At 36.2% G+C, this 288358-nt stretch overlaps 1 protein-coding gene across 7 annotated transcripts; it reads left to right on the top strand.

Annotated features, from left to right (window-relative positions):
* Positions 1–54382: 54382 nt before the first annotated feature.
* On the top strand, positions 54383–268668 carry LOC149570154 (Alkaline-phosphatase-like family protein). Of its 7 annotated transcripts, none has more exons than XR_016362892.1 (17): positions 54383–54830; positions 54934–55024; positions 63241–63285; positions 63427–63594; positions 63716–63800; positions 63926–64032; positions 69008–69088; positions 81301–81353; positions 81437–81539; positions 170452–170598; positions 212692–212788; positions 228171–228399; positions 228534–228636; positions 228763–229878; positions 267178–267248; positions 267380–267669; positions 268080–268668. XR_016362892.1 is itself a non-coding variant. In XM_089822808.1 (17 exons), the coding sequence occupies exons 1-17, from the start codon at positions 54706–54708 to the stop codon at positions 268216–268218; spliced, it is 3009 nt and encodes a 1002-aa protein (XP_089678934.1). In that variant the 5' UTR covers positions 54383–54705; the 3' UTR covers positions 268219–268668. The 7 variants fall into 7 exon arrangements, 6 of the variants coding, with proteins under 6 accessions (XP_089678934.1, XP_089678933.1, XP_089678938.1 ...); XM_089822808.1 differs by having other exon boundaries at positions 212692–212725; positions 267156–267248; XM_089822807.1 differs by having other exon boundaries at positions 267156–267248.
* The last annotated feature ends 19690 nt before the right edge of the window (positions 268669–288358 follow it).

The following is a 288358-nucleotide window of genomic DNA, read 5'->3' as shown; positions in this document are numbered from 1 at the left end:
ATCCTCTTTTGAGGCTATTGGTGTACTTATTGTCTTATTTGAAATTATACTTTTCAATGAATTCCTGTGCCCTGTCTAAGGAGCTTGAACGATCTGGATGTTTGATTTGCTTTTCTTGATTTTTGTTCCTGCTGACAATCTTAGAACTCAGCTTTGGAAAATTGTTCCTGAAGTTTGTGTTGAGGGGAAGGGCCACAGCGTTATTGCTATGCTTACTATCAGATTTCAAAATATCAATTATTTTCCCTTTATAAGCTTGAAAGCTTATAACATAGGAGGCTTTCTTGGTAATAATTTTCTTTTGAAACTCTAAAGGGTGATTGATATTCAGATTAATGAGAATTTTCACACTGTTGCAACTAAAAAAGGAAGCATCAATAGCAATAACTTTACCTATTGCAGAGCCTATCTCAATAATAATGTCAACATCACATAGCTCCGTAGGGAGAGATACCATGGAGAACCATAACAGAATCATGCAATCCACCCTATCTATATGGAAATTTGGAAGCCATTCTACAAATTTTACACAAAAACCTTTGAAGAAACATTCGAAGACAGCAATAAATTCATTTTTAATCGATTCTTCTTCACATTTTAAAAACAAAGTGTTTTCATTGTGGTGGAAAATACTTACCTGTTCCTGGCAGTTACCTGATAGCCAATCCATTAGGGGATGGATATCTTTGGGAGGACCAGTCCAAATTGCAAAGATCCCTTTCGATTGACATTCAGACCAAGAATTATCGATATCTTCGATGGTGATGTGAATAGGTTTATCAAGGGGGTTTGACTGCAACATTTCGGGAGAATACTTGCGGATGGATGATTGGGGATTCTGGGTATGCCATTTGTGAGGAGGTATATAAGATGAAGGGGAAGCTGGTTTCATATCAGATTTGGCATATGAAAGGCCAAGATAAGATACGGCATTCCTTTGTACAATTTTGGATATGGATGGGTTTGGATAAAAATACTTCGTCATATTAAAAACTCTGATCTGTTTATCAAGTTTATCTACCGTAAAAATAGGCAATTGTGGGCGACTTCCATGTTGATCTTTGCAATCAAAGGGGGCTTTCACATTGGTTTTGGCTACTAGAAGCCCTTCTTCTTGACTCAAGTTAATTGATGCCACTGTTGATTTATCTAGTGCCCTAAATCTGTTGGCCGTAGGGACCTCGAACCTTGCATCTATAGTTCCAAATTTCCTGTAACGAGTCTTGCTTTGGTTCGTTGGAGAGCATCCTTGCCTAGTTATTTCAATCACGTGAGAGTTCCTAGGGTGTCTCCTTCTGTCCCTCTATCCTCGATTCGGGCCTGAATGAAGGATTGGAATTTTCGCTATCGGCATATTCGCAGAGCATTATTAAAATCTCTAGTTTTTTTCAAAAAATAAAATAAAAAATAAGTTATTAAAGAAGTTAATGATATTTAATTATAATTTTTAATTAATTATTATTAAAATACTTATGGGAAAAAAATGATTATCAAAATTTAATAATAATTAATTAGAGTACTTAATTAAATTATTATTAAAATAAATTAGAATCATAGGTTGTGAATGATCAATGGGAGAAACTTGGGATCTTTCCTAGTTAAAAAAATGATTTCTATTGTGAGTCAGGCATAGTATTCTAAAACTAGTAATCACACCTTAGTGTGCAATTGGTACGCTGAATATGTACCGAATATGTACAGAAGGTGGGCTCCTTAAGAGGCTATGTTTTCTTATGACAGGTTCTAGTGGCCTTCTATGGCTTGTTGATTTGCTTCATGCTCTAGACTTATAGTCAATTTTATTTTGTTTAGTGTTGGATTTCAGGTACTCGTTAAAACTTGTTTTACTTAATAAAAAACAATAAAAAAAACACTGAAATTGAAAATAAAGAAAAAATATGGGAAAAATTTCAAGTGCATACTCTTAGATCAGGGGATGGGAAAAGTGAGGATTAAAGAACAATTTTTAAATTTCTTTTTAGTCCCTCATTAGTGTAAATAGCAACGTTGTGTCTCTTGTTGTGTGTAAAAATAGCTAACCTACTTGTACAAAGGTGAGGCAAAGCTTCAAATCTTAGTGGTTCATCATTTCAAAAGTTCTATGTACTATTACGAATATTCGTTCGAGTGAAAAAATAAACAACGAATAGACAAAAATTATTTAATGGTTGTTATGTTTTTAATGGTCGTCCATGCTTCTAAACAATTTTACACCATTGATTGAAATTTTTTTAGCTTGCCCTCTTTCATAATGAAACACCTACGACATAAAAATAGGGGTATGAACAACATGATCGCCGACGGAGAGGTGCGGATCAGAACGCCTTGCATGCTAGCTTTAATTACACCATTGTTGATCTGGTGGAAATGTGAGGACCATATTCCTAGAATCTTATGCCATTGTTCTAAATATACTCTACCCTCAAATCCTTACATAAACCCATTGGTAGACAAAGCTCTTCAACATAAAATCTTGGACATTTATCATTATTACATTGTGGCCTTCAAGCTAGGTGATTTGGTTCCACAAGAAACAATAGCTTCAAGCCAATACCCCATTCCTTTCTACGAATCTAATAATAGCTACACAATTTTATTTTTGCACCCAACAGATTTCATCGTAGTGTGCAAAAAAACTTCCTGCGTAAATCTATGCCCGATGCCTAGAAGTGAGAAGTTGAATTCATCCCTAAGCTCTAATGAAGCAAACATCTTCATGTTTAGGAGGCTCATGCTATACTTCAACCTCAATTAATTCTCATGGTTCGTGTGTATTTTTTTTTTTCACAATATGTGTAACTCTAATTTGTAGGTGGAATTGGGATCAAATGAGGTGAGGCCAAGTTATTCCCAAAATAGATAGATTGTGATGGCATCTAAAGATTAGTCACATCTTGTAATATAAGTATTTCTGCCTGGCTAGTTTGTATATCACAAACCATTGACACTAACTCTCCTCTTTGCTACATCTCTTGGAGTTGTTGGCTCAGAAATTCATTTTGTTGAAGTATTCTAATTATTGTGGTCACAATCATTATAGGTAGGTCTCTTTCTCTTTTCCAAACCTCTTGAAGTATATTCCTTTTTAGTGTTACTTGAAATCTAACTATATAAAATAACACTAGTTGAAAAACTTACACTTCTCGATGTATATTTCTTTTTCAGTGAAATTTGAGACTTGGTCTAGTAAATTTACTCCACTTTCTAACCATTTACATCTTGACTACCACCAAAATGGTCCACGTAAACAATCTATATTTGTTCTACACTTCATCATTCACTTTTCTTTATGCCATTGATAGGAAAAAAACATGTTGTAATCATTGGCATAATATCCTTTTAATCCTTACATCTTATGTGAATCTTGAGAAGGGGCATTCCTTCCAAACAGCTTAGCAAATTTAAAAATCTTTAGAGTATCATGTGCATCTTTGAACAAGATGTAGATTCTTTCCTTGAATATGAAGTTGCATTACACACATAATTTAGTTCTCCTTGACATTGTAATGGACAATACCACACTTGTCTCTATAAAACCCATTGGTGATTTCTTTTCAGCCAACAATAGGGAAAGTGAGGGTTTCATTGCAGATGCTTTTGATGAAGAATCACAAGCTCCTCACATGGTGGTTGTCAGGGCTCTCTTGGAAAGGAGGACTTACCTTATTGAGATGATTTCATTATAGAAAGTGATGTGATTATAAAAGATCAACTAAGTAATTTTCCATGTATTGATCTATTCCTCTCATCCTTTTTAGATATCTTTGTCTCTTTACTAATCGATCTTACCATATATATCTCTTTAATTTAAAATCCATTTAGAGACTCTTCAATATTCTAAGACACGTACCATAGTTACCACCCAATGCACAAAAGAATCAGTATCCCAATTCTAAGCACTCAAATTGTAAATGTTTGCATCAAAAGTAATGTCTAAGTTATCTAGATAGTGTGGTCTTGTCAATAGTTTTTAGGATGGGTGATCATGTGGTTTCAATCCAATCCCTTCATTTATGAATCTTATTGTGTATTGGTGAATGAGTTGGTCAACATGTGTCCTATTTTTTTGAAGTTTCAAAATTCATTATGATGCTCAAATTTAAATGATCGACACATGACGAAAATGTTGAGCTCAATTTAAGCTGCCAAATCATGAAATGTCCTATGTGTGCTTTGAATTGATTTTTTGCTTTTGCTAAAACAATGAAAATATTAACTATTAAAATTTATTATATATCATGATAAACCATTTTGTGATCATATCTCTGACAACATTCTAAGTAATATGGCCATATTTGTGATAACCCACTTTATTATTTATAAGTTTTCAATTATTCCATTTTGTTAATATATGGTTGGAAAACTTTTTTTTCCTTCAAAAAGTCTCATCATACATAGTTTTTTTATTGTTTGTAATCACCTTATCCTCCTTGACACCTATTTGACATTTCAAGGTGAGCTACCTTGTCAGTCAAAAGTTTTTTTTTTTTTTTTTTTTTTTTTTTTTGTAAATTGTATAGTTCTACATTATTAGGACAAATTCAATTATTTTCAAAATAATTTTAATATTTCAAAATAATATTTATTACACATTTAATCTTTGTTCTAGTGACTCGAGAGAGAAATAATAAAAAATAATTTTACTTTCCCCTTACCTAATTATGCTTTCATGTCAAAAATCTGCAATTTTAGATTTAAAATGTTATATTGCTCATCTATGCATATTTTTGCATTTTGGCATATCTAAAGTATTCGATTGCTCATTCATCATGTACTTGCATATTTTTACAAGGCCTAAAGTGTTCTATTGTTTGCCCATCACATACTTCCATTTTGCAAAAACAGGTTAGAAATGAATCATTACTTCCATACTCCAACTTTATAACTAGAAGAAAGCAAATGTAAACCATACAAGAAGTAAAACTTGACTGAATATATACTTGATTCAATTTCTTCAAATACATATAATCACATTAACGAATGTAGAAGGCACATAATAGTTTGACTAAATGGCAGTGATGCACAAAATAAACTTGTTGAAAAGGCTCTAGAAAGTTTTTAAGTAACATAAGATGCAAATTATGAAAACGTAGACAATACACATGAATTGTTTGAAAAAATGCTTTGCATCTTGAAGGGGTAGAACTTAAGTCATGAATGGACATCCATCATACCATATAAGTAACCTTAACTATAACATCACACACTAACAATTGACCGATAGGCTAAAAGTGTTAATTAGTCAAAGTTGACTTACTTTTTGAAGATTACTTTTTCCCTCAATGTGTCATGTTTAAAGATGGCGACTAGATAAAGAGAGTTAGTCAAACATTACACTTTGAAATGCTTTTAAAAATGCACGACACTTTCGAGACTTTCGAACAACATTATGATAGTTGTCAAAACATAAAAGATATAATTTATTTGTGAGATGTAAATGGTTTGTTTGACATGCATACAAATATAAGAGAACATATATTATTTTCATTTTATATAAAATCTTATACAATGGACATAGAAATTATCAAAATGTCTAGCAAGCATTAATAACTATCAAATGGGACCAGGACACGCCTTGCCTTTAACTCCCAATGTGTCTCTCATAGTATCAACTCATATTAAGCTTAGACAACTAAAAAGAAGCAGTAAAATAACCTTGAGCACCTGGAGAGAGGGCCTGACAACTGTGCAACCTAACATTGAGATGAGTTACGGGTTTAGTTGAGGTAACCGCATTATGCAGAAGTATCATTGTTTCTATGAGTCTTCACCTGTTCATGCTAGGTTGTCATTTATAAGTGAAATCCTTATTCTGCGAGCTTTGGTTTGTTTTATCATTTATATCTATTTTATGGATTAGGGTGGAGAGGAGTCTTTTGTCCAGCTAAAAGCATGTCGCACATGTGGTAATTGCGTGGCACATTAGAGTTTCAAATACATGGATTTTCCTCCTTAATTTCACCATTCCAAGTATGACATACATGGCCACAAGATCTGGTGTGGAAATAGGTTGGTTTGGATAGTTCTTGAGTTCTTGAAGCCCATTCTAAAATTGGGGATAAGGAACATAAAGAAGAATCCATATTGAGATATAGACACGGGCCCCAAAAAGGTATATATCTCATTGTGCTTGAATCTTTCCTCTTGAACATCTCTATGCTGATGAATTTGTACACCATATGTTAACTTAGTTATGCAAACATCAGGAAAGAAATTTGGGATCATGGGAAATGTCCCAAATTGTTTGACAAAATGCCTAATTAGATTACATGTTAATTAAATGATTACACAATGTGCACAAAATGGATTTCGTTAATAATTTAAATTAAATAATAGATGTTGAAATGTTGAACAACATGTGGCAAGTTTTCAAAGACTTAACATGTGGAGTAGATTATTTTGAGGAGAACAAAATGATAACGAAGTTGATCAGCTACTCACTCAATTCGACAACAAGAATGCTTTACAGTGCAATCTAAATTCTCATGTTACTAAAACTATCATATTCCCCCCTACGAGATTATGAGAGTAGTAGTTATTCAAGTAGATCATGAATGTCCTATACAAATACCAAAATTGAGGAAAAAGTAAAACGCAAAATCTAGGCATTGAATGTGGGTTTTATGCCAAACAATTAACTCAACTTTGTGATGCTTTACCTCCATATCAAAAGTAGTAAGTGGGTGTCACAACTTATAGAAGGGAAAACAAAATGTACCCAAAAAAAGTCCACTAATATTTGATTTATTTTTTCTTTAAAGGAAACTTAGGTGTTAGCAACTGAATCGTTGCACTCATTTAGAGGCCAGTTTGGAAGAAGCGTCGAGAGCTAAAATGCCTCGAGAGAGGGAGAGTACTCAGAAGAAATGGCTCAGGAGATGAGCTTTCAAATTCTTAAGCAATTGACAATCCTAAATGCCTTTTGACCACATTACTAGATAGGAGGTCAATTTTCTATCCATGACCAGACTTCCACTACTTTTTACTTTTAGTAAATCAATCCTATCAACATCAACATTGCCAGTCCAAAGTGTGATATTTTGGGAACCAACTGGTGATCAAGGAGGACATTCTAAGGCTTCACATCACAGTGAATAATTTGCAATCGATACAAGTCATGGTAGTAATTCATTCCTTTGGCAATGCCAAGAGCGATGTTGAACAGTGAAAAGATAAAAAAAGATCTACGTTTCAAATCATCCCAATGGTAGTCATTCGCTCTCCATGGTTGCAAACCATTGGATGTAAAATTTAGCTCCTCACATTCAAATAGGGAATGCCTATGACGTAACAATAATGGGTTAAATTGCAAGGATAAAATTGTAAGTCTTATCTACTCGAAAACTTATACTAAAATGAAAATTGAAACCTTATTGTAAACTGAAACTATGTGTTTTCAAAATTAAACCAAACTATGAAACCTACATTGTTATTTGTATGTTGTCTATGCTTTGGGTTTGGGTTGACTAGAGTGTTGACCAGTTTTAGGATGTCTACCAGAGGCTTGGAAGTTCTATGATTATGTTATGATGATGATTTAATCTTGATCTTTTTAAACTCAACCATGGTAATGTGTTTGGTATGCTATATGATGAGTTTGGATTTATTGTTCATAATTGTTTCAATGTTCCTGTGTGAAAACTGAGAGGATGGTATGACATATTTGACTTAACCTTTTTGAGTCTTTGATCAATATTTTTGGGATGTTTTCCAATAAAATGTAAAGAACTGATGGGTTATTGTGAATTTATCTTTTGATGCTTCCAATCACTTGTATAGGACTGATGTGGAAATTGTGATTCTTTGATTTGTACTTTTATGAGCCTAGGGTAGGTAATCTATATGTTAAGTTGGGAAGTGGCTTGCAATGAAGGTTAGGGCCCAAAGTGGCTGCTAGGGTAACCCATTGTAAGTAGTTTAATAAGTGATAACATTTCACTAAATGGGTTTAAAATGAATTAAAAAGATATTGGTACCACAGAAAGTCACTAAGGGGCTGAAGGATTAAAATACTAGCCAAGTAACCTTAGAGTTGACTCATTAGTATGCCTTGTTAGTACAAAAGGATACTAGTACTACATAGAGTCACTAGGGGGGTGGAGGATTAAAAGACTAGCCAGGTAACCCTAGAGTTGGTTCATGTGATGACACTTGCCCACTAGCTATATAGATTTCCTACGTGTATTTGTTTTCCTCTAGGTCTAGATGTCAATTTTTCTTGGAACCTTTGAGTTAGATTACTCTTAGGGTTTCCTTGACTTAGATATTACTTTTTATTTTTGGACTGATATCCTATTTGGGACTTCAGACTATCTCCTCAGCATGGTGGGAGTGGGCCTTTTTGGGTTACCATGTGGTTGGGTGGCAGTGCTTTTTACTCTTACCATTAAGATCCGTCTGTTGATGTCGTGGCTGGAGTTCTTTGTCTGCTTTTCCTTTCATTCTATCTTTGTATTTTATGTTGGATGGTTATATCTTTATGATGGATGATTTCATTTATTGTATTGTACTTTATATCATAGATCTGAAAGGGATGATGTAACCTACTTTATAAATGCATATTCTTTTAGCCTTTCATACCCTATGACATGTACAATGGATGATTGTGCATTCTGAATTTTATTGCCAAGTGACATTCAAAACAAATGTATATTATTTAAGTGGACTTGGACTTGTAATTATTCTTTCATGTGGATGTGGTATTTATTAGACTTAGTATTAATTAAATTTAAATTTGACTCAATAGCTTGGGATCCTTAAGGAATGTAATCTATTATGTTTGCTTCTGTATGGTTGTATGTTATTGCTTCTACTACTTTATGTTTAATGTGTATGTTGTCCTTTTTTTAAAAAAATGTTTGGCAAACTTAGTAAAACTTAAGGTTAATTATTTTGGATCCCTAAGCGGGGCATTATATAAGGAAACTTGGCAATAAAGAATATAACCGTTTTCAGATAACCCATAATAGATCTATAATAAATACGGAATTAAAATTCACATGCAAGAGAATAGACAACATACCCACAAAATGTGACACAAGATATACCCTGGGAAACCCTCATTGAGGGAAAAAACCCAGCCTCCAAAAGCATCCATCACCATGTATTATTCAGCAAAAAATACCATTGCCATACAACCATGGAAGCCTTCATGGCCATAGCCACAACCGAGCAAACTATGTGAACAAGCATGAATCCACACATCCCATGCCATGCTTTCAACCTTCACAAATGCTCCCTTGGCTAACCTGTCAAGCCTTGTCCCGCTCAACTCTTGCTTTTTGTCTTCTCCTTGTCACTCTTTCTCCCTATCTACAACAACTACCCTTGTGGCTGCTTATATAGTAGCAAGTCCCACAAAAAACCACTAAGTGGTATTACATAAACCATGTGCTAAAACTATGTGCTACCTAGCCCACTGACCCCACATTTAATATTGGGCATTTAATTCTTTTCCCCAATATTAAATAATTACAATGAAATATTATCACAATGTTACAATACAACTTATCAAGAATATTCCATGGGAATCTTTACATGTTGCACGTCCATCTAGGCACAACATTACATAACAAAATAAAATATAACAATATTATGCAATGTGTGCAACACCCATTATCTCAACAATCTCCCACTTGTTGTATACATTGCATAGGGTCAATTCGTAGCCACATAAATGAACAAGGGAACAATCCCTCCTAGCACATCCACCATCATGGATCAAAATACACCAAGTGCTCCATTGTGGTACCCGCAACAAAATCAAAGTATCCAGCATCTCGAACATGAATGATCTCATCTCCTATTATGCCACTCCCACTAGACATACATAGAAGCCATCCAAAGAGAAAGCCACCCAACCTGTCACATTAGAAGATCATAAAATCCTATACCAACTGAAATTCCAAACACAAAAAACCTGATCCAAAGGTAATCACATGTATCCGTAGTTGTCAAAATATCCATAGTTGAAATAGCACCCACAGCAAAGTGTCAAACGCATCCAACTATCCATACCTCAAAGGTATAACAAGTGAATCTTATATCACCAACATATCCAATCTATAACCTGCAATCACAAGCCTCAAGAGCAATACCTGCCACATATATACCAAGAAGCTCCCACTACAAAAGATAATGTCAAATCTATAACCAATCCACTCAACACATCTCAAAGAAGTGAATCCATGTAGTATCAAGGACATCCACAATACATAAACTGATATCCTGCAAGAATAACTCTCATAAAAAGTTTCCAATAGTCTCCAAGTTCTCCACAACCAACAAAGGAAAGAGATAAAGAAATAACCATGTCATCTCTCACATGACATACATGAGCACAAACCAGTGATCACAATCTCCAACCAATCTCAAATCCAATGTAGGCAAAACTGAACATCCAAGAAGATAACCAAGACCAAAGAAACCATGCAAATCATAACCTGTATCATGTCCTTCTACACACACCTCTAGATGTAAACTGTGCAAGTATGATCTCCTCCATAAAACCCCAACAAGAAGCCTCAAAAACACCCAAACCATAACATATAACTAATCATGGATGTAAGCCTCTCACAAGAAGATCAAACTCAATAAAACTATTCCTAATCCAAGGAATATGCCCAATATAAAACCATCTCCCAAACTCAACCAGCATAACAACATATGCACATGGAGATAACCAATGCTAAAACCATCTCTCAAATGAACCCTCTAGAACTAACTCATGTACCATAGCTCAAGATCCATATCCATGAAAGTCAAGCATAAATATAATGCAACTGAGAGAAAACAATGGGCTATACCTCTCAAGTAGCAAACTGCCGAGTAGACCAAGAGTGGGGAATGAGAATGCTCATCAAGATACCCAAGTCTCCAACCAAGACTCATCTAAGAACAATATCCTCTCAAGTCCATATCAGGTGACTGCCCCTCGGACTTCCTGCTAAAACCATCAACCGTCCCAACAAATACTTCTCTAATCCAAGAGAAAACAACGTCACCACCGTCTCTAAGTATCCATGAGCACCTGTAACCAATCAATCCATGCCAACTCCAAATGCAACATAGCAATATCATGAAGTATCCATCTTATGATCAGTGTACTCAATACCAAGAAACTAAACCAAGATCAATGTCAAAGTTCCAACCATGGCCTCAGGAACATAAACATGACAACATGATCTTACCATCTCAACTAAAGAGATAACATGCTCCACATGAACACACCATAACATGTCACAACTCTAAACGTGTATCAAGAGTATACCATGACATAATAATGAAACCATCCTCACACCAAGGATAACATGCCAAATAAAAGCATAAACCACACCTTTGCCAAGAACCCTTTGAGTCCTCAAGATGCAAACATCTCCACACATCATGAAGAAAACCATCTCCACATACCAGGAAGAACCATCTCCACATACCATGAAGATAACCAAGAACTCCATGAGTCCTCAAGATCTAACCATCTTCAAACACCATGAAGATAACAAGTGCACCATGCAAATGTCAAAGACGCTTCTGCAGCAACAGGATCTAAGACAAACCTCCAACATCTGCAAACACTCAATAAATATATCAATGCCAACAACTCCCACTCAACCGTGGTACCAAGTCACCTATGGCATCATAAAATCCATCTCCTATATGAAGATCCAAATCAAACCAGGAACTAATCCTACACTGTCACCCCATCACTGTCACAAGCTCCCACTAAATCGTGTATCCAAGCTATCCATGACATCATGATGAAAAAACCCATCCTCTAACCATGAGAATTAACCAAGGCATCAAACCATCAAAAAACTCAAAAATGCACATCATGAGCTCCTCAAAAGAAATTAAATAACCATGATCCTCAACCAAGAAGATATACCACCATAACTGAATCAAAAATCCAAGCTAATGAACATCAAGGATGTACCTGTATATCCAATCATGCCATGCCAAAATCCATGACACCATGATCACATCCATGAACCGAGCATCTGGCTCTCAAAGTGTCCAACATGTCAGCATAAAATAGTCAACCACAATCCTCCACCATGACTGTACCTGGTAACAACATCTCATCCCTTCTACATGAAGATAAAATCATGTGACTTAGGGCATAGACAACCCAAATCCAAGCCACCAATCTGAATATGCATCAATAATGAAAGATCAATGGGCAAAGACAACCCATAACCAAGCTATAAATGCAACCTGTAAGTATAGACCGCTTACAACACTACACAACTTGTAGACCCAACAAGTCATCATGCATATCCAAATCCAAACATTGATAACCATATCATCATGAGACCAAACTAAAATATGAACTGAGTATATAATGACATCAAATCTTAAATCTCCAATGCCATAAACTCACAATGTTACCATAGTCAAAATATACCTATAAACTATTTAGATCAATATATCAATAAATAAATCATGCCAAACCTACACCAAATTTGAACCAATGTGTAGAGCTCTCCAAGAGCTTTCCGTTGACTACTCGAAGTCCAAAATCTGACTCCGTATGCCCAAGTTATGCCCTAATCCGTGCTCAAAATAAAAAACATCTGACTTTAGAGCTCTGAAAACCTAAAAAAATTTCAAAATCATAGAACCAAACCTACACCATCTTGTAGTGCTCTGAATTAGCTTTCCAACACCTGTAAGAACTCTGAAATCCGATATTCTGAGAGAAAGTTATGGCTGTTTTACTAAGATAGTTTTTTTACCATTTTCAATACGATTTTTCATTTTTAATTTTTTTGAGTGACGAAAATTCCGACGGGATTAAACTTGACGGCCATCATGGGCTGAAACCAAAAAACTCTTTCATTTCCTCTGAACATGGCCAAACTAGGGCATATTATATATCAAATTTTATGGAAACGTTGACCTAGATCCAATGGTGAGGTCTTTTTTTTTTTACCCAAGAGGTCATTTCTGCAAGCTACCCCCCAAAACCCTCATTTAAATGAAACATTCGAAAAAAAAATTTTGTCCAACAATTTCACATGCCCAAATATTTTAACATCCCATCATAACAGCAAACCCAAAACCCTCAGATCTGCAATAAATCATTCATACATCTTGCTCTTTCTTTTATCCTCTCATGCATTCCCATGGATTTAATTTAGGGTTACAATAATAAAACCATAGCTCTGATACCACTTATAAGGAAACTTGGCAATAAAGAATATAACCGTTTCCACATAGCCCATAATAGATCTATAATAAATACGAAATTAAAATTCACATGCAAGAGAATAGACAACATACCCACAAAATGTGACACAAGATATACCCTGGGAAACCCTCATTGAAGGAAAAAACCCAGCCTCCAAAAGCATCCATCACCATGTATTATTCAGCAAAAAATACCATTGCCATACAACCATGGAAGCCTTCATGGCCATAGCCACAACCGTGCAAACTATGTGAACAAGCATGAATCCACACATCCCATGCCATGCTTTCAACCTTCACAAATGCTCCCTTGGCTAACCTGTCAAGCCTTGTCCCGCTCAACTCTTGCCTTTTGTCTTCTCCTTGTCACTCTTTCTCCCTATCTACAACAACTACCCTTGTGGCTGCTTATATAGTAGCAAGTCCCACAAAAAACCACTAAGTGGTATTACATAAACCATGTGCTAAAACTATGTGCTACCTAGCCCACTGACCCCACATTTAATATTGGGCATTTAATTCTTTTCCCCAATATTAAATAATTACAATGAAATATTATCACAATGTTACAATACAACTTATCAAGAATATTTCATGAGAATCTTTACATGTTGCACGTCCATCTAGGCACAACATTACATAACAAAATAAAATATAACAATATTATGCAATGTGTGCAACACCCATTATCTCAACACATTACATCTAGTATCAGAGCCCAAGTTCTACATTGGGAGCTCTGGGCATATTGGAACACCACTAGTTGTTAACTAGTTGAACTAAAATGAAATTTAAACTATTATGTATACCTATTTTAAACTAAAAATTGAACTAGTTGAACTGAAATAAAACTTAAATTTTTAGTTGTATATTTTCAAACTTGAACATTTAGACTTCAAAACTAAATTATATGTAAACCTAAGAATAGGCAAAACTAAAAATTGAACTTATACTATTTTCAAAACATGTATCTTTTATCTATACTTTACCGTAGTATTTTTATGGTTATTGTAGCATCTTGTTTCTTAGATATTATTGTAGGATGGTATCTAGGACGAGATCTTTAGTTAGAGGTCATAGCCTAGGCTATGGTAGAGGTCATGGACGAGGCAGAAACATCAGTATGTGCGAGTCTATCCATGAAGGCCCTAATCAAGAAGAGAATAGGGAAGATCATGTCAATGAGCATTAGGAAGAGAACCATAGAGAGCAGCAGGGTCATCTAAGGAGGTCAACCTGAGGCAAGTGATGAAAACCCTCATTAATTGCCTACCTCCTATTCATGGCCAGGATGGAGCATGTCAGTTAGGGCATGAGCATAGACCTAGATCTAGGAGCCCTCGAAGGGATCAATAAAGATCAATTGTATCTACCCAAATGAAGGACCTTCAGAGGTCCAAGGTCAAACCCTTTAATGGGTTAGGTTCGAGTTATGTAGTCGAGTAGTGGCTTATTGCTCTTAATAAGGTTTTTACCATTTAAGACTTTGACACTAATGCCAAAGCAAGGTTTTCTATTTCCAACCTAGAACTCTTTGGAGCTACTTGGTGGACTGTTGAAGAGAAGAAGCTAGGTATAAACATGAACAATGTCACATGGGAGTTATTCCTAGAAAACTTCCATGAGAGGTTCCTACCAAAGTAATGGAACCAGCATAGGGTAGATGAATTCCATAACCTGAGACAGTTCACTATGACCATAGTAGAGTATGAGCTCATGCCTTATTCAAGAATTACTAATAACCCAACACAGTTGGCACAACATTTTACTAGAGGCTTGAACAACTATCTAGTTGGGGGTGTTAAGGTGTTTGAACCTAAAACCCTCAAAGATGCAGTACATCGAGCCATCCTTGTAGAGCAGAGTGTTAACCTAGGTCATGGGGATTTTGTGGGAGCACCTTCAGTAGTAGGATCTAAGGGTAACCACAACTCAGGTGGTAGTAGGAAACCTCCTTCTAGAGGTAATCAACAATAGGGAGGAACTTATCCTCCAAAATAGAGTGGTGGCTTCTAATGCTAGGAGCTATTGTAATGCTCAACACAACAAGTGAAATTAGTACACACAGCATGCATAGAGAAACTAGTCTTATGCTAGTGGGGGTAGTGTTCAGCAGTCTAGTGCACCTAGAGTGCAGAGGAATTTTGACAAAGAGTGTTTCTGATGCAGACAACATGGACACAAGTCATCCTATTGCCCTCAAGGGAAATCACAATTCTCAGACCAGAGACCTTCAACTTTAGAACCTACGGTTGGAGGCATGGGTAGATCCCAGAGAGTGTTCTTAGTGGAGTCATATCCTCCTACAAGGGGAGGTCAATGGAACCCGCACAGTGAGTTCTTTGTTTTTACCATTCTTGTAGGCTTCTAGGAGTAAGCCTAAGTCTGGGGGGGTGGATGTAGTGCCTACCCATAGTTTACATTTTGTTATTATTGCCGAACTCTTTTAGGCTAGTTTTATGCTTGATAATTAGTACTATTATCTTTCAGATTATCATATATTGTTTCATGTTCAATTGATTTTATGGTGAGACTACTTGGTACTATTTACTACATGTATGCATGATGTTGGTTGCTACAGTGATTTCAATTATTGATGATGGTTAGTTAGGTAGATTATTATACGTGTTTTCTTATGGATATTTACCCCATACTACATGTGTATGGTGTGCGTGTATGTTTTCTTTATGTATGACGTTTTTTATGTGGTTAAGGAAGGGAGTCATAGTTACTTGCTAGTCGAGATCTACACGACGCACCACTTCCTGCCATTGCCTGTTTAGCTTAGTATATATGTGTTTGTACATGCATAGATTTTATGCAGATTGCAGGTACTAGGTATCAACTTCCTTGAATTACCAAGATGAGCGTACCCTATTGCATTATCTCAATGGTAAGAGAGGAGAGATAAATTCTTGAGTCCAAATCCTAACCTTTAAACCTGTTTGTCCTAGAAAATTAGGACAAATATCTTGTGATATCCCCATTTTGAAATATAATTTAAATAAGTATTATATATAAAGTAATACTAAATAATAGTATTTATAAGTAATATTATATTATAAAGTATTATATTAAAATAATATTTAGAAATAATACTATATTATATTACAATCATATAATAATATCATATTATATGTATCATATTATAATAGTAATATAAAAATACAAATGAAATAATAATCTAATAAATAAATATATTATGATTAAAGATATATTTTATATAGCAATATTATATAATAAAGTATTATAATATAATATAATAGTTGATATATTATTAAAATTATATATGTTATATTAATATAATATATCATATGATATTAATTAATATAACCAAGCTTATTAATATAAATATATAATTATATATTATTATTATTAATAAAATATAATTAATATAATTATATATTATTATTAATAAAATATAATTAATGAAAAGACACGTCCCTATGATTATTGGATATATATATATATATATATAGAATTTCAAATATTGAAGAGGGATCATATGGAGTATTATAAAATTTATACAATTCAAAAGGGAAATATCTAATGTGCAAAAATGGGACATTACAAGTGGTATTGGAGCCTGTTTTTGCTAGCCTAAGGGAATAAGATGGTCCAGGAAGAAGATTTTTCTTGCAATGGGACATGGAACTGCTAATACATGACATGGACATGATAATACAAAAGGCATGGAATTGCATTTTACATCAGAAATACAAAAAGAAACGAGGAATACAAAGAAGCACATACACAATGGAGGCATTCTAGACTTTGTTTTCTTTTATCCATATCCACTGTGGTCTACGAAAGGGAGATATAGACATTAGCAGCTTCTATAGGCATTGAAGAATAGAGAGAAGGATATCAATGGATGAACAGAGAATATAGTGACCAGAAGGAGAAAATATCATTTATGTTCACCGTTTGGAAATGAATAGCGATAGTATAATATAACTGGTATAGAGATATGCAGATAATCCCAAGATCGCATGCTCAAGATATACATAATTTTATCCACCAATATTGAAATGATTCACTTGGGGCTTTAGTAGTAATGACGAAATAATTTTTTTGTACAATTAGCAATTTAAGAAAGGAAGTCTGCACATAAAATGAAGCCAACCAACATCAATTCAAGGAAGAGAATATAATCGTAAGGAACTAGCCTGTGTCAATGCATCACAACAAATAGAGGTCAGATTCTAAGTGGCTTAGCATATATATATATATATATATATATATATATATATATATATATATATATATATATATGATTAGTGAATGAAAAAATACCTATGAAAAACCATCATCAATATCAGAGCCAATATTTCAATGAAGATCATCAAGATTGTGCTATAGAATGATCTTAGGCTGAGTTTGATTGAACATAATGGAGAAAATTTTAAGATATTGTTCTGGAATCCTCAAACTGTGCACAATATACTTCAAATGATATATCAAAATAGGGTCATGGTTCAAAGGACATAACCATATAAGAAGCTAAATGTATTAAATAAAGGTTTAAAAATACATATTTATCCTACCTGCCACTGGCAAGCATACATAGTTCATGTCAACACATATATTCAAATGAAAGGGGAAGAAGATAAAGAACAAAACATGTTTTATGGGTATCACTTTGGTGAGATCTTGAGCCACATGGATGAATACCCTAAGGATAGAAGGCAATAAGTCATAACAAATACCTATTATTGGACAATGAACCATGTGTATATTACAAGGAAATAAGTGGCATGAATCAAGTGAGTGTTTGAAAAGAGAGGAAACATCGGCATTGATATTTAGGGACATTGAAATAAATTTTTAAAAAATGACCTCATTTACTACAAGGGAAAATGGAGAGTGCTAATAAGTATATATAGAGTTATAACGAAATCACTATACAATGGTCTTATCAAGCAACAAGGAGGATAATAAAACATTTTTTTATAGGAAAAAAATGTCTTATACTCAAATTTGGAGGCTCCAATCTTAAGAGATTTTATTTATCTGGTTTTGTCAAGAAAGGGGAACATGATCATTATAAGAAAAATAAGGCCTTGGGTTTAAATAAGGAGATCCTATTGGTAGTTCTTCATACCATCAGCTTCCCAAATAGAAAAATGATAATCCTGGCATTGTTCATAGATTGTGAATTATTAATTGAGGAGGAATTCATGATAAAACAAGAGAAGAAAATGCTAATTTTAATTTAAATATATAATTTCCATTCTAAGAAAGGACATGGATAAGAGATTGAGCAAAGTTGTAAGGAGCTTAACCAAAACCCATGGGGTATGCCATACAAACCTAGATTATAACATAGTGATTAGTGAATGTAAGCATGTGGATCATTGAATCAATAGGTATCAACACCTTGGAAACTGAGGTAAGATTCCATTTGCCACATGATTAAGACTTTAATATAATGCTTATTTAGTATCATGAGATCTACTTATACATGCAATATATAAGGGAGATTAGATTTGAAATGGTTAATTTCTTCTCCATGCTTCAGTATATAAATTGAAGGTTTAATAAATTATAATGTTGTTAACTAATTAAATTATCTAAATATCAGATCTAGACCATTAAAGTATTCTAGAATTGGGATGGCACTTTTATAGGTCGATGGTGTGTGCTAGGGCCCGTGTGCCCTAGTCGTTGTTCCTTGCTCGATGTTTGTTGGAGGTGCTTGTGTCTTCATGCACAAGGGGTTGTCTAGTTTTGCTAATCCACGGGGGCTACAGGGGTGGGATTTGTTGATTGCAAGGGTGAATTCTTTGCTGAGTTTTGGGCGGTTCTGCAAGTTTATTTTATTTATTTTGCTGATTGCAGGTGAGAGCATGTATCTATGTGTGTGCATAATAATAGGATCTTGGGTTGGTGGTTGTGGGGGGATTGGAGACTGTAGGTTTCCTATCCCTTCCTCCTTTACTGGTGGATTTTTGGGTTGGCCCTATGGTGAATCGGGGCTTAGTATTATCGCAGATTGCTTCTGAGGATATGGAGATGATTGAGCCATCTTCTTCAACACTGGTCAATGGTGTAGATCTAATAAGCAATTCCACATTAAGAGATGGAGGGTCATCCTCAAAAGGAGTACCCCGAATTTAAAAAGTTAATGGATGCCTAGAAAGATCTGAAGATCGACCGATCTTAGTCATCCAACCTGAATAGATTTTTGAGGATGTTGAGTATTGGCAAAATATTGCCCTCATTTGCCAATTTTTGAGCCTTCGTCTTTCCTTACCAGTGTTGGATTCCTAGGCTCGTCAAGTTTGGAATCCCAAAGGCAATATGGAGATTATTCTAGCTGTGAATAATTATTTTTTGGTTATCTTCTCATGCATGTCAGATAGGATTAGAGCATTTGAAGGCAGCCCTTATTTCTTTAATTAGGTGCGGCTTTTTATCAAGCATTGGCACATGAGCTTTAATTCAACCGAGGAGATCCCCTCGAAGGTACCTATGTGCATTCAGTTGCCGAGACTACCACTAGAATTTTGGAGAGAATATATTCTTCATTCAATCTCATTACTGCTTGGAAAGCCTGTGGGAGCGACTACACAAACTCAAGATCGTAAGGTAATCTCTTATGCTTGTATTTGTGTAGAAGTTGATTTAACCGATCCATTACCAAATTCTATGGAAATTCATATGGGATCCTCTTCTTAGATCCAACAATTGGATTATGAGACCCTTCCTTTCAGATGTCGTATTTGCCATGAATATGGCCATTTACTCCGTAAGTGTCCCAGATTCAGGCCTGCTCCTTTGGATACTTTTGGACCTCTTAAGGGTGACAAGGGGAAGGCTCCAGTTTCTACTGATCCTATGGATAAGGAGGGTTTTACTCAGGTTAAATCTCATAACAAAGGAAAAGGTAAGAAGAGAACCTAGCTGGACAGACACAATGATGGTACGTTTAACAAATTTGATGTTCTTGAAGACCTAGTTCAGGAGGAAGGTATTCTGGTTGAGCTTTCTTCTGGGGATAAGGGTCTGCATGTAGTTCAGGAAGAAGAGGAAAATATAGAGGATGAGTTGCTATCTTTAGAGGACCCTTAGAATGTATAGATTGATATGGATTTACATCCTCAGGTTCAGATTACTAGGGATCACCAAGGTTTACAGGTTATGATGAGTCCGATAGAGATGGTTCCAGCCCCCCTACTCCTAAAGGGGCCTCAAATCTGGCCAAGGGAAATAAATCCCATCCTACATTAGCTTACAGCAAAAATCTTTTTAAAAGGGGCCTCTTGATAAATCGACAAGGAGTGATAGGAAGACAGATCAAGAGAGGGTGAAGATTATGGGGGATACTTTGGTTGAATCTGGGTCTATGAAACCCATTGATTCTCATTTCTCTCACCCCAATAAATGATTGTTCTATCATGGAATGTTAGGGGGTTGAACAGCATCCCTAGACAAAAGGCTGTTCGGAAATTAATTTATTCTCAGTCACCTGATGTGGTTTTTATCCAGGAAACTAAGCTTGCAATGGATGGCTTAGCTAATTGCACTCCTCACATATGGCTCCAGGGAAACTAGCAAGGGGTGGGAGCTCAAAACAATTTAGGGGGGTTGCTTGCTTCTGGAACCCGAGAAAAGTTCTTCCCTTATGGTGGATTTCTAGTCGATCCTCTATTTCTTTGGTTGCTTCTTGTTTGGACACTAGTGAAAGATGCCTTCTCTCCAATATTTATGCTCCTACTAATATTTTAGGAAAGTCTAATCTTTGGGCTCATATTAGCTACATTCATGCCTTAGATCCATTTCTCCCATGGATTCTAGTTGGGGACTTTAACTCTCTTATTAGTCTAGATGAAAAACGAGGTGGGATTGCTAGGTTGGACCCTTCTGCAAATATTTTTAGAGATATGATAGATTCCTTGCAACTCATTGATGTGAAGCCAAACAATGGTGTTTTCACATGGAATAACAGGAGATGTGGTGCTGAGGCTATCTCAGAAAGACTGGATAGATTTTTGGTTTCTTGTTACTGGATGAACAACAGGTTAATGACTAGCTTAGAAGTTCTTGATTGGAGAGGCTCTGATCATTGCCCCATCAAGCTCTCAGTTACTGCTTATGGAATCACCAAAAACACTTCTTTTAAGTTTCAATTAATGTGGTTAAGAGACCAATCTTTGCATGACTTAATGGTGGATTGGTGGTATAAGGGGAGGCCTGTGCATGGGACAACAATGTACACTTTCTGCAAGAGGCTCCAGCATGTTAAGTACAGGCTTAAGAAGTGGAATAAACAATGTTTTGGGAACCTACAGGCATAGAGGATTGCTGCTCAATATAAATTAGACAACATTACTCAGTTGATTCTAGATCAAGGGAGGACTATTGACCTAAGTGAAGCTAAATCCTTGGCCATTAAAGGATTAGAAGAGTGGGAGCTTTGAGAGGAGATTTTTTGGAAGCAAAAATCTCATGTTGATTGGATTTAGGCGGGGGATAGAAACACAATATTCTTCCATAATTCAATCAAGGCTCGAAGACAGGGGAATTCTTTATCCTCTTTGATTTTTCCTGAAGGGGATCACCTTTCTTCCAATATTGAGATTTCCAGGGCTGCAATCAACTATTTTTCAGATCTCTTTTCTAAGGAAGAAATTGAAGCTAGGGAGGAGGAGAGGGTGATCTTGGATTGCATTCCTCACCCTGTTTCTGAGGAAATGAATGAGACTCTCTTACACCCTATTTTTTTGCCTAATCTAGAGAAAGTGGTGTTTAATATGAAGAAAGTTAAGGCTCCTGGCCCTGATGAATTTTCGATTGAGTTCTTCCAAGAGTTTTGGGAAATTGTTAAATTTGATCTCCTTGAGGTGGTTCATGAATCTCATAGGAACAAGCAGATGCTCAGGTCTATGAACTCTACCTTCTTGGTTCTTATACCTAAATAGGAAGGGGCTAACCAGTTGACTCAATTTAGACCTATTGCACTTTGTAGTGTGGTTTATAAGATTATCACTAAACTGATGGCTGAGAGACTTAAGCCTCTTCTCAGCTCTCTGATCTCTCCGGAGTAGGGGGGTTTTGTTGAAGGAAGAAAAATTTTGGATTGCGTTGTGATTGCAATGGAAGCTATTCATTCTATGGCTAATTCTAAGGAAAGGGCTATGTTTATGAAGCTTGACATGGCTAAAGCTTATGATCGGGTGAGCTGGGAATTCCTATAGGATATTCTTTTGGCATTTGGTTTTGCTGAGGAGTGGGTGAACTAGGTTCTTAGCTGTGTGACTTCTCCTTCCTACTATGTTCTTGTTAATGGGGAACCATTTGATTTGTTTAATGCTTCTCCGAGACTTCAACAGGGGGACCCTTTATCTCCTTATTTATTCATTATCATGGCAGAAGGTCTTGGAAGATTCATTAAGTCTCAAGTGGAGCGGGGTCTTATTCAAGGTTGGAGTTGGGACAAATTTCTCCCTTCCTATTCTCACCTTTAGTTTGTGGATGATACAACATTGATGGGCATTGTCAGAATAAGTGAAGCTGAGAATTTTAGGCAAGCTCTAGATATCTACTTTAGGGCTTCAGGTCAGTGCATCAATGATGAAAAATCTTCCATTTACTTCTTCAATACCCCTCAGCCTATTCAAAATAGGATTGCTAGGATCCTTAGATTTCATATTGGTTCTCTTCCTCTGATGTACCTTGGGGTCCCTTTGGCTCTAGGATTGCAATATCGGGTGTATTAGCAGGGGATCTTGGATAAGTTCTAGAGAAAAGTCAGTCATTGGACTAAAAGGTGGCTTTCTTCTATTGGGAGAATGATTCTTCTAAAAACTGTGGAGAAAACTCTCCTTATTTATAGATGTTGTGTGCAAGTTCCCCCTTCCTCTTTTGTGAAGGATTTTGATGCTCTTTCTTGACAATTTCTTTGGTCGGGTACCCTCCTCTCTTCAAAGTGAAGCTTAGTTAAGTGGGAGTATGTTCGCAAGCCAAAGCATGTTGGGGGCCTTGGTCTCAGGTCTATGGCACTTGTTGTTACGGCACTAGTTGCTAAGTTGTATTGGAGATGGTGCAACAATCAGTAGTTGGATTGGGCTTGGATTCTTACTCACAAGTGTCTCCCTGGGGTTGATAGTTCAGATGTGCCACAGATTGCTTTAATGGGGAAAGGTTCTTGTGTTTGGAATACCCTTAAGAGGGGAGCCCAGCTGATTAAGGAGGGTCTATTTTGGATTTGCAACAGTGGATCAGATGCTTTGTTTTGGCAGGACTCTTGGGATGGACCCCCACCTTTGATTACTAGCTTTCCCCAACTTTAGCCTCTTTGTCATGCTTTAACTAATGCTGGTTGGACTAAGGTGGAGCATTTTAAAACTGTCAAGCATTTGGGCCAAGTGGAGGTGACTTGCTGGAAAGATTCTCAAGAATGGTCGAATGGTGGATCTGAAGAGGATCGCGCTCTTCTTTCTCATGTGTTGGAGGATAGGTTTTGTAGCTCCCTCAAGGAGAGGGATGTTCTGGCTTGGAGTCCTAGTCCAAAAGGAAAATTCTTCATGGCTCAGGGCTATGCTACCTTGGACAGGAACCTACATGGTTTAGTGGAAGTGCACTAGTGGAAGAAGGTCTGGAATAATTTATCTTGGCCCAAATGTAATTTTTTCTTATGGTTGTCAGCCCAGAAGAAGTGTCTCACATGGGAGAATATTCACAAAAGAGGCTTCCAGGGTCCTTTTGTTTGCTTCTTATGCATGCAAAATGAAGAAAGTATCTCTCACATGTTTTTCCTCTGCCCTTTCTTGAGGGAAATATGACATAGATGGTGGGAGTCTTGGCACCATGTTTGTATCGATGCCACTTCTCTCATTGACTTTTGGGATAGCTTAGGTAGACCTCCAACGAAGACCTCCTTTCTACAGGTTGCCTAGATGGTTGGACTGACTCTTATTCCCTAGAACCTTTTGTTGAAAAGGAATCGCAATTTTTTTTGTGATTCCAAATTGGATAGCCTTTAGCTATGGAGGAAGATTCTTGGTAGGCTTTAGGAGACTATTTTCGCAAAATGTGATATGTCTGAAAGCATAGAGTCAGGTGATCAAGCTATTGTGAGGAATCTAAACCTGGATGGTTTTAACCCAAGGCATTCTTTTGGAAGAAGGAAGAGTTATGGTAAGCAACGGGTATGTAGGGTTGGGAGATGGACCCCTTCCCCGATTGGAATCTTGAAGATTAATATAGATGGTTCTTCTAGGGGGAATCCTAGTCATGCTAGCATTGGTGGTATAGGTAGAAATAATTAGGGTGGGGTGGTTTTTATTTTCTCCATCTATAAGGGTCAGCACTCTAATAATTTGATGGAGGCCTTGGCCATTAAGTCTGTTGTTGAGAGAGGATGCTCTTTAGGCTGGACGAAGATCATCTGTGAGTCAGACTCTTAGATTGTAGTTGATATGCTAAATAACCAAAGGTTGGAGAATGTTAATTGGAGCTAGCCTCTTTGGTAAGATAGATTTTATATCTGTGTTGTGCCTTGGAGTCTATCTCCTTTCATCACATCCCTCGTGAATGGAATAATGTGGCAGATTGTTTGGCAAAGTGGGCTTCAGAGGATGTGGAAAGTTTGGATATTAGTGGTAGGGATGGATTACCTCCTAATTATTGCGGGATTATTGACCAACTGTTATTGGAGGATAGGCATATGTAGTGCTTTTGTGGGCCTCAGGCCTTTGCTTTGTAATCTAGAGTTGATTGAATAAATTTTTACCCCTTTTTTCAAAAAAAAAAATTTATCTAAAGATCATCACTTTCCAAGATAAGATAAGGCCTGTGGTGGAATGGGTTGGGTGACACCACTCAGAGGTACTAGGTAAGGCCTGCGGTGAGATAGGCATTGGGCTACATCATCCAAGGGTACTAGGTAAGGCCTATGGTGGAGCGAATACCCTGGGGTACGTCATACAAAGGCACTATCTTGGAGATGATGATTGGAGAGAGATAACAATAATGAGGGAGAAAGATGAGGCCCATGATTGGGTAACAGGGCACCCTATTATAGTTTCTCCTCCCATAGTCAAAAAATGATGAGTTAATAAATGAGCTATACTTTTGATTGACAAGTCACTTGTTAGGGGATTGGTATAAGGAAATCCTAAAAAGGAAAATTTATATATAAATGTGCACTAATGATTTTTTGTGGTTGCAAGTTCAAAAGTAAGGAATTGCATAACATGTGTCTTCATCTGTCTCCTTCATGTTTTCATTTGTCTACATCGTGTATGGTTTGTGTTTTCATTCATGTATATTTCATAAATCTCTCTGGTCTTTTGAATGCAAATATGTTTTGTGTCTATGACAAAGCTTGTGTATGAAAGATTTTGCTTAAGGGCAAGCAAATTCGAGAGGGGAGGACTATGATATCCCCATTTTGAAATATAATTTAAATAAGTATTATATATAAAGTAATACTAAATAATAATATTTATAAGTAACATTATATTATAAAGTATTATATTAAAATAATATTTAGAAGGAATACTATATTATATTACAATCATATAATAATATCATATTATAATAGTAATATAAAAATACAAATGAAATAATAATCTAATAAATAAAGATATTATGATTAAAGATATATTTTATATAGCAATACTATATAATAAGGTATTATAATATAATATAATATAATAGTTGATATATTATTAAAATAATATATGTATTATTAATATAATATATCATATGATATTAATTAATATAACCAAGCTTATTAATATAAATATATAATTAATATAATTATATATTATTATTAATAAAATATAATTAATGAAAAGACAATTCAAAAGGAAAATATCTAATGTCCAAAAATGAGACATTACATATTTGAGATGTTTACCCTTCTGAATGTGTCGTATGACATAAATTTGTGATTATAACCCTTTAGTTTGATCTTGTATGTGGTATTTTATGATGGGCTTTTGTATTTCGTCCTTTAGGTATTTTGTGATTTTTATGTTAATTAAGTCAAATTAAAAGATTAATTAATGGTTTAATTTAATGAAAAATTATTATGATATTCTCAATATTTAACTAATTAAAAATTAATTAAATAAAAAAGAATTAAATTTAAAGATAAAATTATAAGTTTAATTTTAGAGCGTAATAGTATTTATTTAATTTAATAATAATATATTTAGGAGATCATTTTTAAATAAATGTTAATTTATTTATTTTTTATCAATAAGAGGCTAAAGCCAAGATTAATTATTATGTATTGTTATTTATTATTATTTTATTAAGTACAAATGCTAAATATTATTATTACTTAAGCTAATAAATATTTTATCAATTAACACTTCAAAAATAAATTAAAGAATGGGAAATACATTAAATTATTAAAGAGTTCATTTTAATTGAATTGCATAAAGTTTATGCATGAGATTAAAATTTAATTAATTAATTAATGAAAAAGTGAAAGAGGAAATCAATTTATTAAAGATATTTAAAATTGCATAAAGTATGCATGAAATTTTGAAAAAGATAATAGAGAGTTAAAAAGTTGTGATCCAGGAGTCTTCTCGGGTGATCGCACAATTAGCACCCCAAATTTAGGAGAGAACTCCTTATCAGCATTTGAGGGTCCATTTTCGAAGGGGGAACAAGAATTTTGGAGAAGGGAATTTTCAAAGAGAAGGTTTTAAGAGAAGAGAATTCTTTCTCACAATCTTTGGGTGGTTGTCTATTAGCATCAGACTCAAGTAGGGTCTTGTGTTTTGATCGCTGAATGAATTATGTAATTCAATATTCCTGTCTACATCGTGTTTGTGGAATTTGATTTCCAAGTTTCGTTTGTATGAATCTTTCTATCTTTCATTTTGAATCTATTTGATATTTGTATCAAATTCTATCTATATATCAACATTGGAAGGCAATTAGAAACCCTTGTTCTGAAGATTAAAGAAATTAGTGTTTTAATCAGGGAGGGTTTGAAATGGAATCAAATTTTTAGAACATAAATTTGATAGGGTTGCCATAGTTTCCCTATCACACTAAATTTGCAAATATATATATATATATATATAAACAAACTTATGGGAGGGTATTGTTTTGTTTTATAAATAAAATACTTTAAAGAGAGAGAGAGAGAGAGAGAGAGAGAGAGAGAGAGAGAGAGAGAGAGAGAGAGAGAGAGAGAGAAGATCTACGATTTTGGTCATGGGTCTGTGACTATTCTATTTTTTTAAAAAAAATATATTATAAATAATGGTTTTGTTGGGCAGGGGCCACCAACTCCCCCCCCACCCCAACCCTCCTATCTTCTTCCCTCGGCTACCAAGGTAGCAATTGTCAAGGCAGAGGCTGCTATAGTAGTGGCTACCAAGGCAGAGGCTGCCTTAAACAGCGGGCCGCTAGTTGGCCATCACTTTAAGGGACTTGTGATTTAAAATCGCATGATATCATTTTTTATGTTATTTTTATTATTATTTAAAATTTATTTATTTAATAAGTTTAAAATAAGTTATATTTAATTTATTAACAAAATTAAATTAATTAAAATTTTATTTAGATTAAATATGATTTAATTAAAAGTTAATTTAATAAGATTTTATTAATATATTTATTAATGTATTTATTAATATATGGTAAATAAATTTAAAAGGATTATTATTAAGGTATAGTTATAAACAATTAATTAAATTGTTAGTAATGTTATTATAATTTTATTAATAAAATAATAGTTATTTTTATTAATAATCTAAAAATAAGTTATTAAAGAAGTTAATTATATTTTATTATAAGTTTTAATTAATTTTTATTAAAATACTTATGGGGAACAAAAATGATTATCCGAATTTAATAATATTTAATTAGAGTACTTAATTAAATTATTATTAAAATAAATTAGAATCGTAGGTTGTGAATGATTAATGGGTGAAACTTGGGATTTTCCTAGTTACAAAAATGATTTCTATTGTGAGTTAGGCATACTATTCTAAAACAAGAGTGGGTTAAACCGCAAGGGTAAAATTGTAAGTCTTATCTCCTTGAAAATTTATACTGAAAAAAAAATTGAAACCTTACTGTAAACTAAAACTATGTGTTTTCAAAATTAAACCAAATTATGAAACCTACATTATTATTAGTATGTTGTCTATGCTTTGGGTTTGGGTTGACTAGAGTGTTGACCAGTTTTAGGACGTCTACTAGAGGCTTGGGAGTTCTATGATTGTGTTATGATGATGATTTGATCTCAATATTTTTTAACTCAACCATGGTAATGTGTCTGGTATGCTCTATGTTGAGTTTGGATTTATTGTTCATTATTGTTTCAGTGTTCTTTGCGAAAATTGAGAGGAATGGTATGACATATTTGACCTAACCTTATTGAGTCTTCGATTAGTATTTTTGGGATGTTTTCCAATTGCTTGTAAAAAACTAATGGGTTATTGTGAATTTATCTTTTGATGCTTCTAGTCACTTGTATAGGATTGAGGTGGAAATTGTGATTCTTTGATTTGTACTTTTATGAGCCCAAGGTAGGTAATTTGTATGTTAAGTTGGGAAGTGACTTGCAATGGAGGTCGGGGCCCAAAGTGGCTGCCACAGTAACCCATTGTAGTGGTTTAATAAGTGATATAACATTTCATTAAATGGGTTTAAAATCAATTAACAAGATATTGGTACCACAGAAAGTCACTAAAGGGATCAGAGGATTAAAAGACTAGCCAAGTAACCTTAGAGTTGACTCATTAGTATTCCTTGTCAATACGAAAGGATACTAGTGTCGCATAGAGTCACTAGGGGGCTAGAGGATTAAAAGACTAGCAGGGTAACCCTAGAGTTGGTTCGTGCGATGACATGTGCCCACTAGCAGTATAGATTTCCTACATGTCTTTGTTTGCCTTTGGGTCTAGATGTCGATTTATCTTGGAACCTTTGAGTTAGATTACTTTTAGGGTTTCCTTGACTTAGATATTACTTTTAATTTTTGGATTGATATCCTATTTGGGACTTGAGATTATCTCCTCAGCGCTGTGGGATTGGGCCTTTTTGGGTTACCACGTGGTCAGGTGGTGGTGCTTTTTACTCTTACCATTGAGATCTATCTGTTGATGTCGTGGCTAGAGTTCTTTTTCTACTTTTCCTTTCATTCTATCTTTGTGTTTCATGTTGAATGGTTATATCTTTATGATGGATGATTTCACTTATTGAATTGTACTTTGTATCATGGATCCAAAAGGGATGATGTAACCTACTTTATAAATGTATATTCTTTCAGCCTTTCATATCATGTGACATGTACAGTGGATGATTGTGCATTCTGAATTTTATTGCCAAGTGGCATTTAGAAAAAATGTATATTATTTAAATGGACTTGGACTTGTAATTATTCTTTCATGTGGATGTGGTATTTATTAGACTTAGTATTAATTAAATTTAACTGTGACTCAATGTCTTGACCCTTAAGGAATGTAATCTGTTATGTTTGCTTCTATATGATTGTATGTTATTGCTTTTGCTACTTTATGTTCGATGTGTATGTTATCCTTTTAAAAAAATGTTTGGGAAACTTAGTAAAACTTTAGGTTAACTCTTTTCGATCCCTTGGTGGGGTGTTGCATTGGACCCTCTAGAATGCCTAAATAAATTCAGAGGTTGTCCTCCAATCAATTCCTTTTACACACTTGAGTCAAATTACAAACTACTCTAACTAGAATCTCACGTCCTCTATGGAAGTTTCCAGACATCCCACTTCCTCTTGAGCATCATGGGATTTAAGTATGATTTTTGTTAAGGAAATCATAGACTCAATATTGAAACTTGTAGACCTAAATGTTATTTCTTCCATGTGCTCATTGAATCTAGTGAGAAAAGAGTCTATAGGGGCATTATCCCCTCTCATCCCATGGGTCAAACCCTATAATTATCTTGATAAAGTTAGAATAATCCTCCAACCAATTTTGGAGTTTTGCGTTCTTGGATCACAATGCAAATAACTAGGGCTTTATTGTCTTTATGTGGTAACAAATGGAAAAATGGGAGGTTGTGTTCACCTTATATACCCAAATCTTCTATAACTTCATCCTCCACATGCAATACATCACCAAGGTCCTCCCTTTCCTGTACCAATTCCTACTCTTTTCTCTCCCAACTGATCAAAGTATCACCTGCCTTGGATCCCAACTCCACACCTTTGAAAAATATTGGCAAAGATAAGGCTAGAGCTACCCTTTTTTCTTTTTTCTACACAGAGATTTGATAGTCCACCACCAAATACTTCTCCTTCATCTCTTAGCCTTGCAAGCTCATTAGGTGGTACTAGAGCATCCAATTATGAGGAAAAGGTAGTTGGGGGCACGACTGTAATTAGTGAGACCAACTCATCCAAAAAATTCTTTTAACTATTGATCTTTGACTTCAACTCTTCTATTTTTTGCCCAAATTTATTATTCCTATCCTAGACATTGACATTAACATGTACAAGATCTAATAATTTGGTAGTCAAGGTTCAGTGTCCCAAGGGTATACTTATCACTCTGCAGTCCAAAGGTCAGACATACTCTTCATTATGATCCTCTAGCAAGATAACCAAGGTATTCAACACTCTTTCTTTAGGTTCATCCTTTATTTTGTACAAATTATAGGCTTTCTTCTTTGTCTTGTTGGCTTAGAGACTCATTTCCTCTACAATATCCTTTAATGACATAATGGGTGATGGGCCTACTTGTTTCTTAGGAGTTCCTCCACTAACCAGTCTAGATATTTTATCTTGGGGATCCCTAGTGTATTGGTTGTTGGTTGCACATTATTTGATGTCCTTGGGACCATGGGCACTTCTTGTGAAGTCTCCCATGTACTTGTTATTTTCATAGACAAGACTTCTTACAAACTTTTTACCCTTGCCTCTTTAGGATGATCACTCACTACTGTAACTACCTCTAAAGGAGCATCTCCTTCACCATACAAGTGTGTTGATAATTTGCACACCTTTTCAATCTGTGCCTCATTTTCTTTTGCAATTAGTAGGATGGACTCTTCTGTAGTCTTTAGTTTGGCTTCATAGGCCTCTTTTCCTAGCCATATAATTTTCTCATCCATGCGACTATGTTCTCCTTCTAGGTGTAGTCATAGGTCTTCCTTTTATTTTTCCTTTTACTTTGGAGGTGCAACTCAACCTCCCTTTTCTCCTCTTCTTTCCTCTTATTTTTTTCTTTGAGGTGCAAGTTGGTCTCTCTCTACTTTTCTCCCTCAAAGGCAATCCATGCCATTGTTGTTTCTTGATTCATGTCTCTTGGAATGTACAAATGGATGAGATTCCAAGAGGGGGGGTGAATCAGTATCCACAAAATTTTACCTTATAATAAATTTCAATGAATTCCTTTCTTCCTCTATCACTCATTTGATACTAAACACATATCATATTACTAAAAAAAGAAAGTAACATTAACTAATCTAATGATCTTCAATCATAACTACATAAACATAATTCATCACACATAACAAAATTATTTAGGTATCATAGAAACCCTTGGTCAGAGGGAGAACTTCAGTGGGGATGACACCCATAAATTGTTAGGGATACAATTTTTAATCACTTTTGGTGACTTACTTTATCTAGAGAATAAAATAAGATCACTTAGATCTACCTTTACATAAGGATTTTTATAACATTCTTTAAGTGTGTACTCAGTTAAGAGATTTGTAATAGACTGTTAGGTCTGCCTTTTACAAGGATTTAGAACTACTACAATGATAAGAAAGTAGAAGAAAAAGATCTATTAAATAACAACTTACTTTTCTTGACCATATTTCTCTTTTATTCAATATCATATATCACTTCTTGTGACTAATTTTTCGAATCCTCTTTTACTACATACAACTTTTAACCTCTGATGAATTCAACTCTATCCTTTTTCATAAAAGTCCTTCTCACTCCTTTTCCCTCCTCTGTCTCAACTAACAACAATAACAATAAATTGTTTTGAACTGGTCCTTTTATAATTTTTATTTTCCTTTTCAATCTTTGACCTAGTTAGGGTTTTGGAACCCTCTAGAATACATCTCAAGTTTAAGTTAACTCTTCTAGAATTATCCAACCTTTCTTTTCCTTTTCATCCTTATTTCCATTGGTTGGCTCTACATTGTAGTCATCAACAATCAATTCACATACTTCAAGAAATCTTGTCAAATATTTTCGTCAATCAATGTAAACTATTTTTACCATTCGGTAAGATCATGTCACATCAGATTTTGTGCCAAATCAAACTCTTATGTAATCTTTCTTTTACTTATTATTCATCGCATTGTAGTTTGGTGAAAACTCTGCTTGGGTATAACTTTTCTTTCTTAGTAATCTCTATCTGACTCAGTGAGTATCCAACTACTCAGGAATCACTAAATGCTCGTTAATAACTATATGTTGGAGATTTTCTTCCTTTGTGCTTGTGCATCACATAACTTGGTTACTATGTGAAATAATAGTATTGTCAATAACTTGCAACAAAAATTTTATGAACAATAATGGGAATAACATTCTCTCCCTTTGACAATAGTGGAAAAAACTTGATACTACAAAAATTTAAACTTATATATTTCCTTATAGCTTCATATAAAGCAAACAAACAAACAAAACAATATCCCATCCCTTATTCAAAATAGAAGCTCAATATCTTTGCCCCCCTTTTTGACATAGAAGATGTCAAAAAGTAGTAATAGAAAAAAGAAATAACTTACTCTGGGTATGGACCAAAGTGATCAATAAAATTTTTATGATGCTTAAGAATAATTGCAATAGTTATGTCTCAGTTTGTGTGGACAAGCTCAGGTAAATTTTGCTCAACTTGTAATTTAGCAGCAAGGGTAGTCATGTGGTCTGTAATGGATAGACTTGAGGTTGCAACCAACTCCTTAGTAGTCTTGATATGATATTTCATGACCTCGAGATAAGGTGATAGAAACCCTTGTATCTCATTTATTTATACCCTTAACTTGTTCTCCTCTTCTATCAAATTATGTTCAAAACTAGTGAGGAATCTCACTCAAGAGTAATGTGTGAGTGTAGTGCTTAGTTCAGCTAATAAAGAAACAATGCTAGACTTTAAGTATTCAGTGACCTTGTGTATTTTATTGGAATATCATTTTTTTTTGCACTAAAGAAACAACATTTTGCATTGTTACCTCAAGCTTGGTAACATTAGCAAAAAAAGAAACTTGTTTAAGGGCTATAGTAGTAGACACTTTCTCCATAAATTTTTTTTATACCTTGCATTAATTTAGATAAAGAGTCTATCTAGATCATTCAATTTATCAACTATTTGAACAAGTTGATCCAGCATGAAAGCATTGTCATTTATTGATATATCAACAACTACTTCAAGTATGATGTCTTTGACATCATGTAAGACATGTTTCTTCTTTTATTATTTCTTTATTCTCGTGTACTCATTTTTCCTCTCAAAAGCTCAATGTATATATTTGTTTTCTCATCATCTAATGTGTTCGGATCCCATGAGGGTATAAAAATAACCCCATCTAACATTATAAGATTTGTGCACAGTGTATGGTTGTCCTTCTTCTTCTTCTTTAACCTTTTACATTTGGCTTCTTTGTGACTTGTTCTCGGTGAAGCTTGGAGATTAAATTGTATTGTATAATACTGCATTGTTGACTTAGCTTCAAGTTTTACACCTTCTTCTTTATTTTTCTATTCCTATCTTCTTTGATCAATACCTGGAATAGTTTATGTTTGCATGGGTGGCACATGAGGATTTTCCTTAGATTGATTCAGTTTAGTAGAATTTTGTTCTTCCATCTTCTTTTGTTCTTCTATTTGTTTTGTAGATAATGAATATAGTAATAAATAATTGTATACTTAATTAGGTTTACATGAGGAAAGTGACAAGTCTTCACTTTTTCTTCCCTTGGCATGCTCAATGTGGCCTTGCCCAATATTTCCCTCACTAGGAGGTTCATGGGCTGGTGCTTCTTCACCTATTATAGATTTAACTGCTTGAGATTTGGTAGAATCTCCTTGTATTTTTTCATTATAGTCAACTTCACCTTCAATTTTATGTCTGTTGAATGGGTCTTGCATGATATCTACATGTACTTTTTGAGCCTAATGTGGTGTCAATATCCTTTTGTTCTATATTTGTGACCATAGGTATACTCTCTAATAGAGTACATAATGAACCAATAGATGCATCTTATTTCTTCTACGGTTTCTCCTTGGTCTCTATTGAGTGATATGGTTTGATCTATTCAATTATTGGTACATACCCCGATACTCAAGCAAATGTTGGCTCAGTTGATATAGGATTTTTATCCTTCTTTTCAGTGCTTTCGAATACATTCTAATCTTGTTTTAGATTCTTTGTGGGATCTTCTTTAGGTTCATCTTTCTATAAATATTGTATCTTGTGCTTCAACTTCTATTTTATGACCAATGTCATCCTTTTTCATGATTGAATCTACATTTTTTTGTTGCTTGATAGTAGTGACAATTTCATTAGTCTCCTTAATTTTAAAAATTTATCTCCAAATGGTTTGACCTTCATCCTCAATATCTTGCATTCCTCCAAATAGTATTTTCAGGGCTCCATATTTTAGAATGAATCTTTTATTATGTACTTTGAATGCCTCTTTTATTTTTGAGATGTGTAAATTAGGCATTATTGTGTCTAAGGATCTCTTTTTCATCTGTTTCTCGGTGATCATAGCATATTTTCATCTATGTTCAAATTTTCTATATAGATCTTTGGGGATTGTATTTCCAATCTTAATTGGAGTATACTTGAATTTGGTCATCATATCATTAACAACATCTTATATGTTTCTTTCATCATCTTCATTCATTTTCTCATATTTTATTTATTGAAAACCACTTAATCCTCCATGCTCTCTTAAATATTTTTTCATTTTATCTACATCTTTAGGTTTAACATTTATAGCAACATGAAAATGTCCTGCCTCATCTGAGTTGGTTCACTCACTATCTTCATCATCTTTATGAACTAGCTTTATTCTCTTTTGAGTATGCTTGGCAATAAGTTTGCTAGATTGCTTGGGATCCACTTTCCTCTTCTGATAAGTCCTTACTTTAGCTTATGATGACTTAATTATCTTCATAGTTCCTTTCTCTTCACCAGTTTATGTAGCAAGTGTCTTTGACCTGGTATATTTGGGGCTTATAGGTGTTGCAAGGGGCTTATTCTTCATTTTCTTCTCTTCTGAATCAAAAACAACTATAGCTTTCCCCTTTCCTTTTTCATCATCTATACCTTCACCTTTTCTTATATAATATACGGGGGTTGATCATTTGTGCTCACACCGAGTGCACCCTCTAGTTTCTTGATGATTTTCTTTTCTATCTTGTCAGTTTTGGGAACAACTATATCCATGGTAATTTTCTCTTTGGCCTTCTCATATGTGTTAAACTTGAGAGCACCTACCTTAACATGTTCATTTAGTAATACCTTTTATGTTCTTAGTGGCTTGATCAATATTGATTTCATAAACAATGGATGCAAGCCATGCAACCTTAGGAATAGTTTCCTTAACAAATGTATGGTCAGTGTCGACCAAGAAACATACATTGTCGTGATATTTTTCCATCAATTGTGGACGGATTCAATATCTCTTATTCATCCTTTCATTGAAATTTTCAAAGTATGTAGTCATAACACTATTGAAATTGTCCCCGAGAGCTCTAACATATTAATTTATCTAGTAAATAATGGGGGTATCTAACTTCCGATTCACTAGACTAATGCTTGGGAAATGATTTTGTATGTAGAAGAAAATACAAACTAGTAATGAACCAAACTTACATGTATTTGTTCTGGCCACTCAAATTGTGTTCATATTATTAGATAATTGTTGCAATTTTAATTAAACAAGATCATTCTTGTGATCTTCTTCACTATCTTATATGTCATATCTACCACCATGCATGGTACACTATTATGTCTGGTAGATTGGAAGATTTTTATGCAATAGAAAATAGTCTTAATAATATCTCTAAGTCTGTAATAGCATCCAATTTAAGACCTCTTTCTTCCCACTTGGCTTTCATGTTCTGCTCAATTTCATTTTTGGATTTTGTACGGGAGGTCTTCACCCTATTGATTATATGATACACTATGACCACATGGATAACATCTTGAGTGATCTTTATAGGTTAATCTAGCTACGTTTTCATACCATGCACCCTACTAAGAAAAATACATATCTAATCTGCCTTGAAACCCTTAGGAAAATTCAAGGTATGACTAAGACCCTTGGTCTCTAGATGCTTAAAGTCATCATTTAGATTCTCATCACCACATAGTTCCTCATACACTTCCCTTAGTTGATAAATAGCAATAATCACTACATAGCTCTTGTGAATGCAAGGTAACCAAATGAATTGTTTTTTCCCTTATTTATGATAAAAGATAGTCTTTAATGTGCACTAGGGAATATTAATTACTTCATACAATATACTTAGTCACCATATATAGCTTGATCACTTAATTTTTCACTTCTTGCTCGAGGACTATTGTACTAAATTTTTATGCTCGCTAAACATAACATCTTTGCTCAAAATTCTACTCACTCAGTTACTATAGCTTCTGTTAGAAATAAGAAATACTGAGAGGGGGAGCTGAGTCAGTATTTCACAAACTTTTTCCCAAAATAGGATATCATTAACAACTTTATAAGTTGCATAGGAAAGTAAACTAACTATGATGAAAAGTAAACATAACCATGCAATAAGTAACTCATAACACCATATTTTGTTAACAAGGGAAACCCTGGCCAAGGGAAAGCCCCAATGGGGATGGTACCCACAAAATGATCCACTAATCAAAAGTATCTGGTTAAAAATATTGACCCTGTTAGGAATCTATTACATCTGTATAGTGTCTCGGCCCTTATTAGAGAAATTAGGCCTTGTTAGAAGCCTTAACCTTGTTAGGAGTTTTTATATACAATTACAAAATGTATGCAAGATGAACCCACTTCCCAAATATACAGTATACAATAAATTTCTTCAATACAAAGAGAGATACAAAAACATTTGTACTTCTACTAATATCTTCAATAACTGATATTGCCCTTTTTTCTCTTCACAAAACTCTATCACAATTCACATTGCTTTGATCATACATCATAATTTGCATCACAAAAACATTACATCAACATCACATTACTCACACTTAACTTCACATTTATCAATCTTCCTTTATACCTTGCTAATTAACAAATATCTGCTATGTAAGCCTTCATACCATTATACACTTTATCAATATACAATATTAACACTTTCCCACTTAGGGTTAACATCTAGGATGTTGTCCCTAATTAGTTAAGTTTAACCCAAAATATACATTTCCTTATCATGCACTCTTCTAACTGTGCACAACTGTAATTGATAAAATCATCATAACTTTTTCCATTTCAATTTATTGTAATGTTATGTGAACTTGCACACATCATCATCACTTTCTCAAGTAGTCATACGTAACTCTATACATGTCCATAATATGCATATGAAGCTCGCCAATCAAAACTTAAATTGTTATTCCAGATAAATTATATAACACTTAGACAATTTTCTAAGTCTAACTATCATAACTTTGTCTTCATGCTTTGCTCACTTCACGTGACTGATGTGTTTCCATAAATGAAAACATCAAAATGTTTGAGCTAGCCAATTTTTCAACAATCTCCCCCCTTGGCTTTTATGGAAACATATGAGAAAATTAGTTAAGTCCTAAAACAAGACTTCTCAAAACTTCAAAATTTTCAAAACTTGTGTCCTTTACAAAATGTCAAAATTGCAAAACTTCAAAATTGTGGATCATTACATATACCATATTTTCCTTATATCTCCTAGTTACATTATAAATCCCCCTTTTTTTGTAACTCTACACGACTCTCCCTTACTTATATATACATATAATTCTCCTTATCTCTCCCCCTTTGACAACAATGACAAAGGTGTCAAAAAGAACTATATACATGTCAAGATTGTATTACCTTCTTGGATGCTAAGTAGATATCTAGGAGATGCAATCAAAAAAATTTGTCTTCAAAATAATAAACTATATATCCCATTTATCTTTCACTACATCTGAAATGTTGAGAACTACGCACAATGCAAATGAAGCAATCTCTACTTCTTCTAAGTCTAACTGTCATAACTTCATCTTAATGCTCAGATAATCTAAAATGTCTTTAAAAAATGTGTGTGCTAAAACACACTTTCCATACACAATCTTCCCTTCTGTCAAACATTGTCTCAACTCCTTGATCTTTTCTTCAAGAGTTTTCAAATCTCCCATAATGTTTTCACGAACTTTCCTAAACATTTCTACATAATGTAAGGTTTGAGCTTTGATGGTTGCCACTTCTGATAAGTGCATGAATTCAATGTCAAAATCTTTGATTGCTACTTTAGCTCTATCTTGGGGTTCCCTTTTAGTAACCTTCTTAGATATTACACTCTACAACTTCTATGTTATTCCTATCAAAGAGCTTTGTAAACTCTTTACCTTTTTGTTCTTATCAAACAATTTTTTGAGTGATGATATTAGTTCAACTTGATTGTCATAATTTGATTGTCATAATTTGACTTGCTAACTGACAAATCTACTAATGTAGATTCAAGTAGTGACCTAGAGGAACTAGGTTCACTTGTCTTTATCTGCTTTTTTTCTTCTACTTTCTTTTTCTCATCCTCTTCCTTGTTCTTCTTTTCCTCTTCTTCTTTCATCTTCTTCTCTTCTTCCTTCCTCTTCTTTTATTCTTCTTCCTTCCTCTTTTTCTCCTCTTCCAACTTTCTCTTCTCCTCTTCCAACTTCTTTTTCTCTTCTTCTATCTTCTTTGTCGCCTCTTCATTTTTCTTTCTTTCTTCCTCTAACCTATTTTTATTTTCTTATTATATCTTCTTCTTCTTTTCTTCTTCTAATCTTATTCTCTCTTCCTCTTTTTAATTAAATTTTTTTTTCTTCTTTTTCCTCTTCTCCTTCTTTCTCATCTTCCGAGATGATGTAGCCTATGGAAACGTCAACATTTTCTCCATGATCCTTAAAAGGATCCTCTATTGTATCACATATGACATTAGTACTATCAATTTTCATTGTATCCAAGCCTATTATTAACTATGGAAATGTTGTTGTTGCAGGTGTTGTTTTTCTTATAGGGATGGAGGGTTTGAGTTTCTTCATCATCTGTACTATGGCTTCTTGAGTTTCATCTCTTATCTCCTCTTAGTTACCTCCCATAATCAAATTTTCCCTTGTCTTGTTCCTTAAATAAGGTTCAATATTTTGTAATAGACTCTTCAAGTGATCCTCACTTTCCCTTTTGCATAGTTTTTTTTATCATATCTTCTTTGACTTGTTTTTCCTCTCTTTGCACTCTCTTCTCTTTGTTCACTAATCTTCCATACAAATAATTAGGGATCTATTCCTTTATGTCTTCAAACTTCTTCTTGTTAAGAATCATATACCTTATTGTTGCATGTTCTAACTAAAATTTGTCCAAATTACTGTAGAATCCATATAAAATTGAACAAACTTACCTTCATTGGTTATTACATTCTTCAACTTCTCTATCTTAGGTTTCCAAGGTTTTCTCTCTTTCATCACACTTTTTGATTTTCTTTTATATTCTTCTATTTTCTTTGTCTTCTCAGAGGTATCTACTTAACCTCACATCTTATTTCCTTCATAGGTCATTAAGACCTTTTATCTGTTCCCTAGCTCAGCTACCATCTGCTTCACTATCTTCTGCTTGTGAGTCTCTACTGGTTCTTCTTTAATCTCTGTCAATCTAGAAAATTTCCTTTTTACTTCAACAATTCTCACTTCTTCTCCTTCCTCACTAGATTCCACTGATGGAATTGTGGGTGCTCTCAAAGGTTGTTGTTGTGACACAACTGCATATGGTATAGTTGATGTTGTTGCTTGAGGTTTAGCAACTGTTATACCTTGTATCAAGGGGTTTGCTGGCAAAGGTCCTACTACTACAAGTGGGGTTACAAACATTATTCCTTCTTGTCCACTCTCCTTCATTCCTGACACTATTTATCTCATATTTGATGCTTCTTCTGGGTCATTTGGACTTCTTCCATGATCTTATTCATTATGGACTCAACCTTTTTCTTAGATAACTTTTCAAGCTGATCTTGATAAGTCATATGTAGTATCTCCCCAAATGTTCCAAATCTATTGAACTCTTCATCTCTAGCTGACTTAGGAATCATTTCTACACACCCTTCAACTTGTTCTTCAGAAACTTCATATCCAAGTGGCTCAACATATGTCATTCTAGATTTTATTTCTTTTATATAAGTAAAGTTAGTATCAACCATAAAAAATATATCATTTTTGAATTTTCTTACAACTGATGGTGGAATTCTATACCTTTGCTTCATCTCACCTTGGAATGTTTTCATAATAAGAAATTTGCACTATTTTCTATCTTATCAATAGGGTATCTCCTATATGAGTTAGATATCTTTTCCATGGTACACTTATCACTACATAGAAACTCAGTTACAGACATGAATGGAAATCTTTTACTCAAGTGGAAAAGCATATACGTTATCAATGAATTGAATATGAATTGACTATTTTTCACCTTCTTTATTCTTTTTAGATTCTCTACCAACTACACTCTAAGTATCTCACACATTTTCACCTTTTCTTTCTCAATATACATCGTGTAGCTTGCATGGATAACTCCTACCATCGTATCAACTTCTCTTGAACCATAACATATCTTGGATGCTATGATTCTACATATAAATCTTACATTATGTTGTTTGATCTTTCTTATCACAATTCCTCTACCATTTTACTCAAACTTAGTATTTTTCAACACAATTTTCTTCACATTATTTTCATTTATAGGTATGCTCCTTCATTACACAAACTAGTTACTTCATGAATTAGGTTCGTCAATATATCTATCATGTTTCTCCTAATCAGAATTGCTCATCATGGATTCTTTTCAATATTATCTTTATCCAAATTTCATTGTCAAATTTATGGGAAAACAAGTACTTAATCAATTCATTCTACTCCACATGTTCATAACCACTCTTGAAACTCATATCTTGATTATATATAAGGTCAAATTCTTTAGATATGTTTTCTTCTCCAACGGATTCAAACTTTCTCTTGATATAACTTCCAATATTTTCTAAATACAAAACATCATCCAAAATTATCAAAAATGCTATTGAATTATGGAAGAATGCTCAATGAGGATATCATTGGAAGAAATATGAGAAACCCTAACAGTAATTTAAAGAGGACCATCAAGCAATTTAATCATCTCAAAATGATCAAAGGTATTACAAAGTTGAGGTTTAGGTGAAAGATAAGGTGTAAGTGAGCATGGTTAACAATATGGATGGCTTTATTCAACTTTATCATTAGCAATAATATGGGTAGTGGATGAAGAAGGTTGCACAATAATATGGGTAGAGTGATATGGTAAAATATTAGTATAAACTATTAGGAGGTGCATCAAATTTGTTTCCATGATTAACATCAACATTAATGGATATAACATCAAAATCCACAAGGTGTTGAATACTGTTTTTTAAAGAATAACATCTTTCAATGTCATGACCAATTTGATGATGATATTGGCAAAAGGATTTGGAATCAAATTATCTAGGAAGAGGTTTTCTTGGGTCAATTGGTATGATATAAGAAGTCTTATTAATGTTAGCATTGATTGAATTTGTTATCACACTATGTAAAGATTCAAACAATTAAGTATAAGTACAATTAGGTCTAAAAATATAGAACACTAGAGTTATACCTTTAGATGCTACTGCCACTTGATCATCTATTATGATGGATGATTTGTTGATCTTGATGTATTTTTTAGGTTTATGAAACTTATTAGGAAGAGATGTGACATCACTCTTATCAATGGTATCAGGAGTCATTAGAGTGTTGCTCTGAAATTGAATCACTTTTAGTTGATAATAATGAAACATTGAACATAATTGTGAAAAAGAAGTAAACTAAAGAGAATATTGCCTCTAATATATTTTTGCAACTTAGAAACAAATATGCACTACATATCAACATCAAGTACAAGATAAGAATTTGAGCATGCAAATGTTTAAAAAGATATCAATAAAGTTACTAACTTTTTCTTTAACTCCTTTACAATACATTAAATCAATCAAAGAAACTCGAGGACCAATATTATTTTGGAGTTGTTGAGTGAAAGAATTGGAAATATTTTGAATCAAATTAATAAGGAGGGAGGGAACAATACCATTGCAAAGATTTATCTTGAAAGGTCCTAGTGAATAATCTTGTCATGACTATAAAAACTACATAAGGTTTGAAATGTTTTAACATGAGTAAGAGGATCACCCTTACCACTATAAGTCTCAAGTTGAGGTATCTCAACACGTTGAATAATAAAAATTGAGATAATCTTTAAATACAAAAGTCTAGAAATGTCACATGTGGAAATGTTAAATTGGGAGCAAGTCAAGGAAGTAATTTGTTGTTGTCAAGAAGAGATTGTTTGAATTAGGCTATTAATGATTGAATTGGTAGAGGAAATTATAGGAAGAGACACATTGGATGCGTTAGAAAAATTAGTAGAGTTGGCGGGAATGTTGGAAGAATTATAAAGCATATCAAAAATAGTGGTAGGAAGAATATTGGAATATGTGAAAGAAACATTATTATAAGAAGGCATATATGAAGGAAATGAAACACTTGAAACACTCATATTAAGAATAGGATTGGGAAGACTTACGTGTGTAGGATTGGAAAATTAAATTGAAGTAGAAACAAGAGATGGCACATAAGTAAAAATTCTACGAAGAAAAGTGGAAATTGGTAAATGAGTCTCAACATTTGTAGAAGGAGGAATATATCCTGTCCCTTGAGCACTATCTACTAAAGGTTTGACATTAGAATCAATAAGAATGGAAATGGTATGCAATAGGGTAATTCCATGTTCATCATTGTGAATTAATTTCCTTAAATCTTCTACGACAATAATGGTATCAAGATTGTGATGTTCTTGAGCTAGTCAATATTTCAATTTCTCAAACTCATAAGTGAGCTCTTGAACTTGGGAAGGAGGTACTCTTAATGATTTGCCTTCATTGTGATAAGAATGAGAATATTTATCTCCATGTTAGGATTGAAATCATTAGGGATCATGTTGGTCTCATCAAGATTTATACGAAGGGAGGAGGGTTCATTATCAAAAGGAACCCATGACTTCTTCTAACCAAAAAATCATAGGTAGGTCTCAAAGTGACAAAGCTCATGCACAAATACTAACAATAGATACAATGTATAGATCTAGACATGAATCTATGAAATATAACTCTAAGAGAAAATATAACTATCAAATCAAGATAATGCATGCAAAGAAATATCACACTTGGAAGATCTAACTACCTAATTAAAAGGTATAAAGCATGAAAGTAGTAGGTTCACCAAAATGTAATATAAAATTTGGGGGGAACAATGATAATGTATGATAAGGTATTTATTGAACCCCTAGTTTTAGGTTTTCATTAGGGAAAGAGAAAGATGAACCTTCAAGCATAACCTTCCAAAAGACCAAGATTAGATTAGTACAACCAAAAAATTGATGCAAGGGGTACCAAAACTAAATCAAAGTTCTTTCAAATGTGTATACTCAAAGAATATCTTTCTATTGATTGTTCTTTCCCTTTTATTGTTATATATTGATTTAAGTTGATTATGTATTTAATCAATTGATTCAATGCAAATCAATTGATTAATTAAAATTCAAGTAGTGTCAAGGTATATATGATAGCCAAACACATGAAAAAATCAGATTTTATAAATTAAAGTAAATGTTATGAAATAAAAAATGAGGAATCAAGCTCATGTTGATGACTAGTGGAGGATGCCGCTATAGATATAAAAATTAACTAAAATTTGAACAATTGTTATGTTGTTATCGATATCAAACCTTACTGATGAGATATTTGCTAATATTGTAGAGTACCATATCAACTAATTGATGAAGAGGATTTGAAAAGAGAAGACAACAAGGTGAACTAGTAAATTTGTTGAGTAAAGAGGAGTAAGTAGGATGGAACTACAAAGTACACTTGATCATTTAGTATGTAACAAGATAATGTGTTGTTTGATCATTGTATTTAGTGAAGAAGAAAGGATGAGCTGAAGTGTAGAAGAGATGATTGATGAAAGTCAAGGAGTAGAGTAAAACATGAGCTTGACCAAGTATCAGGTTACTAGGTCAATGAAAAAGTTGAAGCATAAGATTAAGGAACTTAAGTAATAGTCGAGCAAAATAGTTTTGGCTGAGTGATGGTAGATATTGAGCAAGATGAAGAAAACTGAAGTAATGAACAAGCACAAAGATGGCCAAGCTAGCTATTTTAAGCCAAATGAGATAGATTGGTAGTGATCAAGCTACCTAGTAATGATCGAACTAAAGAACATAGTGATGATTGAGTGTCAACAAATTAACAATTTGTGAAAGAATCAAGATTTGAGGCCGGTACAGTTGAATTTATGAATAAGTCAAAACTAGTAAAAGATAAGTATTGATAAGTTGACATACTTAATGCATGAATCAAGTTTGTTAAGTGATCTAAGGTGAGAAGGCGAGAATTTAATGAGATGTTTTGAGAAGTATCAAGGAAAGGAGTAGAAGGACAAAATGATGAACATATTCAATGATTCTAATCAAACCCTAAGATCTACAATTATATTTAAGTGGAAAAATATTAATCTATCTTATAATGAGGCATATGAGATGTTTTACAGTTGTTGGCTGGCAAATTTGTAAAGTAAGTGGGAGAACAAGAGTTGTAGAGGAAAAGTGTGAAGCTGGTGAAAGTAAGTTTCCTTGAAGAGTTGTCAAGCAAATTAGAGATGGAGAATGTGATGAAGTCCATTCAATGAATCAAGAATAAGACAAATGGATACATGAACATGAAAAGTGAGTTGTTTCTTATCAGTTGAATGTAGCTATTACTCTGTAACCATTATGGTAGCAAAATCCTTTAATCAAGGTTGACCTAACAATCATATTGTAAATCCTTTAATCAAGGTGACATTCTGATGGGATGTTTTGAAGACCTCTAACAAGGCCACTCCTAACAAGGTGATTAAATCCTTTGATAGGGTCACACCTAATAGTGTGTTTTGTGACCTTTAACAGGGTTGGCTCTTAATTGAGCTCACTTCAGAAGAGTGAAAAGTGGTAGCATGTTACTTGGTGGTTTTTCCCAATTTGAGTTTCCACATTAAATCCTAGTGTCATACATGTGTGAATGTTGTTTTTATGTTTCATGTTATCTACTGTTATATGTTTCTGCAATTCAACATACACTAACATAGAGTTAAGTGTTGAAATGAAAAATTTGGATTAATGATGATTTTCTATATGGACCAAGTGGATTCATGAATGTGATTAAGTTGTTTACAAATTAAATTGGTACATTTGGAGCTAATGATAACTAATTCACCTCCCCCCTCTCAATTATTCTAATCATTCTAACAATAAATAGAAATCATTGAGGATCTAGCACTAGAAGACTGAAATATATTAATGTATGGTTATATTTAAGTAGTAAAATATTAATCTATCTATTTAAGGAGGCATATGAGATGTTTTACGGTTGTTGGCTAGAAAATTTGTAAATTAAGTGGGAGAACAAGAGTTGTAGAGGAAAAGTGAGAAGCTAGTGAAAGTGGGTTTCTTTAAAGAGTTGTCAAGAAGATCAAAGATGGAGAATGTGATGAAGTCTAGTCAATGAACTAATAATGAGATGAATGGAGATCTAAACATGCAAAGTGAGTTGTATCTTATCATATCAACCTAGTTGTTACTTTGTAACCATTATGACAGAAAAATCCTTTAATCAAGGTTGATGTAACAATCATATTGTAAAATCCTTTAATCAAGTTGTCATTCTGATGAGATGTTTTGAAGACCTCTAACAAGGTCGCTTCTAACAAGGTGATTAACTCATTTAATAGGATCACACTTAACAATGTGTTTTGTGACCTTTAACAAGGTTAGCTCTTAATTGAGCTCACTTCAAAAGAGTGAAAAGTGGTAGCATGTTACTTTGTCATTTTTCCCAAATTGAGTTTCCATGTTAAATCTGGGTGTCATACATGTGTGAATGTTGTTTTTGTGTTTCATGTTATTTACCATTATATGTTTTTGCAATTCAACATAAACTAAACACAGAGTTAAGTGTTGAAATAAAAAAGTTTGATTAATGATAATTTTCTATATGGACTGAGTGGATTCACGAGTGTGATTAAGTTGTTTGAAGTTGTTAAAAGTTAAATTGGTACATTTGGAGCTAAGGAAAACTGATTCACCTCACCTCCTCTCAATTATTCTAATCATTCTAACAATAACTATAAATAGTTGAGGATTTGGAACTAGAAGACTTAAATTTGCCAATTCAACAAATTTGGAGGCTCTAGGTGAGGGACAACCTAGAGGCAAGGGTTGAACTAACATAAAGGACAACTTGGTAAAGGTCAACCTAAGGTAAAGGATAACCTAGTAAGTGTTAGGCTCAACCTTGACCCTATTTGTACTAAAAACCTGCAAATCTGGAACTCCAAAAAAAAACCCTAGATCTAGATTTTGTTTTTTTCACTCCAAAATTTATGTAAATTTTCTCCTATACACAAGAAAAATGAAAATTATTGGGGTGGGGGGAGACAAAGGTTTGTCCTAGTAAATTACCCACTTAGAAATCTACCTTGAAATGAGAAAGCATGTGAAAGTAATACAAATATTAATATTTACCTTACTTTCCAAACATCTATGGATGGATTCAGATCTATAATCCTCAATGATGTATAGATTCTTGTTTGTAGATAAATGATGTAGAATGATAATGTAGGATGTCTCCACAAATTCAATAAATATACAAGTGCTGAATCATATATCCATAGATGTAAGTATGTTCTTCAATGCTAAAAGAATGAATACTTGAATGCTTATACAACATTGATAGCTGTAGATCTCTTCCCTTGATGACCATGTCCATATCTCCTATTAAGAAAGAAGCTATACCTTGGAAAAAAAACACATCATTTATGACATAAAATAAGTGCATTCAATGAATACTTTCTTGCTAGACTTTAACTCCTTGAATGCACCTTGAAAGATTTCTTGTAAATGATGACTTGAATGAAAGTATGAATCATGTTCTCAAGTTGATGACATTGGTAGAATTTGTGCATATAAATAATGGACGATAAAATGAATTGAGTGAACTTCCATTTATACCAATTTTGGGACTAAAACAAAAAGGGGTCAACTATGTTCAGGTGGGAAAAGATTGAAAACCTCAAAATAACCCTAAGATTTGAGGAAAACTCTTCTAGTAAGGGATAACCTTGACCCTTACCTAGGGGTTTTCCACATAGAAACACCCTCTAGGATCTCAAGGTGGAGGTAAAATAGTAAAAATTGGGCATAAACTTAGAAAAGGGAAACACTTCAAGTATAAATGCATCCATATTCTAGAAGATCACTAAAATGAGTCCCAATTAGTCTTTAGAGCTTTCAAATCAATGGTTGCTAACTCTTAAGATGGTACATATATGTAAGTACAAGTCTATATATATGTGTAGTATATGCTAACTTTAATATATTTTTATGTTTTCATGTAACATGTATGGGTTATGTAAAAATCAAAATGATGCTTTTAGTTCTACATAACTTGTACAGGTTATGTTTAATTTGAAAGTGTACTTTTTGTTTTGCAAAACCCATGTTGGTTATTTGGAACATAGGAACATGTACATATTTTGTCCTGGTAAGAGAAATGGTGAAAGACCCCAAGGCTTGCAAACCCATAGTCCCTCCTTTTTTGTTCCTCTACACATTTCTTCATATTCTAGGGTGATTTCTCAAGTTTGTCATCATTAGTTTTACAAATGATCGAGTGGATATCTCTAAAATTACCACCATAATCTCACACATCTTTTCAGCTTTCTAACCACATATTTTTTCTATTTTTGGATAAAATCAATGTAGTAAACTTTAATTTTCTTTAATAGTGCCTTGATAATCCTTAGAGGCATATGTTTAAAACATTTTTTTTGTTTAAAACTAGATTCAAAGTAATACAAATCTTATTCTTTGCACAACTCTTAGTTTTGAGTGTGTGACCCTCTAATATCTCTTTGAAGTTCAAGTTTACCTATTTTTTTAATAAATAAAAAGTGGCTACTTGTACCCCCTTTTAGCACATCAACTCAATGCACTTATCCCACTGAGTGTGCCTAGTCCTAACTATGACCCACATAAAACACCATAGTATAATGAGGTTCAATGTAGTCTGAGAGTCAACTACAAATGTCAATTGAAAATAACCAAAGACTAGAGAGAGATTTTGAAAACTATTAGCAATTGATCAGCCACTAGAGGAAACAAGACTATTGTATTTATTAGCTTAGATTAATAGTCTAAAAAAAAAGGACAAACACAGAAAGAAAAGAAACTTGGTATTGAAAATAATGTCCATCACAACCCAACTAGAAAGGGCAAGAAAATCAATTTTGAAACCTAGGGCAACCACCATGTTCAGGATCACAATATGGTGAAGAAAAGAAGATCTATAAACATCCCCAAGTCCCTTAGTAAGCTAGAACATCACCTTTCCATTAACCAAAATATAACCCACCTCACCTATAATCACCATAAGAGTATTCTCACCACCAACACAAAGAGGCAAAGAAACATGGACAAAGGCCATGATAATATAATCAACATTGAAAACCCACAAAACCTCTAAATATTAGTGGAAAAACACCCACTTAGTTTCAAGGCTTCCATTAGCAAATGCTATCAAATCCAAAAGATTGTATATGCCCATCACTCCAACAAAACATCTGAAAGAAACATAGTCACAACCATGAGTTCTTTGGGAGAGACTACAACATGTTGGAAAACCAAAAAGCCACTACAATGACCATCATGAACCTATAAAAAGAGGTTTTAACCACCATTATTGAAAAGAATAATATAAGAAGAAAATATCCAAGTCTCCCTAAGACCTCATAGTTAGAGCATATATAGTGAGAACCACCATAGAAAAGGAGGCATCCACACTAGAATAACCCAAAAGATAGTTGTAATAGGGCCAATAAACCACCCATCCAAACTAAGGAAAATCCCCATTTAAGTTTTTATAACACAAACATGGCCAAAAGAATGAGGTGAATTTTTTGATGCCTCCATCAAGGAACATGGGATCCATGAAATGCATGCCACCCATAACCAAAAATGAGGAAGAATCATCTCTAAATAAACTTCTAGAACCTCCAAGCATAGGAGTGTAGAAAACAACTATAGAAATAACTCCAAGAAACACATAGGCACTAGTAATGCCAAGAGAAAGAGATAATCAATCACCCATGAAAATAACCATATGTAAGCAACACACCATACATCTAAGGACCACAAAATAACCCATCCTCTCCCATAATAGGTTTAACACATGCTCATCCCTAATAATGACAATAAAAGACCAACCATAAGAAGTCGTTGGTTTGTAGCGATTGATCAAGAAAGTATTGTACACTCACCATATATCCTTGTCAAGGTCTGGGGGTTGTGAGAGTGAGGGTTTAGGGCCGGTAACCCCCAAAAAGAAGGGGGTCAAGGGCACAACCCCCAATAAATTTTTAGGGTTAAGGTTTATCGTTGATAACAACTTTATAAAGTGCCTAAAAAAAGACTTGCTAAATAAGCAACATTGTGAAAAAAATACAAGATTGTAATTGTTTTTTCACCAGATAATAAAAGAAGTAGACAATTGTTTCTTTGATGAATAGGCCATATTGGGTGAACCATGTTAATTCTTTGTGTTGTTATAATTTTTACATCCACCATTGAAAAAAAGAAAATCAATTGGACACAAAGACACCCAATTCGCCCACCAGCCTCCCAAAGAAAGCTTTATCCATAAAAGTAGTTGAAGAAAAAGTCATCGAACACATGAGCCCACGTAAGAGGGTAGTTGTAACAAGACCACAAGGCCCACCATACAAAAAAAGAAAAGAAAACCAAGCCTCCATAAAAGGTCACTGGGCTAGGGAGATCTATCTAATAGAGTCTTCACACACAAACCTCGAAATTTATCATACAACAAGGGTGTGAAAACCCCAATGACTACAATCAAAACCAAAACTCCCAAACTTAGTATGTGGAGACTATCATAAGTCACAAAATGGAGACACATATAAAAGTAAACAAGCACCCCAAAATACTAAAAGGCTAAGTAGGGGTCCATCATATTTGCACAAGTCATCTTTATCATGTTATATGTAGGCACAGGCTACCAAAACATGACAAGAGGAGATCCAAAGCCCTTCCCTATCAAAAGACCAAATTTGAGGAAGAAAAGCCACATAGAGGACAAAGTCGTCGTTTGAATCCTCATCTCCATCTTTGTCATTTGTAGTTAACTTGGTTTCTAAAGCCCTAATATGTGCTCCTTTTCCACACTATCTACAATTTCCCATATTATTGGAACACTTTAAATACCAATTAAAATTTTATATTTTAAATTCTTTTTGTTAAATACGATACATAATAGTCATGAATAAAAAACTCACACTCTTAAAGAAATTAAGAACCCACACTTGCCTTTAAATGTCACACCTCTTTTCTCTATTTTTTGAGAATTTTGCACTTCCCAGGTCCCTCAAAAAATAATTATAATGTGATTAGAAATTCAATTACCAACACTATAATTGATTAATCTACTTCAATACAAAACATACATTTGCATTTGACTAATTTATTAGTTCTTAAAGGTGGGATATTATTGCAATCATTTGGTTCAATTTTACAATTAAATCAACCAATCATGTCAAAGAATTAATGCAACTACTATAGTTTATATATATATAATTATATAAATCCTATTTTCCCTCAATGTCAATCCTATTTTTGGTAAGCTTTAAAATAATTTCTCTCAAACAAGAAATATAAAATTTTGTCTTAGACATAAAAAATTGCACATTTATTGTACATTAATGACAAGGTGTTTTTTTTAATCGGTAAAGACCGAAGCCTAGATTAATTATTATTTGTTGAAATTTAATTATTATTATATGTTAAGCGAAGGTAGATTCGAACCCAAGACCTCCCACATGAGAGACTCGCAAGTAACCATTGCATTGTAGGCTTTTGCCTATTACTAACAATGTTCTTTGTCTTTATCTTATTTTATTTTAATGTAAAAGTGTTTTCAATTGTCTTGTGATATGTTAGATAATAGTACTATACTAGATTTAAGTATATAAAATTAATGACTTGATAATTAAATTATATTTCATATTCTTATCAAAATTAATATTAAAATTTTAATGAACACAAATGCTTAGTTTTGTAATCATAAATTTAATCTGACATTTTTTTATTATCTTTTTAAAATTTATTTCAATTATTAGTTTTTTTACGTTAAACAAAATTAAACTTTCAATATTTGTATATTTATTTGTAGCATACAATATATAAGTATTTTAACAAATATTTCATATCTTTAGGTAATACATCGAGACTCCGCCAAATTTAAGCGATATTTTAAAAGCCCAGTTGGTTCCTTTCCTTATTTATTTATTTTTTCCATCTCTCTTCTTAACGAACAAGCATATGTTTTGTACTGAATTGTGTTAGAAAGTAAAGTCCACCAAGATAATTGAGAGGGGGGGGGAGGGGTGAGGTTGAGGGGTGAATTTATTATCTTATCAATACAACTTTTATTAACCTTATTAAACCTCAAACATGTGATCAATATAAACAACAACCATAAGAAGATACACATACATAATAACACCATATATGTTAACTAGGGAAACCCTTGATAAGAGGGAAAACCCTGGTGGGGATGGTACTCACAAAATGATGTACCAATATATAAGTTTCTCGTAAGAGGATGAACTCTGTTAGGAGCCAATGAAATACATTCAATACATATCAATCCCTGTTAGGAGATTCCAACCCTATTAGGAGTTGTGCCAACCCTGTTAAGAATTGTAAAAGGTAGAATGACTGACTGTCCAAACAACTTCAGGGAAAAGACCACTGAACTCACTGTCCAACTAGCCTCTGTATTATTCCTTTCAGAATAATAGAAATGCAGTTGATCTCAACAACTCAAACTCTTGCTCTGTCCTCTTAGCGTGCCTCTTCTGCACCAAACACTTCTCAAATCTCAATACTAGATCTGCAAACTCGCATCACAATAATCCCTTTGATTGTGCATGTACTAATCTTCTTCATTTATCGCATACACACTTTTTCTTCTCATCCATCATTACAAGGAGAATAACTTTCCTTTATACCAAGTTCTCAAAATAATTCATTGAGTTGGCCTTGAGGCTTTCACAATTAAAATTACAATAGGACCTCATTAAGATAACACACTACACATCTTTTCATAATTACATAACACTATCGTCTCATAGTTTTATGACTTCTCACATGTGTGACCTCAAACTTTGCGCACTCGTTGATGTCATCATTATGATGTATTCTACATCTAACTGCACTCAACCATATTTTATCCCTATTAGGAGATATAATCCAATTATCAGAAACCACTTCTCAAGAACTTTGTTTGTAAACTGTCTTTTGTAAATGACATAGTACAAGGCAGGATGATCCCCAAAGGAGATGTCCAAACCCCCAGCAAACAACCACACAACGGAAACACAACAACAATGCAACACAAAAACAAGATGTGATACCAAAACACAACTCTTTATTTATAAAATAACTCATTACATGCAATATGCTCGGCTGTAAGGCCTTTCAGGTTAGGGCCAAGTACAAACAGTAATTACAATATTAGTTTTGCAAGATCCACTTACAAACCCAATCCCAGCTAGTCCATACCCATAACTAGATAAGAACACCAAGAAGAAACCACACTTGTACCCTTAGGTCCACCAAGTCATCATCTAGTTCTCAAGCTACATCCCTAGCTCTTCAAAATTCACATCCTCTTCGCCAAGCTGGATGACCACACTTCTCACATTGACTAAAGACTCCAGAAAACCCCTTACTTATACCCAACTAAGCCACAACTTGACCCAGTTCATTACAAACTAAATTAAATACTCATACACAAATTAAATGTCAAAAGTCGACTCACAAACAACTTGACACCAACAAAAACCAAGACCAAACCGAGTGTCAGTAGAACCAAGCCGAGCACTAGTAAATTCCCAAGTATCGCCGAGCTCCATAGACATTATTGAGCTCCAAGACCATCCCGAGCTCCATGGACTATGCCAAGCTCCAAGACCATGCCAAGCTCCATAGTGTATGCTGAGCTCCGAGAGTATGCCAAGCTCCTAGGCATAAACTATGCCCAAATAGCGATCAAGCACCACTTCTTCAGTGACAAGTCCATAACCACAAACCAGAACTCCACCAACATGTAGGATTGCAAACAACCCTAGGATGCTCCTGCATCAGTAAATCTCAAATAATCATCACCGGTCTTCAACTTTTTGCATGCACACTTAGCCACTAAAATAGGACACTCTGTAGCACATGTCTCCAAGTGCGCTTGAGCTCATCTTCAAACCTCGATCCATACAATCTTGATCTCTATCTACTATTTTGCCAATCTTCTTTGTATGTTGACATCGATAACAAACATAGTCATGAATGCAACACACAATCATGCTATCAATCTCTCCAATGCTCTAGCAATGCTAGGATACTCCCTCAAAGGAATATCATCAGCACTCATGCTAACAAATTGAAGATGAAACGATGTTACAATTCCATGATTTATCTTTAATTTTACTTTAGATAAGAACTTTAAACAAGATATTGTATATCTTGTTTAGCTAGTTAACATTAACATTATCAAACTTAACAATAATAAATTTCCATAATCCATTTGTAAAATAGTGTTTTCTAGATTCGACTGTGTAAGTTTTTTATCATTAATGTTTAGGATCACACTACATGATCCATCATGAGGATGAGAAAGTGCAGAACACTAAAGATTTAAAAAAGCAGCGTAAATACAATGCAACGACACGTAAAGATCCATTATCAAATTATCAAACTTGCAACGTAAATACAATGTAACGACACCTAAAAATTATATGCTCAGATCCGTTTGAGGCGTCCAGCTATAAAAAGCAACGATGTGTATTTGCGCGTTATAGTCCTCCCAACTTCAAAAAACAAAAGCTTGTTCCAGGAGCTTTAAAACCATAACCGAGTTTTTTCCTTTGAACTTCCAGGAGCTTTAAATCCATACCTGTGTTTTTTGGTTAGGGGGGAAAAGAGGTTGATCACAAAGAAAACTTCCTCCTTAGCACGTCGGTGACAATCTATCACCAATTTCACAATCGCTAGAATCTGAAATTTGAAGTGGGAAAGGCTTTCCCTCGGGAGATTTTCGATAGAATCGTTTGTAAGGAACTGATTCAATGCTCACAGAATTTCAATTATTCAGGGCAAGGTCAATAAAAGGAAGTGAAAATGAGCAGCTTGACATGTTGGAGGGTTGGAATTTTTACGGTCATGGCTCTTCTGATGCAAGCTCTTGGACTTTACCTATTCGCCATTGGATTTTTTCCTGTAAATCCTGCTCTAAGCGGGGTCAGGTACATTGGAGCCAGATTCATGATTTCATTTTATTTTCTTTATGTTCAATTTTTTTAGCGATCCTTTTGTTGTTTTCACTCGATAGTCTTGTCCCTACTGCAGTGGACTGGAGAGCTACGTGCCCGGCTGTCATTCAGGTCAAAAGGAAATGGACAAAAACATACCCACGGATGATCTGCGTTCTTTGTATGCGGTATGCAAATTAAATGGAGAAAAGCAGTTGTATGCAAATTCAATCTTTCGTAATTTGAATTTGAGATGACTGTTTGAAATTACATGCCGTCATTGCTTTCGTTAGTTTTTAATCCTTTGTGTTTTCTACCGCCCTGTTGAAGGTGTAAAGTCTTAATTTAAAGAATAGCGGCATTCGTACCGGATGAAACTGCTTTTTACTTTCATCAACTGAGAAGTATTTAATCCTTATTTTTGTTTTCTCTTCTTGCACCTAAATTCAAGGAACCGCTGAAAGCCCATTGTATCTTTTGTCAAGCCGAGATAAGAATTTCAAGGTTCTTAAGGTCCAAAAGCATGGCATGTATGCTACCAACCGTTACAATGCATAGGAAGGAAAGCACATTACCGTGCTAGTATCATAAGGGATTTCCTTCCCTTTCCCTGTCTTCCCCACATTTTACTCTATGACATTACTTCCTAGAAAACAAGTTCATCACTATCAGGTCCAATCAGGCTGTAGCTATTCTGACAACACTACCCAGGGATTACATCCGATCAATCCCGTTCTCTATTTAGAAATCGGTTGGATATCAAACCTTGACGGGCTATCTAAGAGGTGGCAATCTCGTTTATAGAACAACTTAGAGAAATAGTCTCGCAAAGAGAAGGAACATACAAAGTTTCTGTGCCGTAGTTGAATAAGATAGTATTCTTTTAGAGGCTATTCAACACTTTATTCGAATGTACACAGTTGTTGAGAAGTTATTCAACATCCAGAGAGTGAAATTGAATATTGCTGTTCTAATCAACGAGAGGCTTGAAAGTGGCAATTTAACGCTTTCCTAATAAAACTTAGCAGGTGCAGTTGAGATCTTTTAGGTTTATTTTAAAGCAGAGGGTTCCATGACTTTTGTAGTTACTATTTACTTAAAATTTAAGCTCCAAAATTTATGGAAGCAGATTGTCTTGTGGACAGTATTGTTTAGCATACTAAGTAATAAATAGAAAATAATGAAAAAATGAATTAGAAAAGAACGAAAAATTTGAGACGATTGACAAGTGGTAGGAAAAAACCTAAGCTGGTGCGGCAATTTCTAGGTCCCTACTATTTTGACTTGCTTAAATGTTTACAGTCCTAAAAAGGAGGGGCTGCTATTTTTCAGAAAAGATTCTAATTAATCCTATTGCAATTTTTTTTTATAAAAAAAATAGAATCTTGATACTTTAAAATTAGATCCTTAAGCCTCTCCATGGGACCCCACCCTAATTATCTATCATACCTATGTTTGTGGAAGTTCTCACCGAAGTTCAGAATTACAAAATTGTATAAAAAGTTTAGAAACATCAAAATGATCATGGATATTTATAGAGATCAAATTTGAAAAGTGTCATAAAAGAGATATTTCAATGTCTAATGGTTATATATATCTTGAAAATTTTGTCCCAACCTACAATATTTAGAGAGTGGATTAGTTTCCTAGGAGCCTCTATAATCCAGATCATAAGGCCTATTGGCTCTAATATGACATTTAAACATCTTCAAAATCAAAATTAACTCTTCAATCTAGTTCATCATGATTAGTACGAGCAGTGCAAACATCCAGAATCAATGCATCTTGATCATAACCATTTAATCTAATTCATCTTGAATCAATGCTTGAATCAATGCACCTTGAACACTTTATGTTTATCATGATTTTTACATTGTGTGCAATGGTCAATGTGTTGACAGGGTGGTGGCAGTTTCAGTCCACTGGATTTTATCTTTCTCATTCCCCTGTTCTGCCCTACCACTCTAGGACTGATCTGATACTCTTGATATTGATGGTATATTCTAAAAGATATAGTTGTAGGTTCAAAGAATACTTGTAGGAGGAATGGTTAGCAGTTGGTTCGGTGTTTGTTGTCATTTTCATCTGATCCAACACAAGTATTTTTTGTTTCTCCCAAACCCTCCTAAACCCCTAATATGCACCAAGCGACTGGTAAAACTTAGATTAAAATTCCAATTCTGTTTAACGTAATCTTGTTTTTTTGTAGCAGGTTTGTTTTGTGTTGTAATTGAATGATCAAATTTGAAAATGAGGAAGGAATCTACAACAAAAATGATTTTACAGGTCATTAACAAAATTTTTCCATTTAGAATTATGTTTATTGGATGATTGTTTGGCCTTTTTTTGGTTTTTAAAAGGCTGAGTGGTTGGACTAACAACAACCAATTTTTATTCAAATTGCTAGTTAGAGACGCTTGACCATCTGAATGCTTCTAAATGGAAGAGCTTGAATAATTGGCAAAATGTCAGTTTAAGTGGGGACAGGGACCCACTTAAACTTCAGCCATTTTTAATGCCGGATAGGTAGAAACATAACCTATTCAACGCTTCCTCCTTTGCAATGAAGGTAGAATCTATAAGTCGACTTGTATACCAAACTGTACTGGACATAAGATGCTCTTTATGTAGAACACGTAAACCTAAACACTAACAACATCAGGAGCCATAACAACAACACTATGTTGCTGGTTTTGGTTGCACAATATATAGCAGGGAAAGCAGAAGAACATAACTGTGTAATATGCACCCTACCTTTTTTGGTTTTTATTTGATATCTGAATGCTGAATGGGTGATTGTTGGAGATAATACAATGGTGCTACAATAAATATTTCCTGCAACAATTCTTAGAGGAAATAAATTCTAATATTTTGAAATACCTACAAGTTAGAAATTGCTTTCAAAATTTTCACATAGTATGTACTATGGACAGTGAAATAACACTGAAGCTAATAATATGTAGAAGGATAAATAGCTTGAAATTGATATTACAAACACACCCGGAAATCACAATACATAACAGCTTTGAAACAAACTCTAAACTGAAATTATAATTAATTGAAATTCAATATTAAGCAAAGGAGAGGAATACTCCTTAAATAAGCAATTACAAGAATATCTTTTAGTATTGTAAACGATTGAGAACTAAAGACATAATAGAAAGATTAAAATGACTAAACAACTTAAAGAACATAAAGTTACTAAAAACTGACTTGCTTAATAGAAAGTTATTGACAATGACCATTATACTAAATATTACAATATTACTTTAATACACTCTCTTAACTGTCATTCTACTAACTACCCTACAAAAGACCCAACATAATCTGTAGGTAATCTGCATATGAAGGCATAGGATGTTAACTCCTTGTCCTATATGATCCTACTTCTGAGACCCTCCTTGGCTAGACTTTTGATATGTCAATTGCTCTCTACAATTTTTTGGTTTATGACCAAGTATAAGAACAAGTTGATTGCTTTCCAACGTGATGTTGGGTACCCAATTTTCCCCCCCTTTAGAAATTGAGATCAAAGTCTCTCAAAAAAAAAACTTCAATTTTTGTTGATAAAAAACTGGTAAAAGAACACTAAAACCTTAATTTTGCCAAAAATATCAAACCCTCAATGTAATGCTGAGATCACACAACTTTTGTGAAATAAAATCAGAAATTCTAGAGTGCATTTGCAAGGACATTGTTCACCTTAGAAATCATAGGTGCGACCCAAAACATGTTGCAAGAAGCCAAGAGTTTATAAAAATTCCTCAAGACATTTTGTTGAAGAGAGAAAAGCACAATTTTGTGAAAAATCTGACAAAAAAAATTGTTTTAAGAAATGATAAAAATTCACATTTTTAAAAAAATTGTTAAACAACCAACAAATCGACAACACCACAATTTTAGGGAAAAATCCTTCATGATTTAGGAAAAAATCAGCTCCAAAAACCTACAGTGTTTGCAGAAAAAAATTACAAAACCTAATGTGCTTGAAGGAAAAAAAAACCCATCACAATTTTCTCTGAAAAAAATGAAAAACCATGGAACTAAAAAACTTGCAAGGGAAAAACAAGCTGAAAACCCTAGGTCGCGGTTCGACCTATTGTCTAGAAAAGAGAACCTGGGATGTTTAGTGAAGCTATTTTAAAAAAAAATTCAAACCGGCAAAAGGAACTTTGATTTTATCTTAAAAATGGTAAAAATAAATTCAATTTTATGAAAAATTGGCAAAATAAATAGTCTAAAACTCCTAAGAATTTTTTATGATAGCTCACAATTTTTAATGAAAAATTGTTAATTCTATTTTGGAAATAAATTCTAGGTATGACCAAGAATCACAAATTTTTGCCAACAACTAACCTATTGCTCTGATATCATGGAATGAGAATTGACTGAAATCTTAATATTGATCAAAGGAGAGGAATATTCCTTAAATAAGCAATTACAAGATCTTCCCATAATGGAAACAATTGAAAACTAAAAATAGAATAAAAAGTTACGAAGTTAACTAACTTAAAGAATAGAAAGTTAATAAATAAAAGTTATTTACATGACCACTGTGTTAATGTTGTAGGTTTGGTCAGATTAGTTTGATCAAATTGATAAACTGTTTTTATCAGTATATGTTTACCAGATAATCATCATCATTGATTAATGATTAAATTTTTTTAGTCGGAAATAATATTTTATTTCATTAATAAAGATAGTTCAGTACATTATTAAAATACAAAACCAAAAAGGCCTTATAGAGTGGCCTTACCCTTCATCTAAACCTATCAACTATTACTCCTAACCAGTATGATTACAAGCACCTTTACATCTAATACCCCCGATACATCCTATATGCGTGACTTCACAAATTATAGCTTCGATTTCTCCAGGCCTTATATTTTCTGGGTTCTATGACAGATTAAACTTTTTTCAAAAAAACAACTTCCCAAAAAACCTCAGTTCTGCTTCCCTTCACATGCTGTTGCTCCTCCATCTGCAACTCCACCTCCGCACCATTCCTTACTTGTTCTCTCTATTGGCTGCCTCCAGGCTCGTCTTTTTTACCAGGCAGAATTTCTTCCTTCATCAAAACACTTTGCATTTAGACCAGGTGTCCACAAAATTTAAAAAACTTCATTTTTCATTACTGGGCAGTTGGGTAATGCACTCGCACGATCATCCTACGATGACGTGAAATGGCTGACCTCCGCCCACACGGATGAGGCACTGGGAAACCAAGCACCTTTCGAGCATCCCTCTCCTGAAACGCTCAAATTTCCTCCTTCATCTTCAGCCATTCCTCCGCTATCTGCATTCTGTAAGCATGCTGGTTTACCCACTTTGGCCACCATAAAAAGGAGTAGCGCCCTATCTCATTCCCTTCTTGCTCATTCTCAAAACATTACTTGTAATCGAATCCGTAGCAAGGAAAAGCCCACTCCAACAGAAAATCCACACCAACAATTAATTCCTTGGGGAATAAGGAAGTCATGACCCATTTCACCACTGGAATGCTTTCATCCAATTCCAGCTCCCAAGCCATTATCATGGCTGCAATGTCAGCATTTATCTTCCAGCGATGAGTTGCATCCTGGAACAAGCTTCCTAATGTCTTCTGTACTTCCCAAATCACACTCAAAGACGGATACTTCAGCAGAAGCTTCAGTCGGTGGTCAGCCACTGGCCCAAAGAGAGCCTTTTGCTGCTTCACCATTCTGAAAGTGAAAGTGGCCTCCATTACCCTGTGATCCCCAGTCCCAGATTACGGTGTCCTTTCTTCATGCTAACTCAAACAGCTTCATTGTCCAAATTAAAACCTCAGGGTCCCTTGCCAAGTATGGCCTGTCATATTTCCCATCTGTCATACTAAAAAATCCTTTTTAATTAATGATGAAAAGCCGCTGAACCCAACTCCTCTCACAATGATTTCTATAAACACTTACTTAAATTCCAAGCTAAACCCTCAACTATAGTAAATTAAATCCCCTGGCTTGATATGGAAGTGTCACGTAATCATCTTAAGCGCCCATGATGTCATCCGTGATCTCTCTCTTCTGCCTCTTCCTCAGGAACTTCTTCTTCAACATCATTTCTTTGGGGCAAGAATGTTGGTCTTAGTGGCTGATCAAACCTTGTTTGCTGTCCTAACAGCATTAGAAGCTGTTCCAATGGGATTTTTATGACCTATCTCGCTACCTTCCTCTTCTTGACTCCATGTCTGCTGTTGTTACATCCTCAGATTAATGATTGTATTCAGTAGTTGCTGCTGTGACTGCATGAATGTTTGCATCATTTGTTGTTGTTGTTGTGCCAAATGTGCTAGAACATTATGTATATTAGGCTGCCCATTCCTCCGTAATTTCTCTATATTCTTGTACTGCCTCCTGCTGTTCTGCTCTGCGCCTACTATAGTATTGGTTATGTCCAATAAATGTTAGTTCAATATTGCTCTAATTTCATTCAGTATAGCAACTGGTAAGTTTAAATCTGCTATAACTTGTAATAGCACTTATTGATTTCAGTGTATTCCATGTTGCCTTCTTAATGAATATGTATAATATTAAGAGACATGTCCCTTTAACTCTCATTAGTTATTAAATAATATTTGCTTAAGGTATTATCATGATTAAAATATGTGGTAATAATTTATATATATAATAATATATATATGTATAATATATCTCATATATTTAATACACACACACACACACACACACACATATATACTTTATTATGAATAATACTAATGCTCCATGATAATGATAGTGTAGGATAGATATCAAATGTTTAAGGCTGATAGGCCATTCAAACATTTGATTTCATCAATTGGGAATCATCCGATGGAGGCTACAATCATTAACAATATTAACCTATACTCCTTGACAACAATTGCATCACCATCTTTCTTGGATCTAGAATTCTCAACACATTTAAACTCCTTACTATGTTCTCTAGAATGTTGTTGAAGACTTTGTTGTGCAACGCAAGGGAAGTGCATACACTTGGACACTTGAAATTGTCAGGGATCCTCAAAATATTGTCATCCATCATTGATATTATTTGGAGTATGTTGGAAGCTTTTTTTGTGGGAAGACTTGTGAGATTTCCACCAGCTGTGAAGAAACAACTCCTAGTGGATGATTTGAGGGGCACTATGTCTCCAAACATCATGAATTTTATAACGTTTTACCTTTCCATTTCTGTCATCATAGTGTAGGATAGATATCAAATGTTTAAGGCTGATAGGCCATTCAAACATTTGATTTCATCAATTGGGAATCATCTGATGGAAGCTACAATCATTGACAATATTAACCTATACTCCTTGACAACAATTGCATCACCATCTTTATTAGGTCTAGAATTCTCAACACATTTAAACTCCTTACTATGTTCTCTAGAATGTTGTTGAAGACTTTGTTGCGCAATGCAATGGAAGTGCATACACTTGGCCACTTGAAATTGTCAGGGATGCTCAAAATATTGTCATCCATCATTGGTATTATTTGGAGTACGTTGGAAGCTGTTTTTGTGGGAAGACTTGTGAGATTTCCGCCAGCTGTGAAGAAACGAACTCCTTCTAGTGGATGATTTGAGGGGCACCATGTCTCCAAACATCATGAATTTTATAATGTTTTACCTTTCCATTTCTATCATGGAAAACCACATCAATTACACAACAATCTACCTCTTGAATTGAGCAACCAACACCATTGAGATTATGTGTTAATTATTTTTTCTAAAAGTGCCTTTGCAAAAAAATAATTTTTTTATTTTTTATTTTGTTAGAAGGGTTTTTTTGCCTTGTATCACTTGGGTATGTATGCTCAGGTTAGCCCATGGTACTATTGGTGCACTTTAGATGTGCCTCAGGTATGTGTACAGAGTATATATTGAGCTTTACTTCTAGTGCTTGTGATGTGCACTAAGCAAACACTTGGGGTACTAAGCCCTGGGCTGAGCCTTGATCTCATTCAGTCCAGGTATTGGGGGCATCCTAGAAGATGCTAGGAGTATAGACTCTGACTGATCCATTTCTGCATCAATAGGTCGAACTTTGTGATTTTCTCAAAAAATGAAAGATCTAAAGGGATTTGGTATGCTCATAATTAATTTGTTTGATTTTAATTTTGAACGTTTAGTTGTACTTGTTCATACGACTTTTTTTTTTACATGCCAATATTTAAGTGCAATTTGAAATATGTCACTGTAGCTGGTTCTTTTTGATTACTTACATGAGTGGAGGAAGAAAAATGGAATATGGACCTTCATAATCCCTTATCAGTTTGGTATTAAGTTGTGATACCATAAGTCTTAAGGTTTTTTAGTTATTTTTTGTTGTTACTGTTTTTCTTTCAAATTTGGCTGTGATGTACATATGTAAAACTAGTTTATAAGTGTAAGTGATCTTTTGCAGGAAAAATCAGGCATTCCTGTGCAATTTGATCGGATGATTTTGATGGTATTTGTTGGTAAATTTTTGTAATGATATGTCTTGTATCTTGAATTTCCATAGTGCAAATTACTTTATCATTTGCTTTACAGTTTGATTCTGTAATTATTAAAGAGAATATGTTTGGCTTTTGGTGGTTCTGCGATACAGGTAATCGATGGCTTGCCAGCTGAGTTTGTTCTAGGCAAGGGGAGGATTCCCCCAACTGAGATGATGATGAGAGCTATGCCTCATACCCAGTCACTTCTATCAAATGGAAAAGCATTTGGATATCATGCAAAAGCAGCACCTCCAACAGTTACCATGCCTCGCCTAAAGGTAAAACACCTTGTAAAATTAGTTTTCCTTTGAATGGTTAATATGAAAGAGCTCTTGATCTTTTTCTTTATTGGGTCCTTATTTTTATTACGATGCTAATCTTTTGCAAGTGCTACATAAGGCAATGACTTCAGGAGCAATCAGTGGTTTCCTTGATGTCGCTTACAATTTCAATACTCAAGCACTTCTAGATGACAACATTATTGGTATGTTTTAATGATTGTCCTTGGGATTTTTGTGAGTGTTGTTTATCACACAATTATCCTCAATATTACCAGATATCTGAGATTTCCTAGTTGTTATGTTATTTTTTGTTATTGTTGTTTGTTAGGTCAATTAACACGAGCAGGCTGGAAGATGGTGATGCATGGGGATGAGACATGGCTTAGATTATTCCCTGACCTCTTCATACGTCAAGATGGTGTTAGCAGCTTCTATGTAATGCCATTGACTTAGTTTGACATCTCCTTTCCTTGTTAGGTGGGGTAGTGGCTAAACAGAAAACTAGAAAGCAAAAAATATAATGACATTTGGAAAAAAAACCTGTCGCCCTTGGTTAGATATGCATTTTAGTTTATTGTTTAGATGTTGCTGTCAGATATTACCTCAAATATTATATTATGAAGAAGAAAAATGGATAAACATATTTCTTAACAGGAAAATTCTTATTTTGTTAAAGAGTGAAGCAATTTTCAGATGGTTCAATTATTTTTTTAAATCTCAATAAAAGGCTGATCTAAATCTGTTTGCACTAATATTTTGGATTACAAATGTTGATCTGCATTGAACTTGAAAGCTGCATTTATATTTTCAATGTGAGTATGTCCCCATCCATCAGCTGCCCCTCGCAGCAGCTTCTCCTCATGCGATTTTCCTGATCAAACATTTCTTCTAAACTTTTGAGGTGCTTCTACTTGTCATGCTCCCCCTCGATTTTACCATCCTCTGAAAGGGTCTAAGCATGATATACCAAAATTTTTACTCTAAATAAAATATTTGTATGCCCACAATTAAAATTCAATTGACACAAAATTTTCTTTGTAGTTAGAATAACTTTTTTCAAATCTGTAAGAACATCATGTTCCTAATAGAAATTGTATTTTATATTTCTTATTATGTTATGGCTTTTGACTTCTCAAACATTTTATTCCCAGTGTGCATTATGCAGAAAAGGTGAAATGATTGAATTTTTGTAAAAACCCTCAGTCGGTTATAGCTAATTAGGCATCAATTTCTCTCACAATTCAATTGCTTGACATTTCATCAAACACTTGGTAAGCATTTTTCCACACCAGCCAGTGCTATTGAATATATAACTAAATTCCTCAAGTCTGGACTAATCAACAAAATATGTATTTCCAAATAATAATCATTTACAATTAACTCAAATACCTTTGCAAAAATCTGCTAGCTAAATTATGATACCAGTTTAATGATGAACAAGAAACAAACCTTCTGCTATTCGCTGTTTTCTCAAAGCAATTACTAAATTTATTTCCTCTATTAAAATAGAGAACTTGGAAGTTATAATGTTGAGATTGTAACACCCGATAATGCAAAATTCTGCCCAGCTGAATCTACCCAACTTCATGTGCAGCTACAGCAGTCTCCACCAAATTACTCCAGCACCTTCAACTAGAACGCAGCCCCTATAATCTTGATTGCAGGCCCAAAAAACTGAAATGCACATCCCAAAAACTAAATGCAGGTCCTCCAGATTATATCACAAGGTCTCAACAAGAAAACGCAGGTCTGTTATTTCAATTGTAGACCACCAAAATCATCCTATACTGCCCAGATTTACAAGAAGAAAGTATGCCAATGGGCTGGTCTGCTAGGCATCTGAAATGGAGAAATGATGCCCCACTTTGAACTAAACGGCTAGATCAGTCATATCCACAAAAGTTCTTCAAAAACCCTCAGACAAGGCATGCCAATTTGCAGGACTCAATTGGCATTTGATTACAAGAATATATGCACCTAGATTTTACAAAGTTAGACACCCAATTCTGATTATAGAATTTGCAAATGGAAATATAATTAACTCTTCAATCCCACAACATCTCCCAGCTACAGAGAATACAGGAGGGAGAACACACAAACTTAGAATTGCCAAACATCAACTTAAATCTACCATACCTTAGCAGTAGATTCAATGCATCAATTCAATCTTCAGAAAACCCTTGATCAAACCCTTATACCTCAACAAGGGCACAAAACCACAGGCTTAGAATTGCCACAATGACAACAAAGTAAAGAGATAAACAAATAATCGGATGCTTTTCTCATCAAATGTCCTCATATTTATAATCTCCAAATGGCACCGGTTTCCCAAAAGAACTCCACTTAAGAAGCTTACTCTACACAACATTAGAATATATTAAAGTGCCATTAATATAATTTATTAATTGCTTTTGGCTCCAGAAAATGACCTTTTCCAGCGTAACTTAAAATTCTGACACGCAAGGCCACTATTTCTTGTTCCCACAATTTATAAGTTTTCATCCCAGTTCCAATGAGCTATGATATTCAGGTGACCAACAAACAACACCAACAAAAATAGCAACCTCAGCGTATTTAAATGAATAATAATAATAATTCACCCGTCTTGCGAAAACAACTGAAGAAGCATCAAAATTGAAATTTGACAACACCAAAGTGATCCTGATGATGAAAGAGAATGAATGAACCTGACCGGGTGACTTATTATAAATATTATAAATAGATGCTCCCTCCAAGATTCTTGGAGCCCAAACCGGAAGCCTGAAATAAAAACTGAGAGCATCACCCAACTCCTTTAACTCAATTGAGCTCATTGAAACAAACAGTTTGACTTACTATAAATAGTAAGTCTCTCAAATGAAGCCAAAACACACCATAGGCTGTTGGAAAGCCTATAACCACATAATTGAGACCCTCAAATCGTACTGCTAGCTCACGAGGGCTGTGATGGTGAACTGACCTGGTCAACTGTAGGAACTTCTTAAAAAAGGGGACATTACAATTTTTCTTCATTTGTATAAAGCTATGTAATTCTCTTGAAAATATAAACATATCTGGCATTGCAGATTCATAAGGTTAATACAGATACAACTGAGTAAAGGACCATATAACCCAGCCAAAATAACCCATGACAAAATGACCTTGTCAAAATAACCCAACAGCAAAACATCCCGGAGTAATAATAACCCAATGACAATATAATCCTACATTAAATTACACCATATACAAATGCATGTTGCAACCAAATAACACTTAACACTGATCTGCATACAAAGATAAGGCATAACTAGCCAATTGTGTGCCAAATTTTTGATCTACATGGTAATTTAATGTAGGGTTACTTTGTCACAGGTTATTTTGGATAGGTTATTGTATCCAGACACTGATACAACTATCTCAAGCAAATTAGAGTTGTCCAATCTCAGTTCATGGATCTAAACCTTGCAAAATAGAATCTTTATCTTGCATGCAAAGACACGCTGAAAAGATGTTCATAATGAGCTTGAAATGGTGGATTCTTCAAACATTAAATCTACAATGGACTAAACATATAGATGCAGTATTTCATTCATTGCATTGTTGGATCTAAAGTCATTTTATAGCAAGGTTGAAATGTTCCTGTCTCTTGACTAAAATGTTATATTTAAATAGCTTCTTAGTCGCCCTATGCTTTTGCTTGATTTTATCAATTTCACAAACCCTTGTTCTTTTGGATATTTGATTATAGATAATTGCAAATTAAGTGAATTAGAGCCTTGAAACTCAAATGAATGAGTTAAAATGACTAATGATTGTCTTCAATGTGGTTCTAATTAGCAGTAGGCAAGCTAATTTTGCTCAAATTCATTGGCTAGATTTGCTTCAATATTTTTAGCCAAATATAATACAAGACTACAGGCTAACTTGTAGTTTTTGTGTTTTCTCTGATCAATAGTGTCATCTTGACTCTTGACATTGCCTAACACAATGCATTTTTGCAAACAAATAATTTTGAAATGTCATGGATCATGCAACATTCAGCATGTCTATGTTTGTAATATCCCCAAGTTTGCGCCTTACTTTGTGCAAGTGTTTCCTAGAAAGGTTGGCCTATTATTTGGTTTGTGTAGGTCAGCAGATATAGAGGACCCTTTTAGGAGCTTATGGAGACATTGAGCCATTTTGGTTAGTTTTGGTAGTCTTCTAGATTATAGGAGGAATCCCAATTTCGAGGGATGGATCGTAAGTTGGTAGGGACACACCAAGATATCTCCGGGATCAGTTTGGAGACTTCTGGTACAGTTCCCGTGTTTTAGGAGAGTTCCTAAATTTTAGGAGACAACTGTCAGCTTGTAGTGGTCAGATAACAGCAGTAGGTAGGAGCCATTAGACAAAATTCAGTTTAGGTTCCACATGAGCGAGCTACAAAAAACTTACAATTTTATTATTATTTCTAAGTTGGGTTAATAAAATAATAATGATAATTACAGCAAGAATTTATTGCTCTGGCATTTGAATAAAACTACTTTTTATCTGATCAGCATTAACTTCAGTTAGGAGATTAACTATAATAGTTAGTAGTGTTCATCATTTCATTTTTCTCAATTAGCATTGCATTCAATATATTTCCACAAAACCTCAAAAACCCCCCAAAAAGGCAAAAGCATAAAACCTAAAAATAATTCAGAGTGCCTACCAAAAATTAGAATTTTCAGCAAAATAATCAGACTTAGTCAGAAACCATATTCAGGGTGCGTCATTACAAGGTTTACTCGGTTTGCTGGTGGACGAGTCAATCGTTGTATTCTATTTGTACATTGAAAACATAATATTTTACCATAGGGTAAATGGATTTGGATGCACTCATGTACTTGCAAACATCCTTTGAAACAAATCTAAACTGAGAGCAGAGTTCTTTTTTCTGTTACTTTGATATTAATTCTGTATTCAAGGCAATTGTTGAATGTTATGAATATTTCTAAGGGCATCTGGATATGCCTGCACATTGAAATCCAATATAATATCAAGGCAGACCCAGAGTCTCCCAGCCATCAAATATGGTGTGAACAAACCACTCTCAAAGCAAAAGTTAATATTGCAGATCAAGCTTCTCGTTGAGACATTGCAGGTAGTAAAAGTTTATTAGATTGTGTAGAATCTTGGAGGATAAGTTCTGTATGAATTGGAAATAACACTAGAGTGAGTGATTTATCTACACTGCGCATGTTGCATAGAATTTTTGGTGTCAGGAAGCTAATAAGCATTGCCAAAATAATCATATGTTGAAAATTCAAAGTTTTATTAGTCCTTTATGGTAAAAGGTCCTTTTGTCCTTATGATTTCCACATTGTGGTTACTTATTTACTTGCATACATAATGGAATTTGAAAGCGCAAGTTTATTTGTTGAATTTGTATTGTTTTCTTGAACAGGTCAAGGATACCATCGAAGTGGATAGGAATGTTTCTCGACATATTGAGGATGAATTGACTGCGACAGATTGGGACCTCTTGGTAATTGAATCAAAGATTCTGAGTTGCTATTTAATACTAAATATATCAAGGATTTGATAATTTCTTCTGTTTTGTAACTCAGCAATGAATAAATTAACAATTATTTTTGTTAGTTTCTCATGGGAGATGGATTCATGTTGAATCACTACTCATGAAACATGGGTCAATGAGTTTGACTAAAAAATCACACAGTTAAATCCTGATAGAAATATCACAATTATTTTTGTGCTTGGAAATCAGCTGTTGTGAACTCTTTTCATTCTCTTTTAAATAACTAAGACGTGTCGGAAGAATGTGAAGTACTAGTTATAAATTGTATTACAAGATGGATAAAGACCCTTGCCAACATGTACCCACTTTTCCACCTTTTCTCAATGTTTAGGAAATAGGCATTTTATCAAATAGTCCATGTGCATTTCTTTTGAGGAGTACACTTGAAATGTTTTATGAAAAATTGATGGAATTTTGAATCACATAGAAATACCCAAAATTCGTGAACTTCAACTTGAGTTGATTAATTTAAAAGAAAAATAATCAAGTTGAAATTTTTGGCAAGTGCCACATTTCCCTTCCTAGAACAGCAGTAACAAAAACTAGGGTTTGTGCCATAGTTGAGGAGTTCATTACATCCCTTGCCAAGTCTGAAATAGCTCCATTTTTGACACACTAAGGAGTGATGAGTGCCTATTGGTGGGGGTTTATAATGCCCAGCCAATAACTACTTCACCCAGCAATTCCTGGAATTCGCACATAGCTATGGGAAGGTCTATTAAACTTCAAGGAGGTTCAAAATCATCTAGGAAAGTCTAAAACTTCTAAATCCTGTAATGTCCCCAAAAATGTAGCATGCTAAGACTCATGTTGACCTCTAGCTTAGCTCCTCCATAGGCTGGCTAGTCAAACACAGGGGAAATGTGTGGCCAGGGAAAGAAAGAAAGATAAGACAAATTCAGCCTGAGACGGAAGGTTGGAAAGGTGATTGTTTGTCTTATTCAGCACAGCTACGTTGAACAAATGGAAGATAGGTGTTCTTAAAGAATTCATACTCCACATGATGCCTTCTTGAGCATTACGGGGAGAGGAAGAGCCGCCGGGCAAGCACTATGCGAAGGAAATAAGGGAAGAAGGAAGGGGAAAGACGGATGCAAACATATGATAATTTCTGTCCGTGCAAACAGTTGGGAAGCTTCAGCAACACAGAGCTAGAGGGATGAAACCCCTTCTTGTCAACAATCATGACATCGTTGAGAGCGGTCTTGAGATTTCTTAGTAGTGCGAAACACAAGGTATTCAGACATAAGGAAATCTACTATCGAGAGGGTAGTAAGCTTGTGAAACAAGGGCATCTCTTGTCATCTTAGCCATTGTAGAGGACTAGGAGTGTGAAGCATTTTATACATGCTTGGATGGAAGTGTAGAATACAGTAGCATCAACGGGATGACATCATAGCGGTGAGGAGTCTAGAAATTTGCAGGTGGTAAGGAAGATGGCTTGAGGGATATTTGTAGTCCATAAATCTTAGAAGGCTACAACATCGGCCTTGTCATTCACTGGTGGGAATTAGTCCTATGATTGTCACCACAGGATGTAATATCCTGAGTTTGGGTAGCAAGACATAAGGGAAGAACTAGTTGCCGGTAGCGCCTAGGTGCTGTACCAATCATCAGGGGTCCGCGAGCAAGCATAGAGTCGATGATAGTCATGAGCACAAACAAGGAGTGTTGTCATGTGAGCTAGCTACATACCTGTGGTTAGTTCTACGTCAGTGGACCCTAACCAGTTTGGTTCACGAGTCAAGCAACCTGCTCATCTTCTGAGTTAATTTGTTGCCTGAGTAAATAGAATCTCTAACTTCCAATTCATACTTGGAATTTATTTTACAAATTAGCCTGGTTCTGTTGAATAGTAACTTGGTTGAAGATAAACCTTTCTTATAAATGAAATAAGGATTGAGGAATGACCAATTAGTCTCTGTGTAACAAATCTGCAGTTAGGAATAATTAAAATAAACATACAAAATGCACCATTATACTAGGGTAGCTCCATATTTCTTGGACCATCTATTGCAATAGTAGAGCTAGCACTGTCGAAAGGGTACACAATTGCTCAGACTTAGCACGAAACGAGAGTACATTTATGATTTTATTGACAGGTCTTAAGCAACCCATTACAATGGTATCAGAGCTTAACAATTCTTTAGTTTGTGGAGTTCGTTGTGAATAGATTGTGACAATGTTGTTAAAGAATGAATAAGACCAATTATAATTTTCGGAATACACCAGCACGATAGGTTAGGAGCCAAAAGTGATCAAGAGGCTGAGAGTGGAACTTCATGATAGATTGAGATTGAACCTAGTGATTTAGATTTGAAGGAGGTAATATTTGAGAATATGGGTGAAAGAAATGCGGAGGACAATGAGGCACGTATGTTTAGACAGTTGATAGAAACCATTAACCAGGGACAAGTGTTGGTTGAACAAAGAGCACAATGACAAGAGCATCGGATGGAGGTTATGTTGCAAATGATGGCACAACAAATGGGGTTAAATGTGAATATTAATGACAATAATGCAACAAACAATATTGGGGTAATGGTGCAGCCAATGCGAATGGGGGAGTTAATGGAGGTCAGAATATGGGTAACAATGGTGGAATTAATGCAGTTAATGTAGATCAGCAGGTTGAACAAAATGGGCCAAACAGAGGAATACAGGTGGCTGGTAATTTTAGTAGCTAGGCCAGCGAGGACAACTTGTTCAAGGCCAAGCATTCCAAATTTCCCTCCTAGAGTGTAGGTACAACAAGGACTAGAGGTGCAATTATAGGATGTACAGGGCCAACTAATGAGAGAATGGGCAACGAAAGGAGATGAGTTCCGAGCAGCCATCACATTGCATGACTACATGGACTTGAGAATGAGACACATGCCAAGGGGTGGCCATAGAGGCGAACATACAAAGTTGTTAAGGAAGATTAATAAATTCTCCCTCCCTTCTTTTGATGGAACAAGTAAGATGACTGCGAGGGCTTGCGTCCACAAGTTGGATATGTATTTTCAGCTGAATCCTATGTCGGAAGGGGATGCCATCAAATTTGCAGCATTACATGTAGAGGGACTTGCGCATGAGTGGTGGAGTCATGGTATGATTACCTTGGGGCATAATCAAATTACTCCATATATTGACTTCACGGAAACCTTGATTGAGAGGGTTGATAACAAGGACCTTGAATTACATTATAAAGAACTAGCACAATTGAAACAATGGACCAATGTTGATAATTATATAGCTGAATTTCAAAGGCTAGCAGCCCTAGTGACTGATATAGCACCTAGCGGGCTCTTAATGCTCTTCACAGAGGGCCTCACTGAACCACTAAGGGGATGGATCAAAGGACTAAGTCCGACTTCATTGCAGTAGGCCTACAAGAAGGCAAGGGACATAAAGGCAACTACATCTAGAGACAAATTTATACTAAGGATCCCACCTCTAAAAGAGATAAGGATAAGATCTTCCACAAAGAGCAACCCCATAGGGTTGAATCTAAAAAACTGGACAGCGACCAACTTAACGAACTTAGGAGGAAGAAGTTATGTTTCCATTGTAGGGAACCATGGGATCTATCTCACAAATGCCCGCTCAAAGCGTAGGCAACCAACATGGAGTATTTTTCAGCAAAGGAATCATTATCAAAAGGGGATGACAACCATTCTAAAGACGAAAACAAAAGGGGAAGCGAGTCTACGAATGATGAGGTAATTGGAGGAAAGGTTATAGCCCGCTTGTTAGGTAATGAACCAGCTATCACTTTCCATGTGAGGAGCACTATTCGGGGCAGCAAGTGATTACCTTGGTAGATAGAGGTGCTACACAATTTTATATCTGAGACACTTGTTGATAGACTGGGGCTTTAAATAGATATGCATAGAGGATTTAGAGTCATGGTGGCTAGTGGGCATCAACTTCTTAGTTCCTTGGTAGTGAAGCATATGCCTCTACGTATGGGAGATTATGATATGACGGGCCGATTTTATGTGGTCCCCATTAGTGATTATGACTGCATTTTGGGAATGACTTGGATGAAGACCCTACATGAGTTCACTTTCAATTTGGATAGGATGGACTTGAAGTTCAAGCATTGGGGTAGGAAGGTAGTGATTAGAGCTCTTACAAATAAGGGGCTTAAGGTGATATCCTTGAGGAGCATGGAGAGGCTCATCCAACATGATCAGGTGCAACATGTAACAGGATTTGTGATGATGCCGAAAGAGAGTATGCAACAAAATCATGAGTACCCACTGTAGATTTAGGATTTGCTGACCAAACACTCTAAAGTATTTGATGATATAACAATAGGGAGACCACTAGAGAGGAGGATGGAGCATGTGATTGAGTTAGAAGAAGGGGCCAATCCGGTCATTACTACACCTTACAGGCATTTGAAGAGGTACAAAGACGAGATAGAGAAAGCAATTAAGGAGCTTCTAGAGATGGGACACATTAGACCTAGTAAGAGTCACTTTGCTTTAGCAGTGGTCTTAGTCAAGAAGGATGGGACATTTCGGATGTTCATTGACTATAGGGAACTTAATAAGAGTACCATTAAGAACCGGTATCTGATACCTAGGATTGACGAGCTGATAGATGAATTGCATAGGGCATGCTGTTTGTCGAAGATTGATTTGAGATCTGACTACCACTAGATCAGATTTTGGGATGAGGATGTCGAGAAGATGACTTTCAAGTGCCACTATGGTCATTTTGAGTTCTTGGTCATGCCCTTTGGATTGACCAATGTGCCAGCCACTTTCTAGTCATGCATGAACATGACATTTAGGGATCAGTTGAGGAGATTTAATTAATTTTCTTTGACGTATCCTCATCTATAGCAGGACATGGGAGGAACACCTGCAACACTTAGATACTGTATTGAGCATCTTAGAGAGGGAGTCATTATATGCGAAGATGTCAAAGTGCGAGTTTGGCATGATGGAGTTACTATATCTTGGACACATCATCAATGCAGAAGGTATTTGAGCTGATCTCGAGAAGATTTGTGCTATCATGGATTGGCCCCCATCCAAGAACCTTTCACACCTCCATGGGTTATGGGATTGAATGGATTTTATAGGCGATTTGTAAAGGGGTATTCATAGGCGACATCTCCCCTCACTGATTTGACCTAGAAGGATGCATTTGAGTGGATAGATAGGTCTTAGCAGTGTTTTTGATAAATTCAAGCAGTTGATGAGCTCCTGTCCAATGTTGGCTACTCCTGATTTTACGAGACCCTTTGAATCACATTGTGATGCTTCAGGAGAGGGGGTTGGGGTAGTGTTGATGCAGGACAGACATCCGATAGCTTATGGGAGTAGGAAGCTGAGAGGGGGTGAGTGTAGTTACAATATTTATAACAAGGAAATGTTAGCTATAATGCATGCCTTGGTTAAATTTACACAATATTTGGTTGGCAGTAAGTTCATAGTCAAGATAGATCATAATAGTTTAAAGCATTTCCTTGGGCAGTAGGATCTGAATGATAGGCAACAGAAGTGGGTCTGCAAACTACGAGCATATGACTTTGATATAGTTTTTGTAAGAGAGAAGGAAAATGTAGTTGTTGATGCATTATCTCGTAGATCTCACTTGTGTGCCATTAGGGCCTTGTTGGATGTTGGAGGGAAATGATGAGTGGGCCATGGACATCATAGATGGTACTAACTAGGATGGGAAATATACAATTGTGAACGGATTAATCATGTATAGGGACAATATATGGTCAGTGCTTGGTTTCATGATGAAGTGGAGAATCCTTAGAGCCTTTCATGACTCACCTATGACAAGACATCAGGGCTCATTCAAAACATATAGGTAGGTGAGGGAACGGTTTTCTTGGAAAGGGCTCAAGATAGATGTGTTGCAACATGTGAGGGAGTGTGAAGTTTGCCAGCAAAACAAACTTGAACACTCCTATTTGAGTGGTTTATTGCAACCTTTACCTATCCTTGAGCAGAAATGGGTCAACATAGCAATGGATTATATCATAGTCTTACTGAGGGTGCAAGTTAGGGATTGCATCTATGTGGTGGTGCACCAGTTGACCAAATTTGCACATTTTATGGCTATTTCATCCACATATACAATAGTTCAGGTGGCTGAAGTTTTTTTAGGGAGACTTTTAGATTACATGGGCTATCATAGACCATTGTTAGTGATCGGGACAACAAGTTCATGAGTTTGTTTTGGCAAGAACTTTTTAGATTATGTGGCACTGAACTCACCCCAAGCACTAGTTATCATCCTCAAACAGATGGCCAAACAAAGATAGTGAACACGTGGCTTGAGGGTTATTTATGCAGTTGTGTGGCCGAGCAACAAAAGGGATGGCTGAAGTGGTTACACCTCGGAGAATATTGTTATAATACTACACATCACATGTCCATACAGATGACAACTTTCATGGCCCTCTACAATTATGATGTAGTCAACTTCATAGATTTACTCTTTACTGACAACAAGACGACCAATTCCAAGAAATGGTTACAGGAGACTCAAGACATCATGAAATCAGTGAAGGATAACACGTTGAAGGCTCGGAACCAACAAAAGCAATATGCAGACCAGCATAGGGTGGAGCGTTCATTTTAGGTAGGGGACATGGTTTACCTCATGTTGCAACCTTATAGGTAGTCCTCACTCAAGAAGAGTGGTAAAGAGAAGTTGAAGCCACACTACTATGGCCCATGCAGAGTGGTCAGATGGGTTGGAGAGGTGGCCTACGAGTTGGAACTACTTGAGGACAACAAAGTGCATAAGGTGTTTCATGTGCCATGCCTTAAGAAGGCAATTAGGCAAAATATGTTACCTTTAGTGGAGCTGCCCCCACTTGACAAGGAAGAGAGATTCGTATTGGTACCTGAGGCCATTTTAGACAAGAGAGAAATAGTCTTACGTAAGAGGGTTATCAGGGAGTATTTGGTTTAGTGCAGGCACTTACCTTGTGAAGATGCAACATGAGAAAATGAGGAAACGTTGCAACAATTTGAATTAGATCTGCTTGGGGACAAGCGAATTCAATGTGGGCGGACTGTAATGCCCCGAAAAACGTAGCATGCTAAGACTCATGTTGGCCTCTAATTTAGCTTCTTCGGAGGCTAACTAGTCAAACACAAGAGGAGCACGTTGCCAGGGAAAGAAAGATAAGACGAATTCAGCCCGAGATGGAAGGTAGGAAAGGGGATCGTTTGTCTTATTCATCGACAGCCACATCGGACAAATGGAAGATAGGTGTTCTTAAAGAATTCATACTCCATACGATATTTTCTATCTGTGCGAACAATTGGGAAGCTTCAACAACACAGGATTGGAAGGACAAAACCCTTCTTGTCAACAATCTTGACATCGTTGAGAGCGGTCTTGGGATTTCTTAGTAGTGCAAAACACATGGTATTCAAACAGAAGGAAATCTACTGTCCAGATGGTCGTAAGCTTGTGAAACAAGGGCATCTCCTATCATCTTAGCCATTGCAGAGGATGAGGAGTGTGAAGCATTTTACGCATGCTTGGATAGAAGTGTAGAATGCAGTAGCATCAGTGGGATGGTGTCATAGCGGTGAGGAGTCTGCAAATCTGCAGTTGGTAAGGGAGATAGCTTGAGGGAAATTTGTAGTCCATAAATCTCAAGAAGGCTACAACATCATCCTTGTCTTTCATTGTTGGGAATTAGTCCTACGACAATCACCACGCGATCTAATATTCCCAAGTCTGGGTAGCGATACTTAAGGGAAGAACTAGTTGCCGGTAGCGCCTTGGTGCTTTACCAATCATTAGGGGTCCACGAGCTAGTAGGGACTCACGACAGTCATGAGCAGAAGCAAGGAGTGTTGTTGTGCGAGCTGGCTATAGGCTCGTGGCTAGTTCTACGTTAGTGGACCCAAACTGGTTTGGTTCACGAGTCAATTTGTTAATTTGTTGCCTGAGTAAATAGAATCTCTAACTTCCACGAGTCAATTTGTTAATTTGTTGCCTGAGTAAATAGAATCTCTAACTTCCAATTCATACTTGAAATTTATTTTACAAATTAACCTGGTTTTTTTGAATATTAACTTGGTTGAAGAGACAAACCTTCTTATAAACGGAATAAGGATTGAGGAAGGGCCAATTAGACTCTGTGTAACAAATCTGCAGGCAGGAATAATTAAAATAAACATTCAAAATGCACCATTATACCAGGGTAGTTCCATAATTCTTGAACCATTGATTGCAACAACAAAACTAGCATTGTCGAAAGGGTACACAATTGCTTAGACTTAGCACAACACAAGAGTGCATTTACGATTTTATTGACAGGTCTTAAGCAGCCCATTACAATTCCCCACTCCATACTAATGCACATTGCACAAATTGGAAGGAAATGCTTGCCAATAAACATAAAACCTTCTCACAAGCAATTATCTCTAAGGGAAAATCCTTCCATCTGAGGAGATATATTGTAGTCACTTTATGGAACGTCTTCTCTCTGACATCCAAAATAACGCGAGGAACCAAAACCATTCTGCTTGTCTCATCCAATAGTGGAAGCTCTAGTGATGAATTGATCTGTCGCCCAAGTGCCTTTTGAGATATGAAATGTGGAACACATTATAAATTTTGCTATTTGTTCACAACTCCAATTCATAAGCTACTTCACCAACCCTTTGTGTAATTTTATAGGGACCATAGAAGTGAGACTTTAACTTCTTTGCACCACTTTCAATGAAGATTATCTATAAACCTCAATACTTCTCTCAATTTTGTGCCTATCTCCAAAAATCTTCTAATGTTGTGCACTTCGAAGATTTTCCTTAAGCGACTTGGGGATGTTTGACTCTCTGAAACCCAATCTTTGGCCTTAGGAGCTTTGTTGTTTGCAAATGCCAAATCTACAAGGGACATTGCATCATACACATAATGCTTGGAAATGAGTAATCACAATCAACGTATCTATAGAAGCGAGACTTTAACTTCTTTGCACCACTCTCAATGGAGATTATCTATAAACCTCAATACTTCTCTCAATTTTGTGCCTATCTCCAAAAATCTTATAATTTTGTGCGGTTCGAAGATTTTCCTTTAGCGACTTGGGATTTTTGACTCTCTGAAACCCAATCCTTTGCCTTAGGAGCTGTGTTGTTTGCAAATGCCAAATCTACAAGGGACATTGCATCATACCCATATGATGCTTGGAAAGGAGTAATCACAATCAGCATATGGTAGGTGGTATTATAGCGATGCTTACACAAATTTTAACTACTTGATCCAAGCCTTCTGCTGCCGTTTTGCGTAGTTGTGCAAGTATGATTCCTCTAAAACAATTTCTTTCTAGCCTTCTATTTAACGGTGGTAAATGGTGCTCTAGAGCTCATGCCAAAATATTCTATGAATTTTGCTGCCTTGATCATTGACAATATTTTTCGATAAACCAATCTATTCTAAAAACCTATACACAGATAATATTGCTAAGGAGTGTGCACTGTGCATACTTGGTCAGTCTGTCCATTACCACAGATAGTATTGATCAATAATAAAAATCCTTGGACATACTTTCCCACTTTTTGCTGAGGAATGGATGCTGCAATAGACCCATTGTTGAAGTATGCTTTGACTTGTGAGCTTTTATTGACAAGGCATGTACTGATAAGTAGGATATATTTTCCAATCTAGTCAAATTCTGATATTGTCATTAGGATTCAATTGTGTAGTTTTTGAGTCAAAATTGTTAACGTGTTTGCAAGCTATACCCCTGCAAACATGTTACAAAACATCATCCTCACAATCCTTCCATGATAATCTTTCTAATTTTTTTGTTGGTGTTGGGATTGTTTGGTTTTGCCACGGTTTTCCTGGTTCTTTCTTGACTGGGTAGGATTTTTGGGAAAAAAACCTAGTTAGTCCCTTTGCTTCCGATTCAGCCTACTCAATTTTTTCAAGGTACTACTCTCATTAAACTGGCAATAAGCCCTAAACTGTATATTCACGAGCCCTAGTTCTTCCCTCTTTTGGAGCTTCATGTGCTATTTCATCATTGACCTGTTCCAGTAAGTTCTTGGTCACTTTGGTTATGACTTTTCCCCTATTCACACTCATTTGACCAACACCCTTGCCTTTGTTATCTTGATTGCTTGGTCATCCCTTAGTTTATTGCAAAATCTCCAAGACTTTAAGCTTCATTCATGGCTTGCACCTTGAACTCAATTTTTACTGGCTACTCCCAGTTCCGGGTCTTTTAAGTTATTATCTATGTATGAATAAGTATATGAATAATGTGTAATAAGTATATGTATAAACTTCTGAGGCAAATATTATTAAGTATATGAATAAAATCAGAAATACATAAGAATAATTATGTGTGTGTGTGTGTGTGTGAGAGAGAGAGAGAGAGAGAGAGAGAGAGAGAGAATCATAAATTCAAAATTCATATACTTAATATAACGTGTACTTCACTTCTACTGAAGCTACACTTTAACAATTTGAGGCTCTCCATCACATTTGTCATGCTTGGTGCATTGTTTCCATGAAATAATAAAGTGTGCTACCTTGTAATCAGAGGTGTAATGTCATTATCATTCTTCCTTTTCAGCACAGGATAACTTGAAATTCATAATAGGAATACCTTGCCTATTTTGACATATTAAACAGATCTCAGAAGCTTGACATATCATGTTGTCAATCAGCTAGCAAGCTGCTATTTTTCCAACTGCTGCCCTTGTACTGTTGTTTCGATTGTGCACTTTGTAGTTAAACCCTTTTTTGGAACCCCAAGTAGAGCTGTGAGAGAGAAATTGATGGTGCTTCTTGGATTCTTTGATTTCCAAAACCTCTTCTAAAATCTGTCCCATACATTGAGTTTTTCATCTGCATGTATCAACAACATTTGCCATGAGTTATCATAGGTTAGTTACTTGAAATCTGGAGGTTTGGTTAAGATTTTCTAAATCCTAACTGTCTAAGTTTTTAGAAGTTAAGATTTTCTTTATTTCCAAAATCCTAACTTCCCAACTTTTTAAATGTTAGAATTTTAAAGAAAACATCATTTTTTCAAATTTCTTAACCTTGTTTAGTTAGAGCCTTAACCTTTTATTTAAGGCTTTAACCTTTTCCCCTTAATCTTTTTTGTCAGTAAAAATCTTAATCCTGAACTTCTAACTTTTTAAAAGTTAGATATTTAAAAGTTTATAACTTTTTGAACTTCAAATAATCAAAACCTTGGAACTCTCACATAACGTGTTAATGGAAGCTTCAATTTTAAAAATTTGAAGTGCTGGACAGAGCTGGGAACATGATGACGACTTTAAAATTATAAGACCACAAGGAATTGAATAAAAAGACAACCATTTTAAAACCTGAAACTTTATGCTCTTTAATCCACTTTTGATAAAAAATAACGATTTATTTTGACAGTTTGACCAAAAAGACCAAAGAAACATGTGCGAGAACGAATTTACAAAATCTTCATGATTATCTCATTCAAAAATAAAATTTAAAAATTTGACTCCATATGAAAACTAAGGCAACAATATATATACAAATATATATATGTATGTACGTACGTATGTATGTATGTGTATATGTATGTATGTATGTATGTATGTTCTTTGAAATATCATCATTCATTAATTACATAAGCCTACAAGCCATATCAGATATTGTAAACCTAGTGAGTAAGGAGATTTGAATATATCAGATATTGTAAACCTAGTGAGTAAGGAGATTGTAAACCTAGTGAGTAAGGAGATTTTAATTTAAGGAAATTGCCTCAAATTCCCAAGTTAACCAGAATGGGGACATTACAGATGGATTTTAAGTCTTGTTTTGTAAGGTTTTTATTTTTGGGTTGTAGCATTCAATTTTTTGCAAAATAAAGAAAAACATCCAATGTTTTGCATGCAGAGATACATACTTTTCCTTCAAAAATTCTAAAGGTGAGAGCCTTATCTTTGTTAGGTATGCACTTCAGAAATTGTGATTGCTTAAAAAAGAATAATGGAAGTATGTTTAGATGGGACCCTTTTTTACTAGTTATAATTAAGACCAAGTCTGCATGGTATATGATTGTACTAGTGCATACGTTCTCGTGCATAACATGTTTTTGAAAACTAACATCACTGTTATTTTGTTTCCTCTGCGATTCAGTTTGTGTTAATTTCTCATGAAAAAGATTGTTGTGGCTACAGATTCTTCACTACTTAGGGTTGGATCATGTAGGACATACAGGTGGTCGTGCAAGGTATCTTGTCTTTTCAACGTTTAGTTGTTTTTAGTTTTTAAATTTGATAAAATTTTATGCACAATTCTTACTTTCTTTTGTAGTCCTTTGATGATTCCCAAGCTGTTGGAGATGGACAAAGTCATAGAGAAAATTTACACAACATTGGTTATCAACAGTAGTCAAACAAATGAACGTACCTTGCTGGTTGGTTCTTATTACTCATTATGCACTGAGACTTATTCAAGTGAAATGTTTACTTTTATGTGTTTGAAAAAAATTCCGAAATGTAGGTATAACCAATTGTAACTTGACTTGCTTCTATAATGACATGTAAACTGAAAAATAATGCCAAACAAAAATATTGGATGAAACCATTGGAGTAGCTATGGCAGAAGGCCTTCTGTATTTATTCTTCTTTTGAGACTCATTTTATCCTCCTTTCTTTTATTGATTTTTGTTACATTTGTAGGCAGTTATCAAAGTCAGGATGAGGTATGGGGCACATAAAGTCAAGGAGTCACACACATGACAATAAGAGGTTTTACATGGAGTCACCACAGATTTCCTCACATGGTGTTGTCATGGTGTCACACACCTAACATCCATCATGAACCATATCAGAGGGTGAATCCATCATAACTACTCCCATGGGGTGGAACAAGGGTTTTACTTTAAACTTCTCTCTCACAAAGAAGCATCCAATAAAGTACATTTTAAGAAACCACTGATGCTAAGACTCCCTCTTAGCAAAGGCTTTATTCTTCACAACTCCAACTAGTCTCCAAATTGTCAAACTTTACTTTGGTATGAGACTTGGTGATAATATCAGCCATTTGTACTTCACTGTTAATGTATCTTGTCTAGAAACCATCTCCATGGTCTGCTCCCTCTGAATCACTGTGATCAAAGATCCACTTGGCAGGTTTTCTGGCAACTCTCTCTGTTTTGATCACAAATTTATTCGTAGGAGTAGTTCTCATACGCAAATGTACTTGTCTGATTCTATAGTAACATGAGTGAATATAATAAGCTTTGGATTTAGCGTCAGGCTTGGTGACACCAAACATTCATGATATGTGGCTTGTATCTGAAGCTCCAGGTACATGCATCAACCTCTTGGTGTTCTCGCCCACGGTTGCCTTAGACCTTTTCTGAATGTGACATCAACCTTCTGATAGATTATCAGACTTCCTCTGAACCAATATAATCCTCGATAGTCAATTAAAGTAGTTCCTCTAGAGACTCCCTCTCTAACGTAAGCATCTCTTGCTCCAAGAATGCAATAAGGTCTGAATTGCCTCTAATGACTCATGAAGGATGAACTATCATTCTCCACTACTGTTATAGAGAGTGTCTCTCACCAGGTCATTATGGTCAAAGTTTCATTGAAGTTGTCACCTCAGAGATTGTGTCAAGAAAGCATCATTTAAATGCCAATCCTCTAATTCATCAACTTCCATAGATTATCCTGCTACTGAAGCTACCTTGCATTTTGCTCATGGATCTTGCCAAAATTACAGGTAGAGCCCATGAATGCTTAACTGTTGATATCATTAGCTTTTTTTTTTCGTATGCTTAGACACTCAATTGTCTGAAGTGATATAGCAGCAGTTTCCAGAGTAAACACATCATCTGCAAAAAGTCTAATGAACTATTTCAGATATCTTTGAAAATCCCTCTGTTGAGGCATTGCTTGACTGGATTGTTCCTTTGTCATTAATAGTCCCCTTTTTCTTAGTACAATTTGCAATGCTAGATCGAAAAGAATATTGTATATACTAAACTCCGTCGTGTTGTGATTTTGTTGCAAACTCCCACTCATGCCAGTTTCAACTGCATTATGTGATGGGAATGCCAAGGAGGCAATTCCATTATCTGTAACATCACATTTTGAGACTCCAAATTCTGAGGGCACTTACTTCACAATAACCTGGGTAGTAACATACATTGACAGAGTTCAAAGATTCACATCGCCACATTCTGTTATTCTATTATATTTTCCTTTAGAATGTTGTGCAGTGTTGCTGATGCTCTCTCAGATATTTCTATCCGTAACAGTCTTATCAGTGCTTCTAGAATCCCTTAACTTGAAGATAACATAGAGGAGCATTTTAACATCTAGAGACGCTTTAGAAGTTTCTTTCTCACTCTCTAATTTAATTGTTGTTCCAAGAACTTTGATGCTATTATGTCCTATCAAACTTGCATCTGCGACGACCTTTACAGGCCATAGATGTGCTCAGATCATCAGTTTGATCCTCATTTAACGCCGCTAACATTCTAGAAGGCTCAATTTTCTCATTTGAATTTTCATTATTCACAAAGAGGCTGCACTGTTTTGGTTCAATTGCTCAGTTATGGGAGGTGCTACATTATCTCAATCTTCAGCTCAGATGACATGTTTTCCACTGTCATTATCTAAATATTCCACACTTTCTTTTAAACATTTAACCTTTCAAACTTGTTGGCTTCACAATTTGCCATCTTCTCACTCTGTCTGTTATGCATGGCATGCGCTAAGCCTTACTCAAAAAACGCAGTATAAATAGTGAATGCAAAACTCTCAACACTAACTGCTATTGCTTCCAGAATTATAGAATCTCCTGATAGTCCATATTTCTCCACGGTGGAAAATCATTAATGTTCTTTACTCAAATAATATGAACTGCCCAAATACAAATAAGAAATTGTACCATCTTGGTAAGGGCGACACAAATCAGATTATTGTGAGTGATCTCTCTTTTGAACTGCAACCCTTCTTGGCAATACCTCTGTAGTTTTCTTTCATTAGCGGCTGTGCAGTTGGATGACACTTAAGGAGAATAGCGGCAACTCCAAACATCTGCCCAATATATTTAATTAACTTCACAACGGTTACATCAATTTCAAGCCACTGTAAATGTTCCCGTATTCTGAAAATCTGCAACTGTTAGAATGGTAATTGTGTCTTCTAGTATATCAGTCTGGTTTTATCGGCAAGCCTAGGAAGCTCCACATCAAATTGACCTTGCTCTTCTGATATTATTACCCAATATGATTTCACAGTTTTCTTCCGAATGATGTGATTGCTATTGATCATGCTACCCAAAAGAATTCCCCTTTGATTCCTCTTAATGCATTATGATTCCAAAGGTAATGCATTTATCAAAATACTTATCTTTAATGCCAGTTTGGACAGCTCTTCAGGTAATGAAGAGCTCACACCCGACGCTTACTCCATTCACTAGAAAGTCTTTGACAGCTCAGATAGACTTTTCTGTGATTATAATTGTTCGGATGTCTTTTCTCCAGCACTGCAAAACCTCCAGAAGTTGTAAGGACTGTTATCGGCAGTTCTGCCCAGACTTGTGTCTCAACATTCTCTTCCGCAACGTAACTCCTGCACATATGCTGATGGCAATAATTTAATGATGCGCCAAGACACAGGTAACCGACAATTCAATGTGTAATGCCTGCAGTCTAGAATGTGTAATGGTTTCAGTCACAATCCCGTCAATCTCCAAATAAACATTCGAACTGTATAGTACATATCCATCAACACTAAAAAGATGCAAGTTTTAAAGATAAAACACCAAAAATTACAACGATGCTGCTCAGTAAAAGTTATTCACAACATCAATTCTGCTACCAAATTTCTGGTTAACATTGCTTGTAATTCTTCTACGATTAACATATCAAACATTCTTGATTATCCTTAGTTTATTGATTGTGATTACTCTCTGAAGAGCAATTTTATATTCTATATAATCTGCTTTCTCTGATCCAATCGGACCTTCCTTAACTTGGCTCTGATACCATGTTGAATGTGATTAGATTTCTTACAGATTTGACTGTGAATGTCTTTTCCATTTTCAAAATATAATTATTAGTAGTCTCTGATCTTTATTTGAAGTTAGTGAACACCAAAGGGCAAGGCATTTATTGATTTGAATACCTCTCTTGGTTGTTCAGTTGGTGTAAGTATTGTTTCAAAAGACACAAAGCCAAAAGGCATGTCATGAGAGGACATGTCTCATGTCCACTCATGACATGACTGTTGATATAAACAATTATTAACATTATACTAATCAGTTTAGTTAATGCCTAACCAAACATGATTTATAGTAAGTCGCCGATTTGTATAAAGATAATGGAGCATCTGCTCGATCCTATCATGACTTAATGTGAATGCATCCAATCATTATCTGATCAATATTATGCAAGAGATCTTTACTTGATCACCAAGAGATAATATAAATTGTTTCGATTGAATGCAAGGGTAATTGCTTGTGTGAATGCAAGACATATGAATGATAATTCTAATTTATCACAAGTACTATGCAAGTGTGTATGTAAGCATGTATATCAGTTCACTGTTCACATAGTGAACTGATATACATACATACATGCGCATATGCTTACAGTTACCATAATCAGTTATCCTTGTATCTGGCCAAAGCTATTATATATCAAAAGTATAATATGATTTATATACTTTGGCCTTTATTTTGATAATATTTATCAAGGTTCTTTCGAGATGAGAGTGCTTGGAGACTGAATTATTTACCAGTTCAGCTATTTAAAATAAATATGAGACGGGGGTACTTGGAGACGTCATTTAAAAAAAAATATAGTATAGTAATTTACTAAGTTGCACAGGTACCCCCCCCCCCTTCGGACCATGTACCGGTTCGAACCGGTTCGTGGTTCTGGTCCGGTTCGACTTGGGTTCGACCTGGGTTCGTTTTTGGAGGCCTGGTTCGATCTGGTTCAAACCAGGGTTCGAACCCAAGAGAACCACATATAAAATTTCGGACCAGGGTTTGAACCCAGGAGAACCACATATAAATTTTCCACATTACAGCATGTTTTAATTTAATTTATGTTGATACATCTTGGGTCTGGGTTGGTAGGCATTACAATGCTACAGTTTTTTAGTGTTGAGTAATCCCTAGCTGTAAAACACTTTCTATTTGAATCAAAATGCTACTAAATTTGAGACACCCACAAGAGAAGATGCTCAACATGTGGCGACCACCATGACCAATATCGAGGAATTTCAGGGCCTATTTGAGTAGCAATATGAAGTTTTCAAACACTAAACAATAAACAACGTTTTATTGGGAAATGTTGCCCTGCAGAAGAAAGTTACGATCACATGAATATGGTCAGGTGGAGCAGCTACTTACCACATTGTCTATCACTGTTTGGCTGATTATTTCTCCTCTAGGTATATTAAAAATTGTAGTAAAGAATATTGAATCTGCGACGTCAGACTGTGTTATCCAGAGGCCTCCATGAATGGTCTTTTTCCAGTTTACTGTTGTTGATCAGTGCTTGGGAGATTGTGCCCAAAGAGATTGAAGAATATTCAGCTGGTCAAAGGGATTTACCTTCTGCAAGCTAGATCTAATTAGTTTTTAACCACGTTCAATCGATTCTGTTAATCATAATAAGAGTTTGGTAAATAAATTTATGAAAAGAAGAATTTTTTATTAAAACTTACTGTTGATCTACATAAATCAGATACAGTTATGAATTTTTTAAATGAAAGGGAAGAGATCTAGTCGCTAGGGGTTCCGATGATCGCTGTGGTTTGCTACTATATTGTTTATGCTGTTTATGCTACTATGCTACATTCTAATTCTAACTCATTCTTCGTAAAGATGTATATATATATATATATTTAAAAAAAATAAATATTTTTTTACATGTTTTTGTACTAATGAACCCAAACGAACCCAAACCCCTTTTCAAAATTTTGTCGAACCAGCGAACCGGTTCTCAAACCTGAACTCGGAACCGAACCGCGAACCGGCAACTTAGGTAATTTATAGAAAATCTTAAAAGAGATGAATATTTGTAAAACAAAATTTTAATATAGAAAAAGTGTATAAGGAAATTAAAGGAAAATGTATGTGAATCTTTCAACCTCGCAAATTCTTTTGCTATTCTATATGATTATATATGAGAATGTGAATATAGGTTAAATATTTGAGAACATGAATCTAAATTAGATATTTGAAATATGAATATAGAGATACTCACAAGAATGAAGAAAGATAACTTATACATAGGAAAATTCATGACTATCAATGATCTAATAGAATTCATCCCCATTGTGTATACCACAACATCTACATGAAGGAATTAAAAGAACAACAATAAAAATATAGAAAATATAAATATCTTTTTGAGTTTTCCATTAAGCTGCAATTAGCTAAATGACAAGTACTTGTCGTCTTGTTAGTTTGCCTTGACTCATGCCCTATGTTGACTCTTGTTTTCCCTTTTGTAGTGTGATTTGGGACCTTTGCATGGGAGATATTGAGTCTTCAAGAGACCTTGGTTGAAATCCTCCTACAATTGGAGATGTTCGATAAGGTCTCTGGTATTGAAGACATGTCTTGGTCTTCGAGACGTATCCCTTGGGGTCGGAGATATTAAAATAATAACTCCTATGTTTTTCTATCTCTATTTTGATGGTCACTCCTAGATATTGCAAATATTCTTTATAATAGATTTTTTCTATTATTTGTATGCTCCTTTTTAGAAACATCATGATTGTAAACTCTAACAATTCGTTCTTTGTTAATAATCATCCAGTTAAAGGATCTCAATCTATGTATATTTTAATTTACTGTTGTAACTTTACTTTGCACTTTTGATTTCTGTCTTTTTCAAGTTACTCTCTCAATGAATATGTATATGATATGAAGAGGCATGTCTTCCGTAGAGACATGTCTCTTGTTAATAGCTAAAGTCTCATTAATTATCACAAATGATATTCGCTCAAGGTATTATCATGATTATAATATATTATAATAATATCGATAATATGTATATCTCATATATATAATATACATACATATGTTGTATATATATACATGTATGTATGTATGTTTAATATATCTCATATATATAATATACATACATCTACTTAATTTATTACCAATAATAATGCTCCATGATAATAATAATAGTGAACGATAGATATCAAATGTCTCAGAGCTGAAGTCTATTTTTGCATCCTCTTCTTTTTGAAATCCTTGATTCTTAAAGCCTTACGACCATATCTTGGTCGTGTTTCTGATAAAACACCATTTCCAGTTCTTGCCAATATCTCTGTGATTGCTTCTACTATTTTTTGAGCTTGTTTTTCTCAGGTCCAGACCTGGAATCACATTTCTTATTTGCTGCATTTTTTTCCAGCCCGTGAGCTTCCGAACGCTGTTTCTTTGTATAAGAAGCAAACTCAAACATTGTCGATATTTTCTATGCATAAAACCACCAGTTCTGTGGTTGATTTCTGCTCCAATTGAATGTTTTTTTGATTAAATGACCTTTTTTTCCCCAGTATTCGCTCAACGTGAAAAAAATTTCTTCATTTGCATCCTACTTTCTACAGTCGACCTCGCCAATTTTTGGGTCATTTTTGCTTCTACAACAATCATTTCAAAATTATTAGTTTTTCTTTTGATAAATCCATGGTGGGTTTGTAGCATTGGCTTTGATACCAATTGTAGAGCACCAGTTTACTATTAATGGGGGTGGGTTGGTGTGAAATGGTAGTAAATACAACTTAAACTTTTTCTTCCAATTCCAAACATTGTAGTTTCCTTAGATTATATTGTATAATTAAAGAAACAAATAAAAGATATAAGAATAGCACCATAAGACCCTGAAACAATAGACAGAGCTTTGATGTAGGAACCCAAAGTAACACTGCTAGGATGTACCATCCTAATCCAGCCTCAAAAATAAAAAATATATACAGTCCTGCAGTCAACCAACACAACATGCCGTCAATTAACATTTTGCCACAAATAAATTCATGGAAGCCATATTCTGAAACTCAGAACATCTGAATGTCAAAGATAAATCTTCAAGATAATTTACTGTCAAAAGAAACTAATCAAATTATTGGCATTCCAAGTTTTGTCTACACCCTGTCATCTTGTCTTTGCTTTGTGATAAACAACAAATTTCTTTACTAAGCACCCTTTTTCATCTGAACTTTAATGTGGCTGATCATATATTCAATCTTGTTTTTTCTTAGATTCAGTTTTGCTTCAGAAATGCACTAGGTGCTATTTTCACGCACATGCACACGCACATGCGCACACACACACACACACATGCACACACTCTTTGGTCCTTTTTTCTTACAATAGCCAATAGAAATGCAATAGACAATCTCAAACTCCTTTAAGAAAACAAAAAGTCCTTTATAATAACACAATGATACACAAAAAATATAATTCTAGACGTTTGATGCAAGAAGAAAAATATATGTTCCTTTAGAAATAATATGCAGATATATAGAAGAACCTGATGCCAGAATCAAATAACACATCTCACTGAAATATGTGAAACAGGTGATGCAATGTGTTCAGATTGAGCACCTCCGGTAGAAATCACGAACTCTTTCACTTTCGATAAGAATTTTAGAATGCCCAATGTAATGAGCCCTGCTGACTCTCAAACAATTTGTGCTAAAGAATTGATTTCTTTTTTCGTGGCAAGAAATCGCTCTGATTTCATTGTAATGAGCCCTGTTGCCTATCAAAAAATCTGTGCTAAAGAATTGATTTCATTTTTTGTTCTTGAGGTTCTGCAATTTTCGACACAACGATATAGCAGCAAAATATAAGATATTGCAATAATAATTTCAACTCAAATATTTGGATATTACATAGGGAATATACAACTGAAAATTTCAAATTAACTAGCACACAACCACTTCTTAGCAACAGTATTAACAGTATGAGAAGACCTAAAACCAAGATTCTGAACAACACAGTATCTCCCAACCACAGTGTATATAACAATGGAGATAGAGAACAATTCTTAGAAACTAATTCATGATACCTCAGCTGTGAAATACTATGAACTTCTCAGGAACAAACCCTTATACTTCAGCAAGGCCACAAAAAATTAGAACTTCAAGAAACCTCACAAAGATGACAAATAAAAATAAGATAATCAATTGATCAGATGCCTTTCCCATCAAATGGCCTCATATTTGTAATCCCCAACTGGAAAAAGTTTCTCAAGTGAAACTTCACTTAAGAAGCTTCCTCCACACAACGTTAAAATATAATACAGTGTCATTATAAAATAATTTATTAATTGCTTTTGGCTCAAAAAATGACCTTTTTTACCATAACATAATATTCTAACACACAAGGTCACTGCTTATTGTGCCCACTATTTAAAACTTTTCAACCTGCTTCAAATGAGTTATGATATTGAGGTGACCAACATTAAACACCAACAAAAACAACAACCTCAATAGATTTAGATGAATAATAATAGAGTTGCCGGAAACTCCTTTGTCCTTCCTTGGGCGCACGTATCCCCGTATCCAATTTGGAAACGTATCCAATACTACCTGGATACACGTTGAATATTGTACCCATGTCTGCCTTAAAAATGTTGATTTTCCAAGTATGCCAAATACTACGTAACTTGATTTTTTTAAAATGTGGTGTAAATCCTCCCAAATTTAATTTAAAAAACTTTATTAATACAATTGTTTTCAAAAAAATGGTATAAACAAAACCTGCACCAAAAGACAAAGAAAATATTTTTCTATTCAGCAGCCCATCTTGTTGGGTTATCTTCTAATGCAACTCTACAATTAAGTTATAAATACTTATGTAGCATTTATGTGTCAATATTGTTTTCAAAGTAATGAAAAACTCCTCTAATAACTTAGAAAATTGTGTGAAATATATGTGTATGTGACATTTATTAATGTCGTGTCCAGTTGTATCCATATTGGGGATCTTAAAAAATGGTCGTATCTGTACCCAATACCGTATTTGTATTTCTATCCGTATCTGTATCCATGCAACTTTGAATAATAATAATTCACCCTTCCTACAAAAACAGCTGAAGAAGTATTAGAATTGAAATCTGACAAGACTAGAGTGATCTTGATGAAGAAAATGAATGAACCTAACAACACTTCTATAAATGGACGCTCCTTCCAAGATTCTTGGAGCTCAAACAGAGAGCCCAAAATAAAAACTGAGAGCATTACTCAATTCCTCAAACTCAACTGAGCTCATTGGAGCCAATAGTTTGACTTACTATACATAGTAAGTTCCTCAAAAAAATCCAGAACACACCATAGGCTACTGGAAAGCCTATAATACCACAACTGAGACACTCGAATACCACTTCTAAAAATGGGGACATTACAGTCCTCACTGCCTAAGGTTGCTTGTCCCCAAGCAATCCTGTAGCAAAATGAACATCATAGTCCTCTCGGATCCCTAGGGTAGAACTGTGTATTATCCCTGCAATGTACAATTAAGTCTTGTAGCGTCAACACCCAAATAATTGATATAAATGACAAAATCATCTGGAAATTGATTGTAGTCACTGATGGTGGTAACAACTCATTGAAACTCAATCCAACTGAAATATTAGCTTTCTCAACATCTGAATCCCTATTAAACTGACACTCACACCCAATTGTATTGTGGAGACGATCACGACCATAAGTACCTAAATCACTATCACCAAATCCAACCTTTGATCAATTGTATTGTGTGTGTGGATATTGCAACTGGTCTAACTTGAAAATATCATTCCCATCTGTAAAAGATGGTGCTAACCCATCTCATAATGGATGGTATTTTACTGGAGCCAACCCACACCAACGTGAAATCAAATCCTCTACTTGTGGGTGAAAAGAGAAGTGATGAGCACTCCTCACATTGTAATACCGATAAAAACTCCTAATCTCTGTTAAGGGCTCATCTATATCAAATTGGGAATCAGGAGACAACTCCAATCTTTGACTCTACACAACTACTGGTTGGGGAGGGTCCTGGTCAATCCTTTCAACAAACCCAACCTCAAAATCTCTGTTGGGAAGCATTGTAGCCAAGGTTTCTACAATCTTCCCCACCAATTTTTGTATAACCCAAGAGCCCCGAATGAGAGTACCCTCAGATGCTCTGCATGAATCCTCCTGCACATCCAAACTCTCCAAAAGACTATGTGCAGTAGAAATTATATGTGGAAGAATTAACCTGCTCCCTTGCGGCCCACAATTGATCCCTCTAAAAATGTTGCACTGCCAATTGTCCAATGCTATCAGCTGTATGAGATGAAGAAATAGATTTGCTTCCAACAAAAGGAAGCAAATCATCATGAGAGCTCATCTCCATTGATACTCTTACCTCTTTCGTACCTACTGAACCCATAAATTGAACGGATGTGTTGGCCACCTCATCATGTCCCTCATCCCCAACCGTGGAAGCAAACTTCACTACCAACCACAATATGCAACTTAATAGGGTCTAGGGTTGGTGTCGACTATACTTGCTTCAACTATACGATAACTTCGTCCAACTGTGACTGACTCCTGAAGAGCCAACTTAGTACACTGAAGAGAGTCCATAGTCACCTCAAGCTCTTGGGTTAGCTCAACCACCTCCTCTTTCTCTAATAATGTCTCATAACAAGTGCTACCCTACTCTAAAAGGTAATCCTTGTCAGCAACTAGCTGTGATTAATTGTGCTTCAAGATCCTGACAGTCTCTTGAAGTGCATGAATCTTTGCTAGAGAGAGTACTATCATCGTGCTCATCAGACATAGGAGCACCCCAACCAGATGTAGCTAGCATTTGACGGATAGCATCATAATGTCACTACCACTCACCTTAAGCTGACTGGTTACATGATGCCTCTATAACCCCTACCTCCTATGCAAGCTCTTTGTCTCACTACCTGCACTATGATAGTATATCGAATCAGAACTACCCACCACGATATCACTCATTGCATATGTGCTATCGACCTCGCACACATCTGCAATCGAGGTACAACTACTCGACACCTCAACCAACAACTCCTGTGAAAAAATGGAGGTTCTCGCAGTATTAGTCTCCTCGCATGTCTCAACTTCCACCTCAATAATAAGATCATGTAAACACTGATCCTAGGATCCATTTGAAACCTCCTCGGAGTCATCACCCAATAACTAGCAAGGGGTATCATACCCAATGCAACTCATAACATCATCAAATGGATCATCATATGTGTCCATACTATCTACATCCACATCTCTTGACAAAGCCTCAACTGCAGACAACTGACTCTACACGCATGACTCCACGTCAAGTTGTGAATAGTAATATTAGAGCATAAACCCACGTCTATTGACTTTGTTGTAACATCCATATCACCAACATTACAGGTGGGTGACTCCATACATGCCTCCGTCCCACCTAAGGAAGCAGCTGCCTCCTGCACTTGAGAAACACTATGACAACTCACATACAAATCTCCTATAATAATCCCCTCTTCAAGAGAGTATGAAGTATCAATGGTAACAATTGCATCAACTGTCTCTGCACTAACTGCAAAAACAACTCTGGGAGCCTCAACCTGCTGAAGCTTAGTGTCGCTATCCTTTGCTGCCATTGACACAATTGCATGTCCCTATGAAATAAGTCCATAATCAACACTACGAAAAAGACTAGCATGTGCTGTACTAAATATAGGTACATTGATATCTTTGCACTAACTGCAACAACAACTCTGGGAGCCTCAGCCTGCTAAAGCTTAGTGCTGCTATCCTCCACTACCACTGACACAACCACATGTCCTCGTAAAATAAGTCCATCATCAATACTGCGGATGAGACTAGTAGGTGTCGTACTAAATATAGGTACATCTGCATCATGGACACCTGTTGGGGAAAACTCAAGCCTCCTTCTTGTTGACCTTCTAAAGGCGGAAACCATGTACCTTGTGGCTCTCTCAGCCATCTTTGGATTCGATAAACTCTCTGCCAACCGCAATAGATGAAGCTTATGTTTCTCCATGCTCTTTGTCGAGGCATTTATTTTCTCGCTATTCTCCACATCGCTCCATCAGCTCACAAAACTACTAGTCCTTTTGTGTTTGTCCATGGCTAGAAAATGCCTGAGTGTTGCTCACTCCAAATACAACAACAAATCTGAATTAATAATTATTTTCCTACCCCATAGGATGGTAGGAAACCACTCTAATACCTCTGTAATGAGCCTTGCTGGCTCTCAAACAATCTTTGTTGAAGAATTGATTTCTTTTTTCGTTGTTAAGGTTTTGCAATTTTTGATACAACAATATAGCAGCAAAATAGAAGATATTGCAATAGTAATTTCAACACAAATATTTGGATATTACATAGGGAATATAGAACTAAAAATTCCAAAATAACTAGCACACAACCGCTTCTTAGCAACGGATAACAGTATGAGAAGACACTAAAATCGAGATTCTCAACACCGCAATATCTCCCAACTACAGTGTATACAACAATGGAGATAAAAAACAATTCTTAGAAACTAATTCACAATACCTTAGCTGTGAATTACTATGTTATTCTCAAGAACAAACCCTTATGCTTTAGCAAGGGCACAAAAAGTCAAAGTTTCAAGAATTGTCACAAAGATGACACAAGTTTCCCAAATGAACTTCAATTAAGAAGCTTCCTCCACACAACATTAAAATATAATAAAGTGTCATTATAAAATAATTTATTAATTGCTTTTTGCTCAAAAAATGACCTTTTCTACCATAATATAATATTTTTGACACACAAGGCCATTGTTTCTTGTGCACACAATTTAAAACTTTTCAACGCAATTTCAACAAGCTATGAAATTGCGGTGACCTAAACACCAACAAAAATAGAAACCTCAACATATTTAAATGAATAATAATAATAATTCACCCGTCTTTTGGAAACAACTAAAGAAGCATCATAATTGAAATCTAATAATACTAAAGGGTGATCTTGATGAAGAAAGATAATTAATGAACCTGATGGGGTGACTTACTATAAATAGACGCTCCCTCCCAAAGAAGTACTCACCATGAAACAATTATTGAAGCTAAGAGTTCTCTCTCAACAAGTATATCATTTTCCGTTAGGCCAAGCTTCTTTCTGAAGTAGTTAAACTTCAATCTAGGCAAAGGCTTGGTAAGAATATCAACAACTTGTTCTTCAATAGAAACATACTTTAGTTCAATAACTTTATTTTGAATCATTTTTATGAGATAATGATATTTAATCTCTACATGTTTGGATCTGTCATGAAAAACAGGATTAACTGAAAGCTTTAGACAACTTTGATTATCAGTTTATCACACATGATCACAGTAAGTCCAATCATTTGACCAAAAAGATCAAAGAGTAATTTGCGAAGCCACACAACTTCTTTTGTAGCCATGCATGCTGCTATCTATTCTGCTTCAGGAGTGCTTTGAGCTACACACAATTGCTTCTTGGTGCACCAAGAAGTCATTGTTGAACCCAGGCTGAAACAATATATTGAAGTACCTTTTCTGTCAAAAGCACATCTTGTCCAATCTAAATCAGAAAAGCCTGTCAGAGTGAAATGAGCTTTTGAAATAAAGAAAACCCAAAATTCAAAGTACCATGAACATATCTCAAAATATGTTTGGCTGCAGTTAAATGAATTTGCCTTGGTTCACACATGAATTGACTAAAAGTATTAACAACATAACAAATATCAGGCCTTGTGTTGACTAAGTACATGAGGGAACCAATGAGCTGTCTATACATAGTAGGATCAATAAGGTCTAAACAAGCTGCATCCTCATAGAATTTCTTAAGATTTGCTTACATTGGAGTGATCATGGATTTACAATCCTGCATACCAAACCTTTTTAGAATATGTAAAGCGTATTTACCTTGACTTAGAAGAATATCATTAGGTGATTGCCATATCTCAAGACCAAGGAAATAATGCAAGAAGCCAAAATCTTTCATTTCAAATTCTGATGTAAGGTACCTTTTACATTTTACTATCAGATCATCATCACCGGCAAGGAATAAATCATCCACATAAAGCACAACGATCAGAAAATTATTATCACTCTTTTGAAAATATAAATTTAAAACATCATTATTTTCAAATCCCGAGCTAAGATTATCAATTCTTTCGTACCAAGCAAGAGGGGTTTGCTTAATGCCCTATAATGCCTTTTCCAGTTTGCTTACATAGAGTCATTGTCATAAATAATGAATCCTTCAGGCTGTTCAACAAACACTTCCTCTTTAATAACAACATTAAGAAATGTTGTTTTGACATCTATTTGGTGGAGTTTCTAGCCCTTCATAGCTGCACTACTAATGATAGATCTAATAGAGGAATAGCGAGCTATAGGAGCCAAAGTTTCCTCAAAATCTATGCCTTCCTTTTGAGAGAAGCCTCTAGCAAGAACTCTGGCCTTATATTCCTCTATATCGCCATTAACAAAATGCTTAATTTTAAAGAATCATTTTGAAGAAACCACAAACTTACCTTTGGGTCTTGGAACAATATCCCAAACATCGTTTTTGAGAATAGATTGATATTCTTCCATCATTGCATCTTTCCATACTTGCCATTTTGAAGCTTCTTCAACGCTAGAAGGTTCTAAAGCAATAAGGTGATTCATTAGAGCAACATAGCCAGCAAATGTATGAGGGCTCTTACTTTCTCTAAAAGTGCCACGAGGAGCAGCAAAAGGTTCAGTTTTTTTTTCCATGAGATTTCTAGCTCATAGAGAACGCTTCTTGCTAGAAGAAGATGAGCTAGGACCTGCTGAAATATCTATGAGATCAAGAGGATCAGAATTTAAATCTGAATTAGGAGACTCCCTCTCAGCCTCTACAGGAGATAAAGGATCAGAAATGAAGGGAACTTGAGGAACATCAACATCTTCTTCAACATTATCAAAACTCGAGGCATTTGAAGGTTTACTAGCATTCAATTCATAAAAAATAATATCTCTACTAATTTCAATATGTTTTTGACCTCGGATGTAGATCCTATAAGCTTTAGATGATGATCAGAATTTATATCTGCATTAGGAGACTCCCTCTCAGCCTCTACAAGAGATAAAGGATCAGAAATGAAGGGAACTTGAGGAACATCAACATCTTCTTCAACATTATCAAAACTTGAGGCATTTGAAGGTTTACTAGCTTTCAATTCATAAAAATAATATCTCTACTAATTTCAATATGTTTTTGACCTAGGATGTAGATCCTATAAGCTTTAGATGAATCACTAATCCAACAAAGATGCCACTCTTTCCTGAGATTCAAGCTTAGATCTGTTCTCCTTAGGAATATGAATAAAAATTGGACAACCAAAAATTCTGAAATAACTTATATCTGGTTTAATACTTGAGAAAGCTTCTTTTGGAGTTAAGTTGCAAAGAATTTGATGAGGGCACCGATTCTGAATATGCCCTGCGGTACTACAGGCTTCAGCCCATAAGAAGATAGGAAGGTCTTGATCATGAATCACAGCCTTAGCTGCTTCAATGACTCTCCTATTCTTTCTTTCAGCCACACTATTCTGTTGTGGATTATAGAGAACGCAAAACTCCCTCTCAATCCCAACTTCTGAACAATTTTTTGAAAACTTCCTGACACATACTCTCCACCATTCTCTGATCTCAAGGTCTTAATACTGTTGTTAGACAAGTTTTCAACCAAAGCTTTGAAATCTTTGAAATGAGACAGCGTTTCATCTGATTGTTTAGTCTTAAGAAAGTAAATCTTGCACTTACTAGAAAAATCATCAATAAATGAAATGTAATACCATAATCCACTAAGAGAAGCAATAGACATGGGACCACATAAATCTGAATGAATGATTTCTAAAATTCCTTTAGATCTAGATTCACTTCTATGAAAATGACTATTGATGTTCTTACCTAAAGCACAACCTTTGTGAACATTTTCGTGATTCTTCTTAAGATGAGGAAGACCAATAACTGCATTCTTCATAGATGATAGAGTTCTGAAATTCAAGTGAGCAAATCTCTTGTGCATTCACAGGAATTAGATGAATTCAGAGAAAGAGCTTTAACAGGATGAGCAGAGAAATGATACAGACTATCATGACGAACACCAATCATAGAAGCTGAATTAAAATCTGAATTCTTTTTCCAAGCCAAAACTTTCCCATTAGCAAATGATATATTGAACCCCTTGTTTTCTAATGCAGAAATGAAAATCAGATTTCTTTTAATACCTAGAACATAAAGAACATGACTTAGATGAAGAGGAATACCATAATCCAATTGAAAAGAAGCAGAGCCAACACCTTTAACAGAACAGCTAGCATCACCACCAATAATGACATATAGATGAGAATCTTTTATCTTCAAAGCAGATAAGTTATTATTGAAACCAGTAATATGATGTGGGGCTCCACTATCAATCAACAAAGTATTACTGTTAGAAGGGATATTGCTGGAAAGAGCATAAACAAAAAAAAAACCTTCAGAATTTTTGCAAGAATACTTTTTCGGAGAAGAGTTCTCTACATCTGCAATAGCAGCCCGATAAGATGGTTTTGGCTTCACCAGACAATCTCTAGCATAGTGACCAAATTTATCACATCTGAAGCACTGAATGTGAGAAAGATTCATTTTCTTTTTCTTGATGTTAGAAGAGGAATCAAGATCTTTTTCTCTGAATCTTCTGAAGTTTCCTTTCTTCCTTTTTCCTTTAGATGTATGAACAAAAAATACATGATCATCTTCACAGGACTTCCAGTAAATACCTTTTTGTTCCTGCCTGCATTCTTCTTGAATACAATGTCCTTTTAAATGATCAAACTTGGGAAGTTCACCTCTACCACTGATACATTGAATGAATGATTCCCATGACCAAGTTAGTCCATTCATAGCAATCATTACCAGATCCTTGTCACCAAAAGATTCACCTATAGCATGAAATTGATCTTTTAGACTTGTAATTCACATGAAGTAAGAAACCACAGATTCTCCTTTAGATAGCTTAACATGCAGCAACTGACTTCTCATGGCAAGATCCCTGCTGGTGTTATTGATTTATACCTCCTTCAAGGTATCAAACATCTCCTCAGATGAATCTAATTTGGAGATGACTTGAATCAAATTATCTTTCTGGCCGAGACTTATTTTTTCTCCACTGAGATTTAGCAGTCTTATTAGAAGGTTTGGAAGCAACAGAGGTAACATAATCGAGTAATCATTTTCTTCAAGAACAACTAGAATTCTGGGTTTCCATGATGCAATTTTGAGGAATCTTTCAATCTATCCTCAACTTTAAGTCCATTCACCATCTTGAATACTAAGAGAAACTAAAGATAGAGAATCAAGAAACTTGGTTCAAAACAGATCTTCATCAACCTGGCTTTGATACTATGTGAAATTTTGAACGAGATAAGAGAAAGAAAAACAAGAGTACACAGAGAAACCTTTTATCCTGGGAAAAACCCTCCTCTCGAGGGAAACAATCCAGCCCCCACAAACTATATCTCTTTATTTATTATCAATAAGAGTCTTCAAAATCTTTCACAATCTCCTTTTAATTGCAGAAGCAATTTATAGTCTGAATCACCAAACTTCTATACAGAGCTTCAAGAGCTAATATCACTGATGGCAATGTGCTTAAGAAAGTAAGATTCCTTACAATAGAAAATAGAAATGCAACAGACAATCTCAAACTCCTTTGAGAATACAAAAACTCCTTTATAATAACACAACAATATGCAAGAAATAGAACTCCAGATGTTCGATGCAAGAAGAAAAATATATATTCCTTCAAAAATAATATGCAAATATATAGAACTTGATGCCAAGATCAAATAACACTTCACTGAAATATGTGAAACAGGTGATGCAATGCATTCAGATTGAACACCTCTGATAGAAATCACAAACTCTTTAACTCCCGATAAGAATATCAGAATACCCAACCATGAATAACTACTCTTTTAAATAAAGAGTTATCAGACACCCAATAATTTGTAATACCAACGCTTCACTTTATTTTTGCCATGTGAAATGCTTCGACTCATTAGTGGCGCTTATGGTACATATGCCATTTGAGTATATAGAGAAACATTGCCCGAAAAAAATTCCTTTTGCAAGCAAGAAGTCTACGTAGACAATGAGAAGTTCATAAAGGCAGCGAGGAAGCTCAATGACCATAGGCGTTTATCTTTGAAGACATTATCATCAATGGGAGGAAGCAAATAGATGAGCTTGCTAGTTTATTAGCAAGGAAGAATTTCCAATATAGTATTTTACGTGGAGTAAGAACCAAAAACTGTTGACAAATAACTGCTCCAACAGAGCATCGCAAACCAAAATTGCTAGAAATGAAGCACACCAAAATTGCTAGAAGCAGATAACTTGCAGTAGACATAACCAGAGAGAAGATCTCTCTTGTAGCTACATCAGATTTTCAACAAAACCTTTGAGCAGATATGAAGGAAGTGGTTCTTTGTTTGTTCAGTTGAATTTTTTTAGTAGTTTTAGACCTTCAGCTACCAATTATTAATACAGTTTCTTGTGTTTTACAACTCCTGAATTATAACTTCTTTGAATTTTTCGGGTTTGACAATATTTATATTTGTGGAGGTGTCGACATGAAGAGTATCATCATTCTATTTGGGCTTCAAAGAAGACAGAATGTAATCCCAATAAAACATCTCTTACGCTGCAGCCGGGCTTCAAAGAAGACAAAATGTAATCCCAAAAACCATCTACTTTTGCTTGATATTAGCAAAGTTTGTCTCTTGCAGACAGAGTGCAAGTATTATTTATAAGACCAATTCTTCTGAAGCTAAAACATCCTTACATCATCTTTCAAACTAAGCCACATAATCTTTTTGAAAAAGATAACCAAATTTGTCTTTTATCAGACAGCAGAAATCATAAAATTTCACCTGATATATATTGTTGAGGCTGACAACCAGGCAATTAGCCCAGTCACAGAAGAGAAAAATGTGTTGCAGTAGACACTCTCATATAAGATGTAATATTTTGTTTATTTCCTCAAACAACCAGGCAAAGAGCTTATTCATAGAAAAGACAAAACTGTTTCAAAATATTCTTTTCCACAAAATTGAAATAAACCGTGTGGAAGACATAGTGTCCTTTATATAGTTAAATTGATAAACATCATTCTATGTGTCGGTTCCCAAAACCATAGATTGGAAAATCAAGAGCTTGCCAATTCTCCAACAGTATTCCACAATCAATTGTAGCCAATGAACGAGAATCACCTTGATTCCTCTGCACTTAAGACTTTGCTACACCTAGGCAGGTAAACCTTCACCTCAAATGGCGACTGATTGGTTCAAGGCTTTTCTATAGCGAATTTAAGCCTTGCGAGTTCTTCGGCTGGCAGAATCCTTGAATCAAAATAAAGTTGAATGCTTGCTTGAAATAATTGATTGTTTTGTATATGGTTCTTAACAATTGGTTTGATGCTTGTAAGAAGGAAGATATAGATTTGATGAAGTTAAATATAAATTCAATAATAATACTTCAATGATTCAAAAGACTAGTGCCTTTGCTTATTTGGGCAACAAAGTCAACTACAATGAAGATTTTCACGTACAACTTTATAAAGTTCTACTCACTTATACTGTCAAAAATTTAATATCAAGATGCGACAAATCAAATATATGCGATTGTAAATTAGTCTAGATTGAACTTTATCTCCTATGGTAGGGAGACTAACTAGACATAGATACAGAAACAATTCGATATTTCACTATATCTATGATGATCATTTAAGATGCTAAATGACCGTGTCCACTTATTTGACATTTAAATTGTTTACAGAATTATAAAATGATTATAAAGGACAAATCAATTGTAATTTAAATCACCATGCCTTTTAAATAATAAAAAAAGCAAAAGGTTTATATTTCTCCTTAAAATATAATAAATACATTTACAATAAAAAATCATCTTTTCACTCTTTATTCCTCCTTACATGTAAAAATAAAATATTTCTTCTTCAAATGGTTTTGTCAAATATGTCTTATTATCATAGTTACACCACCCTGCGAGACGGCTAGATGGGGGACAAGTTTTCGAGATGGAGGGACAGAAGGGCCTTGATTTGGGGACGACAGCAGGGGATGGGGGGTGGCTTTGGGAGCAGGGGTGTATATACAATACATGTGTTGGTAAACAGATTTGTCACAATAGAATTTGCCCAATGGAGTGTGTGGCAAACCGTTCACAACAGTTGGATAGGCCCTTGGTATGCGGTATTTCTTTGCGTTTAGAGGGGCAGCTCCCCCGTATGATATAATTTTTAAAGGGTTTTCAAATAAAGAATCTAAAACTTCAAAGATCAAGAGACAACCGTTTAGGACGAATGTACCACACACCCTCACAACCTTTTGGGTAAATGAGAATGACAACAAAGTTGATCAATAACTACGCTTGAAAGCAACTAGTATTACCAAACACATTCATTATTCATAAACACTCGCACAATACCATGAGAATGTTTACTACAACAGATAACAATTTTGATTTTAGAATAAGAAATCCAAAGCACACCTTATTTCATTTCCTTGCACCAAGAAGAAAAAAGAGATTTTTTTTTTGATTTCAGAGATAAAAAGTGTACATACTTTCCAAAATTTATCTCTAGATCAAAATTTCAGCATAGTGTTCCCTTATTTTTAAAACCAAAAAGTCCCTTTACAAAGTCAAGACAAGTCCTTATATAGACATAGAGGTTAATAACTACCTCTTCGTGGTTAATAACCACCTCCAAAATATGTGATTTTGGGAGGTTAATTAACATCAAGAAAATTAACCTATACAAGGAAGACTTTCAAAACAAAACTTTCAGCTAGAATTCTTAAGAATGTATACATATTCAATCATCGATCTTCTAGCTAATAACTCTATCTATCCGGACACAATTGATCTATCTCGGAAAGCCCTGTAAGCATCTAGGATGATGATCATCGATTTATAGTTCAGAATGAACACATTTTCCATCCTGAGTTTGGCTGTGAAGTATCTATCTTGAATTTCTTCCGACTCTTGTCAATAGGTTGAAATGTTACAATCTCCCAGAGTGACTGCAACTAGGCTGAGCTTCATCATAGTTTCAACATCTGATACACAGTTCTCTATTTCTGAATGAATTTGGACACTGAAGGAATCAAGGAGAAACTGACAATCAACATGCTGAAGGTCACTTACTGGCACCCCACCTGTGATAGTAGAGATTAATTCATCTGTGACTTTTTTTTTCAGCTGCTCCAAAGAAGCTATTAGCTTTTCAAACTCAGTGATCCCTTTGCTGATGTTTATCATCTTCCAACCAACACTTTTACTCTAGATACGTGTTTGGTTGTCACTTGGATCAGCAATAATTTTCTCAAGAAGTAAGACGCTTGTACCTAACTTGGCCATTTCTTTTAATTCATCAGCTACTTTTTGCCAGGTGGATTTCTGTTCCTTGCTATTTTCCAGCTCTTTGGAAATTTCCTGTATTTGTTCGATGGCTTTTCCATATATCTCCTTCGTTTCAGTTATAAGTTTTGAAGCATCCTCTATCATCCTGTTTATCCAAGCTTCGATCATCATACTACGTGACTTGTGTTTGTCTATTCTTTCAACAATAGTATGATCTAAAATATCATCAGGGCCTGCTAAAACCGGTGGAGTGACCACTGCTTTGGCATCAGAGGGATTGCTGATTGAATTAATATAAGATACCAGCATCTGAACTTGTTCCTTGAGTTGCTCCTTGGCTCTTTTCTCTTTCTTTGCCCTTTGTAACATCTGAGTAGCAATCACCTCAAAATTTTGAAACTCTCTTTCTGCATTAGAAGGACCAAGATCAACCTTTTCTAGAATGAAATCTGATTCAGATGCTTAACAACACTCTTTTGGATTATAGGCTTGGCTAATTCCACACACAAGTTGCCTGAAGTTTCATCAATAGCTAACTTGGACATCACATTGGTCTTTTTCACCTTAGGAGGCCTTTGAAGAATACTAGAGATCACATCAAATGGAGGCGGGATCATTTGAACAACTTTCTTCCTCTTCTGAAGACTGTTCTGGAATCACGAATGCATAATTTTTGAAGCTTGTACATCACTTGTTATATTTTCAGCAATCATCATTAAGTCTTTTGAATTAGATAACGGGTTATCTAACTGCGTGATGTCTATTAATGGCATATCAGGAGGAGAGAGACTCAAATGAGGAATCACTACATCATGAGGGGATGTAACAGGGACATGTGATTCAGCAATTTGAGTTCTTTGATCTTTTTCATTGGATTCATTCCCTTCTTGATTCATTCTACCTTTCATTCTTGTCCCTTTTCTTTTGACTGTAAACTTATCTGGCTGATTCAGATCTTCATCTCGATCTTGAGCACCTGTATCCAGTTGTTGTATCTTCTCACTAGAAGTTGCTTCTATTGCCATTCGAGATGATTCCCCTATATTATTTCTCCTTTCTTTATTTTGAAATTCACCAATTGCTTTTTTGGCTTTGACTTACTGATCCAGTCTCTTGTCCTTTTAAGAACATAGGCAGACCTCTCCTTCAAGCTTTTTAACTCGGGAATTGACCAATCACTAGGAGGGAGATCTAGCAATTCAATTTTCTCATAATAGTAAGGATCAACCAAAGAAACCTCATCATCATCAACACCTGTCACATCAATGTCCAACTTGAAATCTATCACTTGCCGTACTGTAAGCCGCATCCAATCTCTCTTCCTGACTTCAAAGTCGTTTTCACAGTCCTCCCAAAAGTCTTCTAGAGCCAGGAAGTGACCAAGATTGGATTTAACTTTAATTCATTCACTGCATAGCCCTTACTATCATAAGGGAAATGCATCGTGTAAGGATGCAAATTTATTGTGGCAATAGATCTTTTAATATTCCTAGCATCTGATGCAGTATCACAACTATAATATCCGATGCGGATAGGAAAAGGTATTTCATCTATCCTCCTGTTCCTGCAAAGTTTATTGGTTTGACTAATTTGCCTGCACATTTCAATCAAGACCAATTTATCATCAACAAATCTAGGTAGCATCAGTGGACACCCATCATAAGCAGCTAACCTGATATAAGTAAACTTCGGGAATTGTATGAAAACACTTCCATATTTTTGTACTTTCATCGCTGCTTCTGGTGAAATTCTAAGTCCAATATTCCCTTGAATCTCCCTTACAGTTAGCATTGTGAATGCATCATTCACTCGTCTAAAATGGTGCAGGCTATTATCATACTGAATTTGAGGAAGATGATTATAAATGATGGTTGTGTCATCATAAACACCCTGCCGGTTAAGTCCTGGCCAACTTTTGGTGCCTGTAATAGCATAGAAAAGATATGAAGTCATATAAAAGTAGTCATTTTCTTGAAGTCCCATGAGCTGTTTATGTAGTGAGTCGCTGATAATTTCGGCCCAATCAATATATTGTTTTCCTTCACAGACCATATTGATAAATAGGAACATCCAACCTTTGAACTCATGCGAATCCCGAAGACTAGTGATCCTGCTCAATAGAGTTACCATGTTTGCCACGTCTTCTTTTAGTAACGATCTATGAATGGATTTGCCTAATTGAGATTTTCCTCTTCTTGGTTGCAAGAACCATGACCTCGCCACAGTATTTAAGCATTGGGTTTGGTTTGCAGTAAAATACTCCTTGGCAGTTCTTAGATTGATGCTGGCATATTGCGTCCTGATAGGCAATCAGAAAATAATAGCAATAGAGGCAAGGTCTAGACGGACAATTACTTCATCGCTTGGTGAAATAACCTCTCTAGTGTTGGGATGATAAGCCTTCATGCACTCCAATACTAAGTCTGGACATTGTACTGAAATGGGATGTTCGCCTGCTCGAGCCAAGCCACTTTCTAATATCTTTCCGGCTAATGGAGTCCTTTTTCATTCACAAGAGAAGACCAACAGTCGTGAAGGCAGGCATTTCCTAAAATGGTATCACCGATATCTGGAAGCGTACTTCTCTGAATAGAAGCATAATCTGGCCTTTGATACTTGTACTTCATGGTTTGATTTCCAATCCTTTTCTCAAATATGCCAAATTCCAAAGAAAATGAGGATGCTGATCCGAATTTGGATGACTTAATGAGTGAAGCTTTTAGAGCTACAGGCTAGGAATGAGTATTTCATTTTGTCGAACACTTTGCTAACAGTCTATATGTCTTGTTTATGTCCACCTTTTTATTTTGGCATTATGTCAAACAAGTCAGGAGCAATCTCAAAAATTGCAGACATCTTCCATGACTTGTCCATGAACCTGAAAATGAACTATTATAATTCCCTTTGATTCAAGACTCTCATTATCTTGAAGCCACAGTGCTGCCGTGTCCTTATCGCTATGTTTGATTGTATACCACTCTCATGCATTTACAAGAGTAAGCCGTTTCTGCAGAACTTCTAGATTTTGAATTAGTATGCCAATATCATACTAGTTACAGTGACCAAATCGTGTTCCATTTCTGCAACCCACATTTGACCAAACATTATCATCACTTCATTCATATTCAAATGTTTTAGAAAGGGTGACGTTTATTGCATTTCGTGAACCAAATGTCTTACTGGTAATCTGTCAAACATGTGATTAGCACAAATTGCAACTGGTAACTGCGAACATTCTCCCACGAGGGCTCTTAACAGGCCTTCCGTGTTGGCACATTCAAGGCTGAGATTTGGCGATAGGTTGGACAGGTAACATACAAATGTTTTAAGAAACTGCAGGTTTAGTTTCATTTTCTTTAACTATTTCTACCCTGCCAGCGTGAAGATAATAATGTACTTTTCTGTACACGCCCATATGATCATGGTGGTGTCATATAACGTTGGCAAGTTTATATATATATCGCTGTTTATCCACAGGTTGTATATATATATGTGCCACATAATTCAACTTCTTAGCGTGAGGCTGGGGAACACAAGGCCGATGTCTTGGTTATGTCAGTTGGTCACATTAGACAATGTGCCTTTGGATCAATCTACCTACCGTAGCCTCCCATGGTTTACTAAACTTTTAAACATTTCGCACTTGTGAAGGAAAGCGGCAGTTTGAGGACGATTCCAACAAGGCAGAATCGTGAGTTTACAATGTATTGAATGAGGTGATGCACCTTTATTGCTTCTGCAAAAACATTCTTACCCTTGACTTTGTGGAGAGAAATCTGTAGTTCTGTGACACGATACAGAAGTTATTATCAAGGTGAGAAACCTCCTAGCATATTGTCTTTCTCCATTTTCTAATAGCAATGGGTTTGAATGATTGACTTTGTCAATAAAATAATATAGGGTGTGTGCGAAAATGGTAGAGGAAGACAAGAATTTATCTTCAGTTATCACCCAGATGTGGCATTATTAACCCTCAATACCATATTGTATAGCCAGGCTGATATGTAGTAGAAAAACTTAATTTGAGCCTTTAAGAAGCTTCCACAATGTTTAATCAAATTAAAACATCTCTTACTGCACATGATGAATTATTAGGGACTCCGTCTGATTCACTTCCATTGTTATTGCCAATTGCTCCCATGTACATGTCTGACTTCTTATGGAAGAGTTTTAAACAAGTTAATAACTGCCTCATGGGGGTTAAGAAAAATGTGTTTTTGGAGAGGTTAATTAACCTACTCCAAAATGCGCATTTTGAAAATTATCATTAACCTATTTGAGAGGTTAAGAAATACGCATTTTTGGAGAGGTTATTTAACCTACTCCAAAATGCGCGATTTGAAAGTTATCATTAACCTTTTTAGGAGGTTAATGGTTAATGATAAACTTGAAAATGCGTATTTTGGGTCTCTCTATTAACCTGCAATAACTTGAGGCTTAGAAGTCAGTTTTCAAAAATTTCAAGTGCTGTGCGGGGTTGGGAACGAGCCGGAGACATGAAGATTTAGAAACTCACAAAGATTCGGAGATAAAATGGCCAATTTAAAGCTTAAAACTAGGCAAGTTTCAAAAATTAACCATGGCTTATAAAATGGTACTTAAAATGCTAGTTATGAAAAGATGTACTACAATTATACAATATAAGATATAATCATATAAAGATGTAAAAACCTTAAACAATAAAAAATTAAAATTGAACATTGCATTGAAGTTTTGAACTGGAACATCATGATTCATGATCAAATGAAAAACAAACAATGAACATTGGACATTGAACATCAGCAAATATCAATCTTCAGATCAATAATACGAGTATCTAGTTTCTACTTTCTAATAGTAATCAATGATCATATGAGTCATGACATAAAGATGATGACAATAAGTATCATGTGCCATGAATCATGATATCAAAATAAGTATATAATGCAAACAAAAATTGCAAGTCTCCAAGAGTCCAAATCAAAATGCCAAATTGATGATCAATGATCATCCCCTGGAGGCTGGAAGTTGAAACTCATTGCCATTGGAACTATCGGTCTCTCCAATATCAAGAGCCAAAAAGGGAATACCAACTAGCCCTGTGGTTACATCTAAAACATCCTCCTCATCAATCTGTGATGGCTCCTCAGGATCGACATCTCATCAATACGCAACACATTGTGTACAACCACTATCTTCTTTTCTCTCTGAGAGGTAAGTTTATTCCTCTTAAGAGAGTGGAAGAAGCTATATGTAGACCAATTCGTCTCAAAAGCCTAGGAACTAGAAACTTGAGATGAAAAATAATTGGCCAATGTGTGACTCAGGAATTAGAAGTTGAACAAGGATCTTTGAAAACTTAAATAGCTTCAAGTTGAGGAATTAAGTACCTGGGTGGTGGTTGTAGATTTCACTCCATAAGCAGACCACCACAAAATGGGATCCTCTTGTGCCATGGTCTTGATATCCGCCTTTGTCGCTTGATTGCAACCCCTAAGAGTAGCAAATTTGGTCCACTCACTGTGAACCTTAGTTGCTGTCTGAAGGGCATACATCCTATCTATGCACTTGAAGAACCCTTCCTTCACCTGAAAAAATTAAAAAGTACAAATTATTAGCAAATATAAGAATCAAGATGCTAGTAATGTAAATGATTTTAGTTTATAAAATGATAAGAATCTAAGTCTTAAGATAAAGTTTTAAAGTGTTGTATAATATAAATCACTGCATCATCATGAAGTGGTGTAACTCTACCAGGCCTAGTCATGTACCACTTCGGATTCAATGCACATGCAACCATGTGTAAGGGTGTGTTAAGTTTGTCCCATCTATGTTGAATAATAGGCCGAATGTGATCATTTTAGAAGGCTAATGTGGGGCCCTTCTGTCGCACAATTGCCCTCATTTGCCCAAGCATAGAATCAATGCACTCGTACACCTCTCCAAGTGTGGGCGCATCCCCATCTCCATACCTAATTGCCTCGAAGATTGGCCTAATGGTAGAGACAATGTATTTTGCATCGCTCCAAAATACATTACTCTTAATCTATTTCCTTCACCTTCATCCCCTGCTCTGACTTGGAACCATCCCACTTATTCCATTTGTTCATCATAACCATTAGTTGTAGTGGCTCCTGAAACTCAAGTATTCTCTCCAAGAGAATGAAATAAGATGTATACCGTGTCACAAATGGCTTCAGGAACTCCTTGGCAAAGATCCTAAATAGTGCATGTGACGTGTGGTGGTTGCAGGTATACATCTACACATCCCTTTATCTAGCTAATCTTCCCCATGTCCTTTAGAGCATTGTTCATAGTACGCACACCACAAGGAATCCAATAAATATGCTGACATGTGGCCTCAATAAGCCTCCCTGCAACTCTGCACACATGAGCAACATCTGTCACTACTTGGACCAAATTTTGTGGCCCAATCTCCTCAATGGCTTCTCGAAGAATCTGAAATTGAAAATCAGCATCTTTTCGATGCCCTGAACAATCAATTGCCCTAAGAAAGAAAGAGCCCTCTGTGCATGTGACTATTGATGAGTGGACGGTGTCTAATGTCCGTCCACCCATCCATGATAATGCTGCACCTTGATTCCTCCCAAACAACCCTCATGCTCTCCATGGACTTACTAATCTTGGAATACTCATTATTCAAGATTTTAGTCCTCAATTTGTGCTCACCTAGTGGCACATATGATAGTAACCCCACCTTCGCTACGTTCTGAAATGCCTCCTTTAAATAAGTAGACCGAGCAATATGAAGTGGAATGCCATTGGCAAATAACATTCTCCCAATGCATGCATCTAACTTCTCTCTTGTCTGGGTTGCAAACAAATCTGCTATAAGGTTGTTGTCACTAGACTGTGCCTTGTGTTTCCCCTTGGTCGATTGTGCTGCTGCTACACCCATAGGTGGAGGAAAGTACAGAGGCTGCCCCTAGCAATGTAGTAGCTGAAGCTTTATATTGTTTTCTAGAACAAGACATGCGTTGGTGTTGTTGCCTCTTTATTTATTGCTCATGCACCTGTTGTATAGTCTGAATTTGCTGCCTACCAGACAAGGTAGTAGGCACTAGAATGCCCAAGTCCGCTGGAACTTCCCAAAGCTTTTTGAATTCAATTCTAAACTTCAAGTTTTTGGATTTAATCAAAAAATTACATGGTCCAACACCTTTACCTGTCCAAAAGAGGAGGTGTGCATTCACTCTAGTGATGCTACCATACCATACATCACCACAAATATTGTATCTCCACTTTCTTATGCCACCTGTTGCTGATCCGCTTGTTATTCTTGTGGCAAATTGTTTTAGAGGATATTTTGGATCAAACTTACCCCTAGCCCACTCTGCCAAAGATGGGGAGGGGCAATCAATAGATGGAGTACCAGGTAGTATAAAATCACTGCCCATGGAAGTGGAACTAGTTTGGGCCCCTTGCTGATTTCGCCCAGTCCCAATGTCACTCTCATTCTCTCACCTCTCTCAATGGTGTCATCATCATCCTCAGCCCCAAACCTCAGGCCTAGGCTCATATTTTGATTCATTGCCACTATCTGAATGAAATTTCATCTCATTATCACTATATGAATTAATGTGGGAGCTCATTTTGATACTGCATTTCACAAAATGAATTTTTTTTAATAAAGTTAAATAAACAAACTTTCAGCCTATGCCCTACTTTAAATTTTCTAAAAATTGAAACTAAATAACAAGAATTTGCAAAATGAAACATCAAGAATCTTAATTTATTATTTATACATATTTCAATGAATGAATGATAACTATAACAAAATGAAACAACACACATTTAGAACTAAAAGCATTGAGCAATAATTCATAAACATGCATTTGAAAAAAAAGAAGTTAAAAACCTTACCTTTTGCTTGAAAAACTCCTTCAACAAGATGGTAAACCCTCCTCTCCTTCTTGCTCCTAGGGTCTCTTTTTTCACTTGCAAACACTTTCTTCACTCTTGCACAAACCCTTATCTCAGCTCTTCACTCTACTTCTACTTGCTGTTGCGAACAATGAGAAATGCAAATGTGAATAAAAATGAAGAATAGAAGGCTTTTGAACTAAGGAGGAGGAAGGAATGGGCCCCGCAACCCAATATAATAAAAATAAAATCAATAAAACATTAAAATAATGCCTTCATTTTTTAATTTTTCAATGTGCCTCTTTTTGTTGCCGCGGGAGTTGTCTCGACGTTGCCCTGCATTAAAGGGGACACAACTGCACCCATAGGGGACGTCGAGACGTCTTGTCGTCTCTGACGGAGCTGGTGCCGCTCGAAACGCCGAGATGCCGTCCCCTCATCTTGGGTGTGGCCCGATTTTGGTGGGAGGACGCGTCCCCATGTTACATTGCTTATTATATCTCTCTCTCTCTCTCTTTTGTAAATGATGATCTCCTTTTTATATCTTGGAGAATAGAACCAGCGTGACTTTTCAAATATTAAAGATGGTGTCTCTAAAAACTAAATCGCAGTTTCTTATAACACAATTACTTTAATCGTAATCGACTTTAATCTTTGTTAATATATTTTTCCCGTACGTATCATATGTTTTTGAACTATGCACTTTATTATTGATTCAGTCTAAGCTGCTCCTGATAGTTGACATTTATCGGTTTCAACTGCATCATACTGCTGCTATATGTTGCCGCTGTTATTGGAATTCAATCTCACTTTGACAGGTCTCCACAGCCGGTGATGTGGCTAGAATTATTTAACGTGGATGATGTTGTATATCATTGTTCCACTGCTCAACTAAATCACGTCTATCCTTCCTTCCATCATTTTGCATAGAAACACTGATCACTCTTTCTGTGCGTAGAATCTACCCCCATGGTTGATGGCAAACTATATATATACTAGCACTCATTGCTATATGCCCAAACAAAATGCTTCCTCTGGCCACAGATATTGTACAGATTCCCAACAAAAACTAGATGGAATCCAAATTTCTTCAGCATGCTTAGTTTTACACATAGATAGCAGTAGGTTGTCTGCTTATTGTTGAAGGATAGGCCACAATCAACTCACTTGTAAGAGTCAACACTTGAATCGCTGTTTGATTTTGAAGGAGTTGTATGTGTGGAAGGCAGTCATAAGCAGTTTCTCATTATCTCCAATCTACGTTCCTCCTAAATACAGAGCTTTGTCTTTTCGCACCTTCAATATTTGTTATCGTTGCATATGATTGCTCTGGTCAAACATCATTTGTCTATTGCCGTCAAACCTCCTCCCTGTCTTCAACATATGCAAAACTCACGGTGTTGCTGAGGGTATTGATCTTTATTTTAGTAATGACATCACTGCTGCCGTATGATGTTTCCAGTCAAACACGTCTATACAATCCTTCATCGTGTTCGAATAATACTCAAATTTCCATGTTTATTGAATAACAAACCTAACATTCCATTTTTGTGTTTTGAAATGTATTGCTGACATTGCATATTTTTATCAGTAATTTATGTTACCACAAATTTCATAGTTGAAGACTTGCACATATTGCAGTATATCCTTTTCAGATGTTAGGTGTTGCTAATAAAGTTTGTAGTTGCAGGCTTAATATTCACTGTCATAAAATCTACATATATTTTCAGCAGTCTTTGTTTTTGTATCGATCATTAGTGCTGGTAGTGACTTCTACCATCTTCTATCAGCCATGTCTGGAAACAAATGACATCATAATTGGATTGAAGCTTACCAAATATGACACTATGTTTTTATATTCCATAGTTCAAGTTGTCTGGTAACATTTGCCCATAACAAGTCGCTATGAATGTTGAGTAACATGGATATTTTCTGCAAATGTAATAATATGGCCATTGTAATTGATATGTTCCATGTGCAGATTTGGATCTCATATAAATATGAGAGCAAACATGTTTGTTTAATCATCATTAGTTAGTATATTAATAATATAGATAACCATATGTATAATATGTTCTTGAGATATCATCTCAGTATGATATTCCTAGAATGGCATATTTAAGGATATCAACATAAATCCATCAACACACACACACACACACACATATATTACATATATTATATATGGAATTGGCTTTGATTCACAATGAGGCTAAATTTCTCAACGCTTCTTTAGCAAAGAGGGAATTGAAGCAATTTCTATAACTTGAATATAAGTTTAAACAACACCTTAAGTGTGGTCTATATAAATTTATGTTATGATGTCCGACAAGATCCGACCCGAAGAACCATTACAATTTAATTTCATGGCGTCCACCAAAATTTGGCTTGAAAAACCATGATGAGTTGGTTATCAAGATGTCTGGCAAAATCCGGCCCGAAGAACAATGATAACACTTGCTCCAACACATTTTGGTGTTAGGAGATAGGTCTACTATTGATAATATTGTCACCTTTCAATAGTTACCTTCTGTTCGTCATCATAACTTCCGACACTCCGGAACGACTTAATGTAGTCTGTTATGATAACAGGTCCAATTATTGATAAGATTGTCACCTTTCAATCGCTCCCCTCTATATATATATCAATGAAAAATCATCACCTTTCATGACATAATCACAACAAAATCATGTAGTAACTCACATGATATCCACCATGAACCAAGTCAGAGGGTAGACCCACCATAGCTGCTACTAGAGGGTGGAACAAGGGTTTTCACCTCAAACTTCTCTCTCATAGAGGAGAGTGCATTATAAAGAATTTCTCTTAGAACTTCTCCTCATAGAGAAGATATCATCCACAAACAATTGCATCTCAAAATTTCCCCCTTGAACATCGATCCTGGGAAGTTAGGTCCTCTAGTTACTTCCTCTAAAACTGTCTTCACCCAAGGATGCCTATAGAACTCACTCTAAATCTGATATCAATTTTCTGATTTTCTGGTAATTAGTCAACACTTCCTCATGATATACATAGGAGTAGGCCCATCAACATCATGCAGTCGCCCACATGTATTTCTAGACTCCCTCTGAGTATCAATTGTCTAAGCTCCTGCACTGCCTTGGAAGAAGTGTCATACTACTCCTTAATGTAGAAGGATCTCATAATTTCAATCATCATAGATGTTTGCTTCAAGAGCCTTACTTCATTGATCTTCATCATCAGGGTCTTTGGAGCTACTATCATTAGATTGAGTATACATAATATTTCGTAGCATGTGTAAAGTACCAACCTTTTCCTCTAAGAACATCCTCAAACATAAAGTAAAAGATCAAGGCAAATAACCCTTATAGTATGTATATAATCACAAATAAGAGAGAGACTACAAAGAGTAGATAAATGTGAAAGATAAAAATACTTATTTGCATATGAAGATTTAGAAATTGTCTTTTTTTTTAGAGTATTTGAGAATGGACATCTTCCCTCTAACTAAGGGCCCGTTTGGTTGCAAGCGTAGGAATAGAGAATTAGAATGGAAATTTGGAATAGGAATAGAAATGGGGAATGGGAATGGAAAAGACCAATCCCATTCTTGTTTGGTTCGCATAGTATTTGATTGGGAAGATAAATGAGAGGAATGGAGATGAAAGGCCGAAGAGGAAAAAAGAAATTAAGCACAACATTTTGTTTTAAAGCAGAGCAGATAAAATCTTTACGTGTTTTCTTTGACAGCCTTATACTCTTCATGGCCTTTTGATTGGTATATTATTTAATCTTGTACTGGTATTTCTCATACTAAAATGAAGGCAGAAAATGAGAGTTTTGAGGGCTTTTTCCAGCCTTCGAAGGGTTCAGGAGTAGCGATTATAGCTATGTCCGCAGTTGGCCAGTGCAGGAGGTTTGGATTCCCGTGAACTGCGGCAGCGGTGTTTTTGTTTGGAGAATGGGAGGCAGGGGAATTTCTGGCGACGTTAGAGAGTGTGGCTGTGAAAGCATTGGAAGAATTACTGTGGTTTCTCCTGTTTGCAGTGCTTCATTCTTTGTGAGGCGACTTTTGTTTTTTGTGTTATGCCTTTGTATTGAGGTAATTTTAGCTCAGACTCGTCGATGATGAGCGGGAGTTCAACCAAACCCAAAAAATATCAACGCCTACCACCACGGACCCGACGAGATTGTCAAATATGATTGAGTGAGATTGAGAATAGGAAGGGGCATTCCAATTACAAGTATTTTTGGGATTAGACAAAAGCTCATTTTGGGTTGTTTTGGGAATTCGCAATCCTATTCTGCATTCCAATTTTGCATTCCAATTTTGCATTCCAAACAAAGAATATAATTCGTATTCTAATTTTCAATGCTAATTTCCCTGCTATTCCAGCAACCAAACGGGCCCTAAGGTTCAAGTGGGAATGGAACATTGACTATTATTCCCCCCATAGTGTAAAATTTCCACTCATTCTTATATTATTGAGCAATTTTGTATCAAATATGACAACTCCTTTCTAAGTTCCAACTTGCTCTTTTCGTCCATTGAAGGTTTGAACATTCATTTAGTTTAACAGTAGAAGCGAACATGTCCTTCCATTTTATCAAACTCGTCCACAATACGCCAATATCTTGATTAAGTATGATTGTGCCACATGAATGACTTATAACTCATACGTCAAGTTTCATTCATCAAGGAGATGCCAATAGATGGTTCAAACTGATTTCTAAAAGCTTCATCAACTCCTCACAACAACTCTAATTCCCTTCGTTCATGCAAGTTATGTGTTCAATCTTCTAAAATAGAGTCCATAATATTAAAATTCCTTCTTAGAATAATACTAGCTTCTTGATAATGTTGATGACTTCAATTATTATGTCAGCGACAATCTAAATGTCAAGAATATGAAGATTTGTATTGATAGAGTGATGAGATTGAAACTCATATTAGAACTTTTATCCCCATATTGAAGTTCAAATTAATCTTCTACAATCCTCAATTTTCTAAGGAAGATTAGAGGTGGGGGTGGCTAGTACTTTTACATTTTTATTATGTCCCAAAATTTTATAACATAGGCTCCAAAAGGGCAATTTTATTTAAGAATATCTAATATGACACTTTAAATATGTCAATGAGGAAACCTAGGCATAGAGAACATCTTGAATGCGAAGCATAAATTATCTAGGTTGGGCAGTCCAACTGATGGAGAATCAATTAATATTTTAATCATCCAAAATTAGTAAGAACATGTGAAGATAATAGGTACTTTAATGTCACACATTAGGCGGTAATATTATAAGTCATGGTAACAAACACTTAGTAAGTAATGTGCATCTGCAGGGCAGTTTCGGGTAACCACCTACTGACATTAGGGGAATTCCTTCACCCTCACACGGACTGCGTATATTTACAATCTCTAATGTGAAGAAGCATATCAGATTGTTTATTCTTATAGTCAAAACTCTTTGCAAGAGATCTTCTCTTCCTTATAATTACGATATCAATAATTTCAAAGGAGGAAACTCCCACAAGATTGAATGGTCATATAATTGGGCAATTAATAATCCAATATATATCTGTTTTTGGATATGCGATTTCAATTGCGTCTGGTCCTTTCCCAAGTACCACTAACATGCCTTGATGACTTTCAATTATAAGGAATTTAAAGCACCTAGGATGGATGCATGGGAATGTAGATTAAGAGCCAATAAACATTCTTCATGTAAAGCTGCCCCATTGCTGAACAAAAGTGGAAGCGTCAACATCCTTTTCATCTATATTGATAATTTAAAGTCACGTTCGGCTAAATTAATTCTACAGGTTGTATGCTCTTTGACTGTAATGGCATTGGCTATTTTGATCGCATAGAATGTACTATCCTCTGTGATAACTTCTTTTGCAAGAGATATATTATCATGCGATAATGTCTTTTGTTGAATATGAAATATCATTTGCGATATATATACAGTGATCTCAAACTCAAACTTTTATCACATATACTCTGATTTCTATCAATTTGATTGGTGTATCCTCATCGGTGTGCGAGTGCTTTGTTTGTTCATGTCATATGTAATATATAATATAATTATTAGCAACTTATATTAGCTTCCTACGAAAAATGGGTTGGAGTGAATTTGCTTTCAAGTCTGCTTGTCGATTGGATTAGGGTTCTTTTATAACTATTTTTTCAATGTATATATGGGTCACACCATTTTCATACTCGGTTTTAATACAACCACGTTATCACAGTCTTCTATATCACAAAACATAGGCAGTGAATGACATGATTAATTTCGAAGGTACTGTGCAACCTTCAAATGACGATTTGCTTTCCCAAAAATTGAACATAAATGGATCCTCTACTTCCCTCACAATCTTTGTCAAAAGAAGATTTCACATCATCTTCTCATAATCTGTCACAAGCAGGAATTTCCACGTCATAATATGAAAGTCAAGTAGAAGTCGCTTATTTCTCCAAGGCCACAGAACATGATAAATTGCAAGTACGGAGATTGCCCATCGCATCCCGATGGAAGCTCATTGTGTCCAAGTAAACATGCCATGGTCAATAGGTTTGACACAACCAAAGATCATTAGAAAAATGCCAAATTTTCTACTCCATCAGATTCCGATCCAGGCACATGTACATGGTGGGGAATCTCTGTCGTCTTCATGCATAAGAGGAGGGAGAAAATATCCTGTCTCTTCACCTTAACATCAATAGCCCTAGCCATTAATAAATTTGGTTGACATGTCTCTGCTAAATTCATCTTCTATCGGTTTCTTGTTAGATTTACTCCTTTTATCAATTCTAATGGCTATGCTTTCCTATGCATGAGATGAATGAATTTCTTAGACTGCCCAGAATATTATAATCTCTATTTTTTTATCTTCTTTTCTACATTTGCAAACTATGCTCTGATACCATGTTGAGTAACATTAATCGTTTATGCAACTGTAATAATATGGCCATTGTAATTGATATGTTCCAAATGCAGATTTGGATCTCATATAAATATGAGAGGAGACATGTCTCCAAGGTTTAATCATAATTAGTTAGTATACTAATAATATAAATAACCATCAATAATGAATCTCATGATCATATCAATTTGGCAGTAACTACAAACTTAACAGTGAACAGATATGAACAAAGATGAAACTATGCAAATAACTATTGCAGATTATGAAGGTCTCTGTATTTTAAGACTTCAATAATTAGATTGTTGTGAATGCTTGAGTAGGAGTATGTTGCTTCTCATCTTTGTGAGCCTCATTTTGCTATTAACCAAAGATTTACATTAAAAGGTTCACAAATGGAGACCTAAAATTTGGGTTCCATTAGTGGCTCTTGTTGGGGACATATGCTCTCTGTGGGCATAGTGAGAGTCTAGCTTTCTCTGGAGAAGCAGACCGAGCATCCATGCTTAACATGATGCATGGTGAAATTGGGTTGCCCCCTATCCCCCAGAAAATGAACATTGATTCTTTCCTCTGACAAACACCTGATTCTGATCCTGTAATAGCTTATTCCTTCTGATCATGGTATCATATCTTTATTTAGTAAAACCTGATTCATTAGCAAATTTCAGAAAATGATCATTACATGACATGAGATTTTTCTTCATTTCTTTGGTTTGCTGCCCATGTTTCAAACTTGCATTAGGTGCACTGTCTTTATGGACAATACTTATTGCTTCCATTTCATCAATGCAGTCTTTGGTATCCGTATTATGTTTAGCCTTTGAAAAATCATCAGGTACATTGCTATCTTTGCTGAAAGGAAGATTCTTATAGTCATGTATGTGATTAATCATACAAACATCTAGATTAAGTTATTCTGCTTGGATGTCTCCTTGAACACAATCTGTTCCATCAGACATTGTTTCTCTTAACAAGATGGCTTTGAAGATAGCTCGCATTTAGGAATTAGTACTTCTCTTTTATGAAGAAGCTAATCAAGTGGGACACTTGGAAAATTTTCAGGATCATGTTCATATGATTTCACCTCATCTTCACATATTTGATGTATTTCCAGCTCATAGGATGAATGGAAAGAGGTATCACCTTTTGAATGCACATCATGAGTTTCGTCAAATTCAAAATTAGGATTGCTATCGTCGTTATGATGCTGATGGACTTGATTGCATAGAAAATCCTTATCAAACAATGGATTTATGGACATAGAGAACTCAGACTTACCTTCATCTGCTTCCTCATCAAACAAGGGATTCAGGAACATATAGAATTCAAATATACTTGCATGAGAATTTACATCCAGATCATCACATGTTTTATCAACAAGACTAATATCTTCATTGACATTATCTTTTGAAACATCCTCCTATTCATATACTGTATGCAGTTCTATTTTGTCTTCACAATCTCATTCCTAAAAATTATCACCTCCTTCATTTGATACACCTTGAGTTTGCAGTGATTCATCGACTTGCTCACCATGCTGAATTGAGTAAAAATTTGGACCATTTCTTTTAACATGTTTTTGATATTCCAAATCTACAAGGCTAAAGTTTCTTCCACAGCGAGAGAATCTTCTTTCTCTTTTTCGCGCTCACTATCATCTGTTGGCATATGTGTATCATCATGGGCAGATTCTCCTTCAGACTGACCAAAAACTTTTTCTCCATTCAAATTTGAAAGATTATTATGTTCTTGTAGCATGTCAATATACATTTCTTCATCTCCATCACCTTCCTCCAATATCTGAAAAAGAAGCTTCAAATTGGGGTCACTTGGCAAGATTCCCAACTAATTTTTTTTCTTTATAAGCTCCACGTATGGGGGTGTGATGTTTGATGGTATGTCATGATAAATGTTTGTCATCCTCATGTACAAATGCGCTGAAGACTCCCCTTCAAATCTCTCTAAATTGAAAAAGGCATCAAGTGGAGAATGTTAAGATCTTCCATGCTACAATTTAGACTTTCATACGGTTCGTAACACATCTTACCTTCTTGGCTTGCATCATGAAATTCATATAAGAACCATTGTTCTAACTCTTTCCAAGACGAGATACTTTGTGCAAGTAGTGATTCATATGCTTGCCTCACATTGTCTTTCAATGTCTTGGCAAATAGTTTTTTCACCTGATCTTTTGCACAGATTTCATAATCCTCTATAAATGTATAAAACTCGTGCAAGTGTTGATGGGCCGATTCATCCCATTCTCCATGGACCTTTGGTACAAGTTGTGAAAGTTTTGGTGATAATTTGATAGGTTCATAATCAATTGCAGAAATCCAATGGTTTGATGCCATTTGGAATAAAAGGCTTTCTTTGAAATGATCGATACATTTGAAAAAACTATATACCTTTCCTTCTAAGTTCTCTCCCTCAACATAGTTAGCAACTGAAATCTTATTTTGAATAGAGTCGCCACCTCTTTTGAGAAATGAATTGATTGGTTAATCCTCCAAGTTCTTGCTTCTAGCAGAGTGTGCTTCCGAACAAATTGATAGAGCTGCTTTCTGATTCTCTTCTACGGAATTTGAAACTTTGGGTAACTTAACAATATTTATTGTGAGCAACTCTCCCTAGTGGTGCAGGAGCACATCAAGGCTACCTCTATTGTTTGAAAGATTTTGGCTTGTACTTGACTCTAGCCAAGTCAAGAGCATAGATTAGTTTGTATGTAGACCTTAGAAGGTCATTTGCATTGTTGGCTAGGTGAGTTAGTCATTAGGACTAAGGTCACATAAATAGCAATTGATATTTGTTATTTTAATTACTTAGTGTTTTGAGGTAATAGTGAGTTGGAGTCTTTAAGTGTGTCCTAAACACATAGAATAAGTGGAAAAGATGCTTTAAGGTCATTTATGTTGGTTATGCATTGACCTAGAGTGGTTAGAGGTCCTAGAAACAAGGATCATGGCATAAGTGCAAAGATGCCAAATGTTGTCAAAAAGTTGTCATGACAACATTTGCAATTTATTGCAAATGTTGCATGCAACTCAGTTTCCTTGGATCCCCTAAGTATGAGGAGTGGTAAATCCACTAAGATGGCCTAAAATTTAGGGAAAGGCATCTACTACTTATTGAAAGGCTCAATCTTGAATTGAGAGGTTGGATTGTAAGAAGGGTTGTAGGAAGTTTTTGTGAATACAATAGTGACTGTGACTGTGATTATTGTGCAGACCGAACATTTTTATTTGGTGTGGTGCAATATGGATTGAAAGAATCTATCTGATGATTGTATAGTGTTCCTAGGTTGATGTAGAGACTTTTTCATTTAGTAAGCAAGTTGATTTGAGTTAACCTTGTAGCTAGGGAAAAATTAGTTTAGTTTTGACAGTGTGTTGGTTATTAGAAGACAATTTTTGCTTTCATGGCTCCCACTTAAGATTCAACCCTTGAAACTTTGTAAATGTGGATGAATCTTAGAGTGGAGCCATTGTACATGATGTATAGCAAGGTAGGAGTCCAGGGAAGTCATGCTACTATTTTAAAATTGAAGCCCTAGGCGAGCTAGGAAGGCCTGGTTAGAGGTTTGACAGTGCTGAATCCAATGGTTAAGTGTAGGGGATAGAAGTGTTGAACGAAATAGGTACAATTCTAGGAAAGGGTTAATTGTATCTTGATATTTCCTGGTCATTGAGGTCATACCAATCCCTTTGAGTGGGTTTCCAAACAAGTTTATAGTCTAGACCTAGGAAATAGGCCTTTTAGCCCTATTAGACCTAGATAATAGGAATCACCTGTACGTACAACTTAAGAGTCTAAGACCTACAAAATCGTTTAGGAAATCCAAAAGGGCACTCAGAATTGGAATTTGTTTGCCAGGTTGTTTGGAGAGTTTGTGCAAGAAAGAGGAATTAGTCATTTTCAAGGCCTAATTGGTGTTAGGCCTAATCAGGCTTCCTAGAGACTAAACCTTGAAATCGATAAGGAAGAAGTCTAAAGATTTTTCCAAATGTACACAAATGCAAGCAAATTGGAATTATCTCATGTTGATGGGTGACCCTGCAATGAAGAATGAAGTTTATGAGCAAGTTGCACTTAGAGCTCTCTAAGTATGTGTGGAGAAGAGTACTAAACTAGAGTGTTAGTCTTCTGAGGGTAAGCACAAAGGATCAAACTCTTGGAGAGGAGTTTGGATTGGCGTTAGTTAATCACCTAAGCCAATCAAGGAGCTAGGTGGATTAGGTGCCTAGAAGAGACAAGCTAGGTCTCTTGAGGAGCAGTGCAAGCACCCCTTGGATACACACACCACCCAGTACAGTTGCCAATCTGCCGGTTCCCAAAACTAGAGAATGGAAATCCAAGAGCTTGTCAATTTTTCAATAGGATTCCACAATCAGTTTTGACCAACGAACAAGAATCACCTTAATTCCCATGCACTTTAGGCTTTGCTACATGTAGGCAGAACTTTCACCTCAAACATTGACTGTTGTTAATGCATAGGATCTTTGATAGAAATAATATAATTCTCAGACTGTTTATATTTCAGACTTGTACTTACTTCATCTTGTTTGTGTGCAGCATGTCTACAACTTTGGTCGGTCTTTAATGCTCCAAAATTCTTTATATTGAATAAGTACTGATTAAGTGATATTTGATAATCTGCAATAAATATGACTGTTGATCCTGGGATTGCTAGCATGGCTGTTATCGATATTGCTTTGTCCCATCGATGAGTGAATATATATGAGGAGTCATGTCCCCATAGGGGCATGACTGTTGGTCAATAATCCAACAGGTGCATAATAGTAATTTGTCGATCACTAATCATGCCCGATAATATTCATTTAATACAACACTTGATATATATCGATGGTAATATGAAATGGAGCCCGATACTTGATCGGTGATAAGAGAAATGTTTCAATATCAATACAACCTGATATGAATCGGTGACAGTAACAAGTGAAGCCCGATCTAAATCATAAACATGTAACACTTTTATATATATATATATATATATAAATAATTGTATGTGTGTGTGTGTGTGTGTATATATCATTTTATTTACAGCATAATGTATTGAACCATATTCAGATGCTCAGTTTTACTTTGACTGATGCTAAACTTCAACAACTGCTTGGTTCAAGGCTTTTTCTATAGCTAATTTAAGCCTTGCAAGTTCTTTGGCTAGCAGAGTCCTTGAACTTGATCAAAATAAAGTTGAATGCTTGCTTGAAATAATTGAATATTTTGTATATGGTTCTTAACAATTGGTTTGATGCTTGTAAGAAGGAAGATATAGATTTTATGACTTCAAATATAACCCTAATAATAATACTTCAATGATTCAAAATGCTAGTGCCTTTTCTTATTCGGGAACAGAGTCAACCAGAACGAAGATTTTCATGTACAACTTTATAAAGTTCTACGCACTTATACTATTAACAATTTAATAATTAAGATGCGACAGATCAAATATATATGCAATCTTAAATTAGTCTAGATTGAACTTGAACTCCTATAGTAGGGAGACAAACTGGACACAGATTCACAAACAATTCGATATTTCACTATATCTATGATGATCACAGTTAAGATGCTAAATGACTGTGTCCACTTATTTGATATTTAAATTGTTTACAGAATTTAAAAATGATTATAAATTATGAATCAACTGCAATTTAAATCTCCATGCCTTCTAAATAATGAAAAAGCAAAAGGATTTTAGTTATTATTAAAATATAATAAATAAATTTACATTAAAAAATCATCTTTAGTTCAAGTTGTCGGTTAACATTTGCCCATAACAAATCACTGTGAACAGATACGAACAGAGATGAAACTATGCAAACAACTATTGCAGATTGTGAAGGTCTCTGTATTTGAAGACTTCAATAATTAGATTGTTACCTTTATTATTTCCACGACTTCATATGTGCTGTTCATCCAAAATTTATGTAAATTGTTCGACAGAAAAATACTTGTATCAAACATTAAACTTGTCCCTTTTTAGTAAACAGATTGTATTTAAATGATGCCTTCATAAATTATATACTGAAATGTTTCTATAGTCAAAACTGGATCTACGCACACAAGAGAATATGTTTATGTAGTCCAAAATCATAGAGCAATTTCAGTAAGTAATCTTCCTGTCTTTGTTGTATATAGTATCTTTATTTGAATTGACATCAGCAACATTCAACAGGTGGCTTACATAACTCTCATAATAACGTTTTCTAGAACGAGCAATACCTACCTCAACACATTCCAATACCCACCACTATTTAGAAGTATTCTCAAGCAGTTTAACTTATAAGCATTCAGTAAGCATTCAGGTCTGAAGTTCTTTTGTTGCCATAACCAACTCAAAATGCAAACGCCTGAGCAGTATTATGTTGCTTCTCATCTTTGTGAGCCTCTTTTTGTTATTAACTAAAGATTTAAATTAAAAGGTTTGCAAATGGAGACCTAAAATTTGGGCTTCATCACTGTGTCCAGTATCCTGATGGGTACCATATTATCATAAACTTATATTCTATTATTTCCGCGACGTGAGTACCATTACATTCTTCAACCGATTGAGTTCTTCCAGTGCACAAAGAACCTCTGCCTCAAAATAAACTATATTTTCTGAATCACAACTTCATTTCACCTTTGTCAATATCAGAATCATTAGAACTGTCTCCTTAAACATATCCACTTTTTTTTTTCTTTGAAAACTTATTCGATTTATGAACAAATTGTTTCTTTTAAAATCCTTCTTCTTCATCACTCTTAGCATAAGGACACTTGGCTGCAAAATGACCTTTTCTCCCACAATTATGACATTTTAAGGATGTTTTTCCTTTGTTTCTACCATATCTTTTAAAATTCTTTATGAAGTTTATCAATTGTTCTTCTAGGCCTCTTGACTCTAAACTTTTGTCCGTTTCCTTCTTAGTTGTCTTGAAGGCAATTTTTCTTTTGTTTTGCATCACCTGCCAACCTCATCTCATAAGCTGTTAGTATACCATGCAAATCATCTATAGTTATTTTAGTAAGATCTTTGGCTTCTTCTATAGCACAAATGTTTGCATTATTTCTAGGAGGTAAGGAACATAAGAGATTTTGCATAACATTTGGCTGTTTTACTTTTTCCCCTAAGCCTTTGGTTGCATTAACAACTTCATCAACTCTTAAAAGATAATCAACAGGGCATTCATCTTCTTTCATTTTTATCTCCTCGAAAGTGGATTTGTACATTTGCAGTTTTGCTTGTTTTACCTTATCATCCCATTGGTGAATGTTTTGTCACTCAAATTTTATGCATTGGAAATGATCCTATGAGCCCACAAACATGACTAAACATTCACAACAGACAATTGTGAGCACCATTATGTTGAACCCATCTCTGAATTTTAGAGGTACAACTCCCTCGTATAAGATATACAATCAGTGAAGGATGGTACGCTTTTAACCGGAAAATGGAGAAAGGAAACAAAAACATGCATAGAAAACAATAAAACAAACTACCCTTGAAACAAATAATGAATGTAAATGAAACAAAGTTCATTTACATAAAACATTCCATAGTATGAACATGGGAGATAAACTTTAAATGCTAATAGGTGTTATTCAAAAATAACACAACACATAACTATGTAAATTATTTGAAAACAATTCATACAAAACATTTTAAACAAAGGCCTAGACAATGGCAGCACAAAATTTTGATATGCGTTCATATGAAAAACCAAACAAGAACACAGTCTTTTACATTGGCAGATAAAACCCAAAATTATGCCTCTTCTCTATTCATTCTTTCTCCCTTTTCTATTTACAAGAATTTCTTTTATATAACACTAGCTACTCATTTCTATGGTGAAAATTATGAAAAAGAAATGGAAACAGTTTTGTTTCCGTCATGAAGAAAGTAACGTCTTCGATTCCTTCGAGGTTCATTTGCACGTTTTCTTCATCTACCACTTCCCATTCTTTATTCGTGTTTACATGCAACAGGTTGAGGTTCACCAAAAATTCTTGACCTTGTTCTTCCACTTCAGCTAGTATAAAGGCTCAAATATGTCACTCATAACGGGTGTGATTGGTTCTCAAATCCCAGGTGGCAGTGAACATATTGGAGATTATGTCAAATTTTTCCATCTCTGCTTTTGCAAGATTAGGCTAGAGCACAAGCTCAGGTTCTTCATTATTGTATCCTTTGGAACAAGAATCCCATCTCGAGAGGAGAGAATTAGTAGCTGGCGTAACTTACACGATGGTCGTCAGAGAAAAATGTGGCGAAAGAATGGATTTGTACTTCATTTATAGACACCTCAATTAGCTTATTAAAGAGGGCGTGCATGAGAAATTTAAACCTTGTACTTCACCATCTTATGACAAGACTTAATTTACACCCAAATCAAGAATATGTCCCCTTACAAGATTATGCTAGGATTGTTTAATTAAATGCAAGGATGATTGTGCTTTGAGAAACCCACCATCAAACATACTCTTGCTTCCCAAAGTTTTGAAGCTTTAGTCAAAAGTTATCAACATAGGAAAATGAACGACTGCGTGGCAATGTCGTCGAGTTGTAGGAACATGGAAGCATGGTCATGACCTGTGGGCTTCATAGAATGTGTGATAATGTAATGTCACAAGTTATGAATTTAGCGAAGTTAGCGACTGAGCGACTTTTAAGAATGGTGGGACCTAAAAAGTGAAAAGTTTTGAAATAGGGGGTGCACAAACCGCAGCTAACACTAGCTCTTGATGGGGATGAGGATTGGAAGGGATGAAGAGAACTCAAAATTGAAGGAAAAATGAATTAGTGCCTTGTCCATTGGTGCAAGTCAAAGTGCTAAGGGAAGACTTGTAGAGGGAAGGTGACAAAGCACGTGACACAAAACTAGAACTAACAACAACAAACAGGTCTATGTACAAAATTTATAAAAGGAAAAAGGGAGCTTACCTTTAGGCAAACCCATTTATAGGCTATGAGAAAAATAACCCTTTTCTCCTCATGGGCCAGTATTCATGTGATATTCTTTGTAAAAGAAATTCATTGGAGAGCAATTTTGTGCCTTTCGTATTAACCATGCTGAACCAATTTCTGTGAAGCGCCTTTAATTGTCTATCTCTGTTCTCTCCCACAAGAAGGCAGCCTACGAATGAGCGGAGACCGACTATTTCTTGGAGGGTAACACTTCTTTCCTTAGATGAAACAAACTTCCAAAGACCTGAAATCCTAGTATCCATCATTCCTCCAATGTATGATTTACCGAGACCTTTTTGTTCTACTAGAAGAAGCTCTTTTCAATAGGAGGGTTGTTAATGACATCAAACTTGGTAGGCACAACCTAGCTGGCAAGAGTGCCCTGAACACCCTTTGGTAGTAACTTGATGTACATTCATTCTTAAACTTGACATACTACTTGAGCTGTAGCTTGTGAAATGCAATTCTGTTTCTTGCATGTCCATGAGATTAATCTGTTATCGAGATAAAAGGCTCCTCCACTTGTACTTTTTTTGACATCAACATTACTTGCCCAATCAACATGTGTATATACCTTAAGATCAAAGTCTCCTTGTTTTTCATACCATAGACCATAATCTTCAATTCCTTTTAGAAATCTAAATATCCTTTTAACAATTGTCATATGTGAGTCCTTAGGATTTGATGAAAATATCGCAAATATACCCACAACATATTAGACCTGAAACCATAATTCTCTCAAGTACATATAGGTTCTCAAACCCCAATTCAAGACTGGTCCTCAAACTATCATATAACAAATCCAAGACTAGTCCTCAAACCGTCACATAACACACTCTCAGAGAATACACAATACATGAGCTTATAACATTGGTTGGGAAAGAATAATCATGACTGAAACATCAATAGAGCAACACTTCTCATAACCACCATCACATAAATTAGTCACTTCCCAAAGCCTTGAGGAACTGGCACATATCCCTCTGAAGAGTCCACCACTGCCATGCTAACTATTGGAGAACCTGACACAAAAGGAATCATTCTGCAGTCCTCTATTGATGCTCTCATCTCCTTTGTAACTACTGCACTCCTATCCTAGATGGATGCAATTGCATCATCGTCATGTCCATCATCCCAATTCGTGGAAGTAAACTCACAACTACAATATGTAGTTGAAATGAGTCTGGGGCTGGTGTGGACTAAATATGCTCTAACTCCATGGTTACCTCAACCAACCGTGACTGTGACTCCTAAAAAGCCAACTGAATACACTGCGGAGAGTCCATAATCACCTCAAACTCATGGGTGAGCTCAACCATCTCTTTGCTAACAATGTCTCATAACATGTGTTGCCACACTCAAGAAGGTAATCCCCGTTGGCTACCAACTGAGAATAATTATGCTTCAAGATCTAGACAATCTCTCGAAGCAAATGAACCTCTGCCAGGGAAAGACAACTATCACTAAACTCATCTTTCATAGGAGCACCCTAGCCAGCTGTAGCTAACATCTATCAGATAGTATCATAAAGCTTCAGAGTTGAAAGGATATCACTATCACTCATCTTTAGCTGTTTGGTCATGTAATGTCTTTGTAACCCCTGACTCCCATGTAAGTTATTTGACCCACCAAGTGCACTGTGATAGGAGATTGAATTTGAATTGCTCACCAAGAGATCGCTAACCCCATGTGTGCTACCGTCCTTGTATACATCAATAATTGAGGTACATCTACTCGGTACCTCTACCTGACTCGAAGCAAATGAACCTCTGCTAGGGAAAGACAACTATCACCGAGCTCATCTGTCATAGGAGCACCCTAGCCTAATGTAGCTAACTTTTGTCGGATAGTATCATAATGCTCTAGAGTTGAAAGGATATCACTATCACTCACTTTTAGGTGTTTGGTGATGTAATGTTTTTGTAACCCCTGACTCCCATGTAAGTTATTTGACTCACCAATTGCACTGTGATAGGAGATTGAATTTGAACTGCTCACCAAAAGATCGCTAACCCCATGTGTGCTATCGTCCTTGTATACATCAATAATTGAGGTACATCTACTTGGTACCTCTACTTGACCCAAAGGAAATGAACCTCTGCTAGGGAAAGATAACTATCATCGAGCTCATCTGTCATAGGAGCACCCCAACCAGATGTAGGTAACATCTGTTAGATAGTATCATAATGCTCTAGAGTGGAAAGGATATCACTATCACTCAACTTTAGTTATTTGGTCATGTAATGTCTTTGTAACTCCTGACTTCCATGTAAGTTATCTGACTCACCAATTGCACTGTGATAGGAGATTGAATTTGAACTACTCACCAAAAGATCGCTAACCCCATGTGTGCTACCGTCCTTGTATACATCAATAACTGAGGTACATGTACTCAATACCTCTACTTGACTTGAAGCAAATAAACCTCTACTAGGGAAAGACAAGTATCATTGAGGTCATTTGTCATAGGAGCACCTCAACCAGATGCAACTAACATTTGTCAGATAGTATCATAATGCTCCAGAGTTGAAAGAATATCACTATCACTCACCTTTACTTGTTTGGTCATGTAATGTCTTTGTAACCTTGGACTCCCATGTAAGTTATCTGACTCACCAACTACACTGTGATAGGAAGCTGAATTTGAACTGCCTACCAAAAGATTGCTAACCCCATGTGTGCTACCGTCCTTGTATACATCAATAACTGAGGTACATCTACTCGATACATCTACCTGACTCGAAGTAAATGAACCTTTGCTAGGGAAAGACAACTATCACCGAGCTCATCTGTCGTAGGAGCACCCCAACTAGATGCAGCTAACATCTATCAGATAGTATCATAATGCTCTAGAGTGGAAAGGATATCACTATCACTCACCTTTAGCTGTTTGGTCATGTAATGTCTTTGTAACCCCTGACTCCCATTTAAGTTATCTGACTCACCAACTGCACTGTGATAGGAAACTGAATTTTAACTGCTCACCAAAAGATCACTAACCCCATGTGTGCTACCATCCTTGTATACATCAATAATCGAGGTACATCTACTTGGTACCTCTACCAATACTCCCTCTAAAGAAGTGGAAGCCCTCACTGTATTTAACTCATCACATGTCTCTACCTCGCTCTCAACTATAAGTCCTAATAATATCGATCTTGGACCATTCCAAAAACTCCCTAGAGTCATCACCAAGCATTTGGGAATGACTACCAAACCCTTTGCAGCTCACAACATCCTCAAACGAATCATCAGGGGTGCCCATAGCATTGATAACCATATCTTCTAACAAAGCCCCCATTGCTGTTGTCCGATGTTGCATACATGACTCAGTGCCATGTTGTGAATGAATAATGCTTCAACATAACCTACATTAGATGACTCCCCTATAACACCTATGTAAGAAATGATAATGTTGAGCAAGGAACGAGAAACAATCCAAGTAAGTTAAGTGTAAAACAATGTTACCATAAGATAAGCAACTCCAAGAGCATACACCAAGATGGTTCAACAATGGAGACAAGGATTTATAAGGGGAAAGCAAAGAAAACCCCTTGTGAGTATTATGAATGAAGGCAAATGCCTAGAGAAGAGAGAGAGAGAGTGTTGGAGCAAAAGTAGCTCAATACAATAACATCAAGTGTTTAGAGTGGTGTTGTAATTGTGAAGAAAGAAGGAGGAGCATCTCTTATATAGAGATGAGAGAGGAGTTGCATTTGTAACTCCCATTTCTATGAATGCCACATTCATAATAGGTGTGTGCAAAGTGTCACAATCCTCTTAAGGAGGATAAACTAAATAAAGAAATAAACAAGAGTTGTCCTTACATGTGGAATAAAGGACAAACAATGACATGTCCTCCACATGTGTACAAGTGGACAAACTACATGTAGGGACCCTTGGAATATCCCAATTAAAATATATCCAAGGAAAGATTAACCTTTCTAACACCCCCCCTTAATCTTTACTTGGGGAGTTTACTTCAACGGGTTGTAAACCCAAATTTTTACAATGGAATTGAAATCTCTCTTTAGAAAATGGTTTGGTTAAAATATCAGCCACTTGATCTTCTCCTTTACAATAAAGAAGAATAATTTGATTGTCTTCAACTTGTTCTCGAATGAAGTGATGTTGAAGTGAAATATGTTTGGTGCGTGCATGATACACTGGATTCTTTGCCAAGGCAATAACACTTTGATTGTCACAATGTATAGGTGTAGGTAATTGTTGAGGTAGACCCAAATCATCAAAAAGTCTTCGAATCCACAAAGCTTCCTTAGCTGCATTGGTACAACCTTTGTATTCAGCTTCAGTTGAGCATAGGGAAATAGAGTGTTCCTTTTTGCTTTTCCAAGAAATTGGACCTGAACCAACAAAGAAAAAATAACCACAAGTGGATTTCCCATCATTGGGATCTCCACCTAGATCGGAATCAGTATAGCCATGTAAAATAAATTCAGAGTTTGGATCATAAAATAAGCCTATATTAATAGTTCCTTTAATATACCTTAAGATGCGTTTAGCAACTTTAAAATGAGTTTGTTGAGGTTTAGACATAAAGCGAGAAACTAATCCAACACTATAAGCAATATCAGGTCTAGTAAGAGTTAAATAATTTAAACTTCCTACTAACTGTCTATACAAAGTTTCATCAACAAAAGGAGTATTCATATCATTCATTAATTTAGTTCCTAATTCACATGGAATTGAAACATGGTTAGAGTCATTCATCTTAAATTTTTCTAAAAGATCATAAGCATACTTGCTTTGAGAAACAAAGATACCATTAGGAGTTTGAAAAATTTGCATACCTAAGAAGTAATGTAAGATACCTAAGTCGGTCATTTGAAATTTTTGTTTAAGTTGGAATTTAATATCAGAAATCAAAATGTCTAAACTAGAAGTGAGAATTAAATCATCTACATAAACAATAACAATGATAATATCATCGTTAGTATGTTTAATATACAAATTAGGATCATTTTTGCTTCTAGTAAAACCTTGAGAAATGAAGAAAGAATTAATTTGAGAATACCATTCTCTAGGTGATTGTTTAAGACCATAAATAGATTTGTTCAATTTGCAAACTAGATTTTCACTACCTTTCTTAACAAATCCAGGAGGTTGAGCCATATAGATTTCTTCATGTAACTCACCATTTAAGAAGGCACTTTTAACATCCATTTGATGAATGGGCCAATTCATTTTAGATGCTAAAGCAAGAACTAATTTGATAGTAGGCATTTTAGCAACAGGTGCAAAGGTTTCATTATAGTCTAAGCCTTCAATTTGGGAAAAACCTCTAGCAACTAGTCTAGCTTTAAACTTATTAATTTCATTATTAGTATTCAATTTTGTTTTATATAACCATTTACATGAAACTAGATTTTTGCTAGGAGGTAATGTGACTAAGTCCCAAGTGTGATTAGCAAGTAACGAATCATATTCCTCTTGCATGGCTTTCTGCCAATGAGGTTGAGAGTTAGCTTGATCAAAAGACTTAGGATCGTTAGAATTCATAATAGTAGTCATCAAAGCATAATTACAATAATTAATCCTTCTATGTTTAATTCCACCAGATTTAGAAATATAATCATCAGCTTCATTGATGAGGTTTTGAGCCCATTTAGGTTTACGTTTAGTTGTAATGGAATTATCACTAGAGGAAGAATCATGAGTAATAAAAGTATCATTAGTATCTATTTGAGTATCATGAGATGTAGGAGCAGAAATAACCAGTGGTACTTGATTAAGAGAAAGAGTAGGGTTAAGAGAAGGAGGTTGGTCCTCCACCAGCACAATTTTAGTGCCACTGAATTCTTCATCCGTTGTAGTAGAGCAATCATGAACGCCATTTTCTACAATACAAACATCTCTAGCAACTTGAACTTTGTTAGTAGTGGAATCATAAACACGATAACCCTTAGTGTTTTCATCATAGCCAACAAACATATAAGGAGATGACTTAGCATCTAATTCATGCCTTTTCTGTTTAGGCGTATGAACATAAGCAATAGAACCAAATATCCGTAAATGATGTAAATTCGGTTTCCTACCAGACCAAGCCTCTTCTGGAGTGATAGCCTTGAGAGCTTTGGTAGGAGTCCGATTAAGAATATAAGTTGCACAAAACATGGCTTCAGCCCAAAATTTATAATGCAAATTCTTAGCATGCAACATGCTTCTAGCCATTTCAACAATGGTGCGATGCTTTCTTTCCGCTACACCATTTTGTTGTGGTGTATAAGGAATAGTAAGCTCGTGCTTAATTCCACATGATTTCAAATAAGAATGAAAAACATTATTCACATATTCCTTCCCATTATCAGTTCTAAGAATTTTAAGTTTATACCTAGATTGCCTTTCAACATATAACTGAAATTCAATAAATATATCAAGAACTTGATCCTTGCTATGCAAAAAATAGATCCAAGTTCGTCTAGAAAAATCATCAACAAAGGTAAGTGCATATCGAGAACCTTGGATGGAGGTATTCTCCATGGGGCCCAAAAGATCACTATGGACAAGATGCAACTTATGAGTTGCTCGCCATGATTTTCCACTTGGAAAGGGCTCCCTATGCATCTTACCACTCATACAACCTGTACAGGCAATCTTGGAAGGAATAATGTGAGGCAAGCCATCAACCATATTATGCTTTTGCATGAAAGTAATATAATCAGAATTTAAATGACCAAGTCTTTCATGCCATAGATTGAAATCAATAGAAGTATGTAAAGAATATCGTGAACTAGCAAATTCATGGAATTTAAACAAATTGTCATTATCTATTTTAGCATGAGCAATCACTTTGAGAGTTTGAGGATCTATAATATAACATGTATCTTTGTAGAATTCAACTTTATAGTTCTGACATAGCTGTGAAACAGAAAGTAGATTAGTTTTCAAGTCAGGTACATATAAAACATCATGCAATTTACCATTAGGAATAGTAACATCACCTAGTCCTTCAACTTTACAAGTCTGATTATTAGCTAACTGAATAGGAATGTTAGCAATATCAGGTTGTAAAGAATAAAAAATTTCTTTATGAGAAGTGACATGTTGTGATGCACCACTATCAACAATCCATTCTAAAGGTCTACAAAGATTAAAGCTACAAGTAAAAGCACGACGAGGATTAGAACTAGTCAAATGACCTTTTTTATGGTTTGAGGTTTGATGATTGCTACTAGGATTCGTAGGTTTTTTATCATTTTGTTTTTTAAAACAGTTATTGACAAGGTGACCATCTTTGCCACAATAAGAACAATGAGGTTTGGAATTGGAATGGTTCCTTTGATTATTAGTATTACGAGTATTATTAGGATGAGTGGTATTATTATATTTGGGATGAAATTTATTGTTTGTGTTATTTGAATTAGAATTAGATTGTTTGTAATTATTATTATTGGAACGAAAATTATTAGTTGAATTTCTAGACACAAATGCATGTTCAGTTGATTTGAGAGTACCAAACTGAATTAGCTTAGCTTCTTCCTGTCTTAATAAAGTTTGAAAAATAACATAAGTTAACTGAGAAGTTAAAGTAGGAATAGCAAGCTGTGCATGAATATTGGTTATAAACTGTTGAAACTGTCTAGGAAGACATTTTTAAGAATAAGATGAATTAACCTAATGTCCTCTAATTGAACACCTAAAGCCATAATTTGACTTTTAAGAGAATCAAATTTTAAGAGGAATTCATCCATACCTTTAAAATCTGCATACCTGAGATCTTCGAGGTGATCTTGCAATTGTATTTTGCGGTATTCATCGCCACTGTCATACTTGGTTTTCAAGATGGACCATGCATCATGAGCTTTAGAACAGTGAGCAATTAAGACATATAAATCTGGAATAATAGAAATACCAATTAACCCTAAAGCTTCTTCGTTTTTAGCTTTCCAAGTATCTTTCTCGTCTTGAGTAGCCGCTGAACCGGGCTCAAGAGAAGGGTCAGTGGCTATTTCGAAGAGATGTTTAAAACGAAAAATAAATGAGATATGAGTTTTCCAAGAATGATAATTAGAATAATTAAGTTTGATTTCTGGAATTAATGTTGACATGATTAAAAAAATTCTTCGCTTTTTTTTGAAAAAAAAAATGCCCTTAATTTGAAAATCAGATGAATTGAAAAAAATGTTGTTAAATGAGAGAAAAAAAATTTAAATTTTATTAATTGAAAAAAAATTGGTTTTTTTTGTTTTTTTTTTTTATAAGATTAAGAATATTTTCTTTTAATTTTAACTATTTGTGTCAGAGAGAATTAAAAATTGATTTATTAAACAAATAAAAACATTAATATAAAACAAGTTTTATTAGTTTGAGTTAAAACAAAATTTTAAAAACATAAAAGGTGGAAAATTAGCAAAGAGGGGGAAAAATTTTAAATTTTTTTTAAAAGGGGAGCGGAGCTCGTCGGTGGCTGCCGCGTGGCCAAAGGAGTGGCCGAGGTCGGTGGTTAAAAAAAATTTAAAAAAAACGTGGCGGTGGAGGATGCGGGCACTGCAGGCGGCGGTTGCCGCGTGTCCGGGATGCGGGCCGCGGAAAGGTTTGCGGGCGGAGTTATGGGAGCGGCGGAAGCGGTGGTGAGGGTTTATTTGCGAGCAGAGTTGCAGAGTTGGGGCAAAGATGCAGAGGGCGGTGGTGCGCAGCGGCGCAACCGGTTCGCAGCGACGCAAGAGTGTCGCGCGGCGGTGTTTGGGGAGGCGGTGGTTGCGCACGGCGGCGGGGGTCTGTGAGAGAAAATTTGCGCGCGGCGGCGCGAGGTCTGCAACGTCGGCTGCCGCGTGGCCAAAGGAGTGGCCGAGGTCGGTGGTTAAAAAAAATTTAAAAAAAAACGTGGCGGTGGAGGATGCGGGCACTGCAGGCGGCGGTTGCCGCGTGTCCGGGATGCGGGCCGCGGAAAGGTTTGCGGGCGGAGTTATGGGAGCGGCGGAAGCGGTGGTGAGGGTTTATTTGCGAGCAGAGTTGCAGAGTTGGGGCAAAGATGCAGAGGGCGGCGGTGCGCAGCGGCGCAACCGGTTCGCAGCGGCGCAAGAGTGTCGCACGGCGGTGTTTGGGGAGGCGGTGGTTGCGCACGGCGGCGGGGGTCTGTGAGAGAAAATTTGCGCGCGGCGGCGCGGGGTCTGCACCGTCGGCAGCGTTTGCGCGCGGCGGCGCGGGGGTGGCGCGCGGGTGGCGCGGCCGCCCAACCAAATTCAAAAAATTATATATATATTTTTTATTTTTATATATTTTAAAAACACAATATATTTTAAGCTTTGCACTATTTTTATAAAAAACACAATATAGTGAAATATTTATTTTTTAAAGGAATTTATTTATTTATTTTTTTTTATAAATGAAGTAGGAAAAAGTAGAGAGTTAGAAAGCTTTACTATTGTGTTTTTATAAAAAGCTTTACTAATGTAATATTTTTTGTTTTGGCGGCATGCCGTCCAAAACAAACCAAAGAAAAATTGAAATTTACTAAGAAAACCCTTTGGCGGCAAGCCTTCCAAAGAGGGTTAGTGAAAAATATGAAGCTTTACAAGAAAACCCTTTGGCGGCAAGCCTTCCAAAGAGGGTTAGTAAAAAAAATATGAAGCTTGCATGCACAAGATTAGTTAAAAAGAGCTAAAATCACAACACAAACTTCTTCTCTCAATAACGTCTCCAAATAAGGTGTGCTCCAATGAATGACAACCTTCACCACAAAACTTAAAAACAAGGATTAGATAACCAAGCTCTGATACCATGTAAGAAATGATAATGTTGAGCAAGGAACGAGAAAAAATCCAAGTAAGTTAAGTGTGAAACAATGTTACCATAAGATAAGCAACTCCAAGAGCATACACCAAGATGGTTCAACAATGGAGACAAGGATTTATAAGGGGAAAGCAAAGAAAACCCCTTGTGAGTATTATGAATGAAGGCAAATGCCTAGAGAAGAGAGAGAGAGAGTGTTGGAGCAAAAGTAGCTCAATACAATAACATCAAGTGCTTAGAGTGGTGTTGTAATTGTGAAGAAAGAAGGAGGAGCATCTCTTATATAGAGATGAGAGAGGAGTTGCATTTGTAACTCCCATTTCTATGAATGCCACATTCATAATAGGTGTGTGCAAAGTGTCACAATCCTCTTAAGGAGGATAAACTAAATAAAGAAATAAACAAGAGTTGTCCTTACATGTGGAATAAAGGACAAACAATGACATGTCCTCCACATGTGTACAAGTGGACAAACTACATGTAGGGACCCTTGGAATATCCCAATTAAAATATATCCAAGGAAAGATTAACCTTTCTAACAATGGGTGTTATAGCTGGGTAGCTCTATGCATGCATCTCTCCCACCTGAGATGGTTGCTGCCTCCCGTACTAAATCATCACTGTGACAACTGTCAGATAAATTAGTGCTCATACTCTCCACATTGTCTCCAATAGCAACCCTCTCCTCAAGAAAGTTTGAACAATCAGTGATAACGACTGCATCATCTGCCTCCGCACAATCTGCAACATCAACTCTGACATCCTCAAACTGTTGAAGCTCAATGCTCCTAACCATCGACGATACTGACACATCCACATGTCCCTGAGCAGAAACTCCACCATCATAGGACTAGTGGCTGCCCTACTAAATATAGGGTCATCTGCATCCTGAATGTCTATCGGGGACAACTCAAAACTTCTCTCTTGCATCCTTGGTAACGTCCTACTTAAGATGGAAGTCATGTACCTGGCTGCCCTGTCAACTGTTACTGGGTCCGACAGTCTTGCCTCCATCCTTCCCCCTTTGGCATCTATTAATATTTTAGGATTATTTAATTGCACGAGACATCTTCCTTTAAAATCTCGATAAAATCTGTAAACATTGGCTTTACTATACATAGGTGCTGAATAGTTACAGTTTTTCCTACACATAAATCAGTTCAATACTTGGCTACTAATTGTAATGCCCCTTAATTAATTGATCTGGGATTATAGGACATTCAATTTAAATTCTCTCTTCTCACTAAACTCTTTTATATAATCTCCTTTATTCCATTCCTCATATATCTTTCTTCATTATATTGTTACAGTCCTGAATAATCAACCTTTAATTTGTTTAATCATTACCAACTCTTTTCCTTTCAATCATACCTCTCAATCTGATCTTAAACCCTTCATATTCAATGAAGAGGCATATTTTCTTAGATATCTCTACATATCTATCATTCAAAATGTATCACTCAAAATATCTCTTTATTGAAGAGACAGACCTCTTTCATAAATATTATATATCAAAATCTAAATAATATTATATTCCATTCACTCATTTCCTTAAATTCCATACCTCTGCTCTAAACTCAAATATTTATCAATGCATACAACCCTGTTCTTTACCATATGTAGTTTATACATCTTCCTTTGCTCACGATTCCAAATCTGCATTCTATATTTCTCAATACTTCATTTGTTGTTCATTAATCTTCTCTTGACCATTCTATCGAATACGAATACAAATCATCTATGACAGCGCACACAAGTTTACTATAAATTTTGTCTTTTATTCTTTGCACAACTTCTTTATAAAGTCTGCATGCAAACTCTTAATTTCTGCTCATATGTTGGTATATCTGTGATATGTTTGCTTTATCTTACCTCACATAGTTTATCATATGATTTGGATATTAGATCATATGCCCAGCCCTAAGATATGCACTGATATTCAGAATGGGTGATACTCCATTTTTTTTTTTGATATCATTAATTAGGCCTAATGATCTTCTACTCTGCTAACTGTATATACAATTCCCTGTGCTTGTATTTGGATTATATATTCTCTTGTCGTTCACATCTGACACGGAGATCTTACTCTGTTACCTTGTTTTCTTATTCTTCACTGACCATATCTTGAACTATTCCTTTATGAGAATAATGCGTTGTCCGTTCTCCATGGTTTGCGTCATTGCCCTTCTTCCACCTCTATCCTCCTCCCGATTGGGCTGCTTCTTGTCTTTCCTTCCTATTCCATGTATCGACCATGGTTGTTTGTATATTACAGTCTTAAGGTAGTGTTGCTGCTGTTATCTCTTACTGTCACCAACATTCTTAATGAGTTTGTCAGCCGACTAGATGGTCCCGGCGGTGTTTTTGTAGCCGACGGATTGACTGTCGTCGGTGTTTTGTATTTTGTAGCCGACGGGTAAATAGTTTGTAGTGGACATAATGATTTTGGCCGATGGACTCCTTCGGGAAAGTTCGGTGGATAGTATTTATATCCCGTCTGGGATCATTGTAAATCATTAATCTAATATTACTGATATTATGAAGCATAATGTATGTCTGGCATATGCGAATATAATTCTGCTATTCTGTTCCATTGTCTATATGCGTTGATTTCTTTACCAGTACGGTAAACATTTTGGCGCCATTGCTTTATGAATCTAGAAGGTGGGAGGAATGAAGATTAATGCTAAATCAGCTTAACAAGGATCGGAATAAGGTCAAGGGAAAAGATGGAATCCGTATTACGCAAGAGAATTTAATTCTGGCACAGCAAGCTGAACGTCGACGGAGATTTTAGAAGTTTGCCGACGGAAACCGGAGCGCCGGAGAATTGTTGGAGGAGACTTGGCAGCGGGTGGAATTGGTGGAAGAAGCACGGGAGGAGTTCTTGAATTTGTGTTAGCCGAGGAAAGAAAATTCAGACGGAAGAGCATCAACTCGCATGGCTCGCAGTGCCAAGGGAGCGCGAGCGTGGAGTGACCACTTCCTCCGGGATAGACTTCCGCGGGAAACAACTTCAAAAGATCCTTCTTCTTCACCAAGGTTCGTAGTTGTCGACACCTCCGGTGTGGGAGTGCAGACCGCCAGTGTGGGAGTGCAGACCTCCGGTGTTGGAGTAAACAACGCCAGTGTTGCAGGACCCAGTAACGCCTCTCTATCAAATTTAGTTGTGATGGCGGGACCCAAAGAAAAGCTACCGAAGTTTGAGGGCGATGGTACAGCCAACCCCATCCTACATTGTAAGACATGTGAGACGATCTGGCAGGCAAATGGAATCACAGATGCCAAGGAATGGGTCAAGCAATTTCTGGCAACCCTACGGGGTGTGGCAATTGATTGGTTTTCGAATACGGATCCACAAAAGCTAAATAGCTGGGATAAAATTAAAAAGGAGTTCCTGGCGGAATCTAAACTCTTGTTGGATGATAATGAAATCGTAGCAGAGATTTTCAATACCAAACAGGGGAAGCACGAAACTGTCCGCGTCTACGCCAGGAGATTAAAAGACTTAATAAACAAAATAGAAAGCAAGCCGGTGGACGGATTGCAGAAAAGATGGTTTGTGGACGGCCTACGCTCGAAGTTGCGGAGGAAAATGAAAATTGTGCCACCGTCGTCATATGTGGACGCGTATAACAGAGTACTGGACGTTGAAAGTGAGCAGAAGACAAAGAAAAAGAAAACTATCTCCTTTGATTTTGATGACGACGAGCCTGTCGGAGATGATAGCAGCGATGACGAAGGCAGTAGAAAGAAGGTTTGTGCCCTACAGAAGGATATGGTTTGCATGATGAAGGAGTTTAAAAACATGCAGAAGGAGCCAAAAGGCAGTGAACTGTGGTGCACGGAGTGTAAGACCGACAGTCATACTAAAGGATCATGTCCAAAGAACCAATTTTGTGACATTTGTCAAATTATGGGCCATTCGACAAAAGAGTGCCCCTTTAACATGAAGACAAGAGGATCTCCGCAGGTGCTTCTCACACAGGAGGCTTCCCCGTCGGGTAGTAGCGGAAACACGAATACCGCCAGTGCTACATCCGGAGGATACAAGAATAATCGGTGTGGAGAGAACAATAACAACAACAATAACAATACCAATACGAGCAGAAGCCGGATCCAGGATGATGCAAATGGACGGCCGATTATTCAGTGCCACGCATGTAACTTGTGGGGGCATTTTGCACGGGAGTGTCCAACAGCGAATACACCTTAGCTATTGTGCCGATGGTGCGGACCCGGCGATCACGATGACTCAAAGTGTTCAAAATCCGAAGTGAACTTGATCATTGTCGGGGCGGATGAGGAAGAAGTTTTGGCAATTACGCGGCAACAAGCAAAAGAATACCCGGACCCCGCCAAAGAAAAGAGGAAATTTACGGAAGCACGGGCGGAGGTTGGAAAAGTATCCCAAGCAACAACACCTCCGGACACCGTCGACACTTCAGCGAGGAATTCCGCGGAACAAAACATAGTACGACAAATTTTGAAAACGAAGGTGCAAGTAAAGGTAAATGATTTGCTTCTCACCATGCCTCAACTTCGATTTGTTCTTTCAAATATTGCAGGAGAATCAAGTCAAGGGAAGGAAAAGTCACCGGGAGAACCAAGTCGAGGGAAGGGAAAGGAAATTGCTGTAGGAGGAGAAGATCAGATGTTGCTGGCGCTGACATCCGAACAACACCTTGCAGTCGTTGAGATGGGGATCCTTGGACATGTTCTCACAGACACAATAGTTGACGGAGGGTCCGGCGTAAATGTATTGCCCGAAGAAACTTGGAGGAAACTTGGACAACCGACATTGTGGTCTCCGAGATTTCAGCTGTTGACCGCCGATCAACATGGCATTAAACCACTGGGTATTCTCATGGCACAGCCGGTAACCATTGGCACTCAGCCGTTCCTGATGGATTTCGTGGTGATTCCGTTGAAGAGGAAAGGCTATGACGCCATCCTGGGCTGCGGGTGGCTTATCGAAGCAAGAGCCCGACACGACTGGAAGAAGAACACCTTATCACTGGAAAGTAAAGGGCACTAATTCGTCATTGATCTGCATACCCAAATGGTAGGGGAAGAGGCCCTGTCGTCAGATTCTGAGGGAGAGGAGGATGAAGGTAGACAACGGATGGAACTGGATCAGGAGGGCGTCCTCCGATTGGACGGGGGATCAACGGATGACGACTTGGATTCTGTCAACGGTCTCTACCACTGGCAAATGGAGGACTATGAATTATTTCACAGCTACAATGTTTTGTCGATTGAGAACGAATATCCGAAAGAGTGTAGTGAAGTAAAGGGGGGGGAGGCACCGTTGGATGTTACACCTGCCCATGCATTCAGTGAAGGGGAGACAATCAAGTATAATGAAGCTATGTTGCAATCGATGAATTTGGGGGACAAAGCAGAGCCGAAGAACATACTGGTCAGAGATAATTGGGATCCAGTACTCAAGGTCGCGGCATTTAAGATATTTCTGGAGTACAAGGATGTGTTTGCATGGGCATACAAGGACCTCAAGGGAGTACCACCAGAATTGTGTGTGCACCGCATCTCGCTAGTGGAGGGAGCTGTACTTGTACGAAAGCGACCCTACAGGATGAACAAGAACTATGCGGCACGAGTTACGGAGGAAATCAATTGGATGCTGGAAGTTGGCATTATCTTCAAGGTACAGACCAGCGAATGGGTGTCGCCGATAGTCATCTCATTGAAGAAGGATACTACTCAGATCCGGATATGTGTCGATTTCAGATGCCTGAATGCAGTAATGATCAAGGACTCTTTTTCGATTCCATTCACAGATAGCATTCTGGAGGAGGTCACGGGACATGAAATCTACTCCTTTATGGACGGGTTCTCCTGATACAATCAGATTTCTATAGCGGAGGAGGATAAGTTGAAGACAACGTTTTTCGTCGAAGATGGGGTTTATGCATACAACCGGATGCCATTTGGGTTGTGTAACGCATCGACCACATTCCAGCGGATTATACTGCATATCTTCGACAGGATGTCCGTGGGAAACTTCAAAGCCTTCCTGGATGATTGGTCAATATTTAGCACGGAGGACGGACACCTGGCAGCACTTGGTGAATGCATGGAGAGATGTTGCAGAGCTCGGCTAGCATTGAATCCCAAGAAATGCAGATTCATGGTTCCGCACGGAAGACTGCTAGGACACATTGTCTGTAAGGAAGGGTTAAAGACGGATCCCGACAAGGTGAGAGTCATTCTTGAAATGCAGCCATCTACTAATGTGACGGAGCTAAAATCTTTTCTCGGGCATATAGGTTATTACATGAGATTTATTAAAAATTTTGCCAAGGTGTCCCAATCGTTAGATAAGTTAACCTGCAAGGAAGAATCATTTAGATGGGATAAAGAGTAGGACAAGGTATTTGAAGGGCTAAAGGTACAATTGGCTCTGACACCCATCCTGGCATATCCGGACTGGAATAAAGAGTTTCATGTTCATGTGGATGCTTCCAACTATGCGATCGGTGCGACCCTGGCACAGATTAGTAACCACGGACTAGATCACCCAATATACTTTGCCAGCTGGTTGCTATCAAAGGCCGAGCAGAACTACAGTACGATTGAAAGAGAAGAGTTGGGAATGGTCTATGCTGTGCAAAAATTCCGTCATTATTTGCTTGCTACACCGTTCGTGTTCTATGTTGATCACTAGGCCCTGTTGTACATGATTAATAAACCTGTCATCCAAGGGAGGATCAGTAGATGGCTACTCCTGTTGCAGGAATTTACCTTCAAAATCATTGTCCGGCTAGGAAAGAAACATGTCAGTGCCGACCACTTGTCGTGGATCAAAACAGGGGAACTAGCAGAGGGTGTGAATGATGACTTCCCTGATGCGTAGCTGTTTCAGATTGGGGTACTGCTGGAATGGTACAGGAGTATTGACGAGTACCTATCAACAGGACAGTTTCCCACTGGGATGTCACCAAATGATAGGCGCAAGTTGATAATCAGGAGTCGCACGTTTCAATTGATCAATGGATTGCTCTACAAAATGGGGCCAGATCATATTCTTCGGCGGTGTGTGTTGGAAGAGGAGATACCGCAGGTGTTAAAAGAAGCACATGAGGGTCCCGCGGGAGGACACATGGGGCCCGACACCATTGCACGAAAGATATTGCTCGTAGGTCTCTGGTGGCTGACGGTGTACAATGGCGCGCGAGAATGGACCGTCGGATGTGACACTTGCTAATGGGCCGAGAAGCCGCTGAAGAGAGATTTCATGCCACTTCACCCCTCACACGCGCAGGAACTTTTTGAGAGATGGGGATTAGATTTCATTGGATCACTGAGGGTGAGCAAGACTTGACGGTGCCGGTACATCATTGTTGCAACGAAGTACCTGACCAAGTGGGTGGAGGCACGTGCGTTACCAGATAACTCGGTCGTCAGCACTGCGAAATTTATCTATGAATAGATCATTACCAGGTATGGAATCCCATTGCAATTAACAAGTGATAGGGGAGGTCATTTTGTTAATCATGTTATTCAACTGCTCACCACTCAGTTTAAGATTTATCATTCACTATCGAGTCCGTACTATCCAAGAGCAAACGGACAGGCGGAGGCCACCAATAAAATCCTAGTATCCATCATCTACAAATCCTGCGCGGTTGAAGGTGTTGATTGAGAGGAAAACTTACCTGCCGCCATCTGGGCTTACCGCACGGCGTACAAGGTGACGACAGGGCACACACCATTTCAGTTAATGTTTGGACAGGAAGCGGTAGTCCCAACGGAATTCATGATCCCGAGTCTCCGAATAGCATTGGAAAACAAGCTAGATGACGATGGAAGCTTACAAGAGCGGTTAAGCAACTTGAATAACCTGGAGGAGAAGCGATTGCTGGCACAGTGGGCGACGGAGGTGGCACAGAACAGATGCAAGGTCTGGCATGATAAGCACCTGAAACGTAGCAGATTCCCCGGGACAGTTAGTATTGAAGTATGATGGTCGCAATGAATCAAGTCGGGAAAATTCAAGGTGCGGTGGGTTGGACCATACCAGATCCGGGAGGTTGGCGACAATGGAGCAATCAAACTAGCGACCTTGGACGGACAGGAGATGGCTCAGGCAGTTAATGGATCCAAACTGAAAGTATACCGAGTGAGAAACGTGTTATCGTCGCAGTCGCCATTTCTCAAGGCTTGCACCAGTCCTCCGTCGTCGTCGTTAAACGACTACGATGTGTCGATGCAAAATTAAGGTACCTTTGTATTAAAAAAAGAAAATAAAAAAAAAGAAAAAAAAGAAAAAGATAAAAGGGGGCCTGTGGGCAGTCTGTCCGCGGGTAAATGAAAAGCCCCGCGGGCAGCAGTCTGTCCGTGGGCAAATGACAAGCCCCGCGGGTAGCAGTCTGGCCGCGGGTGTAAACCCAAACTGTCTGCGGGTAATGAAAAGTCCCGCAGGCAGAGTCTGTTCGCGGGTTGAATAAAAGACTTTCGTGGGCTTAAATTGAAACCTTCTTCCGCGGGAATATAAAATGCAAGCTCCCTTTCTGCTTTATTCAATCTTCGCTGGTGCTGGGAGATGCTCGATGGCAGAACGGGAGGAGAATGAAGTTTAGTTTGCGCGGATGAGAAAGATTCTTGGAGGTACACCAACACAGAAGAATTTGGAAATAAGTTGATTTAAACCAGTTTTATATTGAAGATCGCAATGGAGTAAACAGAGGATGTTGTGCTTGCCAATATCAATGTCGTTGTGACAAGAGAAAACATTTATCAGAGTCAGAAAGCGGAGTTGCTCTTGTTGTCTGTTGTAGGGCCTCACAGCAGCCAAGGGGTACTTTGGCAATCAAATTCATGCGGTAATATTCTTCTCCGACCGAGAATCATCGCCAGACACTTCAAATGCTCTCTGCTCGTATTTCCCTTCCATGGACGGGTTGGTCGGACGAGCTTCTCTTTTCTCCTTGAACGGACTATCTTGCTAGACGAGGTTATTAACACGCAGTGCAACGACTTCTTTCGGCTCTGTGATATTTATGTGAACATAGTTGGTTACCGGCAGATTTCCTGGGATAAAGAGTATCATATTCATTCTAAGCAAGGAACATAATTCCCGCGGCTATCCTTTCTCTCTGACGGAGGAGATTGGGTGGCAAAGTGGATGGGGAAGTATCAAAGGAGGATTGAATTGAAAAAGAACGCATTCGATCGGTGGAATCATCACCAGTTAGGCAACAAAGCAAGTGCACTAAACAAAAAGAGTTCAAGGAAGAGAGGAAGGGACGTGCCCATATTTGCACCTAGAAATTATCGAACTCGACAAAGGAGAAATATCGAAGGCAAAGTTGGGTTGTTTGTGTATTGTTTTCATTGGAAAGCCTGTTGATTAAGATTTGTCCTCCGGTATCTTTCCGCGGGATAGGTGTGGTTGTACAGCATATTCTCGGCCTCTTTCGCGGGGTAAGATTTTTTGTAACGGACTGAGGAAATATATATAAGGAGGAATAAGCCATTTTGCATGGAGTCAGTGGGCAAGTGGAAGCCGTGGAAGAGTCAGTTGGCAGCAAATATGGAAAAAAATTCAAGAGTTTTGGCATCAGGGATTCGAGTTGTAGGCCTCTCGAGTTCTAGTAGCAAGAAGCAGAAGACCAAGGAGGAACTCACTTATCTCACCGTCTAGTTCGAGAGTCTTAGTGGCAGCGAATGCCGGAGGTGGTGGCAGGAGACCCCGGAGGTAGACCAGATTAAGCAGATTCTGATGCGGGCACAAGTACATTGGGCCATCCAGTGTCCCATTTTCTCCATCCGTTTGTTCAAGTCAGTATTGCGCACCATGATAAAGACATATAGCCCGCGGAGCAGAACAAGTACATTCCTGTATAAGAACCAGCAGATGACGGTGTCCTTTAAACCTAGAGATTTTACTAGGGTTTTTGCCATCCTTGGCCCCAATGGTAAGAAAGTGGAGATCAAGAACCATAAACTCTCACGGGAACGGAAGGAGCATTGGATAGATCTAGTGTGCCGGGATCTTACACCCGTGGAGAGGGAGGCAGCGGTTCAGGGGACAGTGCAGAGGGCTTCGTAGGGACTTTATTTGGGAGGGTCACTGGCGGTGTATCATAGACGTCATCAAGAACAGGTTGACAGGTGCCACTCGAGCTTCAGATATAGCATTGCCGCAGGTTGTGTTTATGAATGGTATCATGCAGGGAGTGGTATATGATTGGGCCTCAGTCCTGGCTGACAGGATGGAGGAATTTATGACCCTTCAGCAGCGAACATTTTTTATGCCGCACCATGCCATCGGGCTGTTTTTGAAGGCTACAGCTAGCCAGATTTCACTGGATGATTTTGAGGCTCCTCCAAGGGGCAAGTTGGCAGATGGGGAGCCTCCCATATTCTATTGGCGACACTTGGATACAGGAGGATCAGTAGCAGGCCACAAGAAAGTACTCCATGGACTAGATGCTTCCGGAGAGACAGATAGCGGACGGCAAGGCACTTCGATGAGTGACGGGGTTGAGTCCGTGGAAGAAGAGGAGAGCACTTTGGTGGAAGTTGGCAGTGAGGCAGTGGGTAGTGGGCCCACATTCTTTACCCCTCCTCAGCTGTCAACTTCGGCACACTTGACTACCTTTCTGACAGTTATTCCTCCGTTTGGCCAGCGCTATGCCCCGGTCCTCATGTCTCCTCTAATGGCAGCCGATGTCCCACGGACAATGATGAAGATGGTCCCACAGACAGCGACAGATGTTGCCCCGCGGACAGTCGCCGAGATATTGCTGACGGCTGTAGCGGAGGTGATTCCAGTTGTACCAGCAGATGTCACCATCGCAGTCTCACAGAGAGCACAGTTGCCACCGCCGGAGCCTAAGCCACAGGTTCGGTTGGATGTCATTGATTGTGATGCAGTTGTCACTGTTTCGTCATCTTTTTAGCAAAGGCCGAGTCAGCTCGGCCAATACCGGAGGAGAACATGGAGCTCACGCAATCAGACCAACCAGAGGTGATGGATAGAGCTAGTGTGTTTCTGAGGTAGCAGTTTTGACTCACTCCTGCCAAGCGGGGTCCGTCCAATCAATCTCCTAGGTGTTCAGGAACATCACCAGTAGTACCAGAGCCTCAGCTTCAAGAGGAGGGAATGCCACATGCCGTGGTTGCGCCAACAGCAGAGGAGGCGGCACCGGATGTGGGCATGGCTCCCGCTGATGCGGAGGAGAAGAGTGATGCGGAATGGTCATTGGAGGACTTCGCCAAGGAGGATTACGGGTCGGATGGGGATAGGTGCCGGGATTACCTCAGGACTATGAAGTCTGCGTTGAAGAAGGGACACGATGTGGCAATTCAGGCCTTGACTCGGCGGAGGGAGTGGCATTTGATCAGAGCATATATTTGTGGGATTTGTCCTCGACGATTTCAGACTTGTTTTGTAGACAGGGGTTGGCCGGCGGTGGAGACAGTTGAGATGTTGGCAGATTGGGCTATTGAGCCAGAGTTGGGACCCAGTGACACCCCTCTGATGAAGCTGGCACATGAGATTGTGGGATTGTACAAGGATGTTTACTATGGTTGTCAGTGTGCGGAGGCGGACACGGTTGCAGCAAAGAGATCATTGGCAGCTGAGAGTGAGGCTAGAAAGAAGCTAGTTGCCGACTTGGCCGACCAACAGGCAGCATGGGCCGCAGAGCGGGCAACACTACTGACAGATATGGCAGCAGCGGTGCAGGAGAGGGACGTGGCTAGGCAAGGTATAGAGGCGACGGTCCGAGATACGGATGCGGCTGAGCACGACATGCAGTTAGCTAGGAGGCAGGCTATGGATGCAGTGCTTTTTCTAAAGGAGGCCGTTGAGGTTAATTCTCAGATTCAGACAGATCTCCGCATCAGGACAGAGCAGGTGTATGAGTTACGTCGCCAGCAACACACTTCTGGGACGCTCCCCTCTCTCTAGTATTTCTTCTGTTGTCTGTAAGTTGTCTCCTAATTTTGTTAGTCGTCAGGAGACGACTGTTCTTTTTGGGGGGGGATGATGTCAACCGATTGGATGGTCCTGGCGTTGTTTCTGTAGCCGACGGATTGACTGTCGTCGGTGTTTTGTATTTTGTAGCCGATAGGTAAATAGTTTGTAGCGGACATAATGATTTTGGCCGACGGACTCCTTCGGGAAGGTTCGGCGGATAGTATTTATATCCCGTCTGGGATCATTGTAAATCATTAATCTACTATTACTGATATTATGAAGCATAATGTATGTCTGGCATATGCGAATATAATTCTACTATTCTGTTCCATTGTCTGTATGTGTTGATTTCTTTACCAGTACGGTAAACAGAGTTACTAGTGATAGATTCTTGCTTGCCTATCATAAGTATAGATTTATCGCTAGTCTCCATTTATTGTTGAGGATCATTATAGTATTTGATGCTTATATAATAGTTATAATATTAGGATCTTTAGTAACGTTTTCTCATATCCCAAAAGTATCGTTGAACAATTCCTAAAATGATCAAATACAGTTCTTGCTGAATAGGCGTGCTGGTGCTGATCATCTTTGTAAGACCCTTATTGGGAGGTAGGCTCACTAGTCACAATGTAGTGCCGAACTCTCATGCGTATTCTTTTATTTGTCTCTTTTCTGAATCCTGCATTAATGGTGGTGCTGACTCCATTCCGTTGGCTATTGCTGATTGTGTACTATGACTATGTATAAACTGTTCATTCTAATATATCCATGCCTTAATATTGTGGCCCCTGTTATCTTACTCCTGGCTTCCACCTGTTGTATATGCTTAGGGGATTTCCAAGGTCATTGTCTTTTCCCTCGTTTGATTGCATTCTTTTCACTGTTATGTACATCATGTTGTGATTTAGACTTAGAGGTTTATTTGGCGCGGTTTCCCCATAGAGTATTTCTATAGGGGTTTGGGGGCAGCGCTCTGTTGTGAGGTTTTCACACCATTGCCTCAAAAATTTTTTTTTGGGGACCCCCTTTTTTTTTCGATTGCTTGGCAAATTTTTCGGAGTTGTCCAGAGGTTTTCTATTTGAAATTTTTACACCTTGGACACCTTCGGGCCAAGGGGGTATTTGATATGATTGGTTTTTTCCACCCGATGTTAACTTGATTTTCAGGAGCATGTAATTTTATTCGTAGGCCAAACAAATTTCAAAAACAACATTTTTCGATGGTTAGAACAATATTCAGCAGGATAAATTTTCAAATTTCTGGACTTAGATTTTTAAAAATTTGAAATAATTGTATAAACTTGAACATTTTCAGAATGAATTTCAGATTTAATTGTTTTGGAAAATCTTGAAATTTTTGGTGAAAAGGAAAATTTTTTGATAGTGAAATTGGAATTGGAAAATCAATTTTGACTACCAGAAAAATGATTTATTTTGGTTAAAAAATTGAAATTGTATTGCAAAATCAAAATTGAATTAAATTGCAAAATCACATTGATTTGGTTGAAATATTTGCCTAAAAGATTTTAAAAAATGTTAAAGGAAATTGGTAAATTGAAATTGAAAATCGATTTTAGCTTGCTAAATTCAATTTTAATGATATTTTAATTGCCAAAACATCATTAAATAACTTTTTGACATCTCCTAGGCTTATCTTGTTTTTATTTTGCCTTTTTTGATCAAAACTAGCAATTAAATGGGCTAATTTCACTATGGACTAGGTAATTTTAATGTTGCATTTAAATTTGAGCCATTAATAAAGGAGCTGATTTAATGTTGCTTTTCTCCAGCCAAGGTCGGCCCACTTGGAGAGGCAAGAAAATTTGGTATAAGAGGGGCTCATCCCCCTCTTATTTTCTCATTCCTTCTTCCTCCTCCTTGGGTGAGCGATTTTCTTCCAAAGGCAATTTCCAGCCTGGGCGATTTTGTTAAGGCAGATTTTCTCCTTTTTTGGTGGATTTCTGCCCTAGGGCGATTTTTGGAGCAATTCTGATTTTTTCCAGCTAGGGTGATTTTGTTAACATAGATTTTTCCATTTTCTTGGCAACAAATTTCAGAATTGGGTGATTTTATTTGGTGAAGAGGTCATATGGCCCAAGGTTTGATTTTTTTTTGGCATGTTTGGACGATTTCAAGGAAGCCAAAATTCCAACTTTTGCTAGGGCATCATTATTTGCAAGGAAGGTTGGAATTTTCAAAATCTGATCCGAATTTGAAGAGGGCTTGTCATTGGTAAAGCAGATTTAAGGGTAAAATTCTATTCATTTTTAGAGTTGAAGATTGGTTTTAAAGGCGAATTCTATACTTTGTTCTTGCTTGGTTCATTTCCCTTATTCTCTTCTTGCACTCATCATCCACCATTTTATCATTCCATTGATAAGTTGAAGTTGGAAGATATAAGTGTAGATTTCATGATAGGACACTTGGAGAGGTAGAAATAAGTTAGACCCCCCTAGGATTGAAGTTTGAAGATATAAGTGGAGTCCATCCTGAGGTAACGAAGAGGCAAAATAAAGTAGTAGTCCCACCCCTAGGTTGAAGGTTGATGTAGAAATAGGACTTGGAGAGGCAGAAATAAGGTAGATTCCATCGATAGCAAGAAGGTTGGAGATTGATAAGTGTAGTTTATATCATTTAGAACAAAAGGGCAGAAATAAGTGTTTAAGATGTTAGATGTTAGTGCAACCAAGAACCCAAAGGGAACGAATACCAAAAAGGACAAAGAAGACATGATGCCTAAGACCACCTTCTCGAAAGTGAGGCGAATAAGTGATACCAATATTAGCACGGTGAACATAATACAGTTAAAGGATAGATTGAAGGAACGACAATCCCCCATTGCAAAGAAGATCTACAAGAGTGGAATTGTTCACGTGGCGGATTTCGCTCTTACCTTGCCTTGTCCAAAATTGGTAATGGAGTATGCATCTCGGTTTGATATTGTTACTAAGTCCATTTTCGATGAAGGGAAGAGAGTGTTAGCCAACATTAGCGGACAAGTGGTTGAAGAAGCATTTAATATTCCCCAGTATAAAAGCATGACAGTGGTAATGATGGATCAGGTGGCTATGTTATTTCAGGATAATCAGAAGGCCTACTTCATTCATCTAAAGCATAATTTGTTACACAAAGGCGAGAAGGGAGTCACCAAGTCATCAAGGCTCACCAAGTCAGATTTCAAATCAGAGTACGGTGATCTCATTGTGCTTCTCAGCCAAATCATGGGCGTGGCTCAAGGTATGCAATTCAAGAACTGGATGTATTTCTTTATTGATGAAATTGAAAATGGGAAGAGAAGATTTGATTGGGCTGGGATTATAAGCGAAAATTTAGAGTTGCAACTTAGGATAGTGCAAAATCAAAAGCAATTCTATATGGGGTCCTATCTTTTCTATTTGATTGCGAGACTATATGAAAATCTCGGGCTTAAGGCCTTAGGAGTGATTGGCAATGGGCCAACTCAATGTTTGGTACATGAGTGCTATCCACAGCTTCGTTTGCACAACACCAAAGATTATAAAATGTTTTATGATGCCATTGCCATGAAGACGGTAAGGATATTACAAGAGACACTTGCTAAGAGGCTCTCAATGAAAGCGGAAGCAAAAGTTAAGAAGTATGGGAGTTGGTTCATCCAATTTCCGCAATTCACATATATTAGAGTAGCAGGAAGTATAGTTTGTCCCAAGAGACTTCCAAGGTACCCACCCAACATGGTAGTTTTGATGGAGTTGGTTAGGCAACTTGAGCATTATGACAAAATGATGAAACTTAAAGATGAGACAGGGATTACCTTCTCATTTAGAATAGGCAATGATACTTGCCCCAATCTTGTCGCTTTTGCAGTTGCAGAGAAAGAGTTAGAACGGTATCGAGCAAGACAAGGATTCGATCCTAATGGTCTTATCAAGGCATCTCACGGAAATAAATTCAAACATATTCCTACTATAGAAGATTTTTGGGTCAATGCACTAGATGACTTTCATGTGAGAAAGCTAGCTTTCTCAAGATTGTTAGTGGACATGATGAGGGCAATTAGATGGAGAGGCCTTGATATTCCTGATCAATTGGAAGAGTATGAAAATGTGCTAAGAGAAGATTATGATACAGTGGATGGATAGAATTGGGTCCAGTGGATTGAGATGATCATTAGGATCCTTCTTTAGGTAGGTACATGGACAGTTGATCTATACATTGAGTCATGGTATAATGAGAAGTTAAGGCAATTACAAAGTCGGAAGATATGCCTTACTTATGAGAAGATGAAACTGGAGGAAGAATGTCGAGGAGAGCCAGTTGGACAGAAAGGTGAAGGCAGTAGCCAACAACAAAGAATAGTTAAGAGTAAGAAGAGAAGTTTGGAGGTTGAGAAAAGTAAAGAACACTAGGAACCTCCAGCAAAGAGACAGAATTTGGATCAAGATTGGATGAGTTGGGGAATGTTTCCATCAAGAAGAAGCATTTGGGCACCCTTGCCTCCCTTAATGTCTTTATCGAATATGCGAAAGAATATGAGAAGGATCATGAGAAGACACTGCAAGCAACAAGCAACATGATGAATTCAGTTGAGCTCAGGATGAAGCATACACTTTGTCCTCCCATGAAGGAAGTCAACGATATGCTAGCCAGGTTCATCACTTTGGCTAAAAAAATGAAAGAAAAGGGTAGAACTATATTGGAAGATCATTTGATGTAAGCTCAAGTGGCAAATTCTCCTTCTTGGGTAGGATAGGTGTCTGATTTTGATTGGCTACCATTTTGGTGCCTTCTCATGGGTTGCCACTTTTCCTTTTTTCTTTGGCCCATTGATGAGGTGGCGTCTTCTTATGCGCTAATGGGGTGGCAACCCTAATTAGGGTTTCTAGGATCCAATCTAGATCGTTGATTTTGCCTCTTAATCTCTACCGTTGGTTGTAATTTTGGCCTCTATATAAGGCCATTTGCTCTCATTTGTAAAGGGTTGAAGAAAATTGTTGCTAAGATAATAGCAAAATTGCCTCTCTTTATCATTGTTGTGACTTGCATGGTGATTAAGAACATTTGGTGTGATTGCATGGTTTCTGCTTCTAATAGTTAGAATTAGATTTCCTTTGAAGCTGTTAAAGTAGAATTCATTTTGAGATAGTTGTTAAGTAAGAGTAAGAGTAGATGAATAGTTGCATGGTGATATTAGTGGATATTTGATAGGGATCTATAAACAAGGCCACTAGCATCCTAGCAGCTTGTTAGGAAGCCTTGTGTGGTAATGTAGTCTTTTTCCCTTGAATCATTGCATCTATGGAGGCAAAGCCGCTGGTTAGCTTTCATCAAGTTCAATCCCCGTCCATTTGCTAATCTTTCCCTTCATAGGAGTAGAGCAACAAGTAGTCTAGTAGTTGGAGTTTTGAAGAAGAAAGTTAGAAAGGAGAAGTATCATTGGTAGACACACCCCCCATCATCATCACCATCAACATCATTTGGCGCTCATATACTTTACAAAGCCAAACATCATCACCATCACACCAAAAGTTTAAGTAATCTTCGAATGAACAACAAAAGGCCGCCTATGTGATTAACCAACAAATCACATTGATATAACTGAGTTAGTTCCACAGGTGTAAGGAACATTAGAGTTTTTCTCATCTCTTCATGAGTATTAACTTTTCAAGAGAGGAATTGAGTGTTTGATATTCCATATCAAGTATTCAATTGCTATATGTTATGTAGTGATACAAAACCGATCTCAACATGCCCCCAAGATGGGGTGAAGGGGCAGCTATTTTTCTACTAGACGACTTATTCTAGCTCTAATTTTGTAAACAACAAAAACTTGTATAAAATGGCTTAGGGTTGGGGATTTCATTATGTATAATAGTATTGTAGCTTCTCGCGGCGGTATTGAGTTGTAAGGGATTATGGATTGTAATCACTGGATAATAATAATATTGGACTTGCTATTGGTGGATGTAGCCCAGGGATTGGGTGAATCGCGTCAAATCCTTGTGTCTTGTGTTCTCTTTTGTGCGATTTATTATTTTTTGATATTGGTTATATTTGCATATAATTGCAATTTTTGTTCGTGGTTAATCCTAACAAGTGGTATCAGAGCGAGACTGTCACTGTTTTCTTTAGCCCAAACTGTCTTTTTTTTAGCTATTCTCTACACGAAGTTTTCATTGTTGAGTGGGAGCAATGGTAGACGAGGGTAAGCTGAAGGTTGAGAAGTTTAATGGGCAGAACTTTCAGTAATGGAAAATGAAAATGGATGACTATCTTTAATTCCAAAAAAGAAGGATCTATGATAGATGAGGACTAGGAGATTTCAGATAGAAATGCACTTGGAAGTATTCGATTATGCTTGGCACCAACAGTGACATTTAACATTACAAAAGTGAAGATGAAAGAGTTGATGCAAACCCTAGCTAAACTGTATGAAAAACCCTCTGCTTCAACAAGGTATTTCTTATGAAGTGTTTATTTAATATGAAGATGGTAGAAGATGGATCTGTTTCAGATCATTTAGACAAGTTTAATATGGTTACAAGAGAATAATCTTTTGTGAATTTTAATTTTGATAAAGAAATTAGGGCTCTTTTTATTTTGTGTTCTTTGCCTGAAAGTTGGAATGACTTGGTAATGACTATGAGTAATTTTGTTTTTGGATCTAATTCCCTAAAATTTGATGATGCAATTGGTGTTATTTTGAGTGAGGAAACATGAAGGAAAACCTCAGGTGGATCTACATTAGGAAGTGTTTTGAACGCACAAAGTAGAGGCAAAGATGATGTAATTTTTTGAAATCATGGGAAATCGAGAGGAAAATGAAAGTGGAAGAGTTCTCAATCCAGAGGACCAAGAGATTGTTGGTACTTTGGGAAACTAGGGCACAAGAAGAAAGATTGTTGGACTCGAAAGAACAAGGAGGTAAATGTGGTAAGTAACAAATCTGAAGAGGGTGCTTTGCTTCTTTCTTTAGAAAGTGTTGACGATTCTTTGGTTTAGATTCTGGGGCTTCATTTCATGCTACACCCCATAGAGGTTATTTTATTGATTATGTTAAAGGGGATTTTTGGCTTGTTTATTTGGGGATAATGAACCCTATCAGATTATTGGAAACAGAAAAGTTAATTAAGTTGTAGAATGAGAATCATTGGCTACTACATGAGGTAAGACGTTACAAAGTTGAGTAAGAATTTAATTTCAGCAGAGCAACTAGGTGATGAGGATTGCGTAGTTACTTTTAATGACAAAAATTGGAAGGTTTTAAAAGGTTCTCTTATAGTAGAAAAAGTTGTGAAAGTCGGAACCTTATATCTTTGTATAGGTCACACTATTCCTTCTACTTTAATTGTTTAAGAAGAAAATGAATGTTCAAGAACAATTGTTGTAGTTGAGTAGGGATAACAAATAGTTGTTGTAAATTTTGATACAGACTTGGGCACATGAGTGAGAAAGGTATGAAACTAGTTCATTGAAAGAAAGTTTTACTAGGTTTGAAATGTGTCAATATGAATTTCTGTGTAAGTTGTGTGTATGGAAAACAAAAGAGAGCGAGTTTTGTGAAGAGTGGGAAGGAAAAGAAAAATGAGAAATTAGAGTTTGTGCATACACTGCACATGTATGGGGACCAACTCAGGTATCTTCCCTTGGTGGCTCTCATTATTATGTTACATTTATTGATGATGCAACTAAAGAAGTATGGGTTTATTTCTTTAGACAAAAATCTAATCTCTTTCAAGTTTTATGAAATAGAAATGCTTGGTTGAAAATGAGACTGGTAAGAGATTAAAATGTCTCAGATCTGATAATGGTGGTGAGTATTGTAGTTATGAATTTGAAGATTATTGCTCCACTAATAGTATTCTTAGTCAAAAAACTGTTCCAAAGACTCCATAGGAAAATGGAGCGGTTGAACGCATGAGTGGAACAATAATGGAGCGTGCAAGGAGCATGAGGTTGCATGCTAGACTGCCCTTAAACATGTGGGTAGAGGCTATCAATACTGCTATATATTTGATCAATAGAGGTCCCTCTACTCCTTTGGACTGTGGTATTCCAGAGGAAGCATGGACTAGTAAGGTGAGTTATTGTTTTCTCAGAACATTTGGTTGTGAAGCATTTGCACATATTGATTCTGAAAATAGAGCCAAGCTGGAAGCTAAGTTAAAGAAATGTGTATTTGTTGGATATGACGTTGATGAATTTTGTTATAGGCTTTGGGATTTTGAAAATAGTAAAATTGTAAGAAGTAGGGATGTCATATTCAATGAGAGATTATTGTACAAAGATTTGTTGCAGCAAAATGAGAAGAAAGAAAATGATTTTGTAGTGCTGGATGATACTCAAAATGAAGATGTTCTAGCAATCCCTTGTGCTTTGCAACAACCGCAATAACAAATAACACACACCCCAGTGAATGATATCATATCTTTCGTTAGTAAAATCTGATCTGTTAGCAAATGAAAAACAATTATCACATGACATGTACATCTCTAGTTCAGGTTTAAAATTCACATTTGTCTTATCAACAGGGTCATGTCAAAAGAAATAAATTTCACTATCATCTAATCCAAGAACTTGATCTATTGCTTCACTCATTTGATCAATATACATGGAAGAAAAATCCTCAAAAGAAATATGATGAAAATTTAAAAACATCTTCCTAAGCATATTGTATGCAAGTATTATCGTAGAGTTTTCAGGGATACTTACCTCGGTATGCTGCACATACTTCATACTTGTATCGAATGTATCATCCTTATAGGAAACACTTACTGATCCTACTTCATCAATGCAACCTTTTGTAAGTTTGTTTTGCTTTTGAGAAGTCATTATGTGTATTGTGACCTTTGTTGAATTGATGATCCCCATGCAATTGATTTGTCATACCACTATGTAGATCAACTTTTTTTGCTTGGATATCTTCTAGCACACAATTTACTTGATCTCTATGCTCCAAATGCTGATTTTTCTTCTCTTTGTGCTTGTCCAATTTCATATCATCTTCATATATCTAATAGGATGAACTAAGAAATATCTCACCTTGTGAATGCATACCATGGATATTATCAATTTCAACATTATCATTAGGCATGATATCTTGATTAGTGTGATGATATATTTGATCTTCAAACAATGGACTCAAAAATATAGAATGCTCGGGCACATCTCCATAAGGTTCCTCATCTAAAATTTCCTTCCGTTCATATGACACATGCTGTTCTATTTCATCCCCGCAAGACACTTTGTCAGGATTCTCAATTTTGTCACTACATAGAAGATCTGAAATGATTTTGAAGTCCCTCTTGGATGCATTTTCTTCTTCATGTATGCTCACGTTTCCCTCAAGGAATATATAAGAGCTATATTCTTCATTCCCTTTTGCTAGTTCATCATATATGGGATCTAAAAATTCTTTGAAATTGTATTTGAAGAGATCTCTTTCTATATTAAAACTACAGTGCAGATCCTCAACAAACATTTCATCCTTCTAAGAATTGTATGGGCCTTTTGATTCATTGTTTTCTTCCTCATGAAAGTAATATGGATTTAACAAGATAAATGATTTTTCTTGTTCATTGAATCTTTCATAGGGCCCATTTATTGTCTCATCAATTCGTTTTTCTTTGTATATTGGAAGAAATTTTTTACCACCTTTTCTAACATATTTTTGAAATTCCGTGTCTAACAAGGCTGAAATCTCATCCACACTAAGAAGATCATCTTCTCTATGATTATTGACATCATCTTCTTCCATGCAGACTTTAATATTGATGGGTTCTTTCTTTGACTGTTGAAAGACTTCTCCTTCATTCGAATTTGAAACATCATTATATTCTTCTGTTACATTGGTATCTTTTTCTTCATCTCTAATATCTTCATCCCATAACTGAAGAAGAAGCTTTACATTAGGTCCTTTGGTGAGATTCTCAACTTGAGAATTTTGTTTAGAAATCCCTTGTAAGGGGGCTCGAGGTTTGATGGAATCTCATAGTAAGCTTTTAACATCCTCAAAAACAAATATGCTGAAGTCTCGCCTTCATATGTTTCTATATTGAAAAGGGCATCAAGTGGAGAAATGTTAGGATCCTCTTCCATGCTGCAATTTTGACTTTTATATTGTTCATAACACATCTCTTCTTCATGGCCTGCATCATGAAATACAACAAGGAACCACTCCTTCAATTCCCTCCATGATGAAATACTCTGTGTCAGCAGTCTCGCCTTCATATGTTTCTATATTGAAAAGGGCATCAAGTGGAGAAATGTCAGGATCCTCTTCCATGCTGCAATTTTGACTTTCATATTGTTCATAACACATCTCTTCTTCATGGCCTGCATCATGAAATACAACAAGGAACCACTCCTTCAATTCCCTCCATGATGAAATACTCTGTGTCAGCAATAGGTCAAATGCTTCCTTTGCAAAATCTTTCAAGGTTTTGACCAAAAGCCTCATTGCACGATTTTCCAAATCCACCTAGTATGCATGCAAGAATCCATAGAAAGCATTCAAATGATTGAGAGCACATTCACTTCTATCTCCATAGAATTTGGGTGCAGTGAGTCTTAAATATAAGCCATTAGGATCATATTTGAATCCTCCTAGGTCCAATGGTCTTTCTTCACTTGGAAAATATTGTTTCCTTTTCTTTGGTTGAAACATTTTGCAATAACAATGTCCGCTCTTTCAAGAATAAGAAAAGTACATCTCTCTAAGTTACTTCCCTCAGCAGAGTCACTAATGATCCAGGCACTCCTTTTGTTAAAGTACCAATCAAAATACAATAGAGTCCCCAATGAATTTTCTTCAAGAATCTGAGTTCTTCCTTCCAACAGAGTATACCTCACCAAAGATTGAATCTGCAGAAAAAGCTTAAAGAAAAACAAACAATGCTTCTACAAGATCAAATCTTTATATAGCAATTTAAGATTAATAATAAAAATTATGAGAGATCAAAATCTTCATGGAAATTAAATACACTGTAAAAACTTGTCAATTTAGAATTTCAAATATATCAAAATTTTTTAATAAATCAAATAGAATTCAAACTCTTACTAGTCTACAATAAAAAATTCTTAGGGTTTATTTTGCAACATTCCCTAGTACAGTCGCCAATCTGTTGGTTCCCAAAACCACAGATTGGAATCCTATGAGTCTTGCCAACTCGATGCTAGGATATCCAATTGATTATGGCCAACTTGATGAAACTGAATAGTGTGGTCCGAGTTCCTTGCACTTCTGGCTTTGCAAAACCAAGCCGGATTTACCTAATCTTGGAGGACAAAACACTTAGATCCAAGATGTTTATAACAAATTGATTAGAATGCGAATATATTGAAAGTTTCCCAAATGGCAAGAATTATAGAAAACATTAACTTGCAAATCATGAACTGAGAATAATAAATGAATATATGAATGTGTTTAAAATAAAATGAGCATAGATTTTTGCAACAAATGAATATATTAATTCCTCAAAGGAAATAAATGAAACAATTCGCAGCGTATGAATTGTGAATTATGAATAATACAAAGACCAGTGCTGAAGGACGATAGAGTCAATATTATAAGTTTAAAATATACAACTTTATAAAATTCTACGCACATCAATTATAAACAATTTAATAATCATGATGTGACAAATGAAATATATGGATGCACTTTAAAATAGTCTAGAATGCATTTGAACTCCTATGGTTTGGAGACAAGCTAGACATAGATTCAGAAACAATTAAATATTTCTCAATATCTATGATGCTCAATTTTAAAATGCTATAATTGATCATGTCCACTTATCTATCATATAAATTAATGACAATTATAAAGGACGAAACTATATAATATTTTAACTCTAAAGCTTCATGCAAATAAAATAAAATAAATATTTCTTACTAATCATGCGAGAAATAAAATTACATTGGAGACTCTCCTTACGGATGATCCATCCAATGCAGTTTGACTCCAGAATCGCACATGAAAATATTTATTCAATAATCCAGCATTCACAGGCTTAGTTCAAAAATTCATTCATTTGCCAATAGAATATAATATATCAAGTGTGCTCATTTCACTTGGATATGTATAAAATTTAAAGAGAAAAATATATGAATTGTAAGTCTTGATTGATTTTACATGCTGCATTTATAGAGCAATAAGAGGCATTGGTTGCCTTTTCAAACAATGCACCTCTTCAATACTAATAACTAACCAATATTAAGTGTTTGATATGATTTTAGTTATATCCAAATATATCTGGTGGTTTAATTATTCCCGCCTTATATTCTTCATCGACGTGTATTCATGAGCTTTGCATCCACTAATTGAATGTGTAATCCACTGGTTCATGAGATATGTGTTCGAACTTCCTTGGTGTTTGCACAAAATCGAATGTAATTTCCTTCACTCTTGCAGAAATCTCCTAGTTCACTTTGCATTCATCAATGTGTTGACCCCTTTGTTTATCGCACTTGATAGATCATGATCTATAGCATCCAACCTCCTCGTCCGCATGGGCCTCTCCAACCATCTGTCTTCTTTTTCTTTCTCCCACGTATTCCTTAGACCTGCAATAGATACAACATACATTAGAAGAGTTGTTTACGATGATTTGTAAATATGTCTTGTGGCTATTCATGGATGAAGAGCGATCTCTGACGGCTACCAGGAACATCAGAATTAATCCTTTCTAACCACCGTTGCTGACCCGATAGTATAACGGTAACCTCTCAAACAGGCAAAAGAAAAAGATACTACTTTTTGATGCATAACCATACTCAATTGTGTATCATTTTTGTATCATATGATTTTCATGTTGAAGATGGTACATCACGCACACCAGACTTGGACGATGAAGTGACTTACGATTACAATAGTTATCTATGTTATATTTTTGACATTGTAGACACTGTGAAATGATTTCTTCTACCGCCTAGGTCGTGTATTCCGGTCAGTAGTTGTGTAGGATTTGTTTGAAGCTTTCGTTAGGACTCTTCAACGCAGATTCCAATCTGGTCATTGGACGTGGATTCCTTGAATTTGCAATTTCATACTCCGGGACCTTGCTAGTTGTCATTCTAATATTTTGAGTATGATGACTTCCAAATTGCATTAAAACTGAAACCTTTTGTTATACGCTCCTTATATATGACATGGGTTATCATGCTTACTAGCTATCAATAATAGAAATGTATTCATGTTGTTCATTACTATAACTCTTTGCTTGTTCATTTCTTGTATCGGGCTTGGTCTTAGATAACAATTATGCTTTGTTGCACTTTAGTGTTATTGTACTCATAATATTTGAAGACTCCTTTATTTGTTACAAATCTGACATGTTGTGTTTGATATATATCACTTTGTGTGCTATTACTAGAGCATGAAATCTGTATACAATTGGAAGCGCTCTTATTACTTTCATTGCCAAATAGCCCAGTTTGGAAAATCATTTGCACCATCACATCGCCTTCTACAATTACCATTCCTTGAATTGGATAATAAAGAGATCATTTACTAATTGTTACCTATGCTTCATTCTAAAGGACATGATTGCCTGTACGATACATTGTTAACACTTTCTTGTGCATGCTGCAGATTATTAATAGGCCCAATTAATGAAAAATTGAATCTTAGTGGTTTTTACTTTTCTTTAATCTATGCCTTCTCTTTATCTACTATATCTTGGTGAAACCTGGGCACCACAATTTGCCCACTCTAGACAGAGGCAACCTTCAAACATTCTCTTGAGGTTGGTATATCAACTCTGGTGATAAGGGTTTGCTCAGTTTTTGATCTCCCTCATCTATGATATCTTGACCAAAGATAAAATTTAATACTCCCTGTCTTCTGCTCTCATGAGATTGATCCTGATTGATACTTGCCATCAAAATGATCACTATTGTTTAAATGTGTTTTTTGCTGCTGAAGGCTCTTCTAACACGGCTGTCTATGTGTTTTCAATATATTAAACTCCCATATATGTCAATGCTCTATGCAAATTCCATATCTGCATAGTGTTCATGTAGGAATCTGTAAACAAGCTCTTGTTTGAGGTGAGTAATCCTTGTTATGATCTGAAAATGGGACATTGATTTCCAACATCTCTTCACAAATGGAGACTCTAAATTTTGTAAAAATCCAAGCTTCATCATGTCCAAAAACACAAGAAGAGGAGGATAAGATGTCCAAAGTACCTTATGTTTTAGCTGTAGGAAGCTTAATGTATGCTATGGTATGCACTAAGCCAGATATTGCACATGCAGTGGGAGTTGTTAGTAGGTATATGAGTCATCCAGGGATTGAGCTTAAGAATGTAGTCAAATGGATTCTCAGATATTTGAGAGGAACATGTAGTAACTGTTTACATTTTGGGGGCTCTACTACTGATTTACAGGACTATGTTGATGGAGATTTGGTAGGGGATATTGATACCAGATAGAGTATTACAGGTATGTATTTACTGTTGGTGGGGCAGTAGGGAGCTGGGTTTCTCAATTACAAAAGGTGAATGTTTTATCTACTACAAAGGCAGAGTATGTTGCTGCTACAAAAGCAGCCAAGGAGATGATATGGCTACAGTTCTTGATGGAAGAATTGGGACACCTATAGAGGGATTATTATTTGTTCACAGATAGCCAGAGTGCGATTCATCTTACAAAGAATTCTACTTTACATTCAAAGAAAAAACACATATAGTTACGGTACCATTTCATTTGGTCAGTTTTGGATGATGGACAGTTACAGCTGGAGAAGATATGTATAGATGATAATCTAGCAGATATGTTTATCAAGGTAGTAACAGGGGAGAAGCCGAACTCCTCTTCAACTTTGGTTGGTCTTCTAGAGTGAACAAAATCAAAGAACAACAGAGTCCAGGGTGGTTTGATATTCCAGTGGGAGTTACACGTTTAGTGGTGCTATGATCAGTCTCTACGTGGGAGGTTATTGTTGTGGAGTTTGATCAGTTTCCAGGTGGCAGATTGTTGTGATGTGGAGCCTAATCAAACTCAGAGGTTTATTTAGCGTGGTTTCCCCTTAAATTATTTCTACGGGGGTTCCCAAGACAGGGTCAAGGGGCGGCGTCCCTTGCAGGGTCTTGGGGCATTGCCCCATGTGTGCTCTTTGTCGTAGTATAGGGTGGGGTTGAGGGGCAATGCCCCTGTAGGGGTTTTTGGGTAGGGCCCCAGAAGTGAAAATAGACTCACTATTGTAAATGGTGTTGGTTGCTATTTTTCTATTGGACGACTTATTCTAGCCCTAATCCTGTAAGTGGCAAAAGCTTGTATAAAATGGCTTAGGGTTAGGGATTTCATTATGCATGATGATATTGTAGCTTCTTGTGGCGGTATTGAGCTGTAAGGGATTGCGGATTGTAATCATCGGATAATAATAATATTGGCCTTGCTGTTGGTGGATGTAGCCCAGGGATTGGGTGAATTGTGTTAAATCCTTGTGTCTTGTGTTCTCTTTTGTGCGATTTATTATTTTCTGATATTGGTTTTTTTTTGCATGTAATTGCTATTTATCTCCGTGGTTAATTCTAACACATCTGTCTTTAGAAATGGCTTGCCTAAAGGTTGTGACTTTTGAGTCAAGCATCATTCGATGCATTTGATATATTCTTTATTTTAATATGGATAGGTTTTCTATTTCTATTATAACAATACTTGATTATATTTTAATTATTATTATTTATTTATTTTCAATTATTGTTCATTTATTTATTTAATAGTTATTTAATGTCCTCTTACTACTATTTAATGTAATATAATAGATAAGTTTAAATCTTAATTTAAATTCATATAGTTATTATTTATTATTAATCACTTATATAATTATTATCACATGGTATTTAATTCATTTTATACTTCAATATTATTATATATTTTATTAAGTTCTCTTTTGGGGGGGACATTACATGCTCAATTTTCAGATAAATGCAGCATTATGAATTTTACATAAATGAATACCAAATGCTGATATAATTCTCAAATGACAAGTAGTTCACACCAAACTCTGAATTTATTCATTAACAAACTATGCTGCAATATAACAATTGATTTTTACAATTGAACGAAAACTGGCAACTTCTTAGCTGGTAGAAGATAGCTGCAATGAAATATTCCTCACACCCAATTACACTAGCCAGCATGAGTTCCCAAACGCCTGGCAAAGGCAGCTATGAGCAGCAGCAAGTTCTTCAGAATAAGGGCGATGAGGAGTAGGGAAAAAACACCCAATGACAACCAATTTGCAGGTCAAGGAAAAATGCCAAGCTGGGTGTTGCAGTTGTCATCCTCAGTGTGCAGTTCGAATCTCAGGTTTGATCACCCAAATGAGCGGCAACTTGGCGTCCAATTGTGGAAACTCACGATGCTCATCAACAACCCTCAAGCCATGGGTGACTAACGCCAGCATTATAAGAAGATTGGCGTTGGAAAGCAGACGTAAATTGCCCAACTTCAGGCGTTGGAAATGCATGATTAAAAATGGATAGACCCCTGCATCCAAATACTCAGCTGTACAGATATAAAAACCCCAGGCGCTCAGTGAACTCAATCGCTCCAGTTGCTATAGTGACTGCTTGGAAAAGATTAATTAAGTTTGCATGCCCAATTTGCCAACGATCCACACCAACAAACTCAAATATCAAATGCCTATGTGCAGGATCGATTCCCACAATTTGCAGACAGTTATGCAATGCCCACTTACAATAATAATCAGCTCAATCAACTCTCCGGGCCACAAAAACCACAGTAACGGACATACAACAAATATTCAATACATAATTTAAAACAAAACCACTATACCTCAACAGTGATTTTGATGCATCAGCTTAATCTCAAACCACTATACTTCAGCAGTGGAATTGAATTCAGCAAACTCCAAAATCCTCACTAGACAAACAAAATCAATAGACTAATGGATATCTTTCTCTCACAAATGGGCTCATATTTAGAACACAAATTGACACTTCTCTTCACACTTTTTCACTTAAGAAGCTTCACCTTCACACTTCTCGCTTAAGAAGCTTCACCTTCACAATTCCACTTTATAACATTAAATAATTTAAAGTGCCTTATAATAATGTAACCTTATTAAATAATTAACAAATATGGACCCAATCAAATGTAGATGATGACCAACTGCCAGTGCCACCAAGTGCCCTACCAAATATGGCAACTACCCAAATTAGATTTACTAAAAATACAAAGTCCACAACTGAGACCCTCAAATCCCACCGTCAGCTCACGAGGGTCGCGATGATGAACTGAACAAACCAACTGCAAGAATTTGCTAAAATTGGGCACATTACATAGATGGCTTGAGAACTTGTATAAACTGTAGACTTCTTTACAAACTGATATTCATGTAAGACCACAATTCAATATTATCTACTAGCATTTTAATAACATAAATCTCTGTAATTTCAATTCAACCACTTAAATTTTAGTATGTCTTTGACACTGTAAGAAACATTGTTTATCTCTTAGAATTTTCAATATTGAACTACCAATTGGTATAATCTGAATAGAGAGTATATCAAATCTTGATTATATATTAAAATATTTGCATTCTGTTAAACACGTATACCTGTCCCAAACTCCAGAATGGCTTTGCTAATAAGTTCTTAATGCTTCACCTCTTCCGATAACTCTTCTTAGCACATATTCCACATATTCCTTACTGACAGTCTCAGAAGGTGAGTTTGTTTTCCATTCTACAGACCTAGTTATCAAATCTCGTACAACCATCTTCAAACATAAATTACTTTATATTCACTTCTAGATGTTTCAAGTACACCTACTTTCATTCTACATCTCTGAAAATTAAAAACACCAAGGTGGACACTTATATAACATAGATGTAACTATCTCATGGATCAACTAACCACAAACTCTTATCAGTTGTAACCATTTCACAGATGCAAAAACTTGATTTCTCTCTGCTGTTGATACATACAAAGGAGATTATGATTAACCACATTTTATCAAACCTTAACATATAACTCCATACAACTTTCACAAAACTGCTGGAGGAGTTCATATCGCTCATAGTCGAGCACATAGATTGCTATCTTGTCTTCATTGACAACTCTGTAATATCGGTATCGAAGACAAACTCTTGATAGCATTTATTTTCAATACATTTCCGTTGTTTTTATGCTACCCAAACATGATCTGATGTAATGTCCCCATTTTTGCCAGCATCATAGTTTTAGGGATTAGCCTATTATTGTGATCCTCATAGGATAATTATTGTGGATAGAGGGTATTGTCTTCTCCAAAATTCAGTAAGCTACAGGGTGGTCTTCGTTTGGCTCAAATTGGACTTCGTTTGGGCTAGTTTTGTGTACTTATTAATTGTAGTAAGTTGGGTGTTGATTGAGATGGACCTTTCTATTTTTGGAAAGTGCATTTGGTGACATGGAGAAATAATAGGTACGACTCTTAAATATTTAAATGATAAGTGTTTTGGGAGTTATTATATTTTTAGTGGCCAAATTATTAATAATTTATTAATAGGCTTATTAGAAAGTTATTTAACTTTATAATTTCACTTAAGTTGAGAGGAGTTATCATTAGAAAGAGCCATTAATTAATTATTTAAGCCAAGTCAAGTAAAAGAATCTAATGAAAGCTTCTAATTAATATTGTGTGGTGAAGCTTGTTGAGTGAAGTTACATTTTGGCAACAAAAAGGACATATGGAGGTATAAATACAAGCCCATTTATTGAGAAAAGCACGTTTGGATTATTTATTTTCTTTTGTTGCCTTTGTGGCTTTTTGGTTCTGAAGTTTGTGCCCTTGCTGAAGTATAAGAGTCTGAATTTTGAGTTATTCCATTGGATCTACAGCTGAAGTATTGTAGATTCAAATATGAGATTTTGTTCTGAGTTTGCATTGGCAATTGTACTGAGGTATACAATTGGCCATTTCTCCTACTGATTTACTGGCTAAGGAGAGTTTTGTGTTGAAGAGTTTCACTGGCATTGTGAAAAATTATCAAATTTGTACTTGCATTTTCTGTTTGAAGGGATTGGCTGATTATTGAAGTCTACAAGCAGTGTTTGCTTAGATGAGTTTCAAATTTGCACAATTGGGAGGCTGTGATTCATTTGGCTGCATTGAGATTGGAATTTGAAGAGGTACAAGTTGTAGTTTGGGGTTTGCAGTCAGATCATGGCTGCAATCTGAATTTACAAATTGGCATCATTTGTATTGCAAACAAAATATGCAGATTGGCATTACATTCCAACCTGTGTTTGATGAGGAAGCTGGTTAGTTATTATATAATTCATTTCTAGATTTTATGCGTCTACCTGCAATACTATTGTGTCATGTCCAATCAATGAAAATTGTGCTAAGGCATTTAATAAAGTGGGGAGTTGCTCATTAATTGTTTGTCAATATTTTGATATCAATTTCCAATCAATTTGTGAATTTATCAAATTATTGAAAGAGTGGAGAATCAATTTCCATATTGGTATTACATATAGTTATGTGCATCTATCCATCTCCAGTTAATTTTGTTGAGTTTTGAGTTCACTTGTCAAGTGTTTGATGAATTGTCAAACATCTAAATAATTGGAAAGATTTGTGTGAAATATTGGAAAGATTGGAGTTGTCCTAGTCATAGGCAGGCGAGGGTTATTACATTTGACATAACCATGTCTATGTCTTTCTGTGGTAGTAGACTTTTGATACATGCTTCCAAACTTCTCATGACCTGGATTGCCACGAGTCTGTAAAATAACAAAAGATTATTATGATATCAAGATATGATCTATATCATATACGTCTAATAGGAGTATCAATTAAGCACCATCTTATAATAAAAAATGTTTGCATAGTCTAAATCACGCAACTCATATACAATGATAGAACACTGGTTGTAGGTCACATGTTATTATCATTTAACACAGGTATGTGAGTCCTTTATCTCTGCAAATATTCTTGACATCAATGACATTTTCTATCCAACAACATCTCCCTGCTACCTATATATGTGTGTTTTTGTGTTTGTATATAATTGTTATGCACGTATATGCATATATGCATCATTAAAAAATTCCTTGTGTGCCAGTAATTGGGAACATTAAGTCACAGTCTTAAATTGTTGTATATAAAAATACAAAGGGCATTGTGTTTTGAAAATTTTATATGAAATGTATAGTATGTCACATACATAGTAACATGGGGATGTGTCCTTGCTGTTTTTGGCTGCTGCACTTGAGATGGGGATGCACCCAGAATGGGGGGACATTGTTCTTGCATCCCTAGTGGCGCCACCAACTCGCCGTCAGGAGGGAGACGTCCCTGCGTCCCCATTTGGGGACTTGGGGATAACCTCCTTTTTGGCAAATAAAAAATGCAGAAAACAATAAAAAATTAAAACGTATTGTTTTGTTGTTTTTTAATTATTTGCTAACCCTAGGGTATGTGGGGCCCATTTAGAGGTTGAAATCCCATTAAATTTCTATGTTTTGTCATTTCTATTCATTTCATAATTTTCTAATTTTTGGAACATCAACAAGAAGAAGAATTTTGTAAGTTTGTAATTATTATTTGAGACTTGGATATTTGAAGTTTGAAACATTGAACATTGTGATGATATCATGGTTATTGCTATTTGATGTAATTAAATGTATGATGCCATTGAATGATTGATGAGATAATGATCCTCATACTTTTGCTAAATTGATAAGACGATATATCATAATAGATATCTGACTTTTAAGTTTTGAATTAGAATCTTCAATCTTTGATTATTTAAGTTATTTGATAGAAGTTAGAAGTTAGAAGTTAGATCTCTTTCATAGTTCATTGTTCAAGGTTCAATGCAATGTAAAACGAAACTAGCAATAGCAGATTTGATGAACTTATACTTCATATTTATGTCTTATAGTGTTAGACATCTTTTCATAATTAATATTTTAAGTATCATATGTATAGTATATACTATATACCCCCCATCCCCCCCCTTCCCATCCCCTACCGCCCCCCCTATTGTCCCTGCACTGTCCCCAAATTGAAGCCCCTTTGTCCCTTTGTCCCAGAAACTTGTCTCCCCATCCCAGCGTCCCCGCATCCTCCCAGCTGGTGTAGCTATGGTCACATATGTCATACACAGTTCTAATTAAACACCTCACAATATAAAATCTTAATTTTTTCAATGTTTCTGTAGTGGAAAGTAAACACATCTTGTTGATAACGTTCAGGCTGTATTATGAGATATTTTCTCCAGTCACATCTTTTCCCTGAAATATGCGTCTTCCAATCAGTCGGAAATAAAAATCTGTAATAGTTCTTTGGTTATCTTAGTTCATGTAAATATCTGAAATGTATGATAAATGAGTTTGCATTCCAAAACCTTTTGAATGATTTAATTTTATGTTCAAACTACATTTATTAGGTTTCCTTTTTGTATGTTTTGGACAAGATCAGATTGTGGCCAGTGACCATGGCATGAATGATGGAGGGAACCATGGAGGATCGTCTTTTGAAGAAACTGATTCTCTAGCTCTTTTTATTCCTATGGATGGTGGTTTAAACATAAATGCTTCGGCTACACCTCTTTATTCAGCTTTCCAGGTGAGATATTTTGAATTGTGTTTGTCAATTTTCTTCAACCTTTGGTAGAATACTGGGTTAAGCTGCCACTAGCATTGTGGTTATAAATGTCAGTTTCTTTAGATTTATGATAGCAAAGTTTTAAACTGATATATTCCAACTCAGCATTGAGTAGAACCTACTGAATTCTTTGCACAGTAACCCTTGATAACCATTCCTGTTATTAGTTTACTTTTTCTAGCTGTATTATGCTATCAGGTATTACAGGCTTAGGACCATTTAAATATTGGAGTTGACTATCTGGTTAAGGGAAAATAAGTTCTCAACTTTGTCCTTAAGTTTAGTTGAATAAATAAATCTCCGGTGTTACGTGAATAATTTACAACTCTTGATCTTTTGTTGTTTATTGCATTAAAGGCTACTTAATGTTCTATGAAGAAACTTAGAGGAAATAACACCCAGTCCGATTGAAAACCAGTATGGAATTTGGAAAGAGAATACAATTCCAAGATTTGACCCTTTGCTGAATTTGCAGAAATGGTAGCTTCTGTTTAAGAATGAATTTATGTATACTTAATGTTTTATGAATTTCGTATTGGTTTTTAACTTTTTTATTCTTCCCAAATTATGATTTTCTATTAAATAATTAGTGCTTACATTTATCTCTTTCTATGTACATTTGCAGCCTATGGACAAGGGTGTCCTCAAGGTGAGAGGATGGGTTCTGAAATAAATAAAATAATTAAATAGAGAGTACTGTTTGTTGATGCTGTAAGAATTTGCCTAAGGCAAAGAATGAAAACGCCAAGATCTAGAAGCTCAATCGGTAGCACAAGAGAGACAAATGGTATGATCCTCAAATGACATGATTCATTGTTGATTAAAATAATAATGGGTAATAGATGCCCAAAACAGATTCTTAGATAATGAGATATTCAGATAATCAGATACAATACATGTAGATGTGCTTGAATATAAAGACAATGCAAGATAACTAGGAGTGATGTAAGTGATAAGCATAACAACTAAGCACATGTCCACCAAAGGTGGATTATCCTCCATTGTGCATGAAAGTATGTGCAACATTGAGAGGATAAAAAAACAAAGGCGTGTCACATAGAGAGGTGCGAGACAACATGTGCTCAAATAAAGTGCAAACCGCTATGCGTCTACATGGCAGCGAGTATGAAAATGCATTATCCTAAGTAAACTTAAGCAAAGTGTAATTAGTAATATTTAATTACACTAACACTCTCCCTTAAGTGCAACTTAGGGGAATGCACTTAAGCTTGCAAAAGCTAGATGGCAATGCATGATGGGTCCCGGCTAGTAGGGCATGTTAGGTAACCATGTACAATATGCAAGTGCAAAAGATATGCAATGCAATCTCTCTTAAAGTGGGGAAAGAGGGAAAATCTCATGGGAAAAACCCTCCCCCCAAAAAAAAGATGAAAAAGTAAATAAGATACATGCATGGATGGTGTAATCAAGACCCTCCTATTATGATATACATCATGCATATACAATCAAGTATCCCTCCATAGGAAGGAAATAAGGAGAAATGAAATCCACCCCATGGTGAATGATCTCCTGCATGTATGGCAAGTGCTTGAAGACGAAAGATAGTTCAATGCTTGCAAACAACATTTATCCCCTTAGGAAGAAGATATACCAGGTCCAAGTACAAGAATGCTTCCCATTGTGGATTGGAAGTAGGAAGGGGAATCGAAGTGAAATATGATGTCTTTGAAGTTGGCTGAAGTGTCACCATGTCTTTGGTTGATGAAGATGCCACAAACCAATTAGGATCAATCCCAATAGAATAAGGTGATAAATAAGGAACCAATGGTAACTAGAAGACAAAGATTGTCCTGCTGCATTGAATCACCCAAATCCATGGCTGTGTGAACGCAAGCATCGTCACAAACAACAGTAGATGTGATCTCAACCAGAGAAGTAGGAGTTGTAATTGGAGGCTCTGGATTATCAAGACTCTCAATATGGGCATGAATTATCATTGTCGATAAGGTATGCTCATCATAGGGAATGTTATCTTCATCATCAAGTGGAATGAGATAATCTGCAACTTGATCTTCTGGGAAAGGAGGAAAATGTGGATCTCCAAAATGTTCCCAAATAACAGTCCAAAATGTGCACGGGCAATTAATATCGTTAAGAATACACATGACTTCAGAATAGTAAGGACCCATAGTGTAAGCAATCAATCCTAGGATATCCAAATTCCTTTGCTTCCAAGAAAACTTTTTATTCTTGGTCTTTGGCTTAGGAATAATGTAATGTCCCCATTTCCAAGATCAATTTTAATAATAATAGAGTTAATATAAGAATAAATAAATAAATAAATAAAAAAAATTATAATTGTATTTGATAAAGTTTATTTTTATCAAATTGATATAATATAATATTATGTCAATTGATATATTGTGGTAATACAATATAAATGAATTCTTTAATAAATATACAATTATTAATAAACCTATTATTATTACAAATATACTTTTATTGTAAAGATATATAATTAATATAATTTATATAATGCATGATTAAATGCATTTATTAATAAATCTATCTAGACTATCTTAAATACAACAACTTGAATGACACCTCATATAATCCTTGCTAATAATTAACTACACGACTAAGATGGCAATCCAACTGAGTGATTTGTTTATAAATATTATAAGACAAAGTAAATAACCTTTGATATTGGAAATCATACAAGGAACCAACATGCCATCACTGGTTTGAACTATTAAGATAATATCTTTAATATCTTTATTAAGATATTATCTCCTTAGTTAAATACTTTCTATAATGGTCAACTACTTATCTGTAGTCGTCCGTCTTTCAGTCTAGAGAGGAATGTTTCCTATCTTGTCTCTTTTGTCTTCAGTTCAGATAGGAATGTTTCCTATCCTGTCTTCAATTTTGTTTCTAATTTTTGTCTTTAGTCTACGTCGTTTCTTTTAGAAACAAAGTCCTTGTAATTCTTTATAAGGAACACATTTGTTCTTCTGTTAATCAATCAATCATCCAAAAATCTGTTAATCTGCCAATTCTTGAATCTTGTAACATGGTATCAGAGTTAGTGCTTCAAATTTTTTTGAAAAATTTATAATTTCTATTGAAATTATTTGTTACGTTTTATTGAAATTATTTCTGAGATTTCACCAAGAACTTGGCTAATGTTTTTGCAAATCGTGGTCCAATTCTGGTCAAATATGAAAATCACGTTTTTTTGGCATCCGATTTTGGGAAAATGCGGGTTTTGTTTTGAAAAATTGTAGCATCAAATCACAAATTTTCTAGTGATGTTTTTTCAAAAATAGGTCTCTTATTTTTGCGCCTGACCCTGCAAGTTTGTGCAATATTGTGAGTTTTGCACACCACAACAGTCATCTCTGTTCGTAACCTATTGGTCTGCAAAATCCGTGCTTGTATCCTTGGGAAAGCTCGCAATTTTTTTATACAAATCGTGTCCAAATCACGCGCGTCTGAAGCAGCGCGTGTTCATATATTTTCAAGCTCATTTGACAGCAAAATCGCGATTGTAGGGTCAAGGATCAGTTCATTTTGTCTCCATTCTTCATCGTTTGCGCTCGCCTTGCAAAAAATCCCGCTATTAATATCAAGAAATCTGATTTTTTTCAAGCTTTTTTCAGCCAGGGCCGTTTTTTTCGAAATCCTAATTTTTGGGGTCAATTCTTTTTTGTTTTCAGATTCTTGGTGAGTTTTTTGAGATCTCAAATGGGTCTTCATCAAATTTTTGTGGGTTCCTTTTTTTCTGTGCCTCGATTTTTGAGCCAACGGATTTGAAATCTAACTTCAAATTCCTTTTGGGTTTTCTGTCTACTCTTATGGGTCTTGTCAATTTTTTCTGGGTTAGCCTCAACATTGCCTCGAACTTCGTGCAAATGGCATCTTTGACTAATTTGATGTTGCAGGGCAGTCTACGATTCAATGGCCACAATTATAACCACTGGAAGCAGTGCATGTTAACCATCTTCGAGTATTGTTGTTTGGATGAGCTTGTTCTAGGCACAAAGACTCGTCCGACCTTCGACCAAGCAGAACAGGACAAGTTTGATGATCGCAATCGAGAGGCTGTTATGCTTCTTAAGCTCTCTGTTATCGATAATCAACTACCGCAAATTCCTTCCAGCAAGTTAGCTGTAGAAATCTAGAAATATCTGAAGGAGCTGCATGAAACATCTGACAAGAGTCGGGCATTCTTTCTGAAGAATCAGTTGTTCTCCATTATGATGGATGAACGTATGTCCTTGCAAGAGCATCTGACAAAGATTAAGGATATTTGCAATCAGCTCGAAGCTATTGGTCAGAAAATGGAGGAAGAGGATATGGTAGTCATCACTCTGAAAAGTCTACCATCGTCATATGAGCACTTCATAGAAACACTTAACATTCCGTCAACTAATGTTGATTTGAAGTTTCCAGAATTATGCACCAAACTTCTGCAGCAGGATTGTTGGAAACAACAGTTTGGCAGCAGTGCTTCTACAGCCTCCTCAGAGCAGGCATTTGCTGCAAAATCCTGTCAACAGAACATCGGCAACCTTCCAGCATCAACTTTCTGCGCAATCCTTGGATAGCTCTACGAAGCAAAATGTAGTGTAATTGCTGTCACAAGTTTGGCCATATGAAGTTTGAGTGCCAGAAACATTTGGCTGCCCAAGCAATGCAAAATGCTTCCCAGCCAACAACACAAGTTGTCGAGCTTCTTGATCAAGGTGAAGCTGCATTTTTCGCCTTTTGAATTTGTTTTTGCTTTTTTGGGTTTGTTGATTTTCTCCTCAAAAATCATTTCATGTTGTCTGTAATACACAAGGTTGCATGAGATTCTGGGTTTTACAGTTTTTTCTAGAAAAATGAAGTTTTGTAATTGCAATCTGTTTTGAGTCATAGCACTCTTCTGGCAAAGCTTCTTGGTTTCAGCATTCTGTAGATCTAGGGAGGGTCTCAGTTATCTCAAAATGTTCCGACATCCGTACGTTGATTAAGGGAGGGTATTAAGATAATATCTTTAATATCTTTATTAAGATATTATCTCCTTAGTTAAATACTTTCTATAATGGTCAACTACTTGTCTGTAGTCTGTCTTTCAGTCTAGATAGGAATGTTTCCTATCCTGTCTCTTTTGTCTTTAGTTCAGATAGGAATGTTTTCTATTCTGTCTTCAGTTTTGATTCTAATTTCGTCTTCAGTCTACGTTGTTTCTTTTAGAAACAACATCCTTGTAATTCTTTGTAAGGAACACATTTGTTCCTCTGTTAATCAATCAATCATCCGAAAATCCGTTAATTTGCCAATTCTTGAATCTTGTAACATGAACTATCTTGGGAGACCGGTCAAAATTGACAATGTCTAAAAGAACTATTTCTTCAGAATAGAACAACATATTTTGGAAAAGAAAATCGACACTAATATGTTAGACAGCTAGTCCACATTTTGTGAGTGGAATTACCGCTAAGACAAGAACGATGAATAAGGAGTTTCACAAAGATAACCAACCTAGTATTGAGCATGTCGAAATAAGCCATCCTAGGTAAAATTAAATATTAAGAATTCATAGAACTAATGGTTGTTATGAACTCGTTATGAACTAATAGAAATTCTTTGATTAGGACATGGTAAAGGTGAGATCTCTTCAAGAGATTTAAGCCATGACTAAAAGAGGTAACCTACATTAATTTGATCTCGCACAGCCTATTGGGGATATAAAAGAAGACTCAGGAAAAGGAAATAGATCATGGGAGAGTCATCAGCAGGGATTATCAAATAATCACAGACCACAAATATCTCCATGACGAGTGCTTATAGTAAAACATACAAAGAGCAGAGTGGATAAGATAGGAATAACGAGAAGTTATTCAGAAATATTAACTCGATACATGGCAGAACAAAGGTAAAATCAGAGGGATTCATTTTGTACATTGTTTAGACTTTTGTTCTTATTCAAACAAACAGAAACGAAGAGAAGATTGGAATTCAGCAGCTTGGACTGACAAAGAGAAGGGACAGAATAGGGATTAATAGTATACAATAACAACCTTCAAAAGAAACTATATGGAATTAGTCACAGTCAGTGATTCAAGCAGTCTAAACAATCAGAATTCTGGAATAAATCCAAAACAATGAAGGAACACATTCGAAATAGAGTTTGAATAAAAATAAATACAGGAACTCAGTGATTGGAAACAACAACCCAATATGTTAGTTGTTGACACAACATTTATGACATTGAATATATATTGTGAGTTGTCATTATCAGAATCAATTAATGATAAGGAGATGAGAAACAGAGAATTATAAAATGACCATCTCAAGGTATAAGTCTGAGATTATCATATAGTGCGTATAGTGAGATTACTAGGGTGATTGATCATTGATTCCAATCTATAATATATACTATATCTTTTTTTAGTATATTTTAACAAATTCAAACTGGTGAGAAGAAATAAGGAAAGAGTTGTGCGAAACTATTCAACACCCAAGGATTTATTTATAATCGTACAAACAACCCTTCATTCTTAGATAAGTGAATATATATAAACAGACTTGTCTGAGAAGATAGTTTCAAGATTTATAACAAACTAAGATCTTATCATATATATCCAAATAATCAATATATATTCATTTGGGAAGGTCAAAACAAGAATAATTAATTTATTACAATATTAACTGGCAAGAAAGTGGATAAACTTTAAATAATTTCATTGTAGAAATTGTGAATTCAAATTCTAATCGAGCGCTTCAGAGAAAACTGAGAAAACAATGACTAGGGGACATTACAAATAAGTCCATAAAGATTAGATAATATTTTTAGCCATCTACAGTATGTGATGATGCCCTTTGCCCATGATGTATAATTATCCCTAGTAAAGAATATAACTGTAGGATGTTTGGTATATTTATTGATTTTACCCATGATGTTCTTCTCTCCTAAATAAAGCTCAGAGCAAATCATTGCACCCGACAAAATGCAATAAATCAAAAAAACCCCCCAAAACAAGTAATTTTGGCACTAAATACTTAGTGCGTGTACAATTGCAACTTGTCAAAATGGACCAAAGTGGACATCTAATTTGGATGTTTACAACAACAAATATGATGCTATAGCAGACTCAACAAAATAAAACACAAGATCTCTCAAAGATCTAATCAATTACAAGTGCCAAAATAAGCCAAAAGAGACCAAATGCTAAAGCCTAAAAGTACCATGTCACTTAAGATTTCTCCAAATTGATACCAGATCTGGAAAGTAGACAAAAAATTATGCACTTAAAAAAAAGACTTGAAAATGTGTTTGTATGAGCTCGAACGAAGCCTCCAAAGTTGCAAAAATCAGAATTTACGATTTTTTGAAAAAATTAGGAACAAAGATCACAAACAACCTACACCAGTGTAGAGAAAAAAATTCTACGCCAAAACAAAGACAAATGTTCGAAAAAAAAAGGAGTCCGGATGAGTGAGATATCACTGTTTGAAAATCAAATTAGTAATTATTATTTTTGAATCACTGCCACTGCTTGGCCTTAGATGTCTGATTGGGATGAAAAAAAGTCGATCTAGGGGTTTTTGGACCTTTTAAATGTAATGCGAATATTTGAGTTGCACCAGCAAATTCCAATCTTGACTTGCAATAAAATTCTCTCCAAATAGGCTATGAAATGAAGTTTTGATGGCTTTGATACCATGTAAGAATTTGCTTAAGGAAGAGAATGAAATTGCCAAGATCTCGAAGGTCAATTGATAGCACAAGAGAGACAAATAATATGATCCTCAGATGACTTGATTCATTGATGATCAAAATAATAATGGGTAATAGATGCCCAAAATAGATACTTAGATAATGAGATATTCAGATAACTAGATATAATACATGTAGATGTGCCAGAATAAATAAGCAATGCAAGATAACTAGGAGTAATGCAAGTGATAAGCATAACTTAGCAAATGTCTACTAAAGGTGGATTATCCTCCATTAGGCATGATATTATGTGCGACAATGAGAGGATAAGAACAGAAAGATGTATCACACAAATAGAGGTTTGAGACATGTGCTTAAATTAAATGCAAACTCCTATGCTTCTACATGACAACTATATGAAAATGCATTATCCTAAGTAAACTTCAATAAAGTGTAATTAGTAATATATAATTACACTAATAGATACTATAAAGTCCTATTATTTTTTTTTCGAAGAATGCTTTATTGCGATGCTCTCTTCTCACATGTTAGCAATTATTTGGCTATTACCTTATTTCCAAAGTTTCATGTAAGCTAATTGGCATATGAAAAGGGTAACTAATGTTAAATAATTAATATGTGAAAATTGTTACTTTTAATATTTTATATTCACAATTTATATTTAATTATTCAAAAAGTGGTATTAAGTTCAGAAAAAAGCTGATGTTAAGCTCAAAGGAGAAATTGTTTACATTTGCACATTTAGAAGTGTTACTTTTTAAGTAGAATATGAGCCAAAAGGGAATAATAATATTTAATTTACCCAAAAGTTTGTAAAAGCACAAGTTGGGGATAGAAAAAGGTTACAATGTTTCTTATTTCGTATTTTCTTTGAGTGAAACTCGAGTTCTCATAATTCATGAGGACGGAAACCACCTTGGAATAGTAGTTTTACCCCCTTTGGGGACAAAAACTGTCTTGGTTGGATATGTTGATTTTTTTTCCAAGATCACATTTGTGCTGCAAGTTGAAGTTTGGTCCACAGGTTTGAGGAAAATAGAGATGTGGTATTTTTTGATGAGTTTTGGTTTTATGCATTGAGTGTGAGTTTTCAATTTTTGGAAGGTTTTGAAGGTGTCGAGAAGGTTGGCTATACCTTTTCTATAGGCTGTATTACTTGTGATTTATATGTTATGAGGGTCTAATATGCTATTTCTTTCTGCTCTTAACATTATTAGACGTTGATGCAGATTGTAAAAGATTTAGGGAGTGTCTTTTGCTTCATTTTGAGCTGTACCAGATGCTAAATAGATTGAGCCATGTGTATGAGGGGTAATGTATTAAGAATTTTTAAAGTTTATTCCTTACTGCTAAGAGGTGTTTGAGGGTTATTTCAAATGCCAAGTGTTAGCAATGCGAACTTAGATGATTTGGTGAGTTTGCATTTGGTTTGCCTAATGTTCGTACATTGTGCAGACAATAAGCTCTCTTTTAGACTTGTAATAGTATAACCAAGCTGGCAAGTCTGATCTACTAGTTATCAGCATTACTGGCTCATTTTTTATTATTTTGGTGTGTTTTTAGTCATAGAGCAGTGTGATTATTTTTGTTTGGAACATACTGACACTCCTCCATCATTGCATCTGTCCATACTTTCTAATTAGATGCTTCTTCAACACTAGAAGGCCCTGATTCAATTTCGTGACATAGATGCAATGTAACAAACAAACGTTTGAGGTCTCTTACTTTCTCTAAAAGTACCATGAGGGGTTGCATAGTTTTTAGCTTCTTCCATAATGTTTCTAGCCCATAAAGCTATTTTCTTGTTGGTTAGAGTAGGACCGGGACCTTGTAATGTCCTCTTCTCTACGCTAGACCTTATGGCGCCTTATTGGTCTATCTTTCCATCCAGATAGACTAACGACATATATTTTGAGGATGCTAGCCAATTACAGGAGTCTATTTGGTTTCATTGAGGGAGATATTGAAGTGGGAACTCCTAAAGTTAAGTCACTTTATTTTATAAAGTTGATTTATTAAGTTACTTTATCATTCAAAGTCACTTTATGACAAAAGTAACTTAAGTGACTAAAAGAGGAAATTGGCTTTTATCCCACATTGCTTAGTTGTTTGCATCTCCCCTCACATTGAGGTTATAAAAGTAGGGAGCTACATTGGGATTTACACCATGAATACAATATTGTTGAAAACGAAAAATGTTTGGTTAAATGTGATTGGTCACTCTTGAGGATGAAACCCCTTGAGAGAGAGTGGAGGAGCTGGACGTAGTCCCAACAACTTATTGGAGATTTTTATTTAGAATCAAGTATGAAGATTGGGAGTCTCTATCATACCTAAGAATTGACACTTTGAAGTAAGTATCCTATGTATATACCTTAGGAGAAGACTGTTGTTGTTTTACTAGGGGCCGTAGGTTAAGATATTAGACAATACATAGGACGAGATTTAGAGGGGCCATACCATCTCGTGAGTTTTAGATACATCCAAGTCTAACCAGCAAGAAGGTGGGTGAATGGTACTGGGAGTTCTAACTGGCCACAGGAAGGAGCCAAGACATTGAAATTACAGGGTGAGGGTAGCCCGAGAATGAGACTTACACACGTCTAGTGTTGCGGAGGTGACTGGACGCAGTGGTAACCGACAAGGTTGGCAATAGATTGGGTGGTAATCCGAGTTTGGACTGGTGAACAATCATACCACCCATGACAACATCAAGGGTATTAGGCATGCGATAGGAGTAGTAGCCGCTAACTGCACAGTCTTCCATGTGCAGGTGGGTTACAGTCAATCATCCACTTCTATAGCAGGTGCCAGTAATCTGTTTTGTCTTTTAATTGATATATACATTTCCAACTTATTGTTCATGCTAGGAATCATTGTGTGAGGCATTCCTAAGTTAATTGATATTGAAAACTTGTTTTGGATTGGAAATTTGAAGAAATCGAATCTTTTGGCTTAAGGCAGTTTAGAGTTCTCTATAATAGCTGAGTTCGTCTGAAAGTATTTTTGTGTTATCTTTGTGATCTCTGCCATACTACAAAAAGTTAAAGTGGGGACAAAACCAAGTCATCACAGTTATTTTACACATTCAAATTAATTAGTCCAGATTATTGTTTTATGTGTTTGGGTCCTTACAGTGGTATCATAGCCACAAGACTTGCCAACTTGTGGTTAAATTATTAAGTGCTAGGTTGGGTTAAACAGGGAAAATGACAGATGGGCACGAAGAGGGAACCTTATAAATTTAGTCACTTTCGACCTGAACAGGCATAATCTTCAGTTTAGATTGACATTGAGGACAGTTATTCAGTTGATGAGGAGTTAACTTTTGGGACAGGTATATGGGTTGAACAAGTTGAACAAGTTGAACAGGGTGAATAGGTTGAACAAGTACAGGACACTCAAACAACTCATAATGAGAATGAACAAGAACAGGAAGTGAGGGAAACCTTGCGAGCTATTAGAGATTGATAGAACACTATCGATACTGCACTTCAATAGCTTACAGGTGTTATGCAACAGCTAGCTCTAGCTCACAGGAGAGCATCGAGTCATCATAGTGGAGTGGTAGTGTGGCAGGATCACCCTGAGCTGCTAGGGCCCCCACACGAAATATTGACAAGCCACTGATGCCCATTTTTGCTCAAAATAATGCCGAGGAAGAAGCAACCCAACCCGCTACACTAGGCTCACTTCCGGATAATGTATATGACTATGTACGATGAATGGGATCTATTCTATGATCAGATTAAACAAAATCTGACTTTTGTTCAATACATGAACTAGAAAAGGGAGACAAAGAGACCTCAATAGGATAGGAGGCCCAGGACACAAAATAGGGATTTGAAGCATGCCATGAACAAGTTATCTCTTCCCATCTTTGATGTCAGTAGTAAGACATCTGCTAGAGCTTGGATTCACAAGCTAGACACCTATCTAACACGCCCATGTTAGAGATGAAAGCCGTTAGATTCGCCACAATGCATCTAGAGGGAGCGACATATGATTGGTGGCATCATGGGTTGGTCACCCAGGATCATGGTCTCACTACATCTTATGAGATTTTCAACTCTAAGCCGAGCACCCGTTTTGACAGGAAGGACATTGAGGTCTACTACAGGGATTTGACATTGTTACGACAGGGTGGATCTCTAGATGACTTCATTGACGAGTTTCATCGGATTTCAGTGATGGTTCCAGATATGACAGAACAACTGAAGGTAATGCTATTCACTGAGGGCTTACAGGACAGTTTGAGGTTTGGTCAAGGTCCTTAAGCCAAACACTCTGGATGAGGCTATTAAGATTGCACACGATCTAGACTCACCTTCTTCGATACTACAGCCTCCTAAGGAACCTTATAAGGGGTCTGCTTTGTTCTAGAAGAACAAGAACCAACATAAGACTACCCCACCTAGATTGGACGTTTAGAATTGGAATGAACTTAGGAGGAAGAAGCTATGCTTCACTTGCTGGGAGCCTTGGACACCGGATCACAGATGCCTTGGCAAAGGTAAAATAAATTATGTCAAGGTTTTGTCTGAAGAGGAGGATGAGTAGCACGAGGGCAGCGATGTTGATGGCAGCGATGAGGAAGGGAATGAGGAACAACCTCCTAAAGAGAGAAAGAAGAAGTCCACTCCAAAACAATCTCCTATCATAGCTTCCCTTTCTAGCGATCCCACAGGTCACCCCTTTTTCTTGAAGGGTGTATTTAGATGGCAGCGTATTGCGTGTCTTTTAGATAAAGTTGCATCATGTAATTTCACAAGCACACGTTGGGTTGCGAAGAGGAAGTTACAGGTTGACGATATACTTGAGTTGAAGGTTAGAGTCGCAGGAGGCGATAGATTGAAGTGCACAAGGAAAGTACTAGGGCTATCGATTCACTTTGATGACTTCCTTCTAGAGACAGATTTTTATGTGGTTGATCTAGATGGATTAGATGCCATGTTGGGACGACAGTGGTTGCTGACTATTGACAGGTACACAGTTGATCATGATAAGTTGCTAATAGAATTCTTACAGGATGACTGACAAGTGATTCTCAAGGCCATGATAAAAAGGGAACCTAGGTTGATTTCAGCGCACAGGATGTAGGCTATTATGAGGCATGATGACATGGAGTGGGCAGTCTACTATTTCATTTCCTCTAAGGCTACTTTAGACTCAGGACAACAGATTCATGTTGACATTCAGCTAGTTTTTGAGGACATACCCCTGGGCATTCCCCCAAATAGAGGGTTTGAGCATATCATTGAGTTAGAGGAGGGTGCCAAACCCATCATCACCACACCTTATCATCACCCTAGGAACTATAAAGAGGAAATATAAAAGACAGTTAAGGAACTCTTAGATATGGGACACATCAGACCTAGCTCCAGTCCCTTCGTTTTTTCAGTCGTTTTGGTGAAGGATGGCACTCTTCGCATGTGTATTGATTACTGTGCTCTCAACAAGAGAACCATTAAGAATAGGTACCCTATCCCTTGCATTGACGAGTTACTAGATGAACTACTTGGGGCAGTTTATTTCTCAAAGATAGATCTTAGATCTGGGTAACATCAACTATGGATTTGCAAGGAGGATGTGCATAAAACAACTTTCTGATGTCACTATGAACACTATGAGTTCTTGGTTAGGCCATTTGGACTCACCAATGTGCCGGTCACATTTTAGTCATGTATGAGCCATATTTTTAGAAAATAGTTGCGTAAGAGCGTGTTGGTATTTTTTGATGATATCTTGGTTTTCAGCAGAACTTGGGAGGAGCATTTGCAGCACTTAGATGAGGTACTTAGCATCATGTAGGAGCACTCATTGTTTATGAAGGAGTCAAAATGTGAGTTTGGATTGACCGAGATTCTTTACCTGGGTCACATGATTGGTGCAGATGGGGTGAAGGTACACCAGGAAAAGATACAGGCAATCCTAGACTGGGCACCTCCGAGGAACGTTTTAGATTTGAGGGGCTTCCTCGGTCTTTTCTCTTATTAGAGGAGGTTTGCTAGAGACTTCTCAAACAAGAACTCCCCTCACCGATCTCACATGTAATAGGGCATTCAGGTGTATAGATGATGCAAAAGTGACCTTTGATAAGCTCAAGAAGGTGATGAGCACATGTTCGGTTTTGACACTTCCCGATTTCTCTCGGCCTTTTGTCCTAGAGTGTGATGCTTCGAGTAGCGGAATTGGTGCGGTTCTAATGCAGGATAGGCATTCGATAGCTTATGGGAGTAGGAAGCTCAAGGACTGTGAGAGATTGTACTCCACTTACGACAAGGAAATGTTAGCCATTATGCACGCATTAGCCAAGTTTAGATAGTAATTGGTGGGTGGAAAATTCACAATTAAGACAAACCATAATAGTTTGTGATACTTCTTATAACAGAAGGATCTTAAAGAAAGACAACAAAAGTGGGTCAGCAAGATTCATGCCTATGATTTTGACATTGAGTATGTCAAAGGTAAGAATAATGTAGTTGTTGATGCGCTTTCCAGGAGACCTTCAGTAGTAGAGTGTTGTGCCATTCCCAAGTTATCGATAGATTGGAAGTCGCAGTTGCTGGTTGAGTACTCTAAGAATACTTAAGCGTGTTAGATCATGGATGGGCAACTCCAGGACAATAGGTACAAGGTAATTGAGGATGTGATTTTCTATAAGGATAGGATTTATCTTGTACTAGAGTCTAAGCTCAATGGAAAAATTATAGACTCTTCATGACGCATCATCAACCACGCACCCAAGTTTCTTCAAAACCTATATGCAGATCAAGGAAAGGTTTTCACGGAAGGGCCTCAAGGATGATGTCCTTCAACATGTTAGGGGATGCCAAACATTTTAGCAAAACAAGTTAGAGCACGAGTTTTCAGCTAATTATTACAGCCCCTTCCCATTCCAGCACATAAATGTGAGAGTATATCCATGGACTTCATTATAGGATTGTCGAAAGTGCAGGGTAGAGATTCCATTTTCGTGGTTCTGGACAAATCAACTAAGTTTGCTCAATTTTTTGCTATAGCGCAGATTGGTTGGCCTCTCAGGTAGTAGAGTTATTTTTTCGAGAGCTTTTTCGTCTACATGGTCTCCCTCAAACCATTGTGAGTGACAAAGATAGCAAATTTCTTAGCACTTTCTGGCAGGAACTATTCAGATTGACAGGTACGGAGTTGACGCTTAGCATGAGTTACCATCGATAGATGGACGGTCAGACTGAGATATTAAACAAATGGGTGGAGGGTTATCTTCGGAACTATGTATCGGAACAACAGAGAGGGTGGGTTAAATGGTTATATCTAGGGGAGTACTGGTACAACTCCTACCGCATGTCCATCCGGATGACTCCATTTTGAATTCTCTATGGCATTGAATCTTTGTCGTTCATAGATCTAGCTTTGCAGGATAGGATGACACTACTAGCTGGAGATTGGATGCAGGGTCAGCGGGACATTTGCAGATCTCTTTGGGAGAACATTTTACAGGCTCAGAATCAACAAAAGATGTACCTTGATCGCCGTAGGACAAAGCAGAGTTTCGAGTTGGGTGACATGATTTACCTACGTCTCCAACCTTACAAGCAGAGCTCCTTGAAGAAGAGTGGGTCCAAAAAGCTTTAGCTTAGATTTTATGGTCCCTATTGCATTACTCAGAGGGTTGGAGAGGTTGCTTATGAACTGGACTTGTTAGATGACAACAAAATTCATAATGTTTTAAATGTTTCTTGCCTCAAGAAAGTGATTGGTTAGTATGTAGTGACCTCCATTGGATTGCCTCCATTTGATGTGGAAGAGAAGCTAGTTTTGGTTCCAACAGAGGTGATTGGGGTTAGAGAAAGGAAGCTGCATAACAGATCCATCAGGGAGTATCTCATTTGTTGGAAGGATTTGCCGTATGAAGATGCCACTTGGGAGGGTGAATCAATCCTGCAACATCCGACATTGAGATTGCTTGAGGGCAAGCAATCTTGGGAAGGGAGGACTGTAATGTCCTCCTCTCTGTGCTAGACCTTATGGCGCCTTGTTGGTCTATCTTTCCATCCGGATAGGCTAACGACATTTATTTTGAGGATGCTAGCCAATCATAGGAGTTTACTTGGTTTCGTTGAGGGAGATATTTAAGTGGGAACTACTAAAGTTAAGTCACTTTATTTTATGAAGTTGATTTATTAAGTTACTCTATCATTTAAACTCACTTTATGACAAAAGTAACTTAAGTGACTAAAAGACGAAATTGGCTTTTATCCCACATTGCTTAGTTGTTTGCATCTTCCCTCACATTGAGGTTATAAAAGCAAGGAGCTACATTGGGATTTACACCATGAAACAATATTGTTGAAAATGACAAATGGTTGCATAAATGTGACTGGTCACTCAAGGATGAAACCCCTTGAGAGAGAGTGGAGAAGCTGGACGTAGCTCCAAAAACTTGTTGGAGATTTTTATTCAGAATCAAGTACGAAGATTGGGAGTCTCTATCAAGTAAGTATCCTATGTATATACCTCAGGAGAAGATTGCTGTTGTTTTACTAGGGGCCACAGGTTAAAATATCAAACAATACATAGGACGTGAGTTAGAGGGGCCATACCATCCCGTGAGTTCTAGATACATCTAGGTCCAACCGACAAGAAGGTGGGTGAATGGTATCAGGAGTTATAACTGGCCACAGGACGAAGCCAAGATGTTGAAATTACAGTGTGAGGGTTACACACCTAGTGTTGTGGAGGTGACTGGAGGCAGTGTTAACTGGCAAGGTTGGTAATAGACTAGGTGGTAATCTGAGTTTGGACTGGTGAATAGTCATACCACCCACGACAGCATCAAGGGTATCAGACACACGATAGGAGCAGCAGCAGCTAACCGCACAGTCTTCCATGTGTGGGTGGCTTACAGTCAAGTGTCCACGACTATAGCAGGTGCTAGTATTATCTGTTTTGTCTTTTAATTGATATATACATTTTTAACTTATTGTTCATGCTAGGAATTGCTGTGCGAGGCATTCCTAAGTTAATTGATATTGCAAACTTGTTCTGGATCGGAAACTTGATCGAATGTTTTTGCTTAAGGCAGTGTAGAGTTCTCTATAATAGCTGAGTTTGTCTTAAAGTATTTCTATGTGTTATCTTTGTGATCTCTGCCATACTACAAAAAGTTAAAGTGGGGACAAAACCAAGTCATCACACTTATTTTACACATTCAGTTTAATTAGTCCAGACTACTGTTGTATGTGTTTGGGTCCTTACGGACCTGCTAAAATATCAAATAGATCAGGTGGATCAGATAGATCAGCATAAAAGTCTGAATTTGCAATCTCCCTTTGAATCTTTGAAGGGTATTTTGGATCAGCCATAACAAAATCTTGAGAATTCTCAAAATTTCTTTCATCCTTTTCAGAATTAGATTCTTTGGATAATATGCGAGCTATAATTTCATCAAATGTGACATCCCTGCTGTTTTCAATTTGTTTTTGTCCTGGAACATTTATTGTATATGCTTTTGAAGAACCACTGTAGCCAACAAATACCCCTTTCTTTCTTGAGGGTTCCAGCTTCATTCTTTTCTCTTTAGGAATGTGAATTGTTGTTGTACAAGTTTCAGCCAATAGAAAAATAGGAAAACTTTGATTGTGAATCACTGCCTTTGCTGCCTCAACAATAGTTCTATTCTTTCTTTCAGCCACAACATTTTATTGAGGATTATAGGGAATGAAGAACTTCGTCTTTATCTCAGCTTCAACACAAAAACTATGAAAAATCCTGAACACACTCTCCACCATTATCTGATCATAGAATCTTAATTCCTCTGTTAGATAGATTTTCAACCAATGTTGAATTCTTTGAAACGATACATCACTTCATTAGATTACTTAGACTTAAGAAAATAGATCCAACACTTACGAGAGAAATCATCAATGAAGGAAATATAATAGCAATAACCACTAAGAGATGCAACAGATATTAGACCACATAAATCTGAATGAATTATGTCTAGAATTTCTTTAGTTCTAGATTCAGTACTATTAAAGGTGCTCTTAATATTCTTACCTAGAATGCATCCCTTGCAAACTCCTTCATGATTCTGAGTTAATTTAGGAAGACCAATGACAACTTTTCCCATAAAGGCTGAAATTTGAAATTTATATGTCCAAACCTCTTGTGCCATAATTCACTTGATTTTGATGAACCGAGAGCAAATGCATGAAGTGGATGAATTGAAAGTTTGTAGAGACTATCTTGTCGTGCTCCATTTTAATGAGCTTTTTTGAAATTTAGAATTATTTTACAATGCCAACACTTTACCATCAACAAAAGCCACATGATATCCTTTATCTTCAGGCTTGGGGACATCTTTGATCTGATTTCGTTCCTTCATGGTCTCTGTGCCTTCACAAACTCCGCTGATGGTCACCACAGATACCCCTATCTAGCATACTGCTCCTCAATTGCTATTGTCGGTTCCGACCCCGCCACCGGTGCCCATTACTAGTACACTCAGGCCACTACTCTGCAAAGATCAATTGGGATTGAGATTGATTGCCTCCCTCCATTCCAGTTTTCGCTGGATGCTCTTGCTTACCACCTCCCCTCACATCAAGATCCGAATGGGCATGTTAGACTTGATATCTACAAACATTACATTACCACGACATGGAGCAACCCTTTGGGGGTTATGTTGCTGGATGGTTTTTATGCTTAACACTTCTTGGATATCTGGGATGGGGTTATTACGTGCCCTGGCTACTTATTTCGACATTGGAGCCATGCCTTACGTACCTCTTGGGGTTTCGTTAGAGTTGGCTCCCACAGGCTTCAAATTCCTACAGACTACCTGATTGATAGAGAGGATCGTGTTTCTCAGATATGTGATATGGCTAAGGCGAAAATTGAGACCCACTTCATTTTTTGATGCCTCATCTACTACGAGATCAAAGGGAGATTTTATTATTTGTTTAGAGATTGAAGGTCCCTCTCAGTGTTCTTTAGGTAGACGGATCAGCAGTGCCTTGCGCTTTACCTCAGGGAGGCCGTTCAGCTACGCAATCCCACTTTGCATGTCCTATTCCCCTACAGCCAGGCCTTGAGCCAGCTTTTCATTGCCTTATTCTCATCCACGTCTCCTGCTCTAGGCATGAAGCGGTCATTCAATACTCCTATCTTTTGTCATTCTAGATTTGTGATACCTTGTAGCAGGTTCACTCGGAAGTGCCACTCCTCCAGTGGTACTCAAAGACAACCTAGGGTTTGCAGTCACCTTGGACCGTACCCTTCGATGTTGGACTTCTTTCCTCCGACGAAGGACACCTAGTCCCTGATTTGGTGGTTATTCTTCTTGCTTTTGTGGTTGTGCTTTCTCGGAGACTGTTTGGTGCAACTATTTTTGGCTATCGCCTTGCCTGTGTTGATGCGAGTTTTGTATCACTTACATAACATATTAGTAATTGGATATCCGATACAAAGTATCAAACATACAATTCCTCTCTTGAAAAGTTATTGCTCATGGGACATGAGAATAACTCCAATGTTCCTTACACTTGTGGATACTCAGTTTTATTGATGTGATTCGCTGGTAATCACATAGGCAGCCTTACGCAAATTGTTGAGGATGACTTGGACTTTGGTGGGATGATGGAGATGGTGGTTCAATGTGAATGCTAGATGATGTAGATGGGAAAGTGATGGTGGTGGAGGGTGAATGGTTCTTATGATTGGTGTTTCTCTAACTCTCTCCTCGTAAGTTCTAAGTCCTAAATTACTTGCTATCCTACTCCTACTCCTATGGATGGAAGACTAGCAAATGGACTGGGATCGAACCTAATGAAAGCTAACCAGCGGCCTCACTTCCACAGGTGCAATGATTCAAAGGAATAATAAATTAGTTTGCCACGCAAGGCTTCCCAACAAGCCACTAGGATGCTAGTGGTCTAGTATTGATCCCTATCAAACACCTACTAATGCTACCATACAACTATCCATCTACTTTACTCCTACTTAGCAACTTGAAATGAAATTTGCTCCAACAACTTGAAAAGAAATCCACTCTAACTTTTGGAAGTAGAAACCATGCAATAATACCAAAGGCCCTCAATCACGATGCAAGTCACAACAATGAGAAAGAAATAGCGATTTTTGGTATTATCTTATGCAACAATTTTCTCCGACCTTTACAAATGAGAGCAAATGGCTTTTTATAGATGCCAAAATTACAACCGACGGTGGAGATCAAAGGAAGAACTAATGATCCGAATTGAATCCCCAAAACCCTAATTAGGGTTACCGCCCCATTGTCCAATGAGAAGATGCCACTCGTCAATGGACCAATGAAAAAAGTGTAAAAAGTGGCAACCAATGAGAAGGCACCAAAATGGCGGCTAATCAGAAAATAACACTTGTCTTACTCTAGAAGAAAGGGAAATTGCCATTTGGGCTTACATTAAATGATCTTCTAATATGACTCTCCCCTTTTCTTTCATTCTTTTAGCTAAGGCAATGAACTTAGCTAGCCTTTCGTTGATTTCTTCCATAGGAGGACAAGGTGTGTGCTTCATCTTGAGCTCCGCCGATTTCATCACGTTGTTTGCTGCTTGTAGTGTCTTCTCATGATCTTTCTCATATTCTTTTGCAAATCCAATGAAAGCATTTAGGGAGGAAAGGGTCTTCAAATGTTTCTTCTTGATGACAACCTTTCCTAGCTCATGTAATCTCGATCCAAGTTTTGTCTCATTGATATCTCCTTCTCTGATGTCTTCAAAATCAAGCGCCATCCCAACGTCACTCATCATGGTTGAAATGGAAGTGTCGACGCTTGGGCTGTGCTATGCAACTGCTTGTCGTATCTCTTCGAGTATTCTCAATCTGGTAGTCAAGGTGAGAAACCAAGCCTCAACCGTACCCAATCCTCTCTCATCAACCAACTTGGCCCTTTGCAAATATGCCTCTGGTAGTCCAATGAACGCTTGTAACCTGGGAATAGCTAAATCTTTGATGGGAAGGAAATTCTTCCACGCTTCTTCAAATAATTTGAACTTGTTTCTAACAATTACCAATGACTGGAATGTCGAGATGAAGGAAGGCAAGAAATTTCGCCCATCTTGGATTGTATCATGGATCCAATCCCTAACTTCATGTAGCTGAGCTGATATCTCTTCGAGGTTGCTCCCGCTATCTTGAGGAAGGGCTGCCAGGTGCAACTGTTGGATAGTCTGGCAATCTCTCCAATATTTGTTCTCGGCCTCCAACTTTACAATCCTTTCATTTGCCTTCCTCAACCTTTCTCTGATTGAAGCTATACCCTCCTGAATCTCTTCACATTCCATATCATTTGTGTTTCTTCCCAAGTTGTGTTCCACTATCTCGTATTCTTAGGCCACAATCTCATCCATTGCCTTATTGACTGTAGGTATAGCAATCTGAACCTTTCGGCGACCATCATTGTCACTCGTGATTACCTTTGCCACCATCTTTGCCATTTGTTTTTGGTTCTCGCTATCACCCTTTTCTATTAATCCTTGGATGTCTTACACTGTTCGAGCAGTTACTACCTCGCCTCTTGGCATAAGCATTTGCCTTAACCATAGTGGTGCAGTGCATCTCCCTAAATTTGAATTTGATTCCACTAACAAAGCATCACCAATGGCCTCGGGTGCCTGACTTATTGCCTCAATGTCAATCAACCCATCTTCTTCTCCACTAGTTTCTGCCATATCATCTCCTTGCTGGTTTTCTTAGAGAGGGGAGTACTCGGTGCTCTCACTATAACCACTTGATTCTGAATCAGAGCTTACTTCTAGCGCGACCCCTTTATCACTTGAATTGACCTCTTGGCTTCTAGCCTCAACTATACTTTCTCTTGATGGAATTGTATGTTGTCTCTTGGCCGGAGTTTTCGAATGTTCTTTGCCCTTCTCTACCTCCAAAGCTCTCTTCTTGTCTCTGATTGCTTCCAGTTGCCGGCTACCTCCTTCATTCCTCTGTTCGATTGATTGTGTTTGTCCCTCTTTTGGCTTCATCATCTCATAGCTAAGGGGAATCCTTTGTCTTTGTAGCTTCCTTAGTCTTTCATTATACCATGACTCAGTAAGTAAATCTACAGCCCTTGTGATTGCCTCCAAGGACGGATCCTGATGATCATCCCAATCCACTGGACTTAATTCTATTCCTTCTACTATATCATAATCTTCTCTCAGCACATTTCCGTCATCCTCCAGTTGATCGAGAATATCAAGTCCCCTCCATTTGATATCTCTCATCATGTTCATCGACAATCTTGAGAAAGCTAGCTTTCTCACATGAAAGTCATCCTTGGCATTGGCCCAAAAGTCCTCTATAGTGGGAACATGCTTAAATGCATTTCCATGAGATACCTTGATAAGACCATTAGGATGAAACCTTGCCTTGCGCTGTACCACCCTAGATGGTACCACTCCAATTCTTTCTACGCAATTGCAAAGGTGGCTCGATTGGGGCAACTATCATTGCCAATTGCGAGCGAGAAGGTAATGCCTGTTTTACCCTCACTTCTCATTATTCTATCATAGTGCTCAAGTTGCCTCGCCAATTCCATCAAGACTACATTGTGAGGAGGGTATCTTGGAAGCCTCTTGGGACAGACTGTACTCCCTGCTACTCTAATGTAGGTGAATTGCGGAAATTAGATGAACCAACTTCCAAACTTTTTTTAATCTTTGCCTCTCCTTTTGATGAAAGTCTCTTAGTAGGTGTCCCTTGTAGTACCCTTACTGTCTTCATGGAAAAGGCGTCACAGAATATCTTGTAATCCTTATTGTTGTGCAAATGAAGTTGTGGATAGCATTTGTGCACCAAATATTGCCCCGGCCCCTTGCTAACTTCACCTAAAGCCTTAAGTCTTGGACTCTTGTACAATCTAGCAATTAGGTAAAACAGATAAGATCCCATGTAGAATTGCTTTTGGTTTTGGACGGTTCTAAGTTGCAATTCTAAGTTCTCACTTATGATCCTAGCCCAATCAAATCTTCTTTTCCCTTTTTCAATTTCATCAATGAAGAAGTACATCCGGTTTTCAAATTGCATACCTTGAGCTAGGCCCCTTATCTGACTGAGAAGCATTATGAGTTCTCCGTATTCTGATTTGAAGTCCGCCACTGGAAGCCTCAGTGATTTGTTGATGCCTTTCCTACCGTCGTGTAGCCAATTCTGCTTTAGATGTGTGAAATAGGTCTCCTGGTTTTCTTGAAATGATTTAACTGCTTGATACATCATCACGATTGTCATGTTCTTGTATTGGGGAATGTTAAATGTTTCTTCGATTGCTTGTCCGCCAATGTTGGCTAACACGCTTTTCCCTTCACCAAAGATGATGGATTTACTTATTAGATCAAATCGGGATGCACATTCCATAATCAATTCCGGATAGGGCAATGTAGGAGGAAAAGCTGCTGCGTGCACAATTCTACTTTTGTATATCTTCTTTGCCAAGGGGGACTGTCCTTCTCTTAGTCTGTCCTTTACCCGTATCATGTCTATTGAACCGATATTGGTGTCTGTTATTCGCTTCATTTTCGAGAAGAAAGGTGTTTTGGGCATCATATCCTCTTTGTCTTTCTTAGTGTTTGTCCCCTTAGGATTCTTGCTTGTACTAACATCCTCCATCTTGTCGCCCTATTATGGGATGGTAAAGTGGTGGACAATAGACAAGCAGAACCAAGGGAGGCAATCCTTAGAATAGAACGAAAGAAGGAAATCAGCTTAAGGACCCCTTTCAACTCTAAATGATTAAAAGTCACCTCTACCAATTGCCGGATCTTGACATTTTTGGAATTTAGGATCGGACCTTGAGAATTTTAAACCCTCTTGCACATCAAAAATTTAAACATTTGAAACTATCCACCATTTGTCCACAAAAATCAGACTTCAATCAATGTATCTCCTCTCCCAACCAAAATCGCCTAAGTCTGATATAAAAGTACAGTCCCAAATGGAGAAAAATCAGACTTTCACCATGTATTTCCTATGGCACAAAATCAGGTCTGCTCTTCAAAATTTGCCAAGCATGGAAAGTTTTTTTTCAAACACATCTGCCCAAGCATGGAAAGTCTCCAATTTGCCCTCAAAAATCACCTAGGGCATAAATTGCAGCCCTAATAGAGAAAAGATCACCAAATAATGCAAAAATCTGCTACCAAGAGAAATTGCCAAGGTCTGAAAATGGTTGATTGCAAACAAAATTGCCCCAAAATGCAAGAAAATCTGCCTCCCAAAAGAAATTGCCTAGGAGGAGAAATGCTGCTCTAAATCCAAATTCGCCCAAAATGGAGAGGGGACTGCTCTTGCTAAATTGCCAACCTTGAGGAGGAAAAGTAAGAAGTGAGGAGAAAATGGGAGGGAGGCCTCCTCTTATACCGAACTTTCCAATTTCCTCCTAGCTGGCCGACTTGGACCCGGGGAGCAAGAAAAACAATAATTAATGCAAAATTATGGCCCACAATTAAATACTTAGCTAAAAATTAACTTTGCCAAAATGAAAATTGCCTTTATAAATTTGCCAATTAGTTTCAAATTGCAAAAAGAAATTAAATAATGCCTTAGAGTATTAAATATTTCCATTTAATGAGGATTTAGTAATTAATACGTCATTGAAATTGGATTTTGGCTATCCAAAAGCCATTTTTTCAATATTAAATTACCAATTTCATTAAAGGCAAAAAAGTTTTCAAGGCAATTTTAATCTATTAAAGACAATTTTTGCAATTTGGCCTCATTTCTACAAAATTAATTTTTTTTCACCAAAGAAAAAACTTAAGATTTTCCAAAACTCAAGTCTAACAAAATTTCCCTTTTGAAAATTATTCAAATTTACACAGTTATATCTGGATTTTCAAAAGAAAATGTCTAAGTACAAATTTACAATTTTATCCTGCCAAATGTTGCTTGTTGAATTTTGTTTGGCCTAAGGATGAAATTGGTTGTTCTAGAAGATCAAGCGAAACTGGGTGAAAATAAGCTAAGTCTCTCCCACTGGCTTGAAAGTGTCTAAGACTTCAAAATTTTCAAAAAAAAAAATCAAAATTGTTGGACAATCCAAAAAATTGCCAAGGCGACTGAAAAAAGGGGGTCCCCAAAAATTTGGGGCGATGGTGTGAGAACCTCACAACATCTGGCGACTCCACGGGTGAAATGTTCCTGAACATTTCAAGAATAAGATAACTTGGAACAAAAATCTCAGTATGGCCTATCCGCAAATCTACTTAAGTATGAGCACTCAACAAGGGCAAAACTCTCAAGTTGAACTTGAGCATCCTGACCGTAAGTTACTCATGTGTGTGCAAGTGATTTATTTCCCGCTTGACAAGAACTTCCCTCTCAGATCCATTAAACTTAGCTATTATAATATCCTTACTTCAAAAGCAACTTGGATAGAGCCCTGCTGCCAGTCAGGCGTCTATAGCCCCGATGAAGTTATTGCCGTGGCACCACAATCACGGTTCTACCTTTAGTGATTATTTTTATAGCACCGGTAGAGATGATTGCACAGCCTTGAACCAAATTTCATGTTTATTTTCACTTTGATACTGCTTTTTCTCTTTTCTCATGATATTTCCTCTTTTTTTGTTCTTTTCAATCTTTTGTTTGGTTTGTAGGCAATGAAGCTTGCGGAGGGTTTGGAAGACCACAGTGGCGCTGAAGCAAGTGTATGATTTCTACTAAGTCCAATTTCTATTTGAGATGCCAATAACTCAGAGCAATTAGGTGTGAGTAGACTGTTGTACCCATGCCAGATATAACTTAAGAACCTCTATCGAGTTAAACCCAAATTTAGTACAAATCCTACCATAGACCAACGACTAAACACATCCTTTAATCTTTGAACCTTATCAAATATACTCAAGAAATGAACTAGACGGACTCCATTTTGTCACCAAAAATGTAAAATCTACACACCTCGCTCACGAGTGATAACATGGACCCTCTTTTGGTCTTGCAAAGGCCCAAAACCAAAATCCACTATCGACTGAGGGAAACTAAAAGATCCCAAGTCAAATGACTTGATGCAAATCAAACTCGAGCTCCCTCACAACACCTAAACTAAACAATTGAAAGAAAACTACTCTAAACAACTAAAAGGGAAAAAATTTAATCCACCCATCTGAAAGGAAACTAAACTACTCTAACTTTGGGCCAAGTGGTCCAAAACAAACTCTACTCTAAAGAATAGAAGAACAAACTAACTACTAACCAAAAGCACACCTATTCTAACTATGTACAAAAGGGCTCTAGCTGGAGTCCTAGGCTTGGAAATAATGCTTGAGGAATTGCCCATTGACAGGCAATGGGACATCCTTGCCAGTAAGTGTCTTAAGTCTAAATGCATTATCTCCAATTATCTCAGATAGCTGGAAAGGACCTTTCCATAGCTTATCGAATTTGTCGTGTTGTCCTTTCCTCTCATGGGCTTTGTCCCAACATAAGACCAAGTCAGAGATCCTAAAGGCCTTATTTTGGGCTCTCCTATCGAACCAACGTTTAACTACCCCTTGATGTTTTGCAAATTTATCTAGGGCTTCATCTCTTTTCTCATCCAATTGCATCAGTTCAGCCAACCTAACTTGGACTTTGTCTTCATTCTCATCATAGTACTCCTGTATGAACCTCAAAGTTGGAATTTTCAATTGAATCGGGAATACAGGATCTTGTCCATAAACCAAATGATAGGGTGTGATTCCTATGGACTCTTTCACCCTAGTTCTGTTTACCCACAAGGCGTATCTCAGTTGAGTGTGCCAATCCCTTGGGTTCCTATCTAAGAGTTTTCCAATCACGGTCAAAAGGTTCTTATTTGTAGATTTTGCTAGGCCATTTCCCTGGGGATAGTATCCTGATGAAAATTTTATTATAATCCCGTGGTCAAATGCCCAAGTATGGAATTTCAAAGAAGTGAAAGCAGAACCATTATCACATACAAAAGAAGGACACCCAAACCTGGTGGTGATCTTTTCCTCTAAGAACTTAATGACAGTCTCAGCAATGCAATTCTTGAAAGCTTGGGCTTTTGACCACCGAGTACAGTAGTCAGTTGCGATTAGAATATACCTGTGTTGTGCTGAGGAAGGTGGATTGATGAGACTAATGAAGTCAAGTCCCCACATCGCGAAAGGTCTCACCTCAGTAATTGGCCATAAGGGCATTGCTGAGTTCCTTTGTCTCTTAGCCGTAGTTTGGCAAACATGACAGGTCTTTACATGCTCGTGAGTATCCTTGAACAAAGTTGGCCAGTAATATCCAGCTCTTAGTATCCAATGTGCTGTGGCCAAATCTGATCCATGTCCTGTTCCCCATTTGTCATGAAAATGTTCTAAAATGTTCCTTGCTTCTTCCTTTCCTACGCATCGCAAATATATCCCTTCATGATTCTGCTTGTACAACACTGCTCCTTGTAGCATATATCTTCTGCTCTTGAATCTTAGTGCCCGCTTTTGCATTGGGTTCAAATGTGAAGGACATTGGTGATTTAAAAGATAGTTGATTATGTCTTGATACCATTCATTTGGATGCACCTCTTCCAATTCATAAACTTGCTGTACAAGTTTGGGTCCCTTTGATGCCATAGTTTACGCCAATTGTTGTCCTCTGACCAATTTCATCGGTTGGATCTCTATGTCATATTCCTGAATAGTGGTGACCCACTTGCCTCTTCTTTTTCCAAGCTTACTTTGCATCAAGAGAGTTTTTACTGCTATGTTAGGCACAATTGCATGTACTTTGCTTCTCAAGATATAATGCTTGAATTTCTTTACCGCTTTCACCAAGGCATAGGCTTGTTTCTCCACATTTGGGTGGTTCAATTCGACCTCCCTGAAAGGTGCACTCATGAATGCAATCAGATGCTCTTCACCTTCCTTATTCTTCTATGTTAGAATGGCCGCACATGCATGATTAGAGGCGAAAGAATATATGTTGAACAATCTCTCATAATCCGGGCTTACCAGGATTAGTGCATTGACGATGGCATGTTTTATCTCTTCAAATGCCCTTTTTGCTGCTGGAGTCCAATCCACTTTTGCATCCTTCTTTAGCATGTCATTCATTGGTTTCACAATCTCAGCAAATGCAGATATGAACTTCCTCACGAAGTTGATCTTTCCAAAGAACGATTTGAGCTCCTTTTTGCTACCTAGTATGCAAAGCTTGGAAATTGCTTCCAGTCTCTCTGGATCTATCATTATACCCTTCTTTGAAATCACATGTCCCAGAAGCTTTCCTTTGGTAACTCCAAACATGCATTTCTTCAGATTCAAAGAGACTCCAAACCTTCTACATCTTGTGAAAACTTTCCTTAAGTCCATTATGTGATCCTCTCTATTCTTTGAAAATACAGTTATGTCATCCATGTAAATAATAATGCATTTATCTTTTAAGTCCTTGAAAGCATAATCCATGGCCCGTTGAAATGTTGCACCTGCGTTGATCAGGCCAAAAGGCATCCTTCTGTATGCAAAAGTTCCCCACTTCGTGGTGAAGGCTGTTTTCAATCTATCTTCTTCCTCGACAATCACCTGATTGTAGCCTGAGTATCCATCCATGAATGACATCATTTTAGCTCCATTCGCAATTTCCAAAACCTCGTCCAATGATGGCAATGGGTAATTGTCTTTTTTGGATGCTCTATTTAGATTTCTGAAATCAACACACAACCTTATCTCTCCATTCTTCTTCGTGTCTAGGACAAGATTGGCGACCCATGTTGAATGCCTTACTGGGAAGATGATCCACGCATCCAGTAACTTCTTCACTTCTTGATATATCAATGGTTCCAACAAAGGGTTGACTGGCCTTTGTCGTTGCCTGAATGGCTTACTCCCTTCCTTCAGTGGAATCGTGTGTGTAATGATGGCGGGATCATATGTCTTCAAATCTTCATATCCCGAAGCAATCACGTCAGGGAATTCCCTCATCAAATTCAATATGTCCGCCTTCTCTTTGGGTGTACAAACTTTCCCAATATCGACAAATTTAGGACAATCCTCTGTTCCCAAGTTAACTTTTTCACACTCATCGCCTCCTGTAGGTTGATATTGTGTTTTGTGGAATTGGTCCATGTCGAATATTCTTTCCAATTCGATCATTCCCTTTGGAACAGTGTTGGTCTTTAGGCTCATCACTCCTTCTACGTCGATTTCTACTTCATCCACTTCACCATCAATGATTTGTGCAGTGAAGACATCCAAGTTAGTCGAGAACTTGAGGATATGTCTATCATCTTCCAACACCTGGAAGTTCTTGACATTCTTTGGTACTGATGGGACCGACGACAATTCAACTCTAAACTTCTTCATGCCATCCAACTTAATTGGTGCTAGTGAGCTTGCAGTTTGTGCGAGGGCATTTGCCACCTGATTGTTTGCTCTATAGCTAAACTTGATATTGAAGGCATCGAAGCTTTCTATCAAATCCTAGACTCGATTTCTATATCTCTTCGGCCTTTTGTCATGGCAAGCGAACTTCTGTTTTATCTGCTCAATTACTAGATAAGAATCTCTTCAAGACTGGAATGATCATATAATCATCAAAGCTTTATACTCAATAGATAAAAGAAACAACAATAATAATGTTACCAAAATTGTTTTCTAAAAATTGACAAAACATATGATGCTATATCAATGCAAGAAAATAATCATGGATTAAATCTTTTCACAGTGACCTCAGATTTAGACTACGAGATATCAATCCACACCAAACTCTATATTAGAATATATATAATCCCTCTAAAAAGTTGGCCCACTACAGAAGTTAAATATCACACTTAATACACCTTCCATTCACGCTCGAAGGTCAACTGACAAATGAAAATTGCAATCACAAAACGATAACCTACCATGGGAAGAGACTCTTTTAACCCTCTTTTTGAATATAATACGTCACTCTTGTTTTAACCTCCGTCGATAGTCAAGACACCTCATCGATAATAATACTTCAGTGGTGGACAATAAACTTGTTCGTTTGCTGTTACAAATTAAATTAAAAATGCTGCCATATATGCCAAGGTGGATCACAATAGTGCCATGACATCATTAAATTTACATATAGGCACTATCAGATACAAAGTAAAATCCATGGAGAATATGAGAAGCATGAACTGAAGAAGAATACAAACATGCCCAATGTAATGACCAATTTTTGGATTTACCCTTATATCGCTTCAATTCCCAATTTGAGGATTGGAGTAGGTTATACTTAAATGATTTTAAATATATTTTACACTAAATTTTTTTATGAAGTTTATGTCCACTTCAAAGGTATACAAGATCTTAAATAATATATCTATATGTGAGAGATAATTATTGTGTAAAAAGCAAGGTGCATTTAGTATTTTAGGTCTCTCCAATAATATGAAAACTTTAAATTTATATACTTTGTTGTTATCCCCTATTACTTCCCCCCACTTTATTCTACCACTTTAATATTCACCCTTTCTCCTTATACTTTATTACCTTATATATGTATTTTATGTTTTAATATTATAAACTCCTTCACATTAATATATTATAATGGTGGTGACTTAAATCATTATTTCTTATATACACTCTTATGCCACCTTATATTTAATATTATGTAATGTCCCCATTTTTGTCGGCATCAAAGTTTGAGAGATTAGCCTATTATTGTGATCCTCGTAGGCTAATTATTGTGGATAGAGGGTCTTTTGTGGCAGTGGCTTGGCTTGGGAGGCTCTTGTTTTCTCCACAATTTAGTAAGATATAGGTGGGTCTTCGTTTGGCTCAGATTGAACTTTGTTTGGGCTTAGTTTTGTGTACTTGCTATTTGCGGTAAGTTGGTGTTGATTGAGACGAACCTTTTCTATTCTGGAAAGTGCATTTGGTCACATGGAGAAATAATAGGTGTGACTCCTATTTTAGACGGCGTATTTAAATGATGAGTATTTTGGGAGTTGTTATATTTTTAGTGGCCAAAGTATTATTAAATATTTAAATGACTTATTATAAAGTTATAATTTGACTTAAGTTGAAGGTTGAGTTATCAGTGGAAAGTGCCATTTATTAATTAGTTAAGCCAAGTCAAGTGAGAGAATCTAATGGAAGCTTCTAATTAATGTTGTATGGCGAAGCTTCCTGAGTGAAGTTACATCTTGGCAGCAAAAAGGAATCTGGAGGTTGTAAAGACAAGCCCATTTGCTGAGAAAAGCATGCTTGAATTTTAATTTTCTTTTATTGGCTTTGTGGCTTTTCTGAATTCTGATTTTGTGTGTCCTTGCTGAAGTATAAGGGTTATTCTGAATATAACTCTTGCAAATTGTGCTGAAGTATACAATTTGCCATTCTCCTACTATTCAGCTGTGTCTAAGGAGAATTTGCTGCTGTGATTTATCCTTTGCTTATCTCTTGTGAGGGTTTCTAAAATGTGAGTTTCAATCCAGTGCTGATGTATAATGGATTGGATTTGAGATTATGACATCTCCTTAGTGTGTTCATTTGTGGCTGGAAGAAGCGTTTGCTAGCTAAGAATTTTGGGTTCAATTTTGTAAAATCTGTGAGCAACGCTTATATATTACTGACCTGTGTATGCTGTTAGAGCTTGCTATGCATTCTTGAAGGTTGCCATATTCTCCTATAGCAGCAACTGGCGTTATTTTTCACGCCTGCGATCACTTTTGACGGGTCAGCAATCACCAATTAGGGCCTGTGTTTATCTTCAGACATGCTGCAATTGTATAGGGAGAACTTGCATTGACTTTTGTGACTTGCGTTGCAAGTTCGGAGCCCATGTTGTGCTGAAGTGGGGCTGCGTTCAACACCAAGAGGTTTGCAATTTGATTTTGGAACTCCACTATCCTATAACAGGTTCTATGTTTTCAATTGATATAAATAAATGAATCTGTAGTTTATTACTGTGCAAAGAAACTGAATGAGGAAATTGTTCTTTGTTCATTACTATATTAGTATCTTAATTCAGCCAGTAGAACTTCTGCGAATGAGTTGGAACTAAATTAACAAGATTGTTTGTTGGGAATTTGTAGTTTGTGGATTAGTTAAGCCCATAGCAATTTAAATCATATGCTAGTATTGGAGAATGCTTGCCAAGTGTTTGACAAAATATTAGATTGTTGATTAATGAAATAAATTGCTGTTTTGTTTAAGCTATAACCAGACAGCGTTATTACATATTATATGACATTTACAAGTTAGTTAACTTATCTCTTTTCCTTACACTTTAATGCGCCCCATTTTAAGTACTGGTCTATACTATTTCCCATGGCTCATTTACGTCCCAAAGACCTTTTGTCTTTTGTTTCAAAACTGCCGATTTCTGTCCCTTTTATATTTTATCCTATGTTTATGGCTGCATCTTTATATCTCTCCATGTAATATATTTTAACCCCCTAACTCCACATGTTTGTACATTCATTCATTTCAAAAAGATTTCTTTCTAAAGTCCCTCCATATTTGATTGTATCCCTTCCAATGTGGGTACTCACCTTTTTATGAAATATATATTTTTATGTTTTTTTAACTTTGATGTTCTCCTCTCCCAATGCCATTAAGGTGGCATTTTTAAATATGGGATCAAGCATTAACGGGAACGTGGCGTCACTTTATTGGACCCCTCCCTCAACCCAAAGGGGGTATTGGAGTATATGGTATAATGCCATTAAGGTGGCATTTTAAAATATGGGATCAAGCATTAATGGGAATGTGGCATCACTTTATTGGACCCCTCCCCCGACCCAAAGGGGGTATTGGAGTATATGGTATAATTGGTGTTTATTATATTTTGAATAATATAATCGGTGTCATATGAATAATTTTATAGTCATTTATATTTGAACTATAAATTAACATATGTTGAAATAGGTAATAGGTTATTATTATTGTTTTGAAAGATATAGAATATTAATAATCAGATTTTAACAATAGAATATTATGTGCTATTAATATATATTTGCTGATGATATGATTGTGATTACTAGATGTCGATTTCTTTTCTGTTACCATCTAGGACGACTTACAATAATCCAAGCGTTGTTCACTAACACTCGATCATTTCTTGACTCAATATTGTTTAATGATTACATTGCCTCATTAGGGTAATGATATATTTGAATATTTATCATTCACATATATAGGATATATTAATGATGACGTTATATTTATATTTTAATCAAGCCATATATAATATTACTATATTTTTATTTAGTATTTTAAACATGTATAATTGTGGGGTTCTATTTTAGGAGGGATCATGACATCAAAACTTGAGCAAAATGCAAAGGCACAAACATAAATTTGAGAAGCAATCACTAATATGAGAAGCACAAATAGAACAAAAGGAAGACTGCAGGGAAAGATGAACCACATAGACACATTGATTGAATTTGGAACCACAACAAAAAGACAGGTATCCGGATCTCTGCCTAAGCTACTATTCTCAACATCATTAATGTGCCTTCTTGAATAAGCTTCATGGTTTGAACGATTTCATGGGAATAGAAAAGCAGATGAAAGAATGTCAAACATTATGATGGATTGTTGAATTCACTTATTTCTTTGAGAAGTCTCTAGTTTTTTGCCATAGGTTTCAGCATTGCTTGGAGAATTGGAAAATCTTTAGCACTTTGAGTCGGTGAAAGATCTAATGATATTGTGCAATTGGGAAATGACTTCATCTTGGAGTCATTGTAACATCCGGATTTCCCGAGTCTAAATTAACATCTAACATACTCAAAGAATACAGTTTCTACTTTGTTTCATAGGAAGACAGTTATATCATTCATGTTAATGTGAATAAGATTTACCGTTAAAAATAAGTTAGACAAAATTTCTTAACTAAAACTTGAAATACCATAACATGAAATTACTATAGAAATTGAAAACCTCATACCTTGATAATTTGAGGTCGAATTCAAACTAGGGATGCTTTTGCAACCACCTGGGTTAGTCCACAAATACCTCTATAATAATACCACAAAATGACTTCTATCCAATATTGCTAAACCAAAATCAAATGACGATTATCATTAAATACCATTATATAAAATTAGGGCATCACATACCACTGGATCAATTAGGGCATTGATTACCTTCGGTTTATTTAGGGCTTCTGATACTGCTATCTCACTTAGGGCTTCCAATACCATAGATTCAATTAGAGCTTCCAATACCACGGTTTCAATTAGGGCTTCCGATACTACTGTATCATTTAGGGTTGCAGTCATCTCTCAATCAATTAGGGCTTCAGATTCCTTTCCCTCTGATTATTTAACTGTGATAGTATCTCAAGATTAGAATTATGCTTATACTCGATTATCTTACAAATGAAAGCAATCCATGATTCTATCTCTTATATCTAGGTGTAAAATAACAGTAACAATGAAATAACTCAATTTAATCTTACATCCTCATAAATAAAAGTAATGTTACCTGTTTCCGATAAACAATTGAATGCATAGCTTATCTTTGTCTAACGCACGAGTGACATTCTTTGGAAGAGGTGAAACATTGTCAGGGGCTTTACCACCCAAACTCGGACCATAACTTATCCCTATACGAGCTCTTGCGAGAAAGGCCCTCCCTACTTGGAATAGACAGGGATCATCTTGCCATCCACTAGGAATCCTGGTAATTATCTCACCATACGACTTGACAACATGAGATTACAGTAACAAGATTATGCATGAGCTATTAATTAATTCATATTAAATTGATAACAATGAAATGTCATAACTAATTACTGTTTCATGTTGTTGGTAATTTCTTTCTCACACCTCACCACCCATCTTCTTGGCTACACAGCTGGGTGAGTTCCAGGTATTCGGAATTCTTAGAGCAGACAACTCTTAACAATTATTCAAGAAGAGTACATACAACCATCATTTCACATTCTATGACTATGTTCTTTAAAGATCTCAAAATTGACAACATTTTTCATGAGTGAAACATGCATGAGCTAATGCATTATTTATTTTATTAATTATTTAATTCTGATATCATTCTTGTTTTGCAGATATCTCTTCACCTCCTCACCATATTCAGGCCATCAAGCCGGTGATTCTTTGGTGCCTTCAGATTAACTTCACTTATATACTTTACACCTTCTTCACCATATTTTGGTATTCGCTTGGTGAATTCCTTGGTGTTCTCAATTATCAAATTTTATATCAAATTTTAAATGATTTCATATCATAGCTTTCAAAGAAAAAAATTAGAGTTATTACATATTTGGATATCAACAAGAAAACAATCAGGTTTGAGTTCAAATTCATTGTTAAGCTTCCACACATGACAGTCGACAAACTTCTCATAAATCACAAAAGACATGAAGGAATACGATAGGTTCTAATCATTGTCTTTCAACACAAGGAAAATGACAATCTTTGAAATAAGATCGTTAGGTTCTAAGCTTATATTATTATGTAAATTCAACACACCATGCAATGAAAGATGGTAACTAAGAACGGTTTTGGCCTTACGGCCGGCTTAGTGTTTGATCTCTGCGAAAAATAAGAAGGATGGCACGAGTATAAATAAAATCTTACGTGACATTCTCTGTCCCCAAAATCTGGGATGCAAGCACTTGAACAATTCCATCTATCTTGCTTGGAGGCCTTTCGGCAAGGTAGCTCAGTCGGAGACACAGTATTAAATATGTCGGACTGTCTTTGCAAGTTATGAAGGAGTTAGCAGGGATTTCGAATCATAAAGGCTTGATAAAGCCGTGAGCAGGGAAAAGAATGCCAATATATGTTTAATGGTTTCATAATATAAACTTGAGCTAGACCTTACGACTTCCTACAGTTACAAGAGACCATATGAATTCCAATCATAAATTCGATTTAAATCCCCAAGTAATAAATCGATTAAAACATAGAAGAGAAGAGGAAGCGATTAAAAAGGAAAAAGGTTATAAAATAGTTCCAAATGCCAAATAATAATTTGATTTTCAAACCAAGTGCTAATTGGCTAATAGCGAGGAATAATAAAATGGAAAGAATAGAGTTATAATTAGAATTCAAATGTTATTAAATTATGAACATTATTATAATCTTATATGAACATATAAACATCATTTTATTAAATTATTAAATTATAATGGTGCCAAATCATTTTATACAAATACGAACGTTTTAAATATTAATTAAAATAATATGATGAAAGATATATTAAAATCCTCATGCAATTCCTCAGATGTATCCTTTTCCAAGTCCTTAGGTCCTCTACCCATCTGCCCAATGATGGTGATGCCTTGCCTAATTCTTTTCTGACAATGCTTCCACCCCTTCGACATGCTCCCTGCAAGGAATTTCTATGTAATTAAATTATAAATTATTTAATCTTAAATAATCATAACAGTTAACCTTTCATCTTAATTTCATGAATTCGCAATTAATGATCAACTAACATGTCATCTTCACTTGAAATCATAACGACCAACTATCTTACCATTTCGCTAGATTATATCAAATTAAACTGCCAACTAGGTAAAAAATTGGGATGTAACATACCATTCCCCTTGTGGTTCATCATCCTTGATGAACTTGAAATTGCAACGAACATTATAAAGGAGTATTTTTAAAATTGGAATGTAACGTACCATTCCCCTTGTGGTTCATCGTCTTTGATGATCTCTGCAATTTAGACACTAAAAGAATATTCCACATACAAGATATATATAACATTGTGATATCATTTCTTTTCTCAATTGGGTCATAATGAAAATCATAATCGAAATTGAATATCCATTTTTACTTTAAAGTTTCCAGAAAGATACTTGCATGGTAACATAAAATTGAACACGTACTCACCTGAGTTCACTTTACCGTAATGGTGGTCATTTCAGCATTGGTTGAGTTGATTCTATTTCATATTCCTATCATACTTATGTAGACACTCACCATATCATTAGTTTGATTCTATATTGATATCTTCATTTAAGAGGATTTTTAGGGTTCAATGACTGAATGTAAGATAAGTATTCAAAATTGAAATTCATGTGCTAGCAAGTTCTTAAATCACTTATACATACCATTTGGCATAAGGCATTTATTAATGGGTAGATCATGCTGGTAAACTTATAGATCACCTGAAAAAGATTATTAGGTCTAGGTTTTTCCATTTATGTAACTTCGGTCTCTTTGCCTATCTTATCACAAAAGCATTTCATTATAACAATCATTTCATGATAGAATATACACTTCATCTCCAAAGCAATATACAACAACTGAATATGTAAAGTCAACATTGCATGTGTATTATACATGTATAACAATGTGCTCAAGGGTAAAAACATGATTTATGCAAGATCATCAAATCAAGATCATAAGCATCTAACACAATTCATAAGATTCTCATGAATAACTCATCAGTTATCTGCAAATATTTGGAAATTCATTTTTTCCATTTTTATGATTTAGGCTTCCATGCCCATTTTGTTCAAGTTTACATTTGTAAACAAACATTGATAGTTCCAATTATGCAAGTGTGTTTACTCCTTACTGGAGCACATCATGATCTTGTCATTTAACCAACATCAGAAAGGATCATGGTTCACAGTTTTGTTTTCCTTCAGTTCAAGTTCAAATAGGTAACAATTTATTTTTGTCATTAATTTGGGTCGACAAACCCGAACATGATGAATTTAGATAACATTTTATCAAAATTATATAAATTATGTTTGGATAGCGCAAGCCTCGGCATCTGGACCCATTTTAACCTTTTCATTCTCAATAAAGAATGGCCCTCCTTCCAGGGATAAGGCATATGTATTATTCTGGTCCTGCCATTTGAGTATTTAGGTGGGTTGAAGTCCCAACAGTTATTCAACAAAATAACTAAAGCGTTTGGACAATCAACATAGATCACTTGTTTCGACAAATCTGCCTAATTGACGTCCCAACAGTTATTTGACAAAATAATTGAAGTGTCTGGACAACCTAATTCCACCCTGGCCAAGGATTTCAAAATTTGGGTTAACAAACCCGATCTCCACCACTCAACTTTCCAATCTTTTTTATCTTTTTAATAGTTTATACATTTGTCCACTTTATATCATTTCAGCCTTCCTGGCTGTTTTGAATGATTTTTCCAGTGTGTTTTTCCAAGTTTTGATTGCAATATCCGTTATGCAAAATAAATCTTTTTCAACATTTATATTTCTAGTTTCTTAGAAACAGTGGTAGACCCAAGGTTTCAATGTTGAACCTAGCGCTCTGATACCATTCGTAACATCCGGATTTCTCGGGTCTAAATTAACATCTAACATACTCAAAGAATACAGTTTCTACTTTGTTTCATAGGAAGACAAATATATCATTCATGTTCATGTGAATAAGATTTACCATTAAAAATAAGTTAGACAAAATTTTGTAACTAAAACTTGAAATAACATCAAATGAAATTACTACAGAAATTGAAAACCTCATACTTCGGTAATTTGAGGTCGAATTCAAACTAGGGATGCTTCTGCAACCACCCGGGTTAGTCCATAAATACCTCTATAATAATACCACAAAACGACTTCTATCCAATATTGTTAAACCAAAATCAAATAACAATTATCATTAAATACCATTATATAAAATTAGGGCATCACATACCACTGTATCAATTAGGGCATTAATTACCTTTAGTTTATTTAGGGCTTTTGATACTGCTATCTCACTTAGGGCTTCCAATACCACGGACTCAATTAGGGCTTCCAATATCATGGATTCAATTAGGGCTTCCGATACTATTGTATCATCTAGGGTTCCAGTTATCTCTCAATCAATTAAGGCTTCAGATTCCTTTCCCTCCGATTATTTAACTGTGATAGTATCTCAAGATTAGAATTATGCTTATACTCAATAATCTTATACTCGATAATCATATAAATGAAAGCAATCCATGATTCTATCTCTTATATCTAGGTGTAAAATAACAGTAACAATGAAATAACTCAATTTAATCTTACCTCATAAATAAAAGTAATATTACCTATTTCCGATAAACAATTGAATGCATAGCTTATCTATGTCTAACACACGACTGACATTCTTGGGAAGAGGTGAAACATTGTTAGGGGCTTTACCACTCAACCTCGGACCATAACTTATCCGCATATGATCTCTTGCGAGAAAGACCCTCCCTACCCGGAATAGACAGGGATCATCTTGCCATCCACTGGGCATCCTAGTAATTATCTCACCATACGACTTGACAGCAGGAGATTACAGTAACAGGATTATGCATGAGCTATTAATTAATTCATATTAAATTGATAACAATGAAATGTCATAACTGATTACTGTTTCATGTTGTTGGTAATTTCTTTCTCACACCTCACCACCCATCTTCTTGGCTACACAGCCGGGTGAGTTCCAGGTATTCGGAATTCTCAAAGCAGACAACTCTTAACAATTATTCAAGAAGATTACATATAACCATCATTTCACATTCTATGATTATGTTCTTTAAAGATCTCAAAATTAACAACATTTTTTATTAGTGAAACATGCATGACCTAATGCATTATTTATTTTATTAATTATTTAATTCTGATATCATTCTTGTTTTGCAGATATCTCTTCACCTCCTCACCATATTCAGGCCATCAAGCCGGTGATTCCTTGGTGCCTTCAGATTAACTTCACTTAGATAATTTACACCTTCTTCACCATTTTCTGGCATTCGCTTGGTGAATTCCTTGGTGTTCTCAAATATCAAATTTTATATCAGATTTTAAATGATTTCATATGATAGCTTTCAAAGAAAAAAATTAGAGTTATTACATATTTGGATATCAACAAGAAAACAGTTAGGCTTGAGTACAAATTCATTGTTAAGCTTCCACACATGGCAGTTGGCAAACTTCTCATAAATCACAAAAGACATGAAGGAATACGATAGGTTTTAATCATTGTCTTTCAACACAAGGAAAAAGACAATCTTTGAAATAAGATTGTTAGGTTCTAAGCTTATATTATTATTTAAATTCAACACACCATGCAATGAAAGATGGTAACTAAGAATGGTTTTGGCCTTACGACCGGCTTAGTGTTTGATCTCTGCGAAAAATAAGGATGGCACGAGTATAAATAAAATCTTACGTGACATTCTCTGTCCCCAAAATCTGGGATGTGCTTGCACTTGAACAATTTTGTCTATCTTGCTTGGAGGCCTTTCGGCAAGGTAGCTCAGTCGGAGACACAGTATTAAATATGTCGGATTGTCTTTGCAAGTTATGAAGGAGTTAGCAGGGATTTCGAATCATAAAGGGCTTGATAAAGCTGTGAGCAGGGAAAAGAATGCCAATATATATTTAATGGTTTCATAATATAAACTTGAGCTAGACCTTACGGCTTCCTACAATTACAAGAGACCATACGAATTCCAATCATAAATTCGATTTAAATCCCCAAGTAATAAATTGATTAAACCATAGAAGAGAAGAGGAAGCGATTAAAACGGAAAAAGATTATAAAATAGTTCCAAATGCCAAATAATAAATTGATTTCCAAACCAAGTGCTAATTGGCTAAAAGCGAGGAATAATAAAATAGAAAGAATAGAGTTATAATTATAATTCAAATGTTATTAAATTATGAACATTATTATAATCTTATAGGTACATATAAACATCATTTTATTAAATTATTAAATTATAATGGTGCCAAATCATTTTATACAAATATGAAAGTTTTAAATATTAATTAAAATAATATGATGAAAGATATATTAAAATCCTTTGAGATGCTCCACCCCTTTGACATGCTCCCTACAAGGAATTTCTATGTAATTAAATTATAAATTTTTAATCTTAAATAATCATAACAGTTAACCTTTCATCTTAATTCCATGAATTCGCGATTAACGATCAACTAACATGTCATCTTCACTTGAAATCATAACGACCAACTATCTTACCATTTCGCCAGATTATATCAAATTAAACTGCCAACTGACTTCATGCAAACCTCAATGGCTATATTTCAAGCTAGGTCAAAATTTGGGATGTAACAGTCATTACTGAGGTTTAATTCAGAGAGTGTGGTTGATTGTGGTTTCAAATTTTGAGAAGATTAGCAGAAAATGTCAATAACAAGTGTCAAGCCATTGAAATACTTGGTCATAGATCAGAGTTCTGCTTCATTAATAAAAGTCACATCTTTAATTTTGCCAGCCGTTATTCTCTTGTTCCAATGCGAGGCTTGTGAGAGTGGCATTTGGTCATAAGAATGTCCGAATCAGCAATTGGGGGCTCCCTTCGAATTCAGCCTTATGAGTATGGTGATATCAATGCAAAGTATGGAGTTATTGTAGAATGCTTGTAAATTTGAACTGCTGCATTGGAATACCAAGTTTTCTATTATATGTTAAAAACTTAAATAGTATTTAGAGTAGATGTTTGTAAATACATTTCTTCATAAATAGCTTTGAATGGAGTAAGGAAAATCTGGATGTTTGGCTTGCCCAAGCATTTAGTTCTGAGAAGTCTGTCTACTGTTTGACAGAATTACCTAGTAAATGGTTGGATTATCTGACTGCCGCTATAAATGTTATTGCATGCCAATTGTTTATCTCAATGTCTCTGTGAAGTCTGATGTATTTCCAGATTGCCATGACTGTCAAGTGTTTGTATAAATGTTTATGTTCTGAAGATTGAAGACATTTGTGAGGGAAGCCTGATTCAATTGCTAAATTCTGGAATTTATATTTTCATGATATAAGAAAAGTATCAGATATCAATTTTATTTCAAATATCTGACAGTATTCCTTTGCAAAGAATATGGGTGCATATTGTGATTTAGACAAGATACTAGTAAGGGATCTTGCACCTTATGTGGCCTTTGTCAAGCGATTTGCAATGTTTCCTTGAGTATTATTATACCTTTTTTCTGATTTTCTGATTGAAATTTTTTATCCTTATGTCTGCTAGCTAGTTTACATGCTGATCTGCATTTGAATGCCATCATTGTTTTTTTCTTATTGGGTTCACAGCCCATCTGACCTTCTGATGGGTCTTACAATGAGAAGATGGAAAGACAAGGTTTAGCTTTGAAGCTACATAATACGTCTTGTTTGGGTACGACATGTCCATTATGTATTTTGTATTATATGAGGCACAATGAATAGCTTTTCCTTAATGAAAGAACTAATTATGCCATAATGATGGATATTAGGAGCTTATGGAGATGGATAGCTTACTCCAAGTCTTTTTCATCTCTCACCTTTTCTTTTGTTTTTTTGGAGAGCATATATACACTGTTGGCTTATTTACTTGCCCTTTTCTTTTTATTGTTTAAATATCTTCTACATTTGTATGGAGTGCATTTATCATTATTGCTGCTGAATGTCACTGGTTCTGTGTGCATATAACTAATTTATCATTTTATTTTCCTTCCAGGTTGACATTGCACCAACATTAGCTCTTCTTCTAGGTGTGCCGATACCACAAAATAACATTGGTGTTTTGCTTCCACATCTTTTGTATTCATTCACTGGTGTGTTAAGGGTTGAGTTTTATATTTGTTCGAGCTTTTTTCTTTTCTTGAAAATTTCAGTCAAATACGTGCAGTTATATTGATTTTCTTATTACATATTCTGTATTATAAATTGGATAGGCAAGAACATTTCTTATTTCTCTCTCTTTTTTTAAATATTTCAGCATGGATTCAATAAATATATTTTTATTAAATTAATAATTTTGTAGCTTATATATTTGAACATGCTTTGGTGCGACTTGATTTTCCTGTCACATTTAAGTTGTTTTAAATTGCAATATTTTCCAATGTTCATCACTTTTGTCAAAATATTTTCTGATATGGCCTTTTAAGTTTTTATGATTGACAGTTCAATGTAAATTCTCAAATAATATTTCAATGTAAAGTCATTTTTCCACTAAACATTCCTATTGACATCCAATTCCCTCTCCTTAAATAATTGATGCCATGTCCCTTTTTGTTTAAATCTGGGTTTTTCGCAAATAATAATCCATTTTATGTTTCTATGGGTTAATCAGGCAAGCATAGAAAGAATAATTGATTTAATTATTAGTATTATCCATTTAATTGCAAAAACAAAAGTACAGATATTAAATTACATTTTGATGAGACCACATTGGGGTATTTGAAAATGTCTCCCTTGAGTTTTATAGTGAGTAGTAAAATATATTTTCATGATGCCAAATGAGGCATTGGGAAATGTGTTCTTTGAGTGAGAAATTCAAGAAGGCAAATGAAAGGGTTTTTGGAGCAAACTCAAGAGTCAAGAAATCCAATAGTCATTTTCAATGCCTAACTCTTCTTGAATATATAAGGTGTTATGGGACTCTGGAACTCATGTTGATTATTATCTCTTCTCCCATTTTTGCATTTTGCAATTAGTTTCTTCATTGGATGAAAACTTGTTAAAGGAGAAGTCTTGTGGATGGAAACCCATAAGCTTTGGGTGATCAGAGGGAAAAAAATCCTGTGATTGTGAAGGGCATTTTCATCCAAAAGATTGCATCTGGGCTAAAGGAAAGTTTGTAAGGTTGATACTTATTTCTAATGTGTAGTTATTATTCATCTGTTGAGTGATTTTATGTAATATCACAGCATAATTGTGTGATTTTATGGTAGTTTTGAGTCTTGAAGAGATATCACAGTAATATGCTGCTGTAGTTGGGTTCGTAATGAGATCTATATGTGGGTATTTCCATTTGGAACTCAACTATTTCAGATTGTGATGTTTGGAGTTGATTGCGTGTAGCACTTTTGTTGTATTTTGTGAGTTTTGTGTAGAACTTGGATAATGAAATCCAAATCAATTGCCACTGTTGTACGTCAAATCTCGGACCTGATTATTTTCTGTTGAATACCAGACGGTTTATTCCATATGCCGTTGAGTACCATCATTACAATGGGAAATTAAATAATTCTATGGGGTGATCCTATTGTGACAGCACTGATTTAATGGGAAAATATTTATCACTTTTATATTGCCAAACCTCTAGTGTTGCTGCTGCCTTGAGGAAATTAGAATAAATTGAATTTATATGTTACTGGACCAACCTTGCCTATGTATTTGCCTAGGGTGGAAATTAAATTAAAATAATTTTATTCTAAGATATGGCTAACCTCCTTGGAAGAGTCATCCCTCATAGGTGAAGAGGTGCTGTGTGGTTTAAAAGAAGTTAATTTTGTGGTGAATGAAGAATGTGATTAACATAATATCTTCTTAATAAGAGACAATCTGAGGGCAGTTTTGGAGTAGATCTAACAGCAGATTTTCGAGGTGATCTATAGCAGGTTTTGAAGGTGAGTCATGTCCCCTTTTGAAGAAGAAATGCTGGGACTATTACTCCAATCTCCCCTTCTTACTATGTCGTGTGAATTATGAATATGAATCAAGCAAGTGATGAAATATAAATGATCATTGATTATTGACGTGACATTTGATATATTTTCAATGGAAAATATATGCACAATGATAGTTTTCTGATAAGTGTAATGTCTGATATACTATTATGATGCTTACAATTCGTTTTGTATCGCAATTGTAATGTCTGATATGCAATGAATATATCCAATGTGAAAGATGAACTCTCTCGCAGTTATAGATCAATTATGCTCTCTCTGATTTACAATGGAAGTATGCAATTGATATTTATTGCTTATAGCAATGCTGTGATATCTGATATATCGATGATAATAAGTAGTGGAAAGTAATTCCTTAGAAGCTATAGTGTTGTGTGGTTATTGACGAATGCTTGGACTTCAATGCATGTTTTCTCTGATATTTAATTTGAACTATGCAATCCCTTGGATGCTGTCTCTGATATATGTTGTTCACATTTGCACCAGTAAGCCGGTTAGGCTGTTGGCTCTAAACAGAGCATATCCAAGCTGATAAGAAAAGAGAAGTAATATGTATTTGATGGTTTGGAAAGACAGTTTGAATGTCTTCATACACCAACACAGGGAATGGGTAGACATGAGAATGGGATGGGTCTTGTCTCCTTGATTATCTTCATTGCTTAATGATACCTTTTCAGTTATTACTGTATTATCTCATAATTGCTTGTTTATTACCTAAGTTGACGGTTAAAATTGGGATGCAGGTACTAAAATCTGGTATGCAGATATGTGAATTTTGTTTTGAGGGTTTCCGATGTGTTTGGGTACGTGCGTGCATGTGTTTGTATATATATATATATATATATATATATATATATATATATATATATATATATATATATATATATATATATATATATATATAAAATTTATATATTTACAAAGAAACTAAAGGAATATACAGAATTAAATCATTTGAAAGTATGATATTTCATCATTAACCAATGCCAAATGCAGATTATTTGAACGCAAAGCGGTTCCACTCGCAATAGATGCCCTATATGCAGGGATGTCATCATCATCACAAATTGTTGTGAGTCTAGTAAGATCCTCAATTTTTATTGAATCCAATCACTATGCTTGACTAACTAGATAAAGGAGTATGCGCTTCAATTTCATGTAGCGGCAGAAGACCTTGCAACTTGAAGAGTTTTCACAAAATAAAAAATAAAAATGCAAAGTAAATTAAAGAATCTTGATTTTAACTTGTGAGATGATCTTGATTTTAACATTTGGAGGTACCCAAATTTTTGAGCATGAACATATAGGTGACCCTATAGTAAGACATTCTCAATTATTGCCAAAACACTTAGTCTTCTAGGAAGGTCGGGTAGTATTTCAACCGAGCTTTCCTTCAGGCAGCAAGTATCAGTGTAGTCCGGGCAACCGAGTTTCCCAGTTCCAACAGTGATAACCGAGCAAACAGAGTAGTGTGAACCAAGCTCATAGTATTTGCCAAGTTCTCAGTATGAACCGAGCATCCAGTGTTACTCAAGTGGACAGTTGGACCCGAGTATCAGCTTTTAGCCGACTTGGTAATTAGTATTGGGATTATTGTAAAGACATCAAGCCAACATAGGACAAGATATTGTTTAGATGGATATATATGAAAGATATTGTGTTCTATCCATGTATGTGTGCATCATTAAGAAGAGATAAGCGAATATGGGATATGGAAGAGCAGTTTGATTAGCAGGCTACCTAGTACAAAGGATAAGCAGAGATTCATCTCTTGCAATAAGGTGATTATATTATTCAAAGGATCTATATCAGCAAACTGAGTTGCAAAGAAGAGATCATTCTATTGATATGCTGATTCATTCTAATAGGCATATCATTCAAATCCTCTAACCAGGTGGACCTAATAGTCCTTTGCCGAATCTCCTAACCGAGTACATACTTCATTGTATTGTAAAATCCTTTCACAAGGTGGACCTAACAGTCCTTTGCCGAATCTCCCAACTAAGTACATACTTCATAGTATTGTAAAATCCTTTCATGAGGTGGACCTAACAATTGTTCTTACTCTTAACCGAGTAGATCACCAAAAGTGATCAATTGTAAGCCCTAACAGGCCAACTTCATTACTGCAGCAGTGAATTATTGTGGCTATCATCCCCACCCCAGTTTCAAAGTGTTATGGTGTTGATTTCTTTATTGCTTTATGTTCATGTATGACAGTAGATTAGATAGTCTAATAAAGTAAAGCATAATATTCAAAGTGAAAAGTTTAAGTGGTTCCTGATTCACCACCTCCTCTTAGTCACCTATTTGTCCATTACATTTCCAACAATTGGTATCAGAGCAAGGGTCTTATATCAGAAGCTTAACAACTTGAGGCAAAAGATTTGAGGATATGGAAGTGTACAATTTAGAGAAAGCCATTGACAACGAAAAATTGGATCTACATATGGTTGTGAAACAAGTCAAGAAACTCAAGGAGCAACCAAGTCACTCTCTGAGGAGAAGAAAAGAATTGGTAGTACAAATGAATGACAATCTATACATAGAAGAAAGAATAGAAGACCTTTATAGAGAAAGAAGCTCAGAAGAAGCAAATGCAGCCATAGAAGATGTACTAGTAAGGAATGCTACTCTACAAGAAGTAAGAAAATTGAAAAGGGAACAAGAAAGTCACTCGGTTAGGCTATGTGAAGTCATAGAATAAAAGAACAAAGTAGTGGATGACAAAGAAATGACAGATATAGATAAAATATCACTAGCAATAAGATTAGAAGAAAAGACCAATGAAATCCAGCAACTATCTCAACATCTTGAAGACCTGGCAAATCAGCTAGATAACGCAAATCATGAAATCACCAATCTGAGAACAAAAAATGAAAGTCTCAAGAATGATTTAAAAGCACAAAAGGAACTCAATGAAAGAATGTTGAGCTCTCAAGAAAGCTTGAATAAATTATCTGAACTAACAAGAAACTAAGGCACTACTAGATTAGGATGCACTAAACAAGGAGAATCATCAAAGCAAGGGGCTCAAAAGAATAAAATGCCTACATGCAACAACTGTGGAAAATTAGGACATACATCAAACAATTGCTGGAGTAACGCATCAAAACCCAAGTTCAATGGAAATTGCTTCCAATGCAGTAAGTATGGACACAAGGAAAATGAATGCATAACCAGACCAAGATTTGAAGGAAACTGTTTCACATATCACAAACATGGTCACTGTAATGTCCCCATTGGTTGCCAGCATCAATATTTCTGGGATTAGCCTAATATTAGATCCTCGTAGGCTAATGAGGATGGTTAGAGGGTCTTTTGAGGATTGTTTCATCTCCAACATTTAGCGATTTATGTATTTGGCCTTCGTTCGATGTCATTTGGATGCCATTTGCCATACTATGTATAGTAAGTCAGGGGTAATTGAGATGGACCCTTTCTATTTTTAGAAAGTGTATTTGGTCACATGGGGAATTATGAGGAGAGATTCCTATTCCAGACGGCATGGCAATCAAACAAGTATTTCGAGAAATATTAAAGTTTAAGTGACTTAAGTGATTTATTTAAATATTTTAATGTTATAAAGTTATAAAGTCACTTAAGTGACTAAAAGACGAAAATGGCTTTTAATCCCACATTGCCTAGTTGTTTGTGTCTTCCCTCATATCGAGGTTATAAAAGCGTGGAGCTACATAGGGATTAAAAGAACGAATATATGTTATTTCTACAAATCCTAAAAGGTTGCTTAGAGGTGATTGGATTTTTTGAAGGATGAAAACCCTTGAGGAAAAGTGTGAGACTAGACACAAACCTAGTACCTCATAGTTCATTAACAGATTGGAGTTCGATTTGGTATTTGGAGGTTGGGCAAGAAGTTGGGATTACTAAATCATAGAAAGAGAATCTGCTCGGTGGTGTTAGTTGCTAGAGAATACCATTTAGAAGACTAGATGGCACTCAAGGAGGCAGGTATTCCTAGGCTGAAGATTCTGATAAGGTTTTATGTAAGTAAATATTCAGCCTCTTAGTTTTGAACAGTGATAGCATGCTTCCTATTTAGAGGAGTTCACAAGATAGCGTAACTCAGAAAACCAGTGTGACAGACCTCAGCAATGAATAACTTGCACTTGAATCCCATCGCTTCCAGAGTCGGTTTAAGTGTGTGGTTGACAGGGCAGTCATAGCAGCACAGGATCTTCAGAACAGTGTACATTGTGATAGTTTGAACTAAGAACACTGTTGAGGGTGATCACAGGTGAGTGTCTTAATGTTTCATGGCACTTGCAGTTGGTAGTGGCATTGGTTTTATTACGTTCCAGAGGTAGAGTCAACCCCTTAAATCAGCATGGGTAGCAGAGTGGAATCTAGTAGTAGGCGGCATATCGTTTGATGCCTGGAAATGGTGACGTATTGGGAGTAACTGCAAACTTAGGCTTTTATAGTGGCATCTACCATTATTTCAGAGTCTGTCCATCTTACACCCATTTCGCATCATTTATATTGCAGATTTGTTAATACTATAAAGACTGCCATTAAATATTCAACATGTAGCTTAAATGTCATATATTTACTGTCATGAATATAAGGTGTGATCATTAAATTCTGAGTTAAACTTCTAATTCTGACTTGCTAGGAATTCTGGCATTTTGGTTGGCATAACCATTTCATAGCAGTATTTTCCGAGGCAATAGTTTTAATGAGGTTACAATAATAATTTTTCTTGAGGATTTGTATACATGACAACTGTTTGACGGAATCCTTGTTAGCCCAAATTCAATAATTTAATCCAAATCCAGCAGAGATTATTGTAGTCACAAATCTTCTGAATGTAGATCAAATCAGAGGAATCCAAACAATACAAGACAAAGAGCATTTATTGGTTGGGATTACAACACATGGGGAAGATGCCATCTATGTGGAGAATATGATCACATTGGAGCAAATTGTATAAAGAATCATTTCTAAAAAAGAGATTCTACTAAGAGATGCTATGTATGCAATCAGCTTGGTCATTTGGCAAGAAACTGTATGAACTGAGAGATTCAACAAATTCTGGTAAAGATAATAAAGGTAAAACAAAGGTTGATGAGATCAAGACTCAAATGAATCAAGTATGCATAAGAAAATTAGATGAAAATACAGAGGATGTCAATGAAGCTGTTGTCACCCAAAGTAATGAGTTGGGTGAAACAAATACCCCTCAGTAAGCAATCAAGGAGGTGGCTAGACTGAGAATATAAGGAAGATCCTACATCAGTTCTAGATAAGCAAGGAAGAAAGTCCAAATCTGCATATTCAGATGCACTAAGACAAGTGAAGGTAACTATGGTTTAGTCGAGTCGAATCTCTATTATTACTGAGTTGCAAGACTTAACTGAGCGAAGTCGGGTTAGAAACCAGTTCTAATTGAGCTACTGAATGATTAGTTTTTGCTGAACTTAAGTCTTTGCCGAGTGTTCTTACCTACCAAGTACAAAGCATTTATGAGGCCTTAAAATTTGTTTTTTTTCATAAAAGGCGAAATCAAGGGTTTATTCTTTTACCTTACATTCAGAGTTCAGACTGTGCAGAGCGATTTCGAGCCCCTGAGCGATCAAGAGTGAATTGTTGCATTGGAGAAAATTCACAGAAATTTATTTCAGAAAGGTTATTCTTCATTTACTAAGCAAAACTGGCATCCAACTCCAGTGCAAAGGTGAAGAAGGATTCCGAGATGTTGTTGAAGAATATGGTCCGTGAGGCACCAAAGTTCAAGCTATATCCTACTATTGTTGAGGAGAGAGACCTCATGGGAGCTCACTCAACCACCTCCAAAGGTACTATTGATCCATGATATTAGGTCATTTTATCATTGCCCAATTCAGGAATTGGGTACTTTCGAGCTGAATCAGGCATATGATGCATTATGCAAATGGAGTTCTCAAATTTGAGCACAAGCACTTGGAAGCCAAGGGCTTAACACATGCATTACACATGCCAAGGAATTTCTTGGTGAAATGGATGAGATATGTTTTGAGCAGGGTTCACGACATGTCTTTCTGGGTGGAACAACCAGTAAAGATAAACCAGTAAAGATAACCACGAAGATGATCCATTGAGTCATTGGGTACCCCATGCTTGAAAAACATAAGGCAACCAAAACCCTATCTTGAGCAAAATTAACATAGAAAACCCTAGCTGAATGGGGCGACAAGGGCATGAAGTTGAACAATGTCACTGACATGGAGATTAAATTTGGTATCGATGTGATAGCCCACAAGATATACAGTTCAAGTAGGCCAAACAATGTTCCTTGTGAGGCAATTGATTTGGCATTCAAAGAAGTGAAGAATAATTTGTCTTTTGACCTTGTCGAGCTGCAACTCATCCAGTTGAGCAAAAACATGGAGAGCATTTGAGCTTCAAAGAACAATGCATGTAAGCTTGGCTCTCTTCTGATATGTTTATTTTTCTATGTGCAAAATCTCTTTCCTTCTTAGGGAAATGTGGTTTGGAGTAAGGATAGACCAGTGATACACTAGATAAATGAGTTCATAAATGACATGGGAGAAAATTTTGATAGTTTAATGGATGCATATTTTGTGAATTTCAAGGGAAAGATGCAGAATACGTATAGAATTCCTCAACAATTGGTTGAGCAATATGCACAAGGCATCTGTTTCTTAGTTGTTTTGGACAATACTCACATTTAAGCAGTCATGCCTAGGACTGAATGGGTAAAACCCTTGGGGTATGAGGTAAAAATTGATGATACTAAGGATATCATTGAGGCTCTTCTGAATGAGCTAGTTGAACCCAAAGTAACATATTTTGGTACATATGAAGAAGCCAAAACTACGATATCTCTAGAAATAGAGATTCCTCAAGTTTTGAAGAGAGGGAAGAAGAGAATGGAAACCATCAAGAAGAAATCGGAAAAGAAAGATGACCCTCTTATGCTCAATGAGGAAAATGGAGAGGATGAGGAAGAAGAAGGGGAAGAACAGGAAGAAGAAGGGGAAGAAGAATCTTCAAAGAAAAATGGGAAAGTGATCATAACTACACCAAAGAAAGCTACACCTAAGAAAGTAACTACCCTTGTGATCACTACAGCAAGAAAGTCAAAAAGAAAATTGAAGTTTCAGGATGATGATGAAGAAGAGGAAAAAACTCCTATCATTCAACTGAAGAAGCCCCCACTAACCTTTGAGCAGTAATTGAAGAGATTGAGAGAATGAAGTGGCATGGCAAGATTCAAGTACATCAAATATGAATCCAGAGGCAAAGAGGAGCAACAGAAAATAGAAGATGCTTTTGTGGAAAAGATGGCCAAATGGAAGTATGATCCAAATAAGCTAACGAGCCAAGCACCTGACGTCTTACGCAAGGTAGTTACACAAAGATGGGCCAACGTTGTGAAGACAGAGAGGGACATCAGAGAGCAAACTTTGAAGAGCATCATGCCTAACTTCACAAAAAAGAAATCAAGGAGGCAATGATAAAGCATAAAAACAGGCAAACTCCTAGATTTAAGGCATTTCAAATTTTGCCCAATAATATTGAAGAGGTTGTTTAGTCCACAACAAAGTTGTGGGAAACCATTTTTGAGGAAGAGAATAAGGTAGAAAAAGATGAAACTCCAGATGTACAAACTATTGAAGAATATGATTATAAGATGATAGTAGTAGCAACAATAATAGCCTCTCTACCCACTTCTCCAAGTCAAGTCATTGTTTCATCAAGTGTAGAGAAGAAAGAGAAGGAGAAACAAAGTCCTGCATGCACCCAAGTAGTAACCGAGCAATAATCTTTGACTACTTTTGGGCAAGGCTTAACCGAGCTGAAATCAGATAAGGTTGAGGACAAGGTTGATAAAGAAAGTAAAGAAGAATCCAAGAGTCAATCGAGTGGAGAAGAAGGATGAAGATAAAGGCAAAGAAATCATAGTTTCTCCAAGTACCAAATGAAAAAAGAAGGAAAAGATCTTTAATGAGATTTACCTTGATACTGAGATTGTGATTCCAAATTGGGATCAATTCAATCTCACTACTGACCAGATGGAAATTCTGAGTGAACTATGGAGGAAAAGAGCACAACATAGAAAATTGAAAGCAGAAAGGGACAGAGGAAAGGTTCTTGAAGCCATCAAGGACATATTTTTGGACATAATGCAATTGAGTTAAATAATAAGGCCCCCCTTATTGAGCAATGAGTTGATATTGTACATAAATTCAATAAAGATACAGATAGCCAGGATCAACTTTTGCAAAGGGCAGAAAGAAAATTTGAAAATAAAGTTTTGGAGAATGTAGCAAAGAAGATTGCTCTTGATCAAGTGGAATTGTGCACTCTCATTGGTACTCTAAAAGGAGTTGTAAATAATGTTGTTTCCTTATTTACAAAACTATGTGATACTTCAATTTTCACCAAGGAAATAAAGGATAAACTGACAAAGATTGATGAAGACTTGAAGAACAGTGCTAGTCACTTAGCACTTGACTTGAGTTCCAACTCCAATCATTTTGCAAAAGTCAGATTTTTGATAGATTTGCAAGTAAAATTATTGAGGGAGGAAGCCAGAATTAGGGATACAATATTAGACATTCAAAGTATGATACTTCCTCACATGGATGTGATGCAAGTACATCTTGCACATGCAAAGACACTAGTTCATGACACAGACTTCTTAGTTGCAAATCTCATGGAGTTATCAGCTGAACTTCATATTGAACTGCACATTTTGAAGGTATTGCAAGAACTTGTGTGTAAAGACACTAGTTCATGACACAAACTTCTCAGTAGCAAATCTTATGATGGAGTTATCAGCTGAACTTCAGATTGAACTGCACATTTTGAAGGCATTGCAAGAAAATTGGAATAAAACCATGTCTTTAATTTTGAAAGTGCATCATGATTTCCTCACTCATTTGGTATTACCTTGTAAAGATATGTTATGGCATTTGTAACAAAGACAAGGGGGAAAATGTAATATGTAAACAAGGGGAAAATATGTATAAAGGAAAATGTAAATGAAGCAGATGATCAAATGTATAAATAAACAAAAACAATTTTGAAAATCCAAAATTTATTTAGTTGTGACCAAGCCACAAAATTTCAGCTCAAATTGAGTTGCAGATCCAAGCATATGGAAAGGAGGAGTTTGACTGAAAACATTTTTGAAGATAGAATTGCACATGACAATTGTTTTTGTCACTAATGCCAACAGGGGAGATTGTCGACCCAATGACAGGACATATTGTCAATTAGTGCCAAAACACTTAGTCATCCAGGAAGGTCGGTTAGTACTACAACTGAGCTTTCCTTTAGGCAATAAGTATTAGAGTAGCCTGAGCAATCGAGTATCCTAGTTCCAACAGTGATAACCGAGAAGACAAAGCAGTTGGAACCGAGCTCACAGTTTTCACTGAGTTCTCAGTATGAACCGACCATCCAGTGTTACTCGAGTGGACAGTTGGACCCGAGTATCAGCATTTAGCCGACTTGGCAATTATTATTGGGATTATTGTAAAGACTTCAAGTCGACTTAGGACAAGATATTGTCTAGATGGATATATATGGAAGATATTGTGTTCTATCCATGTGCATGTGCATCATTAAGAAGAGATAAATGAATATGGGATATGCAAGAGCAGTTTGATTAGCACGCTACTGAACAGTACAATAGATAAGTAGAGATTCATCTATGACAGTAAGGTGATCATATTATTCAAAGGATCTATATTAGCAAACCGAGTTGCAAAGCAGAGATCATTCTACTAATTCATCCTAGCAGGTGTATCAGTCAAATCCTCTAACCAGGTGGACCTAATAGTCCTTTTTCGATTCTCCTAACCAAGTACATACTTCTTTGTATTGTACCTAACAATCCTTACTCTTAAGCATGTAGATCACGAGAAGTGATCAATTGTAAGCCCTAACATGCCAACTTTATTACTACAATAGTGAAGCATTGAGGGTGTCATTCTCACCCCAGTTTTACTTTCTCCTTAGAGGGTTTCTGGTTACCAAATATTATGTCAAAGTGTTATGGTGTTGATTTCTTTATTGCTTTATGTTCATGTATGACAGTAGATTAGATAATCTAATAAAGTAAAGCAGAAATATTCAAAGTGAAAAGTTAAAGTGGTTCCTTATTCCTTCCCCTCCTTTGTCACCTACTTGTCATTACATTTCCAACACATACCACCTTGTGATAGCTTCTGTATATATTGGTCATTAATAGTTGTTGGAGTGTGACTTTTCCTTGAGGCAAACATGCCAAATTCTTTCCAAATTTCTTTCTCTACTTCTTCATCTTGGAAGAGTCTAGTAAATGCTTTCTTGTAACCATTAGCAACATCTTCATCTCTACATGGTCCTAATCTTCTTGACATAGAAAGTATTTTCTTGCTATAGTACCTAAGAGATAGGGCATGTACAAGGAGGTGTAATGGGGTAGTCATCTTTTCCCAGTGATGATAAATGATTGATTCCACCTTATTGCATAAGGTTTCTTATTTTACGAGGTCAACCTTACGTTTTTGTATTGCCAGTTCGGGGACAAGAATTGCTGACAATAAAGTTCAATGAACATTTCTGATTTAGAATTTATGTTTTTGGTTTGTTTAGTTCTATTTTTAGAGTGCTGTTTGAGTTTGGCATGATTTAGTCATATTCTTAGGCTGGCCATACCATTTTCAGAGGCATAGAGAACTGAATTTGTGCTCATATATCTTGGAGTGAATTTTATCTGCAGCTAGGTGATGAGTTTGCATGTATCACGAGGGTTTTGTTTTGGTATTAATTTTCTAGCACAAGATCACCTATAAAGAAGCGCCTAGCTTTTGGTAATGGAAAGTGCAAAATCAAGGTAATTTCTCTGTGTTGAAGGCTGCAAGTGATGGTAATTTCTCATATGAATCGCCCTTGCTCCATTGGTATGTCCAGGATTCTGTAGCAGGGTTTAGAAGGATTTTTCAGATTTAAGGAGGCATTTGAAGTCATTAAAATCTGCTCTTACAAGTCTTCTAGTGAATGGTTTTAATATGTTTCTGGAAGAAGCTCAAAATGAACTCCATACACTAATGTTTGAAACTTTGAAGGATGAAAATCAGACTTCAACCATTCGATGGTGTTGCTGTTTAAATCACAGTCAAGTTGCGTTCTACAGAACTACAATAATTATCATTAATATCTGTTTTGTTGTTACATAATTTGATTAGATTAGTTAATAGATATCTTGGTGATTCTATGCAGCTGTCCTTTTAATATCCTATAAGTCGATTGTTTTTAAAAACCATTGCACTAAGAACATGAATGAAATCTTAAAACAATTAAGATAATCAGCAAGCAGATGGGCAAACACTTTTAAAGAAATAAAATCAGGGATATACATTAAAATTATATTAATATAACAAGTCAACCAGCTCTTTTGACCTCCAAAGAATTTGTGAATCCCAGAATCAAATCCTTGCCCTTTTAACATTCTGTCATTTTGGCAAGACTACAGCATTCATGCATAGGGACTTGCTCTTTGGGTTTTAGATTGTTCATCTTGTTTTAGTATTCTATTTTCCCTTTAGACTACATCCTGAATGATAACAGTTTGGCCATATTCTTTTGTCTAGAGATTATTATATATTAATTTGTAATGATGCTGCAGTTACACCGTTAAGATTAATACATTTCTGTAATTATTGAATATTTGTTTTCTTCTGTATGACAAATTTTTGTTTTTAGTTATTGAGCACATCTTAGAAAATGATAGATGCAATTAACTCAAAATTGGTTGTGCCTTCAGACGAAGGGTTTGAAGTTCAAGTTGTTAAAGTAGATTGGATTTATGTTAATTTGGAATATAGATAATGTTTAATTTTATTATCTCTAGAATAATGTTATTACTATTAATAATTCTTCGCTGGTTGCTGGCAAACTAATGAGTCAATAATATTTCACAAGAAACTTGGATACTTCTGATATGGATGATACTTCAATTATATCTGAATTCGAGTCACAAAATTATGAGTATAAGGAGGAGAGATTGAACTCTAAATCACTGGCACTTCATGTTTTCTGTACTTGTCATTTGATTGATTTGATTTGAATATATATATTCCTTTGAGAAGACAGGTCAATGGATAGACATGTCTCCATGTATGTGGAGACATGTCTTTCCATTGACATGTCTGCATGCTGTTTCGTAATCGGTGCCTTTAAACACAATAATGATAACTGATTATTATTGGTAATATGGCAAATGTAATTAGTTATTAACCAATGCAGACTATATATTATTGATATCATTATCGATGGCAATAGATAATGTCTCATATCAATTAAGTCGATACTCATTAATAGCAGGGATCATGATCTTTGTTGAAGACACAGCTTCATTCTGATAAATTGGGTGATGATATAAACTATCTTGATCTGCACATAACATACATGCATACATACCAATATACCTAGCCTATATTATTACATACACATATATATTAGAATACAGATCATTATATTATAATCCACTAAATCTGTTATTTGTCCAAGTATATCATCGATCTGTTCATACATATTTTTTCTGACATTTCATGTTCCTATATTGATTGAGCCATAATCATATGATCAGTTGACACACACACACACACATGCACGCACATGCACGCGCACACACACGCACGCGCACACACACGCACACACACGCACCCCCACGCACCCCCACACATGCCCACGCACACACACTCAAGCGCACACACACACACACCCATGCACGCCCGCCCGCACCTGCGCGCACACACATACACATCAGATTGAAGTCTGGTAATTTTCCTTTGGTGATTGGTGTTTTTGTGTAGAGGTTTGAACAAACACAAACTGATAATAAACACTGATTGGTAATCAGTTTCATTTGCATAACTAATCGCTGCTATTGGAAAGACATGTCTCCAATTTGTGGAGACACATCCACCCAAGACATAGCCTTTCAATCTATATATATGCTTATACCTTGACATTCAGTATTCATAAATATTGAATATATATCACATACAATCGCAACATATCAAGACTATCATATTCTGATCAGAGTCTGTAGACAATAATTTAGGGATTAGAAATCATTCAAATCTGATATAAATTTAATTTCCATTTACAATCTTCAATATCAATTAAATGCAGATCGATTAGATTTGTACTTGGATAATAATAGTGATGATAATTGTTTATCATGGATGATAATTTGCTTTTCAAATAATCAGTTTGTTGATATATGGTTTAACATGTATACAGTAAGTATAGAATCAAAGATCATTATATTGATTTTTATCGACCATGTTTATCTGACCGAAACTATCATTATCAACACATGTAGTCCACTTTTCCATTTAGAAATTTTGATACTTTATAGTCCTGGCAGCTTTTATAATTTACCAATCAATTTCAATAAATACAACTTTAATGCTTGTTTTTATCCACTTTTATTTTGTATTTATAATATAATTAAATAGTGTGCATATTTCATTATATCTCTGTTATCATTTGATTACAGATGACCAAAAACTTCGAGCAATGGAATTAAATTCGTGGCAGCTGCTGAGGTTACTGCAGGCACGCACTCGCAATTCAAAGTGTCTTATATCAACATGCAATAATGAAATGCATGATGGAAATTTGGAAATAGAAATGGGCATTGAACAAACTGATGCAAAGTTATGCTATTTATTCCAAAGAGCTGTTTCTCTGCATGATGCTTGGAGGCAACATCAAAACTCTACAGGGTTGCTGCTACTTTCTCTATTAGAGCAATGCAATTTAATCTGTATATGGTTATTTAGAATATACACCTTCAAAGCATTAAATGGTTAGCATTGATTAGCTGGATTCCAAACTCAAGCTTGCTGATTGCATGCAGTGAATCTCAAAATAATAAAGTTAGAGGTCCTGAAATTGCAATGGAGGCTTACCTGAAGTTCTTAAGGACCGCCTCTGAATTTTTAGCAAGAGCAAATACTAAGGTTTGAAGTTATTTCCAGAATATATTGTACTGATTGTTACCTTATATATTTTCTATGGTTTGAAAATCAAAATTTTAATAATGCTATCATTTAAAACTTAAAACTGATGTTTTGTGTGGCATGCAGAAACCTTTTCGTTTACTTGCAATTGGAGGTTTCTTGATGCTTGGATCACTCCTTTTGCTTCTTGGAATTTCTATCCAACTGTGCAAAATATTTCATGAAATACCAGAGTGCCTGCCCTCTAAGTCTGATTGTTCATATCACATTACAGACTTTGGAAATATAATAACTATTCTTGGTATTTTCATACATGTCGTTAGCTTGGGTTCAAGCTCCTTGGTGGAGGAAGAGCAATATACATGGCATTTCCTATCATCAACTTTGTGTGTTACTTTTATTCATAGAATTTGCCAGGTTTGGAATTATTTTCCAAGAGAAAGATTCAAAGTCTTTTGGCCACCCCACTCTTTAGGCCTAGGCAGGGAATTGGATAGTCCCAACTTTATTTCTAAATTGAATTGTGAAGCTGGGAGATCATTGGATACCCAAAATGTCAACTCTTTTCAGGTTTCAACTGTCATTTTTGTGCTCATTACTGCAAGACTTTTAAGAGCATGGCACCAAGGTGGTGTCAACTGGACACATTTGCCAGATATCTCAAAGTGGCTTGATTATACTGGCCCCTGTGTCACAAAGTCCTTACAAATAACCTCAGTTCTCTTAACAATGCTGATGGGATTTCTTTTTTTCCTCGCAGTTAAACCAAGAAAGCTTTTTCAGACTTTTGTTGGTGCAAACATATTAGTTTCTGGTTTTTTAATTTTGATGTTTATAGTATGCCGCCAAGATCAAGTCTTGCCGTCATCAGATTATTGGCCAACATTAATGGCCCGTCTAGTGTATGTTTCTCTTGGTTTATCTGCACTGACAACAGTGTTAGCTTTTCCTTGGAGCATATCCTTGCCAAACTGCAGCAGTGAAGTAGATTATAAAATTCAGAAGTCATATGCAATTGTTAAGCCTCAGTCACGCTCCAGTATTGGTATAAATTACCTTGAAGAAGGAACAAGAATTTGCATTCACTTTGTTGGAGTGGTCTATATATTTATCTGGTGCCTTCTACAGCTCCTACTTCAACACCCTGGAAATGCATGTCCTATCATGGTGCTTCTGTTACAACTTTTTGGAATGTTAAACTACTTTTACAATTCTGGGCCATACCACAGAGAATGGATCATGGTCAGTATTTCAAATCCTTTAGGCTTTCAGAGTTAACGATGTTTATTGTTTTCAACTGTTGAAAGCTTCATGCGATTATATTTTAAAAGTGAAATTGAGTGTTTTATGATTTCTATCACAAGATGGCTTTTTAAAGAAACTTTATTTGAGAAGTGTGTTACATTCAGGCACCAAGAGACTTGAGTATAGGGACAAGCACCGTGCACCTGTCCCTATACTCACAACTTCTGTAGATTGTAGTTGTATAACTACCTAATGTAGCTGAACCTGATCATTGACTTGCATAGCCTGATAAAAATGGTATTCCTTTCTCCATGAGCTTGTATGTCCAGGTGGTTATTGATACATTAAATATAGAGTGGAGAACGGTAGTAATACTGACAGCAGATGTGAATAAGCTTAGTGAAAGACCTTTATCTTCTTTCTTTAAAAATGTGAAGAATGTCAAAATGATAATTGATTATTGTTGTGTATTAAACAAACAAGGTGACTACTCTTGATAAAGTGATTACAATAAGCTATTTCCATAACAGATATGATGAAGAAGTAAAGACAACATAAAATTACTAAACTAATTGGCTTACAGGAAAAGAAAGTTACTAACTAAACTAAGTGAACAACTTAAATAACCATGATAAGATAAATAGTACAATATCACTTAATACACTCCCTTAATGGTCATTCTACTCATAGTTGAAAAACTTGGTTTTGGCAATATCTCGGCTAGCTCAAATTGTTTGGAAAACTTGGAATTTACAAAAACTCAACAAAAAAATTGGGCAATAAGTTGGCACTTTTATTGAACATTTGAAAATATATAATTTTTATAAATATATATTAATAAATAATTATGACTACTATAAATTAAAAAATATTGTTCTCTATAATGAATTTATAATTTATAAACACTATAAACTTATAAATGCTGTTAATAAACAATGCATATGCATATTAGCATTAAGAATAAATATACAATATTATAATTTATTAGATATAATGTTATTAATTTATACTAGTTTATAACTCTCTATAATGAATTTATTAATATACAATATTATGCTACTTTAGTATTAATATACAGTACTATAAATCTATATTATACAATATTATAAATTAAAACCAGTTCAAATAAATTAAAATTTGTATATTATAAACTTATCTATAAACTCGCGATCGTCAATTTATAACTTATATAAATTTACAACTTATAGCTCTATAAAAATATATATAGTGATGTTGATGTGTATAAAGGAGCATAATAGTAATGTGTATATGAGGAGATTTGACTACTATGCATTGAATTTCCAAGTCATTCATTGGGGATGAAATTTGGCTCACTTAGACAAATTTACATTAAATTTCCAAAAATGCAATGCGATTTTTTGAAAATATCGTTGGCGATTTATTTAGTGATTATATTGACTGACAATTTTGCTTGCAATATTAGTGATATATTGCATTTTTTTAAAACTATGATTCTACTTACTACTTGTAATGTTCCTCTTTAAATGAAATCTGGATATTTCTCCCCTTACAGGAAGTAATTGAGTTAAAATCTCAATTTCATGTCAGTATAGTGTAAATAAAGTAATTGTATGGTGAAAGGGAGGACTGTACAAAAGACAAGAGGCTAGGTGTGGTGATATAAATTGAGTGTGCGGTGAGAGCTTAATGGCATGTGACATGCGGTGAGGGACGTACGACGTGTAGTGTGGTGTTCGTGCGGTGTGTGTTGCTAGGCGTGCGGTGTGTTGTTGCTAGGCTTATGGCATGCGGTGAGGGACATGTGGCATGCGGTGTGCGGTGTGTGGTGTAGTGTTCATGCCGTGTGTTGTTGTTAGGCGTGCGGTGTGTGGTTTGGTGTTCACACAGTGTGTTGTTGCTAGGTGTGTGGTGTGTGGCGTGTGATGAGGGTGGAGTACAGAGGGAGGTGTTGCACAAAGATTGGAAAGAGAATACAAACTTAAATGCAAATAATATTAGAACACTAAATCCATCAAATAAATGCCAAACATGAATAAATATTGAACACAGATAACCTCCAATTAATACTCACATACAAGATGGTGCTCTGATTTGCCAGATCTGAGCAAAGTATTAATTGCGACAGAATAGGGTGAGGGTTGAATCCTACCGAAATAAAAAATAGCCAAGTAAGGAAGATCTCCCACTTCCGAAATGGTGAACAATTCAGAACTCCAACAAGAATTCACAAATAGAAATAAATAATCAAATCACATACCTACTGTTGTCCTCAATTTTGACATCACAAAATTGAGACAACCTTATGGAATTTTCTCATAGATTCGTAGACACATCCTCTTTGTTTTAATGCATTGATGAGGCATCATGGAAACAATTTATTATCTCCAAATTGTTCTTTATGCAATCTTGTCTATGTGTTCTTTTGAAGGTTTTCCGTCGAGTTAAATCCCAAATTGTTTGCTAGTAAGAGTTTTTCTTCTTTAGCTGCAAACACTCAATTCTTGGCAAACTTTTGAATCTTTTCTTTGTTTTGCTTTGTGTTGTAAATGGTTTTTGGTCTTTTTTTTGCCTTAGGTGAATAGACCTTGAAATTTTGCTCGATTCAAGCTAACTTGGGTCCAAATTGGAGTTTTCTAGCGCAAGTTATAAGGGAAAAATTGGAGTTTTTTAGGTCAATTGCATAATTTTATTAAAAACCTCATAAAAGTGGGCTTTTTATTGGCAATTCCATGACATAAGATTATATTTGGTATTTAAAGTAGATTTTGTCATCCATTTTAAAATTTCAGCTCTTTCTAAGTTGATTTGACCATAGTTTTTTATGTTTTATGAAAGTAGCCTTTTTGAAGACTATTTTTCATGTTACTTTATTAAAAACTATAGTTGAATATTAAATATAATTACATGAGACAACTTAAGTATATAAAGTGAGATTTTTATTACACATCGCATACATCAATGTGCAAATCACTGTGCGACAACCCACTTCCAATAAAATATAAGTCCGAGCATAAATTTAAATGGACTTTTTCAATGCAATAACACATTTTAGTGTGTTCAGCCAGTTTTTAATATGCATTTGCATACTTAAAACTTATTAAGTCAATGTAGGTTGCAAAGTCTAGTCCATTTACATATATTTTTGCATGTATAAGTTTATATTATATTTATTAATGCATTTAAATGGGTATTTTCTAACCCATTACATATACATTTTTAAAAATTGCTACTTAATGGACTTTTAAAGTTGAAAAACATGTTTTAATAACATGTAAACCCACTCGGTGGCGATTGCATGTGTATGTAATATTTAAAAACCCATTACACTTAGCCTAAACCAAAGTGACATTTTTTGGCCCAACTACATGCATTTTAAAATGTGTTTTCCTATTTTAAAATCCCACCAAGGCAAAATGGCAATTTTTTGCCTAATTGCATGTGTTTCAAGAACATGTAAATGGTCTCCAAAAGTGTGTTTTGCACTAAGTCTTTAATGAAAAACACAAAAAGGCAATTTTGGAGTACATTGCATGCATTATAATATATGCATTTGCACAAGGAAAACCTGTTTTTAACTTGCAGCATGCATTTGGAGGGTTTTTGGGCACATATTTGAATATTTCACATGCAAATGCAACCAAAAAGTGTGTTTAACTTCATAACATGACACTTTTTGATCAAACACCGAAAAGTGGCTATTTGTAGTCCAAAAACACATGTTTTTGGCTCTGAAAACTTCACTTTTTTGGCCATTTTTCTCCAAATCAGGTTTTCCGGCTTTCAAATGCTCATTTCTTAGCATTCCTCAGTCATTTTTGATGATCTTACAGTCGTTTTTTCTTAAAATCACCCAAAAAACACATTGGGCTACCCAAAAATGGAGTTTGTTGAGTGTTTTCTTCATTTCTCAACCCATCTAAGGCATGCTTTTTGCTAAAATATGCCCTAATTTTGAGCAATTTGCACCATTAAAACGAGTGACTGAATGAAGGTAGGCTTGAAAGCATTTCCTATCCTTCCTAGCTTGCATTCAAGTCTTCTAAATCATTTAATATGCTTTGGACGCCATTTTTCAAATTCTTTGCAAATGACATTGATTTGGTAAAAGTTTGTTCAAATATTTGGGTATTTAATCTCTCTAATTATCTCCACATGTCCACATTTGAACTATGTTGTTTGGATTTCAAAATTTATTTAAGTCTTTGACTTTGGACAAATCAAAAATTCTAAATCTCTTGGATTTATTTTAGATTTGCTTAAGTTTTGGATAAAGATGTGTCCTCCTCATTCTTCGTTGAGTTAAAGTAAATTTTCATAGTTATTTTCCTTAAGAAATTTTGTATATATTTGCTTTGTTTGTTCTTGCAAATCTTTGTCATTTTTGTTTTCAGATTTTCATCTCTTTTTGTGTGCATGAAGTTGCTCCTTTTTCTTCCGTCTTCTTTCTCAAGTTGCATATGCAAGGTCCCATTTACTTGCATATGCGGTCGGGATAAAATCCCGTTCTAATATGGAAACAAGTCCTTTTTTCCCCCTTATGAGAATGCAAGTGCAAGTCCCACCAACATGCATTTCATGAACCTCTATATGGCTGCCTTATGGTTGAAGGAGAAATTTCCACATGTTTGCCAGATACAAAGTATGACGTACACCTATTAAAGCATGCTATATTTTTATTCCATTACACTTTACTCCTCATTTGCATATTTTGAAGCTTGCTGTCCGCATATGCAATCCACCCCAAAAAAACCCTTGTTGGTTATTTTAGCTATTTTTGAGCTATTTTGAGCTTGACCCATTTGTTCATTCACAGTCCACAATCATTTCATCAATTCTCCTTATCCATATCTTGCCTAAAATTCGTGTTTTTACATTAAAAGCTTGCCATAGACCCCTCACATGATGATGTACATACACTATGGAACTTTCATGTGATAGTTTTGCAGGCAAACCATTCGGTAATGTCAAGAGAAGTTACACCAGCGAAAGGGAAAGAGACTACTGCTGGATTGAATAAAATTCCCAAGTCACTCAATCATCAACTCCTATTGTTGAACGAGAATCTTGGTGCTTGGACCAATGATTGATTTGGACATCTTGTGTGAGTGCAAAGTCATCACGTTTGTTGAGATGTACCATGATTACACACATGTGATGACCAACAAAGAGAAAGTTCTACAAGGATTTGTAAAAGATGCAAAGGCAAAAGTAGCCAGGATAACTAACCAAGAAAGCATGATCGAAGAGGCATTCAAAGGGCTATCATGCGAAATCATCATTGAAGATAACAAACTCAAGAATCAAGAAGATGTTCTCATAGAGTTCAAAGAGGCCATCCATTTACAGCTTGAAGTGGATGATTTGAACATCAGTGTGATGGATACATTTGCAAGATGGAAGTATTCATTGAAGACTCTCCAAAATCAAATGGAGATTTGTAACAAAGAGATATTTGGAGAAACAAGCATACTCAAGAAGGTTGCAATGATCTTGCAACACACTGGTGAACTAGATGCTGCAGTTATACGCAAATCCCTATGGAGGTTTGGAGAGCTGGTTGATACCATGTGAATAATTCAAATCAGATATTTCATACGCTTTAAGTAAAATAGACGTAGGAAAGTTACATATAAAGGGCATCCATGTTGTAAGTACATGATAACATGCACCTGTAGAACCAACTCATGTAGTTAAGTTGCAATTGCATTAGGCATGCAACTTTGAATAAAGCCAAAGAAGTTAGTTAGAGATAAGTCGAGGTGGTTGAGGTTGTTCCACTTTTTCCTCCACCTTTCTCTCTCCTATTTTTCTATATAAAGGAGGGGGGTCATTGTAAATAATCATATTTTAGCAAAGCAAGAAAATTTTGTCAGATTGTTATCAATAAAAGAGGCAACTTGCTTTCAAACTTTGAGTTGATTCAAGGTGTAATGTGACGACATTTTTTGGATCTTGATTGCAAGTTTTGGAGCTTTGATCAAGAGGGACTTGAATTTGACTGTGCAAACTTTGAGTTGCCTATTGCATTCAGAGTTAATTTGAACTTTTGAAGACTTAATGTTGCAGGAGGACAAATTGTAATCGATAGTAGTGGCTGCAATTACTTAGAGCTGAAGACTTTGGGCTTCAAATGTAAGTGCTTTTATTAAAATATGAGAGTATCTAGTAAGAGATTTTGTGCTTTACTGTTTATTTGCTTGAATTTTCATTTGAGACAAGTGCAGGAGACTTTGGCTTCCTGTTTTTGTTTTACAAAATATTAAAAGTCAACTGCTGCCTCTGGTGTTGTTCTTACGTCAATTATAAGATCCACTTTTTCTGGGTCTTAACCAACAACTAGCATATGAAAGAAATTCTGTTATTGCTTTATATTTATAGGAAGACAATTATAATAGTCATGTTCATGTGAATGAGATTAATGGTTACAATCAGTTAGACGAAATTTTTCTTAACTAACAATTGATAGCATCATCAATAAATCTAAACATAGAATTTGAGTTTTACATACCCTAAATTTTGAAACTGGAATCTGCCTAGGGCAACATCTGCAAAACCTAGGTTAATCCACATATATCACTTAGGTCACAAATAGTTATACTACTATCAAAATGTCAATTGCCATTTAGGGCATCAAATACCATTGTATCATCGTTTTTCATTGTTGTTGCTAAATATGGCAATAACATATAGTTTTTAAGATGCATTCATTTTCTTCTTTCATGTAAAAGGAGGACAATTATAATATCCATCAAGTAGGCCTATCTCAAGCATACATATATATATTTCATGTCGATTTGGAAGATCAACTGATCTAACCCGTTACCATTTGCCGTCATGAGAAAAGCTGATTTCATTGAAGGAAATAACTAATTCAACGATATAAATCAATCTAACATATTTTCAACTTGCAATTTTAAATATCATAAAAGTAAAATACCTGTCATCAACAGATGTTGAATGCATAACTTATCTCTTTCTTGTGCATGTCTTTGCATCTGGTGGAGAGGGGGAACAGTGTCAGGGGCTTAAGTTCCCAACTACGGACCCTTAAAATATTCCCCCATAATCTCATCTGAGAAAGACCCTTCCTACCCAGAATAGACATGGAACACCTTGTCCAGCCACAGAGCATCTTGGTACTTAATTTCACCACTTGACTTGAGAACTGAGTATACTTGGACAATCATGAGTTGACTTGGATGTTTTTGGAAATGATCATAAAGTTTTCAAATGTTTATACATGGAAGTTCTGATTTGCTGTTACTTCTCCCTTGTAGGGATCCTCTGGTCTCCACCCTCCTTCATTGGCTATACCAGCCCGGGCGAGTCCTTGGAGAATATTACTTTATATTGATTTAATATTTCATAATGATCTTAGATTGTTACCCATCAACGGATGTACCACAAGCACTATCATGTGCAAAGATGTATTCTGTTTTGGTTATCAGATTTGTTTTATAGAATTCTTCTAAGAAAGCACTTGGAATTCAGAGTCAGAGAAGAAAGAAGATAGACATTAAAATCAGGCTCTTTGCATATCGAGCCTCAAATGGCCGATTAGAAAGGTTGCATAAATGTAAACAAAACAAGCCATAGTATGATAAAAATGAAAAGAAAAGAATCTTAGAACATAACCTGATAAAAAATGAGCAATGCCACGGAAAAACTGAATGCTTTCTAAGCTGCACAAGATCCTTGATGGTGGTTGAGAGAGCTAGGACGGTAACCATGTAGACCCAAAGGAAGAAAGAATTGGTTTACTGTGAGATGGAAATCGCGTATCGTTTGATGCAAGACGTTTAATAATATATCATTCTCTTCAGCCAAGCAAGCCGCGTCCTTAAGCACTTGCCTTGATCAAGATGACAGTTTTCAAAAGATCTTCGGTTTTCAAAAGGTCATGATATTGAAAGGTGGTGCCAAGTGTAGATGGCCCCCTCTTATAAAAAGATTATGTGTGTTAAATTACTATAAGTTCCTTTTCTCAAGACATTATATATGTGCATATATATATATATATATATATATTATTTTTGAATATATGATTTCATCATGCTATTTATTATATATATAATTGCACCTATAAATGTACGCATATCTATATGTGTGTAGTTTAAAGAATATTGTTTATTTCTAACATCATGTTCTCTTTGTATATGCACATGTGTATATATATATATATATACATATATTAGTAAGTACGATTTATATATATCATCCTAGTATCATGGTGGCATCATACATTTATACACACACACATGCATATATAAATTCTTATTGAGAAGATTGACGGTGTCTCATAACAGCAGAGAGGTAATAGTTCTCATGATATTAAATGTTTAATATATTTCTTGTTATAAAAATTGACCAAGTAGCTCTTGGTATTGCCCAACGTCCACTCTTGCTTGCCTAGGCGTTTACCCTTAGCCATGGTGATTCAAGATTCATACCTATTTGCTTAGTGATGGTAGTGCCCTTGTGCCCAATTCTTTTTTGACAATGCTTCCACCCCTTTGATGTGCTTCCTACAAGGAAATTCTCCACAATTAAACCATATTCCTTAATATAATAATAATTACCATAACAAGTTATTAATCATAAACTATCGTAACAGCTAACCACCATTTCACTTCCCATGAATTCATGATGAATAACCAACCTTCTAAGATAACATTAAAGTATCATCATAACGGTTAAGTAGCATGCAAACTTTATACGAAATTATAATGATTAATAATCTTACCATTTCACGTGATCATAACTAATTTTACCTGTCAACTGACCTCACAGGAAACCTCAACAATTATATGAACAATTTTAAATTGAGCCAAAAATTGGGATGCAACATCAATTCCAGGGTCACCGATATTATCATATAAAGTACTTTTTTGAAAAGTTGGAAAGTTAAGAGTTGTGTGCAAATCAATTCCTAAAAAAAGAGGAATTGATCACAACAACCATCCTTTTTGTAATTTCAGTAAAGTTCCTATTGAAGCCACCTACGGTAAGGTAGCCTCCCCTATTACTGAGAGGAGAGAGAAATCTCATGAAATGTTGCCTATAGTCACAATTTTCTAATTTGTAGTTAGTGACGTACAGAGTCTTCAGCCAACACTTATAAGAACTATTCCAGTGGACATATATACCCTGTTAGATTAAAAACTCTCAAGAGTGAAACAAAGTGCTGACAAATGACACGACAAATACCTACACCTATGGAAGATGGGCTTGAGATACACAAAAATCAATTGGAACCGCAAATAAATTTATTAATTTATATTATTTAATGATAGGGATATTATAATCCTTTCGTCCCAAAATTTGCTTGTCCTTAAGCAATTGTAAATCGGATTCTGGGAAACCTTCTGTAATCAACTTCTTCTGTTTGGAGTCAGACACCAAATAGATCTTGTTGTCATAGTAAATGATATCATCAATAACTTTGTATCTTTTATCATGTATATAGCCATTCATCAGTTGACATGCAAAAGCGTTCTTGGAGGACTAGACCAACAAATGGGCCCACCAGTCATCCAAGGAATGGGGTAAAATGTTGACTGTCATTGTTTTACTTGCCACCGCAACATCTGGGATCATATCATGTTTAAAAATGGCCTCCATCTTCTTCATTGTGAATTCCCTCAATCCTTTATTTGAAATTCCTCTTAGTAGCACCTTCTTGTCATCCGTCTTGAATGAAAAGTCCATCTTCTTGAAGCTTTGGGTGTATTGATCAAGGATCTCCATCCATTGGATGTCCAATATGATATCAGTATCAACCAAATCTATGACAAAGAAATCATCTATCTAGTATAGTTTGCCATGGAAATGTTTAGTCATGGGATCACATGAATGCAAGGTAATAAGGTTCCTCTAACAACCTTAACGTTGAGTCCTCCATGCTCTACTACGTGCAAGCCCTATTGCGTGCAAGCCCTTAGTAGTGACCAAAGATGAATTGATGAAATTGAGGGTGGCGCCACTATCAATTGTGACTTTGACTCGTTTCCTGTGAAATGTCCCACGAACCTTGAAGACTATCAATCATGACTTTGGCTCGTTTCCCTTGAAGTGTGCCACGAACCTTGAAGATACTACTTCCAGCCATTGTAGTGAGGGTAGCAATGGAACCCCCTTTTTGTATGAGGGCTTTTATTCTCTCTTCCTAGTCAATTCCTTCACCTGTTATTGTAGATACTTCTCCTTCTTCGCGATCAGGAAACACCTCAATGTAATGAATCTTTACCTTCCCAAGGCAGTGATGACGCGATCCCCATGGTTCCTTGCATGTGAAACAAAGCTTTTTCCCTCGGAGCTCTTGCCAAGAGTCTTCATCCAATGGAGGTTTTTTTGGATTGGCTCATTGTCTTTGTCTTCTTGTGCGGAAGGTGTTGGTGTAGCTATGGTGGTTTTGGAGGAAGATTCAACCATGTCACGCACCTTCTTTATAGCTTTGTTGAGTGCGCATAGGTTGAACCCTTTGATCCAACCTCTGAAAAGCTCTCTCAGCCCATCCATGAACAACACGATTTGACGTCTTTTAAAGATTTATGTGACTAGTACTGGTAGCCTTTGGAACTCTTTGATGTAATTGTCTACCATACCTATTTGCCTTAGTTGAGCTAGATCTTTGAAATTTAGTTCAGGATCCTTCCCATCAAAACAATCGATGAGTCTCTGAGTGAACTCGACATAAGAGGTTACTTGATCATGGCCAAGAGTGACCAATCCATGGTGCCACCACTCTTGTGCCACTCCTTCCAGATGGAGCGCTTCAAATCTGATTGCTTCCTCTTTGGGCATCGGGTTGTGCTGGAAATAGGTGTCTGCCTTCAGAACCTATGCCTCTACAGTGATTACTCCAGATCCATCAAATGGTGATCAGATTACCTTTCGGATCTTTCTCCTGAGATCATCATTAAAATAACCACGATTTTCCTCGCCTGAATGTCTCATTCTTAGATCAACATAGTCTTTATAGGATATATCACCTTCCATATTCACGTTCCTCCAATCTTCTCGATGTTGTTCTTGCATTCCTTGAAAAGTAGGCTTTCTTTCTTTGCATGGTGCTTCCGTCCTTGGAAGGAAGAGGGGTATCGAAGGTCTAGAGCAAGAGGGTTGAGGGTTTATCCTTCTTGTAACAGAGTTGTCGCTATGCCCATTTTGTTCTACTGACGTCTTTCCCTCAACCAATTTTTGTAATGTTTCTTGTATAAGCCTTTGAGTTCCGTTGATTTGCATTTGGTTTTTGTTGAGCTCTCTTAAATTTCTCATGAGTTCTGTCATATGATCTTGGGGATTTGCCATTCTACCAACAAGGTTATCTTGCCTTACTTGCATTCACTTCCATAGGCTGGCAGGTTCACTGGCTCTGATACCACTGTAATGTTCCGTTTTAAATGAAATATGGATACTTTTCCCCTTACAAGAAGTAATTGAATTAAAATCTCAATTTCATGTCCATACAGTGTAAATAGAGTAACCGTACGATGAAAGGGAGGATTGTATAGAATACAAGAGGTTAGGTGCGGTAGTATAAATTGAGTGTCTGGTGAGAGCTTAATGATGTACAGTGTGCGGCATGTGGTGAGGGACATATGACGTGCGGTGTTATGTTGCCAGGCATGTGGTGTGGTGTTCGTGCGACATGTGGCATGTGGTTAGGGACGTGTGGCATGGAGTGTGTTGTTGCCAGGTGTGTGGTGTGTGGTGTGGTGTTCATGCGGTGTGTTGTTGCCAAGTGTGCGGTGTGCGATGAGGGTGGAGTACGGAGAGGGAGGTGTTGCACGAAGATTGGAAAGAGAATACAAGCTTAAATGCAAATAATATTAGAACACCAAATCCATCAAATAAATGCCAAACATGAATAGATATTGAATATAGATTACCTCCAATTAATACTCGTATACAAGATGGTGCTCCGATTTTCCAGATCCGAGCAAAGTATTACATGCAACGAAACAAGGTGAGGGTTGAATCCCATCAAAATTGAAAATAGCCAAGTAGGGAAGATGTTCCACTTCTGAAATGGCAAACAATCTAGAACTCCAGTTCAGGAATTTGCAAATACAAAGAAATAATTAAATCACATACCTACAACAACTAATCTGATAGACATATATAGCCTATTGGAGGAAAAACTCCCGAGAGTGAAACAAAGTGCCGACCCATGACACAAAAAATAGCTACACCTACGGAAGATGGGCTTGAGATATACAAAAATCAATCGGGACCACAAATAAAGTTATTATTTTGTTTTATTTAATGACGGGGATATTACTGTACCCTACAAAAGACTCGACATAATCTGCCACAAATGCACACAAGGCTGACTCTTTAGAATATTAGTGACATGAGTCTTCTATTGAGATCCTCCCTGGTTGGACTTTTGATCAACCAATTGCTTTCTGCAAAAGTTTTGTACATGACCAAGTGTCCACAAATAATGACACATGATTGGTTTTAGATTCTTTAAACAATCTTTTCTTTGTTCTTTTTGTTGAGTGCCTTTTCTTTTGTCCTTGGCTATAAATGCCAATTGTTTCCACCTGGCTTGTTGCAAGAGCTTATTGCCATAGTCACACCTTTTTGGGGGACGGGGGATGGCTTAACGGGGGGACAAGTTTTTGGGATGAGGGACAGAGGAGCCTTAATTTGGGGACATTGGGGGAACAGGAGGGGTTGTATATACTATACATATGGTACTTAAAATGCTAGTTATGAAAAGATGTATTGCAATATAAGATATAAAGATGTAAAGGAGTAAATACTTGAACATTGCATTGAATTGGAACATCGAACATTCAAAAATAGTTGATTTAGCAAATAGTCAACACTGGGATGTCCCTCCATCCTCAAAAGAAGTGTCAGAATCTAGTGGTGCCGTTGGGGATGGGGGAATGGGGTCCTCAAGTCCTCGGTGCGTCTTTGTCTTTGGGACTTGGGGCAAAAAGGGTGGAGGGGGACGCATCCTTGTGTTACTATGCTTATTGCACAAGTCATCAAACTTAAATTTAACATTAGTGGAAGTGACTCTAATGCTGAATTCTCCCTAGTTGGACTTCTGATTAGCCAATTGCTTTTGCCAAAATTCTATACATGAGAAAGTTTACTGCAGTAATGAGATGTGATCGGTTTTAGATTCTTTAAAGAATCTTTTCTCTGCCCTTTCTATTTTGTGGACTTGCCTTCGCCTTTGTCCTTGGCTATAAATGCCATTTTTTTCACCAGGCTTGTTGTGAGAGCTTATTGCACATGTAGTAGTCTTACTTGATAGCACTTCTGGAAGCGTATTACAAGTGATAGATAGCTAGCATAATCACATTTAGATTACACTCATCAAACATTAAATGGTTTACCTACAATTGTAAGACAAGTAGTTTTACCATGAACAAGTTGATCAAGACACTGATACTCAAAAATAGTGAGCATCATTTGCTTCCAAGTATTGTAGTTCTTGTCATGAACCTCTAAGTACCTTCCAACATGATGTTGGCCATCAAAGCCATCCCTTTTGCTAAGTTTTTTAGCAGAGACACGAAAGTTGAGATGGGCTTCTCAAAAGCTTTGATTTATAATGATTAAAAATCGGCAAATAATCTCTGAAACCATGATTTTGCTAGAAATCATAAAAAGAAGTAGATGTGAAACAACACCATGACTTTATCGATAATATATGATAAATTGATTAATGTCCAACAAGAGACCAGCAACAAATCTAAGGGAGTAAAGAAATTACAACAAGGTTGCAATGAACAACAGGAGCACCAAATTGTGTTTGGAGAAATAACAACACAAGAAAGCAAACAACAAAGAAATAAAGCAAGGAAAGCCTAAGTACTTCTCGTTGGGAAGAAGTAATCCAAAACCAAAGGATATAGTTTGGGTCGAAGTTGTGTAATGACTCTGTGCTATGTTGAGGCATTGATTGAGGTAGGGTGGTGTTGCTGAGTGTACCTACTGCTAGGTCTCATAGATGAGGTCTAGCTCGAAGAATTAGAAGAAAGGCCGAGTGACCTCTTCATCTGTCAAGCAGGGCAGCCTGGAGTGAAGGAGGTGATAAGCTGGTCTGAAGTCATCTTGGTGGGAATTGAGGCTCAAGAGTGTGATCATGGAGCCTATAGTTAGAGTGCAAGACACCGTTGATTAGTGTATTTGGAGAAAGATGAAAGGCTCCTGCACACTCTAAACAAGTTGTTAAATCTTCCCCTAATCTCATAGTAAATCGGGCAACAAAAAAAAAAGTGTCTCAAACCCCACATCCCTAAGAGGGTAAAGGCGGAAAATCCTATCCTCTCTATCTATCTGATGGTTTTTCTGAATCCATAGCCAATAGGAGCCCACCTTGAAAGATCCCAAAGAGATATAGAGGGCACAAGTCCAACGACGAGTGAGGTGCCAAGGGTGACCAATAATCTTGCCTTGAATATCCATGTCGTTCTTAGCATAAAAGGCCATTTTGGTCTGAGACCCTCCGAAGGGTTACTCCAACTCGTGATAATGTACTGTCTTTATATGTCGGTCCTGACGTTCTCATTTAACTCCTACCGAGAGGGAAGGAGGTGAGTGGGTGTATCTTGGGAGAATTGAAAAGGGGGAAAATGGTCAATCGCGATCTTAATCGGACCAAGAAGAGTAGAGGCCTGGGTGAACTGACATCGAGCCCTATTAGTAGGATTGGGCCTTGCATCTGCATCATAAGAACAATAGGCCAGGTAAGAATATCTATGGTGGCCCTTAAAGGAGTCAATGGATAAACCAAACCAAATCAAAGATGGTTCGTAGCCTGAAGGGATGAGCATCAAATCAGCCAAGATGAAACTGTGGAGGGTGGACATATGACATTTGATGATGCACTGAAGTAGTAGGGTTGGACTCTTAATTGTAGCCCAATCAAAACTCCAGAAGAGAGGGCCGCCAAACGATAGAGCCATAGAGGACACTTGGTCTAACCAAATAGTCCAAGAGGGTCATCTTGGTTGTGGTATCCTAAAAATGATGTTTGAAGCACCATCTCTCAAGCATAGCTAGGGAGCCAAGTCCCTTATTGACTTGAGGTTGCATGACAGGTCTCAAGCTGAAACAGGGTCTAGAGAACTTAATTCCCAAGTATAGGAGGATGTGTTCTCAATCTCTCCACCTTGAAAATAGAAGTGGAGATGCGAGATCTTCAAGCAATTGGAGACCATCACCTGAGTCTTACCCAAGTTCACAATTGACTTCCTCAAATTATAGGAAGTCAAAGTGTCAAAAATATGTTGGAATCCCTCAAGGGATGAAGCTAAAAGAACCACATCATCGATAGATAGAAAAATGGATATCAGAACCTAGTGTAAGTAGCATTCATTGCCAGGAAGCTAAAAGTACTAGAGGAAAGTGGGGGAGAGAGGGCACCCCTGCTTCACCCGAATGGTGCTCAAAATAGGATTCGAGAATCCTTGTGAAGTCTAAAACCTACCCACGACTCTCATAAAGCCTAATGATAGCAGTCAGTAATCTCTCTAAGACCCCAATGTCCTTAAGTCTTTGGAAGAGAGCTGACAAAGCAGTAGTAGACTTCAAATAGAAAAATGGATATCAGAACCTAGTGTAAGTAGCATCCATTGCCAACAAGCTAAAAGTCCTAGAGGATAGTGGGGGAGAGAGGTTACTCCTGCTTCACCCCAATGAAGCTCAAAATAGGATCCAAGAATCCTTGTGAAGTCTGAAACCTACCCATGACTCTCATAAAATCTAATGATAGCAGTCAGTAGTCTCTGGAAGACCCCAATGTCCCTAAGTCTTTGGAAGAGAGCAATCTGAGAAACAAAGTCAAAAGGTTTGCGAAAGTCGACAAAGTAGTGGTAAACTTTTGTCGAGTGATGTTGAGCCCCCTTGATGATAGTTTACAGAGTTAGAATATGGTGTAGGGTTTGAAAATCCATACAAAAACTGGCCCCCCGTTGGCTTCATAACGTCGATGATGAAGCTCCTTAGATAAAATAGTATTCAGCACTATGGCATAGAGTTTGGCGAAAGTATGCCCAACCACAATTGTCCTATAGTTGTTGATGTCCGAAACTGACCCGGTCTTATGTATTGGATGGATAATGTGTTGCGACCAAGAGTCGGGAAATGCGTTACAAACAAATTTACTAAAGAGCGCTACCTGAAAGGAGCCTAAACAGTAATACCAAGCTTGAAGAGATCCACTTGGAACCCTTCCTCGCTTGCTGCCCTATTATTGTTCATGTATCTAATTGCCTCATTGATGTTGGAGAAAGTGAAGAGGTTTTAACTAGGTGTAGGGAGGGAGGGGAGTGAGGTGGAAGAAGGGTTGGGAGAGGTGTGGGAGACCAAAGAATTATGATCCAGGGTGGAGGGGGGAGGAGTATGGTGAAGGAAGAGGGTATGCCGGAAGAGCTTCAATGATTGTAGAAGAGAGGCACAGAGAGATCTATGCTACATTGTAAAGAAAATCCTCTTCTAATGGCAAAGAAGATGGCGGCAGTAGATCCTCAACTAGGTGAACCTAGGGGAAAGAGTGGAGAAAGACAAGAGAATCAAGCGGTGAAAGGACTTGCAGTCCTTATCAAGCCACTGGTTCATGGGACATGTGCTCCTAGGCTTGGAGCGGTGGAAAGGAGGGAGGTGCGGTAGGGAAGACTGCAACAGTGTGGAAGTAATCTAGTTAAGCATGGAGGTAGTGTCCATAGAGTTTGTGAAAGAGTCCCAAGGGTGGATTAGTTTGAGGTGGTTGCTCTTGACGAAGCAAAGGAGGTGTGGGTAGAGAGGGTAGTTGTGAGTGGGGGGGAGTAGGGGGTGAGAAGGGGAGATCATGAAGGCGATGCTAAGGAGGGTGTGATCGACTTGGGGGAGTTGAGAGATGGTGAAGTGGATGACCAAGGGGATGAAAGAAGCACAACAAAGAGCATAGTCAGCCACACTTGCACTACTGCAATGAGGCCAATAGGTGAACCAACGAGAATTAGGGAAGCATGGAAGCCCTTTCAGGATCATCAAGTCTGAAGACTCGCATAACTGTAGTAGATGGTAACCATATCTAGTAAGGGGGCCTGATTGTCCTTAGATAAACCTTGCAAGCCTATAGTGCCTAGATTCAACTATGCCATACAAATTGAATCCGATCGACGATTGTGGAAGGGGTTTTGATGTTATTTGGTTCATGCATTAAAATCCCTCAGAATGATGATGTCACCATGGCAGAAAACCTGTGAAGTGCTCTTTTAGGTCCTTAAAAGGGTTGCCACTGTGTGAGCTATGAATCGCGTAGTGCGATGAAGCTGACGAAAAATAGCATAGTGTGATAAAGATGTCCCTATAATGTAGTGTTTAATCGAAATAGATCCACATGAATCTAGTAGCGCTTTTGGAGTGAGTCACATAAGTTGTGTTGAAAAGTCGGTACCTTGAAACACCTAGGAGAGGACGGATGGGGCTCTCATTAGTCTTCGTAACAAGAAGAATATCAGCTAAATCAAGAGTCTTGAAAAAGACTTGGCAAAGATCATAAAGAGCCATTGCCATTCCAACAATGGACAAGCAAGAAACCATTGTGAGGCTTCGCTATGCCCAGCTACTGCTGGAACTGGCATTTGGCCTTGGTAGCCAAACTCGATTTCCATCTAGGAGAACCCCAAATAACAACCCTGAGGTTCTTGATAATGGTTCGAAACATGACTTGCCTTAGATTGTGTAATAACCCCCCTCAAATCTGCCCTCAAAATGCTGATGAAAGCTCAAGGAATTTCATCAAACAATTCACATGCAAGGGACGTATGACTGATATAGTATTTCAGCTAGCTTCAAATGACCTTTTTACTATTTGCATCAATGAAAATCTTGTGCTAGAAGACTACAATGGACTACACAAATGACCTAACATGAGTGTGCTACTAAATTTGACAAATATTCAGTGCATATATATGATCTAAGCATGAGAAATGAACACCTACAGCCAACTGGCATTTTTACAAACAGTTGGTATGCAAACTAATTAGCTGATAAATAATGATATTAAATTGCTTAAATGACACCAGCAACTATTATCTTCTTAATTGCAATGAAAATTACAATGATCATGAAATATGACCAAGACTTTGGCATTTACATGGATTACAAAATGATAATGCTGGTATAATGCACACGTACAGCTGAAAGCTTATAACACCCTAAAAACAATACTAACAAAAGAACTTGGTTATAGATGGCTGAAATAATTTCCTTCTATGCTGCCCCTTCTGCTTTGCTTTTTTTCAAACTGCTTTTTTCGGCCTGCTTTTTCGTACCCGCTTTTTCAGCCTGCTTTTTCGGTTCCGCTTTTTGAATTGCTTTTACGGATTGCTTTTTCCGCTTGCTTTTTCGGTTCCATTTTTTTCGGGCTGCTTTTTCGTATTTGCTTTTTTCAAACTGCTACCATGTTGAATCTCAAGACCATATCTTTCAATGGTGTCAAGATTTCCAGCTTGAAGGGATTTCGTCCTTCAAACTATTGAGATATAATCTCCAGAAAATTCTCCAATTTCTTTGATATTTCCAAGCCTGAATAAATGAGAGCTATCCTCTTCCTTTTAATCCCTTCCTCATTTGCTCCACGCTTCTGTCTTGCCAATGTGGGATAATACATGACTTTTAATATTACTTCTTTTTTTCTTTTTACAAAGTCCATGTATGTACTCAAAAGGGGGACTCTTGATTTTTATAAAGTGACTTTATGAAACATTATAATATTTAATTTAAAGTCACTTTATTGTTGTAACTTCAAACATTAAAATAATATACCAAATAAACTCGAAATCCCACATATAATAGCTCATTAGAAAGAGCCCAACAAAACACATCTCATCCTATCACTGAAAATTGAAGGCACTGCATTCCCCTATTGGCTTACTAAAAATAGTAAGTCTTCCTGACAACCCAACAAACGAACTCCGTTTGGCCTGTAATTAAATTTGACTAGGCCAAATAACCTCATGATCCCTTTTGAAGTCCTGGTTAGCCCTCGGAACCATACGAGAATGGGCTAACGACAACATACCTCCAAACTGGCTAAGTGGGGGACATTACAGTCCGCCCCTCTTGAAATTGCTTGTCCCCAAGCAATCTCAACTCAGGATGCTGAATAATCTCCTCTGCCTCCCATGTCGTATCCTCAACTGGTAGGTTCCTCCACTTTACTAGGTACTCCTTGATAGTCCGCCTGCGAAGCACCCTCTCCCTGGAGTCAAGTATGGCCTCAGGAATCAAGATAATTTTTCCCTCATCATCGAGAGGTGGCAATACTACTGAAGGCACCACATTGTGCCCCAATGCCTTCTTAAGGCGTGACACATGGAACACGTTATGTACTTTACTGTCTGCAGGCAGCTCCAACTCATAAGCTACCTCATCCACTCTCCTGATTACTTTGAATGGTCCATAGTAGCGTGGTTTCAATTTCTCTGCTCCACTCTTTTTGAGAGAGGACTGTCTATATGGCTGTAACATGAGGTACACCATGTCTCTTACCTCGAAAGATCTCTCAACCCTGTGCTGATCAACATATTGCTTCTGCTGATTTTGTGCCCTTTGCAAATTTTCCTTCAAGGATCACATAATGTCCTGACACTCCTGCAATATATCCTTGGCCTTAGGCACCTTACTGTCCCCAAATAAGAAATCTAGAAAATTAGGAGCATCATACCCGTACAGTGCCATGAAAGGGGACATTTGAATAGACATATGGAAAGAGGTATTATAGCAGTACTCCCCTAGATGCAACCACTTCACCCAAGCCTTCTGCTCTCCTGCAATGTAGTTTCGAAGGTACCCCCTCAACCCATTTATTCACTATCTCTGTTCTTTCTCTTCTATAAAAGTTAGCCTTCTTGAGCTCTTTGTATATTGGGTCAACCTTTCCTTTTTCCTTAGCACTCTTGGTATATTTTGAATCAAAAGTGTATCAAATGTTCAAATAAATGGTCTTATTTCAAATGTATCTTACTAGTCTTCAACTTTGAAATTTGCTACACTTCTGGTACTCGGAGTTAGCTCTGTTCCACACAACCTGAACAACTCCTGCCAAAAGTGGCTCATAAACCTACTATCCCTGTCGCTGACTATGTTCCGTGACATCCCATGTAATCTAAATACCTCTTGAAAGAATAGCTCTGTTGTCTGTACTGCTGAATATGTGGACGAAATCGCAAAGAAATGTGCAAATTTCGTCAATCTGTCTACCACAACAAAAATACAATCCCGACCTTGTACCTTGGGGAGGCCTGTAATGAAATCCATGGAAATGCTATCCCACTTCTTCTCTGGTACGGGTAGGGGCTGTAGTAAACCACCTGGAAAGGAATGTTCCTGTTTGTTTTGCTGACATACTGGGCACTCCCTAACAAACTGAAGCACCTCTGTTTTGAGTCCTTTCCAAGTGAAGCGCTCTCTCACCTGTCCATATGTCTTAAAGAATCCAGGGTGTCCTACCAATGGTGAATCATGAAATGCCCTCAGAATCTTCTGCTTCATAGCAAACTCGGGTATTAAATAAATCCTTTCCTTGTAGATGATCAAATCATTTACAACAGTGTATGTTCCCCACTTAGCCAGTTTGGAGGTATGTTGTCGTTAGCCCGTTCTTGTATGGTCCCGAGGGCTAACCAGGACTTCAAAAGGGATCATGAGGTTATTTGGCCTAGTCAAATTTAATTACAGGTCAAACGGAGTTCGTTTGTTGGGTTGTCAGGAAGACTTACTATTTTTAGTAAGCCAATAGGGGAATGCAGTGCCTTCAATTTTCAGTGACAGGATGAGATGCGTTTTTTTGGGCTCTTTCTAATGAGCTATTATATGTGGGATTTCGAGTTTATTTGGTATATTATTTTAATGTTTAAAGTTACAATGGTAAAGTGACTATTTAAATTAAATATTATAATGTTTCATAAAGTCACTTTATAAAAATCAAGAGTCCCCCTTTTGAGTACATACATGGACTTTGTAAAAAGAAAAAAAGAAGTAATATTAAAAGTCATGTATTATCCCACATTGGCAAGACGGAAGCGTGGAGCAAGTGAGGAAGGGATTAAAAGGAAGAGGATAGCTCTCATTTATTCAGGCTTGAAAATATCAAAGAAATTGGAGAATTTTTTGGAGATTATATCTCAATAGTTTGAAAGACGAAATCCCTTCAAGCTGGAAATCTTGACGCCATTGAAAGATATGGTCTTGAGATTCAACATGGTAGCAGTGTGAAAAAAGCAGATACGAAAAAGCAGCCCGAAAAAAGCGGAACCGAAAAAGCAGGCGGAAAAAGCAATCCGTAAAAGCAGTTCAAAAAGCGGAACCGAAAAAAGCAGGTTGAAAAAGCGGGTACGAAAAAGCAGGTCGAAAAAGCAGTTCGAAAAAAAGCAAAGTAGAAGGGGCAGCATAGAAGAAAATTATTTCAGCCATCTACAACCAGGTTCTTTTGTTAGTATTGTTTTTAGGGTGTTATAAGCTTTCAGCTGTAAGTGTGCATTATACCAGCATTATCATTTTGTAATCCATGTAAATGCCAAAGTCTTGGCCATATTTCATGAGCATTGTAATTTTCATTGCAATTAAGAAGATAATAGTTGCTGGTGTCATTTAAGCAATTTAATATCATTATTTATCAGCTAGTTAGTTTGCATACCAATTGTTTGTAAAAATGCCAGTTGGCTGTAGGTGTTCGTTTCTCATGCTTAGATCATATATATGCACTGAATATTGTCAAATTTAGTAGCACACTCATGTTAGGTCATTTGTGTAGTCCATTGTAGTCTTCTAGCACAAGATTTTCATTGATGCAAATTGTAAAAAGGTCATTTGAAGCTAGCTGAAATACTATATCAGTCATATGTCCTTTGCATGTGAATTGTTTGATGAAATTCCTTGAGCTTTCATCAGCATTTTGAGGGCAGATTTGAGGGGGGTTATTACAGTGGTATCAGAGCTTGCTTGCAAAGTGTTTGACGAAATGTCAAACCACTGAAGTATAAAGATTTTTGGTGTTTGAAGAAGTTATAACCTATTGGGGTTATTATAGATTGCAATAGTGTCGATGGAAGTAAAAGAATTTGAAATCCTCTCTGTTTCCTCATAAAGCAAAGACTACATTAGTAAAACCACAATAGGTCCCACAGGAGAAAACAACCACAAAGAGACAACCAATATTGGAGGCCAAACACAAGTTGAAGATGCTACAAGCCTGTGTTGTGCTTGGTAGCACCATGAAAAGAACCAAATGAACCAGGTAATCGTAGAGATGAAGCAAGAAATGAAGTAGGCTTCACAGGAGAACAACAACAACAAAGAAGACAGTAAAAAATCCAGGCACAGAGGAATCTAGGCATGAGTAGCAGAGACCAGAAGTTGGAACAAAACACGTAGAGTAGCTCGAAAGATTTGCACAAATAGAGCCAGAGGCTGGCTCAAAATGAAGCCAATGGGGCAAATTTAGAAAGCAGGCCAAGAAGACAAAGGAACCACAAGGAAGGAAAACAACAAGCCTCAAAACAAGAAAACCCATAACGTGAGCACATGTTGGGAAAACAAGCAACTAGAAAAATTGGCTCAAGTTGTGGATAAAACAATGACTAACTACAATGAAGAGGAAAAGATGACCACAGTAGCCAAATGGAGACCACAAATCACCACACTAAACACCGTGACCAAAAGGTTAGAGGAGCAAAACAAGCGCAACAATAACAAATGCCAACCCCTTAACACATGCAATTTATTGAGAAAATTGGTAAAAACTTTTTATTTTTTGGAAAGAAAATTCAAAACCCATCATTTTATTGATTGATTGTAAAATACAAGTACTCAGGATTTTGATTTTTCTTTGTCAAGAATCAAAACCTTAGATGGTTAAAAAATCCTTACGTGTAGGCACTACCCAAAGTCATGTCATGCACTGAAAATGTGGTCCAACAACCATCTGTCACAAGCAAAAAACTAGGTGTAGACAAATTGAAGCTTTGGTGCACAATCAAATGGATTGTAGGAGAAAAACAACCCATTGCGTGAAAACAAAGGAAAGTCGTGGTCAGTGCACAAAAGCAAAATCATGATTTGGTCAAAAAATGCAAATTAGAACCCTTTGTTTGTAGTGCTTTGGTTGTGGCACAATTTTCTTCAGCAAACTGCAAGCCGAGACATTTTTCTTGTCAAGAAAAATTGATGCCTAGAAATCCTTAAAATTATCTTTTGAAAATGGCTCCAATATCCTTCAAAAACATAACATTATTTTGATAAGCCTTTGAGTTTTTCCCAAAACACTTTGATTTTGTAAAAAAAATGGTACCAGAAAAAAAGAAAACTAAAGAGCCATCTAAGTATTTTGGATGATAATTTCTTGTTCAATCTCATGATTTGTGATGGAAAAATGTTAGGGTATTGAATCCATGAGATGTTAATTACTTATGCTTTGATACCATGAGATGTTAATTGATTGTCATTGTGTAATAAGAAAAGGAGAGGAATACTCATTATATACAATTGATTAGAAGATCTTTCCATGATGGAAACGATCGAGAATTAAAGACCTTAAAGAAAGCTACTGCAATATTCCTGTCATTAAATAAATAAACTAATAATATTTTTGTATTTGGGGTCCTAATCGATTTATGTATATGTTGGGCCCATCTTTAAGATTTTAGTAGGCATAGGTGTTTTTTTATGTCGTGTGTTGGCACTTTGTTTCTCTCTGGAGTTTTTCCTTTGATAGGGTATATATGTCCATCAAGTTGGATTTTTTTTTAGGGCTTGGATTACATTTATTGTATCGTGAATTCCAGTTGAAAATATGCTTTGATCACCATCTGCGAAGTGAAAGACCTTTTGTATTTGGCTAATGCAATTTCGGTAGGATTTTGGCGTACCCTATTCTACTTACTTTGAGTGCCACCTTTATCTACAAATAGATTTCCATGTTTTGGTGGCAATTGCATATATCTTTGAATTTGGGCATACCTATCTTTGTTTGATATTTGATTGATTCATATTTGGTTTGGCATTGCCAAGCTGAAGATCCTATAGTTGTGGGCGACTCCATCCTTCCAATTGTATGGCTTGTTAGCCGTACAACTTGCAAGCCATCATCGTACGATTGCCCCAGCTGCTCCTTGTTGGCATCTGTACGTCCCTCTCCCATCTATATGCCACACCTTCTGCCTTCATTGTACGCCATCCTCCATCTCCCATCCACTATACACAACCTACTTGCACCGTACAACTTCGAACACCATATGTCATCCTCCATTTCCCCTCCCACTCTACACATCTTGCCTACATTGTACAACTCCCATGACACACGCACTGTTTAGATGTTGAAGATTGCATGCATACAATGACCCAATTCCTACACAAGGTCAAGCATCTAGCTGAGTGTATGACCTCCAATCATAGCACCATAGGGATATCTCAGTCACCATACAGATTGGTATGGAAAAAGTGTGTAAAATTGCTATAAGGCTATCAATCGGCTGTTGGCAAGATTGCATTTGGGTGGGAACATACATTGGTATGAAAGCTAGTGATTCTACCAACTTATGGAAATGAATGCAAGTTTATAGTCGAAGGAGAATGCGGGATCACTTCGTTAGTAGAATGGGGATCCACAAGATCCTATAGAATCATGAATCTTCTAAGAGAGCTCACCAAAAACCAAATTCAAATCAACGAAACCCAACGGCTTATGCATGAAACATTATAAAAATTGATCGAGGGAATAATAGTCGGAGAACAAAATTGGCATAGCAACAGCTCTTCTATGGGAAGGAAAAATCCCCAACTCTTTCCCTCTCAACATTCAATACCAATTTTCTGTCCAAAGATGGAAGTGCCATACAAAGAACGACAACTCACCCTCCACAAAATGCAAGACCAACTTTGAGAAGTTTGGAGAAACGCAATATGGAAGGTGATATATCCTGCAAAGACTGTTGATTTGAGAATGAGGTACTCAAGTAGGGGAAATCGTGGTTATCTTAATGATGACTTCAAGAGGAAGATCGACAAAGTGAACTTATCACCATTTGATGGATTTTGATCAATCTCAACAAGGGATTGGGTGTTGAAGGCATACACATATTTCCAGCTCAATCCAATGCCTCAAGAAGAAGTGATCAAATTTGCTGTGCTCCATTTAGGAGTTGCACATGAATGGTGACATTATGTCTTGGTTACTCTTTGTCATCATCAAATAAACTCTTATGTTGAATTTAGAGAAAGACTCAGACCGCTTTGATAGAAAGGATCTTGAATTGAAGTTCAAATTATTGGTAGTGTTGAGACAAACCGACTGAGTCGACAACCACATGACAAATTTTTAGAGACTATCTGTGCTGGTCACAAACATCTCTAGAGAGATGATGACTTGTGTTATTCATGGATGGGCCAAGGGAGCCCTTGAGAGGTTGGATCAAAGGCTCTAACCCATGCACTCTCAACTGAGCCATCAAAAAGGTGCATGCCATGGCTAGTTTGTCTCTCTGCAAGAATTATGCATCCACTTCTTCACCTCTACCGTTAGGGGAAAAAGACAAGGAGATAGCTCATTAAAATTCTCCAACAGATGAGGATTCGTAGTAGGAACTTCGAAGGAAGAAACTTTGCTTCACTTGCAAGGAGCCTTGTGGACCCAACCACTGCTGTCTTAGCAAGGGAAAGATTCACTACATGGAAGTGAAAGTACAGTCTCCAAAGTGCAAGGTGAATAAACTATTGAGGCAGAGAGAATTGCCACACTCGTGCAAAAAGGGGATTTCATTGCTACCTTCACTACGATAGTTAGAAGTAGTATCTTTAGGGACACTTCATGGGAAGCGAGTCATAGTCATGCTTAATAGTGTCACCACACACAATTTTATCAATTTATCATTGGTTGCTAGTAAAGCTTTGCACTTAGTAGAGCATAAAGGATCATAGGTCAAGGTGGCTGGAGGAACCTTGTTACCTCGTGCTTATGTGATTCCATGACTTAACATTACCATGGGAAACTATAGCCTACTAGATAATTTCTTTTTCATAGATTTGGTTGACACATATATCATGTTGGGCATCAAGTGGATGGAGACCCTTGATTAGTATACCTAAAGTTTAAAGAGGATAGACTTATCATTGGAGATAGAAGGTGCTACTCACAGGGATGTCAAATAGAGGATCGAGGGAAGTCACAATCAAGAAGATGGAGGCAATTTTTAAACAAAATACAACCCAAGAATGCAACTTTGATGTTGCATAAGCCAGTAAAGATGTGGCAGTCAACATTTTTACCCAGGCATCTACCCTTAACCCCTTTTATCCTTGAATGATTGGCAGACCCATCTGTTGGTTGCGTACACGAAAAACACTTTTGCATGTTAGTTGATAGATGGTTATATACAAGATGATATATAGAAAGTGATTAATGAGATCATTTACTATGGCTATAAGTGCAACAACCACTTTTCCTGGGTTTTAGCTAACAACTAACATATCAAAGAAATACAATTATTACTTCATATTCATACGAAGACAGTTATATCAGTTATGTTCATGTGAATGAGATTAACGGTCACAATCACTTAAACGGAAATCTCATAACTAACAATTGAAGATACCATCAATGAATTTACTAAAGAATTTAAAATCTACATACCGTAGAATTCAAAACTGAAAAAAACCCGTCTAGGGATGCTTCTGCAAAACCTAGGTTAGTCCATAAAATACCTCTTAAGGAACAAATAGCTATACTACTTTATCGTAATGAAAAATACCAATATATCATCTAGGGCATCAAATACCATTGTATCCTTTAGGGCGTAAATACCACTGTATCGTTTAGGGCATCAAATACTACTGTATCATTTAGGGCATCAAATACCATTGTATCATTTAGGGCGTCAATACCACTATATCATTCTTATCCTTTCTATTGCTAACTATGGCAATGACATTTAGTTAGAAGGTGTGCTCATATTCATTATTCAAATAAATAAAGACAGAACTGACAAACCATCAGATAAACCTATCTCTTGCATATATATTTCATGTTCATTTGGAAGATCAATCAATCTAACTGGTTATCAATTATACTGACGAGAAAGGTTGCTTTCAATAAAGGAAAATAACTGAAATGAGATATAAATCAATCCATCTTATCTTCTTACCTGAATAAACATCGTAAAAGTAAATTACCAGTTACCAATAAATGTTTGAATGCTTAACTTGTATTTTTCTGATGCACGTTCTGACATTCTTGTGTAGAGGGGAAACATTGTCAGGGTCTTAATCTTCCAACCACAGACCTTAAACTTATCCCCATGCTTTCACCAACTAGAAAGGCCCTCCCTATCCGGAATAGACATAAAACACCTTGTCAGCCATTGAGCATCTTGGTACTTAATCACACCACTTGGCTTGAGAATCAGAGAATGAATTGAACATGCATGAGTTATTAAATGATTCTTTTAAAAATAATAAATTTGTTGAATCAATTCTGATTCTGTTTTACTTGTTCTTGCATAACTTTTTCTCACCTCTTCACCCTCTTTCTTGGCCATCCGGCTGGGTGACTCCTAGGTGTCAAATCTTAGAGTAATCCAATTCTCTTGCTAAACCACAGCTGGTGTAAAGAATAATATATTTTAAGAACTGTCATAATACAATTTTTATGACCTAAGAACTTCTCTTTAAATACTTCAAGGAAATAGTTTGATTTTGGAATCTGACTGTAATAGAGACATCAGTGTATATCATATACAATTGATATCAATTTAACATGGAAAGAATGGGCTCATCGAATGTTTATTCGATATTGCAATTCAATATTAATGTATGGAATTCATGGACACATTTCTTACTACTGTAAATTTGAATGCGAACATATGTATAACAAATTATGATTGGAAAAGCTGACCACATAACTTGGTCAGGAACACATGGGGTTTGGCTTGACTCTATGCAGCCGACTCTTCTTGACGTGAGCAATCCAAAGTGCAAAGCTCAAAGTGACAATGAATACGACTTGTCCTCAATCATTTGCAACAAATAAAAATAAGAGAAACATAGGAGAGTAGAGGTATAAAATGCAGAATATAGGTTTTTGGTTCTCTTGACTTGTATATATAAAAGGAAGCATTCAAAATAATAAAGGCTTCCAAGAAGCCTTGACTCTATGATTAGTTATAAGAAAAGAAGAAGAATCATCTTCTTCAATCACCGATAAAAAAATGCCAAGTGTACATTCTCGCCTCTTACAAGGAAAGAATAAATACGAAAGGGAACTTGAAGGTCATGTAATCAAAAGGATAATTTTTTTATATATATATATATATATATATATATATTTGCACACATATTATTATGATGGCATCATATTTAATATTTATCCAAGGTTGTACCTACTATGGTATGCATATCTAAATAGGAAGATTATTTTATGTCCATATCTTCTCATGGTGTTCACATATTTAGATATACGTATTTTAATAGATATAATCTTGTATAAATTAATACTATGGTATCACCTTATTTTTATATCTATGTGCACATACATAAATATGTATTATATTGAAATGATGAGAATGTCAATCATAAATCATTAAAGGTATGTACTTTGATTAAGTAAAAATGTTTAAATATTTTAAAGATTATCTAATAGCTCATGCATGTCCAATGATTGTATCTTGTTATACAAGTTGCTAGGTCCTTAACCATGGTGATTCAAAATTCATGCCCATTTGCCCAGTGATGGCGATGCCCCTGTGCCCAATTCTTTTCTGACAATGCTTCCACCTCTTTGGTGTGCTCCCTATAGGGAAATTCTCTACAGTTAAATCATATTACCATAACAAGTTATTATTCATAAATGATCGTAACCGCTAACCGCCTTTTCAGTTCCCATGAATTCATGATAAATAACATCTGCAATAGCTTTAAACTATCATCATAATGGTTAACTAGCATGTCATCTTCATATGAAATTATAACGATTAACCATCTTACCATTTCACATGATCATAACAAATTTCAATTGTCAACTGACTTCACGTAAAACCTCAACTAATATATGAACATTTTAAATTGGGTCAAAATTGGGATGTAACATACCATTCCTTTTGTGTTTCATCGTCCTCGATGAACTTGAAATTGTAACAAACATTATAAAGGAGCATTTAAAATTGGGCCAAAATTGGGATGTAACGTACCATTCCCATTTGTGTTTCATCATCCTCGATGATCTCTGCAATTTTAGATGCTAATTTTATTTTAAAAAAAAATTCCAAATACAAGATCATGATATCATTTCTTTTCAAATTTGAGTCAAAATCTAAGTCATGACTAAAAATCAAGGTCTATTATTCCTTTACTTCAATGCTTCCGAAAAGATGCTTGCATGATAACATAAAATTAAACTTTACTTTACCATACTTGTGATCACCTCAACATCACTTGAGTTGATTATGTTATAGGATATTCTATTTCATATTCCTGTTATACTCATGTAGACACTCACAATATCGATAAGTAGGAGATAATTTCCACAGCAAGTCAAATTGTGATATTGCTATCTGAATTTAACTGTGTGATTTTGAGTCAAACTCATTGACCCATGTTTCATGAGTAGTGATTCAACATGAATCCATGTCTCATAGAATAAATGGAACACTTAGCACTCATTGGATCTAGGTGATGCTCACAGGGGTGAAGCACCAGGACTTCCTGGGAGGTCACCCATCCCAGTACTACTCCAGCCTGAGCGCGCTTAACTACAGAGTTTCCTCCATGATCAAACGCAAAGCCTTCAACCCCATTTCCAGGAAGTTCCGGTGCTTCACCCCTGTGAGCATCACCTAGATCCAATGAGTGCTAAGTGATCCATTTATTCTCATGAGAGATGGATTCATGTTGAATAACTACTCATGAAACATGGGTCAGTGAGTTTGACTCAAAATCACACAGTTAAGTCTTGATAGCAATATCACAACTCACAATATCTTTTGTTCAATTCTCATAATTAATATCTCATATAAGAGAATTTTCCAATGTTCAATTCTATTATATAAGTTCAATATCGCATTTGTATTAAAAAAAAGTATAAACATGAGATATTATGAAAGATCATCATACATCCAATCAAAATCATAGAAGTTAAGTTTAACATGGTACCACACTATATGTATACCAATCTCTTAGCACTTGGACTACATGCCCACACGCAATTCCTGAGATGGCGTGCAACTTGATGTTGGTTGTTTTGTCTACCATTTTCCGATTGTGGATTAGACTCCGAGTCCACAAAACTCCTACATTTCCATACAACTCTACCTTTCATGTTGATTTTTCTTAGCTCAACCCATCCTTGGGTCATGGATTGATCATAAGCGTTTGAAATAAATCTTCATAGTTTCTTATAGAGTAGCTCATCTGAGCATGCTCATCATTTGCCTGTAAATATTTGGAAGTTTATCTTTTTCATTTGTGTGACCTAGGCTTTCATGCCCATCTTGTCAGTGTAATGTTTCATAGAAAAACTTAAGCCAAACAAAAGTTATATCTATAAATAAGCATTGATAGTTTCATTTATGCAAGCGTGTTTACTTCATACTGGAGTACAAAATGGGCTTCTTGTCATTTAATCAACATCAAAAAGGATTATCATTGTTAAATTAAAACAATTCTCAAAATCATGGTTCACAATTTTATTTTTCCTTTAGTTTGAGTCCAAAATAGATAACAAAATATTACTACCATTTCTCATGAATAGGAATATAATTGCATAAAGTATAATGCTGAAACATGCAATTGAAAAGAAATATCTAGCCATCATCAGGGTTTAGATAACACTATATTAGGGTTATAGTATCTGGTTTGTATTGTGCAAGCCTTGACATTTGGACTTAGTTTAATCTTCTCATTCTCTACTGAGAATGGCCCTCTCTCCTAGGATAAGGCACATGTACCATTCTGGTCCTGCCATCCGAGCATACTAGTATTTAGAATGCCCGTTTAGTAATAGGCGGGCATCCCTGATTAACTGGCACCATCGACATCTTGTGATCAAATTAGGCAAGTATGCCTCTAAACGATCTTGGCCAAGGATTTAGATGGGCAAATGAACAACTCGATCACCACCGCTTGACTTGCCAATCATGTCATTTTCCTTACTTTTGATTAATTTTTATGATTTTGCAATTTATCTATCCATCCTCTTATATGGACCACACCATCATCTCAGCACTTCCCAGCTATTCTGGATGATTCCTCGGTGTGATTTTTCCAACTTGATAGTAAAATATTTAGTTACATAAAATAAATCTTTTTCAACATTACATCACCAGTTTCTCTAAAACAGTGTTGGGCCCAAGGTTTGAGCATTGAGCCCAATGCTCTGATACCATATTTAATAACTACTATTCTTGGGTCTTAACTAACAACTAACATATCAAAGAAATACAGTTATCACTTCATATTCATAGGAAGACAGTTATATCAGTTATGTTCATGTGAATGACATTAACGGTTACAATCACTTAAACAAAAATCTCATAACTAACAATTAAAGATACCATCAATGAATTTACCAAGGAATTTCAACTCTACATAACGTAGAATTCAAAACCGGGAAAAAACCGTTTAAGAATGCTTCTGTGAAACTGAGGTTAGTCGATAAAATACCTCTTAAGGAACAAATAGCTATACTACTTTATCGTAATGAAAAATACCAATATATCATCTAGGGCATCAAATACCATTGTATCCTTTAGGGCGTCAATACCACTGTATCATTTAGGGCATCAAAAACCACTGTATCATTTAGGGCATCAAATACCACCATATCATTTAGGGCATTAATACCACTATCATTCTTTTCCTTTCTATGGCTATGGCAATAACATTCAGTTAGAAGGTGCACTCATATTCATTATTCAAATAAATGAAGACAGAAATAACAAACCATCAGATAAACCTATCTCTTGCATATAGTTATATTTCATGTTCATTTGGAAGATCAATCGATCTAACTAGTTACCAATTATCCAATAGCTCATGCGTGTTCAATAATTGTATCCTGTTATACAAGTTGCTAGGTCCTTAACCATGGTGATTCAAGATTCATACCCATTTGCTCAGTAATGGTGATGCCCCTATGCCCAATACTTTTCTAAAAATGCTTCCACCCTTTTGATGTGCTCTCACAAGGAAATTCTCTATAGTTAAATCATATTACGGTAACAAGTTATTTTCATAAATGATCATAATAGCTAACCGCCTTTTCAATTCCTATGAATTCATGATAAAATTACCAACTCTCCGCAATAGTTTTAAAATATCATCATAACGGTTAACTAGCATGTCATCTTCACATGAAATTATAAGGACTAACCATCTTATCATTTCACATGGTTATAAAAAATTTCAATTGTCAACTGACTTCATGTGAGACCTCAACAGCTATATGAACATTTTAAATTGGGTAAAAAATTGGGTTGTAACATTAATTTCTGCTTGGTGCCTGATTTGAAACTGAAGAAGTTGATCACAAAAGGTTTCCTAGAATTGGGTTTGCAATTCATTGAGGGCAAGCAACTTTTGGGACAAAAGGACTGTAATATCCTCATCATTAAATAAATACAATAACTATTTTTATGTATTTGGGGTCCTAATTGATTTATGTATATCTCGGGTCCATCTTTAAATTTTCTATAGGCATGGGTGTTTGCCATGTCATGTGTCAGCAATTTGTTTCTCTCTGGAGTTTTTCCTCCGACGAGCTATATATGTCCATTGTAGGCATAGATGTTTGTCGTGTTGTATCTTGACACCTTGTTTCTCTTGGGAGTTTTTCCTCCGACAAGATATATGTCCATCGGATTGGATTTTTTTGGGTATGTGACTTGGATTATGTTTATTGTATTGTGAATTCCCATTGGAGTATTGATATGTTTACCATTTTGGAAGTGAAAGACCTCTATTTGGCTAATGCAATTTTGGTAGGATTTTGGCCTACCCTATTTTGCTTGTAATTCGCTTGGATCTGGCAAATCCCAACGCCATCTTTATCTAAAAATATATTTCCATGTTTCAGTGACAATTGCATACATCTTTAGATGTAATGGCCCTCCTCAAATCTGCTCTCAAAAAATGCTGATGAAAGCTCAAGGAATTTCATCAAACAATTCACATGCAAAGGACGTATGACTGATATAGTTTTTCAGCTCGCTTTAAATGACTTTTTAAAAAAAAATTTGCATCAATGAGATTCTTATGCTAGAAGACTCGAAATGGACTACACAATGGCCTAACATGAGTGTGCTATTAATTTTGACAATATTCAGTGCATATATATGATCTAAGCATGAGAAATAAACACCTACAACCAATTGGCATTTTTACAAACAGTTGGTATGCAAACTAACTAGCTGATAAATAATGATATTGTATTGCTTAAATGACACCAGCAACTAATATCTTATTAATTTGCAATGAAATTTCTAATACAATGCTTATGAAATATGGCCAAGACTTTTGGCATTTACATGGATTTCAAAATGATAATGCTGGTGTAATGCACACTTACAATTGAAACTTATAACACCCTAAAAAGCAATATTAACAAAGGAACCTGGTTGTAGATGGCTGTAATAATTTTCTTCAATGCTGCCCCTTTTGCTTTGCTTTTCCGATTTGCTTTTTCAACTGTTTTTTCGGATCCGCTTTTTGAACTGCTTTTACGGATTGCTTTTTCCGCCTACTTTTTCGGTTCCACTTTTCCGGGCTGCTTTTTCGTATCTGCTTTTTTAGACTGCTACCATGTTGAATCTCAAGACCATATCTTTCAATTGCATCAAGATTTCCAGCTTGAAGGGATTTCGTCTTTCAAACTATTGAGACATAATCTCTAGAAATTTTTTCAATTTCTTTGATATTTCCAAGCATGAATAAATGAGAGCCATCCTCTTTCTTTTAATCCCTTCCTCACTTGCTCCACGCTTCCGTCTTGCCAATGTGGGATAATACATGAGTTTTAATATTACTTCTTTTTTTTCCTTTTACAAAGTCCATGTATGTACTCAAAAGGGGGACTCTTGATTTTTTATAAAGTGACTTTATGAAACATTATAATATTTAATTTAAATAGTCACTTTACCGTTGTAACTTCGAACATTAAAATAATATATCAAATAAACTCGAAATCCCACATATAATAGCTCATCAGAAAGAGCCCAACAAAACACATCTCATCTTGTCACTGAAAATTGAAGGCATTGCATCCCCCTATTGGCTTACTAAAAATAGTAAGTCTTTTCGAAAACCCAACAAACGAACTCTGTTTGGCCTATAATTAAATTTGACTAGGCCAAATAACCTTAGGATCCCTTTTGAAGTCCTGGTTAGCCCTCGGGACCATACAAGAATGGGCTAACGACAACATACCTCCAAACTGGCTAAGTGGGGGACATTACATTAGATTTGGGCACACCTATCTCTGTTTGATGTTTGCTTCATATCTGGTTTAGCATCACCAAGTTGAAGATCTTGTTGTCATGGGTGACTCCATCCCTCCAACTGTACAGCCTGCTAGCCGTACGGCTTGCAAACCATCACCGTATAGCCTACCCCAGCTACTCCTTGTTGGCATCCGTATGCCCCTCTCCTATCTGTACGCCACACCTTCCTCCCTCATCGTACGCCTCTTTTTCCCACCGTACTCCATCATCCATTTCCCTCCCAGTGTGCCCTGCCTGCACCATGTGACTCTCAGCACCGTATGCCATCCTCCATTTCCCCTCCCACCGTACACATCCTGCCTGCACTGTATGGCTCCCAAAACCTACTCACCATTTACTTGTTGAATGTTGCATGCATACAAAGTGTAAGAATTTGGTATAGCTTTGATACCATGTAAGAATTTGCCTAAGGCAAGAATGAAATGCCAAGATCTAGAAGCTCAAGAGATAGCACAAGAGAGACTAATGATGATCAAATGAGAATCTCAATAATGATCAAAATGATAATGAATATTTGATGATTGGATACTAGATAATTGGATGATTACATCATGGAAGTGCCTGTATATAAAGGCAACTAGAATGACTAGGAGTCAACAAAAAGATAAACATCACAACTAAGCACATGTCCACCAAGAGTGGATTATCCTCCATTGAGCACAGGAGTTTGTGCGATGATGAGAGGATAAGTTTACATAGGTGTATCTCAGAAAGAAATGTTGTAGACACCATGTGCTCAAATAAGTTGCTAACTCTTGTGTCGTCAACAAGATAACTCATATGTCTATGCATATTCTTAAGTAAACTTAAGTAAAGTGTAGTAATAATTAATTATTTACACTAACACAAAGACCCAATCTCTACACAAGGTCAAACATCCAGCTGACCATACGACGTCCATTCATAGCACCGTAGGGATATCTCAGTCACTGTTCGGACTAGTACAGAAAAGTGTGTAAAAATGCTATAAGGCTATCAGTCGTCCGTTGCCAAGACTGCATTTAGTTGGGAACATTACAGTTAGTAATCAAACTAGCTGGTTTACAGAAATAGAAAGTAGCTAACTAATCTTGTAAGCAAGTTAAATGACCATTATAAGCTAATTATTACTATATTACTTTAATAGATGGCTTTTTCTTCATTTTAAATTTGAAGTATGAAACATCAAGAAAAAATTGTAAAATACAGTTTGGGTAAAAATCTTCTTAACTACACATTTGTTTCAATATTGAATTGGTCAAAACAACAGTTCATATCTGCTATGAGAAGCGTACTAAAAATGTTTGTAGTGACAAGAGGATAACAAAAACCTAGTGGAAACTATTACTATGACAAGCAGGGGAGGTGGCAATTGGACAAAAAACTGATACGTAAGGACATAGGCAACTTCTGTCTACTGCATATCTGAAAATTGATTTTTCAGGCTGTTACCGTTTCTTTTCTCTTCAATCCTGAAGCTGTTTCTAGGAAAGCTACGGGGCTATGCTTTGGTAGAGGCAAATCCCATATTGACAGTGCAAAAAGGAGAAATAGATTGATCATATATGCTCTCTTAGGAGCACTAATGTTTCTACTAAGAAACACATAAAGAATATTTGATCACAGCTATAGGGGAAGAGAATGAAGAAGGCAAAGGCCTTTTCCTGTAGTTGGAATAAAAAAATATATGACTCTCGTAGTTTGTATTGCTGATTAGGCTATAATATAATTAAAACACAAATGCAATCCATGTCCAGTGTGAATGGTTACCTCCATTGTGCTGGAGGAACTACTCTGGAGCTGAAACTGAGCCATGCAAAACATGCTGGCAGGAGAAATGATCCACTGAGGAGATGGCTGCTTTTACTCTATGGAAAATCGACCAAGTGAAAGTATTCAAGCATGCAAAAGGGTGAAATTAGGTGCCATAAGTAATTTTTTCAACCAAAACAAAATGTGAATCGTATCTTTACATGACAAATTCTTGAGCAAGGCATCTGCCAGCAAGTTTACTAGATTGCATTCTCTTATGGTTACTCTCGAGTCTGCAAGTCAATCCCAGACTTTTTATACTATACTATCTTTTGCTTTCTTGTTCATAAAGTTGCTATTTTCCTGCAGTTTATTATTTGTCACCATGTTATTGAACTCCTGAAACTCTAATTAACACACATGTTTTCTACAAGAACAAAATAATTAACATGTCTGTTTGTTTTATTCTTTTGAAATTAAAAAGAACATGTTCATTCACATGCAAAACTGATTACATTGGTTCATGCATTGAATTTCCTTCTTGATTGAACTTGTACAGTTACAACACATAGGTCATCAATTTTAGACTCCTTCATGAAATACATAATTCTATCTTTCAAATAATTCCAATTGATTTATGATATGTCTTAGGTAATGCATTCAGTACTGTCCTATGTAAGAAGATGCCTGTTTGTCCTTACATATATACCACCTGCAACATATTGTGTTTCTTAGGTTTCTATATGAAATAAATAATTCTACCTTCCAAATAATCCCAATTAAAATCTGAAGTATCTTTAGGTATTAGAGTCTGTGGTATTCTATGTAAGAAATCACTACCTTGTTCCAAGGGTTTTTATAGTCTCGAGCATGTTGAGTTTGATGCAGTGGCACTAAAAATGAGGGTGCATTGTAATTATCCACTGTTTTTGTGCATAAGCCTTCTTAAGTATTATTAGTTTGTTATAGGCTTAGATAACATGGGTTTGAATGAATTCTCTCGACATATTTTAAAATATTTTTTCCAATAATAATAATTGTATTTGCATGCTTTTTCCAAAGGTCATCACTATGTACTGGTTAGGAATGGCAGGTCACTTTGGACTTGGAAACAGTAATACGCTTGCCACAGTTGATGTGGCAGGCGCATACATTGTAAGTGTACTTGATACCATATTGTACTGTCATTTTCCAATAGGGTATCATTTGATCCTTTTTTGGTATATAGTTTGTTTGCATATTAATATTCGATTTAATCAGCTTTACTTGACGATTCTGCTTGACAGGGACTAACTACACATTCAACAGTTCTATCAGGCATTTTATTATTCATTATTACATATGGATCACCGGTGCTATTTCTCTTTGGCACAATGGTGTGTTCATCCTTTGAGGATGGAAGAAAATCTGTGAATATTACTAAAGAAGAAAGATATTCAGGATATTTCTTTCTGAAGATAATCGCCCTTCCATGTGTTTTACCATTGGTTTTGAATTCCACTGTGTTGGTTGGATTCACTGGTGTGTTGGTGCTTATGAGGAATCACCTATTTGTTTGGAGTGTATTTTCACCAAAGTAAGTAACAAGTGCCATATCCATGCAAGCATAAAGCCATTCATTTGCACTGACAAGTCTGTATTTTGAGAGAGATGAATATCAGAGAAAAAGAACAAATAAGCATTCCTGTAACAAATGCTTTGTAGAATTGCATATACAATATGAATAGTTTACATAAGTAGACAGAATTAGTGCTCAGCCAAACCATAAAATGGAATATTTCTTCTTGATATTGTAATGCATACAGATAAGGTATGTTGCCGGCATGCATAATCAGTGCTTATTAACTTTCTATCGTTTGTAAAATTTTCATCATATTAATTTATCTGCAGTGTAGTTTGCAGTTTTTAGCCCATGCCATATGAATAGTTAATGTCGTGTTTTTGTATACATAGTTCTCTAATCTCCCCTTTTTAATGATTTTACAGATATCTGTATGTGTGCGCAACAACATTTTGTATATACATCGGTACGTTCCTTATTGCTTTCACTGGACTTTATTCAAGTTTTGTGATATACACGAGGTCAAAATATCTTCAGATTGAAGTTACTTCTCAGAAGCTATAACTCTACAGAATGCACCAAAGAATGAGCTCTGTTGGTTGAATAGTTTTTGCACAAAAGTTTTGTGGTACTTGTAATAGTTGGATATTTGCAATATCACAGTATCCAAAAACAACCATCTGTTTATGTTCAGTGTATTATAGAGAAATTTTATTTACCAATGCTAGAGGTATTATTTATTATCTTGCATGGGAAATGTCCTGAGCTTTATTATTTCCCCGTCTTAGTTCATCTTGAAGATGTGTTTATGAAATGGCAATCATTACAGAAGCTTCAGATTTCAATTACAATTTATAACCTTTTAGTTTTGCAGAGTCAACTAAATCTGATCATCTGTCATGGCCCGTTGTAGACGTAGCTTTTCTCTTACAATTTGGGACATGATGATAGTCTTTTGTGTCAACGTTTTGTAAAGTTACAGAAAATGAGCTCATTGAAGAAGGTTTCATCAAATGATGATCTTGGCTGTTATAGAGAAAGTAGAATGATAATGCTCAATTCTTTTTACCGCTTTAATTGTAGATTTCTCATGTTTCTGTGAAATGCACGAACCTCTTGGCTTATGATGAAATTATTGATAGATGCTGTAGTTAATGATTGCTGTTTCAGCATTTAGTGAATGTTAGTATAAAAACTGGCAACGATAACAGTAAAATGTTTCTTAAACATTGTTTGAAGTAGCAGCTCCCTTTGCTCAATTTTCTATTGCTATGTACGTTTTGTCTTGTAAATCGTGCACATTTCTTTCTGAGTTTGAAAATTTAGAAAGCTTGAATAAAAAACATAAGCATTTTAAATGAATTTAATATCTAATTAGTTTTAGCTTGGTATATAAAGTCACGAGAAGTTTTTACGTGGTGTAAAATCATGAGTTCTTTATAAATGGATCAACATTTGAACTGTTGAAAGGCTAATCGGAGGGAGATGTTTTGTGGCTTTTGCTTATCAATTCTGGAACACGGAAATGAAAGCTATGGTGTTTATGCCATTAATGTAAGCAGTAAGCAAGGAACAAACCATTTGATAGCTGCTTTAATTATTTAATTTGATAATTTTATTGATTCAAGCTACGCCTTTAAACAGGTAATATAAAATGATTGCCAATGGAGATAATTATCAACTTATGCTGTTATGCAGTTTGAAAACTAAAAAACTAATAAAATATGTCAACATTCCCCACCTTTATAAAACATCAATTCAAATAAGAGTAAAACATTGCAAGGGTTTTGAACCAAACCTTTTTAGAGATCAATGAAATGCCTTAGTCCTCCTTGCTCATCTAAGAAATACCAAACTGACCTCATCAATGGATTTCTTGATTATAGAAACTCGGAAACACCAAGGTAACTATATCAATGGATCTCCTGATTGGAGAACTCAACCATTTGCACAATGTAACGCCCCGCCATGGAACCAAGAGAAATTAACCTAACAACACTAGGTAGATGGAATAATTTTTTCCTTAAATGTTTAACAATAAATACGTGGAAGTAAGAACGATAGACAATAACACAAGTGTTTAAACATAGTTAACAACTCCTAAGGGTTCCATGATGTAGAGTTATTTTTAGGTCAAGTAATCTACTAAGAACAACCATAAATTTGTGTCAATGGCTAAGCCTTGACATTTTAATTTTTGCCCTTCCTTAGAAACATTTAATAAGATTATAATTTGGATGTGACTTTCTCATTCCTCGCTTCATCTTTGGGTTGACGCTCTTTGAGAGGAAGTGGGAGATCCACTTAGTGACTTCTCAATGATTGATGTTAATTCATCTGGTATTTTACATTCCACATTCACTCAAATACTTGTGGAAAAAGGATGTCTCTAAAACCCCACCTACAAAGATTGTTATTAACTTTTTGAAATGCAAATGAGTTCAAATTTTGAACTAAGGGAGTTCCCTGTAGGTGTTGAAGATGTTTTAAGATTGGTCACTCCATATGGTATAGAGAAAAGGAAATTGTCACCTTTTTGGTGAAATGACCCTTGTGATTATCAATATATTGTTAACAAGAAATCTGATAAGAGCTTCTTTTAGGTGGTTGCACAAGATTTTGTGTCTTGTGATGTCGTCTCAAGTTATTTTTAATGTTTTCTTTGGGTAATAACAACTTCTCTAAGGTGGTTGTGCAGGTCTATGTGTCTTGTAACCTTGTCTCAAGTTGTTTTTGATGGTGTCTTTGGGATGGTTGATGTTGTTGGCGTTGCACTTGTCTTAAAATATTGGTGAGTGTGATAGGGGTCTTGTTGGAGGTATTGCATTAACTGTTGATAGAAATGTTGTTTCTTTGGTTGTTGTTGGCCCTGTCTCTCTGGATGTTGCTGCCCCTAGCTCTGATTCATTTGTGGGTTCTCCTGGTTTTTCTTCTTAGGGCATGAGGATTTTAGCACTAGACTTGTTGGCTTGGCAGGTTATAGGTGCTAAGGTGGAAGAGGGACTTCGTGAGGAAAAAAAGCTAAGACATCTATGCCCTCTTTTTTGACTACATTCCCACACGGGTAGGGTCAAAGATAAATCTTAATGGTTTTTGGTTGTGGGTGTTGGGTCTGGAATTTTCTTTGGTCCTTTCTTTAGTTTTTGGTTGCATGATATTTTTTCATATAGCACTAGTTTGGTCTTCATCCGTTTCTTGTTATGGGATTTCATAGAATATCTTTTGTGATGATTTTGTAAAGGGTTTCAGATCATTTCAAAACCTATTTTTTGCAGCAATCAAAATGTGAAGTAAACTAACATACAAATGTATTGCAATTAAATCACAAGATACAATATCATATAATTTAAGCAAAGGTATAACTAATGCAATATGGTGTACACAATAGAGCCATCTTGTAGTGCACATGTCACATAGTATACTATAATGAATCATAATAGATAACATCTCTTGAATGGATGCCAACCAACATATTGTTAGAATACAAATATACAACACACTATATAATAAGCAAGTCTCCAAGGATCATCTAAGTACAAGAACATGAACATCATACCTCAATAGTAAAAAGAATCATTATCACTTGATCATGTGAAACTCAAAGGCCCACCCCACTGTGTTGAGGAAATAAATGTCAAACCCCACTCATATAGATAAATCAAAGGCTAATGCAAGGTACCAAGATGCAAAGGTTGCATGGTTGTTAAATAGGTATGATCAACTCACACTATCATAGGCACCAGACACTCGTACAAAACTAGGATACATATAGGGAAGTGTCATCACATACATCTACCTCTTGGAGCGATCTTATCAGGCTCCTTGAAAGTGTGATCACACGTAGAATAAAAATTCCTTTATCGAAGACAAGGAAACTAATCATGCCAAATCCTTACAACCCTTGCATGAACAAACATTATCTCTCACTCTCATCCATAGCCTATATTAACACTTAAGGCATGGGTGAGGCACACTATTGGCTTGCTAATAATTTAGTAATTTTATTAAAATATCATTTATTAAATTACTTACAATGAGTTGCCTTGCTCCAATCTCCATTGTAAGCAACTTCCCTCCAATGGAACTAGATATTTGATTCTAGGCTCATAAATTGATTAATCATCATAATGGTAAAATATTTCTCAAATTGCTCTCTTCTCACCCAAAATTGCTTGATTAGAAGTTAGAAAATATAGACATGATGCAAAATACAAGGGAGTTATATGTCTGTTTTTTTTTTTAATTCTAATAATTAGATATCTAATGGGCATACAAGTTACTGAGAGTTCCCACCGTAAAAACTTGGGCTTTGATAACAAATAGTGTTCGTAGGCTGCATAATGAGATGCATTTCTTCCAAAATTCCATATCTCCTCATAGTTAGTCTAATGCCTTATCCAGTGTTCTACATGAGACGTCTTTCTTGCAAAAGCCCACATCTCCTTTATTGTGTCTTAACACCTCAAGTTTTGTGGAAACAATCCCTTCTTTGTGGCACAATTCACCAATCAAATGTTCGCACATGAAATAACCTTTCTTAAAAAGCTACACATCTCCTCCAAGTGTGATGAATCTCTCCTAAGTGCTCGACAAATCACTGACCAAATGTGAATATACTAGCTACACCTACAAAAAATGTTGCCCTACTTCAAATTTGTCATTGACTTCAAATATAACATATTGTCAATGCTGAAATAATTGTTGTTGATATCAAAAGGTGAAAGTTAATTTGAGTGCTTCATTGAATAAGGATTGTGATGAATCTATTAGATTTGTGATATATCCTTAGGTTGCCTTTATAAAAAAAAAAAAATCTTATCCAACACAATCTTACAAAACATTTACATAAAAAATGAAGTCCTATGGAATAGAAAGATTGAACAAACTAATAAAGACAAACGCCTAGTGTTGCCTTAGATTTTGGTGCAGATGATATAATCAAACTTCCAATATATGAAGATGATACAAAGTTTAGATGCCTTTGATTTCACAACTACTATTGAAGATTAATAAAGTAGCAATTATAATTGACAAGGAGCAACAATTGAATACACCAACAACGATTATGTTAGTTAATGTTGCGAGACATGAACAAATGTCTATGAGAATGAACAAGAAAACAATGATCAATGTTCCTCTTATATTAAAAAATTAGTAAACACAACAAGTTGGTGGTTCATATATGATGATAATAAGATACGTTGATATTTAGGTTGCAGTTTATATTATGTAAATTAAGTATCGTATGAAGAAAAATCAGAATCACGTAGGCCACATAGTTTTATAGGAGGCATAAAAATGTGGTTTTAGCAAAACACGTATTTGACTGCTTTGATTTCATTAAGAAATAATTTTAATAAACCGAATTGCAACTTTTGGAAATACATGATTTGTAATTGGAAACCAAGAAGAGTGATTTTATTTCAAAATAAATATTACTTGATCTGTAAAAGGTGTGACTGAGTTTGGAATGATACAATTTATTTATTAAACAAGAGCTTTGATAGAGCTTGAGTCCTTGTCTTTCATTAAAAATGGAATAATATATGTTTTGTATTAAAAGAAAAGAAAGAAAGAAAGGCCAACAACACAACTCCAAAAAAGCTCATTTTCCAAATTTCGAAATACTTCACATAAATATAGTTATGATATTATTGAACAACAACAATAAATAATGCTACTCGTTAAAGTCTTAGTTCATAGTATTTTTGTTACTACTTGCAAATCCATAAAAATTGTTTGGGGTAAATAAATATGAAGATTTTGCATTTATTGATTTGAATTTGTGAAGATTATTTCGTATCTACGAGACACCAAAGATCTAAACAAATAGTTTTGGCAATTTTTTTCATTTATAGTGGAAATTACATTCTCCCACTCTCCAAGATTATAGATAAAAAAAATTTCAATAATGTGGTGAAATGTGGATGCACTCCACCTCTTACATAAGGGGAATCAAGGGGGAGAAATCCTCTTTCACAAAGTGGATCTAACAAGTGCCACCAAGGAGGAAGATCAAAAGCATGAGACCTCAACCTTGCAAGTTTGAAAATTTCTTTGTTTTCATCCCTAAATGTGATAAGGACATAATATGTAAGATAAGAATGTATGTAAATTGTATCTAGAAAAGGAAATGTAAGTATTGAGGATAGGAATGTGTGTATAGTGAAGATCAATGGAGAAAATATGCCAAATGAATGATTTACTATTGATCCAAAGCTTAAAATGACTTGATTTTTGTTATGAGCCCCTTAATACTATCAAATTTGAACTAGGTTGAACTCTGTTTCTAGATTGGACAAGGATGACTTGGGAGGTCAAGGATGACCTCAACCTTGACCTTCGGTAGAGGACAACCCTTTGCTATACTTGGGCCTAAAAATGGTCCCAAAAACTACATATATGCATTCTAAACTCCTAGATCAACAACTGAATTGTATCTATAATTACATGGTTAGGGACGACATCAACCTCGACCTTAGAATGTTAGAACATAGATCTAGAAAATACTATAAAGTTGGTACTCAAATGTATGCTCAAAACTATGCTTGAAATCTCGTAGATATGAGAAAGTGTGTGTGGGGGTGGCTATATAGGGGTTTTGCCTTAGTCAATATCCTATTTTGGTGATTGGTGATTTCTACTTCCACGAATAACCATCAGGAAAAAATGGAGTCTATGATGTGCTTCTGAATCTATAATGCATATTTAGAACACTACGAGATGTGTAATATAATGCAAAAATGCAAAGATCTAACCCTAGGGAGTGAATGCCTAGCATGTAAATTCAATCTTTATGTGCTTTCAAGTGTATGCAAATGTGTAAGTATGAAGAAACGAAGCACGTATACGAAAATAAAATAGAAATCATACCAAGCCCTCAAGGAATAAAGTACTTTAAACATCTTCAAAATTTGTTTGCAACTCCATGATGTCTTGAATTCTTGTTTGCAAGTTATCTATAGTGCTTGATTGGGAATACCTGATGATGGATGAATAACAAAACATTTGGTTTTCACCTTTGAGTTACTCATTTAAATTGGGATGTCCACCATATAGTACTCTTTCCCTTGCACAACGCAATTGGTGTTGAGATTGTCAAATGAAGTCAAAGTGGGTGTTTTATAGTGATTCAAAGATGAAACCCCATAAGCACTGACTAAATTGACTAGGAAACTCCAAATTTGAAATAGCCTTGAGGTCTTGCAAATTTTGGAACCAAGGTAAGGGATGACCTTGTCCCTTACCCTAGGTAGAGGATTATCTTGTTCCTCACCCAAGAGGGTTTTATGTATGCAAGATACCTCGAGATCTCAAAATGTTTGGTTCTCATTGGGTTTTTCTATTCAAATAAGTGGGAAATAGAATTTTAAATGTGGAGATGAGGTTAAAGTGGGAAAAGGAGAGGATGTCTCATAGGGGTTAGGTCCCTCATTTTTTTCACAAGAAAGAAAGGGAAATCAAGGAGGGTGTTTCATATCCTACCCCAAATTTTCCTGGAAAAGATAAATTAAGATAAGTGTATGCAAAGTTAAGTGTACAATGAAAAAACAATAAAGAGGAGGTAGAAAATTACTAAATAGAAAAGTCTATAGTGCATAGATCCTAAAAGAAACCATTACTAACTATATCTTGCAAAACCACATGTTAGCAATAATCATAAATCACTTAGAACTTACTAAGGAATTCTTGTGAAGTTTCCAAATAGCTATATGCCGCCTATTTTGGTTTGCTGATTTAGAAATGTAAAGTAGGGAATCATTTTTGCTTGAGTGGACTAGGATGTAAAACTGCTGAAAATAACTTTTGAAATATTCAAGATGAACTCAAACTGTTTCAAAATCACATGGAGAGGTAGACCACTGAATCATGATTCCAGTACTCCTGACAACATCCTAATCAGAGCTACCTAACCTGAGTTGTGATAAAATAAGTGATCATAAGTAGTTATGTATATAAATCACAGTTACTAATTAGTGAAAAGTAACCTAATTAGAAGCATACAAAGATAAATTACCTTTTCAAAATCTCATTGGAAAATGTTACGTCTTAGAAAAAATGTTGAAGAAGAAAGAATGAGAGAGAAAATGCCACTATATGAAGTATTCTTGGAGTCTTGTGCCCATTATTGTACTTGTTCATCATTTTTCACATTTCTATAAAATACATGTTACATTTACATGTGCTAGGAAACAAATAAGTCAATTTGAAGCCTCAATGTCGACCTAAACCCTAGAAGTCGAGTTGGACTAGGTATGTTAGCTTGGACCTAGGAAGTTGACTTGGACTCAACCTGGATCCAAGAAGTTGACCTAGATTAGGGATCTCAACTTGATGTAGGAAGCTGACCTAGACTAGGGATCTCAACCTAGACCCAAATTGCATTTCATACATTTTTTGATAGACTAATTTGAGATGAAGAATTAATGATAGATCAATAGATCAATGATTGCAAGATCCACCGATACTTTGAGAGCACTATATGACTAGAATCATGATCCAAATTCATGAGAAATATAATGACTTAGAGCCACTAGATGTCCAACTTATGAGAGATGTAGGATTATTCTGGATATGCCACTTACTACATCTTGGATTCCACAGAGAAATGTTGCTAGCATTGATGGAGAGATGGGAAAAGGATACATGAACCTTCCAAATTTTTTGGGGAGAGATGATAGTGATGTTAGCAGACAACTATTAGATTGAACGATTGTTGATCTAGGAATTTACAATAGACCATGAGAAGGTCATAACATAGAGGAGATTGATGAGGATCATATATACTGCACTGACTGGGGATGTCATGCCCTTACACAGAGAGATCAAAAGGATTTGAAAACTATACTATATGGTTAAATACCCTTAGGAATATCATGTATTACACAATAGCTAGTGTGGTGAGCCTTGCAATGAAGAGCACAATGTTCTCCACACCGTTAACATATATAGTATGGCATAGAGAGGAGGAGAGAGTGGTATACTCATAAGGCCAAAGCATGTTATCCCACTAATACCTTGGGCTTAGTAGATATGTGAGATACCAAAGATAGAGCCTAGAAACTTGTACCATGCTAGTGGGATATCTACTAGAGATAGATACAGTCATATCGAGAGCATATCAATAACTTCTAGGAAACCTGTGGGTATTTGGAGACACACTATAATGGAGGATCACACTAGATTGTCCCTTGAGAACAATAGTGGTGTGCATGGAGGGGATCAAATTTGTAGCTGGTACATATGTAAAGGAGAATATCTCTAGAGATGCGATATATATACAGTGATTTCATGCTATTTTGAGAGAATACTGCAATAGCTTGGTCATCGGAAGTGTGTGCCCCCATAGGCACCTTTATACTGTCAATGTAAAATATTAATTTAGAGAGACCCAAGGCCATAACATGACCTATAGTAGATGACATCAAGGAGATAGATACAAAGTGAGGAGTGGACATGCAATTTCCCCTACAATGGAGGATGCAAATGTCTTGAGAGACTACCTTGGATATAACAACATTCATAGAGCTAGACCCATCTTCCCAAAAAATTATCCTACTAGAGATCCAACCTCTTTTGTAGAGCGTATCAAGTAGTAGTCAAGGATGAAGGTGAGGGAGATGATAATGAAAATGAGCTAGCGGTAGTGATGGAGGAGATGGGGATGACAATGCACCAAAAGTTGAAAATTCTATGTGTGTGTGTGTGTGTGTCAGAGAGAGAGAGAGAGAGAGAGAGAGAGAGAGAGAGAGAGAGAGAGAGAGAGAGAGAGAGAGAGAGAGAGAGCATCAATGGATGATGCAATAAAGGAGCAATGCCCACTGAGAGAGGAGACATATCCCCTATTGTTACGACCATTGATACCTCACATAGATACATAACCTCTAATGCCACCAAGATCCATACATAGTATCATCCATCCTTGGAAATGGAAATCCATACTTGATTGTGATCTTTTTGATAGCCCATGAATCTGTGCACATCCTCCATTCTTCTTTGGTTTTAATACTACTCGTACAAAACATGGACTCAGACTCTCTCGAATCAACCCCTTCTTCAACAACTCATGCACTTGTCTGTTCAACTCTTCACTTTCTGCTAGTGTCATTCTGAGCGTTGTCTTGTTTAGTAAAATGGCTCGCTAGAGAAAATCCATCTAGTGATTGATCTTCCTGACTGGGGGTAATCCATCAAGTACATTATCATATACAATATCAAGAAACTCTCCCAATCAATTTGAAAATTTTGGAGGTACTGGCCTTTCAGCTTAATACCTTAATAAAAAAGGATTGGACATCCTTTCATAGTGATTCTATGGTTAGACAACATCATGTGTTTTTCTTAAAATAGTACACTGACTTCATTTAATTTGTCAATCCAGGAGCGTAAACTTGAGAGGGTGACTGCAAAGTATATTCTTTAATTCTTCTTTAAGTGATTACAAATAAAGCGAAGCAAATGTTGAAGGAAACCTATGGTAGAAACTGACTGAACATCTTAACTCAAAGCTTAAAGTAATGCTACAAATAGTGAACCTATCTAAGCACCTATGTTGTAGGAAAAACTCACTGATTCTATTATCAATGGCTGTAGGAGAAATAAAATTCTACCTTGCAAGGAAACAAACAAGAAAATGAAATCTATTCTAATGGAACAGTTCACTCACTAGGTGGGCTCCCTTGGATGAGTGAACAAAAAAGACAATCAAGATAAAATAAATAAACTTGAAGTGCTCATTCTATTCATTCATGGTAAAAGATTACACTTGATTAAAGATAATATCATACTCTATTGATATGAAAATCAACTTATCCCATTCTTCTTTCAAAAATGCTCTTAAAGCTACAAAAATCATTATTTAAAGGAAACTACAACTACTTCCTAACTCTACGATCACTCCATTAATGATGATCAATTATAGACTCTTAAAGTTTGAAATAGAATCAACATTTATCAAGATTAAATCCTCCAAGAATGTAGCAAGTTGTGGAAGCTACATTTTTGTGTTATACCAATAGAAAATATATAATGACTTGCTCCACTCACAATGGTTCAATAATCTAGTTGATTCTGACTTTAACACTGAGGTGGTGACCCTTGAATATTCATGGCAAGTACCTATAAAACATTCAATGTAACACACAACTTCCACATACATATATTTATTTCATCATCAATATTAGAAAAGGTGTAAAGTTTAAATTACCACTCTTGCAAATCCTATGGCTACAGGAGGAAAACTACCCAAGACATAACATAAATGGGGAAACATTTATCAGCATGTAATATCACTTCATTATACCATTTTTGTCCATAGACTCAACAAAATATAGCATATTTGAACTACCCATACTTGTACTTCATGTCTTAACATATATATAATATATACATAAAAATATAAGTTCATCTTCTTAAAACCATAAAGTCATGACTATTTTTGCAAGATAGTTGCTTAAAAACAAGATAAAACGATCTTAAAACAATGGCCTTTTAGAGGCCCATCATCCCCCCAAACTGACCTATTGTTGGTCCCTAACAACCATGAAGTTTGTGATTCTAGCCCAAACTCTCCAATCACTCGTTATCCTCTCCCCTGGCTCATTCGTAACATAGTCAAAGTACCCATAATTTGTCTTGAGCCTTCTCCATCACAAAATTTATGCTGTCATATATCCTCTGCATTGTTGTTCACTGTCAATAGTGGTTGTAGGAGTATAGGAGGTTGATACCTTAATAAGAGGCTAACGAAAGTGTTAAATTTTGAGAGTGGTGTTCTCTTATCTTCAGGTCATGTGACATCTGTGTCCACCTTTGTCTAGAAGAAACAATTTCTATCTCAACATCTTAAGAGGAGTGTTGTTCCCAGTCTACAAAGGCTTTTCCTCTAACTAAAGATACTTTACTAGCTCCAACAAGATTGCTTAGGATATAAATCCAATCCAGAAATGCCCATATAGTATGTTGAACGTATGGTCTCTAGGAAGAGGAACTATCATTTCATTGTCCTTGTAAGGCACAACTTGATGTTCTCTACTTATCTCATTCTGAATCCAAAGACATCACTGCTCTCAATTGCACATCCCCTATATAAAGGAGTGAGCTCCACTTTATGTCATTAGGTATTGCCAAATTATGGACATGCAATTCACATAGTAAATTATTTAAAGGCATTGGACCAAATTGGAATGTGTCATAAAAATCATGTGGAGTTGAAATGGAGGGATTAAGCCCTTCCACAATTACAGTCAATTTGAAGTTTACAAGTTGTTCTTTGAGAAACAATGCATACACTGGTGATGGTGATCTGCATTCCATCAGTTCAAGAATAAATCCTATGACTTGCTCAATCCTCCTTTTTAAAACTTCATTCAGGTCTAAACTCTACTTAAACTAATATCTTTTCTCATTAATGATAATTTTCAATTTTTCCTTTTCCAACTTCCATTTAGCTCTTTCCCATAACAACTGTTGAAAAAAATTAATCCATGCGGACAAAAGTGTAGACAGATTGGGTGGTGGCAATGGTTCCTAGTTAAAAATGTCTATCCATTCAAATGTCAAATGAGGAATTTTGTTGGCACTTTTTAGCATGGAGCATTCTCCCTTCCTTGTAACAATTATGGTCACCGCATTCTTTCCCTTATTGGACTCAACTTCTGCTTCAACCAGTGTATCAAATCTATCCTTATTAAGCTTTTCCATTACTTCTTCAATAATTTCTTGCCTGAATTATGGATAGTCCTTAGGAAGAAGTTATTTTGACTTCACACCATCATCTTGCATAATAGGAATTTCTTCAAACTCCTCAGATGCTTCAAGATCGTCAAAATCCTTGTCACTATCAACAGGTACATAGTTAACACTAAGGTCAACTTCAAGTTGTGGACTCTGGTTACTGCACTCATTATCGGTGGCGATGTTTTGTTGCAATTTTTCCTCTAAAGAGGACTCCTTCTCAAACTTAGAAGGTTCAATGTTAACCATTGGAATAGGGATTTCAGTAGCCTTATTTCCTTTAGAAAGCCTTGCACTTCACCTCGTAGGTGGTGTAGATAGGCATGGGGGATTATTTCGTTTACTCTTGCTTGCAAAAAATTCTACATAGGTGCTTCGGGAATTTTTTCTGAAGCTTCCTCCTCTTTCAAGTGCAAAGTTTCATTAACATTACTTTCATCATCATGTTGTTCTAATTTCTCTTCTTTAGATTCCACAACTTTACCTTTACCTTCCCTATTCGAATACCTAGTCTTAAGAGACAATGGGGTCTTGGGGGCACTAGTAGCTTCTCTATTTTATCTAGAAAGAGAGGTATCAACTTTAGAAATCCTCTTCTTAGTTAGTGTAAAACTGGAGACTTTGGGAATGTTTTCAATCCTAGGAATAACCTTACAAAAACTAGTAGATGTCCTTTCCCTTCATCCAACACCCTGGCGTCTGGAGTTGACCAATCCAGGATCTACCTCATTTAACTGCAAAAAATATTCCCATGTCCCAATTTATTGCTTTTTTAACTCCCTTTCTAAAACTAATTTTTTCAAACAATGATGGGAGATAAACTGATCCTTTCTTGATTGTACTAAAGAAGCTTTCTTCTTAACAATGTTAAACAAGAAATTGGGAAGATTTACCTGTCTATAATCATGTCATGGATGAGACAAAATCTTGAAATGTAGGGCATGTAGGTATTTGTAACAACTTTCATAAGTGAAGTATTGAATGATAAATGTTGCTGGATGGATAAAATCCAAGGGAAAAAATAATTTGGAGGTGCCCTACTTCTTGTCAATGTCTAGCAGAGGGGTACAATGCACATTGAACTGTGCCCTAACTGTACCTAGGTCAAAATTCTTTATCCAATTTTCTCCTTCCTAGGGTAACCCACTAACTTTGGCTACCACATCTTCTGTAAATTCAATTTTGAGGCCCTTAACCATTGTAAAGCCATCCTTTAAGGTGCTCAAAAATTGAAGAGCAACATCTTCATCAAATCCCTTTAAATTGAGGCAATAGTCTAACCATCCTTTTCTCTTGAACATATCACAACTAGCCACGTCACCCAACAAAACCCTATGATCAACTGTCTCATATCTCTAAAGACCTCCACCCATTGTTATGCATAACCAAATTTTGGAAAAATTGTGGTGTATTTAGAGCTAAACAACTGCGAGTTAACAAAATTTTCAATGTTATGCCATTAGATAGAGAAAATGGTTTACTATCACTACATGCTTCTTAAAGATTTTCAATGCACAAAATCTCATGATATCCTTCCATACATCAGTCTCATAATTTTTTGCTCATGTTTAGATCTGTCACCCCGAATGCATTGCTAATTATCATTAAAAGTTAAGCTCAACTTTTAATGTCCTTAATTTCCTTAATGATACAATCATAGAAGGACATGTCATCAACATGTGACAACAATCATCTCATAAGACAATAACTTTTAAAGTTTACATGTGATTTTAAATTTTGAGAAATGAATATTCCCCCCCTCCCAACTAAGTAAAGATATGAGTCCCACCAGGACATGATATGCAAGAGTAATAAATTTAAACAACACAAATTCCTAACAAAGAATGAAGAAAATAAATTATATGCAAGGTTATGTGGCACATACCTGGCGAGTGCTACAGAATTTTTTTTTGCAAACGAGCATTTGAAGTGATGTAGTGATGGGATAGGAAGATGGTGAAGAGAGAGGGTGAGATGAAGTGTATGATAGAGAAATTACTTTTAAAAAGAAAGTTATTATTATGAAAATCTTTTAAAGGAATCAAGATTTAGCAGCAGTCAGGGTGGAAGACCCAGACTGCTCAACTACAAGAATGAGTATATATTTGATGTTCTAAAACTACTGCAGGAACTCCTTGCAATTGACTAGTTTATTATAGAGCTTGAGGTGATGTTCATTGAAAAGTAACTTGAATAGAACAGGGTCAATAGTAGACAATTAGACTGCTCCATTTGGGAAGACAACAACAATTTCATACGGTCCTAACCAACAAGTTTGAAACCTGCTTGGATTGTGATGACATTTGGAATCATAGAGAAGTGCCCAATCTCCTACATCAAACATTTTATCTTTGATAAACTTATCATGCCACTACTTCCGTTGATGTTGGACGAGTTTGATGTTGTTTAATGCTAACTTGCGCCATTCATCAAGGCCATTTAAACTCAGAATTTGGTCTTGCTGTGCAATAATGAGGTCCATACCAAGATCCAATGCAATCCTTAATGTTTTATATTCAAACTCTACAGGCATTACAACTGACCTACCATAAATGAGCTCAAAAGGAGTGAAACATGTTGTATATTTCCAAGTGGTTCTATAAGCCCAAAGATCTTCAAGAAGACATATGGTCTAATCCTTCCTATGAAGTGTTACTATTTTGGTGAGAATGACTTCCAACTCTTTGTTGTTAATTTCTACTTGGCCATTAGCTTGTGGATGGTAAGGTGATGATTTACCATGCCGAATAGTATATTCCTTCATGAGAGCATATGGTAGATTTGATGTAAACTGAGATCCTTGATTATATGTCAACTCCCTAGGGACTCTGAATCATGTAAAGATGGATTCATACAAGAATTTGGCAACATTGTTATCGCTTGGATTTTTCATGGGTTTAGGCTTTGTCCATTTAGTTACATAATTAGTACAAATTAGAATATAGGATTTACCTTGTGAAGAGGGTTCAATAAGACCTAAAAAGTTAATCCCTCATTTATCAAAGGGTCCAACAACTACTTGAGGCTGCAAGGGAATTTCATCAAATTTAGTGGGTCTTCCCATAGGTTGACACTTATCACATTTCTTTGTGTATCTAGCTCCATCCTTGTGTAAACTTGGCCAATAGTACCTGATTGTCAATATTTTAAAGGTTATCCATTTGGCTGAAAAATGACCTCCTCATGGCTCATCACGGCATACCCTCAAGATATCATATTTTTCATCTTCCCTTATGCACCAATGAATTACTTGATCAGGTTCGGTATAAACCATAAATACAACAATCCAAGAATAGTTAAAGCTCTTTTTAGAGAGTAACTTCCTTTCTTTGGTAGAGAAGTGAGTTGGTATCTTTCCTGTGGTTAGGTAATTTGTAATATCTATATACCATAGATTTTGTGCTAACAACATGAAAAGGTGTTCATCTAGGAAACTATCATCAATGACTGTAGGATCACCAGGGACATGAAACTGAGAGAGAAAGTTAGCTACCACATTGGGCCTTGCCGAGTTTATCTATTATGGTGATATCAAATTCCTACATAAGTAACAACCAACAAGCCAATCTTCCTAATATTGCATTCTTATTCATCAAATATTTTATAGCAGAGTGGTCAATATGAACAAATATTTTATATCTAGTAATATAGTGCTTGAATTTATTCAATGCATAAACAACTACAAGTAGCTTTTTTTTCAGTGACTATGTAGTCAAACTCTGCACCTTAAAAATGTTTACTAATGAAATAAATAACATGTTCAACTAAGTCTACCTATTGGTGTAGAACTGCACCTATTCTATAGTTTGAGGCATCTATATGAATGTGAAATGGAAGTCCCCAATTAGGCCCTCTTAAAACTAGTGCTATGGTGAGAACTTCTTTAAGCTATAGGAAATATGTAGCACACTTAGAGTCCTAGGAAAATTCAAAATCCTTTTTTAACAAGTTATAAAGGGGCACTGCAAGTTGACCAAAATTCTTACGAATCTTCTATAATATTGAACATGTCCTAGGAAACTTCATACATCCTTCTGCTTCTCTAGCACAGGCAAGGTACTAATGACTTCAATATTTGTAGGATCTACTTGGATGCCTTTGGATGACATGAAATGACCTACTACTACTCCTTTTTCCATCATCATAAAACATTCTTCACTATTTAGAGAAAGGTTATAGTCTTGACATCTCTTGAGTACTATCTCTATGTTCTCTTTGGCCTCCTCAAAAGTAGTACCATAAATAATAAAATCAGCCATGTAGATCTCCATACAATCAGCAAATATATGTAAAAAGATACTTATGACAACTCATTGGAATGTGGTTGGGGCATTGCACAAGCCAAAAGGTAAAACTAAGTAGGCAAATGTTCCCCATGGACATGTGAAAGTTGCTTTTTCTTGATCCTTTGGAGCTATTTGTATCTAATTGTAACCACTAACAGCATCCAAAAAAGAGAAATATTTCTTGCTAGCTAAGTTGTCAAGAACTTGATCTATAAATGGTAAGGGAAAGTGGTCTTTCTTTGTGGTTGAATTGAGCTCTTTATAGTCTACAAAAAATCTCCATTTTCCTCCCTTATTTGGTACTATAACCAAGGGTGAAACCCATTGGTTATCAGAGTTGGAGTAGATAAAACCAACATTTAATAGTTTTTGTGGTTCATTCTTAACTATATCCTTCAAAATAGGGTTAACTCTCCTCTGATGCAGTTGAACAGGTTTGAAATTAGGACTGATGTAAATCTTGTGAGTGCAAAGAATACGGTCTAGTCCTTTCATTTCTATGTAGTCCCAAGAAAATGCTTTTTGATTCTAATGTAGTAGCAACAACATAATTTTCTAATGTGAAGGTGATAAGGCATTATTTACATTCAACTCCCTTTTTGGGCTAAGTTCCATCTTAATAACCTTATCTGTCATGAATAATAGGGCAATAGGAGAAGAATCCATCTCATGAGGTAATACCAAGTGAAGGAATTGGGAAGCTTATGAATGTTGAGGTGTGTTTAAATGTGGTAACATGGTTTCTAGGATGTAGTCATCTTGAGGACACACTTGAGCCTTTACTCCATATTCATTCATGATAATGGACGAAATTATCTCATCTTCTTCTTCAGAGGCCACAAATGACTCTCAACCTATCATCATTAGCTGATGGATGATTGACCTCTAGATCAACATCACCCAGGTCTGGCCAAACTACTTGGTCATCTAGTAATAGTGACTAAGAAGGGGAGTATAAGATCATGGTCTTAGTATGGATACCATTGGATATTGTCATTTTTTTGGACTAGAAAGCTATATAGGAATCTTTAGTGGCTAACCATGGTCACCCTAATGTTGGCATTTGGAAAAAGGACAAAAAAGTCTACTGGATACTCCCAAGAGTTTAAGGTGACTATGACATCTTCTATAATCCCATCCGGCTTGATAGTAAAACTATCAGTAAGCTGAAGTATGGTTGGTGTTTCTCTAAGACTAATGATATGTAATTAAGGTAATACCTCCTTTTTCATGACGTTTATAGATGCTCCTAAGTCAACTAAAGAATTTTGAACTTGCATCCCATGAATGGTGACAATAACCATAGGACTCATAGGGTCAAAATATTTAGGGACAAGTAATTTTTCCAACATTAAATCAGACAATTTTCCTAAGACATGAATAGTTTTTAGATCCTTCTTCTTTCTTTGTGGTTGTTTGATACATGCTTCCTTGATAAATTTAGTAGGTAGGGACTTCCTTGATAGCATCAAGTAATCGTATTCGTATTGTCATTTGCTTCAACTGATTGAGTAAATCAATTAATACATTCTTTTCTATAGGTTGGCCTTGTTCCATCAACCTATGAGAAAATGGTGGTTCTTTGGCTATAGGAGAGGTTAGCTGATTTGACACATCTGCCTATTTAGTTGGGGAATCTTCAACTTTACTTATTATAGGATTTTGGGGTAAAGGAAGAGTAGTGCCTGACCTTAAGTGGATATCATTCAAGGAAATAGAATAGCTTTGTTGTTGTGCTGGCTATTTGATATTTTTGAGATTAGGATTAGGCTGAAGTGGTAGTTGAGTCTACTTAGGAGGAGCATTAGTAGCTACAAGAGGAGGCATTAGAGCTTACTACTAAGGTGGTGGGATTAAGGCTTGCTGACTAGGTTGGGTATTCTAATTTTGGTTTTTTTGCCAACCCTGCTGAGGTTTTTGCCAAGCTTGCCGAGGTTATTGCAAACCTTATTGAGGTTGTTTTCAGTTATTATTTCCATTGATCATTACTACCTTGCTGTGGTTGTTGCCAGTTATTATTTCCACTAAAATTAGTATTTTTTTCCATTGATTATTAATATTATAACTTTGGAGAGGATTTTGTGGCATACCTTGTCTTCTAGCCCATGGCCTTCATTGAGCAACGTAGAGCACTTCTCCATTTTCATTAATGGATTTAAACTTAGTAGGCTTTGGTTGTGTCTCCAGGCTTGCAATAGACTTGCATCTACTGTGCCTTTTCTTTTCCCTACAATGTGTGGACAATATTTAGCTAAAATGGCATCAACTTTGTCCTTCTTCCTTCTTTCCTACATGGTAATAATGTCTTGTTTGGAATCTAACAACAAATTGGATAGTTCCATCTTTGATACTCTTGAACTTCCATTAGACATATGTTGTAGGTCTCTAAGCCCCCTACCTTTCCTCATAGTGGCCCTAGAATAGTTCAGATATATACTCTATATATCAATCCAATTTTTTTGAGTGATATCTCCTCCTACCATAAGATATAGAGCTTTAATGCTTCCATAATTTACACCTCTAATAAAAAGTTGTTTCTTTGATTCCTCATTTAGTTGATGTTGTGTGTTACATTGCGGGTTGAACATGAACCGTGAAACATAGTCTTCCAAGGTTTCATCATCCTTTTGGGACATTTTAAAAATGTAATCCCATTTCAAATCTCAACCCTTGTAGTATTCTTTGTACTTTGTGAGAAACAAGTTGCTCATCGCAGACCAATCTGCTACAACATTGGCACCCAATTGCATGAACCATCTTAGAGCAACTTCCTTTAGGGTAGATGGAAACAACTTTAGCTTGTGAGCATTAGTTGTATAGTTATAATTTTTGCAAAGGATATCAAAATCAAAGAGAAAGGTTTTAGGGTCTTTAGTAATCAAGCCATAGAACTTTGGGAGTGTAGAAAAATGTACGTTATTCAAGTTTTGATTATCTTGCTGAGGAGGGATGGGAAAAGGAAATGTAGGTTGAGGCTGAGCCAATCTTGGAGGAGGACCTAGTGGTGGTGGTTGATAGACGACAAGGGCAAGTGGATTTTCTTGGTATTCAGGTTCAACAAAGAGATCATTCCTATGCAAGGATTCTTTAGAGAAGGAGGGTATTCGTTCTTGAGCAATAGCGAATAGATTTTCAAAATGTTCTACTTCTTCATTCTCGCTATGAGGTTCTTCAGGCTCAAGATAAAAAAATGTTTTCCTAAATATTACAGGAAAGAAATCTCCCAAGGGGGTCTCTTCTTCTATCCATGCAAAATAATGCATAATTTAAAATAACATAATGACTATTAGAGTAATAAGATATTGCCTTATTAATTAAATCATTTTGATTTAATTATTAAGTCACTTATTATCTCTAGTTAGGTTAAGCTAAACTTTAGGCATATAATAATAAATTTTTAAAATTAATTATTATCATGCAACCTAGGCTTTACCTATTAGGGTTTTGATCTTCTTTTATAAGGATTGATCTCATTAATAGTTGAGATTAATTCATTTTGATTATAGAAAACCATTTTTTTGATCATCGGAAATGTCTCATCTATGTATCTAAAATTTTTAGCCTCCATAGCTTTTTGCTTCTCTCTTATGTGACATGTGTTTGCATGTAGGTGATTCTTGGGAGCTATGGGGTTGATCGTTCATCAACTTCAACATAGTATCAGAGCTCCAGAGCTCCAGATC

This window comes from Cupressus sempervirens, chromosome 3 (assembly GCF_028749045.1).
Source record: "Cupressus sempervirens isolate cs-2001-9-10 chromosome 3, ASM2874904v1, whole genome shotgun sequence".
Lineage (NCBI taxonomy): Eukaryota > Viridiplantae > Streptophyta > Pinopsida > Cupressales > Cupressaceae > Cupressus > Cupressus sempervirens.
Note: the sequence above shows the minus strand (reverse complement) of the source record. Positions and strands in the feature narration are given on the sequence as shown.

Coding starts and splice junctions, on each gene's coding strand:
- LOC149570154 (XM_089822807.1), top strand. CDS start 54,706: ATGAGCAGCTTGACATGTTGGAGGGTTGGAATTTTTACGGTCATGGCT. Junction 81,354..81,436: donor CATACAGGTGGTCGTGCAAG/GTATCTTGTCTT, acceptor TTTCTTTTGTAG/TCCTTTGATGATTCCCAAGC. Junction 228,400..228,533: donor CAACATCAAAACTCTACAGG/GTTGCTGCTACT, acceptor GATTGCATGCAG/TGAATCTCAAAATAATAAAG.